Raw genomic sequence first — 288,358 nt, forward strand, 5'->3', positions numbered from 1 at the left:
GCTCTCCCATGTCCTCGGGTTTCCCGGTGGTATGGGTGGCCACAATGGGAAATCCCATTGGCATGTGGCGGGAACAGAGAATCCTGCTGCCGGTGAGGGCGCACCGCAGGGGAACACACGGCTAGCGGACCGGAGAATCCCACCCTTTATTGGTGAATAACAGTGTGGATCTCACCTAAAGAGCCAGCCACAAAAACCCTGCCAAACCTGCCCAAAATGACACTGATTTGTTTGGTTGAACTCGGCCCGAAATCACCATTTGTATTCCTTTCAATTTCCTGAATGCTCATTAAAACAGTTGCTCGCCAGAATCTCGACATGCCTTCCAATTTTGCATGTATGTGCAATATGCATAGCTTACGTGTGATCCCGCTGCACTGTTCCTGTTACGCTGAATGCCACCCTGCTGAGGCAGACTGTTTTGTGCCTTCCAACTCTATGCCGTGCCGTGGGACTCATGGACCCTCTGCTCTGATTGATCGAAGTTCAAGGGGTGGGGTGTGAGGTGAGGGGGTTGCTGACAAAAAGGGCAGCACGGTAGCATAGTGGTTAGCGCAATTGCTTCACAGCTCCAGGGTCCCAGGTTCAATTCCCGGCTGGGTCACTGTCTGTGCGGAGTCTGCACGTTCTCCCCGTGTGTGCGTGGGTTTCCTCCGGGTGCTCCGGTTTCCTCCCACAGTCCAAAGATGTGCAGGTTAGGTGGATTGGCCATGCTAAATTGCCCTTAGTGTCCAAAATTGCCCTTAGTGTTGGTTGAGTGGGGTTACTGGGTTATGGGGATAGGGTGGTGTGGGCTTGGGTAGGGTGCTCTTTCCAAGAGCCGGTGCAGACTCGATGGGCCGAATGGCCTCCTTCTGCACTGTAAATTCTGTAAAAAAAGATACACCTACTTTCGTACTTCAAGAATCTCTGTAAATACAAGGGGGGCAATGTGGAAGGATGGCTGTGCAAGGGGGGGGGGGGGGGGGTGAGGGTGTATGATGGCAGTCAGAGTTGAGAATTGCAAGGAGATGGATGAGGATGATGAACAATGGTAGGCAGAGGGACGGAAAGCTGGACGCCGACAAGGTTGCATGAAATGCTCACAAACAAGGACGGTCAAGAGGATATCACATAATTTACGGGAAGGGGATGCATCCAGACTCCAGATGTGGTGGGTAGAGATCCACATGGGACTTGGGTACTTTGCAGTGATGGGCTCAGGGCGAGGGCAGGAAAAAACACCACAACAGCAACTGGATCCAGAATATCCTCCGGGATGCTTGCGGGGGAATAAACGATGGCTGGTGACATCAGTGCATTGCCTTCAGACTCATGCTGAGGAGAGGCACAATACTGCTCACAGCTCCACATGCTCCCTCATAGAGCAGCCCAAAGGACTTCTGATGCCTGGACCGCTCAGTGGCTCTCTGTAATACCCACCGGAGAAGATTACCACTTGATCACAGTTTGCTGTACCTTTCACAATCTGAATATGCAAAGAGATGAGCTCTCCCCCGAAAGACCAGTGGAGTCTAAGCAACATGGGATGATAGTGATGTGAACGTGTCCATAAGAGAGTACTTGTCCTCCACAAATGCATGTGTGAGATCCGTGAGTTGTTGTCTGAGAACATGATGCCACGGTAAGTGTTTGATAGTGGAGGGAGCTGAGAGAGTACGTAACCTGGCGGAGCGGATGAGATCATTTATCCACATCCTGCACTGCATGATACTTCTGCTGTGCTGACCTCCTGGGCAACAGCCTCTCAGGCTGGAGGGGTGAGGTCAGTGTGCTTCTTGGAGCCTTCCATTGGGTACAGGACATGCCTCCATGCCCAAGTTCCTGGATCAAGGCCATGAGGGCATTCTGGTTGAGTAAGGGTATCGATTTTTTCTTGAGGCTGCTAGCCTTTTGTCTCTGGGTTCTGATCATCCTGCATGACCTTGTGAAGACTAGTGGGCTAGAGAGAGTGATATAGGTGTGCTGGACTGGTGTTTGCACATGCTCCCCAGGCCTTCTAACTTGCTAACGGACAGCGAGCAGACAAGTCAGCTCCCGACCCGCCAGGTGATTGAGAGCGATGCTCACTTGTGCATAATTAAAGAGGCTGCAAGGGGAGAATTGGGCACAAGTTTACAACGTTCCTGCCAGCAGTAATGGTCCACTGGAACCATCCACCACACTTCGAAAAAAAAAGGGGAATTTTGCATAATGTTTCATAATTTTGGTCAATAGTTTTTCATCTGAACCACTTCCTTGGGGATTAGACCACCTGAGACCTGGGGCGAGATTCTCCGAACCCCGCCGGGTCGGAGAATCGCCGGGGGCTGGCGTGAATCCCGCCCCCACCGGTTGCCGAATTCTCCGGCACCGGATATTCGGCGGGGGCGCGGCGCGCCCCCCCCCCCCCCCCCCGCGAGTCCCGCTGCTAGAATGCCTGTCCCGCCAGCGTAGATTGAACCACCTACCTTACCGGCGGGACAAAGCGGCACGGGCGGGCTCCGGGGTCCTGGCGCGGGGCGATCTGGCCCCGGGGGGTGCCCAAACGGTGGCCTGGCCCGCGATCGGGGCCCACCGATCCGCGGACAGGCCTGTGCCGTGGGGGCACTCTTTTCCTTCCACTTTGCCACAGTCTCCACCATGGCGGAGGCAGAAGAGACTCCCTCCACAGCGCATGCGCGGGGATGCCGTGAGCGGCCGCTGACGCTCCCGCGCATGCGCCACCCAGAGATGTCATTTCCGCGCCAGCTGGCGGGGCACCAAAGGCCTTTTCCGCCAGCTGGCGGGGCGGAAATTAGTCCAGCGTGGACCTAGCCCCTTAAGGTTGGGGCTCGGCCCCCCAAGATGCGGAGGATTCCGCACCTTTGGGGCGGCGCAATGCCTGACTGATTTGCGCCGTTTTGGGCGCCGGTCGGCAGACATCGCGCCGATACCGGAGAATTTCGCCCCTGGTCATATGGTTTGATCCAGAGTACTGCTCACCAAAGTGGGACTTTGTGTGGGGCTACTATCAAGGCACAATGTTAAATTCAAACTTCACAGCATTCAGGGAAACCCTGGCCCCCAAGGCAACAGTCTAAAACTCCAACCATTGCCACACGCCCATCCCACCAACTGTCTGGATAATCCACCCTCTATCATTGCCTTTATCGTCACTGTCACATTTTGGTTAGCTGGAGCTAGAATGATGCCAACAGCAAGTACTGACTGTGATTGTTCATTGAGGCCCTGCCTCTCATCTTGCCCCACACTTGAAGACTGGTGTTCCTCAAGCTACAAGTTGTCAAAAATCTCTCTCTCTGATGGAGAGTGCTGCCTATGGAGCTTTGGGACGATGACGAGATGCTTGCATGCTTATTCACTTTCACAGTGAAGGAAGAAGACTAAATCCGAATGGAACAAGGGAATTTAATATAGCTAAATAGGAAGAAATTTGTCAGGGTTTAACAGAAGTAAAATTCATGGCAATGGAGAAAATAATGAAACCTGAGGTATAAAAAGCTCCAATGCCTCCCACTCAAGGATATTAAATGAAATGGATCAAGGAATTGCAGATGCATTAGTAAAAATTGGATTGGAAAATTGAAAATGCCATTCCATTGTTTAAGAAGCGGAGAGGGGGGTGGATAAACCAGTTAAATACAAATCTACCAATCCCGGAAAAGTTAATGAAATTGATCATCAGAGATGGAGATGCTGATATTTGCAGGGAGGGAACAGAGATAGGGGAAAAGGTAGGCATTGTAACAGCTTCAAGTCGCACTTGGTAAAACTGGCCAGCAGCCAGTAAGATTGAGATGTTGGCTTGTTGCTAGTTGGGAAGACAGGTGGTGCTAGGCTTCAGTGAGGGAGCTTGGGAAATGAGGGAAGAAGTGATTGTGGAGGTTAGGGAGAATATTGCAGATGTCAGTGGAGGGAGATCAGGGTGGGGGAATTCTGGAAACCTGGGTAGAGGAGGTAGATCTGGGAGGCTGCGGCTGTGGTGGGAGGGGAACAATGGAGCCTGATTGTGGGGAGGCTAGCAGGTTTACCCGTGGGGCTGTGGGGGGGGGGGGGAGGGGGGGTGGGGGAAGTACTGCTCCTCCTCCTGCCTCACAGGCAGTGCAAGAAATGCCAGTAATTTGCTGGATGCATCCTTTCTCACCTCCCTTAAGCTGCCAGGTAGGTTGTCCTTGTCCTGAGAATCCTGGCCCGCAGATATTGAATGTAAAATTCAGGTAAAAATGAAATTAACAGATTGAGGTGTTTAGTGAATACCTTGAGAGCAGATTCATTTCCTGTGCCCCAAATATCTCCAATCCAGCCAGAGGTGGTAAATTAGAGGTGGTTTGGTGCCCGGTTCCAGATTTTGTAAATGCTACACCCTCCCCACTGTTTGTGCATATCATATGGGTTAAAATTCCCTGTTGAAATGTATGAGACGCTGGGGATGAATTTGGCAAGGTCACACCTGACTGGTATATTTGGACCTTTGCAGAGGTTGCTAGCACAGAGGAAAGAAGAGCACTTTTTTTCATAGAATAGAATTTACATAGAATTTACAGTGCAGAAGGAAGCCATTCGGCCCACCGAGTCTGCACCGGCTCTTGGAAAGAGCAACCCACCCAAGGTCCACACCTCCACCCTACCCCAGCAACCCCACCCAACACTATGGGCAATTTTTGGACACTAAGGGCAATTTAGCATGGCCAATCTACCTAACCTGCACATCTTTGGACTGTGGGAGGAAACCGGAGCACCCGGAGGAAACCCACGCACACACGGGAGGATGTGCAGACTCCACACAGACAGTGACCCAAGCCGGAATCGAACCTGGGACCCTGGAGCTGTGAAGCAATTGTGCTATCCACAATGCTACCGTGCTGCCCCTTGTCTCCATGAAACTCCAGAGGGCCTCAGTTAAAATTCTGCACCTGAGATAATCAGGACAAATCAGTGTGCACAGGATTGGGAGTAAACTTGTGACATGAATCCATAATTGGCTGGGAAGAAGGAGACAAAAAGTAAGGACAAAAGGAATGTACTCTGATTGATGGGATGTGACAGGTAGTGCTCTGCGGGGACCTCAGCTTTTCACCATATATATCAATAGCGTGCATGAAGGAATTGAAAGTTGTATCCAAGTTTACAGATGGCACTCAGTTAGGAAGGCACAATAAATTGTCTGGCTAACAGCAAGAAGTTGTAAAGAAAGATAAGCAGAGTAAATGAGTGGGCAGAATTATGGCAGATGTAGTTCAATGTGGGGAAATGTGAGATCATCCACTCTATCTCCAATAAGGACAAATGGGGCTATGGTTGATGATCAGTGATGAGAATTTGTGGAAGAGGAAAGGAATGTTGGTGTTCATGTACATAAATTGGTAAAAGCTAGAGCACAGGTACAAAACGTATTCAAAAAGGCAACTGGGTACAAAAGTATGGTGCATCAGTGGTAACATTACTGAACTATAAATTGAGACGTCTGGGTTAACGATACAGTGAGTGTGAGTTCAAATCCTCCCACATCAGTTTAAAAAATGAATGAACAAATCTGGGGCAGATAGGTGGTATCAGTTAAAGTGCTCATAAGATGCTGCATGGGAGCTGGATCATTGAGGATGGCAGAGATGTAGCTTATCTCAACTGGTCAATTGAAGAGGAACCCCAGCATGTAGTATTTACAATGTTAGACACCTGGGACAGGTGAGAATATGAATGACGTGTGCACAGGAGAGTTCTTGTATGTTGCTCACAAAGGCCCTGAGAAAGACCTTTGCCTGCTTGTGCATGCTTAATTCTGGGGGACATGGTGCGTCATGGACATGCGCAAAGGCTTCAAGATCAGCGCAAATAAACTACTTCAGACATTATTAATGTGCAAGTGAACTACATTTACAAAAGTGTGATATGTGTGTTATAGACAGGAGGGGGGTTAATTTAAACAGCTCCGATTTCTCCTCTGGCTGTCCCTCAGTAAACTGAAAGGTGTTTTTGATTTTTTTTTTAAAATTTCCCCGTTTATATGTGGTGGCATCTTTTTCCAACCTCTCAGTTTCGGTGTGATCAGGTTTGTCCAACTAACAGCTCGGGGAGGGAAATGTTTTGGCGAGCCAGGGGAGGTCTCCCCAAACAATAGATTATCGCCTCTTCAGGGATAACGAGGTTTTAGCTGTTCTGAATGCGAGGAGGTTCCTTGTGTTCAAGTCATAGGCAGCAATATCTTCATTCATTGTAAAGTCTTTGTCCTGTTTTAAGATTTTTATAAATTAGCCATGCTGATCTAATTGCAAACATTAAGAGTGTTGTCTTAGTGCTGGGACATCTGTAACAATCACAGTGCACCCGTGCAACCACTTGTGAGTTTAGAACTTCTTAATTTTTCTTTCCCTAACACTTCTTCTAAGTTCTCCCTTGACATCTGCAGTAGGAGTTAAGGCAGTCTGATGACCAGTTTGCCATGTTGCCTTGGATGACCTTGGCAGCTGTCCTCTGGAGATTTGAGGCCTGGAGGGCCCTGGCTTACTTTGGCTGTTCTGCTGTGGGGCAGCTGCTTCCTCTGTGGTCACAGAGCACAGAGCTGAAGGGGTCACAGGCAAAGGAAATTCAGAAGGGCCAGACACCATCAGAGAGTCCTGAGTGGATGTCCCGGGGTGCCCAAATGCCATTCCTCCTCCCCTTGTGTGCCCAAGGACCCCTGCCTGACTCCTTGCACATGGAGGGATGTCGGGCTACCATCTTTCCCTCTCACATAGCGACAGCAGAAGTTCACCCACAGCTACAGTGACTCAGTCCAGGTCTGTGTGCATCTTCATCAGAATCTGCTGGAATAGGTTCTCCATAGAGTCTACCCCACTCCCCGTTGAGATCACCATGTGCACACAGATTGGCACCAATTCATCAGCCAGCAAGTGGACAAACTTTTCCACCTCACGGTCCACTCTGTTGAGGGCCTTTGCCATCTGTGCCTAATTTTCCTCAGCATGGCGGCACAGTGGCACAATGGTTAATACTGCTGTCTCACAGCGCCAGAGACCCAGTTTCAATTCCAGCCTTGGGTCACTGTCTGTAAGGAGTTTGTACGTTCTCCCTGTGTCTGCGTGGGTCTCCTGTGGGTGCTCCTGTTTCTTCCCACAGTCCAAAGATGTACAGATTAGGTTGACTGGCCATGCTAATTGGGTTATGGGGATAGGTTGGGGGTGTGGGCCTGGATAGGGTGCTGTTTCAGAGGGTCAATGCAGACCTCGAAGGGCTGAATAGCCTCCCTCTGCACTGTAGGAATTCTATGATTCTCTTGCTGCTTCTCCAGCATCTCTTGGAAGGCCGATTCCAGAGGCCCGTTACTGGGTGTGAACCTCGCAGGTGCCTCTTCCACAGTACTCCTCCAAGTGCCAATGAGTTTGGCTGACCCTGCCTTTTCCTGCTTCAGACAGGTGTCCATGCAGTTGTGGTATTATTATAACTATCAGCATTGCGGTTGCCGAACTTGCTTCATTATTATTGGGCGTCGATTGTGGACAAGGTGCGGCGGTAGTGGGAAGGAGAAGGGGTAGAGTGGTTTAGGATGGAGGAGGAATCTTGTAAGGATTCTAGTTTGAGGGCTATGGTGACAGCAGCGTTGCCAATGGCTCTGAGTAGGTATTCAAGGAGCCCAGTGGTGCAGTTCACGGTGAAGATATGGAATCAGCTGAGGAGGCATTTTAGGGTGGAAGGGATGTCGGTGCTAACGCCGCTGTGCGAGAATCATGAGTTTGAGCCGGGGGGGATGGATCGTGTATACAGGAGGTGGAGGGAACTGGGGCTGGTCAAGGTAAGGGGTCTGTATTTGGAGGAAGGGTTCGCCAGTCTGGAGGAGCAAAGCGAGAGGGTAGAGCTGCTGAGCGGGAGTGAGTTCAGGTAACTGCAGGTTCGGGACTTTGTGCGAAAGATCTGGAGTGGGTTCTCTAGGTTGCCGGGATACACCCTGCTTGAGCGACTGCTGCTCCCGGATGTGGAAGGGGAGGGAAGAATTGGGGATATATGCAAGTGGCTGGGGAGCAGAGAGGCGAGCGGGTGGTGAAGATCAAGGAGAAATGGGAAGCGGATTTGGGAGGGGAGATCAATTGGGGAGAATGGAGTGAAGCACTGCGAAGGGTAAACGGGACCTCCTCATGTGTAAGGATGAGCCTGATACAGTTTAAGGTGGTGCACAGGGTGCATATGACTTGGGCAAGAATGAATGGGTTCTTTCAGGGGGTAGCAGATGAGTGTGAATGGTGTGGGCGGGGCCAGTAAATCACACGCACATGTTTTGGGGTTGCAAAAAATTGGGAAGATTCTGGGCGGGAGTGTTCGCAGTCTTAGCCAGGATAGTGGAGGACGAGGTGGATCCGGACCCTTTTGTAGTGAAATTTGGGGTCTCAGAGAAGTCGGAACTCATGGAGAGGAGGAAGGCTGATGTCGTGGCCTTCGCCTCTCTGATTGCACGGCGGCAAATTTTGCTGGAGTGGCAGTCGGCATCGCCACCGGGGGTAGCGGCTTGGTTGGATGACTTGTACAACTTCCTCGGATTAGAGAACATAAAGTATGAGTTAAGGGGTTCTTCAGGGGGGTTTGAGGAAAGGTGGGGGATGTTTGTGACCGTGTTTGAGTGGCTCTTCGTCGCAAGGGAGGAGGGGTGAAAAAGAGTAAAAATCTATACAGACTGTATAGTTGATTGTAGGGAAGCATGTTTCCCAGGGTGTTTGTTCGCTGTAACCTGTTTTAATACAGGTTTGTAATAAAATACATTTAAAAAAGAAACTATCAGCATTGCAGGGGGTTAATGTAATGTTGAGAGTAGCCACTAGAGGGAGCTACAGTTACAACTATATAAGGCAGTGATGCTAGACCTTAGGGGAGGAGTGTATGTAGGTGTTAGCTAGTGAAGGTCAAAAGAGCAGATAGTGCAAGAAAGGTTAGATTATAGTTTAAACCAGCAGTGAGATTAGCAATAAATGAGTGTCGTTAGATGTTATTGATCAATTGTGTATTCTTAAAGACTACGTGTTGAACCCCAGTTTAGTAGCATAAACAAAATCATAGCTTTGCTTAGGTTAAAGCTATTTTGTTGTCTTTGTGAACACTATGCCAACCATCCTGAAATAAGCGACACAAAGAACACCACAGCAATGACTACCAAAACTGGAGCTAATACCCTTCGAGGTGTGGTGGAGGATGAATGTATCTGCTGTGACACCTCTCCAGGCGCACTTTCTTCCTCAGTGATGTCCTCGCTCCTCTCCGTGCTTGTGTGTGTGCTGGACAGGTTCCATCCCTCTTCCTGCTGGCACCTGTAAATGTGAGAGGAGACAGTGAGTGTTTGCATGAGCTGCCTCCAACATGGAGGCACCCTTGATCATTAGAGTTCTGTGACATACTGGATCCTTACTGGATGGAGGCCGCCAGCCCGACTCCACTTCTGCAAGCTGGGCTGCCTACCCTGCAGCCAGTGAGGTGTTTACATTGTGGGCTGCCTCCACTGCTCCCCCCCCCCCCCCCCCCCCCAATGCCGTCTTCTCCCTCACTCAATGATTATGGTTTAACCTATCCTGTGCAAAGAGTGAAGAAGGGGTTGAAAGCAAATGGGTTTCTTGTGCCTTCCTCATGCTTCAAAACTTACAAATAACCCACTGGACTTGATCAACTTGATCAACCTAGTTACTGCACTGCAGGCTGACCAGCAGGGTTCTGTACCAGCACCCTCCAGAGTGCTGAACCAATGCAGATACAGGGATATGGATCAGAAAGGCATGTCGTTAGTGGTGCATGTTAGTGCCCTCAGTGCCTGAGCCTTTTCCAACCCACCATGACCTCTCCATCTGCTGAATAGATGGACTGCAGTGGGGCTATGAGGCATCATCTTGTCACTGAGGCCCATGCCCCCTGTACCATTCAGTGAGGTGAGTGTGAGCAGTTGAGGGTTCACTTACCCTGGAGGCACGGATGAGGTCATTCATCCTTTTCGGCATTGCAGAGCAGATCTCTACTGGAGATCCTTGAAACTGACTGCCCTGGAGACTTGCTCCCATGCAGGGTTCGTCTCCCTGCTCCACCTCCGATCCACTGGAAAGAAGACGTCCCTCCCAGCCTACACTTGATTGAAAGAGGTACCCAGGGAGGCATTTCTGAAATAAGGCACCAACTCCTGTGTCCTCGTTTGGCCATATCTTCAAGCAGCATGGTGGTTAAGTTGCTGTCTGGCTGCTTTTGAAATATGGCACCTGGATATGACAACAGAGAATGTGCCCCCACCATGGGACTTACTCCTGGAGAGAAAGATTCCACCCAATGAAGCTGTTGGATTGTTGTAGAACCTAACTGGTTTAATAATGGGAAGAGAAGCTGTCATCTATATCAGCCTGGCCTAGATGTGACTATAGTCCCACACTAATATGGTTAGCTCTTAATGACTGTTTGCAATGGTTTAAATCAAACCACTATAATGAATATTAAGAATCACACGAGACAGAGCACTCTATGGCTGACACATGGAACTTGAAGATGCCAAAGGTTCTGAGTGTGACACCAAGGGATCTTAGAGATCCTTGAAGCCAAAAGGCATCAGGGTGAGAGTTCTTCAGTATTTAATGCCCAATTGGCATCTGCAATATTCCTGTTTAATACAAATGAGGCCCAAGAGTGATTTTAGATGAGACTTTAGGTTGCCAGGTACTGGCACTCAAAGCAATCCCTTCACTCTGTTTTGGGCACAAGCACAATTTCACAGTCAAAGTTTTTTATCATGATTTATAACTGAAAAGCATTAGTGCTTCCTTTAGTTCAGAGCAAATGTTGATTTGTTGCATGGCGACCACTTATTGTAAACATATGCAGGTCGAAGGATTAGACTTTGCAGCTAAGAATTTGGTCGCGAGGCTGACAGCTTTCTACTCAGAGTATGGCTTTACATTGCCATAGCGTAGAAGCAATCATAGTGTAGCTATCAATGTTGTTTTGTGTTTTCCTATTTGTATTGCCTCATGACATCCTGAAATATTCCTGACTGAGAACTGTATACTTTAAGCTGTTTATAACCTGAAAATAATTTTCTTTCGCTCTTTACATTAAGCCATATCAAATGTGCTCTATTTCCTGGAACTGATTACTTCTGTACGATGCGTGTGTCAATATCAGAAGCCTATTGGTTTTTACTGCAGATTTTGTCATTTCTCCAGTTTGTATCCAGCATTGTATCCCCTGATCATAAAGATTTCAGTGATATATTAAAATTGTCTCTTTTTTGCAATCTTTCAGCTTTTATTGCAAAAAAAGTTTTCAGTTTATAACATTAAATATATCTGAATATTCTGATTTTTGGTAAATCATAGAATGGAGCAAATGACAGGTTTTTTGACCTAATATGCCTCTTAAGCATTCATATTGAAATATACCTCCGCAAATTAATATTCCAATCTCAGTCACTAATTTCTGGTGATATGAAACTGCTACCATGAGGAGAATTAAATCACAGGAGCTACAAGCTCATAGTACCAAGACAATTGAATCAAATTGAATTTCTTCCGAAGCGGCCATTTTGAAAAATTAATCACATAGGACAGGAAGAGAAATGTTGTCAATCCCTTAACCAAAGAATTCAGTTGCAGTGTAATTTTCTCTGGCCACATTCCAATTCCCTGGAGGTCCAGGCTTCCTCAGCATATTGTGCGCAACCTTATGTACCGAGGACTTTTCGACAACACTGACAAAGGTAATGCTTCATCTGTCATTGTAAAGTTCACATGATGAATATTCTATTTTGCCAAAAGGCTTATTTTGAAGCATCTAGTTTTGAGCATCCTGATGACTGATGCTCGTGTCAAGCCAGCATGTCTGACTCTTGCACCAAAGCATTCATGGGGGGGCTTGGGAAGGGTGTGGGAGAAACTTGGAGTGGGCAATGAACCTGGGAAGGTCTCAATCTGGATGACCCACCAATCTCAATGCAATGCCTTTATATAAATAAATCTCGGCAGAACTCTACTCAAACGCCAGACTGAATAGGTACCTGGCTGCTGGGCTGAGAGTGTGCATGTGGCAGCAGAGGCATCAGTAGTGAGGCATCATGGGAGTGTGGATTGGAAGGTTTAAGGTAGAGCTCAAGAAGTGGGAGGAAGGCTTGTTGACAGGCATTTGGGAAATTCTCTATCCACGATTGGGGCAAGGGGGAGGTTGTGGTGGAGAATCTGTCAAAGATCAGGACGTCTGTCCAAGTTTCCATCGGAAGCATAGAGGAGCACTAATATGTCTCTTATCCTACACAAAATGCAAAAATAAGACAATAAAACTTACTTTCTGGATGATGCCCGGCCCAGGATTCACCTGCCACCTGGTTTACCTGATGGGGACTTCCGGTTGCGGCTATGCGGAGCTAAGGCGCACGTTCGGCAGCTCCCGCCAGAAACTGACTTTTGGGTTCTTTTTTGGGCCCCCAGCGGCATTTGTTCGACGGTTCCCAGTGTGGGAAGGTGACAGTACGATTTCCCCGGCACTGTATGAATTAGACCAGGAGTGGAGCGGTGAAAAAAGTAGTTTTGGAGCAGCAAAAAGTGCAAGGGAGGAAAACCAAGATGGCGGCGGGTGGAGACCAGGCAACGTGGGTGCAATGGTCACAGGAACAGCAGAAGTTTCTCCAGTGCTGCTTCACGGAATTGAAGGCAGAGCTGTTGGAGCCGATGAAGGCTTCGATAGACAAGCTGCTCGCAACCCAGAAGGCCCAAGGGGAGGTGCAGCAAAAGGCCTCGGAGAACGAGGACGAGATCTTGGGCCTGGCGGTGAAGGTAGAGGCGCACGAGGCAATGCATAAGAAATGGCAGGAGAAGTTCGAGGACATAGAGAATCGGTCGAGGAGGAAGAATCTGCGGATTCTGGGCCTCCCGGAGGGAGTGGAGGGGTCGGATGTTGGAGCATACGTGGTCACGATGCTGAACACGTTGATGGGCGCGGGGGCCTTCCCGAGGCCCCTGGAGCTGGAGGGGGCCCACGGAGTCCTGGCGAGGAGGCCCAAGCCCAACAAGTATTGGTGCGGTTCCACCGCTTCGTGGACAGGGAGTGTGTCCTAAGGTGGGCAAAGAAGGAGCAGAGCAGCAGGTGGGAGAATGCAGAGGTCCGGATACACCAGGACTGGAGCACGGAGGTGGCTAAGAAGAGGGCCGGGTACAATCGGGCTAAGGCGACTATGCATCGGAAGGGGTGAAATTTGGAATGCTGCAGCCGGCGCGACTGTGGGTCACTTTCAAGGACTGCCATCACTACTTCGAGACGCCGGAGGAGGCGTGGACCTTTATCCAGGCCGAAAAGTTGGACTCGGATTGAGGGTCGGTTGCGAGGGGATGTCGGGAGGGGATTGATGTGATTGTTCTGTTTTGGGGGGATGTTCTGTTCTGTTTGGTACTGGTTTTTTTTTGGGTGCTGGGTGGGGTAGGGTGAAATGGGTCGTGGTGGGAGTTTGGTGAGAGTGTGGGCATTGGTAGTTGGAAGAGGGGGCCCCATTGGGGGGGAGAGGAGAGGGGAGGCCCGCGGTGGGGGAGCTGGGATCAGGCTGCGAAAGGGAGCTGCGCCAGAGGGGGCGGGGCCGGCTGGGTGGAAAGCGTAGGCTTTTTCCCGCGCTGGGGAAGGGCGAGGGCGGGGTCGGGGTTTTGCTGGAGAGGAGCGCCCGCTATTGGACAGGAGTGGTGGGGGGGGAGATTCTCACACTGGGGGGGTCGATGGAGTGGCGGGAGCGGCTGGGGTCAGCAGGAGTCAGCTGACTTACGGGAGTGCTATGGGGGGACCAACGCAGCTAGGGGGGGACCTAGCTGGAAGGGGGGGGGACTGGATTGCTTCTGCATTGGCCAAAGGGGAGCTGGGGCCTGAAGAGAGAGTCGGGGCGGGCGTCTGCCGCTGGGGGAACGGAGAGTGCGGGAGGCGCGGGCACGTGGCTGGCCTAGAAAGGGAGATGGCTAATCGGCGGGGGGGCGGGGCAGCCCAAGGCCTGAACGGGCCGGTCAAGAGGGCCCGTGTGTTCGCGCTCCTGAAGGGACTGAAAGCAGATGTGGTCATGCTCCAGGAGACGCATTTGAGGGTGGCAGACCACGTTAGGCTGAGAAAGGGGTGGGTAGGGCAGGTTTTCCATTCTGGGTTGGACGCAAAGAATCGAGGGGTGGCGATTTTGGTGGGGAAGCGGGCGCTGAGCATCGTGGCAGACAATGAAGGTAGGTACGTGATAGTGAGTGGTAAGCTGCAGGGGGTGTGGGTGGTCTTGGTGAATGTGTATGCCCCGAATTAGGACGATGCCAGATTTATGCGGCGCATGTTGGGCTGGATTCCAGACCTGGAGGCAGGGCGCTTGATAATGGGGGGGGGGGGGGGCACTTTAACACGGTACTGGATCCAGCATTGGACCACTCTAGGTCCAGGACAGGTAAGAGGCCGGCAGCGGCCAAGATGTTGAGGGGGTTTATGGACCAGATGGGAGGAGTGGACCCATGGAGGTCTGTTAGGCCGGGGGTCAGGGAATTCTCTTTCTTTTCCCACGTCCATAAAGCCTACTCCCGGATTGACTTCTTCGTTTTGAGCAGGGCGTTGATTGAGAGGGTGGAGGACACGGAGTATTCGGCCATAGCCATCTCAGACCATGCCCTGCACTGGGTGGAGCTCGAGCTAGGGGAGACCAGCGCCCGCTGTTGCGCCTGGAGGTGGGTTTGCTGGCGGATGAGGAGGGGAGCGGGCGGATCTGGGGGTGCATTGAACGATGCCTAGAGGTTAACGATAATGGGGAGGTGCAGGTGGGGGTGGTCTGGGAGGCGCTGAAGGTGGTGATTAGGGGAGAGCTAATCTCCACTCGGGCCCACAAGGAGGGGAAGGAGAGGAGAGAGAGGGAGCGGTTGGTTGGGGAGATTTTAAGGGTAGATAGGAGGTATGCGGAGGTCCCCGAGGAGGGACTACTCAAGGAGCGTCGAAGCCTCCAGGCCGAATTCGACCTGTTGACTACCAAGAAGGCGGAGGTGCAGTGGAGGAAGGTGTCATAATATACACCAGTATATTATGGTGCAGACACACACACACACTGATGGACATAGTGGGACCAATCAGCATACACAACACCGCAGCCAATCACCAGTGAGAGCACACGCACTATAAAGACAGGGGACAGGAGAGTTCCCGCTCATTCTAGTAGCAGCCAGCTCGGAGCACAGAGCTCACAGCCTGCAACACAGACATTCACCATGTGCTGAGTGCATCACCTGGTTAGGACTAGGCAAGGATCAACAGTTAAAGCTGGTATTGCATTTACCCACAGTTCAAGTATGTGCTAGCCGGATGCTGGCAAACCAGCTTCGGAAGCGGGAGGCAGCGAGGGAGATTGGGGGAGCTAGGGATAAAGGAGGGAACACGGTGCGGAGTGCGGTGGAAATAAATGGGGTATTTAAAGATTTCTATAAGGGGCTGTATAGGTCTGAGCCCCCGACGGAGGAGGGGGGAATGCGTAGTTTTCTGGAACATCTGAGGTTCCCGAGGGTAAAGGAGGGGCAGGTGGCTGGGCTTGGGGCGCCGCTAGGGCTGGAGGAGCTGACTAAGGGGCTGGGGAGTATGCAGGCGGGGAAGGCACCGGGGCCAGATGGGTTCTCGGTGGAATTTTACCGGAAGTACATGGACCTGCTGGGCCCACTACTAGTGAGGACTTTCAATGAGGCGAGGGAAGGGGGGTCCTACCCCCGACGATGTCCAGGGCGCGGATCTTGCTGATCTTGAAGCGGGACAAGGACCCTTTACAGTGTGGGTCTTATAGGCCAATCTCGCTCCTCAACGTGGATGCAAAGCTGTTAGCGAAGGTGTTGGCTACCAGAATTGAGGACTGTGTCCCGGGGGTGATCCAAGAGGACCAGACGGGTTTCGTGAAGGGAAGGCAGCAGAATACCAATGTGCGGAGGCTCCTTAATGTAATCATGATGCCTGGAGTGGAGGGGGAAGCGGAGATAGTGGCGGCTATGGATGCGGAGAAGGCCTTCGATAGGGTGGAGTGGGGTACCTGTGGGAAGTGTTGAGGAGGTACAGGTTCGGGGAGGGGTTCGTTAGTTGGGTTACTGTACGAAGCCCTGGTGGCGAGCGTGGCCACGAATCGGAGGAGGTCGGAATACTTTCGGCTGTACCGGGGGACGAGGCAGGGGTGCCCCCTATCCCCCCTGCTATTTGCGTTGGCAAATGAGCCTTTGGCGATGGCTTTGAGGGAGTCCAGGAACTGGAGGGGACTGGTGCGGTGGGGGGAGGAACACCGGGTATCGTTGTATGCCGATGACCTGTCACTGTATGTGGCGGACCCGGTGGGGGGGGATGCCGGAGGCGATGCGGATCCTCAGGGAGTTTGGAGACTTTTCCAGGTATAAGCTCAACATGGGGAAGATGAGCCATTCGTGATACACCCAGGGGACCAGGGAAGGGGGATAGACGAGCTTCCACTGAAGAGGGCGGAAAGGAATTTTCGGTACCTAGGGATCCAGGTGGCCAGGAGCTGGGGGGGCCCTACACAAGCTCAACTTGACGAGGCTGGTGGAGCAGATGGAGGAGGAGTTTAAAAGGTGGGTTGTGCTGCCACTCTCTCTGGCGGGTAGGGTACAGTCGGTGAAGGTGACGGTGCTCCAGAGGTTCCTTTTTATATTCCAGTGCCTCCCCATCCTGATCCCCAAGGCCTTTTTTAAGTGGGTCAGCATGAGGTTCATGGGGTTTGTATGGGCGAAAAAGACCCCGAAGGTGGGAAGGGTGTTTCTGGAACGGAGCAGGGACAGAGGAGGGCTAGCATTGCCTAATCTGTGTGGGTACTACTGGGCTGCCAATGTGGCGATGATACACAAGTGGGTAATGGAGGGGAAAGGGGCAGCATGGAAGAGGCTGGAGATGGCATCCTGTGTGGGCACGAGCCTGAGAGCGCTGGCGACGGCACCGCTGCCACTCCCGCTGACAAGGTACACCACGAGTCCAGTGGTGGCGGCAACCCTCAAAATTTTGGGGCAGTGGAGACGCCGCAGGGGGGAGGCAGAGGCTTCGGTGTGGTCCCCGATCCGAGAGAACCATCGGTTTGTCCCGGGGAGAATGGATGGGGGGTTCCTGAGCTGGCACAGGGCAGGTATTATAAGGATGGGGGACCTTTTTATGGATGGGATGTTTGCGAGCCTTGGGGCGTTGGAGGAAAAATTCAGGCTCCTCCCTGGAAATGCCTTCAGGTACATGCAGGTAAGGGCGTTTGTAAGATGTCAGGTGAGGGAATTCCCGCTGCTGCCAGCATGTAGGATCCAGGATAGGGTGCTCTCGGGTGTGTGGGTTGGGGAAGGCAAGGTCTCGGAGATCTACCAGGAGATGCAGGAGGAGGAGGAGGCCTCGGTGGAGGAGTTGAAAGGTAAGTGGGAGGAGGAGCTGGGAGAGGAGATAGATGAGGTATGTGGGCGGACGCCCTGGGTAGGGTAAATTCTTCCTCCTCTTGCGCCAGGCGTAGCCTGATACAATTTAAGGTTCTGCACAGGGAGCACATGACTGGGGTAAGGCTGAGTCGTTTTTTTGGAGTAGAGGACAGGTGTGTGAGGTGTTTGGGGAGCCCAGCAAATCACAGCCACATGTTCTGGGCGTGCCCAGCGCTGGATGGGTTCTGGAGGGGCGTTGCGAGGACGATGTCTAAGGTGGTGAACACCCAGGTTAAGCCAATTTGGGGGCTCGCACTATTTGGGGTATCGGACGAGCCGGGAGTGCAGGAGGTGAAAGAGGCCGGTATTCTGGCCTTTGCGTCCCTGGTAGCCCGGTGGAGGATTCTGCTACAGTGAAAGGATGCGAGGCCCCCAAGTGTGGAAGCCTGGATCAGTGACATGGCAGGATTCATTAAACTGGAGAGGGTAAAATTTGCCTGAAGAGGATCTGTGCAAGGGTTCTTCAGGTGGTGGCAACCGTTCCTAGACTTTCTAGCAGAGTGTTAGGAGGTGATCAGCAGCAGCAACCCAGAGGGGGGGGGTACTTTGTGTTTACTACTGTGTTTATTATCGTTTAATGTGGGGCTTGTATATTGGGGGAATATGTAACATAGCTATAAGATGTTTATTTATGTGTTCTTTGTTTTTTCTTATTTCTGTAAAGGGGGGGGTTTGTTAAAAATATGTAAAAATTTGAATAAAAATATATATATTTTTTAAAAGGTTTACCTGATGGGGAATTTGAGTGTCCCCCTTCTCACCCGCCACCCCATTTCAAGCCCCACGCTTAGGTTTCAGGTTGAAATTACAGATTGGGTCCTAATGAACCAACCCCAATCTATATATTTAAAGCTGGATCATGTTTCTTTTAAGAAGAGCAGAGATCGTCCAGTTAGACCATAAGACATAGGAGCGGAAGTAAGGCCATTCGGCCCATCGAGTCCACTCCACCATTCAATCATGGCTGATTTCAACTCCATTTACCCGCTCTCTCCATAGCCCTTAATTCCTCGAGAAATCAAGAATTTATCAACTTCTGTCTTAAAGACACTCAACGTCCCGGCCTCCACCGCCCTCTGTGGCAATGAATTCCACAGACCCACCACTCTCTGGCTGAAGAAATTTCTCCTCATCTCTGTTCTAAAGTGACTCCCTTTTATTCTAAGGCTGTGCCCCCGGGTCCTAGTCTACCCTGCTAATGGAAACAACTTCCCTACGTCCACCCTATCTAAGCCATTCATTATCTTGTAAGTTTCTATTCGATCTCCCCTCAACCTCCTAAACTCCAATGAATATAATCCCAGGATCCTCAGACGTTCATCGTATGTTAGGCCTACCATTCCTGGGATCATCCGTGTGAATCTCCGCTGGACCCGCTCCAGTGCCAGTATGTCCTTCCTGAGGTGTGGGGCCCAAAATTGCTCACAGTATTCTAAATGGGGCCTAACTAATGCTTTATAAAGCTTCAGAAGTACATCCCTGCTTTTATATTCCAAGCCTCTTGAGATAAATGAAAACATTGCATTTGCTTTGTTAATTACGGACTCAACCTGCAGGTTTACCTTTAGAGAATCCTGGACTAGGACTCCCAAGTCCCTTTGCACTTCAGCATTATGAATTTTGTCACCGTTTAGAAAATAGTCCATGCCTCTATTCTTTTTTCCAAAGTGCAAGACCTCGCACTTGCCCACGTTGAATTTCATCAGCCATTTCTTGGACTACTCTCCTAAATTGTCTAAATCTTTCTGCAGCCTCCCCACCTCCTCCATACTACCTGCCCCTCCACCTATCTTTGTATCATCGGCAAACTTAGCCAGAATGCCCCCAGTCCCGTCATCTAGATCGTTAATATATAAAGAGAACAGCTGTGGCCCCAACTCTGAACCCTGCGGGACACCACTCGTCACCGGTTGCCATTCCGAAAAAGAACCTTTTATCCCAACTCTCTGCCTTCTGCCTCACAGCCAATCGTCAATCCATGTTAGTACCTTGCCTCGAATACCATGGGCCCTTATTTTACTCAGCAGTCTCCCGTGAGGCACCTTATCAAAGGCCTTTTGGAAGTCAAGATAGATAACATCCATTGGCTCTCCTTGGTCTAACCTATTTGTTATCTCTTCAAAGAACTCTAACAGGTTTGTCAGGCACGACCTCCCCTTACTAAATCCATGCTGACTTGTCCTAATCCGACCCTGCACTTCCAAGAATTTAGAAATCTCATCCTTAACAATGGATTCTAGAATGTTGCTAACAACCGAGGTTAGGCTAATTGGCCTATAATTTTCCATCTTTTTCCTTGTTCCCTTCTTGAACAGGGGGGATACAACAGCGATTTTCCAATCCTCTGGGACTTTCCCTGACTCCAGTGACTTTTGAAAGATTATAACTAACGCCTCCACTATTTCTTCAGCTATCTCCTTTAGAACTCTAGGATGTAGCCCATCTGGGCCTGGAGATTTATCAATTTTTAGACCTCTTAGTTTCTCTAGAACTTTCTCCTTTGTGATGGCTACCATATTCAACTCTGCCCCCTGACTCTCCTGAATTGTTGGGATATTACTCATGTCTTCTACTGTGAAGACTGACGCAAAGTACTTATTTAGTTCCTCAGCTATTTCCTTGTCTCCCATCACTAGATTACCAGCGTCATTTTGGAGCGGCCCAATGTCTACTTTTGCCTCCCGTTTGTTTTTAATGTATTTATAGAAAATTTTACTATCATTCCTAATGTTACTGGCTAGCCTACCTTCATATTTGATCCTCTCTTTCCTTATTTCTCTCTTTGTTATCCTCTGTTTGTTTTTATAGCCTTCCCAATCTTCTGACTTCCCACTACTCTTTGCCACATTATAGGCTTTCTCTTTTGCTTTGATGCATTCCCTAACTTCCTTTGTCAGCAATGGCTGCCTAATCCCCCCTCTGATAACCTTTCTTTTCTTTGAGATGAACCTCTGTACTGTGTCTTCAATTACTCCCAGAAACTCCTGCCATTGCTGTTCTACTGTCTTTCCCACTAGGCTCTGCTCCCAGTCGATTTTCGTCAGTTCCTCCCTCATGCTCCTGTAGTTACCTTTATTTAACTATAACACCTTTTCATCTGATTCTACCTTCTTTCTTTCAAATTGGAGATTGAATTCTACAATATTATGATCACTGCCTCCTAAGTGTTCCCTTACTTTAAGATCTTTAATCAAGTCTGGCTCATTACATAACACTAAGTCCAGAATGGCCTGTTCCCTCGTGGGCTCCATCACAAGCCCTCCAAAAAGCCCTCCTGTAAACATTCAATGAATTCCCTTTCCTTGGGTCCACTGGCAGCATTATTTACCCAGTCCACCTGCATATTGAAGTCCCCCATGATCACTGTGACCTTGCCTTTCTGACATGCACTTTCTATTTTGTGGTGCATTTTGTGCCCCCAGTCCTGACCACTGTTAGGAGGCCTGTACATAACTCCCATTATGGTTTTTTTGCCTTTGTGGTTCCTCAACTCTACCCACACAGACTCCACATCATCTGACCCTATGTCGTTTAGTTGTTCACATCGGCAGGATTTTTCAGTCCTGCCGATGGCGCACCCCCACCACAGGTTTCCCGCAGAGTGAGGTGGATTCAATGGGAAATCCTATTGACAGCGGAGGGACCAGGAGATACCACCACCACCCTACAGTGGGCCACTGAGAAACATGCCGTGGGGAAGATATATTTAATATTTAGACATGAAGGAAAAGGCAGCAGGATTGAGGTAAGGCAAGCAACTTTAAAGCACTCCCTCTCCCCCTCATTTTCTGCCATCTGATGGAAGGTAAAATTGGGGCTTTGCTTTCAATATAAGCAACAACGAAGCAGATGTTTGTGTTTCATATCAGGCTTTTAAGTTTCCTTGGTGCAGGATCCAATTAGTTGCACAAATAAACTCCTTAACCATGATGAGGCATCTGTTGAAAAGTAGATTCATGCCATGAATATTTAAATGTGTTGTCATGCCATGCGTATAATCATTTGTTCCTTTTTATTACCACAGCTTCTCGCAGATATTCTCTTCCTTGGTGATCTCTTAAGCAGATGGTTCTCAATGATGCTTTCCTCGAGGTTGGCATAGTGTGTGTCCTTTACTCCTCTCTTCAGGACTTTCAGTCTTTCCTTGATATTTCTGGGAAATTTATTCACGTGTTTGCACAGAATTTGAAGTTGATTGTACCAAATTTAACAATAACTTCCCTTGGGCAACTGGAAATGGCCATGTTAAACAATGGCCCCAAGCATTGATAACCTCAAATTAATATGCTATTTTGTTTTTGTATTCCATCACTCCTTTCTCCAAAGAATATTGTATCATTGATCCTTTGGGGTAATGAGCTCGGTTTTCCTTGTCTTCAGTTTTTACAACATTCCAACAAAAAGATCTGGCAAACCATTTGGATACCAGAAAAATAAAAGAATTTATTAAAACAGTTAGACAACACAGCCACTCGTCACAAAATTCAAGATTTTTTCTGGTATATTCTCAGCAAGTTTGCCAATGTTCCTGAAGCAAGTGTGCCATATTGCAGAAATCCCAGCAGATACATTATTTGCATGCTATTTTCCACTCCTTTTAATATTCTAATTTTTTTCAGCAAGTGAGTAAATAACAATTTTGCTGTGTTTTCTGAAAACCACTAAGCGTTCAATTATAAAACATGTTTACACTGAATATCCTAATTAGGTTTAATGTGCAATAAAAGCAAAACACTGTGGATGCTGGAAATCTAAAATAAAAACAGAAAGCGCCAGGAATACTCAGCAGACCTGGCAGCATCTGTAAATAGTGAACCAGTTGATTTTTCGAATAGAATAGGACTCTTTCCAACATTTTCTGTCTAGGTTTAATGTGTGCCTATCTGCTCCTTTCCTTGGATTGCACCTTGACGCGGTGGAGAGGCTTAAACGTTGCGTTGATCCCAAGTGCAATGCCGTCGGGAGTCTTAAGCTCCTGGCAGGGTCACCCATGATGGTAAAGTTGGAACCAGACAAAGTGCAACCCCAAACAAGTCCTCAGCTGCAGATCAGGCGGAAGATACTCGGATGGTATCAATGGCTACAATGGCAGATGAAGGTTGCAGCGGTAGGACGATTCACTGTCTTTGAGGTTCCCTAGCTACTGAAACTGGACCTACCCTCTGTCAAGCACCATGTGTCTCCTGATGAGCAACGGCTCAGACACATTAAAAGATGTCCTGCACCAGGTGTCCACCGAGAGGAAACCAGCACATCCACCAAACAGCCAAGCCCAGTGGCATTGGTGAGAGACAATGGGGACAGGACCGTGTCATGGGCTAGTTTAGCACAGTGGGCTTGTAATGCTTGTAATGCAGAACAAGGCCAGCAGCGTGGGTTCAATTCCCATACCGGCCTCCGCGAACAGGCGCCGAATGTGGCGACTAGGGGTTTTTCACAGTAACTTCATTGAAGCCTACTAGTGACAATAAGTGATTATTATAGAGGCAGCACGGTAGCATAGTGGTTGGCACAACTGCTTCACAGCTCCAGGGTGCCAGGTTCGATTCCTGGCTTGGGTCACTGTCTGTGCGGAGTCTGCACGTTCTCCCCGTGGGTGCGTGGGTTTCCTCCGGGTGCTCTGGTTTCCTCGCACAGTCCAAAGATGTGCCGGTTAGGTGGATTGGCCGTGATAAATTGCCTTAGTGTCCAAAATTGCCCTTAGTGTTGGGTGGGGTTACTGGGTTATGGGGATGGGGTGGACTTGGGTAGGGTGCTCTTTCCAAGAGCCGGTGCAGACGCGATGGGCCAAATGGCCTCCTTCTGCACTACAAATTCTATGATTCTATGATTCTATGTGAGAGTAACTTTAAGAAATGGGTGTTTAAGAAATGTACCTTGAAGAAATGGGTGTTTATTACTGCAGTGATGTCAGAGAGTGGGTGGAGCTGGGCTGTCAGTCAGCTTTTTACTTTAGTTTTAGGCTGTTTGCTGCAAGGTGTGTTTTAGTTTTGTTTTCAGAGCTGGACAGCTGCAGTCACAGCCAGAAGATGTATGAGTCTCTCTCTCTGTAATCTAAAGAATGTAAATCAATCCTTTGTCGATTTAAAACTAATAACTGCTCTCAGTAATGACTCTAACCTGATGTGCTTCTGTTTTAAAGGTTATTTAAAAAGTCTTCTGGATGTTAAAAGGAAAGCTTAAAGGATTACTTAGTGTTGTATTCTTTGGGAGTTGTATTTGATTGATGGTTGCTAAAATGTTCACTGTGTGTTTTAAAAAGGTTAACTTGAGTTCCTAGAATAAACATAGTTTTGCTTTCAAAAATACTTTTCCATTTCTGCTGTTCCACACCTGTAGAGTGGGCCGTGTGCTCCCCATACCACAATCTATTAAAAGTTGTGGGTCAGGTGAACTCCATGATACACTTTGGGGTTCTCTAAACCCTTGCCCATAACAAATTGGGGGCTCGTCTGGGATAAAAGTCGATCTATTGGATTGGCTTAGTGAACCTAAAGACAGTGAGGGGTGAGAATATTGTGGTTGTTTTTCAGGTATGGCATTCTAGTTTAAGTGGGGAGTGTGTTGCGGACAATGGCTCTTTCAGAGGCTCAGAAGTTTTTGGGGGTGGAGATTGTCACACGCATTACCTTACGGATAGAGACCAGAAACAGGCTTTTAGATTTGTCAAAAACACTGCAGTTAACATTACCTGACAAAATGCGAAAAAATGAGGTAATTATGGCGGTGGCTAAGCATTTAAAGTTGCCTGAGATACAGTCTGACTCATTAGAAATGGCAAAGATCCAGGTGCAGATTAAGCAACTTAAACATGAAAAAGAATTAAAGCAGCTTGAATATGCAATGAAAGAAAAAGAAAGACCCCAAGAGGCCAACAGCGAACCCAAGCAGACTACCAATGAACCGGAACAGCAGACCGAGAGATCTGCGGTGCGGCAACCGAAGAGGAAAGAGTCGAATTGGACCCCTCCGGAAGGCCGCTGCCTTAGACTCGACATGTATGCTCAAGCCGTCAGGAGTCGCGTCAATGCCAGATTCATCAGTCGCATTCACAAGACAGCCCCGAACGTCACCCAAGCACAACGCAATGCGATCCGCGCTCTCAAGACCAACCGCAGCATCGTCATCAAACCAGCAGACAAAGGGGGGGCACTGTCATACTGAACAGAACGGACTACTGCAAAGAAGTATACCGACAACTGAACAACCAAGAACACTACAGACAGTTACCCGCAGATCCGACCAAGGAACACATCCGCCAACTTAACAGACTGATCAAGACCTTGGATCCAGATCTTCAGAGCACCCTACGTGCTATCATCCTACGGACTCCCCACATTGGAGATCTCTACTGCCTCCCGAAAATACATAAGGTCAACACACCAGGCCGCCCTATCGTTTCAGGCAATGGGACCCTGTGTGAGAACCTCTCTGGCTACATCGAGGGCATCTTGAAACCCATCGTACAAGGTACACCCAGCTTCTGTCGCGACACAACGGACTTCCTACAGAAACTCAGTACCCATGGACAAGTTGAATCAGGAACATTCCTCGTCACAATGGACATCTCGGCACTCTACACCAGCATCCCCCATGACGACGGCATTGCTGCAACAGCCTCAGTACTCAACACCGACAACTGCCAATCTCCAGACGCAATTCTGCAACTCATCCGCTTCATTCTGGATCACAACATCTTCACCTTCGACAACAAGTTCTTTATCCAGACGCACGGAACAGCCATGGGGACCAAATTCGCACCCCAATACGCCAACATCTTCATGCACAAGTTTGAACAGGACCTACTCACCGCACAGGACCTTCAACCGACGTTATACACCAGATACATCAATGACATTTTTTTCCTTTGGACCCACGGTGAAGAATCACTGAAACGACTACACAATGACATTAATAAGTTCCATCCAACCATCAGACTCACCATGGACTACTCTCCAAAATCAGTTGCATTCTTGGACACACTCGTCTCCATCAAGGACGGTCACCTCAGCACTTCGCTTTACCGCAAACCCACGGATAACCTCATGATGCTCCACTTCTCCAGCTTCCACCCTAAACACATTAAAGAAGCCATCCCCTATGGACAAGCGCTCCGTATACACAGGATCTGCTCAGATGAGGAGGAGCGTAACAGACATCTACAGACGTTGAAAGATGCCCTCGTACAAACGGGATATGGCACTCGACTCATCGATCGACAGTTCCAACGCGCCACAGCGAAAAACCGGACCGACCTCCTCAGAAGACAAACATGGGACACAACCGACAGAATACCCTTCGTCGTCCAGTACTTCCCCGGAGCGGAGAAACTACGTCATCTTCTTCACAGCCTTCAACACGTCATTGATGACGATGAACATCTTGCCAAGGTCATCCCCACACCCCCACTACTTGCCTTCAAACAACCGCGCAACCTCAAACGAACCATTGTTTGCAGCAAACTACCCAGTCTTCAGAACAGTGACCACGACACCACACAACCCTGTCATGGCAATCTCTGCAAGACGTGCCAGATCATCGACATGGATACCACTATTACACGTGAGAACACCACCCACCAGGTACGCGGTACATACTCGTGCGACTTGGCCAACGTTGTCTACCTCATAACGCTGCAGGAAAGGATGTCCCAAAGCGTGGTACATTGGCGAGACCATGCAGACGCTGCGACAACGAACGAACGGACATCGCGCAACAATCACCAGGCAGGAATGTTCCCTTACAGTCAGGGAACACTTCAGCAGTCAAGGGCATTCAGCCTCTGATCTCCGGGTAAGCGTTCTCCAAGGCGGCCTTCAGGACCCGCGACAACGCAGAATCGGCGAGCAGAAACTTATAGCCAAGTTCCGCACACATGAGTGCGGCCTCAACCGGGACCTGGGATTCATGTCGCATTACATTCATCCCCCACCATCTGGCCTGCGAAATCCTACCAACTGTCCTGGCTTGATACAATTCACACCTCTTTAACCTGGGGTTACCCCATCTCTGGATCTGTAAGGATGTAATCACCTGCTAATGGTCGCATTCCTAGCATTGTTTGGCATCTTTGAATTTGTCTATATATGTGTTTCTGGAACAGACCTCTTCATTCACCTGAGGAAGGAGCAGCGCTCCGAAAGCTAGTGACATCGAAACAAACCTGTTGGACTTTAACCTGGTGTTGTAAGACTTTGTACTGTGCTCACCCCAATCCAACGCCGGCATCTCCACATCAGAAAAAGAAAGAGAAAGGGAGATACAGATCAGGGAAAAAGAAAAGGAGAGAGAAGAAAGAAACAAGGAAAGATATAGAGAGGAAAGGGAAAAAGAGAGAGAGTTTCAACTTCAGAAAATGGCTATGAAACATAACAGTCAGTTAAAATTGGCAGACATAAAGGGAAACGTACAGTTGGAGGAGAGCGATGAGGATAGTGAGAAAGAGTGTCATAGTCGAAAGCTTGGTGGGGATCTATTTAAATATGTCCAAGCATTGCCAAGGTTTGACGAGAAGGAGGTAGAAGCCTTTTTCATTTCATTTGAGAAGGTGGCTAAACAAATGAAATGGTCACAGGACATGTGGGTATCACTGATTCAAACAAAGCTGATAGGTTGGGCTAGTGAAGTGTTTGCATCACTGCTGGAGGAGGTATCTGGGACAGATGAGGAGGAGAAAAAAATCCATCTTCGGTGCCTGAAACCTACAGACAATGGTTTAGAAATTAAAGGAAAGAATTTGGTCAAACATACATGGAGATTGAAAGGATCAAACAGAGTAATTTTGATAGGTGGATAAGGGCTTTGAAAATAGACCAAACATATGAAGCTGTCAGAGAAATTATGCTTTTGGAGGAGTTTAAAAATTAAATTCCTGGTGCACTGAGAACTCATGTGGAAGGGCAGAGGGTTAAAACTGCAAGATTAGCAGCAGAAATGGTAGATGATTATGAATTAGTTCATAAATTGAATCTTGGTTTCCAACATCAGTTTCAGCCTGTGAGGGATAAAAATTGGGGACATGATAAATACTCAAGTGGTAAAGGTAAAGATGATCTAATGGGAGATAATAAGGAGAGTGTACCTCAGATTAAAAAATAAATCCAAGACGTTGGAAGTGAAATTAAAAGTTTCAAATGTTTTCACTGCAATAAACTAGGCCATGTAAAGTCACAGTGTTGGTGGTTGAATAAAAGCACTGGGAAGGCTGATGTGGTAAAACAGGATAAGACAGTGGGGTTTGTTAAAGTGGTAAAGGAAAGCCCAAGTGAAGCGAAGGGGGTGCAAAAGACTGTACAGCCTGATCAAGAGGTGATTGATCAGAAGGTGCCAGATCTCTTGAAATAATTTACTTGTGCGGGTAAAGTTTACTCATGTGTATCAGGAGGAGCAGGTAAAGAAGTCACAATTTTAAGAGATACGGAGCTAGGCAATCTTTAATGGTATGAGATGAGGTGTTATGTAGTCTGGGAAAAATATTGCCAGAATAGGTGGCAATATGTGGAATTCAGGGTGAGAGGATTAGTGTTCCATTATATCAGGTAAGGTTGGAAAGTCCAGTGAATAGTGGTGAAGTGGTAGTAAGAGTAATAGAGAAACTATCTTGTCCAGGAATACAGTTTATCTTGGGTAATGATATAGCTGGATCGCAGGTGGGAGTGATGCCTACTGTGGTTGATAAGTCAGTGGAAAATCAGACAACTGAAGTGTTGAGGGACGAATATCCTGGGATTTTTCCGGATTGTGTAGTAACAAGGTTTCAAAATCACAGGTGAAGACAAGAGGAGAAATCAAAGAGTGAAGATGACGTTGAAGTGCAATTATCAGAAACAATTTTTGATCAGATGGTTGAAAAAGAACAAGAACAGGTGGAGGATGAGGCGGATATTTGAAGTTCAGGAAAATTGGCAGAGTTACAACAGAAAGATGTAGAAATAAAACGGATGTATCAGAAAGCACACACAGAAGAGGAATCTGAGTGCATACCAGAGTGTTATTACCGTAAAAGTGATGTCTTGATGAGAAAATGGAGACCTGTACATATGCAGGCGGATGAAAAGTGGGCAGAAGTTCATCAAGTAGTATTGCCGGTAGAGCATGAAATGGAGTTGTTGCGAGTTCCACATGAGGTACCAGTGGGAGGTCATTTGGGAATAAGGAAAATACAAGCTAAAATCCAGAAACATTTTTATTGGCCTGGACTACATGAAGATGAAGTTGAATTTTGTCAATCATGTTACACATGTCAAGTGATAGGGAAACCTCAAGCAGTGATAAAACCAACGCCCTTAATACCCATTCCAGCATTTGAGGAACCTTTTACAAGGGTCCTAATTGATTACGTAGGGCCACTTCCTGAAACAAAAAGTGGGAATCAATATGTTTTGACAATAATGGATGTGTCTACTAGGTCCCAGAAGCCATTCCAGTACGTAATATTACAGCTAAAAAGATTGTGGAGGAGTTACTTCAATTCTTTATTAGATATTGACTACCCACAGAAATACAAACGGATCAAGGATCAAATTTTACCTCAAGGTTATTTAAAGAGGTTATGGATAGCTCAGGAATAAAACAATTTAAATCAACTGCGTATCATCCAGAATCGCAGGGAGTGTTAGAAAGGTGGCATCAGACATTAAAGACAATGTTGAGGGTTTATTGTCACGATTATCTGGAGGATTGGGATAAAGGAATTCCATTCGTACTGTTTGCAATTAGGGATGCACCTAATGAGTCAACTAAATTCAGTCCTTTTGAACTAATTCTTGGTCATGAGGTAAGAGGACTACTTAAATTGATGAAGGAAAAATTGGTGAGTGAGAAATCGGAAATTACACTATTGGATTACGTGTCAAATTTTAGGGAACAATTAAATAGAGTAGGTGAATTGGCTGGGCAACATTTAAAAGTTGCACAAAATGTGATGAAACGGGTAGCGGACAAGAAATCCAAAGTTCGTAGTTTTGCCATTGGAGATAAAGTTTTAGTGTTGTTACCAGTGGTAGGTGAACCATTTAAAGCAAGGTTTTGTGACCTTATCAGATTGAAAGGAAATTAAGTGAGGTGAATTATGTGGTACAAACACCAGATAGAAGGAAGACTCACCGAGTGTGTCATGTGAATATGCTTAAAAGGTACTTTGAAAGGGAAGGAGAGAAAAAGGAGGATGCTTTAATGATTCTAACTCAAAGTGATGAACCAAATCCAGATGACTGTGAATTTGACATACCTCAAATTAGATTGGAAAACGAGGATGTTCTTAAAAATTGGGCTAAATTGTTGAGTCACCTTTCAGAGGAAAAACAGACAGACCTGAAAGAGTTATTGATATCACATGGGCAAATTTGTAGGGATAAATTGGGAAGTACTAAAATGGCTTTACATGATGTAGATGTGGGAAAGGCTGTTCCTATCCAGCAACATCCATACAGACTTAACCCTTTAAAATTGGCACAGGTCAACAAAGAGATTGAGAGTATGCTTAAAAACAGCATAATTGAAGTGGGTTGCAGCCAATGGAGCTCACCCATAGTGATGGTACCAAAACTGGATGATACCCAACGGTTGTGTGTGGACTATAGAACGGTTAATGCAGTTACAAGAATGGACTCTTACCTTATCCCACGTTTGGAGGACTGCTTTGAGAAAGTGGGACAATCGGCTTCTATTACCAAACTGGATGCACTTAAAGGTTACTGGCAGGTACCTATATCCGAAAGGGCGAAGGAGATTTCAGCTTTTGTGACTCCAGATGGTGTATACCAATTCAAAGTTATGCCATTTGGCATGAAAAACGCCCCAGCCACATTTCAACGGTTAACTAACAAAGTTGTTTCAGGATTACCCAATTGTGCGGTGTACATCGACGATCTGGTAATTTTCAGCCAGACATGGAAAGAACATTTAAAACATCTGATGGAGTTATTCGATCGACTTCAGGAGGCGGGTTTGATGATAAACCTAGCCAAAAATGAATTTGCAAAAGCCCAAGTCACTTTCTTTGAGGAGTTCCCGATATCCTCAACACGAAGGGACATAATGCGATTTCTTGGCATGAGTGGATTTGATCGAACATTTGTGAAAAATGTTTGTAGCTTGGTTGCTCCACTGACGGACTTGCTGAATAAATGTCAAAACTTTCAGTGGACAGTGGACTTTCATTAGGCATTTGACTGCCTGAAAGCTGTAATAACCAATGCGCATGTGTTGGAGAATTACAAGGGACTCTGTGATCAGATTGAACTAAAGTATCTGACTTTAAAGAGAAATGCCGAGGTGTAGAGAAATGGACGGATGGTGCAACGACCTTCTTGTTCAAAGAGACTGTCAATCAAGAAGGATTCCAGTTGGAAGAAGAAGAACCAACAAAAAAATGGAATATATTATTATATCTGTTTGCGTGTGTTGTTTTTTTAAACAAAAAAGTACATTTACTGTGTGCATTTCGTAAAAGATAGTGAAAAGGTGAAAAATGAAACCATCTTGAAGTTGATGGTTTATTTATTTTTCTTGGGGAGAGGTGTCATGTGAGAGTACCTTTAAGAAATGGGTGTTTAAGAAATGTACCTTCAAGAAATGGGTGTTTATTACTGCAGTGATGTCAGGTAGTGGGTGGAGCTGGGCTGTCTGTCAGCTTTTTACTATTGTCATAGGCTGTTCGCTGCAGTGTGTGTTTTAGTTTCATTTTCAGAGCTGGATAGCTGCAGTCACAGTCGTGTATGAGTCTCTCTGTAATCTAAAGAATGTAAATCGATCGTTTGGTGATTTAAAACTAATAATTGCTCTCAGTTGTGACTTTAACCTGATGTGCTTCTGTTTTAAAGGTTTTTGTTAAGTCTTTTGGATGTTAAAAGGAAAGCTTAAAGGATTACTTAGTGTTGTATTCTTTGGGGGTTGTATTTGAATTGATGGTTGCGAAGATGTTCACTGTATGTTTTAAAAAGGTTAACTTGAGTTCATAGAATAAACATTGTTTTGCTTTAAAAAATACTTTTCCATTTCTGCTGTACCACACCTGTAGAGTGGGCCGTGTGCTCCCCATACGACAAGCTATTAAAAGTTGTGGGTCAGGTGAACTCCATGATACACTTTGGGGTTCTCTAAACCCTGGCTCATAACAACCGTGATATCTTAGGTCCTTAGCTTCGGGCAAACAACTAGGTGGTGGAGTTTGATTCCGTCGTCTTGCTCTTGGAATAGGAACAGGAGAGCGTTTGGTTGCTTTCTCCATGACTGAGTCCTCTTCAGGATCCACTCTGCTCACCCCGCATGGGGAAAGGGCTAGAAAAGGTGCCCTAAACACAGTCTGTTCCATCACCATCCTGGCATCTATCTCTGATCAGAATATCAAAGTTATATTCCATTTTGGAACCTGATATATACAAACTCGAATGGATAATGAGCAAAACAATTAACCTGAATGGAGATGTGCACTTTTTGCCTGAGAGCTGAGACACTTCGACATTGACGTCGCTGCCCTGCAAGATACCTGAAGAGCAGGCAAATGGCAGCTGAGGAGCTAACGGTGGTTATACCTTCTCCGGAGAGGAAAACCCAAGGTTCAGCCCAGCTCACGTGAAATTGGATTTGCCATCAAGAACAAACTCAAGAACAAGTGTACTTGAAGGAGCCAAGACACCAACATCAAAGCCATGATTATCCAAAACCAACTTCGCTGGGCTGGCCATCTACTTAGGATGTCAGATTCCTGACTGTCAGAGCAAATCTTCTCAGCCCAGCTTAGGAATGATTCCCGAACAAGAGGAGGACAAAGAAAGTGCTTCAAAGACACCCTGAAGGCTTACCTCAAGAAATGGAACATAGACATCAATGTCTTGGAAACACTTGATCAGAAGAGACCTACTTGGAGGAACCTTCTAATTCAAGGGACAATTCTTCAATGACACTCAACAGAAAGAGGAAGCCCGGAAAAGGAGACTGAGAAAGGAATACCAACGATCTAGAGTCCAAGGACTGACACCACCTCCCAAAACACCTGCCAAGTGTGCGGTCGAAGATGCGGCTCTCGAATCGGCCTCATCAGCCACGCAAGGACCCACAGAATTCATGACCAGTAACAGGGAGGTTCTTAGAAAGGACAATTATTCTTGTTGGCGAGTGATCGCTGAAGAAGAAGAGTGCCAACCTCCAGCTTAGCAATCAGACCATACATAATGCAGTCAGACCATACATAATGCACGAGTCAAATTAAGTTAAAGGCTCAGCTCAGCATAATGGCAAACCATAGAATCATAAAACAGTACGAAAGGTGACGATTCAGCATATTGAACCTGCATCAGTGCTTTTGCAGGACAATCTTGTTTGTCCCAATCTCCTGCTCTTACCTCATGTACCCCTACCGCTTTGTTTCCTTCAAGTATTTATACAATTCCCTTTTGAATGCCAGCAGTGAATCAGTTTTCACCATCCATTCAGGCAGTTCCTTCCGAATCTAACCACTTAGTGAGGAAATTTTTTTTCCTCACGTCACCTTTCTTTTTTTTGACTGCACCGTAAATCTGTGTCCTGTGGTTATTGATGTCTAATTCTTCCTAATGATCTTGCCTGGTCTATAGTGGTTCGGAAGGCTCAGGACAGAGCATCTGCCAAGTCCAGCTCCTTACACTTTTGTACACAATGCTGATATTGGAGCATTGTAGCTGTGGCATCATGCGTTGCAACTGTGTAGACGCAGAGTGGAGAGACTTTTTCAAATAGTTATGAGTGGCTGTTGATCAGTTTCAACAGTTGAGGGATGACCATAGATGAAGTCATGAAATTTCTGACAGGTGAAGACTCGAGCGATAAGTTCCTTTCAATCTGTGCATAATGGGTCCCGGTGTCAGTGAGAGCTCTTGGTGGAAACTCTGTCATTCTGGATACAGACTGCACCAAGTCCAAACTGGGAGGCATCTGCTGATATAAGTACTGGTGCTCGAACATCAAAGTATTGGAGCACTGGTGGGGCTGCAAGTGCCTAGTTGAGTCTGCTGAAGACCGCTGTGTGGTCCTCTTGCCAGTACCATTCGATGCCCTGGTGGAAGCGTTAACAAAGAGATCCAGTGACTTCACTGCAACATGGAATGAACTTAGAAGAATAATTTGTCATACCGAGAAAATGCTGCATGCTTGTCCATAGGAATGGCCATTCGTCATCTGGACATCGTTTTGTCTGGATCGGGCTTTACATCATCGGCTGTGAGTAGATGACCCACGTAAAGAACCCAATATACACTGAATCTCACAGGGTTCGGCCTCAGCTGCATGCTTCTGATTCTCGACAAAGACGCGCATCGTGTTCTTGCATAGTACGACCCCAAACCAGGTATTATGACTCCTAGCGCTGTCATCCGAGGAGGCTTATTGACTACTTTCTGCTTCATGGCTACTGGTACTCTTCTTGGAGTATAGACCGTTGGTGTTTCAAAATCATCTCATCTCATGTGGTATACAGCTGTTAGCTTATCAATGATGTCACAGTTGAAGAAATCCTTGTATGCTATCATCTCTGGGCCTGTTGTTGTAGAACATGTACTTCTGGGCAAGTTGATTGAGCCCCAATGTACTGCTGTCCCGAAGACCTAATAGTGGCCTTACATTATATGAAACTTGAAATTGACCTGTGTGCAGTGGAAAGTAGCGACACCTTTGGTGTAGATAGTTTGTCTGCCATAAGCCACAAAGTCCGCCTGGGTGCTGGTGTCTGGTGCTGCCTACGGGTCTAGTTCCCATAATAGTCAGCTGGACAATACGTTACACTTTGCTCCAGTGTCAGTCTTTGCCTTCAGTCTTGCATTGCTGCAAACATATTGAGGGTGGTGAAGATCTCACCCTTTTCTGTGACAGTGTCGGCACTCTCACAATAGAGTGTTGCTGGAGGATCAATCGCTTTGCTGCTTTGGCTGAGCTCCAGTTCGTTCACCTTACTGATGATCCTACCCCTGGAGGACAGACCAGCTGCCTTGTTGCTGATGGCAGAGGAAGGCTGCTGCGGTTTCAATCTGCAGCATTTTGCAAATTGATTCAATTTCTCACATTTGTTACATCTTTTAAATGTGCAGACTGTTCTGTTCGGAGGATGCTGGCCACTGCAGTTGGAGGTGGATGCCTCCTGTACCGCGAATACTTCTGTTTCTTGCCTCAAATCTCTGGTTGCTTGTTAAACATGCAGTTACGAATGGCTGTTTGTAACATTAGATCTTTCTCTTGCAGCAGCTGCTTGTGGATTAAATCACTGTGAATTCCGCAAACTATTTGATCCCTCATTAGTTCATCAATGGGAGTTTCAGATGCGCATTTCTTTACAAAGGTTTTCAGGCTGGCCATGTAAAATTGCATTGATTCGTCTGATCTTTGGTTTGTTGAATTGAACACATGTCTGTTAAGGATTGTATTTTTTACTGAGGTGTCACGGTGGCACTGTGGTTAGCACTACTACCTCACAGCTTCACGGACCCGGGTTTAATTCTGAGCTTGGATGACTGTATGGGTGGATTTGCACTTTCTCTCCGTGTCTGCGTGGGTTTCCTTCAGGTGCTTTGGATCCCTCCCACCGTCCAAAGATGTGCAGGGTAGGTGGGGTTACAGGGATAGGGCAGAGGAGTGGGCCTAGGTAGGATGATCTTTCACAAGGTCTGTGCAGACTCAATTGGCTAATGGACTCCTTTTGCATTACAACTATTCCATGATTCTAAGACGGATATTCTCAGACTTTGAAGTAATTATTTCAGGATCCTCTTTGTCCTCCTCCATCTGAAAAACAAACAAATCAAATTTCTCAATGGCCTTTGAACCCGTGAAGCGTAATAACCTATAAGCCTGTACCTTTCTTTACATGCCAAGCAATGTAAAATCACAGTTAATATGCTATTCCTTCTGAACATTTCCTAGATATCAATAATGATTGAATCAAAGATGAGTGGGTTGATTCAGCGAAACCCTTGTGCCATACTGCCTACTCCTGACACCATGTAAATGGCTGGCATGGTAGCACAGTGGTTAGCACTGCAACCTCACAGTGTCAGAGACCTGGGTTCGATTCCCACCTCGGGTGAATGTCTGTGTGGAGTTTGTGCGTTCTCCCTGTGTCTGCATGGGTTTCCTACAGGTGCTCCGGTTTCCTCCCGCAGTTCAAAGCTATGCAGGCTAGGTGGATTGACCATGTAAAATTGCCCCGAGATAGGGTTACGGGGATAGCATGGAGGATTGGGCCTGGGTGGAGTGCTCTTTCAGGAGGTCAGTGCAAACTCAATGGGCCAAATGGCCTCCTTCTGCACTGCAGGAATTCAATGAAATGGTGGGTTTCTGAAACACAGACAACAAGGACTTATAATGTAGAGTAGTTTTTTACTCACTTGTCAGCTACTTATGCTTGTACTGTGTCCGCGCTCCCTGGGATAATTCCCGTGCTCCCAACATGCGTCCTCTTTTGTGGCCGTGTCATCACATTATCATATGACCACTCAGTCTACAATTGACATCACATTTTCCTCTAACCAGGCTTAAATAAACTCAGGGGAATTGTGAAAGGAGGCAAATCTAAGAGATATATGTACATTATGTTTGAAATTTTAAAAACAGATGCTAAAATTGGAAGTTATTGTGTCAGTAGGTAATTACAAGGTGATGAATTAATCCATATTTAATATAAATTTAAAACTCATATTTAATATAAATTTAAAACTCAGGGATACGCAGTGTTTAGAAAAGAAAGAGTATATAAAAATGGTATAACTCACTTTATCAGGAACATGTGGGATGCAAAAAATAGGGACGGAGATGGGAGTGAGGAAGGAAAGGCTTAGAGCCTGAAATCTCTGTGTATGTGTCAGTTATATGTTGCTAAATAGAAATTGCCAGATGTACTCAGCAGGTCAGGTATGTAAGGAAAGGAATAATGAGATTGTCCTGAGGTGTACAACAGTTATTGATTTTCTTTTCTTTTGTAGTAATAGTAACCTTTAGCTTCTACCTGTTAAGTAAGGAAGTATAAGTCAATTTAGATGCAGTAACCATTGAATTATTGAATAAAGAATTTACTTCAAGCAATGGTCAGCTCAGTGAAGGTAATTAAAATATGTCTTTCATATCTTTCTGAGGCCTTTAATCAGTGAATAACAAGTTAGTTCTACAGAAGGAAATAAAAGCAAAAATGTTTTAAGAAATGAGAGATAGGTATGGAAAGGTGCCGATTTAAGATTAGAGAAGTTCCAATTGGTAAAAAAGAACACAACTGAAATTACCAGTGAGTTGTATCAGAAAAACATTTATTGGGGGAACTTTTATGGACACAAAGTACAAATTTACTTAAGACTAAATGAAAAAAATCAAATCCATTCAGAAAATAAAAGTAGGATATTCAAACAAATGAAAACTAGTTTTTATACTCACAATCAAAAGCATAAAATGTACTTTTCAACTGTATTTGCCTCAACTTGGAGGAAATCGTATTTGGTCTGGACTCTCTGATGCTCGTGTAAAATGCTCTCACTTGTTTACCTAAGTTTCTAATCTAAAGCAAATCTGTTGCCTTTAGAATAGCTTGTCTTACTCTTCCCTTTGAGCATTTCTTCTGGAGCAAAAGAAAAACAAAACAAAAAATATATCTTTTTCTGAAATGCATCTGTAGTATTATCGCTTGCTTGCCTTTCTGGAAAAGCCTTTTTCAAGGCCTCTGTGCTTGCATGTATGTATGCCCATGGTTGACAAGAGAGGTTGAATGTCTTGTTAAGAGGAAAAAGGTGACTTATGTAAGGCTGAGGAAACAAGGTTCAGACAGGGCATTGGAGGGATACAAGATAGCCAGGAGGGAACTGAAGAAAGGGATTAGGAGAGCTAAGAGAGGGCATGAACAATCTTTGGCGGGTAGGATCAAGGAAAACCCCAAGGCCTTTTACACATATGTGAGAAATATGAGAATGACTAGAGCGAGGGTAGGTCCGATCAAGGACAGTAGCGGGAGATTGTGTATTGAGTCTGAAGAGATAGGAGAGGTCTTGAATGAGTACTTTTCTTCTGTATTTACAAATGAGAGGGGCGATATTGTTGGAGAGGACAGTGTGAAACAGATTGGTAAACTCGAGGAAATACTTGTTAGGAAGGAAGATGTGTTGGGCATTTTGAAAAACTTGAGGATAGACAAGTCCCCCGGGCCTGACGGGATATATCCAAGGATTCTATGGGAAGCAAGAGATGAAATTGCAGAGCCGTTGGCAATTATCTTTTCATCCTCACTGTCAACAGGGGTGGTACCAGGGGATTGGAGAGTGGCGAATGTCGTGCCCCTGTTCAAAAAAGGAACTAGGGATAACCCTGGGAATTACAGGCCAGTTAGTCTTACTTCGGTGGTAGGCAAAGTAATGGAAAGGGTACTGAAGGATAGGATTTCTGAGCATCTGGAAAGACACTGCTTGATTAGGGATAGTCAGCACGGATTTGTGAGGGGTAGGTCTTGCCTAACAAATCTTATTGAATTCTTTGAGGAGGTGACCAAGCATGTGGATGAAGGTAAAGCAGTGGATGTAGTGTACATGGATTTTAGTAAGGCATTTGATAAAGTTCCCCATGGTAGGCTTATGCAGAAAGTAAGGAGGCATGGGATAGTGGGAAATTTGGCCAGTTGGATAACAAACTGGCTAACCGATAGAAGTCAGAGAGTGGTGGTGGATGGCAAATATTCAGCCTGGATCCCAGTTACCAGTGGCGTACCACAGGGATCAGTTCTGGGTCCTCTGCTGTTTGTGATTTTCATTAATGACTTGGATGAGGGAGTTGAAGGGTGGGTCAGTAAATTTGCAGACGATACAAAGATTGGTGGAGTTGTGGATAGTAAGGAGGGCTGTTGTCGGCTGCAAAGAGACATAGATAGGATGCAGAGCTGGGCTGAGAAGTGGCAGATGGAGTTTAACCCTGAAAAGTGTGAGGTTGTCCATTTTGGAAGGACAAATATGAATGCGGAATACAGGGTTAACGGTAGAGTTCTTGGCAATGTGGAGGAGCAGAGAGATCTTGGGGTCTATGTTCATACATCTTTGAAAGTTGCCACTCAAGTGGATAGAGCTGTGAAGAAGGCCTATGGTGTGCTCGCGTTCATTAACAGAGGGATTGAATTTAAGAGCCGTGAGGTGATGATGCAGCTGTACAAAACTTTGGTAAGGCCACATTTGGAGTACTGTGTACAGTTCTGGTCGCCTCATTTTAGGAAGGATGTGGAAGCTCTGGAAAAGGTGCAAAGAAGATTTACCAGGATGTTGCCTGGAATGGAGAGTAGGTCTTACGAGGAAAGGTTGAGGGTGCTAGGCCTTTTCTCATTAGAGCGGAGAAGGATGAGGGGCGACTTGATAGAGGTTTATAAGATGATCAGGGGAATAGATAGAGTAGACAGTCAGAGACTTTTTCCCCGGGTGGAACACACCATTACAAGGGGACATAAATTTAAGGTGAAAGGTGGAAGATATAGGAGGGATATCAGAGGTAGGTTCTTTACCCAGAGAGTAGTGGGGGCATGGAATGCACTGCCTGTGGAAGTAGTTGAGTCGGAAACATTAGGGACCTTCAAGCAGCTATTGGATAGGTACATGGATTACGGTAAAATGATATAGTGTAGATTTATTTGTTCTTAAGGGCAGCACGGTAGCATTGTGCATAGCACAATTGCTTCACAGCTCCATGGTCCCAGGTTCGATTCCGGATTGGGTCATTGTCTGTGCGGAGTCTGCACGTCCTCCCCGTGTCTGCGTGGGTTTCCTCCGGGTGCTCCGGTTTCCTCCCACAGTCCAAAGATGTGCGGGTTAGGTGAATTGGCCAATGATAAATTGCCCTTAATGTCCAAATTGCCCTTGGTGTTGTGTGGAGGTGTTGAGTTTGGGTAGGGTGCTCTTTCCAAGAGCCGGTGCAGACTCAAAGGGCCGAATGGCCTCCTTCTGCACTGTAAATTCAATGATAATCTATGATTAATCTAGGACAAAGGTTCGGCACAACATCGTGGGCCGAAGGGCCTGTTCTGTGCTGTATTTTCTATGTTCTATGTTCTATGAAACTAATATTATCGCTCTATGATTTTTGCAAAGGATTTTGAGTTATGTTTTTAGATGAGTTACATTTTTAACTCTTTCATTGACTGGGTCAAATGGGTTAAAACTCAACAATATGGAATGGGGCATAGTTCCAACATTTATCATCTTCCTATAGCTGTCAACCACAACAGGGTACATGCACTCATTCCCACTTTTTAGCTTTACTATGGAATTAAATGAACTTCGGTTGGATCATTCTGAGTTATGCCATAACTTTTCACCAACTCTTCAATATCTCTTATCAACCTTCGGATGCCAAAACTATCTTCTTGCTATGGCTTTCATACAGACTCTCCCTGTGTGCACTTGATGAAGTTCCTCCAATAATTTCTCTCTAAATTTTGGTGGAATAAAGACTCACAAATCCCAAAGGAGATAGCCTTAATTCTACACGCAATTGATTTCTACATGGGAAATGTCCTGCAATTTTTCATCATCACATTGTTAAGCGAAACATTCATTACATAATTGAGTTTCATTTCATTTTACTGAGCACCACATCCTTTTGAGTTTCTTCACTAGTTTATCTGGTAGTCACTGGCATGTCATTTATGCATGTAAAGAAATAATTCACAAGGACCCATCAATCTTCATAGGAAATCACTAAAGAATATCCACATTGGTATGATCTACATATGGGCCCAGATCTTCCGGTCTTCAGATCGTTGGATCCAGACGTGTGACCCAAGATGGGCGTTGGGACCCAATAGAAGTCCTGGCACACTGACTTTCATGGGAATTGCCCAGGAAGGTTGAACTACTGACAGGTAATTCCTTGCTCCCTGGGACCCTCCATTAAAGTCAAATTGTTCCAATCTACTTACCTGAAAAATTACCAGGAACCGTTAGATAGAAAAGCCCTAATCTTATTCCTGTGTAAATAATGAACCGATCTGCCAATTACTCACTCTTAACCCTTGACTTACTCTTCAACGCATAACTACCCCATGACCCCCCCCACCGACCCCCCCCCCCCCCCCCACCGACTACTCCCACTGACCCCCCTGACAATCCCCAATTCCCCCAACCCAACTTTACCATCTTTCCCAACCACACTAAACATGACCACTGCATTATGCCCTGACACCCTGACCCTCTCCCAACCTCCTGACCATCACGATAACCTGACCTGACTATCCCTCTGACCAGGCTAATACCTGACTCCCAACTGCCCCACTCCACTGACCAGACCTGAGCTCTCCCCACCACCCCGAACCTCCAAAAGTTCCCAACCTACCTACCCACCCAACCTACCTCCGTCCTCCTGGACACCGTCAATGTCAGCCAAGGCCTGTCATTCATCCCCCTCATCCAGCATGTCACCCTGTTGCTCTGCAATGTTGTGCAGGATGCAGCAGGCCACCACAATGCGTACAACCCTCTGGTAACTGTATTGGAGAGTGTCCCATGACTCCAACGCAGGAACTCTGAGCTGAGGCTGCTCAAACTGCAGACACTGACTGCAGAAGTCCATGTTTGGAATGTATTCTGCAACTTGCCACATGTTGCAGCCATGGTGCATCACCTGCCCAGCCATATCTGTGTAACCTTAATTTTTGATTATTAGTTAGTTATTAATTCAGTACCTTAAAATAACAGCACGTCACAGTTTCCTAGCTCGGAGGCAAAAGGAGAACACTCACTAGCTACTACAGGTAAAACAAAAAGAATTTAAGAAGCGACACGTCCTTCCTTCTCTGCACCAAATTCCCAAGTGTGCAAAATTCTCAATTTCGTATTCAGTTCATAAAGCATTCTGTTCCAACACCACTCTGAGCGCCCCCTCCGAACTCTCTATGTAAAAGCACTCATAATTTACCAATCCTGATGTATAATTTACCTAGTGCCCTCAGCCCAACGATCTTCAGCTGCTTCATCAATGACCTCCCTTCCATCATAAGGTCAGAAATGAGAATATTTTCTGATGACTGCGCAATGTTCAGCACCATTTGCCACTCCACAGATAATGATACAGTCCATGTCAAATGCAGAAAAACCTGCACAATATCTAGGTTTGGGCTAACAAGTAGCAAGTTAAATTCGCATCACACAAGTGCCAGGCAATGACTATCTCCAACAAGAGAGGATCTAACTATCTCCCCTTGACATTCAATGACATTGCCATTGCTGAATCCCCCAAAATCAACATCCTGGGGGTTACCATTGACCAGAAACTGAACTGGACTAGTCATTTAAATACTGTGACTGTAGTGATCTGCACATCTGTATATATACAAGGGGTTAATGTCTAGATGTAACAATCAAGTAATCACTAGAAGGCAACACTGGAGACAGGTATAAGTAGACAGACGGAAGCCGAGATCCGCCTCTTCACAGGAACAGTAGCTAGTGACCACAAGCATACAAAGACAGCTCAGCACAGGTGTAGATAATCACAAGTGTTTCCTTTTTAAAAAAATGTAGAGTGCCCAATTCATTTTTTCCAATTAAGGGGCAATTTAGCGTGGCCAAACCAATGATCCTGTACATCTTTGGGTTGTGGAGGCGAAACCCACGCAGACATGGGGAGAATGTGCAAACTCCACACGGACAGTGACCCGGGGCCGGGATCGAACCTGGGACCTCGGCGCCGTGAGGCAGCAATGCTAACCACTGTGCCACCGTGCTGCCCAATATGTATTTCTGAATCAATTATGTTCATGTAACATCTAGTTTAAGCATTGGAGACAGAACAAACTTACAGTTAAGTAATCAAAGTTACTCAATAAAGTATTTACTCTAATTGGAAGACTACAAGTGTTAATCACTATCGAGTTAAAGATCATCCTGGAAGAAGCAAGTGAGTAACACATGTTGCACAAGGCAATACAACATTACTATCAGAAATAGTAATATAATATGGTACCAGGATGTGACTTCAAGAAACCTTACTAGATAGGTTAGATTAGAACCAGAAAGAGAAAAACAAAAGATAATTCATACCAGATATTCGACTTCGGAAGGCTTCGCACTAACAGTAATCTTAAATCTAATTGGAAACATTTTAAACAGCAATTCCATAGGCGGGATTCTCCAATAATGGGGCTAAGTGTTGACACCATCATAAACACCGGGGCGTTTAACGATGGCATCATCTGGCCGCTAGGAGCAGCGATCCTGCACTCCATAGGGGGTCAGAACGGCACTGGAGCGTATCACGCAGCCCCAGCTGCCGATTCGGGCACCAGCACGGGCGACGTGGGTCCGCGCATGTGCGCCACGGCCGGCACAGGTCCGCGCATGTGTGCCACGGCTGGCGCGGGTCTGCGCATGTGCATGGGTTGCCATCTCTGCGCTGGCCCCTGGCAACATGGCGGATCCTGACAGGTGCCCGGCGAGGAGGAACACAGGCCTCCCCAGAATTAGTCCGCCTGCCGATCAGTAGCCCCCGATCGTGGGCCTGGCCACCGTGGAGGCCCCACCCGGAGTTGGATACCCCCTCACCCCCACCAGGATGGTCCCCCAGCCAAAACGCCGAGGACCCATTGGGTAGGACCACCCGTGAACAACGCCAGCGGGTCTCGGCCGAACTCGGCGGGCATTCGGCATATCTAGCGCGGAGAATTGCCGGGGGGGGCGCATTGAGCAACCTCGACCAGTGCCGCGGTGACCGTGGGGGGGCCATTGGCGCCGATTCTCCAGTCACCAGGAATTGGCGGCCCATCATCGGAGCGGCGTCGCGCGATTCACGCCCCCTGCCAATTCTCCGACTAGGCGCAGGATCGGAGAATCCCGCCCCTTATCTTTCTGGAAGTACACAATTTGTCCACCGGTCCTGAAGCTGGAAAAATAGCTTTGCTTTTATCCTTTGCAGGACAGCTGGCTGTCGAAATATACAACTCTTTCACTAACTCTGAAAGGGAGGACAATATCAAACTTGAAGTAATAATTAAAACATTTGAAACCCATTGCAAAACGCAGAAAAATGAAATCTGTGAGAGATTCAGGTTCACCAGATGTTTGCAAAAACATGAAGAATCATTCACAAGCCTGAAACTTTGCTGCTTCAAGAGACTCAATGCTCAGAGACCAAATAGTAAAGGGAATATGTGATGAGGGACTCAGACAATCATTATTAAAACGGAAAGATTTAACGCTGGAAATCGCGGTTCAAAAGTGTTTAACTCTCGAAAAAAACTCACAAACGGCACAAAGGTCCACCACGAGGTCGAGTCTGTTAAAATGCTGTCTCAGCATTCAAAAGACCTTCTTCATGCCAGCAGATCCAATTCCAACCAGTACGCATCTGCGCACATCAACAAAAGACGCAAACCAGCAAAATTCCGATTTGCGCATGCGGTGCAGTTGAGAAAAGATGTACTAGTTAATGATCGATCTGCGCATGCGCAAGAAGTCGCACATGCGCATTTGAAAAAAGATCGCACATCTTTCAAAGATCAATTTTCGCATACGCCAGAAGCTGCGCAAGCGCAGTTGAAAAGGAACGCACACCATCCGAAGATCAATTTGCGCATGCGCAATCGATTATTACGCATGACATCATGAGCATCATGATGTCAGAAGACTCAGACCACGCCCACTTAAAGGGAAACTGCCCGAACATCACAAATAGGACTCTTAAAGGTACAAAACCACAAATTTGTACCTCAAAAGGCCTGAATTTCAACCAGCAGTTGAAATTAACTTTTGCAGCACCCTGGAACAAGCAGTTTGCAGCATCCAAAGTGAAGAGCATATTAACAAATCCAAGACTAAAGAAGATGATTTGTTCATTAAAAGTGAAGGAATAAAAACAAATCCGAAACCAATGAAGATGATTTGTTTGTGAAGAATAATCCTCAGACATGGCTGAGTTATTCGGATATGATGATCATAGCATCAGCAACACGGTTGAAAAGGTCGACACAACTCTACTCATGGTAGATGAATCCAATACCATGATGCAATGGCAGATCATTGATACATTGGATGACAGCAACCTGCCAAATAGCCAAGAAGAAATCAATGCCACACAGAAAGTACTGTTCGACTCCGTTGAGAGAGTGCTGATCGACTCCACAGAGAGACCACTGCACAACTCCACACAGAGAGCGATGAAAGACTCCACAGAGAGAACACTGCACAACTCCACACAGAGAGCGATGAAAGACTCCACAGAGAGAACACTGCACAACTCCACACAGAGAGCGATGAAAGACTCCACAGAGAGACCGTTGACAGACTCCAGAATGGAAGCAATTAAAGACTCCAGAGCAACAACCACGTATGAAGAAGACTATGAAGGTCTACCCACCTTATTTGAACAACAAAAAGCTGACTATGAAGGTCTATCTACCTTATTTAATGAACAACAAGAAGACACTGAATGTAAAAAAAAAAATTTAGAGTGCCCAATTCAATTTTTCGAATCAAGGGGCAATTTAGCATGGCCAATCCACCTAACTAGCACATGTTTGGGTTGTGGGGGCGAAACCCACGGGGAATGTGCAAACTCAACACGGACAGTGACCCAGAGCCGGGATCGAACCTCGGCGACGTGAGGCAACAGGGCTAACCCACTGCGCCACCGTGCTGCCCTATCTGTACCAATAATGACACCGTGATCACAATCAGCATACACGATGTGCAAGTTCACAGCGAGACTGACAGATCTCAGCTCGCCTGTACAGAAGCACTCAACAATCAAAGTAAAACTACTCTTGAGTCAGTGAGACCGCATCAATTAAAACCTCATCCACTCTTGACAACCCACAAGAAACTGAAATCTTGACGACGTTGACTCCAGAAGAGGAGCACCAAGAGATCAACGGGGAAGCAAATCAACCAGAAATGACTCCAGAAGAGGAGCACCAAGAAAGCAAAAAGGAATCAAATCAACCAGAAATGACTGATGTCACCAAGATCAATGCAACATCAGTTCATTCACACAAACCTCAATTCAAAAAGCTCAATGAAACATCAGATACCACACAAGAAACTGATACCAACAACTTTGAGAATTACTCAAACTATCCAAAAGGAACAGTCATTGAGCACAGCAAAAACAACAACAAGAAGCACAACAAAACCAACAACACGAAGCATTGCAAAAACATCAAGAAGCACAACAAAAATAACAACAAGAAGCACAACAAAAACAAGAACAAGAAGCACAACAAGATCAACAACAAAAACAACAACAATGAAACAACAACCTGTACAACATGGTACAACTCTGCACATGAAGGACAATGCAAAAGCACAGTCCAAACCAATGGCCAGAGTACAAACATAACATGGCATGATAACGAATCTCACAAATTCACATTTGCTCCACAACAAACAAGCAAACCAGTTTTCAAGGCAGATGACATACAGAATCGATACCGCAAGCACAGAAAAAAGTCCAGGTCAGACAACAAAGATGACAGACAGAATCAATACCGCAAGCACAGGAAAAAGTCCAGGTCAGACAACAAAAGTGATTCGGCCAGTCAAACAGCTCATGAGGACTTATTGGTTACTTAAACACAAGAACACTGACGACATTCACAAAGACATTGAAATATCAACATCACCACTTCAACAACAGAAGAAGAAAGAAACTCAACCGGATAAATTTATAAAGATAGAACTCATAAATATTAATTGGCTTTGTATAATTATAAATATTGTCACAGCTTGTACAGATATACATATCATCATTTATCTACCTGTTTTGTACAATTTTCTTCAGAACAGTACAGAAAATATGTAAAAGAAAAAAAGAGGGGGTGGAGTGATCTGCATATCTGTATATATCTATAAGGGGTTAATGTATAGGTGTAACAATCAAGTAATCACTTGAGGGCAGCACTAGAGACAGGTATAAATAGATAGACGGAAGCCAAGATCCGCCTCTTCACACGAACAGTAGCTAGTGACCACAAGCATACAAAGACAGTTCAGCACAGGTGTAGATAACCATAAGTATTTCTTAATCAATCATGTTCATGAAACATCTGGTTTAAGCATTGGAGAGAGAACAAGCTCACAGTTAAGGAATCAAAGTTACTCAATAAAGTAATTGCTCTAATTGGAAGACTACGAGTGTTAATCATTATCGAGTTAAATATCAACCCGAAGAAGCAAGTGAGTAACACATGTTGCACAAAACAATACAACATTACTATCAGAAATAGTGATATAATAGTGGCTACCAGAGCAAGTCAAAGATTGGAATCCTGTGGCAAATAACTCAACGCCTGACTCCCCAAAGCCAGTCCACCATCCACAAGGCACAAGTCAGGAGTGTAATGGAATACTCTCCACTTGCCTGGATGAGTGCAACCCCAACAACACTCAAGAAGCTTGACACCATCTAGGACAAGGCAGCCCTTTTGATTGCTATCCCTTCCATAAGCATTCTCTCCTTCCACCACTGAAGAACAGTGGTAGCCGTGTGTACCATCTACAAGATACACTGAAGTAACTCACCAAGGTTGCTTGGGCAGCATCTGACCACTATCGTCTAGGAGACGAGCAGCAGGTACCTGGGAACCCCACCACCTGGAGAGCAGCATGGTAGCACAGTGGATAGCAGTGTTCACAGCACGAGGGTCCCAGGTTCGATTCCTGGCTTGGGTACTGTCTGTGGGGAGTCTACACATTCTCCCCGTGTCTGCGTGGGTTTCCTCTGGGTGCTCCGGTTTCCTCCCACAAGTCTCAACAGACGGCTGTTAGGTAATTTGGACATTCTGAATTCTTCCTCTGTGTACCCAAGCAGGTGCCGGAATGTGGCGACTTGGGGCTTTTCACAATAACATCATTGCAGTTTTAATGTAAGCCTACTTGTGACAATAAAGATTATTAAAAACAAATTGTTAAAATTTTAAAAAGGCACTCACCACCCTGACTTGACCATATATCACCGCTTCTTCACTGTCACTGGGGCATCATCCTGGAACTCCCGCCGTAACAGCACTGTGGGTGCGCCTAAACTTCAGCGACTGCAACAGTTCAAGAAGGCAGCTCATCACCACCTTGTCAAGGGAATCTATGTCATGTGTGAGTACCTTTAAGAAATTTGTATTTAAGAAATGTACCTTTAAGAAATGGGTGTTTATCAGTGATGTCAGAGTGTGGGAGGAGCTGGGCTGTCTGTCAGATTTTTACTTTCATTTTAGGCTGTTTGCTGCAGGGTGTGTTTCAGTTTCATTTTCAGTGTTGGAGCTGAAGCCAGACAGAGCAGGTGTACTGTTGATCTCCCTGCCATGAAAAGACTATCTCTTGATCATTTGGTGAATTCAGAATTATAAATGTTCTCAGTAGTGAATGTAAACCTAATGTGTTTCTGGTTAAAAGGTGTTTCTTTTATCTTCTGGATGTTGTTTGAGAAGTTATTAAGGATTATTTAGTGTTGTATTCTTTGGGGGTTGTATTTGAATTGATGGTTGCTAAGATGTTCACTGTATGTTTTAAAAAGTTTAACTTGAGTTCATAGAATAAACATTGTTTTGCTTTAAAAAATTACTTTTCCATTTCTGCTGTACCACACCTGTAGAGTGGGCGTGTGCTCCCCATACCACAATCTATTAAAAGTTGTGGTCAGGTAAACTCCCTGACACACATTGGGGTTCTCTAAACTCTGGCCAAAAATAAATTGGGGGCTCGAGCGGGATAAAAGTCTATCTATTGGACTGGCTTAGTGAACTTAAAGACAGTGAGTGGTGAGCATATTGTGGTTGCTTTTCAGGTGTGGTATTCTAGTTTAAGTGGGGAGTGTGTTGTGGACAATGGCTCTTTCAGAGGCTCAGAAGTTTTTGTGGTGGAGATGGTCACATGCAGAACCTTAGGGACAGAGACTAAAAGCAGACTGTTAGATTTGGCAAAAACATTGCATTTAACATTACCTGACAAAATGCGAAAATATGAGGTAATTATGGTGGTGGCTAAGCATTTAAAGTTGCCTGAGATACAGTCTGACTCATTAGAAATGGCAAAGATCCAGTTGCAGATTAAGCAACTTGAACATGAAAAAGAATTAAAGCTGCTTGAATATGCAATGAGAGAAAAAGAAAGAGAAAGGGAGCTACAGACAGGGGAAAAAGACAAGGAGAGAGAAGAAAAAAACAAAGAAAGCCCAACAGAACAAAAAGAAAAAGATAGAGAGGAAAGGGAAAAAGAGAGAGAGTTTGAACTTCAGAAAATGGCGATGAAATATAACAGTCAGTTAAAATTGGCAGATGTAAAGGGAAACATAGAGTTGGAGGATAGTGATGAGGATAGTGAGAAAGAGCGTCAAAGTCGAAGGCTTGGTGTGGATCTGTTTAAATATGTCCAAGCATTGCCAGGGTTTGATGAGAAAGAGGTAGAAGCCTTTTTCATTTCATTTGAGAAGGTAGCTAAACAAATGAAATGGCCACAGGACATGTGGGTGTTACTGATTCAACCAATGCTGGTAGGTAGAGCTAGTGAAGTGTTTGCATACGTATGAGAAGGTGAAAAAATCCATCTTAGGTGCTTATGAACTGGTGCCTGAAGCCTACAGACAAAGGTTTAGAAATTTAAGGAAAGAATTAGGTCAAACACACATGGGGTTTGAAAGGCTCAAACAAAGTAATTTTGATAGGTGGATTAGGGCTTTGAAAATAGACCAAACCTATGAAGCTCTCAGAGAAATTATACTTTGGAGGAGTTTAAAAATTCAATCCCTGATGTAGTGAGAATTCATGTGGAAGAACAGAGGGTTAAAACTAGCAGCAGAAATGGCAGATGATTATTCATAAATTGAAGGTTGGTTTCCGACATCAGTTTCAGCCTGTGAGGGATAGAAACTGGGGACATGAGAAATATTCAAGTGGTAAAAGTAAAGGTGACCTGATGGGAGATAATAAGGAGAGTGTACCTCAGATTAAAAAAGAAATCCAGGAGGGTGGAAGAGACATGAAAAGTTTCAAATGTTTTCACTGTAATAAACTAGGCCATGTAAAGTCACAGTGTTATCCATGAATACAGTTTATCTTGGGTAATGATATAGCTGGATCGCAGATGGGAGTGATGCCTACTGTGGTTGATAAGCCAGTGGAAAATCAGACAACTGAAGTGTTGAAGGACGAATATCCTGGGATTTTTCCAGATTGTGTAGTAACAAGGTCGCAAAGTCACAGGTTAAGACAAGAGGAGAAATCAAAGAGTGAAGATGAAGTTGAAGTGCAATTATCAGAAATGATTTTTGATCAGATGGTTGAAAAAGAACGCGAATAGGTGGAGGGTGAGGCGGATACTTTTAGTTCAGGAGAATTGGCGGAATTACAACAGAAAGATGTAGAAATTAAACGGATGTATCAGAAAGCATACACGGAAGAGGAATCTGAGTGTATACCAGAGTGTTATTACCATAAAAGTGATGTCTTGATGAGAAAATGGAAACATTTACATATGCAGGTGGATGAAAAGTGGGCAGAAGTTCATCAAGTAGTATTGCTGGTAGGGTATAGAATGGAGGTGTTGCGAATTGCACATGAGGTACCAGTGGGAGGTCATTTGGGAATAAGGAAAACTCAAGCTAAAATACAAAAACATATTTATTGGCCTAGACTACATAAAGATGTAGTTAAATTTTGTCAATCATGTCACACATGTCAAGTTATAGGGAAACCTCAAGCAGTGATAAAACCAGCACCCCTAATACCCATTCCAGCATTTAAGGAACCTTTTACAAGGGTGATAATTGATTGCGTAGGACCGCTTCCTGAAACAAAAAGTGGGAATCAATATGTTTTGACAATAATGGATGTGTCTGGTAGGTTTCCAGAAGCCATTCCAGTACGTAATATTACAGCTAAAAAGATTGTGGAGGAGTTACTTAAATTCTTTACTAGATATGGATGACCCACAGAAATACAATCGGATCAAGGATTGAATTTTACCTCAAGGTTATTCAAGAAGTTATGGATACCTTAGGAATAAAACAATTTAAATCAACTGCGGACCATCCAGAATCGCAGGGAATGTTAGAAAGGTGGCATCAGACATTAAAGACATTGTTGAGGGCTTATTGTCATGATTATCCAGAGCATTGGGATAAAGGAATTCCATTCGTACTGTTTGCAATTAGTGATGCACCTAATGAGTCAACCAAATTCAGTCCTTTGAACAAATATTTGGTCATGAGGTAAGAGGACCACTTAAATTGATTACGGAAAATTGGTGAGTGAGAAATCAGAAATTACATTATTGGATTACGTGTCAAATTTTAGGGAGCGATTAAATAGAGCAGGTGAATTGGCTAGACAACATTTAAAAGTTGCACAAAATGTGATGAAACGGATAGCGGACAAGCCATCCAAAGTTTGTAGTTTTGTCAGTGGAGATAAAGTTTTAGTATTGTTACCAGTGGTAGGTGAGCCTTTAAAAGCTAGGTTTTGTGGACCTTATCAGATTGAAAGGAAATTAAGTGAGGTGAATTATGTGGTAAAAACACCAGTTAGAAGGAAGACTCACCGAGCGTATCATGTGAATATGCTTAAAAGGTACTTTGAAAGGGAAGGAGAGAAAAAGGAGGAGGTTTTAATGATTCTAACTCAAAGTGACGAACCAAATCCAGATGACTGTGAATTTGACATATCTCAAATTAAATTGGAAAACGAGGATGTTCTTAAAAATTGGGATAAATTGTTGAGTTACCTTCCAGAGGAAAAACGGACTGACCTGAAAGAGTTATTGATATCACATGGGCAAGTTTGTGGAGATAAATTGGGAAGTACTGAAATGGCTATACATGATGTAGATGTGGGAAATGCTGTTCCAATCAAACATCCATATCGACTTAACCCTTTAAAATTGACACAGATTAACAAAGAGATTGAGGGTATGCTTAAAAATGGCATAATTAAAGCGGGTTGCAGCCAATGGATCTCACCCATAGTGATGGTACCTAAACCAGACGGTACCCAACGGTTGTGTGTGGACTATAAGACCATAAGACCATAAGACATAGGAGCGGAAGTAAGGCCATTCGGCCCATCGAGTCCACTCCACCATTCAATCATGGCTGATTTCAACTCCATTTACCCGCTCTCTCTCCATAGCCCTTAATTCCTCGAGAAATCAAGAACTTATCAACTTCTGTCTCAAAGACACTCAACGTCCCGGCCTCCACCGCCCTCTGTGGCAATGAATTCCACAAACCCACCACTCTCTGACTGAAGAAATTTCTCCTCATCTCTGTTCTAAAGTGATTCCCTTGTATTCTAAGGCTGTGCCCCCGGGTCCTTGTCTCCCCTGCTAATGGAAACAACTTCCCTACATCCACCCTATCTAAGCCATTCATTATCTTGTAAGTTTCTATTAGATCTCCGCTCAACCTCCTAAACTCCAATGAATATAATCCCAGGATCCTCAGACGTTCATCGTATGTTAGGCCTACCATTCCTGGGATCATCTGTGAATCTCCGCTGGACCCGCTCCAGTGCCAGTATGTCCTTCCTGAGGTGTGGGGCCCAAAATTGCTCACAGTATTCTAAATGGGGCCTAACTAATGCTTTATAAAGCTTCAGAAGTACATCCCTGCTTTTATATTCCAAGCCTCTTGAGATGAATGACAACATTGCATTTGCTTTCTTAATTACGGACTCAACCTGCAAGTTTACCTTTAGAGAATCCTGGACTAGGACTCCCAAGTCCCTTTGCACTTCAGCATTATGAATTTTGTCACCGTTTAGAAAATAGTCCATGCCTCTATTCTTTTTTCCAAAGTGCAAGACCTCGCACTTGCCCACGTTGAATTTCATCAGCCATTTCTTGGACCACTCTCCTAAACTGTCTAAATCTTTCTGCAGCCTCCCCACCTCCTCCATACTACCTGCCCCTCCACCTATCTTTGTATCATCGGCAAACTTAGCCAGAATGCCTCCAGTCCCGTCATCTAGATCGTTAATATATAAAGAGAACAGCTGTGGCCCCAACACTGAACCCTGCGGGACACCACTCGTCACCGGTTGCCATTCCGAAAAATAACCTTTTATCCCAACTCTCTGCCTTCTGCCTGACAGCCAATCGTCAATCCATGTTGGTACCTTGCCTCGAATACCATGGGCCCTTATTTTACTCAGCAGTCTCCCGTGAGGCACCTTATCAAAGGCCTTTTGGAAGTCAAGATAGATAACATTCATTGGCTCTCCTTGGTCTAACCTATTTGTTATCTCTTCAAAGAACTCTAACAGGTTTGTCAGGCACGACCTCCCCTTACTAAATCCATGCTGACTTGTCCTAATCCGACCCTGCACTTCCAAGAATTTAGAAATCTCATCCTTAACAATGGATTCTAGAATCTTGCCAACAACCGAGGTTAGGCTAATTGACCTATAATTTTCCATCTTTTTCCTTGTTCACTTCTTGAACAGGGGGGTTACAACAGCGATTTTCCAATCCTCTGGGACTTTCCCTGACTCCAGTGACTTTTGAAAGATCATAACTAACGCCTCCACTATTTCTTCAGCTATCTCCTTTAGAACTCTAGGATGCAGCCCATCTGGGCCCGGGGATTTATCAATTTTTAGACCTCTTAGTTTCTCTAGCACTTTCTCCTTTGTGATGGCTACCATATTCAACTCTGCCCCCTGACTCTCCGGAATTGCTGGGATATTACTCATGTCTTCTACTGTGAAGACTGACGCAAAGTACTTATTCAGTTCCTCAGCTATTTCCTTGTCTCCCATCACAAAATTACCAGCGTCATTTTGGAGCGGCCCAATGTCAACTTTTGCCTCCCGTTTGTTTTTAATGTATTTAAAGAAACTTTTACTATCATTCCTAATGTTACTGGCTAGCCTACCTTCAAATTTGATCCTCTCTTTCCTTATTTCTCTCTTTGTTATCCTCTGTTTGTTTTTGTAGTCTTCCCAATCTTCTGACTTCCCACTACTCTTTGCCACATTATAGGCTTTCTCTTTTGCTTTGATGCATTCCCTAACTTCCTTTGGCAGCCATGGCTGCCTAATCCCCCCTCTGATAACCTTTCTTTTCTTTGGGATGAACCTCTGTACTGTGTCCTCAATTACTCCCAGAAACTCCTGCCATTGCTGTTCTACTGTCTTTCCCACTTGGCTCTGCTCCCAGTTGATTTTCATCAGTTCCTCCCTCATGCCCCTGTATTTATTTAACTGTAACACCTTTACATCTGATTCTACCTTCTTTCTTTCAAATTGGAGATTGAATTCAATCATATTATGATCACTGCCTCCTAAGTGCTCCCTTACTTTAAGATCTTTAATCAAGTCTGGCTCATTACATAACACTAAGTCCAGAATGGCCTGTTCCCACGTGGGCTCCATCACAAGCTGTTCCAAAAAGCCCCCCTGTAAGCATTCAATGAATTCCCTTTCCTTGGGTCCACTGGCAGCATTATTTACCCAGTCCACCTGCATATTGAAGTCCCCCATGATCACTGACCTTGCCTTTCTGACATGCACTTTCTATTTTGTGGTGCATTTTGTGCCCCCGGTCCTGACCACTGTTAGTAGGCCTGTACATAACTCCCATTATGGTTTTTTTGCCTTTGTGGTTCCTCAACTCTACCCACACAGACTCCACATCATCTGACCCTATGTCGTTTAGTGCTATTGATTTAATTTCATTCCTAATTAACAAGGCAACCCCGCCCCCTCTGCCCACCTCTCTGTCTTTTCGATAGGTTGTGAATCCCTGGATGTTTAAAGGCCAGTCCTGAACCCCCTGCAACCATGTCTCTGTGATGCCTACCACATCATACCTGCCAGTCACAATCTGGGCCACAAGCTCATCTACCTTGTTCCGTACACTGCGCGCATTTAAATATAGCACCTTTAATTCTCTATTGACCGTCCCTTTTTGTTTTCTTAGTGTGGTGGACCTTGGTTTACTGAGCCTTTCCATATACTGTGTCATATTTTGTGGGATGGGGACAATCGTAACCACTCTTGAGTTTTGTCTGTTCGTGTTTTTTTGTATTCCTAAGCAGCTACGCTCCCCGCTGATTACTTCACCTCTTGGTTCCCTGACTTTCCCTTCCCCCCCAATCTTTAGTTTAAAGTCCTATTGACCACCCTGTTTACTCTTTTCGCCAGAACACTGGTCCTAGCTCGGTTCAGGTGGAGACCATTCCAACGGTATAGTCCCCCCTGCCCCAAAACTGATGCCAGTGTCCCATGAAAAGGAACCCCTCGTTCCCACACTACTCTTTCAGCCACGTGTTAACTTCCCTTATTCTTACCTCCCTATGCCAATTTGCGCGTGGCTCAGGCAGTAATCCAGAGATTATGACCCTTGAGGACCTGTTTTGTAATTTGAATCCTAGCTCTTTATAATCTCTAAACAGGTCCTCTTTCCTAGACTTGCCTATGTTGTTGGTACCGACATGGACCACAACAACTGGATTCTCCCCCTCCCTCTCCAGTATCCTTTCAAGCCGGTCAGAGATGTCCCGCACCCTAGCACCGGGCAGGCAACATACCATGCGGGACTCTTTATCCTGCTCACAAAGGATACTATCTATCCCCCTGATAATAGAATCCCCGACAACTACAACTTGCCTATTTACTCCCTCCCCTTGAATGGCCTGCTGAACCATGGTGCCTTGGTCAGCTGACTCATCCTTCCTGCAACCCTGTTCGCCATCCACACAGGGAGCAAGTGCCTCAGACCTGTTGGACAGAGTCAAGGGCTGAGGCTCCTGAGTTCTTGACTGCTGGTTCCCTTTACCTGCCTGACTTGCAGTCACACCCTGCTGTCCCTGGCCACTGGCAGGATTTAAACTATTTACTCTGACAGGTGTGACTGCCTCCTGAAACACAGTGTCCAGGTAAGTCTCCCTCTCCCGGATGTGCCTCAGTGTTTGAAGCTCCGACTCCAGTTCATCAACTCTGAGCCGGAGCTCTTCGAGCAGCCAACACTTACTGCAGATGTGGTCGCTGCAGCTCGCAATGGGATCTGCCAGCTCCCACATCAAGCAGCTCAAGCCCATCACCTGACCAGCCATCACTAATTAATTAATCAGTTGTTATAACCTGCCTACTGACGATTGGCTGGGGACTAATGACTATCCCACAATCCTATGGGAGTATGAACTTCCCCAATGAGGGGGGCGGAGAAACTCCTACTATAAATAAACTGGCCAGTCCAGGAACCAGGAGGAAGGAGAAGGTAGCAAGGGAAGTTACTGCTACTGCTATGTATATATTGTTATAGTAAATAAACTTTATTATTTTGTATCCTTAAAACTCGTGCTGGATTCTTCGGGGCCCTTACAAAACTGGCGACGAAGGTAAAAGTGAATAGCTGTCTACACTGCTGAAGCCACCTCCCTGGATTTTTGTTGGATACAGGTTGGAAGTTGTTTTCTATTATACCATGCCTCTGTACGGACGTTTGGATGTTTTTGATGCTGCGCTGGAAAGCTGGAACCAGTACACACAACAGATGCGTTACTATTTCCGGGCAAACAATATCACTGAAAACAAGCGCCAGGTGGTCATATTGCTCACCGCCTGCGGGCCGCATACGTTTGGGGTGATTAGGAGCCTTACGTACCCAACTGCGCCGGGCACCAAAACGTTTGACGAACTTGTGAATATAGTGGGGCAACACTTTAACCCAACCCCGTCCACGATAGTCCAGCGTTACCGGTTTAATACCGCTGAGAGGACCCCTGGAGAATCCCTTGCCGATTTTTTATCCAGGCTACGCGGGATTGCGGAATACTGTGACTATGGTGAGACCTTGTCAGAAATGTTACGCGACCGTTTGGTTTGCGGTATTAACAATGCGGCCACCCAGAGAAAGTTGTTAGCGGAGCCAACATTGACTTTTCAACAGGCAATACAAATAGTCTTGTCCCGAGAGAGCGCAGAGCGAGGAGTACAGGAGCTACAGGGAATGGAAGTGCATGCCTTGGGGCGAAACCCTTTCCGCCCAAAAACGTCCCCCCGCACTCCTGCGGTACCTTGGGCGAGGCAACGACCAGACCGACGCCAGTGGCCATCGGACATTCCTCCCCAAAGGGAGCCTTCTCCAGAGCCAATGGATGAGGAGCCATGTCCGTGTCAGACTTGTAGGCGCCGACCCCGTCGCGGACGGCGGTCCTGGGGACGCCAGAGGCGCCGTCATTCCGACCGAAACTGGGACCAGCCCAGGGGCCGTAACTGGGACCAGCCCAGAGGCCGTACCTTCCATGTGGATGAACCTGCGGCGACCACTCCTGAGGACGTGGAGACGGAGGACGACTGCCTGCAGCTGCATTGTGTGGCAGCTCCCCGTGTGGCCCCCATTAAGGTGACAGTACGGGTCAATGGCCACCCGCTGGAGATGGAGTTGGATACTGGCGCAGCAGTCTCCGTGATCGCCCAGAGGACATTCGACCGCATCAAGCAGGGTATACAGACCCTTACACTAACTGACTCACAGGCCAGGTTGGCCACCTACACGGGGGAACCACTGGACATTGCAGGAACTACAATGACCCCTGTTGTCTATGGACGCCAGGAGGGGCGTTTCCCACTTATCGTAGTGCGTGGCCATGGGTCCAGCCTGTTGGGTCGGGACTGGTTGCGCCATTTGCGGTTGCAATGGCAGCACATCCTCCAAACAGTTTCTGGAGGGTTGACAGAGGTGCTAGGACGATACCCAGAGGTATTCCAGCCTGGTCTGGGGAAAATAAAAGGGGCCGTAGCCCGTATCCAAGTTGAACCAGGAGCCACACCGCGCTATTTCCGGGCGCGCCCAGTGCCTTACGCTTTGCTCGAGAAGGTAGAAGGGGAGCTCACTCGTTTGGAGAGTTTGGGTATTATCAGGCCCGTCCGTTTTGCTGACTGGGCAGCACCAATTGTGCCAGTAATGAAGCCAGATGCCACAGTTCGCTTGTGTGGCGACTATAAACTTACAGTGAATACAGTTTCCCGACTCGACCGATACCCAATGCCTCGCATAGAGGATCTCTACGCGAAACTTGCAGGCGGACTCTCATTCACAAAATTAGATATGAGTCACGCCTGCCTGCAGTTGGAGCTGGACCCTGCCTCCCGACCATATGTAACAATTAACACACACCGGGGCCTGTATGAATATACACGGTTGCCCTTTGGAGTATCCTCTGCCTGCGCAATTTTTCAACGTGTTATGGAGGGCATTTTGAGAGGTTTACCACGTGTGGCTGTCTACCTAGATGACGTGTTGATTACAGGGACGTCGGAGCAAGAGCATTTGGAAAATCTGGAGGCTGTCCTTAAACGCCTTTCGGAGGCTGGAGTCCGTTTACGTCACACAGTGCGTATTTCAGGCAAAAGAAGTAGTCTACCTAGGTTATCGGGTGGACCGCGAGGCTCTGCACCCCGTCGCAGAGAAGGTGCGTGCAATTCAACATGCCCCCACCCCGACTGACACTTCGCATCTTCGTTCTTTTCTCGGTCTCGTAAACTATTACGGGAAGTTCCTCCCCAATCTGGCAACTACGCTGGCCCCCTTACACCTGCTGCTAAAGAAAAATCACAGCTGGGTTTGGGGTCAGCCGCAAGAAACCGCTTTCCGGCGGGTAAAGCAACAATTGTCGTCGTCTGGGTTACTAACCCACTATGATCCGGGAAAGCCTTTGCTCGTCACATGTGATGCATCCCCGTATGGTATTGGGGCTGTCCTGTCCCACAAGATGGAGAACGGGGCCGAGCGACCGATAGCTTTCGCCTCCCGCACATTGACTGCAGCGGAGAAGAAGTACGCGCAGATCGAGAAGGAGGGCCTGGCAGTGGTTTTCGCGGTGAAACGCTTCCACCAGTATGTGTACGGCCGCCATTTCACTATCGTGACTGATCATAAGCCCCTGCTGGGACTCTTCAGAGAGGATAAGCCGAGACCGCCCATTGCTTCTGCACGGATCCAGCGCTGGGCTTTGTTGCTTGCTGCATATGAGTATTCTCTGGAGCACAAACCAGGTCCGCAGATAGCAAATGCCGACGCACTGAGCCGATTGCCTTTATCAACCGGCCCCATGTCGACCCCCACGACCGGTGAGGTGGTCGCAACCCTAAATTTTATGGACACCTTGCCTGTCACGGCATCACAGATCCGTGAGTGGACCCAGACGGAGCCAGTCCTGTCAAAGGTTCGGCACATAGTCCTGTATGGTGGGCAGCATAGACAGCTCCCAGACGAGTTACTGGCATTTTCCTCCAAGCTGTCAGAGTTCAGCGTGGAAGACGGCATCCTCTTGTGGGGGACGCGTGTGGTTGTCCCGGAAAAAGGCCAGGAGTTGATATTATCAGACTTGCACAATGGGCATCCGGGCGTGACCAAGATGAAAATGTTGGCCCGGAGTTATGTCTGGTGGCCAGGCCTCGACACCGACATTGAGAAGGTGGCCCAAAACTGCTCCATTTGCCAGGAGCATCAGAAGCTTCCGCCGGCCGCGCCCCTACATCACTGGGAATGGCCAGGGCGGCCTTGGGCACGCTTACATGCAGATTTCGCAGGCCCTTTTCAGGGATCCATGTTCCTTCTACTAATTGACGCCCAGTCCAAATGGCTGGAGGTGCATAAGATGCAGGGGACAACGTCCTGCGCAACAATTGAAAAAATGCGTTTATCATTTAGCACGCATGGCCTCCCCGAGGTGCTGGTCACGGATAATGGCACTCCATTCACGAGTGAGGAGTTTGCTAGGTTTACAAAGATGAACGGCATCCGCCATATCCGCACTGCCCCTTACCACCCGGCTTCAAATGGGTTGGCAGAGCGTGCAGTGCAAACATTCAAAAGAGGCCTAAAGAAGCAGTCTTCCGGATCAATGGACACGAGACTGGCTCGGTTTTTGTTTACGTATAGGACCACCCCCCATGCGGTGACTGGGGTAGCTCCCGCAGAACTCCTAATGGGCCAGAGACTTCGCACCCGCCTTAGTATGGTCTTCCCGGACATTGGCGCAAAAGTACGCCGCACACAAGAACGGCAGGGACCGGGATTGTCTCAGCATCGTCCGATTCGGCAGTTTGCGCCCGGTGACCCAGTATTCGTGCGGAATTTTGCTGGTGGTGCCCAATGGGTTCCTGGGGTAATCTTTCGCCAAACGGGCCCTATATCGTACCAAGTGCAAGCCCAGGGTCGTCTCCAGCGAAAACATGTAGACCACGTCCGGTCCAGAAGATCATCCCCGCAAAAGATTCCCCGCCCCCGGAGCTCAGTTCAACAGCGGCAAAGACCAGAAACAAGGGAAGATAGTCCTCCAAATCTTCCACTGGTGCCTCACTCAAAGCCTGCGCAGGTCGTTACGGGACCAAATGGAGATAGAGACGCTGACATGACGGAGGCAGCAGACTCTGACTCCGAGATGGAGACACAGGATGAATCAGAGGGGGAATCCTCGGGTCCACAGGCCGTGGATGTACAACCGCGCCATTCATCACGGAAGCGCCGGTCTCCGTCTCGTTATACGCCGCCTGATCCAGCGCCGCGTGCAAATGGCGTCCGGCCTGCGGCCAAACGAGTTTGACGCCTTCCTTCGCCAGGGCCTACGGTGGATTCCTTGGACTTTGGGGGGGAGGGATGTTATAACCTGCCTACTGACGATTGGCTGGGGACTAATGACTATCCCACAATCCTATGGGAGTATGAACTTCCCCAATGAGGGGGGCGGAGAAACTCCTACTATAAATAAGCTGGCCAGTCCAGGAACCAGGAGGAAGGAGAAGGTAGCAAGGGAAGTTACTGCTATGTATATATTGTTATAGTAAATAAACTTTATTATTTTGTATCCTTAAAACTCGTGCTGTATTCTTCGGGGCCCTTACAAAATCAGTTTAATTTAAGTTTATGGTGGGGGCAGCTTCAGCCAATCAGACACTAATCTACACTGCACTTTTAACTGAAAAACAGCACAATTAGATTAACCACTTACCTTTCCTGGTTACCTCACTGCACCAAACTACCAAATTCTCACTGTCTGTATCTCTCTCACTCAGGCTGTGTCTCCTTGACCTGCGCAATGCTAATAATATAATATAATAATGCTAATAATAATATAATATGGCACTTACCTCACACCAATAGGTCTTATTATAAGTTAGAGGAGGAGGGTGGGTGAGAGACACTACACGTGTAGTGTCTCGGGTTTCCTCTCCACCAGAATTTATTGGTTGGGGGGGGGGGGCGGGGGGGCTTCCCAGAAGTCGAACTTCCGGTTCCCGCCTTATATTAAAAAAATAAAAAACCGAAAAGAAGAACAGAAACGGGACTAGGTAAGTGTTTTTAAAGGAGAAACTTACCTCCCAGAAATCATTTGCGCACCGCTCCCGCCGAAATCCCACTATAGAAAGGTTAATGCAGTTACAAGAACGAACTCTGATCCTATCCCACATTTGGAGGATTGCATGGAGAAAGTGGGACAATCAGCTTTTATTTCTAAACTGGATGTACTTAAAGGTTACCAGCAGTTACCTTTATCCGAAAGGGCAAAGGAGATTTCAGCTTTTGTGACTCCAGATGGTATATACCAATTTAAAGTTATGCTATTTGGCATGAAAAACGCCCCAGCCACATTTCAACGGTTAACTAACAAATTAGTTTCAGGATGATCCAATTGTGTGGTATGCATCGACGATCTGGTAATTTTCAGCCAGACATGGACAGAACATTTCAAACATCTGATGCAGCGATTCGATTGACTTCAGGAGGCGGGTTTGGTGATGAACCTAGCTAAAAGTGAATTTGGAAAAGCCCAAGTCACTTTCCTTGGCCATACAATCGGACAGGGTCGAATGGTCACACGGGATGTGAAACCTACAGTTATTGAGGAGTTTCCAATGCCCTCAAGACAAAGGGATATAATGTGATTTCTTGGCATGAGTGGTTTTGATCGAACATTTGTGAAAAAGTTATGTAGCGCGATTGCTCCACTGATGGACTTGCTGAAGACACGTCGAAAATTTCAGTGGACAGCGGACTTTCAACAGTCATTTGACTGCCTGATAGCTGTGATAACCAATGCTCCTGTGTTGGAGAATTGCAAGGGAATCTGTGATCAGATTGAACTAAAGTATCTGACTTTAAAGAGAAATGCCGAGGCGTAGAGGAATGGATGGATCGTGCAGAGACCTTCTTGTTCAAAGAGACTGTCAATCGAGAAGGATTTCAGTTGGAGGAAGACGAACAACAATAAAAAGGACTATTATTATACCTGTTTGCGTGTGGTGTTTTTAGAAATGAAAAAGTATATTTACTGTGTGCATTTCTTGAAGGATAGTGATAAGGTGAAAAATGAAACCATCTTGAAGTTGATGGTTTATTTATTTTTTCTTGGGGGGAGGTGTCATGTGTGAGTACCTTTCAGAAATGGGTGTTTAAGAAATGTACCTTTAAGAAATGGGTGTTTATCAGTGATGTCAAAGTGTGGGTGGAGCTGGGCTGTCTGTCAGCTTTTTACTTTCGTTTTAGACTGTTTGCTGCAGGGTGTGTTTTAGTTTTGTTTTCCGTGTTGGAGCTGAAGCCAGACAGAGCAGGTGTACTGTTGATCTCTCTGCCATGAAAATACTATCTCTTGATGATTTGGTGAATTCAGAATTATAAATGTTCTCAGTAGTGAATGTAAACCTAATGTGCTTCTGTTGAAAGGTGTTTCTTTTGTCTTCTGGACGTTGCTTGGGAAGTTATTAAGGATTACTTAGTGTTGTATTCTTTGGGGGTTGTATTTGAATTAATGGTTGCTAACATGTTCACTGTTGTTTTAAAAAGGTTAACTTGAGTTCCTAGAATAAACATTGTTTTGCTTCAAAAAATACTTTTCCATTTCTGCTGTACCACACCTGTAGAGTGGGCCGTGTGCTCCCCATACCACAATCTATTAAAAGTTGTTGGTCAGGTTAACACCAAGATACACTTTGGGGTTCTCTAAACCCTGGCCAATAACAACTAGGTACGGGCAATAAACGCTGGCCTAGCCAGCGTCACCGACATCCCATAAATAAATTAGAAAAGGTTCCAGAGATATGTGCAATTGGGGCAGGATTCTCCGTTGTCTGATGCCAAAATCGAGAAATGCGATTGGGGGCAAAATAGGTTCCAACACTAAAATTGCGGCGGATGCCGATTTGACGCCAAATCACAATTCTGTCAATTTAATTGGGGCATCAATGCAGTCCGGGACGCACGTATAGTAAACATGTCATTAGAGGGCCCAACCCGGTATTCTCCAGGGCCTCCACGATGCTCCACCTCTGGTGGCATGGCGTGGTTCACTTGTGCTTTTAAGAATTGTGAAACTGGTGTCGTGGCTGCTGAGGGAGAGAGAGGTGTTCCAGAAAGTATCCAACATCGCCATAGTTTGGTGACAGTCGTGTCGCTGGCTGGGGGGCTTCTGCCAAAGCCGGGGGGAAGAGTAGCAGGGGGTGGCCAGGAGGTGGGCTGTGGGGTTAGGATGGACGGGCACGGAACACCTTTGCTGCAGCCGGCAATGCAGCCATGCAGCTGCTCACGCCACTACCTGCCCACTGTGACCTTTGTGCCACAGGTCGTAGATGTACCCCCCCAGGGCACCACCCTGGATGCCCTCTGGCCCTAGACGATCCATCAGCTGTATGGGCGCGCTGCAGTGCAATCAGTGCCATCGTGTTGGCTGGGATGATATGTGTGGGGATTGTAATGTGTATAAGCGGTTGCATCTTGTCAGCCTCCGCGTGTCAATCACGGACCTGGGGAATCCCACACCGTTTTTCAGTGGAATCGATTGTGTTCACATGGTGCCGGTGCTAGCTCGTCCACAGTTCCTGAATCGATCCAGGTTCAGTGCCAGTTTTGCTGTTGTGTAAGTCCACGAATTCTGTGTCGGCATCAACACTTAGGGCTGGATTCTCCCGCCATGCCCGCCGCAAGAATGCCACGGGCGGGCTACGTACCCTGGAGAACTCGATCAACCTTGGGCAGGATTCTCTGCTCACCAGATGGACACGGCCATAAAATCCCACCCTTAGTCTCAGAAACGGTGAATCCTGCTCGTGATATATGAAGGTATGCAGTACAGTTTAGTTATTTCTTTTGTTGACATGCGAAAGAATTTTAGAAGTTAGCATATAGACAGAATTTCCAGTGCTGCTTAAAGAAGAATTTCATTTTATCAGCTACACTCCTCTGGGACTTTCCATAGTGATCTGCTGACTAAAGCTGACAGGTGAGCACTACCAAGTGGATTGCTCCCAGCAGATTGATAACTTTGTCACTCACTATGGAATTATGTTCCTCATCACTGCCACTTGCACTGGATTCATGAATCTGGAACCTCACCTTTCTGATGCACTGCAAAGCGTGATGCATGTTTTGTACAATGGGACGTCATAATTGATGTGCATATTTCAAATGTGACCTTTATTTCCGCATTGTTAGTCTTCCTGACACTGGAACGTAAAAAATACACTTGTCATTCACAGTGTCCTGAATAGACATTGAAAACTCTCGTTTGCCTTTCAGTCATGCCTGTGAATAACAATTTCAATACAATCTAAAATGTAATGTTATACAAAGATGGGGGCATCATTGCAGAATTTCATTTGAATGAGTTTCAGTGAAAAATGTAGATATTATAGTTGTAAGATAAATATTGTGGTGTAGGACCAGTGTGCCACTGTTTGTATGAAATTCTTTCGTCTGCCATGTTTATTGACAGAGGAATTTTGAGGAGAATCTATATTTAAACATCTGTGCACTGTTCTTTACTAATCTTAATCAGCATACTTATTTAGGTAAGGACAGGTAAATGTTAAATGGTTGTAATCCAATTATTGTGCAAACAGTCATTATTTTCCAATAAAAGATTTTAAGGTTCAAGGCCTTTAAGAGTTGTCGCAATGATGGCTTTCTAATTCTAATATCTTGTCTTATCTAGATACATGTAAAGCTTGTTATTTTAACTGGCATGTGTAATTGATAACAGTTGTTCCATAATGTATATGATTAATGGTTTGGGGAAATATTTCTGCTGATTTATTTAAAAAGCTGAGGCCATTTGCATGAGTAACTACTCTAAATATAACTAAGATACAGATAAAATGTTAATGCTCATTGTATTAATTAGTGGAGCAGTACAACACAGCAAAAACTTGGGGCCCGATCTTCCGGCCTCATTACACGCGCTCAAGCGTAACAAGGTCTGGTGAATAGCGGGAGAAGCCAAAAACGGGAACCACGCCAGGCGGCAAACAGTTTGCGATGCAACCAGCCGGCTCCCGTAGGCAAATTCCGAATCTGCCGTAGAGTGGTGAGAAACCAATTATAACCACTTAAGCACCATTTCCATACAATTAATGAGAGCCACCTGTTATCTAACAGCCTCCTGTCATTTGGCAGCCTCCCCAGCAAGTGCTCATTTTGGCGCCGATTAGTACTCCTTTTTAAAAACGTGAACCTGATGGAAGGACTTCTGTGGGGAGCTGAGGGGAGGACTAACCATCTTTGCTCACAGGTAAAGAGACCGGACGCGCTGGTCTTGCCACCCCATTGTATGGGGGGGTGGGGGACCTCCCGCAGGGGTGGGGCGCCAAAGAAAGGTGGGGGCAGGCACTGGGGGAGCAACTGGGGAGGCAATCGCTGACGAATCCACCATGCCAACCCTTGGATCCCAACCCCACTCCCGGGGCAATCCCTGTCCATAGCTCTCTGCCTCACCGATCACCCATATCCCTCACCGACTGATGAGGCCTCTGGCTGCATGGCTGAAGGCATTCGCTAGTAAAGAATTGGCAATCGTAGTTAAGTGAGCACTTGACACAGGCAAGTGTGTTCCCGTGGGTAGGCGGGCCATGCAGCATGTGGGAGTCATTGTCCATTATTCCAATCAAACATTGATGCCTGGGCATTGTGTGGGAGTTAATACCACACACGCAGCAGCCAACATCCAAACACCCAGTGGATGGGACACAGTTCCCGGGACACGACAATGGCCGAAGGGTGGATGGGTGCCACGGGGGGGGCAAAGGGTCCGGGGATCAGCCCGCATTGCAGAAGAAAGTGACAGAGGCATCATAACGGTTATGCAAAACGTTTTTTAATGTGCTGTACAATACTCCATTTCCAAGAGTGACCGCCCCCCTAATCCCCCCGGCCCCCAACCCCACCCCCTCCCCACCCCATACGTAACCCCTCCCCCCTACCCCGGTGCCCTAAGTGATGCTCAATGGGCCTGGCCCTCCTACGTCTTGGTGTTCCACGAGGGTGCACATCTGAGGTGGAAGGTGCCAACTGCTTACCTTGTCCGGTGGCCTGCGATGCCCCTGGCAGGCGTCCTCTGGGAGCTCTGGGGCTGGAGGGCCCCGGCTCACTTGTCGGTGGCACATGCACAGCCGTGCCGCCCTGTCCCGTGTGCTGACCCCGAGACGCGGCCTCATCAGAGGGGTGAAACCCGGGAGTGCTGGTGGCCATCGTCACCACCCCATGGCACGAGTGCAGTTGGCACTCAGCACCCCCTCCTCCCGTTCGGTGCCCATAGAGCTCTGGGGTTTACCTTGGCATGGAGGGGCAGCTGGTTCCGGCCCTGGCTGTCCCTGCATCATCTGGCTCAGCCAGCCATGGTGGTTCCCCATGGTCCGTGCCATTGTGTCGACACCCTTGGCGATGCTCCTCAGTGACTGGAACAGATCCCCCAGTGACCCGGCCAAACTCTGCAGTGCCTCGCCCATTCCCATCTGAGAGCGGGACATGTCCCCCAGAATCCCTTCAAGGTCGGCCTGATACTGGGTGACATCCCCCAGTGAGGCAGACATTCTGCCAAGATCCTCAGCCATGCTGTCACCGACTGTGCGTTGCTTTGGAAACCTTCACACTTGGTGCCGATGTTGTGCACCAGGCTCTCCACTCTGTTCGCCATCCAAGCAGTGTTGGCCTCGGTGTCACTCATTGCTGGTCCTATCTCCAGCTCCTGTAGCCTCTGGGACTCAGCTATGGATCTGCTGGAGTGATGCTGACATCTCCCTCTGAACGTCCCGGACGAACCTATTGTTTCCATCAGCTCCGGGTAACTCTGCCAGAGGCGCAGCATCAGGCTGGGACCCAGCTGGGTCCAGTGATCCAGCAGACCTCTGACTGCTATCTTGCCTGGGGGGTGCCTGCCTCAACCAGATGTGCATCAGCAACTGTATCGTGCTCAACAGATTGTGCCCCAGAATCCTGACGGCTAACATTTTCCACCGAGGTGTCTGTACCTGTGCTGATGGAGGGTGTGGATGACAGCTGTGCCGCAACTATTACAGTTGCACTCTCGGAGCTCTCCTCTGAGGTGGGTTCTCCCTGGGGTCAGGAGAGGGTGCCGCCTAGGATGGGCTGGTGCCATCTGCTGCTGGACCTTCGAGAGAATGGACATGTGGTCAGTTGGTTCTGGAACCTACCTCTCCATTCACCTGAGGATGGAGCAGCGCTCCGAAAGCTAGTGATTTGAAACAAACCTGTTGGACTTTAACCTGGTGTTGTAAGACTTCTTACTCTGCTCACCCCAGTCCAACGCCGGAATCTCCATATCATTGTTAGATGATGGTACACTATTGTAATCTTACTGAGGTGCTGTTCGATGCAGCTGCAGGATTAAATCTGTTTTTGGATGGCTACTGAAGGTCACAGGGCAATTTATAGATTGAAATGTGGAACAATGAGAATAACAACATATAGAAATTTCTGCAATCTATAGGGCACAATCCAAATGTGAAAAGACCACAGGTTGATGTAAGAAAAACCTTTACATTGGCAATATTGTGCATCGTATCTGTCCAGTGTATACAACCTGATCACCTATTACATTTCCTTTTGAAATCATAGTTTAATTCTTTCCTGATTAAATTTATTAGATTTTTAACAGACCACCAATGATATCAGCCTGAAAACAATTTGACGTAAAAGCTGGAATCATCTGTTTCTTCACAAAGTGCATAACCTGACCCATTTTTAATTCATAAATAATTAAAGATTAATATCTCAAAGTCAATGCAACATAAGTGTTTGATACATTTTAAGCCATTTTCATAGAATTTACAGCGCAGAAGGAGACCATTCGGCCCATCGAGTCTGCACCGGCTCTTGGAAAGAGCACCCCACCCAAGGTCCATACCTCCACCCTATACCCATAACCCAGTAACCCCACCCAACACCAAGGGAAATTTTGGACACTATGGGCAATTTAGCATGGCCAATCCACCTAACCCGCACATCTTTGGACTGTGGGAGGAAACCGGAGCACCCGGAGGAAACCCACGCACACACGGGAAGAATGTGCAGACTCCGCACAGACAGTGACCCAAGCCGGGAATCGAACCTGGGACCCTGTAGCTGTGAAGCAATTGTGCTATCCACAATGCTGCCCTTTTAATTGATAAGTCTTTGCAAATGATGGTGTAAAGTTTGCAATCTATCACAACTGTCTTCTACAATCAGGAGTGTGAAAATAATTCCATTCAACATGGCACCACAATGTAATAGCGGCCTGAAAATCTTCAAATTAACACGTCTCCCGTCCGTAGTTTCGGCAAAAAGGTTGCCATGAGTACAAAACAGGAAGTCCTTTTTGTGCTAATGCCGTATTTTGATTAAAGCACTAACAGGACAAATGCAATCTTGTTAAGTGACCACAGCAATGTTTTTAAAAGCTGCATTCGCAAAAAAGAAAATCACCCAATTCTTCCAATCAGCGTTGAAATCGCTTTGATGCTGATCAGGCAGGAAACTGCCCACTTACCCGGAAAACATTTTCCTGGCCAAACCTCAGGTCCACGCTGCAGAAGAACTCCCTCAGTGCAGGAAATCACAGAGGGAACAGTGAAGAGAATCAGGGCACTAGCTGTAACCTTATGATAAACATTTGAAGGTCTCAAAGCTTTTCAGTGTATTAGTGAATGAATGTTTTGAGTGAATGGGTGAGTGTGTAAGTGGAGAAGTGGTCAGGGTGGGTGAGGTCAGTGATTAACTGGGTAGGGTGGATGAGGTAAATGTGTAGGGTGGCAGGTGGGTGAGATAGTAGGGTGGCAGATGTGTAGGATGGGCAGATTAGTAGATGGATAAAGTGGCAGGTGTTTAGGGTTGCAAGTGGGAAGGGTGGTATGGTTCCAGGTTGGTAGTGTACCAGGGTGACACATGGGTAGTGTGCCAGGTGGATCGGATGGAAGTTAGAAAGGCTGGCAGGTGGGTCGGGTGGGAGTGTAGCAGGTGGAAATCATGTTTAGCTGGGATGTGGGTGAGGTGATAGGTTGGCAGGTGGGTAGGGTGATAGAGTGGCAAGTAGGTAGACTGACAGGTGGGAAGGTGGTAGGGTGACAGGTAGTGGCTGGTGGGTGAACTAGTAGGGTGACAGGTGTCAGGGTGTCAGGTGGGCGAGGTTTAGGGTGGATGGTGGTTGCGCTGGTATGGTGACAGTTGGCAGGGTGTCAGGTGGGTGAGGTTTAGCGTGGATGCTGGGTGACTGTTAGGGCGACAGGTAGAAGGATGTCATTTGGGAAAGGTGAAAGGTGGGTCAGGTGGTTGAGATGGATAGGTGGATTAATGGATAGATGGGTCGGGGTAGTCAAGTCGGATAAGAGGCTAGACAAGTCGGGTCAGGCTGGAATGTTGTCAGAGGTCAGGGGTAGTCGGGGGTTCAAGAGGGAGTCGGGTGGGTCAGTGTGAATGAAGGGGGATGTCAGTTGTATAGTTGCTCAGGTGGTAGACTGTTTCTGTCTAACATTCTTGGATAACTATTCAGGTGAATAAATGAGGGGCAAGATTCTCCGACCCCCCAGCGGGTCGGAGAATCGCCGGGGGCTGGCGTGAATCCCGCCCCCCGCCGGTTGCCGAATTCTCCGACACCGGAAATTCGACGGGGGCGGGAATCGCGCCGCGCCGGTTGGCGGTCCCCCACCCGCGATTCTCCGGCCCGGATGGATGGGCCAAAGTCCCGCTGCTAGGATGCCTGTCCCACCGGCGTGGATTAAACCACCTCTCTTATCGGCGGGACAAGGCGACGCGGGCGGGCTCCGGGGTCCTGGGGGAGGCGCGGGGCGATCTGGCCCCGGGGGGGTGCCCCCACGGTGGCCTGGCCCGCGATCGGGGCCCACTGATCCGCAGGCGGGCCTGTGCCGTGGGGGCACTCTTTTCCATCTGCCTTCGCCACGGTCTCCACCACGGCGGAGGCTGAAGAGACTCCCTCTACTGCGCATGCGCGGGGTGCCGTGAGCGGCCGCTAACACTCCCGCGCATGCGCCGCCCGGCAATGTCATTTCCGCGCCAGCTGGTGGGGCACTTCCGCCAGCTGGCGGGGCGGAAATCAGTCCGGCGCGGGCCTAGCCCCTCAACGTTAGGGCTCGGCCCCCCAAGATGCAGAGGCTTCCGCACCTTTGGGGTGGCGCGATGCCCGACTGATTTGCGCCATTTTTGGCGCCGGTCGGCGGACATCGCGCCGATACCGGAGAATTTCGCCCCAGGGCCGTTGCAAGTCTCCTAATCAAACTTGTCGGAGACTCTTTAGAGGGCCCCTGGGAATTGACCATTGGAAATTCAAACTTCCTGGGCAATTCCAACAGGGTCAGTGTGTCAGGACGTCTGTGTACCCTGACATGCATCCTTCGTGTTACATCTGGTTTCTGACATTCCGGAGTCCAGACGATCTTAGGCTATTAACTTTTATTGGGTTTTTTTGCATTGAACATTTGGAATAAGGAGGATTTAATCTGGGGCATCAATTTGGAACCAATCATCCAAACGTGACTGGCAGGGATTAGTACGAGAGCGTCCAAACTTTGACTAAGATCGTATCCACGTTTCGATGGGAAAATATTTAACTCTTGACCGCTTAAAATATTAATTCATCTTGGAGGGGCAATAGATAACATTTTACACCCAGAAGCCAACCCTGTATACTTTATAACATAGCTTAAATGAAATGTGAAACTTGGCACAGTCTGAGCCAACAATGGTCCTTGTTGCAAAATTGTAAATCTTTTATATTATCAGTATGAATAACAGACAGAATCTCCCTCCAATGTGTGCTTGTCTTAGCTATTAAACAACTGGAATTTGAGTTTTCAGCATCAATCAAACCTTTTTATCTTCAGAACTCATTAGATTCTGGGCTAATAAAGTTCCAATGACTCGTTTAATTTAGATGGGCAGGTTAATCGGGTGGTGAAAAAGGCATATGGGACTCTTGCCTTTATCAATCGACGCATACATTACAAAAGCAGGGAGGACATGTTGGAGTTGTATAGAACTTCGGTGAGGCCACAGCTGGAGAACTGTGTGCAATTCTGGTCGCCACATTATAGGAAGGATATAATTGCACTGGAGAGGGTCCAGAGGCGTTTCACCAGGATGTTGTCTTGGATGGAACATTCAAGTTATGAAGAGAGGTTGCATAGGCTTGGGTTGCTTTCGTTGGAGCAGAGAAGACTGAGGGGTGATCTGGTCAAGGTGTACAAGATTATGAGGGGCATGGACAGGGTGGATAGGGCGCAGCTGTTCCCCTTAGTTGAAGGTTCAGTTACCAGGGGCCACAAGTCAAGGTGAGGGGCAGGAGGTTTGGGGGGATTTGAGGAAAAACTGTTTTACCAGAGGGTGGTGACGGTCTGGAATGCACTGCCTGGGAGGTTGGTAGAGGCGGGTTGCTTCACATCCTGTAAAAAGTACCTGGATGAGCACTTGGCATGTCATAACATTCAAGCCTATGGGCCAAGTGCTGGCAAATGGGATTAGGTAGGCAGGTCAGGTGTTTTCCATGCATCGGTGCAGACTCAATGGGCCGAAGGGCCTCTTCTGCACTGTATTATTCTGTGATTTTATCTTTGCACCAAGTAGCAAGAGAGCAGATTTCATCTCATCAGCTTGAGTCTCTCAGGTAAAAAGTCATATTCTAATCTGAACTTTACTTTTAGCTGGCACAGACACTGTGACATCTTGCTAACACCATCCCAAATGTATGTGTATTACTCCACTTAATGAATTATGCATTGGCAGTTGGAATGGAGTGGTTCAGCAGGGCATAACTCATAGCTATTTCCATGATGACCTGTTAAATAAGATTTTAATTGATTGTTTTCAAATTAAAGTCGAGATGGTCTACTTGCCAATCCTGTGCCCAAACCATTTTAATTTGAACCGTCTAGTAGGTGGCCAAGGCCCCCCATCCGAATCAGGCGAGGCCCTTATTACTCTTATTACTTGTGAGTAACTCAATTACTTACAATGTACCTAGAACTCAGATACACTTCTTAAAGCCAGCCTGCACCTCTTAAAGGAACAAAATAAGAATATAAAAACAAATTACTGCAGATGCTGGAATCTGAGACAAAACCAGAAAATGCTGGACAATCTCAGCAGGTCTGACAGCATCCGTGGAGAGAGAAGGGAGGTAATGTTTAAGTGTGGATGGCTCTTTGTCAAACTCTTTGACAAAAGCTCTTTGACTCTGACAAAATAAGAATACTGTGAATAAAAACTGACCATGCTGGAAATACTCAGCAGGTCAGGCAGCACATGTGGAGAGATATAGAGAGTTAAATATTTCAGGACTAGGAGGCGACTTTGTGAGAACGAAGGTAGCTGACAAATGGAGCAGCAGGGTAGAGGGAGAGTTCCCAGCTCTTCAATGCAGTGGGGGAGAAAGATGGAGGTGGAGAGAAGGAGAGAACTCACCTTTCCGCAGGGGACCAGGACGCCCTCCAAACAAGCACTTCAAAGGGAATGGGAGCACATGGCCATGTACCTCAATACAGGGGTCTGTTCCTGAGGACCTGGTTATAGTGTTTGAAAAAAATTATGTGGCCATCATTGCTGGGCCAGCATTTACTGCTCATCCCTAGTTGCCCTTAAACTGAGCGAGGCCACTAAACAGTCAACTACATTGCTGTGGATCTGGAGTCACATGTAGGCCACAACAGGTGAGGATGGCAGATTTATTTCCCTAAAGAACATGACCCAGGTGGGTTTTTACAACAATGGCGATCGTTATACTTTTTAATTCCATATTTTTTTAATGAAAGTCAAATTTTACCATCAGATTGGAACTTGGGTATTACACTGGGTCTCTGGATTATTATTCTTGGTCACTGCAGCCCCAGCGTCAATGAATGCATTCTCAAATACCACATGCCAATGTACCACAATCGCATTACTCACCCGCCAGCAATCTTTAGTGATTAGGACTCATGCCTAACGTGTCAGGCTCTTGTCCATACAATAATCACTGTTACAAACCTCACACCTACAACTCACAGCATCCACATACTGTTAGTTATTCGCTATTACAGGTACAACACTTTAGCACACATTGTGACACACTCGTGAAACTCTTTCCTCTCTCTTGCAAGAGCGAACAGCAAAAAAATTGGTGGGGGCATTAGCAAAGCTACATGCCTGCACCATGTCTGGGAAGATGCTTCTCAGGGTTATTGGTGCAGACATTATTGCGTTTGTAGTTACCACTATCTGCGATGGTATCTTCCTGCCTTATGCATCTTCCGAAATCCAACTTCAACCTCATTCCTCCAACTAGTGTGATGTACAAACTGCAGAAGGTATATCTGTCTTGCTCTTGCTTTCCCTCCTTCCCTCACCCCAAACCTCCCTTTGTGTGTTGACATTTGACCTTGACAGAAACTTGCTTCAGAGGTGATTAAAATCATCTCCCTGAATGAATCTACAATCAGACTGCTACTGTGGTTTTTATCACCAAATTACATGTTGGTCTGCCCCTCCACCTTCTTGCATTTTATCCTCCCTCTCACCTCTCATTCAAAACCCTTGTTTGCTATTATCTGCTCATATACTGTAATAACCTTCTCACCAAACTATCTTCACTGCTTTCCTCCCTTACCCTCTGCACAGAACAATTTCTCGTCCTTCGTGATTTCACCTTAATTCATGTCGCACTCTCTCCTTTGAGTTTACTGCTGTCCTATCCTCCCTTAATCTCTTCTTCCATTAAACACCTTGACATGATTCACAGACACCTCCTTTGAGATTGTGATTTCCATGATCTTGTTCCACCCGACATGTTAATCACAGTTGGCCATCCATAATCACTTCCTTGCATCGTACTCCTGCCACATTGCTCCAGCCTCTCCCAATGTTGCTTCCTCCAGTGACCACCCCTGTAAAACAATCTTCCCTGATTCTCTTAAACTGCACTTCCAACTTCAACTATTTAGCCTTTAGTCCTCTGTTCATCTAGTCACAAAGATAAACTCTCCTCAAGTTGACTGCGTTGTTTGACACAGTTGACCATGCTATGCCCCTCCCTGTTAACCAGCTGGGTGGGACTGTATTCTCTTGTTCGCAATCTTTTCTACTTACTCATAACCGGAAAATGATCTATAATGGTTACTGTTCCACACCAGTCTTTGCAGTGTCCCCCAAGAACCTATTCTGGACCCATTCCTATTTCACATCAACATGGAACATGTCCCTCAGGAATATTTGAAAACAGTGTTAGTTTCCGCAAGTACACTGCTGACAACCATCTCTACCTCATCACCATTCCTCTTGCCCTGGCCTCCATAATCACTAATTATTCAGATTGCTTGCTTTTTTTTTAACAAACAATTTTATTGAGGTATTTTTTGGCATTGTAAACAGTTACAGATTACAGAAATGTGCTAACATCAACGAAAAACCAACACTTCCGCCTATTTATCCTTCCTACTCTACTCTAATCTCCCACCCCCTCTCTCTGCCCCCCCCCCCCTCACCGCTGACGTTCACTCTCCCGCGAAGAAGTCGATGAATGGCTACCACCTTCGGGCGAACCCCAATACAGATCCCCTCAAGGCGTACTTGATTTTTTTTCCAGACCCAGAAAACTCGACATGTCCGAAAGCCATAGTTCGGTCTTTTGGGGTTTTGAGTCCCTTCATGCCAGCAGTATGCGCCGCAGGGCTATCAGGGAAGCAAAGGCCAGAACATCGGTCTCTTTCTCCCCCTGGACTCCCAGGTCTCCGAAACCCCGAAAATTGCCACCTCTGGACTCATCACCACCCTTGTTTTCAGTACCCGGGACATGACACCCGCAAATCCCTCCCAGTACCCCCTAAGCTTAGGGCATGCCCAAAACATGTGAACGTGGTTCGCTGGTCCTCCCGTGCATCTAGTGCACTTGTCCTCCACCCCAAAGAATTTGCTCATCCGAGCCACCGTCATGTGGGCCCAGTGAACCACCTTAAACTGAGGTGGCACATGTTGCGGTTGAGTTTAACCCACTCACGGCTTCCGCCCATACCCCATCCTCCATCTCCCCGCCGAGTTTCTCCTCCCATTTGCGTTTCAGTTCCTCCGTCTGGGACTCTTCCCCCTTCATGAGCACCTTGTAAATATCCGAGACTCTCCCCTCTCCTCTAGAGACTATTCTGTCCTGGATCCCTATTGGCGGGAGGCGTGGGAAGGATGGGACCTGTCTGCGTATAAAGTCCCGCACTTGTAAGTACCTGAAGTCATTTCCCCTTACCAGCCCATATTTCTCCTCCAAAGCCCTCATGCTCGCAAAGCTCCCCTCCAGGAACATATCGCCCACCCTCCCCACCCCTGCCCGCCGCCATGCTTGAAACCCACCATCCATGTTCCCGGGGCAAATCGATGGTTATCACATATTGGAGCCCAGACCGACGCACCCACCTCCCCTACTTGTTTCCTCCACTGGCCCCATATCCACAGGGCCGCCCCCACTGGTGGAGTACCTGACCAGCGAAAGCGGTAGGGGAGCTGTGACCAGGGCTGCCAGGCTGGTGCCCCTGCACGAAGCCGCCTCCACCTGCTCCCAAATAGACCCCGTACCCACCATCCATTTCCTTATCATGGCTATGTTAGCCACCCAGTAATAATTGATCAGATTCGGCAACGCCAGTCCCCCCTCGCTGCGGTTCCTTTCAAGCATCGCCTTCCTCATCCACGGGGATTTTCCCGCCCAGACAAAGCTCATAATAATGTTGCTGGTCCTTTTAAAGAAGGACTGCGGGATAAAGATCGGGAGGCACTGAAAAATAACAGGATTCTTGGGAGGATTGTCATCTTTACCATCTGCACCCTCCCCGCAAGTGATAGCGTGAGTGCATCCCATCTCCGAAACTCCCTCTTCATTTGTTCCACCACTCTAGTCAAATTTAACTTATGCAACCTGCCCCAGTCTCGTGCCACCTGTATTCCCAAGTATCGGAAACTTTCCTCCACCAGCCTAAATGGCAGCTCCTTCAGTCTATTCTCCTGGCCCCTTGCCTGCACCACAAACATGTCACTCTTGGCCATATTTAATTTGTACCCTGAGAACCGATCAAACTTTCTCAATGTTTCCAGTATATTGTCCATCCGGGCCAGTGGGTCCGACACGTACAGGAGCAGATCGTTTGCATAGAGAGAGACCTTGTTCTCCACCACCCCCGTAGTCATTCCCTTCCACCCCTTTGCAGCTCTCAGGGCAATCGCCAACGGGGAGAGTGGGCATCCCTGTCTGGTCCCGCAATGTAGTCTGAAATAGTCTGACGTTGTCCTGTTCATCCTTACGCTATCTTTTGGGGCCTGGTACAGTAGTCTGACCCAATTAACCAGTCCCTCCCTGAACCCGAACCGTCCGAGTATCTCCCACAAATAGTCCCACTCCACCCAGTCAAAGGCCTTCTCGGCGTCCATTGCCACCACTGCCTCCACCTCCTTGCCCGTTGGGGGCATCATAATCACCTTAAGCAATCATCTCAAGTTGGCTGTCAGCTGACTGCCTTTAACAAACCCTGTTTGGACATCCCCAATCACCTCCAGTACAGTCCTCAATTCTAATCGCCAGGGGCAGCACGGTGGCTCAGTGGGTTAGCCCTGCAGCCTCACGGCGCCGAGATCCCAGGTTCGATCCCGGCTCTGGGTCACTGTCCGTGTGGAGTTTGCACATTCTCCCCGTGTTTGCATGGGTTTCGCCCCCACAACCCAAAGATGTGCAGGGTAGGTGGATTGGCCACGCTAAATTGCCCCTTAATTGGAAAAAACGAATTGGGTACTCTAAATTTATTTAAAAAAAAATAAAATTCTAATCGCCAGGAACTTGACCAGGAACTTGGCGTCCACATTAATCAGGGAGATTGGCCTGTATGACCCGCAGGATTCTGGGTCCTTGTCCCGCATTAATATCAGCGAGATGGTGGCCTGCGACATCGTCGGAGGTAGGGTTCCTCTGTCCCTCGCCTCATTAAAAACCCTGGTCAGTACCGGCCCCACTATCTCCGAGAACTTTTTGTAAAACTCTCCTGGGTATCCATCCAGTCCCAGGGCTTTACCTGACTGCATGGCCTTTAGGCCCCCCAGTACCTCCTCCGCTCTAATCGGGGCTCCCAGCCCATCCAGTAGTCCCCTGCCCACTTTTGGGAAGGTAAGTCCGTCCGGGAACCATTTCATCTCTTCCTGCTCCTCTGGGGGTTCTGAAGTGTAGAGCTTACTATAAAAGTCCCGAAACACCCTATTCAGTCCTGGCGGGTCCTCCACTCTGTTCCCCTTCCCGTCTACCACCCTACTTATTTCCCTGGCGAACTCCCTCCTCCTGAGTTGCTGCGCGAGCAATCTGCTCGCCTTCTCCCCATAGCCCACACACCACTCCCCTTGCCTTCCTAAGTTGTTCCACGGCTCTACTCGTGGATAGCACTCTCAATTCCTCCTGCAGTCTCCATCTCTCCCTGAGTAGGTTCTCACCCGGGGACCCTGCATGCTCCTCATTTATCCGGTGGATCTCCTTAACCAGTCTATCCATTTCTGCTCTGTCCGCCCTATCCCTGTGAGCCCGAATTGAGATCAGCTCCCCCCCTCACTACCGCCTTCAGCGCCTCCCTCAGAGTCACTGCTGAAACCTCCCCCGTATCGTTAACCTGCAGGTAATTTTGATTACACTTCCTCAATGTCTCATAATATCCCCCTCCTCCGACAGCAATTCTACGTCTAACCTCCATTGCGGGCGTTGGTAATTCTCCCCGCAGACCTGCAGGTCCACCCAGTACGGGGCATGGTCCGAGATAGTGATCGCCGAGTATTCCGTATTTTGTACCTCCCCTACACAGTCCCTGCTTATGATAAAAAAATCGATCCTGGAGTATACTCTGTGAACATGTGAGTAGAATGAATATCCCCTTCCGTCGGCTGTCTGGCTCTCCATGGGTCTACTGCCCCCATTTGCTCCATGAACCCTTTCAGCTCCCTTGCCATTTCTGGGAGCCTACCCGTTCTGGGACATGACCGGTCTAGACCTGGGTCGAGGACCGTATTGAAGACCCCCCCATAATTAACTTGCGTGAGTCTAGGTCCGGGATCTTCCCCAGCACTCTGTTAATAAAGTCAACATTGTCCCAGTTCGCCGCATATATGTTCACCAGCACCACTTTCCTCCCCTCCAGCTTGCCCCTTACCATAAGGAATCTGCCCCCGCCGTCTGCGATTACGCCCTCTGCCTCAAATTGAACCCGCTTATTGACTATAATTGCTACCCCGCTGGACTTAGAATCCAAGCCCGAGTGGAAGACCTGGCTGATCCAGCTCTTCCTTAGCCTAGTCTGGTCGACACTTTCAAATGTGTCTCCTGCAACATAATTACGTCCGCCTTCAGAACCCGCAAGTGCGCGAACACACGTGCCCTTTTGACTGGCCCATTTAGTCCTCTGACATTCCAGGTGATCAGCCTGGTTGGAGGGCACACGACCCCCCCCCCCCCCCCCCCCCCCCCCCGCGCCGGTCAATCATAACCCTTCTTGGGCCCGCCCCCAGCCCATATGCCCGCCTCTCTTGGTTCGCCTCTTGGCAGTTTCCACCCCCGACCTCCTCTCCATTACCTACTTCAGACCCCTCCCACATCAGTAGAATAACTTCCCCCCCCCCTTCCTCCCCTAGCAACCTCTCCTTATATCCCCACCCCTGCCATCTACTGGCTGTATGCACCCCCCCCCACCTGACTCCCTTGCCTAGCCAATCTGCTAGCCCGATGACTCATCCCTCCGGCGCCCACTTGTCTCGCTCCCATTGTTTCCCCGACCTCATCACCCCACTCACCAACACACCATCCCCCGATCTGACCTACTGGAGCAGTCTCACTAAAATGGGAAAGATCAAACGAGATGGGGACATCAAACAGCCAAGTGAGGCTGCTCCAGGTGTTATACAGTTCCAGCTGTGTAAACAGATGAGTGTTAGCAAATGTCCCTTTCTGAGCATTAATAAAGTAACAACGCAGTAACACAGCACCTGTATAACTCCCACCCAAAGCAAAAACCCAAACCCCAAAACTTTAATCCCCATTGCTTACCGGCCACCTTTATGTTACAGAGAAGGCTCCAACAAACAAAAAGAACACGACAAAAGGTAAAAGAAAGTGAGAGGGGGATCAAATCCCCCCTCCCCACACACCCTGTCGGCAAAAGCTGCCACAAATACAACACAGAGCACCTTTAAAGCAGTAAACAGTCGACCGTCAGTCCAGGCACAGTAGGCATCCCCCCCAAACAATAATTCTCGGACTCTAGCTTGAGACCGTGGGTCCTTTTTGCGGGACCAGCCCCTGATCCCTCGCGAAGTCCATCGCTTCTTCGGGATTGACGAAGTAGTGGTGTTGGCCCTGATGCGTGACCCAAAGATGGTCCGGGAAGAGCAGACCAAACTTCACGTGCTTTTTAAATAAAACCTCCTTAATTTGTTTAAAGGCTGCTCGACGCCTGGCCACCTTAGGTCCTGATAAATGCAAAGAACACTGTTAGTCCACGTGCTGCTCTTGGTGCTCTTTGCCCACTGCAGCACCCGCTCCTTATCTGTGAACCTGTGGAACCTGATCACCATCGGATGGGAGAGGAACCCCCGGATGCATCTGTGTGCACCCTCCAGCTCCAGCGGTCGCGGAAAGGCGTCAGCCCCCATCAGCTGCAGCAACTGGTCAGCCACAAACGCTGTGGCATCTGTTCCCTCAGCCCCCTCCGGGAGGCCGACGATCCTCAGATTTTGTCTGCAGGCTCTATTTTCCAACTCCTCTACTCTGTCCAGCAGTCTCCTCTGTCTCTTCTTCAACCCATCGACTTCTAGCGCAGCAATCGTCTGCGTGTCCGCCTGCTCCTCCACCGCCTCCCCCAGCTCCTTAACTTTTTTGTCCTGGGCATCCAGTCTCTGATTCAATTGATCCACTGCCTTCTGAAGTGGATCCAAGTTATCCCACTTCAACGTTTCAAAACTGATTTTAACCACCTGCAGCATATTTTCCAGCGCAACTGGATCGCCGGGTCCGAGGTCCGGAGGTCCGCCATCTTTGCTCCCGGGTCAGCTTCCCCTGCACTTTGCCTTTGTCCTTTCCTTTCCCGTTTGCGCTGCTTTCTGCTCTCCTGCGGTTCTATGCAGCCCTGCCTGTTACCCAGCACCTCCGTGGCCATCTATCCCAGTGCTCAACAGTCCCCAAAAAACGGGAAACCAGGTCCACAAATCCTGCCGGAGTGAGAGCCACCGAATGCGCGTCTTACTCGCTCATCGCCGCCACCGGAAGTCCAGATTGCTTGCTTGACATCCAGTCCTGGAGGAGTGGAATTTCCTCTAGCTAAATATTGGAAATACTGAATCCATGTTCTTTGGTCCCTACTGTCCATTCCCTCGTTACTGATTCCATCCCTCTCCCTGGAAAATGTCTGATGCTGAGCCAGACTCTTCACAAACTTGGTGTCATATTTGACCCTGAGATGAACATATGACCACATCTGTGCCAACACGAAGATTGCCTATTTCCACCTCTGTAACCGAGACTGATTCTATCCATGCCTTGCCTCATGTTTTGTTGAAACCCCATCCATGCCTTTGTTAACTCTAGTCTGGAATATTTCAATGCCCCCCTTCCCCATCTCCCACATTCTAACCTCTGAAAACTTGAGCTCATGCTAAACTCTGCTGCCCATGTCCTAACTCACACCAAGGCACATTCACCCATCACCCCTGCGTTCACTTACCTTTAACTTCAGCAATTTTACCACCATGATTCACAATCACATATAATCGACGTGCAGCTAGGGCAGCAGGGTGGCGCAGTGGTTAGCACTGCTGCCTCACGGCGCCGAGGTCCCAGGTCCGATCCCGGCTCTGGGTCTTTGTCCGTGTGGAGTTAACACATACTCCCTGCGTTTGCGTGGGTTCCCCCCACACCCCCCTCCACAACCCAAAGATGTGTCGGGTAGGTGGATTCGCCACGCTAAATTGCCCCTTAATTGGATAAAAGGAATTGGTTATTCTAAATTTATGAAAGAAAAATAATAAAATGAGCGACGTGTAGCTGGCTACCTGCACTTCACTCGTGACTTTGAAGTTTGTTCCTCTGCCTTGCGTCACACAGCGCTTGAGACAAATTAGACTCCATGACGGTTTCACTTTCAAGGAGCAAGGCTATGTATACCGGACCAACGGTAAGGCAGGAGTGGGTTATAATGTACTGGAAGGTAAGGGCTCAAATGGGGGCTAGGAAACAAGACAGAGGTAAAGGAAGGAGCTGGTGAGCAAGGTATTGACTGGGGTAAGGGGAATATTGTGAAGGTTGCATTCAGGAACCTGACTGATGGTGAAGGGAGCAGGGACCACGTGAGCCAGAGTTGGGAGAGAATTTCTCACAGATGCAAGTTGGGGCCAGAATTGCAGAGTGAAGAAGCATTTCAGTTTTCATTGTTGAGCTTACAAAGGCAGCCCCTGGAGGAGGAGGAGGATATGTTAGCCCAAAGACAATCGTGCCCAGCATAGTGTATGCAGGATGTGGTCATCACCTCACACAAGGTGTCCGAGCGTTTTGGCATAGTAGTCAATCACAGGTGGTACAGTTACAGCGAGGGGAGGCATATGCAGACTGTAGATGGGGAACATTTAGTGTAGGGGCAAATATGAGGGGGGAGTCCCTATATGTGATGGCACAGTAGGCTTAAGATGGGGATTGGCAAGGTCTACATGAAGCAGACGCACATCCACCTCAAGTAGCTCAGGGGGGTAACACAAGGATATCAAGCATAATTACAATGGGATCAAGGAATGCCAGGGGGAGGACAAAGAGTAATAGGAGAGAGGGAAACTTAAATGTAGTGCTCCTCCAGGATGATGGGAGGGATTTCCATGGCCACATAGGAAGGATCAAAACTGGTTTGGAAATAAAACCTGAGGACACCATCAAGCAATGGTGCAGCAGAAAGTGGAATCTAAGAAAACATGCTGATGAGAGGGTTGTTTTGTCTTCTGGGAGGAGTGGATCACAGCACTGGGAGGCAGATTAAAGGTGCAGCTATCCAGGATCTCTATTATTATATGAGAAGGAATGCACAGCTGAGACATAGGAGTATCTCAGTAATGACAGAGGCAATTTACAGCCTTCAATGTATTAGGGTATTCCTGTGAGATTAATTCTGGTGCCTTCCAGTCATCAATCACCCTGAAATCACCCATTGTACATATCGTGATAATTCCCCAGTGTTCAAAACAGACTCCAAAACAAGTGGGCACATGGATAAAGAGGAGGAGTCTCTTGGAAACCCCACCTCACAACCTTACAGCTGTCGCTTCTGCAGCATGTCCAGGGTCTGGTGGCTCACACCTGCCATATTCTCCATGAGTTGATGCCATGGCGACTGAGGGGACACCCTTTGCCAATGGCTCTTACAGTCATCGCTTCTCTTAACTTCAATACGAGTGGCACTTTCCAGGGCTCCACTGGGGACCTCTGTGGTGGTGTTGACCTTGGGTAGGGTGCTCTTTCCAAGAGCCGGTGCAGACTCTTTCGGGGCCGAATGGCCTCCTTCTGCACTGTAAATTCTATGAAAAGTACTTGCAAAAGGTGATGGACGGCCCCTTAGCCAAGGGCATAATTCCATGCACTTTTCTAGAGATCAAGCTAGCCAGGCAGCTGGGCTTTGCTGCTATTTCCAGATTGCCACAGATACAGGTAGATATTGACTGCACTCATATAAGTTTGTGCAAGATGCCCAGGAAGTTGGTATGACTCCTGCAGGGTTTGCTCCTTGGTAACAAAGGGTATCTGCAAAGGATGTGGTTGATGGCACCCATCCCGCCACCACAAACAACAGCTGAGGGAAGGTATAATAATGCTCAGTCCGCCACACAAATATTGGTAGAGCAAATCATTGGCATCTGAAGATGAGATTTTGATACCTTGACAGGTCATCATGGTTTGCTGCACCTTGCACAATCCGGTACTACAAAGAGGGGTGGACTTGCCAGATGCTGAGATGAAAGATTTGAACATAGCCCCTGATGAGGAGGACCAAGAGGGAGGAGAGTGATGAGATTGAGGGAGTCAAGGCTATAGAGTCATAGAGGTTTACAGCATGGAAACAGTCCCTTTGGCCCAACTTGTCCATGCCGCCCAGTTTTCAACTACTAAGCTAGTCCCAACTACCCACATTTGGCCCATATCCCTCCCTACCCATCTTTTTGTTTAAAGTAAATTTATTCAACAAATTTTTAACATTTTCAAAATACAACACCCAAACAATCCCAAGCAATCCTCAAATAAACAAACAAACAAGACATCGCCCCCACCTCCCCCCTCTTCAACGGTCAACGGTAATCAACTCCTGAAAATGCTTGATAAACAAACCCCTTCTTCATCCCCCTCAGCTCAAACTTTACCTTCTAGAAGAAGCAAGGGCAAATGAGGCAGGCATGCATGAGAATCACTCAGACAGCTGATTCCAGGAGAATAATGAAGAGCAGCAGTGCTTATTCTGTCATATCAGGACCCTTCGTGATGGGCCTACATTACCATTAGTGTGGCTAGTCTTCTCAACGAAACTCTACATTGAAGATTGAGATGTGCGGAGTCTGCACATCCTCCCCGTGTGTGCGTGGGTTTCCTCCGGGTGCTCCGGTTTCCTCCCACAGTCCAAAGATGTGCAGGTTAGGTGGATTGCCCATGCTAAATTGCCCTTAGTGTCCAAAAATTGCCATTTGTGTCGGGAAGGGTTACTGGGTTCTGGGAATAGAGTGGAGGTGTGGGCTTGGATTGGGTGGTCTTTCCAAGAGCCGGTGCAGACTCGATGGGTTGAACAGCCTCCTTCTGCCCTGTAAATTCTATGATTTATGATCTATAAGTCATGCACTGACCTGGAATGATATTGCTGTCCCTTTACTGTCGCTGGCTCAAAATCGTTCAACTCCCTAACACAGGGGTTGTGTACCAGCAACCTATAGACTGCAGCTGTTCAGGAAAGCACCTCAGTACCACCTTCTCAAGGACAATTAGGGATGGACAACATTGCACAAGTCCCATGAAATATTTAAAAAAATGATTCCAGCTTGGAATCACCGTAAGGTTGTTCTCCTCAGAGATTGATGATTTTCTTCTTCACATTTGAGGACTGTTAGGTTATATAACTAGCCACCAAAGATCTTCATCCAAAACTTCTTGTGAGTGCTGACTGCTACAGAAAATTGAGCAAGCATTTCTAAGCTTTAGGGTATTAAATTGAGTGAATTTTTGTTTTCACAATTGTTCTGTAATTTCCTTCTGAAATTCACAACAGTTTGCGGTACCCTGGTGCATTCTCCATGGCAATCCATCCACCAATCAGAGTTCACTTGTCAGTGGATCAGCACCCTCTTCTCAAGTAGTATAAATTGTTGTTCCCTTTGAAACTTGCTATTCTTGATTAGGGCAGCACAGTAGCATAGTGGTTAGCACAATTGTTTCACAGCTCCAGGGTCCCAGGTTCGATTCCTGGCTTGGGTCACTGCCTGTGCGGAGTCTGCAAGTTCTCCCCGTGTGTGCATGGGTTTCCTCCGGGTGCTCCAGTTTCCTCCCACTGTCCAAAAATGTGCAGGTTAGGTGGATTGGCCATGCTAAATTGCCCTCAGTGTCCAAAATTGCCCTTAGTGTTGGGTGGGGTTACTGGGTTATGGGGGTAGGGTGGAGGTGTGGGCTTGGGCAGGGTGCTCTTTCCAAGAGCCGGTGCAGACTTGATGGGCTGAATGGCCTCCTTCTGCACTGTAAATTCTATGATTCTATGATCAGTCCTGATGAGTGCAAGGCAAAAGCTTTGACAGCATGTCTCTTTCTTCGGCAATACACTAATACTTTTGTTTGTATACTTTATAGTGGGTAGCATGGTGGCACAGTGGTTAGCACTGCTGCCTCACAGCGCCAGAGACCCTCGTTCAATTCCAACCTTGACTGGCGTTTACACATTCTCTCTGTGTCTGCGTGGGTTTCCTCCGGGTGCTCCGGTTTCCTCCCACAGTCCAAAGATATGCAGGTTAGGTGGATTGACTATGCCAAATTGCGCCTTCAGGTGGGTTGCAGGAATAGGACTGGGGATTGGGCCTAGGTAGGGTGATCTTACGATTTGATGGGCCGAATGGCCTCCTTCGGCATTGTAGGAATTCTATACTTTGTCTAATGATTGTAATTGTTAAAGTTCCTCCCTCTCTTTTACCTCCTGATTCACAGTTATTTCTGGGATGTAATTTGTATCTGTTGCAATGAAGACAGATGCAAAATATCTGCTCAATTCATCCACAATTCCCTTATTTTCCATGATTAATTTCCTATTTGCACTCTCTAGAGCAGTAACATTCATTTTACTTACTCCTTTCCGTTTTAAATATCTCTAGAAACGTTTGCTATAATTTGTATTTCTAATTAGCTTTATCTACTGCTCGAATGGCTCCCTCCTTATTAATCTTTTAGTCATTCCTTGCCGTTCTTTATATTCTGTCCAATGTTCTGACCATCTACTCATCTTTTCCACGTTGTATGCTTTTTCTTTTGATTTGATACTATGTTTAACTTCATTAGTCAGCCACAGATGGGGAGTCCTTCCTGTTATGATCCCAGTTGATGTTATAACTGGACTGGAAGATCCCAGAAGGAACACTGGTTCAAAAGTAACTTTTAATTTTAAAATAAAATATGGAAAAATAGAATCACGGACCAAAAACAGAAAATACTGGACAATCTCAGCATCTGACAGAACGGAAGACTCTTTGTCTGAGCTAAGGAGAACTGGAAATAGGATCAAATTTATATTGTTGTGGAGGGAGCATGGAGCAGTGGGGCTTGGTAGAGGGCCAGTGATAGGTGGAGATTGACAAAGATATCGCAGACAAAAAGAGAATGGGAATGTAAATCAAGGCTAAGAAGGGTGCTGATAGTGACACATTAATAGATCAGAATGTGTTAATGGAAGTACAAATGTAAGCAGTGTGTCAAAGGAACTTGGAACAGGGAACAGGCTGAATGGCCTCCTTCTGCACTGTAAATTCTATGATTCTATGATCAGTCACAGGACTGTTAATTAGTATTAGAAATTGGCTTCAGTTGAGTGGGGAGTAGGGAGGGGCAACAATGATGAGGGAAAAAACAGATTGATGGAAGGAATGAAAATAAATTGATAGAAATAAAAATGGGATGAAGGTGGATGAGGGAGTTCACAGTCTGGAGTTGTTAAGTCCGGAAGGCAGTAATGTGCCTAATCAGAAGATGAGGTTCTGCTCCTCCAGTTTGCGCTGGGCTTCACTGGGCCATTGCAGCATGCCAAGGGCGGACATGTTGAAATGTTGGTGAGTAGAAATGGCAAGCGGCAGGAAGGTTGGGGTCCTGCTTGCGGACGGACAGAAGGTGTTCTGAAAAATGGTCACCCAGTCTGCATTTGGTCTCTCCAAAGTAGCGTAGATAACATTGGGAGCAGCAAATACAATAGCCCCGATTGAAGGAGGTACACATGAAGTGCTGCCTCACCTGAAAATTTTAGAATCTTGGATGGTGAGGAGGGAGCAAATAATGGGGCAGGTGTTGCACTTTCTGCGAATGCGTGGGAAGGTATCTGCAAAGAGGGTGAGGTATTGGGGGTGATGGAGGAGCGGACCAAGGTATTCCGGAGGGAATGGTCCCTGCAGAATCCTGACAGGGGGAGTGAGGGGAAGATCTGTTTGGTTGTGGTGAGTCACAGGACTGTTAATTAGTATTAGTTTCATTGAACATGAAACAATTGGATTACAATACAAATCACCTTTACAACACCCCCCACCCCCACCCCACCCTCCATCCCACCCTCCCCCTCCATTAATATATCATGATGTGGAGATGCCGGTGTTGGACTGGGGTGAGCACAGTACGAAGTCTTACAACACCAGGTTAAAGTCCAACAGGTTTGTTTCGATGTCACTAGCTTTCGGAGCGCTGCTCCTTCCTCAGGTGAATGAAGAGGTCTGTTCCAGAAACACATATATAGACAAATTCAAAGATGCCAAACAATGCTTGGAATGCGAGCATTAGCAGGTGATTAAATCTTTACAGATCCAGAGATGGGGTAACCCCAGGTTAAAGAGGTGTGAATTACATCAAGCCAGGACAGTTGGTAGGATTTCGCAGGCCAGATGGTGGGGGATGAATGTAATGTGACATGAATCCCAGGTCCCGGTTGAGGCCGCACTCATGTGTGCGGAACTTGGCTATAAGTTTCTGCTCGGCGATTCTGCGTTGTTGCGCGTCCTGAAGGCCGCCTTGGAGAACGCTTACCCGGAGATCAGAGGCTGAATGCCCTTGACTGCTGAAGTGTTCTCCGACTGGAAGGGAACATTCCTGCCTGGTGATTGTTGCGCGATGTCCGTTCATTCGTTGTCGCAGTGTCTGCATGGTCTCGCCAATGTACCACGCTTCGGGACATCCTTTCCAGCAGCGTATGAGGTAGACAACGTTGGCCGAGTCGCACGAGTACGTACCGCGTACCTGGTGGGTGGTGTTCTCATGTGTAATAGTGGTATCCATGTCAATGATCTGGCACGTCTTGCAGAGATTGCCATGGCAGGGTTGTGTGGTGTCGTGGTCACTGTTCTGAAGACTGGGTAGTTTGCTGCAAACAATGGTTCGTTTGAGGTTGCGCGGTTGTTTGAAGGCAAGTAGTGGGGGTGTGGGGATGACCTTGGCAAGGTGTTCATCGTCATCAATGACGTGTTGAAGGCTGTGAAGAAGATGACGTAGTTTCTCCGCTCCGGGGAAGAACTGGACGACGAAGGGTATTCTGTCGGTTGTGTCCCATGTTTGTCTTCTGAGGAGGTCGGTGCGGTTTTTCGCTGTGGCGCGTTGGAACTGTCGATCGATGAGTCGAGTGCCATATCCCGTTCGTACGAGGGCATCTTTCAACGTCTGTAGATGTCTGTTACGCTCCTCCTCTTCTGAGCAGATCCTGTGTATACGGAGCGCTTGCCCATATATATCAATTACACACAGGTTTAGGATTAACGTGGATTACAAAGTACGTTTTAATCTACAATGATCACATTAACAGAAAGTTCCTTTTTAGCACCCAAGATGACTGTGGGCAAACACACTCTCCACTCTGAACCCCAAGTCAATGTCTATGGCTGTCTCAGAAGCCCCGAGATAATTGTCAAATAAGAGTTTCCACACTCCATTCCCAAAAGCACATTTTAAAATCTTCTGTCATAATTATGGTTTCCCTTATTCGTTTGCATTCTGAAATACAGACCTGGTTTTCCAAATGACACTTTTAAATGAAGCTTCCGCTCCACTTTTAGAGTCAATCCAGTCCAGGATTTATTTTATCTTTTCTGCTTTTCCACCAACTCCAAGATCCAACCCCGATTTCCATATCATTTCAATAAATATTCCATAGGCTGTAGTAAAAGCTCACAAACCTGAAAATCACTTCAAGTATTGTTTTGGCAACTCAACCTTCTTCTCAGCTCAGTCTGTCTTTACTGAACAGTGCTCTGTTCTAATACATTTGACCTAAGACATCTGAGAAATTTCTCTTAATTTCTCCAGTTTCCTTAACTAGATGTTCTTAAGATCGCTTCACTTGTTTTCTTAATTATTACTCCATTGTATGGCATTTCTTCTTGCAAAACTGAGAGAGCTGTTCACCCTCTAGCCTTTTAAACCAACTGCTTCCAGCAGAGTTGTGAGAGCTGCCTTTTGTCACAATTCCTACCCCCAATCTTCAATAAAGTTAGTTAAAGTAAAAATTAAAAGTGACCTTATAAGGCCACACTTGCTAAGCAACTACTGCAGATTTATTTATTCTTCACACTGTAGTCCTCGCTCAGCACAATGAAAACAAAGTTGCAACTTAACCAAACTTCACACATTCTGACAACTATGTCCAGCACAAATCTAATCTATAAGTTGTATCTTCCAGGCACAGAAACACTAAATTAAACCCACTTAAAACTATACCTTATTTCTAATGTTTACCAATACTGAAGGGAAAGGTACAGAACAAGGGGTCATAAAGTAACAACAACTAACAGTTTATTGCAACAGCCATGTAGAAAACAACTTCACCATGCAGAGAGATAAGTACAAAAAAAACGTTTGTTAAACAAGGCAACTCTGTATAATTCTTAGGACTGGTAGTTAAACCACAGAGTACAAATACCAGTAAAAACTCATGCTGAGGGGCAGCATGTGGCACAGTAGATAGCATTGGGACTGCGGCGCTGAGGACCCAGGTTCTGGCCCTGGTTCACTGTCCGTGTGGAGTTTGCACGTTCTCCCCATGTCTGCATGGGTTTCACCCTCACAACCCAAAGATGTGCAGGGTCGGTGGAGTGGGCACACTAAATTGCCCCTTAATTGGAAAAAAAATAAAAATAATTGGGTACTCTAAATTTTTAAAAAACCCTTGCTGAGTGTCACATAGTGGTGGGAAATAAATGAGAATACAAAACCATAAGTATAAATATATCGATTTAAGTGGAAATATGTCATATGTCTGGAAAAAGGTGATGGACACTTGTATTTTTAGGCCAACAAAATTGCATATAAGAAATGAGTAATCTGTCAACACGCAGACTCTCACCAGAGCACCTCCTGAGAGTATTCTCCCTACAATTTCTTGAATAAAAATCGTTTTGAATGGCAAACCCAGAAGTCTGTCTCATTAAGAAGGAGAACCGGTTTTCTCCCGATCACTTGGTGTGTCCAGAGGATCTGCATCTCGGACATTGTCACAATGTAGTAGTGTAAATATACCACTCTTAGTTAGTGTCCATCCACACTGTGATGACCCTGGTAAATTTGAAGGAACCTTTGTGAGTTATTACAAGCATCTTGTAGACGGAACACATGGCTGTCACTGTTCACCGGTGTTGGAGGGATTGAATATTTAAGGAAGGGGTAGCAATCAAGCGAGCTACTTTATCCTGATGGTGTTTAGTTTCTTGAGTGCTGTTGGGGCTGCACTCATCCAGGCAAGTGGGGAGTATTCCATTACATTCCTGACTTGTGCCTTGTAGACGGTGGACAGGCTTTAGGGACATCAGGAAATAGGTTACTCACCACAGGAGTCCTAGCCTTAGGCACTGCAGCCTACGATGCTGAGGACCCAGGTTCAAATCCCGGCCCTGTGTCACTGGCCGTGTGGAGTTTGCATATTCTCCCCGTATCTGCGTGGGTTTCACCCCCACAACCCAAAGATGTGTAGGTTAGGTGGATTGGCCACACTAAATTGCCCCTTAATTGGAAAAAAAATAATTGGGTACTCTAAATTTATAATAAAAAAAGGAGTTCTGGCCTTTGACGTGCTTTGGTAGCCACTGTATTTATATGGCTAGTCCAGTTCAGTCTCTGGTCAATAGTAACTGACAGGATGTCGATAGTGGGGGATTCAGTGATGGCAATTCCATTGAATGTCAAGAGGCAATGTTTAGATCCTCTCTTGTTGAATATGGTCATTGCCTGGCAGTTGTGTGGTGCAAATGGAAAAAACAATGTTGTATTTTTGTGCTCGCTCTGTTATAAATGTTTGTGTTAGTGTCCATTGTTATACTTGCCTCTCTGGCATATGGCTGAACTTGCAATCTCAGTTAGCCCCCTTCTGTGCATTGTAAAGAACATGGTCTCATTGAGGATAATTGAAATGTTGTCAGTGAATTCAAAGCCCATCAAGGACTCTGCCAGCCAACACCCTGAGATGGACCCGCATGTGGACAATACCAACACCACCCTTGAGCACCTCACCTGCTTAACCTGAGTGGCTGTTCCCACCACTCCTCACCACTCTCAAGATGTCAGACTCTAACCAAATTATGTTTCCTGTTCTTTGCATTTTTCACTCCTACCATGGGTTTTCTCTGTTTTATTTTTGGATAGCAGCTGTACATCTTTCTGTCATTTACACCCACTGTTGGCACATCTTTTCTTTCTTTTTTTCTTTCTTTTCTTGCATCATCGGCAGTCCCTTTGGCTCCATATGACTAACTCTTGCCATCTCTCCTCTCTTACACCCTATCAGATTTTACCTTTCCCATTTAACCTGTCCAGCAGGGAAGACAGTGGAAAAGCAATGGCAGGAGTTTTTGGGGGTTATTCGGGAGGCACAACAGAAATTCATCCCAAGGAGAAGGAAACATGTTAAGGGGAGGTCAAGGCAACCATGGCTTACAAGGGAAGTCAGGGACAGCATAAAAGTAAAAAGGATTGTGAAGCCTTTAAAAGCAAGCAAAGGACAACAAAAAAAGCAATAAGGAGGGAGAAGATTAAATAATTTAGGTGGGGATTAGGTGGGGATTAGGTGGGGTTACTGGGTTACGGGGATCAGGTGGAGGTGTGGGCTTAAGTAGGGCGCTCTTTCCAAGAGCCGGTGCAGACTTGATGGGCCGAACGGCCTCATTCTTCACTGTAAATGCTATGATCTATGAAATATGAGTGTAAGTTAGCTGGAAGATTGGAGTCAGTACATCAAACGGCATCTTGTAGATGGCACACATAGCTGTCACTGTTCACCGGTGTTGGAGGGATTGAATATTTAAGGAAGGGGTGAACAAGATCACAGGAGAGGACAAGCAGATGATACTTCTGAAAGTTTGCAGGCCCTAAACGTATAATTTAATTCGAAACCTCATGGCCCTGTAGTCATTTGACTCAAAAACCTTTGAGCAGATAGTGAAATTGTGAGAGAGCAGTCTTTCAGATATCTTTGTGCTAGAAATCAGCCAAGCTTTCCACGTAGACCAGTGAACCTTTGAAGAGCCTTGGTACCACCAACATACCAGTTGCATACAAAGGGCAGGAGGCTAATCTTCCCTTCGTTTCCATGGAAGGGCATAGACCCAGTCTGATGGGAAGAGGTTGGTTATAGAAGATTATGTTCAATTTGATGGAAATTTTCAAAATATCCAATGGCATCGTCCAAGATGTAGTAAGGAGGTATGAAGACATATTTCCCAAGGAACAAGGCTGGATTAAAGGCATCAAAGCCAAAATCTATGTCAATCCAGATTTGACGCTCACATTCTTCAGAGCTAACCCAGTGCAGTGGACACTGTATCAGGAGGATGAAGCAGGGCTAAAGAGATTGGAAGAGCTGGGCATAATCAAACCGGTATAGTTTTCAGAGTGGGTGGAGTCAATCGTTCCCACTCTCAAACTAGATCATTTGATAAGAATTTGTGGGGGCTCCAAACTGACCATGAATCAGGCTGCTCAGGTTGATAGGCACTCGATTACCCAGATCAAGGACCTCTTCGCTAAGCTGGCGAATGGCCTTACCTGTTCAAAATTAGATCTTAGTCATGCTTAACTGCAATTGGAATTGCACGAAGACTCTCAGAAGCTTGCCACAATAAATGCCCATAAAGGCCTTTTTCAATATACAAGACTATCGCTTAGCATCGCATCAGCCGGCGCTGGTTTCCAGCGTGCGATGGAAAATCTCCACCAAGGAATTCCCAAGGTGATGATCTACCTTGACGATGTGTTAATGACTGGCACTAATCCTGAAGAACAGTTGCCGAGCCAGGAGGAAGTATTAAAGAGGCTTTGGGATGTGAGCGTCCGCGTCAAACGCAGAAAATGTACTTTCCAGGCCTATGAAGTGATGTACCAAAGATTTTGCGCTGGGTTGCACCCCCTGGTGGAGAAGGTCAAGGATATACAAAGTCCCTGCACCCAAACATGTAAATTAACTCAATCCATCCTCGGTATGGTAAATTATTGTGGAAGACTCATTTTGAATTTAGCCACAACATTGGCACCATTACACCAGCTACTAAAGAAGCATCAGCGGTGGTAATAGAGGGAGCCACAAGAGGTCGGCTTTCGTGTTGGGAAGCAAGCCTTGCAGTTCTTCAATATCATGGTGCATTTTGACCGGGGAAACTGATCGTGCAATCATGCGATGTATTGTTCCCCCTATGGATTGTGGCAACTTTATCCCGCCAAATGGGAGATGGTTCTGAGCACCCTATCGCCTTTGCCTTGAAGACACTTTCAGAAGCAGAATGGAACTACACCCAGATCAAGAAGGGCTTAGCAGTTATACAGGTTGTGAAGAAATTCCACCAGTCTGTGTATGGACAGCGGTTTGACATAGTGACCAACCATAAGCTATTACTGCGTCTTTTAAGGGAAGACAAGTCCATACTACCCATAGATTCGGCGAGGGTGCAACATTGGGCCTTGCAGTTGGCGGCCTACAATTATGCTTTCCAGCAACGGCCTGGCACGCAAATTGGCAATACAGATGCATTAACTTGTCTGGCCTACCAAAGAGCATTTCACTGCCACCAGTATCCCAGGAGATCATACTTCCCTTAAACTTCCTAGACACTCTGCCAGTGTCCACCGGACATATTGTATTTGGACCTAGAGAGACCCCATACTATCAAAGGTGAAAAGAATGACACAAACGGGATAGCACGAAAAATCTGAGCAACTAAGACCCCACCTCACCAGTCAGGGTGAGTTGACTTGCGAGCATGGCATGATTCTGTGGGAATCATAACTATTCCTTTTACCTCCAAACAGGATGCCTCACTTACAGGAGCTACATAGCTCCCACTCAGGACAGACAAAGATGAAGGTTCTGGCACCCATTACGGGTGGGATCACTTTCTGGCAAATCTGCATATTAGAGTGAGACAGCTAGTCACGCTCTAATACATGTTCCCGGGATCTAACCAAGGCATTGAATCTAACTCCCTCGCCTTGTAGAGCTCGGGAGAGCACCGTTCAGTGCTGGGCTCCACAAATGGGGATCAGATGGAATGGCACTTGTGAGGGTCTCCCAGTGGATTGGAGCCCCAAGGTGCATGCACTATGAGCAGAGTTGTACCCTGGCATTGGTGGAGCCAACTGGGAACCCTGGCACTGCCAGCCTGGCACCCTGGCAGTGCCACCTAGGTGCATGTCTGGCCTGCCAAGGTGCCCATGTGGCACTTTATTTTAAATAAATAATAGAGGGCAGATGAGAGATATGGTGTTAGTGTGGTGTACATAGACACCCAATAGGCATGCCACAGAACATACTTTTGAACATAGTTTTAGCTTAGGGAATAAAAGGGACAGTCGCACCATGGATTTGAATTTGGGTTAAGTGACATGAAACAGCCACTGGTGGTGAAATCTTGTTTTACGAAATGGAGGAAGGCTTATTGTGAAGTTCTCTGCGGATCGTGCATTAGGATCCCCGCTCTCCCTGATATCTATTATTGACCTCGACTTTAATGTAAAGGGCACAATTTCAAAAGTTTTGGATGATATGTAACTTGGAAATATTGTGAACCATGAGTGGGACAGTGTGAAACTTCAAAAGCACATGGACAGGTTGGTGGAATGGGCTGGCACCCGGCAGGTGAGGTTCAATGTAGAGAAGAAAGGACATACTTGTATTGAAACAGTACAGCACAGATTCACTAGATTAGACCCTGGGATGGAGAAGGTTGTCCTATGATGGGAAGCTGAGTTTATTGGGCCGATATTCTTTGGAGCTTAGATGAATGAGAGGTGATCCCACTGAAGATTCATGATTATGAAGGGGATTGACATGTTAGATTCTGAGAGGGTGTTTCTCCTGATTGGGGAATGTAGAACATGATGACAGGGTAAGAGGTTGATCATTTAGGAATGAGTTGAGGAGAAATTTATTTACTCAAAGGGTTGTGGATCTTTGAAATTCTCTAGCCTGGAGTGGAGGCGCCATAATTGAACATATTTAAGACTGAAATAGATTGATTTTTGGTCTCTCAGGGAATCAAGGGAAATGGGGACAAGAGAATGGAGTTGAGTCCAGGGTGGACGAAGATCATATTGTATAGTGGAGCAGCTCGATGAGATGCATGGTCTCTTCCTGCTCTCATTTCTTATGTTCCACTTGTAAGTCTGACCAGAAAGGGGTAATGTGCTACCCAGGTGGAGACGCCTCCCATTTCTCTATATGTTGTAATCCTGATCCAAATGTTAACTGGGTGCAAAGATGAGCAATATTAATGCTAAATATTGTAGTGCCCCCACCCTTCCACTTCCTCTAACCTAAGGGGTTGAGTGATTATCAGGTAAGCTCTTCCTTTCTTTTTCTTGTTTTATCCAGAGGGGATGGCAGGGAAGGCAGTGCAATGTTCCTCCTGCAGAATGTTTGAGGTGAGGGACGCCGCCAGTGTCCCTGCTGATTTCATCTGTGGGAAGTGCACCCATCTCCAGCGCCTCAGAAACCGCGTTAGGGAATTGGAGCTGGAGCTGGATGAACTTCGGATCATTCGGGAGGCAGAGGTGGTCATAGATAGTAGCTTCAGGGATGTAGTAACTCTGAAGAATAAAGATAGGTGGGTGACGGTGGGAGGGGCTGGGAGGAAGCAGCCAGTACAGGGATCCCCTGTGGTCGTTCCCCTTCGTAACAAGTATACCGCTTTGGATCCTGTTGGGGGGACGACTTACCAGGGGTAAGCCATGGGGTACAGGTCTCTGGCACAGAATCTGTCCCTGTTGCTCAGAAGGGAAGGGGGGAGAGGAGTAGAGCATTAGTCATTGGAGACTCCATAGTTACGGGGATAGATAGGAGATTCTGTGTGAACGAGAGAGTTGGTGCGTTGCCTCCCAGGTGCCAGGGTCCGCGATGTCTCGGATCGTGTTTTCGGGATCCTTAAGGGGTAGGGGGAGCAGCCCCAAGTCGTGGTCCACATAGGTACCAACGACATAGGTAGGAAAAGGGATAGGGATGTAAGGCAGGAATTCAGGGAGCTAGGGTGGAAACTTAGATCTAGGACAAACAGAGTTATTATCTCTGGGTTGTTACCCGTGCCACGTGCTAGTGAAACGAGGAATAGGGAGAGAGAGGAGTTGAACACGTGGCTACAGGAATGGTGCAGGAGGGATCGTTTCAGATTCCTGGATAATTGGGGCTCATTCTGGGGTAGGTGGGACCTCTACAAACGGGATGGTCTGCACGTGGACCAGAGGGGTGCCAATATCACAGGGTGGGTTATTTGCTAATGCTCTTCGGGAGGTTTTAAACTAGATCAGCAGGGGATTGGGAACCTGAATTGTAGCTCCAGTATACAGGAGGTTGAGAGTAGTGAGGTCATGAGTAAGGTTTAAAAGTTGCAGGAGTGTACCAGCAGGCAGGAAGGTGGTTTAAAGTGTGTCTACTTCAATGCCAGGAGCATCTGGAATAAGGTGGGTGAACTTGCGGCATGGGTTGGTACCTGGGACTTCGATGTTGTGGCCATCTCGGAGACAAGAATAGAGCAGGGACAGGAATGGTTGTTGCAGGTGCCAGGGTTTAGATATTTCAGTAAGCTCAGGGAAGGTGGTAAAAGAGGGGGAGGGGTGGCATTGTTAGTCAAGGACAGTATTACAGTGCCAGAAAGAACGTTTGATGAGGATTCATCTACTGAGGTAGTATGGGCTGAGGTTAGAAACAGGAAAGGTGAGGTCACCCTGTTAGGGGTTTACTATAGGCCTCCGAAAAGTTCCAGAGATATAGAGGAAAGGATTGCAAAGATGATTCTGGATAGGAGCAAAAGTAACAGGGTAGTTGTTTTGGGGGACTTTAACTTTCCAAATATTGACTGGAAACGCTATAGTTCAAGAGTTTAGATGGGTCCATTTTTGTCCAATGTGTGCAGGAGGGTTTCCTGACACAGTATGTAGATAGGCCAACGAGAGGCGAGGCCATATTGGATTTGGTACTGGGTAATGAACCAGGACAAGTGTTAGATTTGGAGGTAGGTGAGCACTTTGGTGATAGTGACCACAATTCGATTAAGTTTACTTTAGTGATGGAAAGGGCTATGTATATACCGCAGGGCAAGAGTTATATATGGGGGAAAGGCAATTATGATGCGATGAGGCAAGACTTAGGATGCATCGGATGGAGAGGAAAACTGCAGGGGATGGGCACAATGGAAATGTGGAGCTTGTTCAAGGAACAGCTACTGTGTGTCCTTGATAAGTATGTACCTGTCAGGCAGGGAGGAAGTGGTCGAGCGAGGGAACCATGGTTTACTAAAGCAGTCGAAACACTTGTCAAGAGGAAGAAGGAGGCTTATGTAAAGATGAGATGTGAAGATTCAGTTAGGACGCTTGAGAGTTACAAGTTAGCTAGGAAGGACTTAAATAGAGAGCTAAGAACAGCCAGGAGGGGACATGAGAAGGCTTTGGCAGGTAGGATCAAGGATAACCCTAAAGCTTTCTATAGATATGTCAGGAATAAAAGAATGACTAGGGTAAGAGTACGGGCAGTATGGACAGTAGTGGGAAGTTGTGCTTGGAGTCCGAGGAGATAGGAGAGGTACTAAATGAATATTTTTTGTCAGTATTCACACAGGAAAAGGACAACGTTGTCGAGGAGAATACTGAGATACAGGCTACTAGACTAGAAGGGCTTGAGGTTCATAAGGAGGAGGTGTTAGCAATTCTGGAAAGTGTGAGAATAGATAAGTCCCCTGGACCGGATGGGATTTATCCTCGGATTCTCTGGGAAGCTAGGGAGGAGATTGCTGAGCCTTTGGCTTTGATCTTTAAGTCATCTTTGTCTACAGGAATAGTGCCAGAAGACTGGAGGATAGCAGGTGTTGTCCCCTTGTTCAAGAAGGGGAGTAGAGACAACCCTGGTAACTATAGACCAGTGAGCCTTACCTCCGTTGTGGGCAAAGTCTTGGAAAGGTTTATAAGAGATAGGATGTATAATCATCTGGAAAGGAATAATTTGATTAGAGATAGTCAACACGGTTTTGTGAAGGGTAGGTCGTGCCTCACAAACCTTATTGAGTTCTTTGAGAAGGTGACCAAACAGGTGGATGAGGGTAAAGCAGTTGGTGTGGTGTATATGGATTTCAATAAAGTGTTTGATAAGGTTCCCCATGGTAGGCTATTGCAGAAAATACAGAGGCATGGGATTCAGGATGATTTAGCAGTTTGGATCAGAAATTGGCTAGCTGGAAGAAGACAAAGGGTGGTGGTTGATGGGAAATGTTCAGACTGGAGTCCAGTTACTAGTGGTGTACCACAAGGATCTGTTTTGGGGCCACTGCTGTTTGTCATTTTTATAAATGACCTGGAGGAGGGCGTAGAAGGATGGGTGAATAAATTTGCAGATGACACTAAAGTCGGCGGAGTTGTGGACAGTGCAGAAGAATGTTAGAGATTACAGAGGGACATAGATAAGCTGCAGAGCTGGGCTGAGTGGTGGCAAATGGAGTTCAATGCAGAAAAGTGTGTGGTGATTCATTTTGGAAGGAATAACAGGAAGATAGAGTATTGGGCTAATGGTAAGATTCTTGGCAGTGTGGATGAGCAGAGAGATCTCGGTGTCCATGTACATAGATCCCTGAAAGTTGCCACCCAGGTTGAGAGGGTTGTTAAGAAGGCGAACGATGCGTTAGCTTTTATTGGTCGAGCGATTGAGTTTCGGAGCCATGAGGTCATGTTGCAGCTGTACAAAACTCTGGTGCGGCCGCATTTGGAGTATTGCATGAAATTCTGGTCGCCGCATTATAGGAAGGATGTGGAAGCATTGGAAAGGGTGCAGAGGAGATTTACCAGAATGTTGCCTGGTATGGAGGGAAGATCTTATGAGGAAAGGCTGAGGGACTTGAGGCTGTTTTCGTTAGAGAGAAGAAGGTTAAGAGGTGACTTAATTGAGGCATACAAGATGATCAGAGGATTGGGTAGGGTGGACAGACAGTGAGAGCCTTTTTCCTCAGATTGTGATGTCTAGCACGAGGGGAAATAGCTTTAAATTGAGGGGAGATAGATATAGGACAGATGTCAGAGGTAGGTTCTTTACTCCGAGAGTAGTAAGGGTGTGGAATGCCCTGCCTGCAACAGTAGTGGACTCGCCAACACGAAGGGCATTCAAATGGTCACTGGATAGACATATGGACAATAAGGGAATAGTCTAGATGGGCTTTAGAGTGGTTTCACAGGTCGGCGCAACATCGAGGGCCGAAGGGCCTGTACTGCGCTGGAATGTTCTATGTCCTGTGTTCTAAACCATAATACCGCAAGTGCTGGAAATCTGAACGAAAAATCAAAGCAATCAGAAGTCAGTCAGTATTCTGATGAAAGATCAATTTAAAATGTTAACTCTAATTCTCAATCCACAGACGCTCCCTGACATGCTCACTCTTTCCAGCATTTTCTGTTCTTATCTGAGGAATATTGAGCTATCGTCTATTACCAGTCGAAACAAGACAGAAACCTGAATCAATCACAGTATAAACTTTGTAAGAAAGAGATCTTCCAATCTATTTAATAAGCCTGATAAATCTGTACGTATATCAGGAACTAATTAATTTTGTATTCCTGATCTACTTTACTATCTTATAGCCGACTGTTTGCATAGAAAATATGGGGTGGTATTTAATGGAAATGATAGAGATCTTACCTGCTGGTTGGAAAGTAATAATGTCTCTGTTAGGGAAGGCTCGCTGAATTAAATGCCACTCAGGCACTTAACCGAATAGCGGCAAGTCTTCACTGGGGTCAAGGACCCTGTCAAAAGAAGTCTTCCCCACTGAGAGCTGCCGGCAAACCAGAGCCCAGCAGCTCTGTTGAACATCAGCACCAGCAATAGGACACCCACCTGAAGCCTAGTATTGTCATTGGATCCCATGCCACAGATAGCAGGGATCAGGAAGGGGGGGCCTACTAAGAGCCACACACAACCCTTGATGTAAACTGTGACCCTGTGGCCCGCACCGCACCGAGGTTCACGACGGCGCGTAACGGCCCCTATCCCGACCGATTCAGGGCCCGATAATGGGCTAGGAGAAGCGCCGCGTCATTTACGCGCGCCAGGCCTTGGCGCCGCGTAAAGGCGGCGCTGCATACATGACGTGGCCGGCGCCACATAACTGGCGTCACCCGTGCATGCGTGGTTGCCGTCCTCTCCGAGTCCGCCCCGCAAGAAGATGTCTGACGGATCTTGCGGGGCTGCGGAAGAAAGGAGGTCCTCCTTCAGAGAGGACGGCCCGACGATCAGTGGGCACCGATCACGGGCCAGACCCCATTTGAGGCCCCCCCCCAGTGCAAGATCCCCCCTCCCCCCCCCCTCCCCCCCCCCCGCAGGCCACCCACCCAGCGTTCCCGCGCTGTTCCCGCCGGCAGCGACCCTTCCTGATCCCTTGATGAGCCTTTGCATTAATTGCCATCTTAAGGGCCTTAATTGGTGGAGGGTCAATTGTTCACCTGCCACCCAATTCAATGTTTCCCCTCCTGCCATTAAACCTGTTGCAGGGAGGACGTTAAATTCTGTCCATATTGTGAGAGTTAATGAGGGGCATTTTATGCGCCCTGCCTTCCCCCACACCGCGGCGTGTTACTTGTCGAGGGGAGGCAGCCTATCATTGGCCGGTCGCGGGATCTTCTGGTCCCACGTTTGTCATTGGGATTTCCCATTGAATCCACGACCATCGTCGGGAAATGTGGGAGTTCACCATCGGCAGGACCTGCTGGAGAGAACAGTTGGAAAATCCCGCCCAATATACCTGTCCTTAATTACATTAACAGCCACTTTCCAAAATCTATCAATATAGTTATAAAAGAAAAGTAATTTTTGTCAGTGAAACGCTTGCATGATGTTCAGCAAGTTAAAGTTTAACAAGATTGCTGCTAAGCAAAACCCATGCTGAGTAAATCAAAGAACACAGGATTTTCTAGTTTAAAAAATAATATTAAAATTTGCTCAGTATGTGCTCTGCAGTTGGCTCTAAATATAAATTGCTTTCTTTTGATGTTCCAAAATTTTAAAAAAATGTAGCTGAGGGTTTGTTTGAATATGGAAAACAAATCATTAATTCAAAAAGTTGTATTTATACGAATCAATGAATGCAGTACTTTTGAACATGTTGACAGGAGGAGTTAATCTGCTTCAAAGTCTCAACAGAAGTACAGCATGAAGATTAATTTTAATACCACAATAAATTAATTTGATTTACTGGGACTTCTTGGCTCCATAATGATTGAAACTTTGGGCCTGCAACAGGATGCTTTCATTTATATGCCGTATAAATTCTAGTGCAGATTTATAACTAGTGATCTGCACTGTACCCATGTAGTACCTGTAATTGTGAAAATTAATCAGTAAAAAGCATGATTTGTCTCCATTAATTCTGGTGTTCGATTATTGTACAGTCTTACCTAGAATTTATAGATTATGCTGTCCCTTGTTGCCTTAAATTGAGGAATTTGAATCTGAATGCCTACTAGAAAATATGTGTCATATGTAACTGTCAGCAAATGAAAGAATTTACCAATAAGATTTTCATGGTTTTTAATGCATGAGTTTGTAGTTTCTACAATTAAGGAATAGTGTAAGAGATGTGGGGGTATAAATCTGGTAATTTCAAGAAAGGCTGAACAGATAAATAATTGTTGTGAGAGTTGTTGGGCATGATTTTCCACTCCCGCGCCGGTTTGGAGAATCGCCTGGGTCACCAAATTTTCCCGCCACGCCCTCCCGCGATTCACGGAAGCGGCCAGAAATCGGCACAATCGCATTTTGCGCGGCACGGTCCAGTGAATCGCCCGAGACAGCCAAAATGGCGATTCACCGGTACCCCCGCGATTCTCAGTGCCGGATGGGCCGAGCGGCCTGCCCAAAACGGCAGGTTCCCCCCGGCACCGTCCACACCTGGTCGCTGCTGCGGGAACAGTGCGGGAACACTGGGTGGGTGGCCTGCGGGGTGGGGGGGGGGGTGGATCCTGCACCGGGGGGGCCTCAAATGGGGTCTGGCCCGCGATCGGTGCCCACCGATCGTCGGGCCGCCCTCTCTGAAGGAGGACCTCCTTTCTTCCGCAGCCCCGCAAGATCCGTCAGACATCTTCTTGCAGGGCGGACTCGGAGAGGACGGCAACCACGCATGCACGGGTGACACCAGTTATGTGGCGCCGGCCGCGTCATGTATGCAGCGCCGCCTTTACGCGGCGCCAAGGCCTGGCGCGCGTAAATAGCGCGGCGCCGCTCCTAGCCCATTATCGGGCCCTGAATCGGTCGGGATAGGGGCCGTTTCACGCCATCGTGAACCTCAACGGCGTTCACGACGGTGCGAACACTCTGCCTCCATTTCGGAGAATCCCGCCCTTTGTGTTTCCTTATTGGAAATAGTGAGTTCAAGCCAAGATTAACCAAAGTGCACTGTGAGGCCTGTTTATGACAGTGTTGCTTTAAAAAAGTTGTGCCCAGGGTGGACAAAGAACGAAAAGAGAGAGAATCCCGAGTCCTCAATCCTCAAAATGGAATTTGAAGGTCTGAAATAGTGAAGTTCTGGATTCTTCTTCCCTGGCAGCAGGTCCTGGTGTCCCCAGGCATCTGTATAGCCATAACTCTGTTCAAGTATAATAAAAGATATTGGCATCACATGCAGTGATGTTATTAGACAGCCTCTTATCTGTTCCTCCTCTCAGTCTGTTGCAGAAGAATGCAGGTCGATTTGCCCTTTTTAAGGTTGAACAGAAGTTTCCAGCTCTCTGTTTACGCCCATTTCATAGATTTTACACCAATGGGTTTGTAAATGAGCAGATTCACAAGTCAGCATGTAGTGCCCTCTGCAGGTGTACATTTTCTAAAAAGAGAAAGCATCAGTGAATTAATTTCCTTTCAATAAGATTCTCGGCCAAAGGGCTTGAAATTCAGCAGAATTTCCCCTGTTTGCCAGAAATTCAGCAGAAGAGCCATAGAAAACCTTATCTGTTGGTGCTGTTCTTCTGGCATTCCAGCAAGTTTTCTACAATGGTGACAACCAGCGAGCGGAAGAATATTTGCAAAGATTCACCCCACATCTTTCAGTAAATTAAAACTTTCGAAAAGCATTATCAATTGTAAAAGTGACAATTCAGTCAAATTTTAGATAATTTCTTCTCAATTAGAATTGGTAAAGACTAATCCAATTGATTTTAATTTGGCATTACCAACAATTTATCATTTGTCAACCAGTGATAAATAGGGGACTGGATTCTCCGAGTCTGGGGCGATGTCCTCACGCCAGCGTGGTAACAGTGACGTTTTACGCCAGAAAAAATGGTGTAAAACGGCCACCTATTCCCTGTTTTCCAGGGGGCTAGCATGCCGGCAACATAGAGCACCCGGCTCTAGCTGCCGATATGGCCCGGAGAATTGCCGGGTCCGTGGCTGTGCATGCGCACGGTGGCAGCCTACAGCAGCCGCGCCGTGCGGCATGGCGGAGCCCGCTTGTGGACCCGGTGCGAAATATTGCCCCCCCTTTGGCCGGCTTGCGTGCCCCGGATCACCCCCCCACAGTGGCCCCAGCCCCTAATAAAGTCCCCTCCTGCCCGAGGATTAGCCCTCCCCCGACTGTGGCAGCCCTGGACCTCGTCCACAGCCGCCACGCCGAGTTCCCGACGGATGAGACCACACGCGACCGACACCGTTGGGAACTCGGCCGGTCGGGGGCGGAGCATCGGGGGGCAGGCCTCAGGCAATGTCCTGAGGCCGTCGATAAGTGGCCCGGCGTACTTTGGAGAGGGCGGAGCATCGCGAAAGCGGCGCCGCCCCCAATTTGGTCGGGAACTGTGATTCTGCAGCCGATCGTGCCGGCGACCGGAGAATCCAGCCTGTGGTGTTTCTATCACATCTTTTATCATGTTTATTTAATGACTTTCTGAAGTAAAATAATTTTTCAAATGTTGCCATCCTCTTTCAAGGTTTTCTTCCATGTAATTGTTTGGGCATTTCCAGATTGAGAATAAGAACTAAAATCAAACTGCTGCTTTCTCTTTTACTGTGATTTTCCACAGTGATCAAATGAAATGTTACAGTGCATCACGACCTTGGGAAAATCTGAACTCTGCAGAAAGTGTTTTTGCAATGCACATCTGCCTTTGCTCCACTGGAAATTCTATCACCTGAACGTTATACCTGGCACTCCATCATTGTCAAGAGCAAATTGTTATGGGGTTCAGCTGACTTGCCATGATTCATTATTATGTAGATAAATTGCTCCCTTTGTTTGTTGTGGATCAGTAAATTGTTGGAGGGTTCACTTTTCCATTCTGAGTGAGACATATCTCTGGAAGCAGATATATGAACTTGGAACATGCATTTTCTTACAGCAAATTCTCAATTTGACATCGAGGCATAGGCTATAGCGCTGTTTGAAATCTCACTAACTTGTACTTGTAATTTGTAGTTGTAGCGACGGCAAAAATGTTTTTAATGCAATTTTATGTTGGACCAAAGCAGATTCTAGGAGAACAAGCACGATCAAAGAAAATGCATAAGAAAACCCTGTCATAATATACATCTATGTATATAATGGAGTGGAGACAGGCAGTGATTGACACACAGGATGCCAATAAGCACACAGAACAGAGCAGCCAATCACCAGACAGGTCACAAGCATGATAAAGCCAGAGGGCACCGGTTTTCCTGCTCTCTCGGGACACAGCCTCTGAGACAGTTAGAGTTCGTGAGCTGGCCAGTGCAAACACCATGTGGTAGCTAGTAAGTCTGGTTAGGCTAGTAGCAGGTCTCCAGTCAAGTCAGCATAGTGTCAACCCACAGTTGAACATGTATAATAGTTTAGATGTTAAATAAAATCGTGTTGCATCTTATCAAGTGTTGGAGGTCTGTCTCTCGCTACACTGCATCAAGTGCAGTCCACATCGACCCAGCCTACCCAACACATCATGGTACCAGTGAGTGATGCTGAAAATTGACGGACCTACCTTGAGTGAATCAGCGTTGACCAGCAAACAGCCATCCGGTGACATGGAAAACATCCGCCCTCCTCCGCAGCTCCGCATCGCCGGCAACCTCGGTGCAAATTGGAAGATCTTCAAACAAAAGTTCCAACTCTATCTCGAAGCCACCGACCTCGAGGCCGCATCGGACGCCAGGAAGATCGCACTATTCCTCTCCACAGCCGGGGACCACGCCATCCACATCTACAACTCCCTTACATTCGCTGAAGGCGAAGACAAGACAAAATTTAAAACAGTTCTGCTGAAGCTCAACAGCCACCATGACATTGAGGTGAATGAGAGCTTTGAACGGTACGTTTTCCAGCAGAGGCTTCAGGGTAAGGATGAACCTTTTCAATTTTTTCTGACCTATCTCCGCATCCTCGCGCAGTCATGTAACTATGACTCGACCACTGATTCCATGATCCGGGATCAGATCGTTTTCGGGGTCCACTCCGATTCCCTTCGCCAGCAGCTCCTGAAAGTCAAGCAGCTCACCCTCACCATCGCCATCACCATCGAAACGTGCGTTCTCCACGAACATGCTAACAATCGGTACTCCCAATTCAGGGCGGCAGAAACGGCAAAGCTAACCTCCCATGAGGCGGAATGGGTGCAGGCCATCGCACAAATATTGAAGAGAGTGGCCATTTTGCGTGCTTTTCCCGCATGCGTGCCACGACTGAGGGGACGGCGAGACCAACGACCAGACTGCGCAGGTGCGTACGTTGTTCGACCGCACTGTGCATGCGCGATGACGCACAGAACACGCTGACGTTGGCGTCATGATGTGTCTGAATTGAGGCGCCGCCCATTTAAAGCGGCAATGTCCGGCAAAATCACGCCGGTGTCTACAGTGTGGCAAGCTTGGCCACTACGCAGCCCTTTGCAGACCTGCTCCACTGCCCAGCATCCAGTGATCCCAGCCACGGCGCAGAAGCGTCCGTTCAATACAGCAGGCCATGCCAGACTCCGACCCCGACAGCCCAACAGATCCTGATGCTGAGTGCCTCAAATCTCCATACCGGGTGGGCATCATTACGAAGCATGCGCTGCCTTTCTCCAAGACAGTGAAGCACCTCCCGATCCTCAGCGTGGATCTCGACGACGGGTGGTGTGCTGTCCTCACAGTCAATAAGGCTCCCATCCAGTTCAAACTGGACACTGGCGCATCAGTGAACCTCATCTCGAAATCCGATCTCGACACCATCCGCGTCAGACCAAGCATTCTTCCACCGGCCTGCCAGCTCCTTGACTACAATGGCAATGCCATAGCTGCCAGTGGCTCATGCCAACTCAGAGTTTCCAATAAGTCATTTAAAGCGACACTGCGATTTGAGATCGTGGGACCTGACAGAGCATCACTGCACGGTGCTCGGGCCTGCAAACTCCTGAACCTGGTTCAGCGAGTCCACACCATGTCATCCTCACAGGCGACGGCCTCACCTGATGAGAACTTCCAGGCTGAAATTGATGACATCGTCACGCGGTACCACAACGTTTTCGATGGAATGGGCACACTCCCATACCGATACAAAACCCTGCTCAAACCAAACGCCACCCCTGTGATCCACGCACCATGTCGGGTGCTAGCACCCCTCAAGGACCGCCTCAAGCAGCAGTTACAGGACTTCCAGGACCAGGGCATCATATCAAAGGTCACAGAACCCACGGACTGGGTCAGCTCCATGGTCTGCGTCAAGAAGCCGTCAGGGGAGCTTCGAATCTGCATCGACCCCAAGGATCTAAACCGCAACATCATGAGGGAACACTACCCGATACAAAAACGAGAAGAGTTGACCAGCGAGATGGCTCATGCCAAACTCTTTACGAAGCTGGACGCCTCCAAGGGGTTCTGTCAAATACAGCTGGATGCATCCAGTCGCCAGCTGTGCACATTCAATACCCCGTTCGGTCGCTACTGCTACAACCGGATGCCTTTTGGCATAATCTCTGCCTCAGAGGTATTTCACCGCATCATGGAACAGATGATGGACGGTATCGAGGGGCTCCACGTGTATGTTGATGATGTCATAATCTGGTCCACAACTCCTCAAGAACATATCGATCGCCTCAAGCAGGTATTCCACAGAATCCATGAGCATGGCCTCCGACTCAACAGAGCCAAGTGCTCGTTCGGTCAATCAGAAATCAAATTCCTTGGTGACCACATCTCGTAGCAAGGCGTGCGGCCAGATGCTGACAAAGTCTCGACGATCAACGCCATGAAGACCCCAGAGGACAAGAAGGCGGTCCTCCGCTTTCTAGGGATGGTCAACTTACTCAGAAAGTTCATTCCCAACATGGCGTCCCACACCACAGCCCTCCGCCATCTCGTCAAAAAGTCGACAGAATTCCAGTGGCTGCCCGCTCATGAGAACGAATGGCGTGAGCTGAGGGCAAAACTCACCACAGCCCCGGGTCTGGCATTCTTCGACCCTACCAAGGAGACCAAAATATCCACAGACGGGACGGTATTGGGGCGGTGCTCCTCCAACAGGATGACTCCTCCTCATGGGCCCCAGTTGCATATGCCTCCAGAGCCATGACGCCCACTGAGCAACGGTACGCTCAGATTGAGAAGGAATGCCTGGGCCTCCTAACCGTAATCGACAAATTTCACAACTATGTGTATGGCCTCCCAAAATTCACGGTTGAGCCGGACCACAGGCCATTAATCCACATAATCCAGAAGGATTTAAATGACATGACGGCTCGGTTACAACAAATCCTTCTCAAATTACGCCGCTACGACTTTGAACTTGTCTACACGCCAGGCAAAGAAATCATTGTTGCAGATGCCCTTTCCAGGTCTATCACCACACCGTGTGAACAAACTGACTTTGTCTGCCAAATCGATGCGCAGGTGCAATTGTGTGCCTCCAACCTTCTGGCCTCTGATGAGAGAGTCATCCAAATTCGTGAGGAAATGGCCAAGGATCCTCTGCTACAGCGTGTGATGCAGCACCTCACGAATGGCTGGCAGAAGGGACAGTGTCCCAAGTTTTACAACGTCAAGGACAAGCTGACGGTGGTGGACAGCATCCTCATGAAGCTCAATAGGATTGTGATTCCGCAGAGCATGCAAGCTATGGTGCTCGGCCAACTCCATGAGGGTCACCTGGGGGTCGAGAACTGTCGACGCAGAGCTTGAGAGGCAGTCTATTGGCCGGGCATCAGCCAGGACGTTGCCAACACGGTCCTCAACTGCCCCACATGTCAGAGATTTCAGCCAGCTCAACCCAAAGAAACTCTGCAGCAACATGAGATAGTGACCTCCCCATGGTACAAAGTCGGTGTCGACCTTTTCCACGCCAAGGGGCGTGACTATGTCCTCCTGGTCGACTACTTCTCCAATTACCCAGAAGTGGTGAAACTGTCCGACCTCACGTCGAAGGCGGTGATTAAAGCATGCAAAGAAACGCTTGCCAGGCATGGGATACCGCTCACGGTGATGAGTGACAACGGTCCCTGTTTTTACAGTCAGGAATGATCTTATTTTGCCCGCCTATACAACTTCCGTCATGTAACCTCCAGCCCCCACTACCCGCAGTCAAACGGGAAGGCCGAAAAAGGGGTCCATATTGTCACAAAATTACTATGCAAGGCTGCAGACTCAGGCTCCGACTTCAACCTGGCGCTGCTGGCATAGAGAGCAATACCGCTGTCCACTGGGTTGTCTCCCGTGCAGATGCTCATGAATCGCACTCTGCGAACCATGGTTCCAGCCATCCATGTTCCAGACCTTGACCACCTCACGGTCATACAAAAGATGCAGCAGTCTCAGGCCCAACAGAAATCAGCATACGACGCTCATGCCACGGATCTCCCCGAGCTGGTCCCAACTGATCGTATTCATGTGCAGTTGCCTGACGGCGGCTGGTCCGCCACAGCTGTGGTGGTCAAGCAAGTGGCCCCGAGATCGTTCTTCGTCTGCATGGCTGATGGCTCCTTCTTACGACGCAACAGACGGGCGCTGCACAGAGTTCCACGCCCGCCAACTAACCACGATGTCCCACCTCACACAATGCTTCCTCCGGACGTGCCCTACCACAAGGCCACCGATCTACCAGCAATCCTGCCGACCTCTGCGACCACCGCATTGGCAGCGGTCCCGCCTATCAAAGTGCAGGCGGCCCCTGATCCACCCTTGAGGCGGTCAACCAGAATTCGTAGCCCGCCACAAAGACTAAACATATAGACTGAACTGTTGCACAATTTTGTTACCTTATCGTTCTGACCTTTGTAAATATCATTCTTACCGTTTCATCTGCCCTATATCTGCACTAGCGACACCTTCCTGTGTACCTAAGTTCATTTTAGCACATTCTGTATATAGTCACGCACATATACACCTCCACAAGCACATGCACCTTAATATTTATTATCTAGACACAAACAATAAAAGAAAAGGGGAGATGTCATAATATACATCTATGTATATAATGGAGTGCAGACAGGCAGTGATTGACACACAGGATGACCAGTAAGCACACAGAACAGAGCAGCCTATCACTATACAGGACACGACCACTATAAAGTCAGAGGGCACCAGTTTTCCCGTTCTCTCGGGACCCAGCCTCGGAGACAGTCAGAGTTTGTGAGCTTGCCAGTGCAAACACCATGTGGTAGCTAGTAAGTCTGGTTAGGCTAGTATCAGGTCTCCAGTCAAGTCAGCATAGTGTCAACCACACAGTTGAACATGTAGAATAGTTTAGATGTTAAATAAAATCGTGTAGCATCTTATCAAGTTTTGGAGGTCTATCTCTCGCTACACTGCATCAAGTGCAGTCCACATCGACCCAGCCTACCCAACACATCAAACCCTTGAACTATGAGATGAAAAGCTGAATTAGGAAATTCAGAAAATTAGAAAAATTAGGAAAGTCAGAGAATGTACAGTAAGTTTTGATTGATGTGGCAGCTCTAATTTGTTCAGTTATTCAACACATAAAGATGCTAAAACTATTACAATATATAGATGTTACATTTTCTTGTTAGTTTAATGCCTTTTCTTTCCATAACCTCTCATAGACCCTTCCAAACAATTTATATTTATGTAGCGCTGAATATTCTGGGGGCTTGTGCTGATTGTGGAAGGAAATTTGGTTCCAAACTTACCGACTTATAAAAAGCCTGCTCCACAGCAATAACACTCTGGGAATTGTTAAACTTGCTGAGAGTTGAACTTCTACCCCCTCATTGGATGGCAAGTCCCACCCTTGAGAGCTTCCGGCTAATACGATTGGTCATTATAGCAGTCCCATCAGCACCTGAACTCAGTCTGAGTGCTGTTAGGACTGCAAAAAGGCCCACGTAGATCGCCAATGGCATTTGGACCCAGGTAATCAGGGATGTTTCAGAGAACCGAGGTGTGGTAGCATGGCCCCTTTAAAGTGCGATCTTTCGCAACCACATGATCCGCTTGCAGATTATTGCGTAGGAGTGCGTGAACTCCAATCAATGGGGAAAAATCATGACGTCCTGGGAGCAGGGGCCCGGGAAGTGTGGACTTGGGAGTCAAGGAGTAAAGACGTGTATTGTAAGGTAAAGTCGTCATAATCCCAGATGTCCATAGGCTGCTTTCCCCTTTGAGGGGGAGAACTGACTGATGGTGGTTTAACCTGAGGATCACCACACCTCAGGTGAGGGGCAAGGTTTAGAAGGCAGGCCTTCAAGAATAACCTCAGCAGGTACGGGAAAGAGCTGTATGATATTCCTCTGTGCCTGTATATAGTTAAACCTCATTGTTCGTTCCAGTAAACCTCTTTGTTATATAAGAAGCCTCCTCAGTAATACCTCACATTATTACGTTACAAAGATCCAAAGTTTTGAAATTTGTGGGGGAAGGGGCTGCATCAGAAAGTCCCAAGAAACGGAAAAGTCAAGTTCGGCAAAAAAAAAGTAAGCGAGAAACCACAGCGTGTTGATGCCGGCGTCAAAACCGGAGCGAGCGACTCCGGTGTCAATGGGCCTCCAGGCCCAGGCATTCACCCCTTCCTACGGGGCCAGTACAGCGCCGGAGTGGTGTCCGCTGCTCCGGCGCTCGAAAGTATGCTGGCACGGGTCCGCGCATGCGCGTGGGTTGCCGTCTCCGCGCGGCCCCTGCGAAATATGGCGGAGCCCTACAGGGGCCCGGCACGGAGGAACTTAGGTCCCCCCCCTGGAATTAGCTCACCCACCACTGATCAGCAGGCCCCGATCGCGGGCCTGGCCACCGTAGTCGGATCCCCCCGCCCCCCAACAAGGATGGCCCCCGCAGCCAGAACTCCGAGGTTCCACTGGGTAGGACTACACGTAACCCACGCTGGCGGGACTCGGCCGAACTCAGTGGGCAATCAGCCCATCGAGGCGCGGAGAATCGCCGGGGTGGGCTTTCAACTGCTCCCGACCGGCACAGCGGCGACCCCGCGGGCGCAGTTGGCGCCGATTCTCCGGTCGCCGGAGAATCGGCAGCCCGGCGCCGGAGTGGCATGGCGCAATTCTCGCATCCCCCCCCCCCAGCGATTCTCTGACCCAGGGCGGAATTGGAGAATCCCGGCCCATGTCAATGATAGCGAAACTTGGTCCGTTCGACCAGGGTTCGAAGTTTGAAGCCATTTTATCGAAAGGCTTCGGTACTTCTTTGCCGCTAATGAGATCATGGGAGAGATGAGCAAAAGATCATTTTGCTTGTGGTATGTGGAGCACAGATTTATAACCTTGTTGTAAATTTAACAACTTGGGGCCCCAGACACAAAATCGTTTGACCAATTGGTGACGCTTGTGAAAGAGCACTGGAACCCCAGACCCTCCATTATACTGCAGTAGTACAAATCTAATTCAAACATCAGTGACCCGGGGAGACAATTTCGACTTTAGTAGCCAGACTTCATCAAATGGCTGAACACCAAGCAACATGCTGCGTGACCATCTGGTTTGTGGTATCAAGAATATGAATATCAATGTACAATTAAAATTGTTAGTCAAAACAAAAATATCCCTGGATGAATAAGTATCTATTTTGATGTAATTGATTAATTAGTGCTAGACATGTCAGTCAACGGGATGCAGTGCACTAACTGTGAGATGTGGGAGGTCTGTGACGCTTCCAGCATTCCGGATGACTACATCTGCAGAAAGTGTATCCAATGGCAGCTCCTCACAGACACGTGGTTCAGTTGGAGCAGCAGCTGGATGCACTTAAGTGCATGCAGATGGCGGAAAGTGTCATAGATAGGAGTTATAGAGACATGGTCACACCCAAGTTGCAGGCAGACAGATGGGTGACCACTAGAAAGGGCAGGCAGTCAGTGCAGGCATCCCCTGGGGCTGTCACCCTCTCTAAAAAGTATACTGTTTGGATACTGTTGGGGGGGATGGCCTATCGGGGGAAAACAACTGCAGCGGCCAGAGCAGTGACACCACGGCTGGCTCTATTGTTTAGCAGGGAGGGTCAAAGCACAGAAGAGTATTAGTTAGAGGGGACTCCATAATCAGGGGTACAGATAGATGCTTCTGTGGTCATGAAAAAGACTCCAGGATGGTGTGTTGCCGTCCTGGTGCCAGGGTTCAGGATGTCACTGACCGGCTGCAGAGCATCCTGAAGGGGGAGGGTGATAAGGCAGAGATCATGGTACATGTTGGAACCAATGGCATAGGTAGAAAGAGGGATGAGCTCTTGCATCAAGAATTCAGGGAGTTAGGCAATAGATAAAGAGTAAATCTCAGGATTGCACCCAGTGCCATGTGTTAATAAGTACAGGAAAAGGGAAGAGCACAGATGAAGGTGTGGTTTAAGAGTTGGTGCAGGAGTGAGGGTTTTAGATGCCTGGACCATTGGGACCGTTTTTCAAGAAGGTGGGCCTGTACAAGCGGGACGGTCTACATCTAAACCAGAGCAGGACTAACATCATTGCTGGCGGGTTTGCTAGTACTCTTGGGAAGAGTTTCAACTAGTTTGGCAGGGGAAGGGAACACAGATTCACAGCAGAATAGGGATACAGTTTAACACAGTATAACATAGAAAAGCAATCAGGTCAGAGGGAATACAATGGTAGTGAGCTTCAAGGAAGTAAGACAAGGTTATTTGGCCTCTCCTTTAATGCCAGGAGTATTACAGGTAAAACGGATGTGTTAAGGTCAAAGATTGACACGTGTAATTATGAGAAAATAGCTAACACAGAGACACGGTTGAGTGAGGGGCAGGATTGGCAGCTCAACATCCCGGGATATAGAATCTTCACGCAAGAAAGAGGAGAGGTAAAAGAGGAGGAGACATTGCATTATTAGTTAAGGAGACAGTTACTGCAGTGAGGAGTAGATGATATCTTGGAGGGGGCATAAAATGAAGCTTTATGGGTAGAGCATAGGAATTAAAAAAGGGACATTGCTACATTGCTAAGTGTTTGTTATAGACCCCCAGGTAGTCAGTGGGAAATTGAGGAGCAAATATGTGTGCAATTCACGGAGGGTGTAAAAATAATGAGGGTGATTATATTAGGTGATTTGAACTTTCCCAAAATTAATTGGGATAGCCATCATGTTAAGGGCTTAGATGGAGTAGCGTTCTTAAAATGTATACAGGATAACCTTTTAGCTCAATATATAGAGGGATGGTGCAGTACTGGACCTAATTCTGGGGAATGAAGCCGGACAGGTGGGGAAACAGGTTCAAAGTAATGGGTGGGAGGTTTAGGAGGGATTTGAGGAAAAACGTTTTTCCCCAGAGAATCACAGAATACTACAGTGCAAAACAGGCCACAGCCTCTGCCTGGGAGGGTGGTAGAGGCATCTCCCATCCTTTAAAAAGTACCTGGATGAGTACTTGGCACACTATAACATTCAAGACTATGGGCCAAGTGCTGGGAAGTGGGATTAGGTGGGCAGGTCAGGGTCTTTCATGCGTCGGTGCAGACATGCCCCTCATAATCTTATACACTTCAACCAGGTCACCTCCTCAGTCTTCTCTGCTCCAGAGAAAACAACTCAAGTCTATCTAACCTCCCTTTATAACTTATATGTTCCACCCCAGTCAACATTCTGGTGAATCTTCTCTGCATCCCTTCCAGTGCAAATACATCCTTTATATAATGTGGCGACCAGAATTGCGCACACTACTCCAGCTGTGGCCTCTTTTGCACTGTAGTATTCTGTGATTCTGATTCTGTGAAGCGATAGAAATAGCTCAAGCCAACCCCTGTGAGTAGCCAGAGTCTTCTGGGGAAACCACTGACCCTGGAGAAGAACCCTTTACTCAGCCAGCCTGCCCATCTGCTGGGTCACCTTCAGCAATAGATACCCCCTTCAAACCATATACCAAGTCCGAATGATTTTACAAAACATCAGCATCGACCTATAATCGTACAGGTTGGGCTCTCAATAACTCTCATCCAGTCAAAGACAAAGCCAAGATGGAATTTCAACAACGCATGCTCATAACAGTTCACTGACACTGACCAGCTAGAGAAGTCTGTCATCTACATTCTGGTCAAATACATCCCAATCAACGAGGCATACGCACGCTTCACCAAGACTATCTTAAAAGCTGCCGAAGCAAGCATTCCACATGGGTTTTGTCCATTGTAACTTCCTTGACTCGACTGGGAATGTCAAGAACTCCTCAAAGAATTTGAAGAATCTGGCGATTCATATAATGCTGACCATCTGATCAAAACAGGAGACAATGCACACTGCACTCACTGGGAAGAGCTCACTAGAAATTTGGACTGCACTCACTGCAGCCGGAAATGTTGGAGACTGATCCAGCAACTAGCTGCCTGGCACCGACCTGCAACTTCCAACCAGAGCTGCATCCCACTAAGTGCAGTGGCCAGCCACCTTGCCAATGGTGTCAGAGCTCCCACCGGAGTAAGCTATAGATGCAATGTTACTGTGGAATGGAGACCCTTCAAAGGAGAAAAGAACTCAGGACCAGGCCACACAGCAAAGCCATAAACACAGATGAGGTCCAATCAGCAAATTAAAACCTGGCAAAGCTGCGGGTTATTACCAAATCTACACTGAGTTCTTCAAGCACCTTGGCCCCATGGCAACAAAATAGTTTGCCGTATTTCTGACCATAATCATTAAGTTAAAGATTTATTTTTATTGTCACGTGTACCGAGGTACCGTGAAAAGTATTGTTCTGCGTACAGTCCAGGCAGATCATTCCGTGCATAAGAAACATAGGACATGCGATAAATACGCAATGTAAATACAGGGACATAGGCATCGGATGAAGCATACGGAGGAAAGTGCTACAGCAGAGAAGATGCAGAGAGAGAGATCAGTTCAGTCCTTAAAAGGGCCATTCAGCTCTCTGGTAACAGCGGGGAAGAAGCTGTTTTTGAATCTGTTAGTACATGTTCTCAGACTTCTGTATCTTCTGCCCAATGGAAGAGGTTGGAAGAGAGAATAACCTGGGTGGGAGGGGTCTTTAATTATGCTGTCCGCTTTCCAAAGAAAGTGGGAGGTGTAGACAGGGTCAAGGTTTGCGTGATGGACTAGGCTGTGTTCACGACTGTTTGTAGTTTCTTGGGCCGAGCAGTTGTAATACCAGGCTGCGTTGTAGCCAGATAAGATGTTTTCTATGGTGCATCTGTAAAGATTGGTAATAGTCAATGTCGACATGCTGAATTTCCTTAGTTTCCAGAGGAAGTATAGGCGCTGTTGTGCTTTCTTGATCATCGCGTCGACACGGGTGGACCAGGACAGATTGTTGGTGATGTTCATATGTCTGAAAATTTGAAGCTGTGAACCATCTCCACCTCGGCATCATTGATGCAGTCAGCGATGTGTACGATACTTCACTTCCTGAAGACATTGACCAGCTCTTTTGTTTCGCTGGCATTGAGGGAGAGATTGTTGTCATTTCACCACTCCACTAGGTTCTCTATCTGTATTCTTTGAGATCAGACTCAGTACAGTAGTGTCATCAGCAAACTTGCAGATGGAGATAGAGCTACATTTTGCCACGTAGTCATGTGTGTATAAGGAGTATCGTAGGGAGCTAAGTACGCAATCTTGTGGAGCCACGGTATTGAGGACTATCGTGGAGGAGGTGTCGTTTTGTATCCTTACTGATTAAAGTCTGTTGATCAGGAAGTCGAGGATCCAGTTGCAGAGGGAGGAGCCAAGTCCTAGGAGTTTGGATATGCGCCAGTCTGGGATTGTGGTGTTGAAGGTGGAGCAGTAGCCAATGAATAGGTTTCTGAAGTAGGAGTCCTTGTTGTCCAGATACTCTAGGGATGAGTGTACGGCCAGGGAAATAGCTTCTGCTGTGGACTGATTGTGGCAGTAAGTGAATTAGAGTGGATCAAGCAGACTGGAACTATGGAGTTGATGTGTCTCAAGACTTACCACTCAAAGCACTTCATAATGACCGATGCCAGGGCCACCGGATGGTAGTCATTGAGGCACAATGCCTGGTTCTTCTTTGGCACTGGTATGACAGTGGTCTTCTTGAAGCAGATAGGAACCTCAGAGTTGGGAAAGACTGAAGATGTCTGCGAATGCACCTGCCAGTTGGTTCATGCAGGATTTGAGTTCACGATCAGGGACTCTGTCAGGACCCATTGCTATCCATGGGTTCACTTTAAAGAAGGCTGATCTGACTCCTGAGGCTAAGCAACTGCCAAGATTTTGGTGAAAAACTAAGATCATTACAATCCCAACCCTGGCAAGGGCTCTAACAAAGCATCCAATTACAGACCAATTTCTCTTCTATCCCTGTGTTATAAGCAGCTAGAGAGGATCATCTTGTATTGTATCCAACCAACCATGGAGGATACACTATCCATGGGCCAAGCTGGATTCCGTCAGGAGCACAGCACAGAAGACCAGGTACTTTCCCTCACCACCTCCATCGAAAATGGCTTTCAAAAGTGTAGGAATGTTTCCAAGGCCTGAGTAGTGACCTAACTTTTAAGTGGGGTTCCTCCCTCTTTGTTACAGCTCAGCTGAACACACAGATCTGCTGACACACATCAACCCGGTTAAGAGAGCTTTATTATTCCAAGCTTGGTCCATGTACAAAGAACAAAGAACAAAGAAAAGTACAGCACAGGAACAGGCCCTTCGGCCCTCCAAACCTGCGCTGACCATGCTGCCCGTCAAAACTAAAATCTTCTACACTTCCGGAATCCATATCCCTCTATTCCCATCCGATTCATGTATTTATTAAGATGCCCTTTAAACGTCCCTATCGTCCGTGCTTCCACCACCTCCTCCGGCAGTGAGTTCCAGGCACCCACTACCCTCTGTGTAAAAAACTTGCCTCGTTCATCTCCTCTAAACCTTGCCCCTCACACCTTAAACCTATGCCCCCTTATAATTGACCCCTCTACCCTGGAAAAAGTATTTGACTATCCACTCTGTCTGTGCCCCTTAAAATTTTTGTAGACCTCTATCAGGTCGCCCCTCAACCTCCTTCATTCCAGTGAGACCAAATCAAGTTTATTCAACCTCTCCTCATAGCTAATGCTCTCCATACCAGGCAACATCGTGGTGAGACATGGGAGAGAGATCTGGATAAATGCTAAAATCACTCTGCCTGACACTGTTACAAACACACCAATTATAGAGTTTTCCAAAAATCAATAGCCCACCCCAATTGAATTTGATCCAATCCTTGAAGTTGTCACTTTTATATTGACCAGTAAAATTTACTTTAAGCAACATGATGACTTGTGATCAGCTTATGATTTAACCCCATCCTGCCACCTGTTGTTTGCTAGGATACTGTGTCCATTCTAAAGTTGTTTTGTCCATTCCCATCCTACGTGTCACAGTCAGTTCCTGCCACCTCATTGTTCATCTCGGGGCAGGATGCCAAAGATGGGTCCTCTTTACTTCATGGATTGTCTAAGACAGGATATTGGGGGCACTGTTAAGAACTGTTTACTGAGCTGACCTTGATATTACTGACCACACTACTTCTGTATATCCCTGTTTGAAAAACATGGGCAAGTTAGCTAGGTTAAATCCCATCATGCATTGTGGCCACTGCTTGTAGCAAGAGTTTGAATGCTTATTACTGCTATGTCCTAAAAATACATGTATAATGGTTAATAATGATTACTGGGTATACTTTCTATGATTAATCTCAATCCTTAATGAACTAACTTAGGTAGAACTATTCTAGTGTTATTCTAGCTATCCAGTTTTAAGGGGTCTCATCTCAGGACACCCCCCTTCAAAAAGCACCTGAAAACTGGAGTCATCTACCTCAATCTCACTGCTGCCAACGGCATTGTGTGGCACAAAGACTTACTGGTCAAGCTTTCGGATTTTGCATCTTGCAATTCTTCCACAACTGCAATTAGTTGGTCTTTAGTGGACTGAAGCTGATGATCACTTTTATTTTTAACAATGATCTCTTGCTGACTGTGTATCTGTCCCGTAATTACCAGGGACCATTTTACACGTTCTGCACCATGTAATCGTGTGCATTTTCCCCATGCTCTCTTGATATTATTGAAGGACCACTGTCCTCTGGGGATATCATACTTTGATTCAATTTTTTTTGCGGTTTCACATAGGTTAAATTGTCTACGAGTGCAAGATCTACAATCCCCCAACATATCTTCAACAGAAACATCTGGTATTCCAGTACCCCCCTTGGATGTAGTGGGGAGTAATTTTCTGCCTGCTAAAGGCTCTGAATCTACACTTTGATTTGGATCAGCCATTCATTTTCTTGATCGCTGACTGCTGTGACTATATATATATATTTTTTTCAGTCCCGTTTTATTTTAGTTACTGCAGTGACTAATCTTCCAGTCACGTCTATGATAGTCTGAACGACTGGCACTTGATTTATTTAACACAGTCTATAAAAAATGTTCTTTTCAAGGGTCGAAGTACTGATTGATGCGGCTTTAAGACTTTTAATGGGTGAAAAAGATATTTCTTACCCTAGTCTAGCCGTGGGTTCCGGCTGTCTTCTGGGCCTCCTCCGATTATCTCCGAAGCTTCCCGAAGGTTCCGGACCTCCTCCGATTATCTTCGAAGCTTTCCGTCGTCACCTGGGCTTCCGAAGGTCGTTCAGTACTCCCCCCCAGCTGCTGACTACGCCAATTATAGGAATCTTTAATTTATGGGATCTTAACTTGCCGAACTATGCCAAGTTTGGGGGAAGCTTAGTTGATGAATCAAAGTCCTGGCGCAATACGACAAGTTGTAAGATTTGTAATATTTCTGGACTATGCCAAGTTGTTCGATTCCTTGTATTATTCAACTGTGTAAAGTTGAAGGAATTTATATCACCTCTGCTATTCGGTTATCAGTAGCACTTTGCGAATACTGGAACTCAGCAGAAATTTCAGTTAAAACTTCTCAGGTGCCAAAAAGAATTGTTATATTTGTAGTCACTTGATTACAATTTGAAAGTCATTTAAAAGGCAATTTGTAGACAATTCGAAGCTTTCAGAGAATTACAGACATTATCTTTTTTTGCTTAGGCAGACAGCTCGAAAGTAACTTTTAAAAGGTCAAAGTCTGGCAATGAAACATGAAGAGAGAGAGAAAGCTAATCTTCAGCTAAACTCAAACTCAAAGTCAAAAGTGGATGAACATCACTGACACAGACTGGTAGACTGACAGGCTGACAGAACCCCCAAAAGACATCTCTAAAATGGAGACTAGAATCAAAGACAGAAATTAAGGACAGACAACACCAAACGACAACACACCAAAGACAACACAGCACAACAACCCCAAAGACAATACTAAAATGGCGGGCGGAAACTTTTCAGTTATACACTTTCATATCTGTCTTAAGTCATCTAATCACACCCCAATATAATCCTAATTGGTTTGGGTTAGACTCAAACACATTTGATTTGATGGCAAGCCGTCCATCTTCAATGTGCAACATCAGCTTTTTAATTGTTTCATGTCTACATGTTATGGAATGTGATATTCTGCTAATCTTTAACAGCAATAGACTGGTTGTAAGCTGGCTTGGCTAATGTAACAATTGAGACTTCATATCAAGAAAGATTGAGTAAAATATATATGATTCAATGCTCTTACAAACTGCATTGGACTCTTGCCACCTCGTTGCCATGGAGCTCAGTCCTTGTCCTTGACAATTAGCACAAGCAGTGTCAAATTGTCTTGCAACTGTGCTGTTATAATCTTATAATGGAATTTTATGCTGTTTCATGTATCATATTGAAGTCCTGAATTTATGTGTGCTGAAATTCTCATTTTTAAAATGAGTACTTAAACAGCTATCTTTTACCTATACTAGTTGTATTCGAAGTATTGGCTTCTACAGGGTCCCACCACTCTGATTGTTGACACCATTGCTTCTTTTCTTCAAAATGGACTATTTTGGGTCCATATGGACCCAAAGCCAGCACATGGAAGAGGCAGCGATTACTGGCCCCCACCTTATTCAACCTGTACATAAATGACCCTCCAGCCACAAGTTCATCTACGCAAATGACATCTGCTGTGCTTACCAAGCAAAACATTTCAAGGACATTTAACAGTGCTCTTAATGACGATCTTACTAAACTCTCTGACTACTGTCAAAACTGGTGCCTCAAACCAAGTATTGCCTAGCAGCACGGAGGTACAGTGCTTAGCACTGCTGCCTACAGCACTAAGGACAAGGCTCGATCCCGGCCCCGGGTCACGCTCTGTGTGGAGTTTGCACATTCTTCCCGTGTCTCTGTGGGTTTCACCCCTACTACCAAAAGATGTGCAGTTTAAGTGGATTGGCCATGTTAAATTGCTCCTTAATTGGAAAAAAAATAGGGTAATCTAAATTTATATTTTAAAAAATGTGTTGCCAAAACCGTATCATGTGTCTACCAACGTGATAATGCAAGAAGTCACCAAGAACTTGACCTCTACCTAAACAGCAGCCGCATGAAACTCCACCCTACACCTACTTATCTTGGTGTAATTTTGGACCGGACACTGATCTTCAAGCCACACCTCCAGAAGGTCTCAGCTAAACTGAAGGCTCACAAAAGTCCATTCAGCAAACTAGCAGGAAGCTCTTGGGGAGCCAACACCTGAACTTTAAGAACCTCCTCTTTGGCCCTCTGCTACTCAGTAGCTGAGTACTGTGCTTCTGTCTGGAAGAACTCTGCGCACTGCAAACTGGTAGATGTCCAGCTGAATGAGACCATGAGGAATATCTCAGGAGGAATCCAATCAACAAACATAAATTGGCTTCCTGTGCTCTATAACATTGCACTACTATAAATCCATCGTGTAGTTAGCACAGCAAAATTGCTTGAAAGAGTGCACAAAAATCCAGATCTGCCACTGGTAGATGACATTCCCCACCCACCCAGCAAACACCTCATCTCAAGGTGGCTAATCGGGACCAACCTGCTCGAACTAGGCAGTTCTCTCCAACACCAACAACACAGTCCAGAATCAGCACTTGGTTGATGATCCCACGTTGGAAATCCCAGGCTTCGACCTTCCGTGGTGAATGGTTCAAACTGAACAGGTTTTGCATTGGTGTCGGACCCGGCCACACCAACCTCTTCCATTGGGGACACCATGCCTCACCCCTGTGCAACTGTGGTGAAGTGCAAACCATGGTGCATATAATTGATAAGTGGCCTGACCTCTGTTTTAGTAGTGGCCTCACTGCCCTACACCAGACTGATGAGGATGCTGTCAGCTGGCTGAAGAATTTCAAGCTTGACATCCAACTGTTCATCTGTGCATATGATTGCAGTAGTAGCATGACATCAGCCATCTTAATTTCTCTGCTCCTGTCACCCACTCCAACCTGTCTCCTTCTGAACTTGCTGCACTCCATTCCTTCAGGTATAACTCTGACTTTGCCAGCAAACCTGCCGACAAGGGTGGTGTTATTGTTGTCTGGTGTACTGAACTCTATCTTCCAGAGACTGAGCGTCAACGCTCAGACATTTCTTCCCACCTTTCCCTGGACTATGAGGCCACCACCAAACATCAAGCTATGTTTCCAAGACAGACACTGACCTCATTGTCTCTGGTGATCTTCCACCCACAGCTTCCAACCTCATAGTCCCCCAAGACCACACAGGCCACTTCCAACTCCTTCCCAAAAATCCAAAAACAGAACTTTCCTGATAGACCCATTGTGTGAGCCTGTTCCTGCTCCATGGAACTCATTTCTATCCTGACTCCAATCTCTCTTCCTTTGTCCAGTCTTTTCCCACCTACATTTGTGATTCATCTGATGGCCTACATCACATCAACAACTTCCATTTTCCTGGCCCTACCCACCACCTCTTCACTCTGGATGTTCAATCCCTCTACACCTCCATATCCAGCAGGATGATCTGAGGACTCTCCGCTTTTGTCTTGAGCAGGGTCCCAAACAACCCCGTCCACCACTACTCTCCGCCACGGAGCTGAACTTGTTGTCACTGGACAGTTTCTCCTTTAACTTGTCTCACTTCCTGCAAATAAAAGATGTGGCTATGGATACCCACATGGGCCAGAGTAATGTCCATCTTTTTTGGGATTATTTGGAACACTCCTTGTTCCAGTCCTACTCAGGCTCCTTCCAACAACTCTTTTTCCATTACATTGCCACTTCATGCTCTCATCTGAACCTGGAAAAGATTTTTTATTTTGCTTCCAGTTTCCACTCCTCTCTCACCTTCACATTGCAGGTCTCTGACATTTCTCTTTCTCAACCTCTCTGCCTCAATTTCTGGTGTTAGCCTGTTGACCATTATTCATTACAAGACTGCTGACTCCCAGAGCTACTTTGACTACCGCTCCTCACAACCCATTCCCTGTAATGACTCCATGCCATTCTCCCGGTTTCCCCAGCTCTGTCTTATCTGTTCTGATGATGCTACCTTCGAAAATGGTGCTTATGACATGTCTTCATATCAACTGAGGGATCCCCATCCTCCACTGTGGTTGACAGGATGCTCAACCATGTCCAATCTGTCGCCCGCAGCTCTGCTCTCATCCCTTTCCCTCAGTCCGAGAACCACGATAGGGTCCAAAGGATAGGAAACCAAAAGGCAGTGGCACAGTCATAGCATGGTCACCCTATTATAGAAAGGATATTATTAAACTAGAAAGAGTGCAGAAAAGATTTCCTCGGATGTTACCGGGACTTGATGGTTCGAGTTATAAGGAGAGGCTGGATAGACTGGGACTTTTTTCCCTGGAGCGTAGGAGGCTTAGGGGTGATCTTATAGAAGTCTATAAAATAATGAGGGGCATAGATAAGGTAGATAGTCAACATCTTTTCCCAAAGGTAGGGGAGTCTAAAACTAGAGGGCATAGGTTTAAGGGGCGAAATTCTCCCCCAACGGCGGGATGCCCGCCGACTGGCGCCAAAGCCGGCGCCAATCAGACGGGCATCGCGCCGGCAAAAAGGTGCGGAAGTCTCCGCATCTTTGGTGGCCTAGCCCCAACATTGAGGGGCTAGGCCGACGCCGGAGGGATTTCCGCCCCGCCAGCTGGCGGAAATGGCGTTTGTTGCCCCGCCAGCTGGCGCGGAAATGCGGCGCATGCGCGGGAGCGTCAGCGGCCGCTGTCAGTTTCCCAGCGCATGCGCGGGAGCGTCAGCGGCCGCTGTCAGTTTCCCGCGCATGCGCAGTGGGGAGAGTCTCTTCCGCCTCCGCCATGGTGGAGGCCGTAGCGGAGGCGGAAGGGAAAGAGTGCCCCCACGGCACAGGCCCGCCCGCGGATCGGTGGGCCCCGATCGCGGGCCAGGCCACCGTGGGGGCACGCCCCGGGGCCAGATCGCCCCGCGCCCCCCCCCAGGACCCCGGAGCCCGCCCACGCCGCCTGGTCCCGCCGGTAAATACCAGGTTTGATTTACGTCGGCGGGACAGGCAATTTCTGGCCGGGACTTCGGCCCATCCGGGCCGGAGAATCCAGCGGGGGGTCCCGCCAACCGGCGCGGCCGGATTCCCGCCCCCGCCCAATCTCCGGGAGCGGAGACTTCGGCGGGGGCGGGGGCGGGATTCACGGCGGCCAACGGCCATTCTCCGACCCGGCGGGGGGTCGGAGAATGACGCCCAAGGTGAGAAGGGAGAGATTCAGAAGGGCCCAGAGGGGCAATTTCTTCACTCAGAGGGTAGTGAGTGTCTGGAATGGGCTGCCAGAGGTAGTAGTAGAGGCGGGTACAATTGTGTCTTTTAAAAAGCATTTAGATAGTTACATGGGTAAGATGGGTATAGAGGGTTATGGGCCAAGTGCGGGCAACTGAGACTCGCTTAATGGTAAAAACTGGGCGGCATGGACTGGTTGGGCCGAAGGGCCTGTTTCCATGCTGTAAACTTCTATGATTCTATGGTGTGGCACAGTCCCAGAGGAATGTGGTCCACCCCTTGTGCTCCATGGCTGCGAGTGTCGAGATTCTGGTCGGGGCGGGTGCAGGCCTCCAGGGCCGGCAGCGCCAGGTGGCAGGAAGCCTCAGGGGTTAGCTCTGCTCTCACCCCTGTCCCACGGAGTAGTGCGGGGGCGAGCGGGCACCCCAAGGGAGGAGGTGATGGGACCCATGCCGGTTACTTCTGCAGGAGAGGTGCCGGAACACCATAGCGCCTCGGACTCCCACCCTCACCCCCGTCCCTCGCGCATCTATGGGCAGCGGGCAGAATAGGGCAGCACCACGAAACCTGGGACACCTGAGCAGCAGCCGGGCCCATCCAGGCCAGGTCGCCCCAGAAAATGGCAGCCAAAGGGGACCCAGATCACAGAGTGGGAACCGCAGCAGGCCGCCTCCACTCCTGGTGTACCACCTGGGGATCCACCTAGGTGTAGCGTTAGGGCCGATAAGGCCAGAAAATTAGACACCTGTTAAGTTGGCAAGGGAGCAGCACATAGAATAGCATTAGGAGCGAGGGCACAAAGCTGTATATACATTTTTTCACATTAAACACATGTTCACAGCGTTACAACCTGGCTTGGTGCTCTGTCAGAAGGTGTGAGGGATGGGCTAGTCTGGGCTGACCACAGAGAGTGCGCTGGGGTGGAGGACCGGGGCGGGGAGGGGATGGGTGGGCCTGGCCCAGGGACCCCAGTTCAGTCAGTGCTCACCACTCCGGGGTCCTACCCCCATCCCTCTCTTCCCCCAAGGGTTTGGTGGGATCGTGTGAAGGAATGGCCAGCTTGCATGCAGGGATCACCCAGGAGGATGGAGGAATGTGCTCCTGTTGGAGAATCCCGCCCAAGAGTTCCTGAATAAGTTTGTCACAGGTCTTATTTTTAACTACAGGCTGTGATGATCACACAATTAATCAATATATATATCTATTTCTTTATTTTGAACGCAAAGATAAGCATAGAAGCAAGCAAGTTACCAAATAAGATGGAAGCTAAAACATAACCATCTTTTATTCTATTGGAGACATGAAAAGAGTTGAAAATGTCACCTTCTTCCGAACTCTGTCGATCACATGGGCCGGTTCAGCTCAGTTGGCTGGATGGCTGGTTGGTGATGCACAGCAATTCCAAAATATGGGTTCAATTCCCATACCGGCTGAGATTATTCATGAAGGCCCCACCTTCTCAGCCTTCCCCCTCGCCTGAGCTGTGGTGATCCTCAGCTTAAATCACCACTAGTCAGCTCCTCCCCCCATCAAAGGGGAAAGCAACCTCTGGTCATCTGGGACTACGGTGGCTTTACGTTTACCATTTATCAGCATGGATTTAGTAAGGGGAGGTCGTGCCTGACAAACCTGTTAGAGTTCTTTGAAGAGATAACAAATAGGTTAGACCAAGGAGAGCCAATGGATGTTATCTATCTTGACTTCCAAAAGGCCTTTGATAAGGTGCCTCACGGGAGACTGCTGAGTAAAATAAGGGCCCATGGTATTCGAGGCAAGGTACTAACATGGATTGACGATTGGCTGTCAGGCAGAAGGCAGAGAGTTGGGATAAAAGGTTCTTTTTCGGAATGGCAACCGGTGACGAGTGGTGTCCCGCAGGGTTCAGTGTTGGGGCCACAGCTGTTCTCTTTATATATTAACGATCTAGATGACGGGACTGGGGGCATTCTGGCTAAGTTTGCCGATGATACAATGGTAGGTGGAGGGGCAGGTAGTATGGAGGAGGTGGGGAGGCTGCAGAAAGCTTTCGACAGTTTAGGAGAGTGGTCCAAGAAATGGCTGATGAAATTCAACGTGGGCAAGTGCGAGGTCTTGCACTTTGGAAAAAAGAATAGAGGCATGGACTATTTTCTAAACGGTGACAAAATTCATAATGCTGAAGCGCAAAGGGACTTGGGAGCCCTAGTCCAGGATTCTCTAAAGGTAAACTTGCAGGTTGAGTCCGTAATTAAGAAAGCAAATGCAATGTTGTCATTCATCTCAAGAGGCTTGGAATATAAAAGCAGGGATGTACTTCTGAAACTTTATAAAGCATTAGTTAGGCCCCATTTAGAATACTGTGAGCAATTTTGGGCCCCACACCTCAGGAAGGACATACTGGCACTAGAGCGGGTCCAGCGGAGATTCACACGGATGATCCCAGGAATGGTAGGCCTAACATACGATGAACGTCTGAGGATCCTGGGATTATATTCATTGGAGTTTAGGAGGTTGAGGGGAGATCTAATAGAAACTTACAAGATAATGAATGGCTTAGATAGGGTGGATGTAGGGAAGTTGTTTTCATTAGCAGGGGAGACTAGGACCCGGGCGCACAGCCTTAGAATAAAAGGGAGTCACTTTAGAACAGAGATGAGGAGAAATTTCTTCAGCCAGAGAGTGGTGGGTCTGTGGAATTCATTGCCACAGAGGGCGGTGGAGGGCGGGACGTTGACTGTCTTTAAGACAGAAGTTGATAAATTCTTGATTTCTCGAGGAATTAAGGGCTATGGAGAGAGAGCGGGTAAATGGAGTTGAAATCAGCCATGATTGAATGGCGGAGTGGACTCGATGGGCCGAATGGCCTTACTTCCGCTCCTATGTCTTATGGTCTTATGGTCTTATAATGGAAGTGACTGATCATCTGGAAAAGCTCTTTTGGACAATCAGTATTGCCAGAGCAAATGCAACATAACGTACATTTACGGGGCTGGTTTAGCACAGGGCTAAACCGCTGGCCTTTAAAGCAGACCAAGGCAGGCCAGCAGCACGGTTCAATTCTCGTACCAGCCTCCCCGAACAGGTGCCGGAATGTGGCGACTAGGGGCTTTTCACAGTAATTTCATTTGAAGCCTACTTCTGACAATAAGCGATTTTCATGTCATTTATAAAAACTGAAATAGAAGCAGAAATTGCTGGAAATACTCAGCAGGTCAGCAGTATCTATGGAAAAAAGAAATGTAAATGGGCTGAATTCAAAATTGGGCTTCAGGAGCCTGATGACAGGATGAAAAGCAGATCCAAGCCCACATTTGCCAGAAGCAGGACCAAGGGTTCGGCAACTTTACCACCCACCTCATTGGTCATCTGCGGACTGGTCATCCAGTCAGAAATGTGAAGCCTCGGCAGCACCACTGGGAGACGTGCTCTCAAAGGGAAATATTTAAGAAAATCAACGTATTGGTCTATAAAAAGCATGAAAAATAAAATCAAAGCAAGTTCTTAGGTGAGGAGCTGGATTCTCCATTTCTGACTAAGAGCTGACGTCGGGACTGAAACATGGGACTTCTACGATAATGTTTTTTTCGCCGGATAACCTTTTTTTCCTGAAGTGACTTCACACTGAGAAATGAATTGGTGTTCTGTCCCTGTTGCCAAAGCGAAACAAATCTTCCAGCTTCATATAAACCCTCAAGAAATTAGTTTGTTCAGTCCAAATGCAAGTTCACACCCATAATCAACAAAAGAACCTATTGCCTTGATCTGCCTGCTCTGTCCTTCAGATTCTTGTAGACTGGCTCTATTTGTGAGATTCAGTGAATGTTGTTTTGGGAAACCTGCAACCCAACCCTAGAATGGCTTCCTATGGACTCTTCCCATCTCAATGACAATGTGAATCACACGGTCTTGTATCGAGGTAGAAACGTGGGTTAGTGATCCTTTAGACCGCTAACTCCATTCTAGCTTGGAACTGAAGATACAGTTTAAAGTATGGCTATTTACAAATTCTGACATTCCTAACACCTCTCGGGGGCTTAGAGATTAAGGGCCGGATTTTTGCTACCAAGGCACGTAGCTCAAGTCGGGAAATTTACCAATTGCAAAACCCACTTTGGCCCCAGAAAATCACAATTTTTGCTTGGGGTTTGGGGGTGGGGGTCGGGGGGTGGTTTGGGATACTTATGCCAATTCATGCCACCCATCCAACTCCAAGGCCCTCAGACCTTCCATGCAAGTTGGAGGCCATTCCATGCCTGCTAATCCAGTTTAGGGGCTGGTTTAGCACAGTGGGCTAAATAGCTGGCTTGTAAAGCAGACCCAGGCAGGCCAGCAGCGCGGGTTCAATTCCCGTAACGGCCTCCCCGAACAGGCGCCGGAATGTGGCGACTAGGGGCTTTTCACAGTAAATTAATTTGAAGCCTACTTGTGACAATAAGCGATTTCATTTCATTTCAGTATACACTATATACATGATCAATGATGCATGTAGTAATAATGGCATCTGAGGAACTGCTCAGAAAAATTGACTCATCCATATTTCTGAAAAGAAACTGCTGTTCCGACAGTCCTATAAAAATGTCAATCAGGGGCAGCACGGTGGCGCAGTGGGTTAGCCCTGCAGCCTCACGGCGCCGAGGTCCCAGGTTCGATCCCGGCTCTGGGTCACTGTCCGTGTGGAGTTTGCACATTCTCCCCGTGTCTGCGTGGGTTTCACCCCCACAATCCAAAGATGTGCAGGCTAGGTGGATTGGCCACACTAAATTGCCCCTTAATTGGAAAAAATGAATTGGGTAGTCGAATTTTATAAAAAAATAAAAAAATATCAATCATACAGACCATTGAAATATCAATAACATATGTTTTAAACATTTAACATCTCTTAATCTTCTGCATATAAATACTGAGACTTTGGGTTCGATTCCGGCCTTGTGTGACTGTGTGGAGGTTGCACATTCTTCCCGTGTCTGCATGGGTTTCTTCCAGATATTCTGGTTTCCTCCCAAAGGCCAGAGATATGCAGGGAAGGTAAATTGTCCCTTAGTGTCCAAAGATGAACAGGTTAGGTGGGCTACGGGGATAAGGTGGGGGAGTGGGTCCAGGTCGGCTGGTCTTTCAGAGGTTCAGTGCAGATGCAATGGGCCAAATGGCCTCCTTCTGCACCGTATGAGAGTCTATGGACAAAAGAGATCACAGAAAGAACATTTAATTATAGCCTCTAATTATATCAAACAAGCAATGTCAACAGCTTTCACCAGCTGTCAAAAGAGAACTCCTGCTGAGAAAACAATTCTGTTTATCTGGGCTCCCAGCCAAACATTCATAATGAGGACAGGTGGAAGAACACTTCCAATAGAACTGAACGGAAGTGTTCTTACCCCTGTCCTCATTGTGTATGCTTGGTTGGGAGCCCAGATTCAGAGAATTGTTTTCTCAGCTGGAATTGTCTTTTGACAACTGGACGTGCTTGGCTGAGAGCCCAGGCTCTCAAGTCGATTTTCTCAGCAGTTTCTGTCTTTGCAGTTGGAGAGAACTGTTGACTTTTCTTGATTGACAACTTTAGGAGGCTATAATAATTTGTTCCTTCTGTGTATTTTATCAATGTCTCAATGTTTATTTACACAACATTAAGTGGTGTGAAGCCTATGTTGTTGCTATTTCAATGACCTGTCTGGTTGACACTTTTATAGGGTTGCGGGGCCAACACTTTCTTTTTTCAAAAGAAGATTTGCGAATAGGTATTTATTTCTCAGCAGTTTCACAGATGCCACTGGGACTATATTATTATTTGGTTCTGTAAATAGCATATACTGGTGAATGAGCATGGAAGGGCCAAGAAATGGCATGAAGTGTATGAGTTGCCATGGAAAGGTTGAGTGGGAGGCATATGTTGGCATGGAGGAGGCATGTGGGCATGGAAGGTGCATAGGGGCACCAGGTAAGACCTTTTGAACTTACCTTTTACAAGGTTCCAAACTCCAGGCTATGGTTCATTACTATTTTGAGGGACCATGAACATGAATCATCTGGAACCTGATCAAGCTCCTCAAAAATTGTAAGGGCGAGGAGATGTCTACCCTGCAATGGGGCCAACCAGATTAGGAGTATAAAATGCAGATTCGCTATCCACACCATTATTCCGTAGCAGTGAGAATTGGAAGCACTGGGATTGGGAATGGCCATACAGACGATCCACTGTCAACGCAGCTGCTTAGGTCACTGTTTGTGGGTGTGAAAACCTTGCACGTTTTTCCCAGAAAGCCAACCTGGATCTCCCTTTTAACCTTTCACAACCAAGTTTAGTCCCAAAAGACGTGCCATTAAGTAAATTGGACAGTCTGAATTCTCTCCCAGTGTACCCGAACAGGCGGCTAGGGGATTTTCACAGTAACTTCATTGTAGTGTTAATGTAAGTCTACTTGTGATAATAAGAAAGATTATTATTGCTGTTGTGCAGAATTCAGAGCAGGTCATATGACCCCTTTATTCCTCCACTTTGCCCTCTTACCTACCAATCTCATGGAACCTCACATTTGTAAAACCATTATCTAGTTTTGGACTTCATTAGATCTATAAGCTGGGTGCAGATAGGCACAACAGACTGGATAATTTGATGAAAGTTACTTCCCATTTGATTTCCACCCTCATACCTCACTGGAGTTATCAGACGGGTTTCAGGTAGGCACTGGGACTTGGAGAGAAGCTCATTGATATGGTTAAATATGGGAAGATTCAGATACAATGTGGCATTATGATTGCTGTTGTAAATACAGTACTTGCCTCAACCAAAAGCCTCAAGCATTAGCTAGATTCAAGTGGAGCTTCTTTAAAAAAAATAGGAAACATAAGCTGATCAAAGATGATTTTATAAATATTTTTTCTGACAACAAAAGGCTGAAAGTTTTGTCTCACATCTCTTTCCTCACTGCTTCAGGAGAATGGTGACATCTTTAAACAATAGTCCCATTGATACGGTATTTGTTTGGCTTTTTTATTTCTCTCTCCTTGCCATGGTTAAACATAGAACAAAAATAGTTACTTTGGAATAAAATAGATCAAGATTACAGTCACGATCTATGACCTTACAAAATATTTGAAATAAAAACCAAAGCTAATTATCATCTTCACTTCTAAGTTACTTCTAATCAGCTTTACATTTTTTAAGGCCTGCCTGAATCTCATCCATGGCACTCAGTTCTCTGATTTTAAACTTATCTGTACGATATTCAAAACTTAAGATCTAAACTCAGATGATTCTAATGATGGTACTGTTGCTGAGAGAGGAACATTGTACGTAAATCAAATTTAAAGGGGAGATCTTTACGTGGTAGTATAAAATGTATGTTCGTAAATTGGCAGCCATTTTATATCTCAGTTTTTTATTTCTATTTACTTATCAATTCTTAATTGACGACTGCTTGCATTCAAAATGGAGCTGCATTGAATGCATGTAAAACAGTAACTAAATGACAGAAGGATGGAAGACAGAAAACAAAGCAGCACAACTTTCCCATTTCAGGAATTTATCCTCCAGGTTCACCAAAGGAGACCTGTCCTCCATCGGGATGCAGGGCAGCCTCCAATCAGGAATGGTGTTGGAAGAGCCTGGATGGAGATGGCCAAATTAATAAAGTGACTTGCACATGAGCTGTCTTTTTGACTGCCAGCCAGACCAATGCCGATGCAACGTTTGAAGAAACATTCATGAAGAGATTACAAAATCCAAAGATACAATGGCAGAACTTTGCAGAATCTCATCTACCTAGTTCTGGTGATGAATTCATTTAATTTCTACATTACTAGCTCTTTCCAAGCAATGCAAAAGTGATCGCTGCCAAATCTCCCCACAACTGCATCAGGCAGGCATTCATGTGCTTCCATTGCTTCCAATTTCTTTATGGGGGTGGTATGAACCACTGCAGTTGAAAACGTTATGAAAATTAAAGAAAGCAATGGAAGTGGATTTCCTTTGTTCCAATAGTTCACCTTCTGAATGGTCTTCCTGGCCTCACATTCTATTGAATCATAATTCTGTCAGGTGCTCAAAGTATTCGCCAAGTATTGCTTGAGTGGCACAATATGGTTACAAACAGTTCTCTCTATTTTACACCCCAATTAAATAGCACGGAATGTGAATTCACACTGCATGTAAAAGAATTAATGACCACTGATAGTCTCCTGGCACACTAGCCTCTTGGCCAGCTGAAACACCTCGCTTGATGTCTCGCTCTGCTCGTTCCACTTCTCTCCCCACCAACCTTGTGCTCGATGCCCTTATTAATGCCACATAAACATACAGAACAGGATAATCATAGAATCTCTACAGTGCAGAAGGAGGTTATTCGGCCCTTCAAGGCTGCACTGACCCTTCGAAATAACACTCCACCCATGTCGACTCACCCCTCCACCCCTCCCTTTCCCCGTAATCCCACAACCGAACCTGCACATCCCTGGACACTACGGGGCAATTTAGTGTGGTCAATCCACCTAGTCTGTAGATCTTTGGACTGTGGGAGGAAACTGGTGCCCCCGGAGGAAACTCACGCAGACACGGGGAGAACGTACAAATTCCACAAAGACAGTGACCCAAGGCCAGAATTGAACCCGGATCCCTGGCACTGTGAAGAAGCTGTGTGAACCACTGTACCACCGTGCCGCCCTTAATTTTCAATCCATTGGCTTCTGGCTACTTCCGTTTGCTGTCCTGCACAGATGGTCTGCACCCAACATCCCTGACTCAGATTTCTTGAAACATCATGGTTAATTTGTCCAAAATATTGAAAGTTATGAAAATGAATGAACGTCACATTATCTGATCCCTATCTGCAGGAATTTGCAGCTCCAACTCAGTGTCAGTACCACTGTGCACTGCAGACATAATTGACCTAATTCAGAAACCCATTCCTTGCCGATGCAGGGAATGAATGTTACCTCATTGATGTTGAGATCTTTTGATAGTTCTTTGTACCAAACAGCAGTGGGTGAACACAATGGCCTGGATTTGTACTTACCTGATCCACTGGGAGATGGGTTGACATTAGAATGTTAGGAAGCCCAGGAATCTGTATTGTCCCACATGCTGTAGAGTTACCTACAGAAGCATGTGCTAGCAGTCACAAATCAGTATCTGTTATGTATCTGGGAATACATTCTTGCTTGTTCTCTATCACGTGTGTCGTGTTGGGTGTTCCTCTATACAAACGAACCAACACGGTTGTAGATGGTACAACTCTGTTTTATTATTCTTGATAACATCTACTGTATACTTCTGGCTGTGGTTCGTACTTTACCAGTTAACCTGTGGATCCAGCCCTTGCACTATCTTAGAGAGGCACTCAGCACATAGTGTATGTCTGAGTGGCACACTGTGAGCTCTGTGCTCTGAGCTATCTCCTGCTGGAATGAGCGGGAACTGTGGTGTTCCCCGTTTTATAGTGCGTGTGCTCTCACTGGTGATTGGCTGTGATGTCGCGTGTGTGTTGATTGGTCCATTGATCTGTCCATCAGTGTGTGTGTGTTTGCACCATGATATGTTCATATGAATATCATGACATCCCCCCTTTTCACAAGAATATGTGCCTATATGGTAATAAATATTGGTGTGTACTGAGTGCAGCTGAATGTGTGTGTGCAATATCTACAACATGTACATGGGGCTAAACTATATACATTGGAAGGTGTCAGGTGCAACATAGCAACGAGGTTGTACCACAAACAATACAAATGCAATCATCAAACATCAAAAGAGAACTCCTGGAACGACAAAGAGAGAAACACATTAACATTGTTGCACAACAATTCAGTGAGTCCAATGTGCAAACAGGCTCATAAGTCCAGCCTAGTAGGTGGGCGACGAATTTGGGTTGACCGCCTCAAGGGTGGGTCAGGATCCACCGGCTGAGGAATGGGCCTGGCCACGGGTGATAGAGGAATAGGCATCATGGCAGGAAGCTCCACGAAGTCGACATCAGGGACAACAGGAGGGCGTGGCACCGGTGCATGATCACGTAGCGAGCGTGGAAGCAGCCGAAGGGCCCGCCGATTATGCCGGCAAATGGAGCCATCAGGCATGCGAACCAGGAACGAGCGGGGAGCCACATAGTGGAGAACTTCGGCAGTTGCCGACCAGCCACCCTCTGGTAGGTGTATGCGGACCTTGTCTCCAGGCGCCAAGGCAGGAAGATCAGTTGCACGACTGTCATGTGCCACCTTCTGCTGAGCACGCTGCTTTTGCATCCTTTGCAGTACTGGAGCATGGTCGGGTTTAGGAACATGAATGGACGGCACAGTGGTCCTGAGGGCGCGACCCATCAACATCTGAGCTGGTGAGAGGCCTGTGGACAGTGGGGCCGAGCGATAGGCCAGCAGGGCTAAACAGAAATCAGATCCGGAATCAGCAGCCTTGCAGAGGAGCCGCTTCACGATATGGATACCCTTTTCCGCCTTGCCATTTGACTGGGGATGCAGAGGGCTGGACGTCACATGTGTGAAGCCATACGAAGCAGCAAAGAAGACCATTCTTGGCTCGCAAAACAGGGCCCATTGTCTGACATGACGGTAAGCGGAATGCAATGGCGAGCAAAGATTTCCTTGCATGCTCTGATTACAGCTGACGATGTCAAATCGTGCAGGCGTATGACCTCCGGATAATTTGAAAAATAATCAATTATGATGACGTAGTCCCTGCCAAGCACATGAAAAAGGTCCACACCCACCTTCGCCCAGGGGGACGTTACCAACTCATGGGGCTGAAGCATCTCAGGGGGTTGCACCGGCTGAAACCTTTGGCAGGTGGGGCAGTTGAGCACCATGTTGGCGATGTCGTCGCTGATGCCAGGCCAGTACACAGCTTCTCGGGCCCTCCGCCTGCACTTCTCAACCCCGAGATGGCCTTCGTGTAATTGTTCGAGGACCAGCCTATGCATGCTGTGTGGAATCACAATCCGGTCCATCTTTAGGAGGACACCGTCAATGACGGCCAAGTCGTCCCGGACATTGTAGAATTGTGGGCACTGTCCTTTGAGGCACCCTTCCGTCATGTGGCGCATCACACGTTGTAGAAGGGGGTCAGCCGCAGTCTCCCGGCGAATACGGGCCAGACTTGAATCATTAGCTGGCAGATTGGCTGATGTGAAGGCCACATGCGCTTTGACCTGACATACGAACCCTCCCGATTCGGGCGGTGTGCTCACAGCTCTGGACAGGGCATCCGCGATGATGAGGTCCTTTCCCATGGTGTAGACCAGTTGCAAGTCGTACCTCCGGAGCTTGAGCAGAATGCGCTGGAGGCGAGAGGTCCTCTCATTAAGGTCCTTTTGTATGATGCCGACCAGGGGGCGATGGTCGGTCTCCACGGTAAACTGAGGAAGACCATACACATAGTCGTGGAATTTATCTATGCCGGTTAACAAACGCAGGCACTCCTTCTCAATCTGCGCATAGCGCTGTTCTGTGGGGGTCGTGGCCCGCGAGGCATAGGCGACCAGGGCCCATGATGCAGAGTCGTCCCTTTGCAGGAGTACCGCCCCAATGCTGGACTGGCTGGCATCAGTCGAGATCGTTGTATCTCGAGTAGTGTCGAAGAACGCCAATACCGGGGCTGTGGTGAGCTTGATCTTGAGCTCCTTCCATTCCTTCTGGTGTGCGGGCAGCCACTGGAACTCCGTAGTCTTCTTCACTAGGTGGCGAAGAGCCGTTGTGTGGGAAGCAATGTTGGGAATGAACTTCCCCAGGAAGTTGACCATCCCGAGAAAGCGTAGCACTGCCTTCTTGTCTGCCGGCTGCGACATGGCTGTAATAGCTGTCACTTTGTCTGCATCCAGACGCACCCCTGACCGGGATATGTGGGCCCCAGAAACTTTAGCTCAGTTTGGCCAAAAGAACACTTGGCTCGGTGAGGCGCAGGCCGTGTTCTCGTATCCGAGCAAAGACGCGCTGGAGACGACTGATGTGCTCCTGTGGTGTGGTGGACCAGATGATGACGTCGTCAACATAGACACGCACCCCTTCGATGCCCTCCATCATCTGTTCCATGATTCGATGAAACACCTCGGATGCCGAGATGATGCCAAACGGCATCCTATTGTAGCAGTACCTGACAAAGGGATTGTTGAAGGTGCACAGCTTCCTGCTGAACTGATCCAGTTGAATCTGCCAAAAACCCTTTGAGGCATCAAGCTTGGTAAAAATTCGAGCCCGAGCCATTTCGCTCTCTTCCCGCTTGGGTACGGGGTAGTGTTCCCTCATGATGTTATTGTTCAGGTCTTTCGGGTCGATGCAGATCCGGAGTTCACCAGAGGGCTTTTTAACGCACACCATGGAGCTGACCAATGGCGTGGGCTCCGTGACCCGGGAAAGCACTCCTTGGTCCTGGAGACCCTGCAGCTGCTGCTTGAGGCGGTCCTTCAGTGGTGCTGGGACTCTACGAGGTGCGTGAATGACCGGGGTGGTGTCCGGTTTGAGCTGTATTCTGTAAGTGTAGGGCAGTGTGCCCATGCCCTCGAAAGCCTCCTGGTTGTGGGTGAGGAGCGAGTGGAGCTGTGCCCTAAAATCTGCATCCGGGAAATCGGACGTGCCTTCTGGAGACAGAGTGTGTACCCACTGAACGAGGTGGAGAACCTTGCACGCCTGTGCGCCTAGCAGGGAGTCCTTCGAGGATCCAACTATCTCAAAAGACAGTGTGTCTGTGTGTGAATTGTGTGTAACCTCGAGCTGGCAGGATCCCATGGCCGGGATAACATTTCCGTTATAATCGACCAACTGACAGCGGGATGGCCGAATCGGTGGTTTGACCGTCAAGGCGTAGAAGGCTGACCATGCAATGAGATTGGCGGAGGCACCAGTGTCTAAGCGGAATGTGATTGGTGATCGGTTGACCGTTAGGGTGGCACACCATTCATCGCCCGGATTAACGCTGTGCACTGGCATCGGCTGGTGGGTCCTACTTGGGGACATCCGATTTCTGTCAATTACCGCAACGCGGAAGGCTTCCTGGTCATCGGTATCACCGGTCTGTACGTCGTCAGGGTATGACTCGGTGTATGGAGGCTGAATGGCCCGCACGTCCCTGCGAGGCTGGCGGGATTGGGGAGCATTGGCAGGTTGAGTTACTCGACAGCAGGCAGCGTAGTGGCCCTTCTTGCCACAGCGGAGGCATTGTCGAATTTCCGCTGGACATTGCCGCTTTAAATGTGCGGATCCACAGTTGCCGCACGTCGTGACGTCATGACGTTCGTTGCGCCACCGCGCATGCGCAGTTCGGTCCTGCGTAGAGCGTGCCTGCGTGTCACGTCCCTCTGCGTCGACGTCTCTTTTGGCGCGTACAAGCGCGGGAGGCCGCAGAAAGAGCGCGAAATGGTCGCCCTCATCCGGGCCGCGGGCTGGGAGGAACTCAATGGAGTGAACCCGCTCCGCCTCGTAGGACCCCTGCCGTGCCGATTCGGCCGCCTGGAATTGGGAGTACCGGCTGGTCACGTTTTCGTGGAGGACGCAGGTTTCGATGGCGGTGGCTAGGGTGAAGCTCTTTATTTTGAGGAGCTTCTGGCGTAGGGTGCCCGAGGTGACCCCAAAAACTATCTGGTCCCGAATCATGGAATCGGAGGTGGCCTCATAGCCGCAGGACTGCGTGAGGATACGGAGGTGTGTCGAGAAGGATTGAAAAGGCTCATCCTTACCCTGCAGGCGCTGCTGGAAGAGGTACCTCTCGAAGCTCTCATTCACTTCGACGTTGAAGTGTTGCTCAAGTTTGAGAAGGACCGTCTTGTACTTCGTCTTGTCCTCGCCGTCCGCGAATGCCAGGGAGATGTAGATGTGGATGGCGTGTTGCCCTGCCGTGGAGGGGAGGAGGGTGGTCTTCCTGGTGTCCAATGCTTTCTCCCTGTCTGTGGCTTCTAAGAAGAACTGGAAGCTCAGACCCCACTCACTTCAATGCAAACAAGTCTTCCCCAACTCTTAGTCTCCTTACTTACAGTTGCTGTTGAAAAATTTGTTAAACCTACTCATCGGCGGCAGTGTCTCTCCAAACATCTCTGCAAATCTTCCATTGCTCCCGATGCCATCTCAATGTTAGGAAACCAGTCTTCTTTCTTTACCAATTGAGTAGGTTTAACAAATTTTTCAACAGCAACTGTAAGTAAGGAGACTAAGAGTTGGGGAAGACTTGTTTGCATTGAAGTGAGTGGGGTCTGAGCTGAGTGCATGTGGTGAAGCTACATGAGGTGAAGGAAATGGAAGTTTCAAAGTCTGCAGAGTCTGTAAAAGCCATTATTCAGGACCAAAAGTCAAACTTCAGTCAGGCAAAACGTGAAAGAAGGGATCATTTGTGCCATAATTTCCATTAAAAATTGGAAGGGAGGAAGTGTACACCCTCAGGAGGTGGGATCCAAAAATGGCAGGAAAAGCGAACACCATGGATGCCTTTGATGAGATGTGGAATTCATACGAGGAAAGATTCCAATTGTTTTTAATAGATAATCAGACACTGGAGGAAGCAAACGTTGCAACTTTTCTCAGATCAGTTGGGTGTAAAACAGTTTATGCAGTTACAGAATCTAGTTCACCCACCAAAATCGGGAGAAAAGTCCTGGATTGAATTAATGAAAATCTTAGAGGGACATTTCTTTCCTAAACCATTATTGATTGCAGAAATGTTTAGGCTCCAAGGCCATAGTCGGGAAGAAGATAAAATCATTTTACAGTTCGTTGCGTCTTTTAGATGATTAGCTAAATATTGTGGGCAGGTGTAGCACCATCGATCACACACGAGGCGAGACGTAGAGAACGTCAATCGAGGCTTTATTGAGCAGACTTGTTCCCCACAGCTCAGTCACAGAATGCAGCTGCTGGGAGCAAACCGGGTTCTTATACCCCGCCTATCTGGCTGGAGCCCAGTAGGCGGCTGATCCAATCAGGACTCAGCATCTGTCCTCCAATAGCTCCTCGGCATTCATGGTGTACCGTATTACCCCTAATACATACCACCACAGCGGGATTCTCTCAGCCCACACCAGGCCGGAGAGTCGCCGGGCCAGGCGCGAATCACGCAACGCCGCCCCAACGCCGGTCCGCCGTTTTTTCAGAGAGAGGAGTGTCAGCGCCATTGGCACCGGCGTCGTCGGCGCCAGTCGGGGGCACTCTACGTGGTCCCCCTGCCGATTATCCGCCCGGGATGGGCCGAGCGGCCGTACAAAAAATCTGAGTCCCGCCGACGCCCTCCACGTGTGGTCTTACTCGGCGGGACCTCGGCGTGCATGCATCCGTGGGGGGGATGACCCTGGGGGAGGGGGGGGGCCTCCGCTGTGGCCTGGCCCACGATCGGGGCCTACCGATCAGCGGGCCGGCCTGTCGGGCTGGGGGCCACTTTTGTTCCGTGCCGGCCCAGGTAGCCCTACGCCATGTTACGTCGGAGCCGGCGCGGAGAAGGGAGCCACTGCGCATGTGCGCATTGGCGCTGGTCGCAGTGCGCATGCGCAGCCCCATGGCGCCCATTTGACACTGACATCGGCAGCTAGACCGGCGTGGGTCACTCCAGTGCCATGCTGGCCCCCTGTAGGGCTGCTCCTGAGGGCTGTTGACGCCGTCGTGAAACAAGACGGCATTTACGTCGGCGTCAACACTGAGCCTCAGGATCAGAGAATCCCGCCCTGTGACTTTGGTACAACATTTGATGATATCCTTTATGCCAGGCTGGTTTGTGGACTCCACAGTGAAGCTAATCAGAGGAAGCTGTTTACTGTAAGGGAGTTAACTCCAAATGCTGCTGTGGAAGTTGCCACATCTATGGAGCTTTCAACAAGAGAAGCTTCACAGATAAGGGCTGGTGCGAAGATCCACAAAATGGATACCACAAGGAACAAGGCTGCAACATGTCATCATTGTACACAAGTTGGACACTCAGCAGGGGAATGCTGGAGTAAAATGGGCACATGCAAGAACTGTGGCAAGAGGGATCACATTGCCAAGAAATGTTGGGCTCAGAAAACTTCTGCACTAAGAAGGTGCAAGAAGAAAAACACAGTTAAACAATCTTGTTAGGTCCACAAATTAGTGCCGTTCCAGACATCTGGGGTGTCTCGGGCTGCGGTTCAACGGCTCTCGTCACTGTCCATTTCTTCTGCCTCATTGCTACCCACTTGGTGTCAGAGTCGGGGGACACCAGAAGGGTTCGCCTCATCGGCAGGTGATCCTGCAAGACACAAGACATGACTCATGATTGGATTGGGCTAGTGGGGTTGGTTGGTTGGGAGGGCTATGGGGGTGGTGAGGCGGGTGTGCCACCGGTGCCATGGGGAACTGCAACTCAATGGCATCTCACTTGCTCACCTGATGCCAACCTCAGCCTCGGCGGCTGCCCTCTGTCCGGACCCACTGACCAGGTCCGGTACCTGCTGCTCCGCTGCGTGATGTGGCGCAGATCCCCCTTTGCGGTCCCCCTCCGGTTTTTGCCCCCTCACTGCGGTTATGCGTCACCTTCTCCTGCGGCGGTGGGGGGAGGTGGTGCAGGCAGAAAGTGCACAGTGTGGCCTTCCCACTATCCTTCCATCATCTCCTTCCCCGCTCCCCACTCTCTTCCGCCCCATGGGTTGCGCAGGCCTTTGGTTCCTCATCTATCTTGTTTTTTTCCCTTGTCTTCCCTCTTTTTCTTCCTCTCTTACCCGTATTCTTAACTTACTCCTCATTGTTGGCCTCGAACAGGTTTTGGAACAGGCCGACGAGCTGCCCCCAAGTATCCAGGAAGCTTTCCTCTGACCCTCGGGTGGCGTACTTAATCTTCTCCAGGTGGAGAAATTCCGAGAGGTCAGCGAGCCAGTCTGCAGCTGTGGGTGGTGCTGCCGATCGGCAGTCGAGCAGGATTCTCCGGCGTGCGATTAGGGAAGCGAAAGCAAGGGCGTTGGCCTCCTTCCCCATGTGTAACTCTGGCTGCTTCGATACTCTGAAGATTGCCACAATTGGGCATGGCTTCACCCTCATCCCCACAACCTTGGACATTGCCTCGGAGAAGGCTCTCCAGACCCACCAACCTTGGGATATGCCCAGAAAATGTGGATGTGGTTGGCTGGGCCCCTCTGGCACCGCTCACATTTGTCCTCCACCTCTGGGAAGAACCTGCTCATTCGGGTTCTGGTCAGGTGCGCTCTGTGCACCACTTTGAGCTGCATTAGGCTGAGCCTTGCGCAGGAAGAGGTGGAGTTAGCCCTGCTCAGTGCATCGCTCCAGAGTCCCCACCCCACCCCTGTCCCCAGCTCATCCTCCCAATTTTGTCTGGTCTTGTCCAGTGGAGTTCAGCTGCGTCCAGTAGCTGTCCGTATATTTTCCCACATAGTCCCCCCTCCTTGCTGCTTGTGCCTATCAGGTCCTCTAATAGTGTGGTTTCTGGGGCCCCAGGGTACCCTACTGCCTCCTTGCATAGGAAGTGTTTCATTTGGAGGTATCTCTTTTCCTGTCCTTTTGTTAATTTCCACTTCCTCGTCAGTTCGTCCAGTGTCGCTAGTCTGTGCCCTATGTAAAAGTTGCTGACAGTCAATGTGCCCCCGTCCCATCTCCATCTTTTGAAGGTGGTGTCTAGTATGACTATTGGGAATCTGTGATTACTGCAAGTGGGGGCAATGGGGGACATTTTAGTTAGCCCAAAGTGTTGTCTCAATTGGGCCCATCTTCTCAGTGTGGCCGCTACCTCTGGGCTCGTTGTGTATCTTGTTGAGGGGGATGGGAGTGCTGCTGTAACCAGGGCCCAGAGGGTCGTTCCTTTACAGGAGGTCTCCTCCATCTGTACCCACTCTGTGCTGGGTTCTTGCACCCATCCCTCGCTCTTTCTGCCGTTGCTGCCCAGAGATAGTATTGTAGGTTCGGTAAAGCCAAGCCCCCTTTGATTTTCCTTCTTTGTGATGTTGGTTTGGGAATTCTCGGGTTACTTCTCCCCCCCCCACGACACCACCTTTTTTCACTTCCTGGATCATCGCTCCTTGCACCTCCAAGCGCTTCTCCACCCGATCCAAGATCCCACGAAAAAGGTGCTACTGCCCCCTCAATTGCGCTCGACCAGTCCCCCTGCATCTCCTTTCGTTGTCGCATGGAAATGCAATGCTGGGATATTTTATATCCTCTTGAATAGACAGACAGGTTTAACATCTAACATGACAGCACCTCTGACAATAAAGAAGTCCCACAGCATGGTATCAGTCAGGATTATGTGCTCAAAACCCTGCAGTGGAAGTAGAACACTCAGCAGTCTGGTTTTAGAGGTCGGAGCATTACATGTGAGGCAAGCTGAAAGGGATTATCATTGGGAACTTCTGATAGACAAATCAAAAATCAAAAATCTGAAGCAACAGTGTTCCTAGCAGGCGACCACAAGCATGGTATGATCTTTACAATGTACTATCTCTGAACAGATTAAACAGTGTAGCATTCATGTCAAACTTCTTGGTTGATGGTGTTATTGATTATTTTGTTCCACATAGAGCTTGTCAGCTTCCCAATTAAATACCAATATTTTATTCTAACTGGTCTGAATTGATTTAAAGAAGCATTCTTTGCACAAAGGTGTCTTCTTTTCAGCAGGGAATTGTGCAACATATGTTGATTTAACAGACGATTTTGTGTGTCCGCCCACTCCACGTTCACAGAAAAAAAATAAAGTTGCTATCTAGTATTCTCATTTTCTGTTCCAAACAAATTCTCATTTTAAATTGTTCTCCACCTATACTGTCAAGTCAATACATAATTAGAAAGAAACTGTTCCTCTGCAATGAAGGTTGACTATAAACAATAAAGTGATGAAAGATTGTAATTTTTTTTTTGCCCAGTTAATGTTAAAGTCTCGCAGTCAAAGAAAGAGGGGATTAAACATCAGTACAAATGGCAGCAAGATTTCAACAGTCACCTACTGAAAAATAAATGTAATCGAGCTCCCTCAGTAGCTCAGTGCTATTGATCTCTGGTGTACTGATCTAAACCAGGCAATGGCAAAACGCTCATAATTAAGCTCAGCATTCCTGCAATAAGAGGAAAAATCAGTTGGCTTCCTGTTCCAACTTGCTATCTGGTGACTCCTGCTGGAATGTATATAAATGTAGACACTAAGAGAGCACAGGGCAACATTTAGCTGTGATGTAATCAAGTCCTTGGTTTATTTTGATTTTCACATGTTTGTTCTTGGAATATCAGTGACACTGGCCAAGTCGCATTGATTACCTACTCCTAGTTACTCTGAAAAGTAAGCAATGGACCTTGTATAAGATCATAAGAAATAGGAGCAGAAGTAGGCCTTTCCGCACATCAACACTGCTCTGACATCCAATACGATCATGGCAATCAGCTTGTCACACTGTCTCCCATAGCCCTTAATTCGCTTGTTGATCAAACAATACATTAAATGATCTTCCCTCCACCGTTCTCTGTGGCACAGATTCCCAGACACTAACGATACTCTGGGAAAATAAATTCTTCCTTGTCTCTGTCTTAACTGCATGAGTCCTTATTTTTAAATTGGACCCCCTAGTTCTAGATTCCCTCAATGTGGTTGACTCATGCCCACCGAAATGGCCCAGCAAGCCACTCAAGTTGTATCAAATTGCGACGAAATAAAAAAGGATTCGACAACTTAGCTTCGATCTAGGTACCAGAAACAACAGCAAATCCAGCCGTGTCAACTCTACAAAGTACTTCCGACTAATATCAGGGGCTTTTGCCAACATTGGGAGAGCACACAGGCTCACCAAGTAACAGCCTGATAGAATCACATTCATTGAATCATGCATTACAGACAATGTCCCAGACACCATCCTTACTGTCCCTGCATTTGTTCTGTCCTACTGACAACACTGAGCTACCAGGGGTGGTGGCACATGGGTATGCTGTCAGGAGGGAGTTGCCCTGGGAGGTTTCAACTTTGATTTTACCCTTGTGGTTCAGCTTTTTAAATGAATCCCTCACTGTTCATACTCCCTTAGAAGAAATGCTTTTCTAGACCCACTTATGTCCTTGGGACACACAGGGACCACAAAAATTGGACCCTTCCCCTCCTGCTCCTTGTGCCTCCCAGCCCTCAGGGCGACATGGTAGCGCAGTGGTTAACACTGTTGCTTCACAGCACCAGGGTCCCAGGTTCAATTCCCGTCACTGTCTGTGCTGCGTCTGCACGTTCTCCCCATGTCTACAAGGATAGCTTGGAGGTTTGGGGTGCTCTTTCCAAGGGTTGGTGCAGACTTAATGGGCCAAATGGCCTCCTTCTGCACTGTTAATTCTATGTCTAACATCTCCTTTGCCCGTCGCACTGAATTCCTGCTTGCACCAAATTCTCAAGTTAGCACTTGTACCTCCTCGCACTCAGGGCTCGGCATACTCTGCACTCCCACACCTTTCCTTCAACCACTGCAGTTCTTGCATTGCCAACATTCACACAATAATGTTAGATATTGGATTTAGACCTTGGAATGATGAAAATATAAAGATATAACAAAGAAAAAGGGCACGACAGAACAGGAAAAATCAGGGGCGAAATTCTCCTACCCGCCCCGCCACACTTCTGCCCCAACCGGCCGGCGGGAGTCTCCGTAACACCGGCCGGTCAATGGGGTTTCCCATTGTGGGGCAGCCCCACGCCGTCGGGAAACCCCCGGGCACCGGCAAAACGGAGACTCCCGCCGGCGGAGAATGACGCCCCTGACTCCCGTTTTGGGTAGGATGCTGGGAGGAAGGGTAATTGGCTGCACTGTATTTTTCAGATATGATATGCCTGGGAAACATTCTACATTGTTGGAGGTCAGCAACATTGCTGCACAAGAATAGCTTGTTTGGAAAAGTTGGTAATATTTGGTGCAGGTCTGCAGAACCTGTAGTGATCTCTGTATGTAATAATACACGATCAGACTATGTTAAGCTAGGCAACTGGACACTAGATGGCCACACTATCAGGACCTATATAAAGGCTTTCCCGCTCTTTCCTAGTGGAGAATGTGTCTGGAGTGCAGAGAGTACAGAGCTAGAGAGAAGAAATTAATAGTTATCAGTATTTAGCATTATTTTATTTAATAGTTTAATCTGCAGTTATTTGTTTGTTTACTAGTTTAGTATTAAGTAAAAAGAACTCACAAGATTATTTTATATTACTCATTAAATTACTTTATCATCACTGAAAGACTACGTCTATATTTCAACAACTCGGCTGGACAAAAAGATTAATATATGTATTACAATATCGCAATATAGCATGGTATCAGGTCAAAAGAAGATTTAAGAAAGACTAGTAAGTAAATTCAAACAAAGAAGATAAAGTTCCAATACCGACTATTCGACTGGTGAAGTCATCGCAGAAGCGGAATCCTCGACTACGGATCAATTTTCGATGGATCAAGTGCAGGCTCCCTTAATTAGAGATTGTTTAAGCAATAATTCCAGCTTTATCTGGAAGCTAGTGATCTGAATACTGCTTCAGAGGCCAGACGAATCGCTTTGCTTCTGTCCCTAGCAGGACAGTAGGCTATTGAAATCTACAACTCATTTATTTTTGCTGCAGGGGAAGATTCTGCAAACTAACAAACTGCAGAATGCAAACTAACAAAATTTTAGAGCTATTCCAATTTCATAAGCGAGTGCAAAAAGTTGGAGAATCTGTTAACAACTTCATAACTTATTTAAAACTCCTCGCTCAGACCTGTAATTATGCTGATCAAATCATTTATGGTATAACAGATGAATCTTTACGAGAAGCCTTATTATGTCAAAATGATCTCACATTTTAAATTGTTATTGAAAAATGTATCTCCAGCGAACAACGTAAAAGTCAATACTTAGAGTTTTATCCGAAGAAAAAGGCGCAAAAGTCCACCACGAGGCTGAGATAATAAAAATGGTGTCGCAGGCAGCACAGAAGCACGTTCGAGATGGCAGCTATCTTGCACACGCATTTTCCAACTCGGGACATACTTCACGCAAACCAGCCTCCCATCCATATACTCAATTCCCGCTGCCTCGGAAAGGCAACCAGCATAATTAAGGACCCCACGCATCCCGGACATACTCTCTTCCGCCTTCTTCCGTCAGGAAAAAGATACCAAAGTTTGAGGTTACTCACGTACCAACCGACTCAAGAACAGCTTCTTCCCTACTGCCATCAGACTTTTGAATGGACCTACCTCGTATTAAGTTGATCTTTTCTCTAAACCTTGCTATAACTGTAACATTATATTCTGGAGTCTCTCCTTCATTCTCTATGTACGGTATGCATTGTTTGTACAGCATGCAAGAAACAATACTTTTCACTGTATACTAATACATGTGACAATAATAAATCAAATCAAATCAAATCAAAACATGTGTACTTCGCACAGAAATGCGAGACGCCAAAAAAGTGGTCTGAGCATGCGCAAACGTCAATGATGCATCACGGCGACAGCATAATGACGTGTCACAGATGTGGCAATGCCCATTTAAAGGGAAACTGCCCAGCTTTTGGAAAACGCTGTTTGAGATGTTCCAAGATGAATCATTATGCTTCTCAATGCCAGTCTTCAGCAAAGTATCTCCCTCCTACACACAAGAAGAATTACAACATGAGAGAAGTTGAAACAGATGAAAAAGTCAATTCACTGCAAAATTTTTCCCAAGGTGATGAAATTTTCTCCTTGTCGGGGTGACTGAAGCATCAACAAAGACAGATCTTCAAGCAAAAAACACAGATCATAGAATTTACAGTGCAGAAGGAGGCCATTTGGCCCATCGAGTCTGCACCGGCTCTTGGAAAGAGCACCCTACCCAAGGTCAACACCTCCACCCTATCCCCATAACCCAGTAACCCCACCCAACACTAAGGGCAATTTTGGACACTAAGGACAATTTAGCGTGGCCAATCCACCTAACCTGCACATCTTTGGACTGTGGGAGGAAACCGGAGCACCCGGAGGAAACCCACGCACACACGGGGAGGATGTACAGACTCCGCACAGACAGCGACCCCAGCCGGGAATCGAACCTGGGACCCTGGAGCTGTGAAGCAATTGTGCTATCCACAATGCTACCGTGCTGCCCCTCTTCAAGCAACAAGGAAAGCTTTTCACGCAACTAAGAAAACTCTTCAGCAACAAAGAATCAACAAGTCAACATTGTTAGTAATGAGTGGATGACAGCAGTATGTAACAAGAATTGTCCCATAACATTTAAATTAGAAACAGGCACTTCAGCAAATCTTCTCAACTCCAAAGACTTATCTACTATCACAGGTGACTATGACATAGTACCTGCGGAATGCTCATTGAAAGATGACAATGGAATCAAATCATTTTGCGTGGCTTGTGTTATCTAAATGCCAGCAACAGGGACATTCACAAAAAGTTAAGGTTTGAAATAGTGAATCTTCCTGAATACGCTGTAAATCTTTACATGCCTGAGCACCCAATAGCGAAGATCGGTGATCATCCATTATTTCAAATCTTAACTTTTTGTGAATGTACTTGTTGCTGGTGTTTAGGTAACACGAGCCATACAAAATGATTTGATTTCCATTGTAATCTTTCAATGAACATTCCAAAGGTACTATGTCGTAGTCATCTACAATAAAAGATGACATCGAACAATTATTAAAAGAAAACCGTGATGTTTTTCTTGGCATGGGCACACTGATGACAGAGAACATTGAAGGTGTTCATGTTTATGTTGATGACATAATCATCTGGTCTATGATAGCAGAAGAACACATGATTCGACTCAGAAAAGTCTTCGAAAGCATAAATAAGTATGGGTTTAAAACTCAACCAATCAAAGTGCATGTTTGCCACCTCATCTCTAAAATTTCTTGGTGACAACATAGCAGCTCATGGTATCACACCTGACGATGACAAAATTGAAGCCATTAAAGCAATGCAGCAACCGAAAGATAAGAAGGCTGTTTTGCGCTTTCTAGGATTTGTGAACTTTCTAGGGAAATTTATATCAAATATTTCTACCAGAACTACTGCATTACGTCAGCTCATCAAGAAAAACACTGATTTTGAATGGACTCAGCATCACAATGAAGAATGGTTAGATATATATATTACAATATCAAAGCTGTAAAATTATCATGACTTATAGCTCACCCACTTCCTAATAACCTGTTGAATGAACTGATTGGCTGTGTGTTATTATTGATGATGGTGGGGACATTGGCGGAGACTTAGAAGCGCAGCCTACTTTTGATAATTCAGCCATGTTCCTTGCACTCACGTGTTAGGCTCCATCATGATCCCCAGGATGGGGATGTTCATTGAACCTCCTATCCTACTTTCGACTGGATGTGATAGGTCCCAGAGCTTTGGTTTTATTCATTGCTTGAGAGTTGTTAGACTGCCTAGCTCTGTATATAGCCTTTGGTTTTTGATGCTTAGCAGAAGATAGCCCTGTGTTGTAACTTCACTAGGTTGGTGTCACATGATATTCCTAATGATGCTGTTGCCATGTCCTTTTACACTGGCCATTAAGCTAAGATTGTTCTTTTTTTTAAACTTAACGATGATGGAGGTTGTTGTGTTCTCTATTTTGCTTTACCTGGGTGACTTGGATGCGTAGTGTTGAATAAAGAACACAAACCTTTGTTAACGAACAAAACTATAAATGTATTTACACTACTAAGATTTGTTCACATTCCTAAAGTAGAAGGTTACTATATTAAACCCTACTTTGTGATATTAAGTCACTTTGGATGATCAGATGTATCGTTGAGCTTTGTGATATCAGTTCCTTTTGGATGGTCTGATGTATCTTTGATCTCTTGGTGCTTCTCATCTGGAGTCAACTCCTCCAAGATGTCATTTTCCTGTAGGCTGTTCACAATTGATGTGCTCTCAATTGATCTGATCACCGTTGCACTTTCATTGTTATATTATTTTGGCTGTTTTAACCACAGAACTGTAAAGTACACAACATTTCCTTGCCTCACCCTCTTCTACCTGCCTTCTAACTCCCAGAATCCCCAAAGTCACATGATATACATATGATTGTTCAGTGGTTCTCTATAGTGGTAAGAAGCATCATCATTAACTTGTTAACTCTTTACATCCCAGTCAATATACCTGTCATTACATCCCCCTTTTTGTTTAAAGATGTTTGGAGATTTCTACAAACATATGTATATTAAGATCATTGTATGTTCTTTAGAACATAGAACATAAAACATAGAACGATACAGCGCAGTACAGGCCCTTCGGCCCATGATGTTGCACCGAAACAAAAGCCATCTAACCTACACTATGCCATTATCATCCATATGTTTATCCAATAAACTTTTAAATGCCCTCAATGTTGGCGAGTTCACTACTGTAGCAGGTAGGGCATTCCACGGCCTCACTACTCTTTGCATAAAGAACCTACCTCTGACCTCTGTCCTATATCTATTACCCCTCAGTTTAAAGCTATGCCCCCTCGTGCCAGCCATTTCCATCCGCGGGAGAAGGCTCTCACTGTCCACCCTATCCAACCCCCTGATCATTTTGTATGCCTCTATTAAGTCTCCTCTTAACCTTCTTCTCTCCAACGAAAACAACCTCAAGTCCATCAGCCTTTCCTCATAAGATTTTCCCTCCATACCAGGCAACATCCTGGTAAATCTCCTTTGCACCCGCTCCAAAGCCTCCACGTCGTTCCTATAATGCGGTGACCAGGACTGTACGCAGTACTCCAAATGCGGCCGTACCAGAGTTCTGTACAGCTGCAACATGACCTCCTAACTCCGGAACTCAATCCCTCTACCAATAAAGGCCAACACTCCATAGGCCTTCTTCACAACCCTATCAACCTGGGTGGCAACTTTCAGGGATCTATGTACATGGACACCTAGATCCCTCTGCTCATCCACACTTCCAAGAACTTTACCATTAGCCAAATATTCCTCATTCCTATTATTCCTTCCAAAGTGAATCACCTCACACTTCTCTACATTAAACTCCATTTGCCACCTCTCAGCCCAGCTCTGCAGCTTATCTATATCCCTCTGTAACCTGCTACATCCTTCCACACTATCGACAACACCACCAACTTTAGTATCGTCTGCAAATTTACTCACCCACCCTTCTGCGCCTTCCTCTAGGTCATTGATAAAAATGACAAACAGCAACGGCCCCAGAACAGATCCTTGTGGTACTCCACTTGTAACTGAACTCCATTCTGAACATTTCCCATCAACCACCACCCTCTGTCTTCTTTCAGCTAGCCAATTTCTGATCCACATCTCTAAATCACCCTCAATCCCCAGCCTCCGTATTTTCTGCAATAGCCTACCGTGTGGAACCTTATCAAACGCTTTGCTGAAATCCATATACACCACATCAACTGCTCTACCCTCGTCTATCTGTTCAGTCACCTTCTCAAAGAACTCGATAAGGTTTGTGAGGCATGACCTACCCTTCACAAAGCCATGCTGACTTTCCCTGATCATATTATTCCTATCTAGATGATTATAAATCTTGTCTCTTATAATCCCCTCCAAGACTTTACCCACTACAGACGTGAGGCTCACCGGTCTATAGTTGCCGGGGTTGTCTCTGCTCCCCTTTTTGAACAAAGGGACCACATTTGCTATCCTCCAGTCCTCTGGCACTATTCCTGTAGCCAATGATGACATAAAAATCAAAGCCAAAGGTCCAGCAATCTCTTCCCTGGCCTCCCAGTGAATCCTAGGATAAATCCCATCAGGACCCGGGGACTTATCTATTTTCAGCCTGTCCAGAATTGCCAACACCTCTTCCCTACGTACCTCAATGCCATCTATTCTATTAGCCTGGGTCTCAGCATTCTCCTCCACAACATTATCTTTTTCCTGAGTGAATACTGACGAAAAATATTCATTTAGTATCTTGCCTATCTCTTCAGACTCCACACACAACTTCCCATCCCTGTCCTTGACTGGCCCTACTCTTTCCCTAGTCATTCGCTTATTCCTGACATACCTATAGAAAGCTTTTGGGTTTTCCTTGATCCTACCTGCCAAATACTTCTCATGTCCCCTCCTTGCTCGTCTTAGCTCTCTCTTTAGATCCTTCCACGCTACCTTGTAACTATCCATCGCCCCAACTGAAACTTCACACCTCATCTTCACATAGGCCTCCTTCTTCCTCTTAACAAGAGATTCCACTTCTTTGGTAAACCACGGTTCCCTCGCTCGACGCCTTCCACCCTGCCTGACCGGTACATACTTATCAAGAACACGCAGTAGCTGATCCTTGAACAAGCTCCACTTATCCAGTGTGCCCAACACTTGCAGCCTACTTCGCCACCTTATCCCCCCCAAGTCACGTCTAATGGCATCATAATTGCCCTTCCCCCAGCTATAACTCTTGCCCTGCGGTGTATACTTATCCCTTTCCATAATTAACGTAAACGTCACCGAATTGTGGTCACTGTCCCCAAAGTGCTCTCGTACCTCCAAATCCAACACCTGGCCTGGTTCATTACCCAAAACCAAATCCAACGTGGCCTCGCCTCTTGTTGGCCTGACAACATATTGTGTCAGGAAACCCTCCTGCACACACTGTACAAAAAACGACCCATCTAATGTACTCGAACTATATATTTTCCAGTCAATATTTGGAAAGTTAAAGTCTCCCATAATAACTACCCTGTTACTTTCGCTCTTATCCAGGATCATCCTCGCCATCCTTTCCTCTACATCCCTAGAACTATTTGGAGGCCTATAGAAGACTCCCAACAGTGTGACCTCTCCTTTCATGTTTCTAACCTCAGCCCATACTACCTCGGAAGATGAGTCCCCATCTAGCATCCTCTCCGCCACCGTAATACTGCTCTTGACTAGCAGCGCCACACCTCCCCCTCTTTTGCCTCCTTCTCTGAGCTTACTAAAACACCTAAACCCCGGAACCTGCAACATCCATTCCTGTCCCTGCTCTATCCATGTCTCCGAAATGGCCACAACATCGAAGTCCCAGGTACCTTACGGGTAATTGATAATTGATATTGTACAGTAGTTAACAATTCTTTAACTTTTTACAGTTCACAAATTGAGTCTGTACTCAGTCTTCACTGTGGTAGTGTGGTACATAACCAACAAGTCATCAGTTCCATTGATCAGGTTGTCGACTGGTTGACCCGCTTTTGTTGCCTGGCCTGTTCTTTTTTCTGTGCTTGTGGTGTCGATTTTGTGTCTCCTTTACCCTAAAGAGCTGTTTGCTATTTGTTTTTCTTAGCAAGGACCAACGCTTCTAGACTGTTGGAGTGATTTTTTTTTCTGTCTAAACAATGTTCTTTTCTTCCTGGCATTTGTGCCATCATGCATGAACTTGGTATGATCTACACTCGCATCTGTCTGTGCTATCTCGAATGGTAGCTATTTTTCACACACTGTCCTGCAGTCCTTGCTCGGTTGCCATCTGACCTGCTGTCTTGGTGCTTCTCATCTGGAGTCAATGTCTCCAAGATGTAATTTGCCTGTAGGTTGTTCACAATTGATGTTCTCTCAATTTATCTGATCACTGTTGCACTTTCATTGTTATATTTTTGTTGGCTGTTCACGATTGATGTGTTCTCAATTAATCTGTTCACTGTTGCACTCTGATTGTTAGCCTTTGTACAGTCCAGCTAAGATCTGTCAGTCTCGCTTTTGTCCTGCACAGCGTGTATGTTACTTGTGATGACTTTGTTGTTGTTCTTTTTCTGGCACTGGAGGCCAGTTATCCTGGTCACACTCCCCAAGCTGATAGCTGTCGCCACCTTCTGCCTTATGGCTGGCTCCTCTGGACCCTTGGGGGAACAGGCCAGCCATCCTGGCCTCCACGGCGTCTAGCAGTCTTCCCAGGTCAGCATCCCTGAATCCTGGGGCTGTTAGCGGAAGGGGAGGGAGGGGGTTGCAAACGGGACTCAAGTGAATCAGCTAGCGAGCCTTCATTTGTGAAGAGAAGCCCATGAGGCCTCATTAAACATCAATTCCCACTCGCTACCACACTTAGAATTTTTTTGCGGAGAATTGCACCTTTAGTCTCCCAAGCAGAAAATCCTGCCTATTGTCTTCACTCTTCCATTGGCAATGTAACAGATTGCTGCACATATGGGTTTTGGGGAAGAGGCAAGTATGTCAAACACAAAAAATTTGAAGAGGACAAGGGCAAGTCCAGGGTGAAAAATGAACAGCCACATTCTGCCAAGTACAGCACTATGTGGAGGTAAATTTGGTCTTGGTCAGTTAAACAGGCAATGGGACATTGGCAGTCTGTGTTACAACCTGCACCATTCACTTCTGGAAAAGCAAATCAGACAGTGTTTCAGATTGTGTTGACTCTGTCTTCTGTTACTGCCCAAGATTAATATCACCCCTTGTAGCTTTTAACAATGGCTTTGTTCACATAATACATATTTAAAACATTCAGCAATATAGAATTGAAATCATATGCTAATCAACACAGCTCTAATCATCCACCCTTTCTTTACCATTCCACAAACAGTACCCTGCTGGCACACTAATCAAGGGCAGAGGGGACAAAGGAAGGAAAAACTCTTGATGGGTTGCAAAGAGGGAGAAATCTGGTGGTCGCATGGAGAAAGGAAAAAAAATCTACCTTAAAGGAGTTGAAAAATAAAAAGAGAGCAAGAGGGAGAAAGAAAATGTGAGGTAAAAGGGAAATGAGATAAAACAACTGTTTACTGATAATTTTTCAGGCACTGTTCGGAGACTAGTCGGTCCATGTTTTCAAGTATTTCCAAATGACCATGACCACTACAGGACATTGTTCACTGACATTTGCTGACAAAGCTTTAGGAGGAACCCTGAGTGAAGAACATTCCATACATTACCTTTATGATTCTGAAATTATTCTGACATTCACCTCAAGAAGCTCTTTAACTCAGGTGGTGTCTTAATTGTGACTTCCCAACACAGTGTAGGCCAGGACTCTCACCTTCCATTTGTGGAGGGTGCTGAGATACTCCAACAATTATGCATCTTGATGTTGCATATACCCTATGATCTATTCATATCTCAATGCACTTCATTACAACTAAACTACAGTAAATAGAGATTTTCTAGTTAATCACCTATTTTGTTTATTCAAGCTCTAGGTTGTGGTGTGATAAAGGGATAGGACTTTCTCACTGTGGCTAATATGTCCTTCTGACCTGGTGGAGGATATGTCTATGCAAAGGATGCCCTTTTTGAAACAATACAATCCTTCATGTGCTATGTTGATGCTTTTATATTACCTGGAACTAGCTTCTATTAATTCATGAAGATATAAAGGCATACACTTGAACAATTGTTGCCGATGAGAGAATTCTTCAATTGTGTTGCATGAAGAAAACTCAGACTGAAAGAGCAGACACTTATTGTGTGGTTAGCTTTAAAGCACAAAGTTATAAGCACAAAGAATTAAAACAAGAAGCACAAAGCAAAACCAGTGACAATGCAAGAAGATCAATTCAGTCACTTCTCAGAATTTCAATGTGATTGATTAAAAGGCTTACTAACCAATAGGGATCACATTGGCCACAGCTGCTAGACAAGAACTCACTCAGAACAATACATCTTGGTTTAAATTAGAGACTCAAATGTACTTTTAGTTAGAAAATGTAACATGCAATTGCGTGCTGCACTCATAAATTGTGTGCTGCAAATATTAATGGTGTTTCTTTGGCACAAAATCTATTACTGCTACATACAGATTAGATCCTTAGTGACATCTGGTTGAAAAACATATTCAAAGGGAGGATTTAAATTCTATACACATTGGAAATACGTTACCTGTCCATTGTTAACTGCTTGTTCTGCACTGGTATAAACCATGAAGACACGCGAGAAAAATATTTCTTTTAAAGATATCGAAGCTTCAAATGCCCAGGAGAGCCGACTGAAAATTCCAAGAAAATGGCAGAAAACCAATTGTGCTTAGTTGTCACTAATGCCAGCTGTCCCCTTACAAGACCAATGTGTGCAGAGTGGATTTGGGGGTAAGTATTTCCATTGATGTCGGGTACATTTTAACGTTATGGAATATAGTAAAATGTGGGATGATGAACCAGCAGCTTGTTTTATATTTCTCCTGCATTTATTGTCATTGAAATTAGTGAAGACGTGCCAATTTGCTGTTGAATCATAGGCCCAGATTTCACTACTAGGGGGTGCATGGAAGGTGTGGGCTGATACGAGTTAGGCGGGTGACCCTGGAATGAGCACGGAGGCTGTTGGGTGCAACGGATGGCTGGGTGGAAGGCCTGTTTGTGCTCTGGTAGTGTGTTGAAGTAAAAAAAGAATAACGCAGAAAACAGTCCTTATCCTTCAACCCCCCCACACACTCAATATATCCAATCCATGCCAAAGTATGCCAATCCATACCTCCACCCCCTCATAGTTCCAAATGATGTCTCTCTACCCACTCCTCATAGTCCCTCAAGCCCCAATGCCAACCCATGCTCTCTTTTCCCATTAAGAATCGAATGCCAAAACATGTCTCCCACCCTTTGCTGTTACCCCTTTTGTGCCAGCTCACCTACTTTGCTTGGAAAGTTATTTGACAGCTTTGATAATTTTGACACTTACTTGGCAGTTTTGACATTTCCTTGACAGCTGGACAATCTTTTAACAGTTCTTTGACAGCTGGAGAGTTCCAATGAGTTTTTCTGTAAAATGTGCAGAATCATGTTGATTTTTAACAATTCCAAAGGATGCTTTACCTCTCCAAAGAGGTACCATGGTTATACAATTACCACTAAGTCCAGACCTCCTCTTATCTGTTCTTATCTACACACTCTGGGTTTCACGCTCCTGGTCTAACGAAGTCCCACTTCAGTGGAAGCAGCTGATGATTTAAATGGCATCCATGCGCGAACCCTCGCCTGACTCCACTAGAGACGGAGAATGATAAGAAATGCTGGGTTCGGGAGTGGGACTTCAGCTATTTCTGGTATTTTTGCCATGACCTCTCTTTCGCAGCGAAATTCTGGCCATAGAAACTGGCGGCACAGATCAAGGTCATTCATCCCATCATACCTGTATTGGATCTTTCAAAGTACAGTTGTAATTAACCCCCACACCCCCTCTATTAAAGCTGTAATTTCTTCACCTTCACGGAGCAGTCTAACTCCCTTTTACAATTAGTTATGAAATCAGCTTTCACCAATTTTCAGAGAGAGTGTTGCAGATCCCCAACTCTAGTGAAAAAAAGAAATTCTCCCCTAGCCGGTCATCATTTATTTTAAATCTATGATCAGTGGATATTGGACCACTTGCCAGATGGAATACTTTTTCTCTATCAAAACTTCTCATCATCTTGAAAAGCTCCATTAGGTCACCTCTTAACTTTTTCTGTTCCAAGGAGAACAGTCCTAACTTGTCCAACCTTTCCTCATAACTGAAGTCTCTCATCTCTGGTAACAATCCAATTTTCTTCCCGCAACCCGTGATGCACTAAGGCAGACTTTCATCTGTTTCCACAGCTAGTAATTCCCAGAATAGGGCACTAGTCTGTCACCAAAGGCTGATAGCTTGAGGGGCAGCACGCCACATCAGGTGTGGCTGATCAGGAGTTTGCCTCACTCTTACAGGCAGCTAAAAGGCATGTTGGAAGGATTTGCAGGTTGACAACACTCTACCTGGTGGACCGTGTTGTGAATGCACCTTCCTTGGCCATCAAGTCCTAGGGTGGATGCAAACCTGGAGCTTCTGGGTCAGAGGTAGGGATGCTACCACATGCCACAAGACCTCCTCAACATACTGGTAAACCTCCTCCATTCCTCAAACCTGACACACGATGCCCAGACTTTTCCACAGTACTTCAACTGGGATGTGAGGAGTGATTTCTACATGATAGCATGTTCACTTTGCTACTCTATTCTACGCTTCTAGTTATAAAACAAAGTAATGCATGTAATTTTTTCACCACTTCATTCACTGAAATTATCACTAGCCCTGATGTTTTCTTGGATAATTTCTGATCTGTTTCCATAATTACTATAAACAGAATTATTTTTTAGTCACTATTGGCTGAAGGATATTCTATCCCAGCACATTCCACTTGCCAACCACTTGCCCAACTTCATTTCCCAGAACAAATGTAAAACTGTTTCCTTTCTTATTGCACTGAAGATAAATTGATTGAGGAAGTAGTCCTGTGCACGTGGCAGGAACTCTTCTCCTTTCCTGTTGTATTTCCCCAATCTATATTGATACAAGTGGTCTCCTAATATGACCACTCTATTTTTGTTATGCACTTTTGAAATTTGCCAAAAAATTTGCTTATCTACCTTTCCTCAATGTTTGGAGTTCTATAAAAGAAATGTCCAGCAATGTAACCATCTCCTCCTCTCCTATTGCTTAACTCAAACCAAATTCACTCCCAGAAAGTCTCTTTAGACTGTTCAAGTACTGCCACCCACCCGCCTGTTTTCCTTCCAAAGACTACTTCACCCAGTCTTTGTTGAACGTAAAACTTAAAAATTGAATTTTTACCTGTATCTGTTCCATTATAACTTGTGGTTTTTATTGAGCTAATTTTTACAGTTCCTAAGCCACCTTCTCAGAATGTAATGCCTTTAGCACAGTAGCTACAGATTTCTTCCAATATGTGTGCACCCATGTCAGAATCTGAGTTCTAAACATCAAGTATTGATTGGGATAGTGATACAATTCACCTTTTCTAATTTCCTGTTAAATTATTTGGATTGTTGTCTTTGAGGACTGTTGTTGCACATAAGCAGAATAAATACTACATGTGAGCAATCCATCTCTGCTCTGCTGCCACTAGCCCTAGCTCTAATTTGATGGGGCATGCTGTGGCATCAGTCACTTCTGGTGTGACCTGTGCAGTGTGCAGTCTTGAGAAGGATGCCCATGCCAGCATCCCCAACCTGCACGAGGAGGCTGTGAAGGAGTGCTGCACCGACATCACACAACCCAGCTAGTGACATCATACCAATTTTAAACAATGCAGGTTTAGGCAATATAGTCAAACATCATTCTGCAGACAGAGGGTGGGATTTTAGGACCTTCTGGCAGCGTGCTTTCTGGTGACAGAGGGGGCTCACCATTGGCCAAAGTGGGATCGTCCAGTCGCACTGATGTCCAGAGTATTTTGAATGCCTTGCCCGTGCAGGGAATCCACCAGGAGGATGGGGGATCGCCTTCAATGGAACAGAAGATACTGACAGGAAGGCAGTAAAATCATGCGCAAAGTGTTGAACTGCAAAGTAGGCCTCTCACTGTTCCTTAAGGAGCCAGTCATTGAAATTACAGTTGAAGTAAACGTTTTGAACTTCTGTTGTTGAAACGCGTCTGGAATTCAGTGTCCTTGGAGTGCTGTGCGGAGTTCCTGGTCTTGCCAGAGAGTGTTTCTGCATCCTCTCAGGGATGATAGAGGAGTAGATAATTTGTCCATACAAAGGCTGCAGTGGGAATCAGCGCAGTTGTGGCAGTGAATATGATTGTAGAGCACAAATTAAAAATAGATCTGAGACCACGGAGAGGGAACATCTGAATATGCCCTCTGCTAACTGAAATCTAAAGTCCTCCATGCTCTTTGACAAGAGGAGAGCTAGTGGAGTAGGGGTATTGTCACTGGACTAGTAAACCAGAAACCCAGGGTAATCCTCTGGGGACCTGGGTTCGAATCCTGCCAACGCAGATGGTGAAATTTGAATTCAATAAAAATCTGGAATTAACATTTTAATAATGATCATGAAATTGTTGCCGATTGACGTAAAAACCCATCTGATTCACTCATGTCCATTAGGGAAAGAAATCTGCCATCCTTAACTGGGCTGGCCTACATATGACTCCAGACCCACAAGAATGTAGTTGGCTCTTAACTGCCCCCTCAAGGGCAATTAGGGATGGGCAATAAATGAACAAATTTTTTTAAAATGACAGTAGGCTGCCGGGCAGGCCAGTCAGTGTACCCAGCCGGGCCCTAGATTTTGACTGCCTCAGTGTCCATCTGCATGTGCCTCATTCAATACATCTCCCCAATTCCCTACACTCCAGGTTGTCCTGAATGAACAGTCGCACTGCTGAGACTTCAGTCACCCTTTGATGGATGTGGATGAGTCTGGTTCAAAGTGCCTCTTGTTCCTTTCATAGTTTTCTCTTTTTCCTACCTCTGATTTTCCTGACTGACACAGCAGAGATAACATTTACACCATATCACCATTCCTTTCTCCTCTTTCTCTTTAATCTGTTTATCCCACGCTTCTTTATGTTTGTCTGGGGACAATGATGGATCCCAGGCTTCCTTTGTCATTCTACTTATGATTTTCCTATTTTTATTTGCCAAATAGCCAGTGAGTGACCCTTCAGGTTCCCAATGTAAATTTCTATCTGTCATGGCTCACAGTCTGTTGTTGGTCTGCATTCTATTATTGCCTTCTTACTAGGAAATAGGCCCTTTGCCGTTCCACGTTTTTTTTCCGTCTCACTCCAGCGGACACTAAGAGATGTTCAATATAGTTTTTTTTAACATAAATTTAGAGTACTCAATTCTTTGTTTTCCAATTAAGGGGCAATTTAGCATGGTCAATCCACCTACCCTGCACATCTTTGGGTTGTAGGGGCAAGGCCCACGCGGACATGGGGAGTCAATATCGTTTTAATGTACTGCTTTTCTCACTCCATCGGACAGTGGGAAAAGGGGACACAGACACATGGGAATGCCATCCTAGGTCTTACACGCATATATCACTTTGTTAATTATGGAAAAACACAAATGGGTGGAATTCTCCAGTTCTTCCCATTGGCAGAATCTTCCGGTTCTGCCAAAGTTGGTTCCAGCCATCGGGGAATAGCGAGGAATATCAATCCTCATTGACGTCACCAGAACCAGCAAGCCACCTTTGCCACAGGAAAACCCACCACAGGGGGATGAAAAATTCCATCGAATATCTCTGCAGATAGTTCCTGATCTCAACAATTGTGCTTCTTCTCTCTCAACAGCCAATACTCCCTGTCTGTTTTGTTTAAACTCCTTAATACCCTGTTTATCCAAGCTGTGAACTCAATTAAGCTTTTGCAATTTGTGATTGTTAGTGAGTTCCCATAGCATTTTACACATCATGCATATATATTGGCACGCGGCACAGTGGTTAGCACTGGGACTACGGCGCTGAGGACCCGGGTTCGAATCCCGGCCCCAGGCCACTGTCCGTGTGGAGTTTGCACATTCTCCCCGTGTCTGCATGGGTTTCACCCCCACAACCCAAAGATGTGCAGGTGAGGTGGATTGGCCATGCTAAATTCCCCTTAATTGGAAAAGAAAAATGTATGTTGGTTAAATTTCCTATTGTACCTGAAAGGGGCTCTGGTAGCTGCACTGATCTGCTTTAATGCTGTTAATATTCAAACTACATTTGTCTGTTTCCAAAGCTGTAACTGCATATCTCAATTTCAGATTTAATATCCATGTCAAGCAAAAGAGGCAAAAGCCATGAAATTGAGTTTGAACCAATAAACAGATATACGTTAAAGCAATATTTCACTTTGATTTCAAATTAAAACTTTGCCAAAGCTTCAAAAGTACACAATGAACTCAAAGCTGAGATGTGCATTTAACTAAAAGAAAGTGTTTTGAAAAGCTGCAAAAAGAATGACACAAAATGATGTTGATGGACAATGTCAGAGTTTGCTTCCTTTTAAGAAGGCGAGAAATTAGGAGAGGGGTTTTACTAAATATATGCTTTATCAGATAAACCCTGACATTCATTCTCCAAGCAATAGTTTATAAGAAATCAGTAATCTATGAGAGTTAAATTGTTTAATTGTCTGTAAGAAACTGCTTTTCTATTTATTGATATAGATCTTTAAGGCATTTGCAACATTCATGAAGGTTTGAAAATTAGTGAAGGAGGTTTAACCAAATGAACATTGTTATAAAGTCTCTGATGTTGTAGTTTGAACAAAAAATTAGATATTTCATTGGACAACTGCATCTTAAGGTAGATTTTGATAGGACAACACAATGTTGTCAATGAAACATCCTACAATCCTTGGAAAGAAAGTTATAAAAATCACTGAAAAAAGTAATTCAATTCTAAAGTCAGCCACAAGGGCACGATCAACAGGAAGTTAAACACTTACTGACCTCTTGTGACATATTTGTGACTAACTTATATATTATAATAGGTGTATTATATTGTTCAAAACTGGTAAAGACTGTATAATTTGAGCTTTGAGTGTTATCTCATTATTTCTCAAAATTCTCATGTCTGAATAGAAGAGAAGCGTGTCACGTGTAGAAGGTAAAACTTTATGAGCCCCTACTGAGCACAGAGGAAGATGTTAGTGCAATCTCTCAGCCCATGTTGCAATCTATTAAATGGGATGAGACAACCCAAATTTGCATGCTACCCACTTCCAATAAAACTGGCACAGGCAGGACAAGGATTGTGACAACCTTGCTCAAAAAATGGAGCAAATTAATCTTTAGCTTCACATGTCTAATGATACACCTCAGGTTCTAAACTTTTCTAAAGGCACCATCCTCAAAGATGGGTTTGGAGCTGAGGCTATAGCTGGTTTGGGTTGTTGGCCTCCCCAGTTTCTTGCTGGTATCTCGAACAGAGAAAAAAAATCTTTAATAGTGATTGATTAAACAAACTCCTTCATATAAATACATCACTCAGTGGGTGCAGTTGACAACTGCAGAGTGGAGACATCCTCACTGGCTTCCTGAGGAAGTCCTATCTCGCCCCCTTCACAGACACAGCCCTACTCCTCCTCAACTATCTTGGTGGCCAGTTACTTGAAAGGTGTGTGGATTCAGATGTCGGACTTCCACCTCTGATCTGTGTGTGTTCATGTATGCTGTGGGCATTCTTTTCCTGCAGAAAGGCAGAAGGATTGATTGTTATGCCAATGGTTGCATGGGCAGTTCAGGAGTATGCATGCCTATGATGGTTTCTAAGCCCTCCTCAGTAGGTGATTTGAAGCTAATTATCTTGCAACTGACATAAGATTGAGAGCATTAAGTGTCTGGCATGTGATCATTGCGGATGCCCCATTTTCTGGTAAGTGTTGCAATCTAAATTCCTTTGTGTCATCTCTGTCCACTTGCACACTTAGATGAGTTGATACCTTTATGAGTGTCAGTTTGTAATGAGTAGCCAGTGAACTAAAGCAGATTATTCATCCTCTTCCTGCACTGTTAGGTGGCTCTATGCTGGACCTGATGAGTGCTAGCCTCTGCTGCGACCTCCGTCTTGGCCATGTAGTCAGACAAGAGGACCTTCTGCTTCCATTCTAGGGAAATAGGTCCTCTCAGCCTTACTGGATGGCCTGGAGGAGAATCTTCAGGTCCTTCGTGAACCTTGGGGACGTATGATGTTTTCTTCTGTGGGATATTGCAGATATCCATCCAGAAGTTCCTGGCATGCAGTCAGTGAATGATTGTCCGAGTGAATGCCTTTTAAATATGGCGGCCGAACCTTCAAGCCCATAAGTAACAACAGGAACAACAACTTCTTGCCCACCCCCAGTGTGGGTTTCGGCAAGATCTTCACCGATGCATAAGTAATGAGCTGAGCAGTGTATGATAGCATTTGGTCAGTCGTCCCGCACTCCTCCCCCCCTGCCACCACCCCAACGTCCCAGCAGGAATCACTCCCACTTTTGTGCACACCACTGAGCTTAGACTGTGGAACAGAAGGTTCCTCCCCAAAACATGGTTACCAAAGATATTAGAATGTATACATTTATGTAACCAAATACTAGTGTTGCATTGGTAAATTGTTATTCATGCCTGAAACCCTTTTACATATAGTACAAATTGCAAAATTCCTTAAATTGAGCGTGGTAAGTTCAATTTATAGAGATTTCCCTGTCAATTTGACAACTGAAATAAACTATGCGGTACAATTAAACACGGTTAATGAAACAGCTATGTCCTGGAAGGAAAGTTATTTTGTTCTTTTTAATAAAAGTTACAACAATAATTTGAAGTTCGGATTCAAACATTCATTTCCAATTTTTTGATAATTATGATCTGAAAAAGCTTTCACTTGATATGGATTGAAAATAATGTAAGTTATCTGTAACCTTTCCATTATGTTCATTGTGATAAAGTATGTTATTTTGTTCACTAAAAGCTTCTAAGTCGTGCTGTAAATGAATGGATACAGAAGAATTTAAACTCTATTATAACAAATAAAGGATAATGCAGTTAACTTATTCTTGACCTTTGAGAAACAAAGATTTATTTATGAAAAATCTATAAAACACGATTCTATTTGACTTCAAGATCATGCATGTGCAAGTATTTCAAAGTAGCAAAGGGACTCATTATATTTGACCTTATGAAAGAGCTATCACCTTTGTAGCTCTCATTTTAAGAGCATCTTTTTTTCAAGACTGGTGAAAATATATTTAGTCTCAGCAGGAGTGCATTGTTTGTCGGTCCTTTCCCTTTTAGTGTGTGGTAAACTGCTGGATGTAATCAAACAGCACTAGACTTGTCTATCAGTCACAGCATACATGTTCTTTCAGACTGTCTGGAGCCAGATTCAATCAGTTGAGATCCTTGCACTTAACACCGTAATGGGCTTTAGAGAGAGAACCTCTTTGGAATTAAAATAACTGAAGACAGACAGAAATGCATTTGGTAACAGAATCTCTTACCCTAAAAAGGTTTGTCAAATTAAAATGAACTTCACATGTTCCACACTTAGATGAGCAATCTTCCATTGCACCAATGTGAAAATAAACACATTTGTATTTAGTAATGTACATCAAAAATCACAGTGGCATAGTCTGTTAGTGTACAGAATATTAATTGTCAAATACAAATTTGTATGTTTAGTATTTCGAAGTCAGAAACAATATATGCAACATGCACAATGTGCTTGTTTTAAAATGATACAAAAAGGTCTGCCTGTTCTGTAGTGTTCTTTGTGTTGCTTATTTAGGATGGTTGGCGTAGTGTTCACAAAGACCACAGTATAGCTTTTACTTCAACAAAGCTATGATTTTATTTGCATTACTAACCTGGGTTTCGACACTTAGTCCTTTAGAACACAGAATTGATCAATAACATCGAACTACACTCATCTACTGCTAATCCCACTACTGGTATAAACTACAATCTAACCTTCTCACACTAACTTCATACTTGTGACAATAAAAGGTTATTATTATTGACTGCACTGATGACCTTCACCAGCTGACTCCTGCATACACTCCTCCCCTAAGGTCCAGCATCACTGCTTTATATCGTTGTATTTACATCTCTCTCTAGTGGCTATTCTTGATACTACATTAACCCTGGTAATGCTGATAATTATGATAATACCACATGTTCTATTCAAGTGTGGAGTTTTGTTGTTAATGTTTGAATCTCAAAAAAACATATGGGGCTGGATTCTCTCCCTCCATTTTGCCAGCATCACACTCACACCCGCGGATTTCCCGATGGCATGTGGGTGCCCACATTGGCCAGCGTCCGGGATGAAGAAACACGCTGCCAGTGGGTGCGGCGAGACGGAGAATCCCACCCATGTATTTTCTATCGAATGGGTCAATTATGTTACACTTTCTATGTTATTCTATTTTCACACAAAGAACACTTCGACTCGAGTTTAAAAAAGGGTGACTAATTAAAAAAGGTGACTTTAATTTTGGCAAGTGGCAAAGACCATGTTGTGATGACAATCTCTTTGCTTTAGCTTCACCTGAGCTGGATAACTGGGACAAGTGTGAAAATTATTTTGTAAATCATAAAGTTTAACATTCCAGGGAGTTTGTATTTGGAAATTTATCAACATTTCAAAACAGTTTGATACCAGTGAGGAGGCTCTACACCTACACACAGAGGTGGACTTATACTTTTCGGGGCCCTGTGCTCTTCCTCTTTGGGGAGGCCATACATCATGCCCTGCCCCCTGGTGAAGTGGTACATCCCAATAATGTTGAGCCCCCCCCCCCCCCCCCCCACCAATGATGTCAACCGCCCCGCCAATTGCATCAATGCCTTCTTGACCCCACCCCCCTCAGCTCACACAATGCAAGGGCCGAGGGCCGGACTGTGGCTCTGGTAGAGCTGCCTCACTCCTGGCTGGCTGCTGCTCCCCGATTCCCTGAGACGTGACAACGGCACGTGCCTGGCTTGCTTAGCATCTCCCAACTGCTGCTCTGCTCACCTCTCAATTGTGAGGTCGGGCTTCGAGCCTCAACCCTCGACAACTGTGTGTGTTCCTGATTGTCTTCCTGGCTGCTGCTGTTGGCTATCTGGCCTGGCCTCGGCTCTCTCTCACCCTCTCTGCCATGTCTGATGGCTGTCCAGCCCTCTCATGCTCAGCTATGCCTTTGGTTGGGTTGCCCTACTCCCCTGGCCACTGCTCCCTGATTCCCCGAGACGCAACACCGGTGCATGCCTGGCTGGCTCGCATGTCCCAACTGCTGCTCAGCTCACCTCTCACTCAGGTAGCTAGGCCTCGAGCCTCGACTCCTGTGTGCTCCTGGATGGCTTGGCTGCTGGATCTCTGGCCTGGTGACCTCTGTTCTTTTTGGCTAGTTAATGTAGTCACCTGAGTTGGCCACTTCCCGATTAAAAATGGAGAACAGCAAAAGCTGAAGGGAAATTCAGCCAACACAGGCAAAAACTAGCAGGTGCAAGTTTACTGTGTATTAGACACTGCAGAAACCCAGGCAGCATCGATACAAGCAGCCATCTGCATAGTAATGTAGCAGCCAGCTACATAGTAATGAGCGATCCCCGGGAACAATCAAAACATTTTGAGGTAAACAAGGCCAAGCCAGACTCCTTTGCGCCAGCAGGAGCCAACACAAAAGAGGTTAACGGACACTTAAAGACCGCCCAACGATCAGGGAACAGCTCCAGTATTGGAGAAATTGAACCAAGCGATTGGAACAAAGTCCAATCACTTGAAACCAGGTACGGGGTCCGCCCCGAAAGGCGGGAAGCCCCTTGGGACTATAAAGTAGAGCCCCCAAGTTCAAATCGTCCTTCTTGACAGGGTCACTCAGCAACGCGAAGCAACCCTTGACAGTGACCTGTCCGGCGGCCTCCAAAGAAGTAAGTCTCAAGTCAACGCTCGCTACGAGATAGGCGCTCCCAGCTACCAGTCCATACCAGCTTTTGAATCCCACAGACTCAGAACCCGAACAAAAGGCTATTTGTTCCCGTGACCTGGTGGGCCAGTCCGAAGCTAAGTATAGGCCTGTTAGTGATAGAAATAGCCTAGAAAGTAGAGTTTATGCATGAGTAGTGATTTACTGTGTATAATAAATGTGCTTTGATTTGAATCTTACTAATTGGTGTGTTGAGTTATTGATCATTACTTGAACTTGAACCTTGTGGCAGTATCATAAAGATACCTGGCGACTCTAGAGCAAAAGTTATAAAACAGAGCCAATTGAACCAACCAAAAGTTAGCAACATTACCCACCCACCCCTATCAGCCTTGACCTGCAAGTCAGGAATCACTCCACTCAACTCAACAGCTGTTGACCAGCACATCCTCCTCGCCTCACTGAAGGCTTCGCAGGCATGCACCATGATGTTAATTCGCAATCTCACTTTTGCCTAGGATTCCTGCCAGACTGAATGCCAGAAATCTGTCTGCTGCTCTGCACATTTACTCAATGGAAATTCAGAAACTTCACACCAATTCAGGAGATCTGTGGCTGAACTGCTTGACGTCTCCTCCACCTCTCAACCTCAAGCAAACTGTTTTCCCACTCTAAAGGGGAATTCACCAATCAGAGCCTGATGTTGTTCTGTATTGTCTGCTGATAGGCTTAAGAAATTTGAATGGGCCTATCAGCAAATTTAGAGATATCAAGGTTCTCATTGGTGTTTTCATGGTGTTTCCACCAGAATTGTCACCTCTCTGCATGGGGCTCCCCATTAGTCGTGGCCCTGCACTTCAGTGCTGTGTGTTTCATTGCAAATCCGCCTCTGCCTACACACTGAAAAGCATGTGTCGAATTCTACTTTGTCCAAGTGGACAAACTGATAGTATAACTCAGGGATGCATTGGAAAGGCTGAATCACCCTTTCCCTTCAGTCTCACACTTTTAAATAGGAAGTGGCGCATGTAGTGGGTGTCGTATTGAATCAATAATGCAGAATTACTATGGTTCTTATGCTATACTATTTTATGTTGCAGCTGATCTCAGAATTCCAATTCAGTCTCATGTAGAGCCGACAACCGAGGCATGGGTGTTCTGATGAAGAACCGTACCTGAAATGTCCACCTGTTTTCCTGTTTGTACAACTCCAAAACTTTTAAGCAATTCATAGAACTAGCGCAAAATCACCAAGACCCGAAGCAGTCGCTCATCCTTCAACGTTACCATTTTAAAACAGCTGCAAGAACCCTGGGGGAACCCATTGCAAAATTCCTTACAAGGTTGCGGAAATTGGCAGATTACTGCAAATTTGTCCGTCCCTGACTGAGATTGTCCACAATAGACTGGTGTATGGAATTACTAATGTCAAAAGAAATTACTGGTGGCGCCCAACCTAGACCTGAAAAAGGCCATTGAGATAGCCTTGTCCTTGGGGAATGCTGAAAAAGGGGCTCAGAGGGCAGCATGGTGGCGCAGTGGGTTAGCCCTGCTGCCTCATGGCTCCGAGGTCCCAGGTTCGATCCCGGCTCTGGGTCACTGTTCGTGTAGAGTTTGCACTTTCTCCCCGTGTTTGCGTGGGTTTCGCCCCCACAACCCAAAGATGTGCAGGCTAGGCTAAATTGCCCCTTAATTGGAAAAAATTAATTGGGTTCTCTAAATTTATAAAACAAAAGAAAAAGGAGCTCAGGAACTTCAAGAGATACCAGACATTAGCAGTCTCAGGATGGGGGGAGGGACCTCGCTTTGAGATGCCGCTAGTTCAGGTAGAGGCGCCCACATGTATCGCCCATTATTGACCTAATATTCCATAGGAACGTTCTAGCAGAACGAAACAACAGGACGACCCCAGGTATACCTGGGAAACCTCTCCGTGGAATGCAAGAGTCAGCCTATGGACTCGTGCAATAGTCCATCGGCTGGTAAGTTTGCCAAAATCAGCAATATGCCTACCACCCAAGCAAGAAGCCAAAGTCAACTCAGGCTCATACTTTAAAGGTATTCCAGCCTCCAAATGCAGGGATGATGCAGTTGAACTTCACCGTTACGACCAAAGTTGCTCCAATAGGGATAAAGCAAGTCAGGAATGGTCATTCCCTAGAGATGGAGGTGGACACACATTCAATCAAATCTGAACAGTTATGCTGCCCTTAAACCTAAGACTGCCGGAGTCAGATTAGCCATATATACAGAGGAATGTCTGAAAACTATGGGGACCACCATGACCCTGGTAACCTGTAGACAGCAGTCATCCGGCTCCCTCTCACAGTAGTGCAAGGATCGGGACCAAGTCAGAGACTGGTTCCAAAAAATCCAACTGGACTGGCTGAAAATTTTTTAACTGGGGATTGGAGGATTATATGAGATTATTACTAAATATCTAGAAGTCTACCAAGAGAGCCTCGGTAAAATAAAAGGAGCAAGGGCCAGGACCTATATTGACCTCAATGCCATGCTAAAATATTTCAGAGCATGACCAGTCCCACACTCATTACGCAAGAAGATAGAGACTGAGCTTGGTGGGTTGGAAAACCTTGGGATAATACGACCAGCGCAGTTTGTGGAGTAGGCCGCATCCATTGTTTCCATCCTCAAACCTGACAGTCAGTCCGCCTTTGCGGTGATTATAAACTCATAGTCAGCAGGGCCCCAAAACTGAACCGGTCCGACCCCATGCCACGCATAGAGGATTTGTATGTCAAATTAACAGGAAGCCAGACCTTTGTGAAACTAGACATGAATCACACCTACCTCCAGCATAATAACATAAGAACATAAGAATTTGGAGCAGGAGTAGGTCATCTCTCCCCTCGAGCCTGCTCTGCCATTCAATAAGATCATGGCTGATCTTTTTGAGGACTCAACTCCACTTACCTGCCCGCTTACTATAACCCTTAATTCCTTTACTGTTCAAAAACGTATCTATCTTTGTCTTAAAAACTTTCAACGTGGTAGCCTCAACTGTTTCACTGGGCAGGGAATTCCACAGATTCACAACTCTTTAGGTGAAGAAGTTCCTCCTCAACTCAGTTCTAAATCTGCTCCCCCTTATTTTGAGACTGTGCCCCCTAGTTCAAGTTTCACCCTCCAGTGGAAACAACCTCCCTGCTTCTATCTTAACTATTCCCTTCTTATTTTATATGTTTCTGTAAGATCCCCCCCCCATTCTTCTAAATTCCAATATAGTTCCTGTCTAACCAGTCCCTCCCCATAAGCCAATCCTCTCAACTCCAGAATCAACCTAGTGAATTGCCTCTGCACACCCTCCAGTGCCAGTACATCCTTTCACAAGTAAGGAGACCAAAACTGTACATAGTACGCCAGGTGTGGCCTCACCAGAACCCTACACAGCTGCAATATAACATCCCTGCTTTTAAGCTCTATCCCTCTAGCAATGAAGGACAACATGCCATTTGTTGTCTTAAATACCTGTTGCACCTGCAAACCAACTTTTTGCGATTCATGCACAAGGATACCCAGGTCCTTCTGCACAGCAGCATGCTGCAATTTTCTATCATTTAAATAATGAGCGGGTTCTCCCAGCCCGGGGCCGGGCCAGAGAATCCCCGCAACCGGGCCACGCTGCCCCGACTCCACAACGCGATTCTCTGCAGAGCGGAGAATCGGTGCCATTGGCGCTGGTGCGTTTGGCGAGAGCCGCTGTATGCGGCCGGGCCTCCAATTCTCCGGCACGGATGGACCGAGTGGCCGCTCAAAAAAGGCAGAGTCCCGCCGGTGCCGTCCACACCTGGTCGCAGCCGGCGGAAACTCTGCGCGCAGTATCGGGGGGCGGCCTGTGGGGGGGGAGGCGGGGGGGAGAGGTGGACTCCGACCCCGGGGGGGGGGGGGGCATATGATGGGGCCTGGCCATGATCGGGGCCCACCGATCGGCGGGCCGGCCTCTCGCTCCCTGATCCTATTTTCTTCTGCGCCAGCCCCTGAACTCTCACGCCATGTTGCGTCGGGGCCGGCGCATTGAGGGAGGCCACCGTGCATGCGTGGGTTGGCGCCGGCGCCACTGCACATGCGCAGATCCCGCAACGCACAGTTTGTGCTGGAACGGGAGACTGGAGCGGCGTGAAACGCTCTAGCACCGTGCTGGCCCCCTATAGGGGCCAGAATTGGTAATCACAGCGAAGGCGTTTCCGATGGCGTGGACACTTTGCCGCCTGATGGGTGAATCCCGCCCAATATTCCTTTTTGCTGTTATTCCTATCAAAATGGATGACCTCACATTTACCAACATGGTACTCCATCTGCCAGACCGTTGCCCACTCACTTAAACTATCTATATCCGTCTGCAAACTTTCAGTGTCCTCTGCACACTTTGCTCTACTACTCATCTTAGTGTCACCTGCGAATTTTGACACATCAACAAATGTAAATATGTCATGATTAGCACACATAAGGGCTTGTACGAGTATACACATCTGCCTTTTGGAGTCTCCTCAGCATGTGCCATATTTCATCGTGTCATGGAGAATATCCTCCAAGGACTACTACCCAAGGTGGCAGTATACCCGACAGCATATTAATCACAGGGCCTACAGAAAGGGGTATCAAACGAACTTGGAGGAGATTTTCAAGTGGTTTCAAATGCAGGCCTGCACCTCAAATGAGTAAAATGCATATTACAAGTGAGCAATGTTGGCAAGTTTGGGGTATCTACTTTATTCAGATATTAATCTGACAGTTATTAATGGTGATATTGCTTTCAGAGTCGCCAGGTGTCAGATGATACCACCACAAGGTTTAACCGGATATCGATCAAAGACCCAACAATCAGTTAGTTAGTTCAAGTTCAATGATAGTTTATTTACACACAAGAATTACTTCGACATGCAACATAAAACACTACAAGCTAAATTACAGCTAACACTACAACAACCTGTACTTAACTTTCAGGCACCCGGCTTTATGCAGAGGAACAAGGCCATTGTTCGGATCTGGAGTGGCTGGGTCTGGAGAAGTGGCTTCCTTTCTGCTGGGCTCATCCGTCTGGTAGCGATCGTTGTTCTTCAACTTCCTTCTGGTCGTGGTGCTGCAATTGGTTTTGGGCACAAGCCGGGGCCAAGAGAGTGCCGGTGCGCTGGTGCCAAAAGAGACTGAACACATGGCAGTGTCTCTTTTTATCCTTCTAGGTTTTCGCGCTCTTTTGGGCGGTCCTTAGCTTTGGACCCAATCATTCGGCAGGCTTCGATTACTGCCTTCGATTTTAGCCAATAAAGGGGCGGGTGCCTTGATGGCTGGGCGTGTCCTGAGTGGTCATTGACCTTGGCGCCAATGAGTCTGCATCTGTATCTGATACCTGAGTACAAGTCTTTTGTTCTGGGGAAATGGGCCATTAGAATGCAAATCGGCTGGGGGTTTCGATAGTGTCTGGTTATCTAGTGGCAAATATATACTTAAGCTCTGAGTTCATCTGGATCCTGCATTGGCCATATTTCCCGTGATTCTTTGCAAGTGGCCATACTTCCCTGTATTAGTGGACATGTTTCCCTTTGTAAGTGGCCATCCCAGCTGTCTACATCCCGTCCTTTTGATCCCAAACGCGATTAGTCCTTCATCCGTCTTTGGTGTGCCGGTTACCCTTGGTCAAGGACAGTTCTACACTACTCTGTCCTATGTTTTTGGAGCATTTACCTACGTTTTTAATACATCACACATTCATAAATTCTAAGGGGCCACTATAAACATTTAATCATACATTTAACTTATTTACACAAGGGAACCTCTAACTGTCATTAGCTAAGCGACACTCATGCTGCTGGCAAATATCAAACGGAACTTAGAATACAATACAAAATTTTTAAACAACAGCAGCATCACATTTCTACTTAAGTCATTACACTCATAGAAAAATACAACCTTTATCTCGTCAGTAAAAAGGTTTAAAAGGTTTGTGGGGTTTGGTGGATTCCAAGGAAAGGGGCTCGGAGTGGATATGTCGGGGAGCGGGAGGCTCTCCTTCGCCATTTGCGGTGTCTAAGTGTCTGAACGACACTGCAGGGTATTGCTATTACCAAGAGGGCTTCTACTGTGTAGGAGAGGGAATACCACTTTACAATATTTTTGCACCATGTGTGGGTATCATTGTTTATTTTCATGTGAGGTGTGGTGTCCGGGCTAGAGGTATCGTGTTGTGTGGTTATGTTCGGGGCCGGTGTGGTGTAGGGGGTGAATACTTACAACGCGCGCAACTGTAGGGATCCAACGATGATCATAATGGAGGTCATCAGTTCTGTCTTCATCTTCGTGTCTTTTTGTTCTTCGTATATTCCTGGGGGTGCAAGCATAATATCTGTTATTACCCTTGGTTAATATCTTGTTTTGTTTATATTTCTCTTCTGAACTTCAATTACCCATTAGAATCGTCACCATGTGTGACTCCCTCATTTATTTTTTGAAATAACCATTTTGGAGAGAAGACATCCGAAAAAAAATAATTCTGTTAATGTACAAGGATTCTCGCAGCTTGTGGTCGATGCATATAGCAGCAAATTTTGTTACAACCAAGTGTGAAATAGCAGTTGGGGTAGCGACCAAAGAGTCGCTGAAAGTAAAGAGTTGAGTGCAGAGACTGTGACAAAAAGCATTCTTTAAACCACACGCAAAAAGAACAGATAAGGGGAAAGAAAGACCTGCAAAGGACAGTAAGGAGTGTTAAGAACTTTTCCAAATTACTCGCAATTACGGGAACATGGGGTGCGTGTGAGCCGTGGCAGGGCAAGAATGGGTGGACTTCCTCGGGTAGGGCGGTGATCAGTGCCGTTGCTCCACTACCCGAGCTTTGCTGACCGAATACATAAGGGGTCCTCATGCAGGGCGGGGATTAGTGCCATTACTCCACTGCTTGGGTGACCTTACACGACCAGAAAGAATTTGTAACGTATGGACTCCGACAATGTGCAGAAGAGTAATCATGACTGCATCAAGAAATTTAGTGAATGGGCGACATTAATTAAAACATGCGAGACCGGAAGAATAAAATGTATCAAGAAATTCCATGTCGAAGTGACATTAACTAAATCCATGTAAGATCAGAAAGAAAGAAAGAAAGAAAGCGGGCAGGCTCCATCAGGAAATAGGACACTGTAAATCTCAGTCGGTTCCTTTTTCTCATCATCTGGACACCTCAGGGTTCAGTATCAAAAAGTGTTGCGAAAGGGTTACCGTAACGGGAGTCAGACTCTGAGTCATCACCATCTCCCGGTTGCCAAACTCGTGTCTGGTGTTTTCGTGCCGTGGCCGTGTGGGCCGTTGTGGGATCCGAATCGTTGTTCCTTATCAATCGATACGAGTTATCGCGTTGCCAATGGGGAATTCTTTGGTCATGAGGGGCGGTAGCTGCAAAGGGCAAATTTCTCTTGTCGGGTGGTGGCGGTGGCTCTGGCTGTGGCAATGAAAGGGGGTATAGGGGGTCAAATATGTCTTGGTCATTGATTTCCAATAAGTCTGGAGTGCTGTCGCTAGCGTCTGAATCAAGTTCAAGGTGGAAAGTCGTTCCTGTGGGCGGAGACACTGTCGGGATCTGTGGACGTGCTGTCCTGGCTGGGGGAGGGTCGGGCCAGGTTGTCAGTGGGCAGGGTGTACTCGTCTGCCATTGCCAGGGAGACGTGGTGTGAGTGGCTGCATTGGGTTCCATAAACATTAAGCTGGTTGAAATGGAACCAACCTGATTTTCCATTGGGGTACGTTATTTTGTATACAGAGGGGCTTACTTTATCCAAAATAGAGTAGCGTCCTGCAAATTTAGGGGAGAGGAACGAACTTGGGTTGTATAGAAAAACCATCACTTGCTGACCGACTGGGTGGACTGTTTTATGAAAGCAGGCGTTACTTTTCCTAGCACCTAGTCGGACAGCTGCATTGAGCTGGGCTGCTTTAATATTTTCCGTGACCTGTTGGACTACTTTTTCGTGGGTGAGGGCGGTGACTGTGGGGCTGGCCAAATCAAGTCCTAATAAATATTCAGTTCCTTTCATGGGTTGTCTGGTCATGAGGGTGTGGGGGGTGAATCCTGTGGAACTTGAGACTGTGTTCCTAATAAACATAAGGGAGAACCGTGTCCCATGTGGTGTTGTGCTTTTGCACCATTTTCCTAATAGTAGCTTTCAGGGTCCGATTCATACGTTCCACAATGCCACTGGATTGTGGGTGATAAGCAATATGGAACTTCTGTTGCATGCCAAAAATTGTCAGGACATTCTGCATAACTCTGCCTGTAAAATAAGAACCTTGGTCCGATTCAATACTGCGGGGGAGTCCCCATCGTGTCAATATCTGCTGCATCAAAATCTTGGCTGTTGCCTTAGCCATGTTTGTCCTGGAGGGAAATGCTTCCACCCATTTTGTGAAGGTGTCGATCACTATCAACACATATTTCAAACCATTTCTCCAGGGGCTGAGGGGACCAATATAATCAAGCTGTAAATTCGTCCATGGGCCAGTAACAGGTCGGGTGTGTCTTAACTGTCCTTGCCTGGAGTATCTTTCTGGATTATTCTGTGCGCAGATTAAACAATTGTCAACATAATGCGTGACATCTGCTTTTAAATCGGGCCACCAGCACAAAGGTCTTAAGTGGGCAATGGTGGTTTCTATCCCCTGATGTCCGTGTCCATTGTGAAATTGGCAAAATTATCTGGTTCCTGTCCTGGGTGGGGACCACATAAATTCCATTCTTTAAAATTATTCCACCCTGTACCATCAGTATGTCCTTGAATTTGTCGCAGGGGGCTGGGAAGGCACCGTCTAAAATTTGTCTAAGAGTGTCGCCTGCCTTTTGGGCCTGGGCTAAATCTTCGATATTTGTCTGTGAGACCTGGACTGCGTGTATCGGCTCACTCTCGGGGGTTGCCAAAATTGACCATGTCGTGATCCTTCCTTTGCTAGGGCGTCTGCCTTTACGTTACCGGGTGGTGTCGAACGATGATGGCTTCTGACTTTTATTGTGCCATATGTGCGGTCTTTAGCTGTTTCAAGAATGTGCTTCAATAATGGGGCTGAGGGTAGAGGTTTACCGTCAGTGGATATAAATCCTCTAGATTCCCACAGGGGCAGGAATTCCATCAAACTGTTAGACATATAAACTGTCCGAATATATATCTGCGGGGGTCGGGAAAGAATCTGGGTGCTGCACTATATATGCAATTGCGGCTAATTCGGCTGCCTGCGATCCTAAGTGACCTGGCAATTTTAGCGATATCTCCTCTAATGCGCGTCCTTGAGCATCTTCCACATAGATACCGCATCCTGTTATTCTTTTTCCATTATCAATGGTGGAGGAACCATCTACATAAATGTTTTAAGAGTTATCCGTGGTCGGGGAATTCTGAGCTTTGCTACCTACGTGTGGGTGTAGCGATTTTGGAATAAAGGGTCCTGTGTGGTGTTTGGCTGCAATGATCTGGCACTCATGTGGGGTTCCTTCATACTGTAAATTATCCGCTAAAAATGTGTGGGTCTTTGTCCGTTTAACTGTGATGTCCCTTCCTTGTAGGAGCAGGGTCCAGCGAGCTGCTCTGATCTGGATAACTGAACCGTCCTTTAACCTACCATCTAACAGTAGCTGCGTTGGGGTGTGCTCAGTTAAAATCGTTACGGCCGGTGATATATGCAAAGTATTGAACTGCCCAAAAACTGTGAGCAAGTGCCGTTCGCAGACTGAAAATCCTTGCTCCACTGGATCCAAAACTCGTGAGGCATAGGCTACGGGTCCGAAACGATCATGTCTTTCTTGGAGTAGTACGGCCGATAGGTTCGGTCGGTGGTCGCTACTTCTATGGCGTATGGAGAGTGTGGGTCTGGGACCTGCAAAGCGGGGGCTGTACCTAGGGCACGTTTTAATGCATCAATGGCATCCGTGTGCTGTGGAAGCCATTCCCATGAGGTGTTCTTTTTAAGGAGCTCGGAATGTGGGGTTGCCTTTGTGGCAAAACCATCTATAAGGTTCCTACAATACCAAACTAATCCTAAAAATGACCGGAGTGCAGTGACATTGTGAGGCAAAGGCAATTTAACTATCGATTCAATCCGTTTCTGTTCTATCTCTCTTTTTCCGTGTGTGATAATGGTGCCTAAATAAAGAACCTTTTCTTTCAGGATCTGGGCTTTTTTTGGGTTAACTTTACATCTGATTGAGTGTAGGAGACCTAGTAATTCGGAAAGAAGCTTAACCTGCTCTTCCCTTGTGTCAGTTTGTAGGAGCAAGTCGTCCACATACTGAATGAGGAATTCAAGTCAGGAAAATTTGGATAGTCCATTTGCCAATTGTCGGTGAAAAGTGGAGGGGGAGTAGTGGAAACCTTGCGGAAGGCATGTCCATGTATATTGCTGTCCTTGGAACGTGAAGGCGAATTTGTATTGGCAATTCTTATCTAAAGGAATGGACCAAATGCCATTGCTAATGTCCAGTACTTTGACTGTAGTCCCTGCTTTAGCATTGTTTCGGAACTCGTGGCAATGGTGGGGGCTGCTAATGGAGTTACTTTATTGAGTTCTCTGTAATCTATGGTTAGTCTCCATGAACCGTCTGGTTTTCTTACAGGCCAAATTGGGGCATTGTTTGTGGAGACTACGGGCCGAATTACGCCTTGATCTAGCAAGCTTTATATTACTTTTGCAATCTCGCCCTCGGCTTGCTGTGGGAAACCATATTGCTTCTGGGGCTTGGGATCGGGACCTGTAATGGTGACTGTTCCTGGAATTTTTTGCAATCATGCTTGTGCTGGGTGAAGGATGTTTTATGACTTCTTAGGACCTCTGTAATCGTCTTATCTGTGGTAATCGCTTGTGGGTCAAACCAATAATTCCCACTGAACATATTCTGTGTTCGTAGTCTCCTACTGTGAGCGTGGCGGAGCTCTTGCTGTTCTGGCCATTTTCCAAACACACTTATTCATGAAAGGAAAGGTTGTGTGAGCTCATGAAATCGATTCCTAAAATGTGCTCTGCTGTTTGGGGCAAATCCACTAAAACAACGGGGTGCTTGGTATTTATGTTTCCGAGTTGAATATCTACGGGGACCATAATGTATCCCCGCTGTACATGTCCTGTAAATCCACTAAGAGTGGTGGTGTCTGTGGCGGGCCATTTGTCACGCTGAAACATTGCGGAGGAGTTTAAAGTGGTGCGGGACCCTCCTGTGTCCCAAAGGAACTCTACTGGATGTCCCCGGACTGTGCCTGTGACGACTGGTCTGCCTGATTTGTCCCAAAGTGTGTCGCAGACCCAAGTTGGGGAGTCTGAAAACTGTCAATCTGTGCTATAGGTCGAATTATCTGGACGGGCGCTAACACTGTGTAGGCCTGGCAGTGTTCCTTGGTGGGGCATTCGCTTGCTGGTTCCGTTGCTGGTTCGGGGGGGGGGTGTTGCATTCACGGGCGTAATGTCCCTGCTGTCCACAATTATAGCATCATCGTGGTGCCTGTGCTCTGGGGTGCTGTCCTTCATTTCTACCCTCATTGACCCATGCGGGGTGCTGATGTGTCCTTACTGGGTTCATATTGGCTTCTGGCTGCTCCTGATCTGCCTTTCTATGTGGGGTTGTTCCCAAGCTCTGGAGAGTCTCTTTATAACCCACACTTCATTATGTGTGGTGTCTGCGGGGCCATAATTCACACAGGCTTATTGACCTGCTTCTGTGGCGTGGGAGACTAAAGTGCGGGCTCATTTGGTTGTGTTGTCGACATTTAAGTGCGCGCGGACTAAATCCCCAAAGACTGCTTTAAAGTGTATCCAAAGGCATCCTGCGTTGGCAGTCGGATGCTCTCCCTTCTTTTGTCTACAACGGTTTAGACCTTCTACGGGGTCTCCTCTGTTGCAACCAATTGCGTCTAAAATAGCTGTTTTCATCTCCTGGAGGCTTCCTCCTCCTACATTCTGTGGATCGGGTAATGCTGAACTAACGGATGGGTCAAGGCTCATTACCATAAGCTTCACTTCCTCCGGTTCGTCCAGACTGTACATAACTGTCTGTTGTCTTACTCGCTCAAAGAAATGGTGTGGGTCTGCTGTGGGTTGAAGTGGTTCAATTTTGGCGCAAGCATCTCTCAATTGTGTGATGGTTAGTGGGGTGGTGTACCTGAAATCGGGTCCATCGTCAATCGGTGACTTGCGTTGCGTGGTGACTGGATTCATGGGGTTGTGTGCTGCCTGTGCAGTCGGTGGTGCAGATGCTTTCCTTTTCGGGGCCTGGGGGGCTCTATTCTGATTCTCAGTGTCTTTTACATATCTATGGGCAGTTTCATTGAGTTCCTGCCAATTGGGGCCATTTTCCTGATCTAAATTTGGTCCAAAGGTGTCTCTGAATCTGTTGTGCACTAAGAGCAGTGACTGTAACCTGGCTATTTGTTGCCTACATTTGGGTGATCGACGGAACTCTGCCTTTGTTCCGTTGTGGAACTACGGAGTGCTCGTAAAGCTGCCTTCAAATCTGTGCATTGTTTCTTTAACTGTTCTACCTGTTATTCCGTCTCTTCTCTTACCAAAACTACGCGCTGTGTATCTTGGTAGGCCTTATTGTATTGTGTCTCAAAGCTGCTCAGATGAACTATACAAGATTGGTATGCCCGTTTGACATCAGCCATCTCCTTGTCTTTTGCTGCTAGCTGCTCTCGGAGTTGCTTGCACATTAACTTTCTCGCATTCACTAAAATTTCCCTCACTCTTCTCTTTCTCTACAAGCTATCTGCGGAGCGTCCTCACAACCTCCTTTGTGCCTCGCAATTGTGCCAGACAGGACACGATTGCCATCGGCTTACAAACTTTTCCTACATTCTTTTTATGTATCTCGGTCCAGTTATCCCCAGGTTTGTCCTGTACTACCTGGACCTGAATCTTCATTCAAACAAAACTCGGACAGAGTGGCCATCCTTTCCCCTTCAAGTACTTTCTCAATTCCTCTTCCCATATGGGGGACTGCTCTGCTCTACTGGTCGCTGCGACCTCGAGTTCCTGCGGATTCATTAGGCGTTCCATTGCCTTTGCTGCCACTGCTACTAGTATCTCTTTTCCTCTACTGCAATTTGGGACAGGGGGGAATAGAGCAGTGATCTGAACAGCGGGTATGGCCTCAGCTATTTCCCGGTTCACAATACTCCCGATAGTTTTACGCAACAAAATCTAACGAGTTTACCCTATATCCCTGTTAGTACGCATGCAAGTTAATACTGTGATGAACGGTTACTGCCTTATCATCATGTAAAGTGATGTCCCCTTTAAGACCGGGCTTGGAACCCTGGGGACTCCGCCTCTGGCTCCGCCCATCTGTGACCCATATATAAAGGGCTGCATCAAGGGGTTTGTAGCAGTCAGCATTTGTCTCAGCTCTAACATAGTTCTTAGTCTAATAAAGCCTTCTTTACAGTTTAACCTCTAAGCTTCGTTATTGAGGGTACCTCAATTTATTAGACTAAACTAGATTCAGGATGGACGCAGGCCTCAAACCAGAGAAGCTCAATCTGGAAGCACGAACACCGGAGGCGAAAGAAAATTTTAAATACTGGCTGCGGTGCTTCGAGGCCTACCTGGACTCCACAGACACTCCCATCCTGGGGCCACGCAAGCTGCGTCTACTCCACGCCCGGGTGAGTCACAGAATCTCCGCCACGCTCGAAAAGGCGACGACTTATGATGAGGCGGTCGAGTTACTCCGCAAGCGGTTTGTCAAACCCATCAATGAGGTTAACGCCCGGCATCTGCTCTCTACCTGCCGGCAGCGCTCGGGGGAATCGCTAGACGAGTTTGTTGAGAAACTCACCGCGCTTGCCAGGGACTGTGACCATCAGGATGTGACAGGGGAAGTCCATATGAACCTGCACATCAGAGACGCTTTCGTGTCCGGCATCCGCTCGACCTACATCCGGCAGCGGCTGCTCGAAAATGGGGCAAATGACCTCCAGGACACGCTAACGCTCGCCTTCTCTCTGGAGGTGGCCCGACATAACTTGGGTACGTACCCCGCGGACTCTGTGAGCCCCCCCCCGGACTTGCTCCGACTCAGCCGTATTACAGGCCTGCGCCACTCGGCGACCCGCGCACCATGGGGGCACATCGTGCTACGTCTGCAGACAGGGCCAGCACCTACGCCCACGCTGCCCAGCCCGCTTCGCGATCTGCAGCGACTGCGGGAAGAAAGGGCATTTTGCGAGGGTCTGCCTGGCCAGACCCAGGGGCCAGAAAAACAAAGAACAGCTGGCCTGAAAATCAGGCTCTCAGGCCCGCAGGCCTCACAATGCTGCTGCGCACCGACCCAACACGCCCCCTTCTGACGCGTCATCAGCCTCGTGTGAATCATGGGAGTGGCCATCTTTTCAGCGGCCATCTTCTCGACCCGACACGTGCAACCGGCGGCGGCGGCCATTTTACGAGTCCGACTCGGCTGAGGACTCTGACTACCCATGAGTGGGTGCGATCACCCTTGACCAGACTCGGCCAAAACACCTGCAGAACTCCATGATGCAGGTTCAGGTCAACGGGCGCGACACTGCATGCCTCTTCGACTCCGGGAGCACAGAGAGCTTTATCCACCCTGAAACAGTAAGGCGCTGCTCCCTACACACCCATCCCGCATCCCAAACCATAGCCCTCGCATCTGGGTCCCACTCGTTGCAAATCAAGGGGTACTGTATTGCGGATCTCTTGATCCAGGGCGCCAAATACACCCGTTTCAAATTTTATATCCTCCCTCACCTCTGTGGCCCCCTGCTGCTCGGACTGGATTTCCAGTGCAGCCACCGAAGCCTGACGCTGAAGTTCGCCGGCCCCTGCCCCCCCCTCACGGTATGCTGCCTTGCGACACTGAAAGTCGCACCCCCCTCGCTATTCGCGAACCTCACTCCTGACTGTAAGCCCGTCGCCACCAGGAGCCGGCGCTGCAGTGCCCAAGATATGGCTTTTATCAAGTCAGAGGTCCAGCGTTTACTGGGAGAGGGGGTCATCGAGGCTAGCAACTGCCCTTGGAGAGCGCAAGTGGTGGTAGTCCGGTCCGGGGAGAAGAAACGGATGGTCATGGATTATAGCCAGACCATAAACCGATTCACGCAGCTTGATGCGTACCCCCTTCCTTGCATCGCGGAAATGGTAAATCGAATCGCCCAATACCGAGTCTTTTCCACGGTCGACCTCAAATCCGCCTACCATCAGCTCCCCATCCGACCAAAAGACCGCCCCTATACTGCCTTTGAAGCAGCCGGCCGGCTCTTCCACTTCCTCAGGGTCCCCTTCGGTGTCACAAATGGGGTCTCCGTCTTTCAAAGGGCGATGGACCAAATGGTGGACCGGTACGGTTTGCGGGCTACATACCCGTACTTGGACAATGTCACCATCTGCGGCCATGACCAGCAGGACCATGACGCTAACCTCAAAACGTTCCTCCAGACCGCCTGAGCCCTTAACCTGACCTATAATGAGGGCAAATGCGTTTTCCACACCACCCGGCTGGCCATCCTCGGCTATGTCGTGGAAGACGGGGTCCTAGGTCCCGACCCCGATCGCATGCGCCCCCTTAAGGAACTCCCTCTCCCCCGCAGCCTCAAGGCCCTCAAACGGTGCTTGGGGCTTTTCTCCTATTACGCCCAGTGGGTCCCCAAGTATGCGGACAAAGCCCGCCCACTCCTAAAGACCACCATTTTTCCCCTCTCAGCTGAGGCTCAATTGGCCTTCAACCGCATCAAGGCCGACATTATCAAGGCGGCGATGCACGCGGTGGACAAAATCATCCCTTTCCAGGTAGAGAGCGATGCATCAGACATCGCCCTGGCTGCTACCCTCAATCAGGAAAGCAGACCAGTAGTGTTCTTCTCCCGAACCCTCACCGCCTCCGAGGTTCGACACTCTGCAGTCGAAAAGGAGGCACAAGCCATTGTGGAGGCACTACCTCGCCGGTAGGAGGTTTGCCCTCGTCACCGACCAACGGTCAGTCGCCTATATGTTCGATAACACGCAACGGGGCAAGATAAAAAACGATAAAATTTTGAGGTGGAGGATCGAACTCTCCACCTACTCGTACGATATCAAGTATCGTCCAGGGGAGCTCAACGAGCCCCCAGATGCCCTGTCCCGCGGCACATGTGCCAACGCGCAGGAGGACCGCCTGCATCCACAATGACCTCTGCCACCCGGGGGTTACCCGGCTCGTCCATTTCATCAAGTCCCGCAAACTACCTTACTCAACCAAGGAGGTCAAGGCCATGGTCAGGGCCTGCCAAGTCTGTGCAGAGTGCAAACCGCACTTCTGTCGGCCAGACAAGGTTCGGCTCGTGAAGGCCTCGGGCCCCTTTGAGCGACTGAGCATGGACTTCAAGGGGCCCCTCTCGTCCACCAATCGTTATGCCTATTTCCTCACCGTGATCGATGAGTTCTCCCGTTTCCCATTCGCCATTCCCTGCCCCGACATGACCTCAGCAACTGTGATTAAGGCACTGCACGGCATCTTCACCCGAGTGCAAAGAGGCAAAAGAGGGAGGCTTCATCGTCGCTGGAGCAATGGGAATGAAATGGACTTAAGTGGTGGGATGTTATAATCCCCACACAGACCACAGGCATGTTCGGTTGATCTCCCCGTAGGGTTCGTGGAGTATGAATTTCCATATCGAGGCGGTCTCAGGCTGGCACAATAGCGTTTTACCCCGCAGCTGCAGCTTCTTTTCTGTTCAATAAATAAACCTTTGTTTTGCCTCGCCTGGCCTTGGCTGAAGTGAGTACCCTTACTCAATGTGGAAAAAGGAAATTGAAAAGGGGGGCCGCCTCTTCTTTGGAAGAGAAAATGATTATAACGGAGAAGGATGTGGACAGGGTAGAATATCTATGGATGGGAATAGGAATGTTAGACATAAAGGAAAAAAAGCAAACTTCGCCCATCTATTATTGATGCCCAATCAGCAAGAGAGATTTAACCAGGAACTTTGAGTCAAAAGAGGAATGGATACAGGGACAAATTCAAATGTTATGGGTGATTTCAATTTGCAACAGATAGATTGGGAAACATAAATCTAGGAAAGGTGCAGCAAACAAATAACGTAACCAATGGGAATCCAATTAATCAAGGAACTCACTTACCAAATGTGAATCTCTTATGGAGAGCTTGAATGTGGGGTACATTCTCATGGTGGTCAAAGGAAGAGTTACAAGGACACTTTGAAGGCTTTGCTTCGGAGTTTTGATCTTGACCCAAATCCTGGGAGAGGTTCACTCAGAATCATTGGACATGGTGCAACCAAACAAAACAAAATGGTGCAGCTTCGTTTGAAAACAAACCATATCAGATGCAAAGAGAAAATGCAAGGAGAGGACATTCTAAACTGGGAACTCATCCAAAATTCAATTGTCTGTGGTATCCTGTCTTATTTGCAGTAGAACCTTCCAGACACACTATCAGCTTAGCAGTCATCGACATATCCACCGGAACAATAAACACTCTGGATGATGAACATGGCCAGCTTCGCCTCAAAGGACGAAGAACTGCTTAGCTACTACTGAGTTAGAAGTTTGTGGATTCAAATTGCACTCCAGAGATTCACGCACAGAAATCCAGGCTAGTACTGTGGGAGTGCCACACTGTCGGGAATTGCTGCACTGTCAAAACTGTCGTCTTTCAGATATGCTAAACAGTGGCCTAGTATTCTCTCTGAATTGGCTTAAAAGATTCTATGGCACCAATTCAAAGAAGAGCAGGGGAGTAATCCCTGGCGTCCTGGTCAATACATGAAAGCAGATATGGTCATTATCACACTGCTGTTTGTGGACCTTACCATGCACAAATTGGTTACCATGTTTCTTACATTACAACCATGACTACACTTCAAAAGTACTTTGTTAGTTATAAAGTGCTTTGGGACATCTTAAGATCATGAAAGTTGCTATATAAATGTATTTTCTTTTCTCTCACACTGCTGCCAACATTATCCCCATCCATTAATTAGCTGACAAATTTCACCTCTCCCAATAGGGTCAATCTTGCTTACTGACAAAGTGCTACCTTCATATATTTAGCATACTTTCACATGAACCAAACACATGAGCCAAACAATTCACCAATTCCGTAAAAGGTACCTGTGGTGACATCCTCATCCTGTGTACAATGCTCACCGACATGACAGATGAGGCAGAAGGCTTGGGGGAAGCTAAATGAAACAAATCCTAGGTTAATTGTTAAGGAAGGAAGGGTGTAAGAAATATGTGGGTTGATTTTAAATCTGGGACCTTGGCCTTATGAGTGGCAGAGTCAGATGGCAGTAGCAGTGGGCGGACGCGGACGATTTAATCAGCCAGGTTTCATGTGAATCCGGCAGTAAGGGCTGCTGCCTGAACCCAACAGAGCTTCGAGGAGATTGGCAGATGGCATGAGGCCCAGGGGAATGATTGTTGGCACTCGTTAAGGGTGATTGTTGTCAGGAGAGGGGGAAAGGAGCCCGGGGGCGGGGAAGCCTAAGTTTCCTTATGGATCCCAAAAGGGCCTTCTTGCTCTTCCTTTCCCACAAGGAAATTAAAAACACGTTTTTAAAAATGATCTTGTTGGGCCTTTTCCGGCCCTGTCTCCTGTTGAAATAAATGTTGCCATTATCAGGACCCAATGAGCATATTCATACAAGATCCCTGCTGGTTGCGGGTGTGAAAACCTCATGTCAGCAACTTGCACTTGCAGTCAGTAGAATCTTGATGAATTTCTCACTCCATTTAATTGTCAGAAAGCCACACATGCCATTTCTGTATCAGCATTCAACTATGCTGAGTGATAAGGGGCTGGTATAGCACAGGTCTAAATCGCAGGCTTTTAAAGCAGACCAAGGCAGGACAGCAGCACGGTTCAATTCCCATACCAACCTCCCTGAACAGGTGCCGGAATGTGGCAACTAGGGGCTTTTCACAGTAACTTCATTTGTGACAATAAGCGTTTTTCATTTTCATTTCAATTTGACACCAAAAACACACACTTTCAGAGATCGGGCATTCCTGTCTTAGAACATAAGTATCAATAATAAATGAAAAAACATTCGTCTTACTGTCCCACAGGATCAAGCTCGACATTCACTAGGTCTGCATATTGGAGTGGAGGGACAGATCAGCGGAGCTCCTGCTACGAGCCTCAAAGATTTCCCTCAGTGGTGACTGAAGTATTTCAATCAGAATGAGTGATCTCTGGCACTGGAGAAATAGAATATAAACAATCTGAGGCTCATTCTTGGATATTCATTTGATATAAACTATTCCCCATCGCAACATAGTAACTCACCAATAACTTTGATCCTAACCAATATGACAGCTGATATGCAGCGGTTTCTCCCCCTTCCCCTGACACCCCATCCATCCTCTCACTTGCTATCTGAAATCCAAGGCCAAGCAAGTTGTCTCAAGGTTTCAACATTCATTGCTTAGAGTATAATCATAGCCATATCAAAAAACACAAATGCATTAATGTATTTCTCCCACAAGCATAATGCAATCATAATGTGCAATGTTTTCACAAAATATATATGCAAATATATATCCTTGAGAGTCCAATAAATGAAAGAGATAAAAAGGTAAAAGAGGTTCACAAATTGGCCAGGAGAGCTAAAAGACAGAAGAGTTTAGGATCCTAGGGAATTTTGCAAGAACCTTGAAAGAATTTATTTAAGTATAATCATAGCCAGCAGGTAAAACACGGAATATTCAATAATCCTAAAGGCATCATGATATCAAGGACAGAAAGCACAGCAAATATACTGAATAAGTTCTTCTTTTTTTTTATTTATGGTGTGAAATTTTTCAGTAGCAAAGTTTAATTTCTATGGTGGAGGATGAATGTGGTGGAAATACTGAAATAAACTTGATTAGTTTGCGCTCAGGAAATTGAAAAAAGACAAGACACGGCGCTCAGATGGATTTCATGAAAGAGCACTTAATAAACTTTAATAGTAATCTTTATTGTCACAAATAGGCTTACATTATCACACAATGAAGTTACTGTGAAAAGCCCCTAGTCGCCGCATGCCGGCTCCTGTTCGGGTACACAGAGGGAGAATTCAGAATGGCCAAATTACCTATCAGCATGTCTTTCGGGACTTGTGGGAGGAAACCGGAGCACCCAGAGGAAACCCATGCAGACACGGAGAGAATGTGCAGACTCCGCACAGACAGTGACCCAAGACGGGAATCGAACCTGGGACTTTGGAGCTGTGAAGCAACAGTGCTAACCACTGTGCTACCGTGTAGGCCTTCATTTCTTAGAGAAATGAAAAACAAAATTAGTGTAATGTACTGACTTTTATCTTTACAGAATCTGGAGGAGTGCCCTCGATTGGAAAGTCGCTAAAATCCTACCATTAAAATGGACCGAAGAATGACCTCAACACAGCAGGTCAATGTACCTAAGACCTGGTGTAGCTTTAGTTTGAAAGACAGGGTACCCTTGGATGGGAATGATATTGGAGCACCAGCTACCCGTTAGGTTTCAGTAATCTCAAAGGGAATAAATGTCTCCTTACCACAGTCCTAAATGATCAACCCCTTATCCTGAGACTGTGCCCGACATCCTAAATAGAATAGAACAGAGCTTTATTGCCAATGCAAAAGTGAAAATTTGTCTTTGGCTTCACCTCCAGAAAAACATTTAATCATACAGTCATTAATTAAAAACGGTGAATATTTCTCCAGCAGGGGAACAATCTTTAATCCTGTGAACCCTTCAGAATCTTGTATGTTTCAATGAGGTCTCCTGTCATTCTTCTAAACTCCAGAGAGTATAGGCCCAATTTACTCAGCCTCGCATTTTGGGACAATGCTTTCACCCAGGCATCAATGTAATGAAACTTTGCTACATCACTTCCAAGGCAAATATATCTTTCTTTAGATATGGGGACTAAAAATACTTACAGTGCTCCAGGTGTGACCTCACCAAACCATTGTATCTTACAGCAAGATGTATTCATTCTTGTATCCTAATTTCTTGACAATGAAGGCAAACCATGCCATTTGTCTTCCGACTTTCATACCATTTGTTCATGTTAACCACCTGGGCAGGGTCTATCGGCCTCGCCATGCCCGACTCAGGAGGTGACGTGATCAGTAAATCTCTCTCTCTCTCCAGAAACAGAGAGAGCCCTCTCACAAGATTTATTGGCCTCTTGCGCCTTGCGAGATCTCACGAGGTCTCGTGAGGCGTCGCAATCAGGATCCCGCCCATTGAGGCCAAGACCCAGATTTGCATGTTCAAGTGAGTATTTAGTCTTACTTAAATATGTCTACGCTGGATCTACCCAGCTCCCGGGACCTAATGGCCTTGCCTCGGTGAACCCAAACAAGCGCCGTTTAGCATTGGTTTCCACAAATGTGAACCAGGCGTACTGGTACTTGGGGGTCTCCTAGGTGATTAAAGGCCTCTGGGTGGCTGGGTTCTGGGCAGGGTGCTACTCTGGCACCCCAAATGCCATCTGGGCACCTGGACACTGGCATCCTGGCAGTGCCACTCGTTTATTCATCGCCCTTCATGGTTGAGTAACTTTGAAGTGGTCATCTGAGAAACTAACCACAATGCTTGTAAACATCAAAGTTTGATTGACAGCTTGTGGACCACTTCAAACAGAATTAAGTGCTTTCCAATCACCTCTCTTGGTTGAGTGACTTTGAAGTAATCAGGTACAATTCAGCTCCAATGGGATAGTCTCTCAACGGAGACTATTTCTCAAGGGTTTTGAAACTAAATCACACAAGCAATAGATCCACAGGGTAGGAGGCAGGATAGAAGAATAAGTATAGACAACTAAATATAAGCACTGAATGGTGCAAGTAGCTATGTTGTGGCTGAAACTGCAGCTGGGGAAGGGAGCTTAGGCCAATGTGGTGTAACGTGTTGGCCTATAGTGCACTTAGTCTATGCACTTTGTGTAACCTTATCTATAGGAAGAAAAATGGAGAAAGATTTACAATGCGTTTCCAAACAATTCTCTTCAGGAGAGATAAGGGAGAAATTTCCACATCATAGTTTCTGTCAAAATGATGGGACCTTCAGTGAGCAGGGGACCCGTTGTTCTCAGCAGTGGGCTTTGCTCTGGCTCTTTGACTCAGCCACAACATTAGTATCTGGCTTTTGGGTTTCTTCAACAATGAGATAAGCCAGGTGGAATGATAACATGCAAAATCTGCCAAAGGAAATCCCTCCAATTAATGCAACATCATCAGGGGTCAGAAACGCTCAACTGTGCGTGCATAGCTGAGGATGTAGCCATCACAGAAATAGAGAGGAGGCCTGCTCCCTGGGTCTCTCACTCTTACCTGCAGGTCTTGCTGTGGGATCTGAGAGGCTGAAGTGAAGTGATATGATGTTTGCCAAGCAAGGGAGGAAGCGGCTTATCTCTTAAACCAAACAGGAGAAGATCAAAGTGACCGAGGAAGCCAGCAAACAGGAATGAATCCTTCCAACCTTGATACAGTGCCTCAGGATGATCCAGAAACTCAGCAGGATGTGAAAAGTAAGGGGAAAATACTTTGAGGTGCCGAGCCCCAACATCCCATGATGTTGCCGACTTCCCCAGGGTGCTCCTGCACAACACTATACAGAACACACCATCTAGCACCACTCATTCCTGGCACCTCACATAGCCACCTGAACTGTCAATACGCACAGATGTCCTATTACTCTCACACATCCGTGCCTCACAGTCACCCTCCATAAATGTTGCCTGTCCTTCTTGTCCAAATAAGCCATTTCTAATGTTCATAGCTCACTGTTTTCTCTCCTTGCAGGAGAAGAATGCACAGCTTCAGGGAGAGACAGATATCCAGGTTGGGTTGAGGGATTGTGGCTTGGCTATCATCATGATGGCCAATGGAAATGCATGGTTATCTGATCCATGATGGTGCAGGTCCAGTAAGTTGTAGATGCCGCTAATGACCTGTCGTGAAAGCCTGATCCTCCTGAAGCACTGGTGTTGAGAGATATGATTATCTGAATTGGGCAATTTCAGTTGCTTTGAACTGGATCTCTGTGTCCATCCCCTGCTCCCTGCGAAGCAGCACGTGGTTCAGGAGAAGAAACTGGTGTTAGTGCTGTTGCTAGTGTTGTTCCTGTTATTACTAATTATGCTGGTTGTGATGTTGCTGCTCTTCGTGTTCCACATGGTGGGGGCTGGGGTAACAGCTGTATAAACTGCTCCAAAGCTGTGGTGAATGCTGGAGCAATAAAAGTGCAACTGAAGGTGAATAAAGTCCAAACTGTTGGCAATCACCTGTCAAGCAGTGAAAGCACTCTCTAAGGAGGAGTGTAGTGTGTAACAGTCTTTCACCTGGCCATGGCTGCAGCTCTTCTCTTTAGTTCCACTGATCAATGGCTTCCCAGCCTGTTAGTTTTACTGAAGAAGCAGTCCCCTGCGTTTCCCTCATTTCCCCCTGGCGACTTGTTGACAGCTGAGGAAATAGATGCACCATTGTTAAAAGCAGAATGTTTATTTAAAACAGCAATTAATTACCTATTTCAGAATAATTATTACATACCTGACACCTCCAGATGCCTACCTGTTTGTCTGAAAACCCATCCCAGTGAAACATAGTAATGTCCAGATGTCGTTAAGATCCTGTCCAGAGAAGACATACACACAGACCCACGTCCGAGTAACTGTGAAAATTCTCCACAAGATCTTTAATCATGTGGCACTGAAACTTGCTTAACAAGGGTGTCCCCAAAGTGAGGGACTAAGACATTGGACACAAATTAAAGGAAATGAAACAGAGTCCCGTGTCGGATGCGCTTAGCCAGGTTTTTCCCGGTGCTTGCAGCGCCGGAAACAACCCTGCTATCAAACGGGACTCTGCTTAATTTCTGGGCCTCGGTAAGGGATGCCCCACCGAGGCCGCACTTAGTCCCATTTCCTGCACTAATGAGCTCAGCTCGCCTCTGCAGGAAGAGACCGGGGCGGCATTGTTAAATAGCACCCCGATCTCTAGATCCCCACCATGACCTCCGGATGCTCCCAATACCCCAACTCACCAATGAGGTTGGTTGTTGAGCCCCTGCCTCATAAGGACAGGCACCCTGGGCCTGATCTCTAGCACAGGCCAAATGCCACCTGGGCATCGCCAGCCTGAACCTGTGGAATGCCCCTGCCAATATCATCTGGGCACCCTGGAAGTGCCAGGGTGGCACCCAGGTGACACTGCTAGGATGCCTGGGTGGAATTGGGGGTGCCAGTGTACCACCCTGCCCAGAGCCCAACCATCCAGAGGCCCCCAATCGCCTGGAACACCCCTCCCCCCAAGTGCCTGTATACCTGGTCCATGCCTGTGGAAACCAGTGCTAAACGGCACTTGCTCTGCGTCTCCGAGGCCGTCCGATCCTAGGCGCTTGATAAATCTGGCATAGGCATATTCAAGTGAGACTATCTACTCATTGAATATACAAATCTGGATCCTGAGCTCAATGGGCAGGATCCAGATCGCAATGCCTCGCAAGATCTCGTTAGATCACGCGAGGTGTGACAAGGTCGGTAAATCTAACAAGGGGCGAGATCACCCCATTGAGTGTGGAGCAGCAATGAGCTGAATGGCCTACATCTGCTGCTACGTCATCTGATCTTATGGTGAGAAAGATTCTAATAGATAAAGAATGATGGGTGATGGTACTACGCCCCAGTGCTCACCAATCTCATCCACAGATGCTTGCTGAAGCCCTTACCCTCATTATTATGAGAGACCTGATTCAGCATGTCTGCATCACTTTCTGTCCTAATGCTCTCTGTGTGGTTATTCACAGCCCTGGCCTTGTATTGTTGCTGGCAATTGTTTTAAAATACATTTTTACTGGATGTGGGCTGGCTAGGCCAGCATTATTGCCCATCCCTGATTGTCTTTGAGAAGGTGGCGATAAACTGCCTTTTTGAACTGTTGCAGTCTATGTGGTGTAGGTACACCCACAATACAATTAGGGAGGGAGTTCCAGAATTTTGACCCAGCGATAGTGAAGATTATAAAAATATAAGAACATTAAAACATAAGAACTAGGAGCAGAAGTAGGCCACCTGGACTCTCGAGCCTGCTCCACCATTCAATAAGATCATGGTTGATCTTTTTGTGGACGCAGTTCCACTTACCCGTCTGCTCACCAGAACCCTTAATTCCTTTACTGTTCAAAGATCTTTGCCTCAAAAACATTCAACGAGGTAGCTTCACTGGGTAGGGAATTCCACAGATTTACAACCCTTTGGGTGAAGAAGTTCCTCCTCAACTCAGTCCTAAATCTACTCCTCCTTATTTTGAGGTTATGTCCTCTAGTTTTAGTTTCCACCCACCAGTGGAAACAACCTCTCTGCTTCTATCTTATCCAGTCCCTTCATGATTTTATGTTTCTGTAAGATTCTCCCCTCATTCTTCTAAATTTCAAAGAGTATAGTCCCAGTCTACTTAGTCTCTCCTCATAAGCCAATCCTCTCAGTTCCGGAATCAACCTAGTGAATCTCCTCTGCACTCCCTCCAGTGCCAGCATATCCTTTCTCAAGTATGGAGACCAAAACTGTACACAGTACTCCAGATGTGGCCTCACCACTACCCTATACAGCTGCAATATAATCTTTCTGTTTTTAAACTCCATCCCTCCAGCAATGAAAGACAAAATTCCTTTTGCCTTCCTAATTACCTGCTGCACCTGGAAACCAGGGTCCCTCTGCACGGCAACATGCTGCAATTTTTTACCATTTCAATAATAGTCCATTTTGCTGTTATTCCTACCAAAATGGATGACCTCACATTTACCAACATTGTTCACCATCTGCCAGACCCTTGCCCACTCACTGAAATTATCGATATCCCTCTGCAGAATTTCAGTGTCCTCTGCAAACTTCTTTACTGTATCACTCATCTTAGTGTCATCTGCGAACTTTGACACATTACACTTAGTCCCCAACTCCAAATCATCTATATAAATTGTAAACAATTTCCGGCCCAAACCTGATCCCTGAGGCACACCACTCGCCACTGATCGCCAACCAGAAAAACACCCATCTATCCCCACTCTAAGCTTTTTGTTAGTTAACCAATCCGCTGTCTATGCTAATACATTACTCGTAACACAGTGCACCTTTATCTTATGCAACAGTCTTGTGTGCAGCACCTTATTGAAGGAATGCTGATATTTTTCCAAGTCAGGGTGGTGAGTGACTTTGAGGGGATCATCCAGGTGGTGGTATTCCCATGTATCTGCTGCCCTTGATCTTCTCAATGGTAGTGGTCATGGGTTTGGAAGGTACTGCCTAAGGAGCCTTGGTGAATTCCTGCAGTGCATCTTGTCGGTGGTACACACGGCTGCTCCTGTGCGTCAGTGGTGGAGGGAGTGAATGTTTCTGGAAAGGGTGCCAACATACAGGTTGCTTTGTCCTGGATGGCGTTGAGCTTCTTGAGTGTTAATTGGAGCTGCAGTCATCCAGGCAAGTGGGGAGTATTCCATCACATTCCTGACTTGTGCCTTGAAAGTAGTGGGCAGGCTTTGGGGAGTGGGGGTGAGTTACTCACCGCAGGATTCCTAGCCTCTGGCCTGCTCTTGTAGCCAAGGTATTTATGTGGCTAGCCCAGTTCAGTTTCTGGTCAATGGTAATCCCCAGGCTGTTGATAATAGGAGGTTCAGTAATGGTAATGCCGTTGAACGTCAAGGGGCGATGGTTTGATTATTTCTTATTGGAGATGGTCGTTGTCTGGCGCTTGTGTGGTATGAATATTACTTGGCACTTGTCAGCCCAAGCCTGGGTATTGTTAAGATCTTGCAGCATTCTTAGTGAACTAAAATTTGAAAGGCTGTGTTCAAAGCAGTACTTTTTCCAAATTGCAACGAAACCCTTCAAAGAACAAAGAACAAAGAAATGTACAGCACAGGAACAGGCCCTTCGGCCCTCCAAGCCCGTGCCGACCATGCTGCCCGACTAAACTACAATCTTCTACACTTCCTGGGTCCGTATCCTTCTATTCCCATCCTATTCATATATTTGTCAAGATGCCCCTTAAATGTCCCTATCGTCCCTGCTTCCACTACCTCTTCCGGTAGCGAGTTCCAGGCACCCACTACCCTCTGCGTAAAAAACTTGCCTCGTACATCTACTCTAAACCTTGCCCCTCTCACCTTAAACCTATGCCCCCTAGTAATTGACCCCTCTACCCTGGGGAAAAGCCTCTGACTATCCACTCTGTCTATGCCCCTCATAATTTTGTAGACCTCTATCAGGTCTCCCCTCAACCTCCTTCGTTCCAGTGAGAACAAACCGAGTTTATTCAACCGCTCCTCATAGCTAATGCCCTCCATACCAGGCAACATTCTGGTAAATCTCTTCTGCACCCTCTCTAAAGCCTCCACATCCTTCTGGTAGTGTGGCGACCAGAATTGAACACTATACTCCAAGTGTGGCCTAACTAAGGTTCTATACAGCTGCAACATGACTTGCCAATTCTTATACTCAATGCCCCGGCCAATGAAGGCAAGCATGCCGTATGCCTTCTTGACTACCTTCTCCACCTGTGTTGCCCCTTTCAATGACCTGTGGACCTGTACTCCTAGATCTCTTTGACTTTCAATACTCTTGAGGGTTCTACCATTCACTGTATATTCCCTACCTGCATTAGCCCTTCCAAAATGCATTACCTCACATTTGTCCGGATTAAACTCCATCTGCCATCTCTCCGCCCAAGTCTCCAGACAATCTAAATCCTGCTGTATCCTCCGACAGTCCTCATCGCTATCCGCAATTCCACCAACCTTTGTGTCGTCTGCAAACTTACTAATCAGACCAGTTACATTTTCCTCCAAATCATTTATATATACTACAAAGAGCAAAGGTCCCAGCACTGATCCCTGTGGAACACCACTGGTCACAGCCCTCCAATTAGAAAAGCATCCCTCCATTGCTACTCTCTGCCTTCTATGGCCTAGCCAGTTCTGTATCCACCTTGCCAGTTCACCCCTGATCCCGTGTGACTTCACCTTTTGTACTAGTCTACCATGAGGGACCTTGTCAAAGGCCTTACTGAAGTCCATATAGACAACATCTACTGCCCTACCTGCATCAATCATCTTAGTGACCTCCTCGAAAAACTCGATCAAGTTAGTGAGACACGACCTCCCCTTCACAAAACCGTGCTGCCTCTCACTAATACGTCCATTTGCTTCCAAATGGGAGTAGATCCTGTCTCGAAGAATTCTCTCCAGTAATTTCCCTACCACTGAAGTAAGGCTCACCGGCCTGTAGTTCCCGGGATTATCCTTGCTACCCTTCTTAAACAGAGGAACAACATTGGCTATTCTCCTGTCCTCCGGGACATCCCCTGAAGACAGCGAGGATCCAAAGATTTCTGTCAAGGCCTCAGCAATTTCCTCTCCAGCCTCCTTCAGTATTCTGGGGTAGATCCCATCAGGCCCTGGGGACTTATCTACCTTAATATTTTTTAAGACACCCAACACCTCGTCTTTTTGGATCACAATGTGACCCAGGCTCTCTACACCCCCTTCTCCAGACTCAACATCTACCAATTCCTTCTCTTTGGTGAATACTGATGCAAAGTATTCATTTAGCACCTCGCCCATTTCCTTAGGCTCCACACATAGATTCCCTTGCCTATCCTTCAGTGGGCCAACCCTTTCCCTGGCTACCCTCTTGCTTTTTATGTACGTGTAAAAAGCCTTGGGATTTTCCTTAACCCTATTTGCCAATGACTTTTCGTGACCCCTTCTAGCCCTCCTGACTCCTTGCTTAAGTTCCTTCCTACTTTCCTTATATTCCACGCAGGCTTCGTCTGTTCCCAGCCTTTTAGCCCTGACAAATGCCTCCTTTTTCTTTTTGACGAGGCCTACAATATCACTCGTCATCCAAGGTTCCCGAAAATTGCCGTATTTATCTTTCTTCCTCACAGGAACATGCCGGTCCTGTATTCCTTTCAACTGCCACTTGAAAGCCTCCCACATGTCAGATGTTGATTTGCCCTCAAACATCCCCCCCCAATCTATGTTCTTCAGTTCCCACCTAATATTGTTATAATTAGCCTTCCCCCAATTTAGCACATTCATCCTCAGACCACTCTTATCCTTGTCCACCAGTACTTTAAAACTTACTGAATTGTGGTCACTGTTACCGAAATGCTCCCCTACTGAAACATCTACCACCTGGCCGGGCTCATTCCCCAATACCAGGTCCAGTACCGCCCCTTCCCTAGTTGGACTGTCTACATATTGTTTTAAGAAGCCCTCCTGGATGCTCCTTACAAACCACGCCCCGTCCAAGCCCCTGGCACTAAGTGAGTCCCAGTCAATATTGGGGAAGTTGAAGTCTCCCATCACCACAACCCTGTTGATTTTACTCTTTTCCAAAATCTGTCTACCTATCTGCTCCTCTATCTCCCGCTGGCTGTTGGGAGGCCTGTAGTATACCCCCAACATTGTGACTGCACCCTTCTTATTCCTGATCTCTACCCATATAGCCTCACTGCCCTCTGAGGTGTCCTCTCACAGTACAGCTGTGATATTCTCCCGAACAAGTAGCGCAACTCCGCCTCCCCTTTAACATCCCCCTCTATCCCGCCTGAAACATCTAAATCCTGGAACGTTTAGCTGCCAATCCTGCCCTTCCCTCAACCAGGTCTCTGTAATGGCAACAACATCATTGTTCCAAGTACTAATCCAAGCTCTAAGTTCATCTGCCTTACCCGTAATGCTCCTTGCATTAAAACACATGCACTTCAGGCCACCAGACCCGCTGTATTCAGCAACTTCTCCCTGTCTGCTCTGCCTCAGAGCCACACTGTCCCTATTCCCTAGTTCTCCCTCAATGCTCTCACCTTCTGACCTATTGCTCCCGTGCCCACCCCCCTGCCATACTCGTTTAAACCCTCCCGTGTGACACTAGGAAACCTCGCGGCCAGGATATTTATGCCTCTCCGGTTTAGATGCAACCCGTCCTTCTTATACAGGTCACACCTGCCCCGGAAGAGCTCCCAGTGGTCCCGATAATGGAAACCCTCCCCCCTACACCAGCTGTTTAGCCACGTGTTTAGCTGCTCTATCTTCCTATTTCTAGCCTCACTGGCACGTGGCACAGGGAGTAATCCCGAGATTACAACCCTCGAGGTCCTGTCTTTTAACTTTCTGCCTAGCTCCCTGAACTCCTGCTGCAGGACCTCATGCCCCTTCCTGCCTATGTCGTTAGTACCAATATGTACAACGACCTCTGCCTGTTTGCCCTCCCCCTTCAGGATGCCCTCTACCCGTTCGGAGACATCCTGGACCCTGGCACCAGGGAGGCAACATACCATCCTGGAGTCTCTTTCACGTCCACAGAAGCGCCTATCTGTGCCCCTGACTATAGAGTCCCCTATTACTATTACTCTTCTGCGCTTTGACCCTCCCTTCTGAACATCAGAGCCAGCCGTGGTGCCACTGCTCTGGCTGCTGCTGTTTTCCCCTGATAGGCTACCCCCCCCCCCGACAGTATCCAAAGGGGTATATCTGTTCGAGAGGGGGACAACCACAGGGGATTCCTGCACTGACTGCCTGCCCTTTCTGGTGGTCAACGTACATTCCATGGGTGAATGTTGAAAGAAAGGTGAATGGTCTCTTCCTGAGTGTACAGTAGAGAACCATTGATATTGGGGCCATGACTCTCATTGACAAATAATAGGCAAATATATAAAGGTGGGCACACAGGTCAAGACACTTTATTAATTGGGGTGGGGGAGGGGAGCTGATACCGCTGATTGGGGGGGGCAGTGGTTTTATGGTGTGGGTATGGTGGGGGGGCGGGGGGGGGTGGGGGTGGGGGTGACCCAGATGGGGGTGACCTGAACACTTAGGGCACAATCTAACAGCCGGGTCTCCCCGGGCACGAATCTGAGCCGGTTAGATTATGGGAGAGGCCGAAATTGGTAACCATGCCGGGTGCTGATTGGTTTCCAATCTAACCGGCAGACTCCCGTTGGTGAGGTCCGGAACCCGCTGCGACTTGGTGAGAAACCAATTAAGGCCAATCTGCATCCCATTAAGGAGAAGGACCTCGTATCTAATGGCCTCCCGTGATTTAACTGGCTCCCCAGCAAGTGGTCACATGGACACCCTTTATCATACCTATTTAGAAATGTAAAGATAGCACAATGGCTGCTGTGGGGATCAGAGGAGATGAGTAGCCATCTTTGAAACTGAGCAATCAGCCCAGGGGCATTGGGACTGTTGCCCCAGTGCTCGGGGTTGTTTGCGGAGCCCCGATAGAGGATGGACACGGCCAGGGGTATCGGCCGCCATTGGTGGGGGGGAGGGGAGGGGCGCTCCCGGCTGGGGGTCAGGGGCTCAGGGCCGGTGTTTCCTAATGGCCAGCCCCTGGATCATGTATACCTATAACTAGGGAAACTTCAGCTGCTGCCCGTCCATCCCACCGAACATCCCCCAGGACAGAACCCCATCCATGGTAATATGGTGTAGGTCACTTTAACTCCCACTGACCATGGCGACCTCTAGCCATGCACCTGAAGGCTAGCGCTAAAAGAGAATTGGCAATGTTAGTAATGTGAGCACTTCACAGCTCCCGAGTGTGCTCAGTGCTCCTTTCTTTTGGCTGCAAAACTGCTTGAAGACCCAGTGTTTTGTTTGCTGCAGCCTTTTCTGCATCTGAAGCCTGGAATGAGACAAAAAAGCTGTGAACAAACCTATTACCAGTCTGATGAAGGGGAAGAGGTATTTTCTCCCTCCTCTGCTATGCTTGTGTAACTGTGGCTTTTAGGTAGTGACTGTTTCAGCTTTGGGAACCTGCAGAGGGGGAGAGAGAGGAGGGTGAGAGAGAGGAGGAAGCCTGCCAGATACTGCAATGTCTGAGGCTGTGTTTCTGCTTGCAGCTACCCATCTGCTTTGTTGACCTGGAGTGAGGTGGGGGAGGATTTTGACTGGCCCACTACTGGGCTGAAGATAAAAGGGGCTTCCTCTTGCAATTTGTTTATATCTTTGTTGGAATATCTTGTCTATTGAAATTTGACTGCTTATTGACTTATGTCTGAGACTGTGTGTCACTTGTTAATGCCCCTGTGTTCCTGTGGCTTGGTCCGAGAACTGGGTGGTGTTGGGAGACCAGATGCCAGCACTGCAGAAGAGCAGGGGAGATGGCCTGGTTCAACTGAGCAACTGGAAGGTTGTGTCGGTATTCCTTTGTGGACTACTGGTGACTGTTTGTGTTAGTGGCTATTTACTGTTCCAATTTTGGGAGCTGTGCAGGTTGCTGGTGTTTTTTGTTCGCATTTTGAACTCTTTTTGGTTTCTGGTTAACTGGTGGAGAATTGTATTCTTGATATTGTGTTATTGTTGTTTATTGTTTCTTGCCTAGTCGCTGTGTATGTGGCAGTTGCAGCCCCTCCTGCTTCTGTAGCCTGGGGTTTGGCAAGCTACCCACGCTGGTGAAGGGGAAGTGTGTTTTCTCTCTCTTGTTTGCCTTGCTTTGTGCCACTATTGGACACCTTTCACTGATGTGGGGTTGCTGCTGGGGTCCAGGGTGGGGGAGCCTCGGGTTCATTTCTGGACTCAAGCGGGGACTTGTGTGGCATATAGCTTTTCACAGGAATGTCATTGCAGTGTTATATTATGGGCCATGGTTTAGAGAACACCAAAGTATATCATGGAGTTCACCTGACCCACAACTTATAATAGATTTTGGTTATGAGGAGCACAAGGGCCCACTTTCCAGGTGTTATGCAACAGAGAATTTAAGTATTTTTAAACAAAACAATGTTAACATTTCATAAACACACAGTAAACATCTTATCAACTACCAACACAGATACCCCCCCAAAAGGTACAGTACTCGATAGGTAACCCTAAGTAACTTTCCTAACAACATCCATTAACCAAACACCCTTTTTTCCTACAAAAACAGTAGGTTTAGATTCCTTCCAGAAACAGGTATTACTTTGAAATAATCAAGTAATCTGGAGACATTCTTTAGCATGCAGCGGCCCCAAAATACACCTTCCTGGTTTGAATGCAGCTCACTAACTGAAAACCAAAAGTAAAACTCAGAGCCACAAACAGCTTCCAGCTCAAAACGAAAGTAAAAAGCAGAGCCAGAGCCCAGCTCCACCCACACAGTGACATCACTGCAGCCATTTGAGAAGACAAACATTTCTTAAAGTGACATTCCCATGACAGTTAATGTAAGCCTACTTGCGACAATGATAAAAAGAAAGATTATATCCCGACCAACAGCCCACAAATGCATCTGTGAAGTCATGGATGTCATGTTTGCCAGGTCAACTGACTATATAAACTTTTATCTGGACCAGGCCCATTAAGATCCCGGGCAGCAGATTCTCTGCCATCGCTGGGGTGCCAAAGGTCCAGGGGGTAAAAATGGCATGCCTGTCGCCTTGCATACACCGGGCAATCTGGGAATGCCCTTCATTAACAGGAAACGGTTCCACTTCCTGAACGTTCAACTTTTGTGTGACCACCAGCTCAAGATTATGCACATGTATGCACGCTTCCCAGGGAATGTGCATGATAGCTACATCCTGTTGGAGTTAGAGACGCCCGGTGTCTTGGAGGGACACCTCAGGATGACCGGTTGGTTCTTAGTGGATAAGGTATATTAACAGGCAAACGTGTTTCTTCTGAATAAATTAATTGTAATTAACTGGATTAACCTAAGTCACCTTTCATGAGATATGCAGACTGAACAGAAGATCTGTCCCACCAACAATGGACTTCACTGGCATTTGTCCTGGCTAATGGTACCAATACGGAAACCAGAGACCGATGCGGAGACCCAAAATAATGAGGCACAAGTGGCCGCCCAGGTTATCATTGAGCGGTGCATCGGACTGCCGACTGATGTCTTGCCTGCTCTGATGGTGCACTGCAGTCCCCCCGCCCCCCACCCCGAATGGGTAGGTGAGTGAAGAATGTTGGGGGGGGGGGGGAGGGAGATGGGGATGGAGTGGAAGGAGGGGGCATGGACGGGTGAGAGGGAATGGTGGATGGGAAGGGGAGAGGGGGTGAGATTACGGACGAAGCCACGTCCTATGAGAAGTGGACGAGGACGAGTGCATCCCTGGCCCTCCAGGCATGCCAGACCCTCACCGCCACCACCTGTCCTCCATCCTGTGGAGGTTGTGGTGGTCTGCTGTGGCCTCCACAAGCTGGCACAGCAGCGGGGCAATGTGCTGGAGTTGGAGGAGGAGGATGAAGATGAGGCAGACCAGGAGGGGCTGGAGGTCGAGCCGGAGGAGGACCCGCTGGAGCAACCGGAGGATGGAGGACAGGTGGTGGTGGCGAAGGTCTGGCATGCCTGGCGGGCCAGGGATGCCCTCATCCTCATCCGCTTCTCATAGGACGTGGCTTCGTCCGTCATCTCACCCCTCTCCCCTTCCCATCCACCATTCCCTCTCACCCGTCCGTGCCCCCTCCTTCCACTCGATCTGCTTCTTCCCCCCCCCCCCCCCCCACAACCCCCCAACTCACCTATCTGCCCTGTTTCACTCTCCAAGGACCTGTGTTACATCACTCGAAGGTGATGGGCCTGTGTTGGCACTGTCAGCGAGACCGTATACAAGGCAGGGGGTGATGATAACTGCTGTGAACTGAGCTCTGGTGCTCCTCAATCTATGGCATAGTCTGACTCCTGCCTGTCCGCTGACAGTGCACTCACACCAATCACTTGCACATGTTGTGCCTCGGTGGGGTCCAGGTCCAGGACCACCGTGCACAGGGGGCTGGGGCCAGGGGACGGCAACTGGAGGATGGGGGTGCAGGCTGGCCCAGAGTGTAGAATAACATGACAGAGGCTTCACTTCCTGTGACCTTTGATGCTGCTGGTGGACATCCTCTGGAGGGCCTGGTGCTGGCCCGTGCCCCCTGTCCCACCCGCTGACCCCATGACGTGCCGTTGTCAGAAGGGGGGCACTCAAGACAGCTGGTGAACACCCCCGTTTCCCTGAAGTGAACTTCCGGGTCAGCCTTCAGGGCTCCCTCCTCCTGGTCGGTGCTCTTAGGGCCCTGGGAGTCACGTCGAGGTGGAAGGACAGCTGGATTGAACTTCAGAGGCCCTTGCGTCTACTGGCTCTACCAGCCCTGGTAGCTCCCCATTGTCTGCACCATGGTGTTCACGCCCTCAGCGATGCCCCTCTGTGACCGGCCCATGCTCTGCAGTGCCTCGCCATTGTCCAACTGCACCTGGGACGCGGTCCTCAGTGACTGCGACATGCTCTGGAGAGCCTCTATAATGCTCATCTGAGACTGGAGCATGCTCCGCAGTGCCTCAGAAAAGTCCATCTGATCTCCGGAACATGATCCTCAACGACTGGGACATACTCCGCAGCACTTCAGCAAGGTCCACCTGCATCAGAAACATGTCCCCCAGTGGCATGCAGTCGCGGCCCTCAGCCATGGCCATCACTGACTGGGCAATGTCTTGGACACTATAGCTGGAAAAATTGACCATTATGCTCTGGTTCATATTATTCAGCTAATTTTGTATCCACGTTGCTACTGTCCCTTTTATATTTTGAGCTATAACTTTTCCCACAACTCTGTTGTGTGGGACTGTCTTGAATGCCTTTTGAAAGTCCAAGTATACCACATCAATAGCATTACCCTGATTGTCCCTTTCTGTTACGCTCTCAAAAAACTCCAGCAAATTATTTAAACATGATTTCCCCTATAGAAATCCATGCTGGCTCTTCCTAATCAACCCACACTTTTCCATGTGACTATCAATTCTATCCTGAATAATTGTTTCTATGTAGAAGCTTTCCCACTATTGATGTCAAACTGACTGGCCTGTAATTTCTGGGGCTAGCCTTGCATATCCATATATAAAACAGCAATACTGAAATAAAATGGTTGCACACGTAATGTGTGTAAGTATTTTAATAGAGGCATATTAATATTGCAAGCACTATGTTATAAGCTGGTTTCTTCGTACAGATAGCATTGATTTTGTGGAGATTGTCATTCAGTATGAGAAACTAACTGTTCTCATTGGAAGTATTGATAGAGTTAAGCCAAAGTCCTGTCTTCATCGAAAGTGACATTTACTGGTTGCTGAGGAGAACACCCTTTATAGGGTGGCTTAATATCCTTCAACTGAAAGAACAATCAGTGAACAAAGCACTGCTCATTGATGGTGTAATCGATGTAAAACTCCCAATCTGATGGATAAAGTTTGTGTACTCTTTAGTATTAGAGTACTGTCCAGACGTCTGAACATTTATCATTCATTATCATGTGGTACAAAGAAGTTAGTATGATAGAATCATTGAATTTTCAGCACAATAGCGCAAGTTGTACCAACACTAATGCCTCATAGATGTTATTTCCTCAAATTCAAATTTCCTGCTCTTTTACAATGTTTTTCCATATTCATTCTCCTTGAATCTTTATCTGAGCCACTTTGCAATGTTTTTATTAATACCTATTGTGAGAAAGTACTCCAAATTCTCATAGTTTATTTATTTATTTATTTATTTAAATTTAGAGTACCCAATTATTGTTTTTCCCAATTAAGGGGCAACTTAGTGTGGCCAATCCACCTAACGTCCACATCTTTAGGTTGTAGGGGTGAGACCCATGCAGACACGGGGAGAATATGCAAACTCCACATGGACAGTGACCCGGGGCCGGGATCGAACCCAGGTCCTCAGCGTCGTAGGCAGCAGTGACAACAACTGCCCCACTGTGCCGCTCTTTATTCTTTTATTTTTAAGCTTCATTTTTATTTCCAGAGGCTGCCCTAGTGGGACTAATTAGTTCAGTTGGCTTGCCTGCCATTTAAAATACCACTAACAGCACAAGTTCAATTCCCATCCCAAGCTGAGGTAGACTTGAAAGCTACATCCTCGCCCTGCTCCTGTGAGTGAAAGGCAATGGCAATAAACCACCACTGACAAAATATGTTGCCGAGAAAACTGCTCAGAATGAAGCAGACAATGGGCCAAGATAGGACCTGCCTTGAGGCAGAGCACGTAATGAGTAAAAAGCTATTTTAGTTCTTGAAAAAGAACTGGTACACATTCTGGTGAATGAATGTCATAAACTACTGTTGTCTTGAACACAATAATCAATCTAACTTGTTGCATTTTTTGAACTTTACTTGATTCTGCAAATATATTGAATTAATTGTTTTCCTCATCCCTGATTAGTGCGTAATATTTTCTGTCTATCCAAAGTGAGTGTGAGAGTGGAGTACAATGCTATAATCTACAGACAGTATCACAATTAGGACAATTGTTAGTCCCAGCTTGTATTCATTGTGCAAGAGCAGAAAGTTAAAGGTTTGATTTCAACCATGTCATGTCCTTGGAAACATTGTTGTTTGGCTGTGAATGTGCAAAGAAAAATCCCAGGACAGTTTGGTAATCTCATCTGATGTACTAAACAGGCTCATTTTAGATGCCATGTGAGAAAATTAAGGAATAAAAAGAGAATATAAGTAATTGGAGACTTGTGCGCTTGGAAACATTTAATTCTGCAGTGCTAACTACAGTCAGTCTGTTCAAATATTTAATAAGTCATGACTTGAAAGGATTCCAAACGAGGGGCTGGATTCTCTGTCCTGGAGATTAAGTGCTCCCACCAGTGGAGACACGTTGCTGGTCTCTGCTGGCGGGAAGAGTGGTGCTCAGGTGCGATTCCCTGTTTGTGATACTGTTTGTGGATTATAGCATTGTACTACACTCTCGCAGATGCTTTGCCATGCAAATTTATGCATGGAGGAAAGCTCACGGTGTGGTGATGTGCATCAATGTAAATGCATGTAGGCGAGCTAGACACTAGAGGGAGCACCAGAAACATCACACACACACACACACACTCAACCAATAGATCAGTTAGATAGGACATGATCAATGGACATTCACAATACACACAGAGGTGACACCACCACAGGAGGGCATTACACCAACCCATATATAAAGGACACCACACACATGATCTGTCTCTTTCCAGTGGAGACAGTCACTGAGTAGAGACACAGGGTTGATTCAATATCACTCCCACCACGTGGATTGCAGCAACTGGTTAGTCAGTCTGGGTAGCTATAGTAGGATTAGCAGTAGTGCCAAACCCGAGTAATAGAAGTGTAAATAGTTTAATAAATATGTTGAAGTTATCTCCACGTCTGAACCTTTCTTTGTCAAGTGCACCACAAGGGAAGACGCTTATGTCACACCTAGAACATAACAAATCATGGCACCAGGACTGAACTGTTTCAATCCATTTAGCCATACCTCAGCGTACAGTGACAAACAGCAACGATACCCAGGCAAGATGTTCGAGATCCGGGTTCCGCAGCAGCTCCAGTACCACGGCGATCTCCGCGAAAACTGGTGGGTATTCCGGCAGATGTTTGAAATCTTCCTGGTAGCAGCCGACCTACAAGACGTGGCCAATGCTGAAAAGACAGAGCTTCTGCTCACCATCGCCGGTGCCAGAGCAGAAGAAATCTTTTAAAAATTCAAGTTCTCCAAAGGGCAAAACAGGAGCGACTTCCAGCAGTCCTGGACAAATTCGGCAAATACTGTGAGGAAAACACACTCTAACCAGCAAGAAAAGGTAAGAGAAGCACCAGTACTCACCACGAGGCCGAGATCCCAGAGCAGAGAACAATTTTGATCGGCGGCCATCTTTCTAAAGGGACTGCACTTGCGCAGTTGCGAGACGCCGCGCATGCGCAATCACGAAAATGGCTCCCGGTGCAGGAACAGCGATTTGCGCATGTGCAAACGCTGCCTACGTATGATGTCACATGCATCATGAAGTCAGAGGCCCCGGACCACGCCCATTTAAAGGGGAAACGTCCCAAATCAAAGGAAAAATATTTTAAAGCCATAAAACAACCTTCCTTCACCTGCAATGACAGCACAATGGCTCAAATTGAACCAGGAAATGAAATTAACCTCCGAAGAACCCTGCAACAAACAGTTACCTATGCCCAAACGATGATTCCGACATTGAATATTTCGATACGACCTTTACATTTTCTCTGGTCCTCGCTAGCCCAATGCCAGCTTCGATGCAAACAGTGATGATATGGTCCTAGAAGACAACGACTCAGACAAACCTTTCACCTTGGGAGGCTACCCCAGTACCAAATCCGAACCGCAACTAGACGTGTTGCACATTGGCGACCCCCGTACTGAATCTGACGCAGACGCAGATTCGTTCTTCGAATTTGAGGATCTTCAGCCCAGCATATACGACATCCCGACTCGTGAGTGCAGGATTATGCTGCAGCCTGAAACCAAGAGACAGAGAGCGGTACAAGCCCACAGAGCGCGGCCTGCTGCCACACAGGGCATGGTCCATGCAACGTTCAGGGTTCCCGATTCTACGATAGAAGAAACGCAAGACTCCACATTGCAGCCCTTGCATGAACAAGAAGTGACTCCAGTGTCACAAGCCTCCACAGCGAGCTCGTGGACAGACTCCACAATTGCAGAAACGCAAGACTCCAGAGCGTAGTCCTTGCACGAACAAGTGACTCCAGTATCACAAGCCTCCACAGCGAGCTCGACGACAGACTCCACGATAGAAGCAACGCAAGACTCCGACGCGCAGTCCTTGCAGGAACAAGACCATGAAGGTCTAGCAACCTCCTCTGACCAACTAGCTGCAGACGATGCAAGTCTGCCACGCTCAAGTAAACAGCAAGAAGACTATGACAGTCTACCACGCTCCAGTGCACAGCAAGACGACCATGACGGTCTTTCATGCTACAGTGAAGAACAAAGCGACAATGACAGTCCAAGCTCAAATGAAGGACAACAGCAAGACAATGACAGTCCACCCACATTGTTTGCGCGACCAGATGAAAACTCTAACAATTTACCCAACCCAAGTGAACAACAAGCAGCTACTGAGGCTCTACCCACGGTATGTGAGACGAGTGACGACAGCATCCCACTTCCCATGCAAGATGTGCAATGTGACAGACCTCAGCTACTGTGTACAGATGCACTCGACGATCATTTGAGACCACTGGTGACTCCGGTGACACCACGATACTTCCACCCTCATTCGCTCGAACCTCTCCACAAGTCAATGCATTCCTGCATGTTCCAACTCCAGGCGTGCAGCTTCAAGAAATCTCTGCTGACTCCAGTGAACCTGCTAAGACTCCGGACGGGGAGCATCAACAAACCAACACTGACTCAGTTAAAACAGACCAGACTCCAGATGGGGAGCAACCAAACGCCGACTCTAATTCGCGTAAGCCGGACTTTACTCCAGACAGGGAGTGCCACAACCTCAGTGATGGCACGCTCAGGTGACAGCAGATGCCACAACGACAGGAGATGGATCATTTAACAATTACACTGGGTCAGTAATAACAAGCAACGGCTATAGTCCAAGAGGAATACACCAATATTCACCAAAGCTATATCCACAAATTTTTTCTACACCAGCAGTGCAGCCAATGACAGCTCATGCTGGACATACCCAGTATTCAGGCATGCAGCAGCCAGCAGTCTATGCAGCATATTCTCAAACAGGCCAGCACTACGGATTGCCCACTAATGGAATCAAGACCGAAGGAGGACAATCGCAAGCGCAATCTGCACTACAGACTGGATGCCTGAGTTACAACCCAGGATTTGCTGCACCCCAGCCTGGCCAGACGGCATATTTCTATCAGATGCAAGGTTCTAGATTCACACCATCACCAGGTATTTATGCGAGCAGCAATTCTGTTTCCAATTCGACAAGTTTCAACGGTTCTCAGCAGGATCACCCTTCCAGCACAGCACGTGGCCAGAACCAGTATGTACAGTCTTATCCAACTTCAACATACGGCACATCCATGACCTCGAATCATACTGTTGATGTTACCTCTTCAATGTCAACACCTTATCAGCCACAAGATGCCATCCGACAGCACCATCACAAACATCGAAAAAAGAAAGGGACTCCAAATCAGCGAAGTGATTTGACCACTTCTTGGATCCTGTGGCACAGGGACGTTGATGGCGTTCATAACCAAGAGAGGCATTTGACCATGATGACTGATGGTTTTTGGACTCACACAAATTATTTGGACTTATTGTTTAATCACTGTTCCCATGATTTGTATATACCTTAACCTATCTACCTGTTTTTTGTTCAATTTTCTCAAAGTGTGCAGAAAATATAGAACATAGAACAATACAGCGCAGTACAGGCCCTTCGGCCCACGATGTTGCACCGAAACAAAAGCCATCTAACCTACACTATGCCATTATCATCCATATGTTTATCCAATAAACTTTTAAATGCCACAATGTTGGCGAGTTCACTACTATAGCAGGTAGGGCATTCCACGGCCTCACCACTCTTTGCGTAAAGAACCTACCTCTGACCTCTGTCCTAATACAACATAGAATAATAATTGCTTATTGTCACAAGTAGGCTTCAATGAAGTTACCGTGAAAAGCCCCTAGTTGCCACATTCCGGCACCTGTTCGGGAAGGCCGGTACGGGAATTGAACCCGTGCTGCTGCCTTGTTCTCCATTACAAGTCAGCTATTTACCCCAGTGTGCTAAACCAGCCCCGTCAACAATATGTAACATATAAAAAAGGGGGGATGTGGTGATGTGCATCAATGTAAATGCATGTAGGTTAGCTAGACACTAGAGGGAGCACCAGAAACATCACACACACACTCAACCAATAGATCAGTTAGATAGGACACGTCCAATGGACATTCACGATACACACAGAGGTGACACCACCACAGGAGGGCATTACACCAACCCGTATATAAAGGACACCACACACATGAGCTGCCTCTTTCCAGTGGAGACAGTCAGTGAGTAGAGACACAGGGTTGATTCAATATCACTCCCACCACGTGAATTGCAGCAACTGGTTAGTCAGTCTGGGTAGCTATAGTAGGATTAGTATAGTGTCGAACCCGAGTAATAGAAGTGTAAATAGTTTAATAAACGTGTTGAAGTTATCTCCACGTCTGAACCGTCCTTTGTCAAGTGCACCACAAGGAAGCCGCTTATGTTACACCTACAACATAACAAATCACACGGGGTTCTGTTGGCATCCTCTCCCCAACCATCACGGGAATAACAGGTCACCCCCCTCCCCCCACAGAATGCATGAAGGTGATCCAATCCCCCCACCGACCCCTCATCAGACACCCCATCGGACCCCCCATCAAAGACCCTCATTAGACTTCCCAGAGGCTGTTTAGCACAGGGCTAAATCGCTGGCTTTGAAAGCAACCAAGGCAGGCCAGCAGCACGGTTCAATTCTCGTAAAAGCCTCCCCGAACAGGCGCTGGAATGTGGCGACTAGGGGCTTTTCACAGTAACTTCATTTGAAGCCTACTTGTGACAATAAGCGATTTTCATTTTCATTAGATCGCCCAACAGATCTCCCCATTAAATCCCCAACACACACCTGCAACAGAGATCCCTATCAGACTCCCCCCATCAGTCTGCCAAACAAAGGCCCCGCCTCAGACCCCCAACAGAGACCTTTCTCGAAGGATACGTACACGTCAACGGTCTTGAAATACCTTGGCAGGCTTGGAAATGCAAATTTTCCATTTAATTCCACACAGCAATACGTTGTGCAAACCAGTGATTGACAATTTTATTCTTCCAGAGACAGCTGCTTCCTGGATTGTTGATCTATCTTTCCCTTCATGTTTGAATGCATCTCCAGTATCCTGATTTGATGCTAACCACAATGCTTATAAAGACTCTTGCTATAATTGGCAGATCTTCACCACATCAAAAGCAGCTGACTTGCTCTTTTTCATAGCAGAAAATGCTTAGCTGCTTTTGATGTGGTGAGGAGCTATCAATCCTAACGAGATGGAGTGTCTGAGGGGTAGCACGGTAGCACAAGTGGATAGCAATGTGGCTTCACAGCACCAGGGACCTAGGTTTGATTCCCCACTGGGTCAATGTCTGTGCGGAGTCTGCACGTTTTCCCCGTGTCCTCTGTGTGCTCCGGTTTCCTCCCACAGTCCAAAGACATGCAGGTTGGGTGGATTGCCCTTATTGACCAAAAATCTTTTAGATGGGGTTATTGGGTTACGGGGATAGGGTGGAAGTGAGGGCTTAAGTGGGTCGGTGCAGACTCGATAGGCCGAATGGCCTCCTTCTGCACTGCATGTTCTATGTTCTATGTCTCTACGGGGGATCAGATGGTGGCATCTCTAATGGAGGTCTGACAGGGGATCTGATTGGGGAATCTGGTGTGGTTCTGATGGGATGTCTCTGATGTGGGGGTCTGGATTTACAATGTGGGGGAAGGGAAGCCTTGCAATGGACTTTGGGGGGCACCTCCATTATGCTCTGGCCCTCTTGAACCACCACAGGGTCCGTCGCATCAGGGCGACACTTAAAAATACCTTCACCAATTCACGACCATCACTGATGGGGGACCAGAGCATCGGAACAGGATTTGTGCCCGGCACAGTCCCGTTTTGCGACCAATGTTCGATTCGCCACTGGATTGGGAAACCTGCTACCGGTGAAAGGCAATGGAGTCCAATGATCAAGAATGAAACATCATCGACGGGATTCTCCAGCCTCCCAACCACATGTTTCTCCACAGCAGGAGGCTGCACGACCATTCACTGGTGAAGGGATTCTCTGCTCCCGCCATTGTCAACGGGAATTCCCATTGAAGTCACCACCGAGAAACCCATGGGCGGGGGTGCGTTGACGGTGGGGCCAAACAATCCCGCCGCGAGCAAACGGCTGAAGAATTCCAACCAGTATGGCAATAAAAGGGTGAGGCTGGGGCTGGTTTAGCACAGGGCTAAATAGCTGGCTTTTGAAGCAGACCAATGCAGGCCAGCATTGCAGATTCAATTCCCATACCAGCCTCCCTGAACAGGCGTGGGAATGTGGCGACTAGGGGCTTTTCACATTAACTTCATTTGAAGCCTACTTGTGACAATAAGTGATTTTCAATTCATTTCATTTTCATTCAAAAGGAGGCAAAACCTGGATAAACCTAGAGTATAAAGATAACAATATTTTTTTAAAAATGCAAAATGTTTGTTGTAATGAAGTAATATTGGAATCAAAATGTCAAATTCCACAAACTCCACAGAATTGCAGTGGATAAATCAATGACTCACTTGAGTGGTGAAACACAAAATGCTATACAATTACAAAAAGAACTGCTCTCAAAAATAAGCAAAAACGTGCAAGAGATAAAAGCCTGTCTGAGTGAATGATCACCAAACTTCATTGTTCACAATCAGACAAGACACATTTTGCCCTTTACCACCCTCATCACTATCCCAGAGCTTCTATGCGGATGATCTGCGCCTGATTCAATAGGTTATTAAATTAACAAGCTGCAAATGTCTAGTGCACTCTCACATGTCTGTCTTGAATTATATTGGTAGCCATGATGTGGAGATGCCGGCGTTGGACTGGGGTGAGCACAGTACGAAGTCTTACAACACCAGGTTAAAGTCCAACAGGTTTGTTTCGATGTCACTAGCTTTCGGAGCGCTGCTCCTTCCTCATGTGAATGAAGAGGTCTGGACCAGAAACACATATATAGACAAATTCAAAGATGCCAAACAATGCTTGGAATGCGAGCATTAGCAGGTGATTAAATCTTTACAGATCCAGAGATGGGGTAACCCCAGGTTAAAGAGGTGTGAACTGTACCAAGCCAGGACAGTTGGTAGGATTTTGCAGGCCAGGTGGTGGGGGATGAATGTAATGCGACATGAATCCCAGGTCCCGGTTGAGGCCGCACTCATGTGTGCGGAACTTGGCTATAAGTTTCTGCTCGGCGATTCTGCGTTGTCGCGGGTCCTGAAGGCCGCCTTGGAGAACGCTTACCCGGAGATCAGAGGCTGAATGCCCTTGACTGCTGAAGTGTTCCCCGACTGGAAGGGAACATTCTTGCCTGGTGATTGTTGCGCGATGTCCGTTCATTCGTTGTCGCAGCGTCTGCATGGTCTCGCCAATGTACCATGCTTCGGGACATCCTTTCCTGCAGCGTATGAGGTAGACAACGTTGGCCGAGTCGCACGAGTATGTACCGCGTACCTGGTGGGTGGTGTTCTCACGTGTAATAGTGGTATCCATGTCGATGAGCTGGCACGTCTTGCAGAGATTGCCATGACAGGGTTGTGTGGTGTCGAGGTCACTGTTCTGAAGACTGGATAGTTTGCTGCAAACAATGGTTCGTTTGAGGTTGCGCGGTTGTTTGAAGGCAAGTAGTGGGGGTGTGGGGATGACCTTGGCAAGATGTTCATCGTCATCAATGACGTGTTGAAGGCTGTGAAGAAGATGACGTAGTTTCTCCGCTCCGGGGAAGTACTGGACGACGAAGGGTATTCTGTCGGATGTGTCCCATGTTTGCCTTCTGAGGAGGTCGGTCCGGTTTTTCGCTGTGGCGCGTGGAACTGTCGATCGATAAGTCGAGTGCCATATCCCGTTCGTACGAGGGCATCTTTCAACGTCTGTAGATGTCTGTTACGCTCCTCCTCGTCTGAGCAGATCCTGTGTATATGGAGCGCTTGTCCATAGGGGATGGCTTCTTTAATGTGTTTAGGGTGGAAGCTGGAGAAGTGGAGCATCATGAGGTTATCCGTGGGTTTGCGGTAAAGTGAAGTGCTGAGGTGACCGTCCTTGATGGAGACGAGTGTGTCCAAGAATGCAACTGATTTTGGAGAGTAGTCCATGGTGAGTCTGATGGTTGGATGGAACTTATTAATGTCATCGTGTAGTCGTTTCAGTGATTCTTCGCCGTGGGTCCAGAGGAAAAAAATGTCATCAATGTATCTGGTGTATAACATCGGTTGAAGGTCCTGTGTGGTGAGTAGGTCCTGTTCAAACTTGTGCATGAAGATGTTGGCGTATTGGGGTGAGAATTTGGTCCCCATGGCTGTTCCGTGCGTCTGGATGAAGAACTTGTTGTCGAAGGTGAAGACGTTGTGATCCAGAATGAAGCGAATGAGTTGCAGAATTGCGTCTGGAGATTGGCAGTTGTCGGTGTTGAGTACTGAGGCTGTTGCAGCAATGCCGTCGTCATGGGGGATGCTGGTGTAGAGTGCCGAGACGTCCATTGTGACGAGGAATGTACCTGGTTCAACTGGTCCATGGGTGCTGAGTTTCTGTAGGAAGTCCGTCGTGTCGCGACAGAAGCTGGGTGTACCTTGTACGATGGGTTTCAAGATGCCCTCGATGTAGCCAGATGTAGCTTGGTACAATTCACACCTCTTTAACCTGGGGTTACCCCATCTCTGGATCTGTAAAGATTTAATCACCTGCTAATGCTCGCATTCCAAGCATTGTTTGGCATCTTTGAATTTGTCTATATATGTGTTTCTGGAACAGACCTCTTCATTCACCTGAGGAAGGAGCAGCGCTCCGAAAGCTAGTGACATCGAAACAAACCTGTTGGACTTTAACCTGGTGTTGTAAGACTTCGTATTGAATTATATTGGTAAAGTAGCTGATAAGCTGGTTGCACTGATGCAAAAACAGCAACCTACATGAATGCTGTTTAAACTACTAACTTTCAGGGTTACTTCATACCATCAGAAAACCTTTTCACAATGGTTGTAGGCCATCATTTCATTTTTTTGAACCTGACCTGACATTGCTCTCACATGAAAGACCCTTCAAATGTCAAATCTGTTAAATCTTTGCACTCAGTTGCATTTTCTAGATCTGGACGGATAGAAATTTACTATTTTGGTATATATCTAGTGTTATGGGCCAGAGTTTAGAGAACCCCAAAGTGTATCATGGAGTTCACCTGACCCACAATTCTTAATAGATTGTGTTATGGGGAGCACACGGCCCACTCTACAGGTGTGGTACAGCAGAAATGGAAAAAGTTTTTTTTTTAAAGCAAAACAATGTTTATTCTATGAACCTTTTTAAAACATAGTGAACATCGTAGCAACCATTAATTCAAATACAACCCCCAAAGAATACAACATTAAGTAATCCTTCCAGCTTTCCTTTTAACATCCATAAGACTTAAATACAAAACCTTTATCAGAAGCACATCAGGTTAAAGTCACTACTGAAAACATTTATAATTCTGAATTCACCAAATGACCAAGAGATAGTCTTTTGATGGCAGAGAGAACAGCAGTACACCTGCTTGGTCTGGCTTCAGCTCCAACACTGAAAATGAAACTAAAACACACCCTGCAGCAAACAGCCTAAAACGAAAGTAAAAAGCTGACAGGCAGCCCAATTCCACCCACATTCTGACATCACTGCAGTAATAAACACCCATTTCTTAAAGATACTCTCACTACAGATATGTATATACACAACCATTTATAAACATCCATTTCTTAAATGTACTCTCACATGACACCAGTCATGTTTTCGTACATGGGCCTGGGTTCTCCCAAAATGGGGCTATGTCCCGACGCCGGCGTAAAAACGCAGGCGTTGCACTCCCCAGTTTCCTTCAAAAAATGAAAGGCTATTCACTTACCTTCAGGGGACTAGCAGGGACCCAGGGATCTTCATGCAGATTTGGCTGCGGATATGGGCCCCCACACTTCTGGTTCCGAGTCCGCGCATGCTCATGGCGGTGCCCTCCAGCAGCCGCGCCGAGCGCCATGACGGACTCGGACCACGAGCCAACACCAGCAATCTAGGCCTCTCCGATCGGCTGCGCACCACTGCATCAGACCGGCCTGGTCGCTGCCCAGGCCGTCCTTAAGGCCCCTCCCGGTGCTCGAACCCCCGCCCTCCACCAGGGCGGCTGCAGGCACGAGAACCCCAACCGGCCATAAAACATTAGTTCCACGCCGTCGGGAACTCGGCCGGTCGGGAGCGGAGTATCGCTGGGCGGGCCTCTGTCAATGGCCTCCCAGCCGTGTGGCGTATTTCGCGGACAAACGATTCTCCGGGGCTCGGATTCTCCGCCCCCCCCGCGCCAAACGTGATTACAGCGCGCGACTGCGGAGAATCCAGCCCACGGTCTTCTTAATTTAATCACTCTTACAGAGATTGTATAGCAATGAGTACTGTCAGGCAAAGATAGCATTTACTATTACACATTGAGGCCTAAGGTTTCCTGTACACCTGTTGTAACAGCTTATGGGAGTGAGAACCTCTTCAGTCAGACTTCAACAAAAATAATGAGGTATTTGCTGCAGAAGTGTCTCAGCACCTGAAGGGTACTGCTGGAATGAAGTGCGCACTTAAAATTGGTGATGAATGGTTAGCCTATTGTTATCTGTTCCTTGAAAGGGTTATGAGAGTTACATCAAGTAACTATGTGTTTACCGGCAACGTCATTTTTTTATTTCATGGTGCACATCAGTATTACCACTTTACTGAGTCACACCTTTTACAGCAGAACTCCAGTCGTCATCTGTGAGAGTGACAAGTGAGCTGCCTCTAAGTAGAACCTGTAGGTATTCTAAATGGTCATCCTTTATCTGCTGGTTCTGGTGGTGGCACAGTGGTTCGCACTGCTGCCTCATAGCGCCAGGGACCTGAGTTCAATTCTGGCCTTGGGCCATTGTCTGTGTGGAGTTTGCATTTTCTCCTCGTGTCTGCGTGGCTTTCCTCTGGGTGCTCTGCTTTCCTCCCACAAAAGATGTGCCGGTCAGATGGATTGGCCATGCTAAATTGCCAATTTGGACTTAGTGTCCAAAAAGGTTAGGTGGGGTTACTGGATTATGGGGATAGGGTGGGAGCGTGGTCCTAGGTAGGGTGCTCTTTCAGAGGATTAGTGCAGAATCGATGGACCGAATGGCCTCCTTTTGCACCGTAGAGATTCTCTGATTTTTACGGGATGTGGGCTTCACTGGCTAGGCCATCACATGTTGCCCATCCCTAATTGCCCTTGAGAAGGTGGTAGTGAGCTGCCTTCTTGAGCCGCTGCAGTCCATGCAGTGCAGGTACACTCACTGTGCTAATAGGAAGGGAGTTCAAGGATTTTGACACAATGCCAGTGAAGGAACAGTGATATGTTTCCAAGTCAGGATGGTGAGTGACTTAGATGGGAAGTTCTAAGGGGTAGTGTTCCCATGTAACGGCTGCCCTTGTCCTTCTGGGTGCCAGTGCCAGTGGTTGCATGGTGCCTGGATGAGTTCCTGAATTGCATCTTGTAGATGTTACACGCTGCTGCTACTGTGCGTCGATGGTGGAGCGAATGAATGTTTGTGAGAGGGGTACCAATCAAGCGGGCTGCTTTACCTTGGATGGTGTCAAGCTTCTTGAGTGTTGTTGGAGCTGCACTCATCCAGGCAAGTGGAGAGTATTCCATCACACTCCTGACATGTGGTGGACAGGCTTTGGGGGGTCAGGAGGTAAGTTACTTGCTGCAGGTTTCCTAGCCTCTGACCTGCTTTTATAGCCACGGTATTTTTCTGGCTAGTCCAGTTTAGTTTCTTGTCAGTGGTAACCCCAGAATGTTGATAGTGGGGGATTCAGTGATGGTAATGCCATTGAATTCAGGGGCGATGGTTTGATTCCCTATTGTAGGAGAGTCACTGCCTGGCACTTGTGTGGCAAGAATGTCACTTGCCACTTGTCAGCCCAAACCAGGATATTGTCCAGGTCCTTCTGCATTTGGACATGGACTGCTTCATTATATGAGTCGCGAAAGGTGCTGAACATTCTGCAGTCATCTGCAAAAATCCCCACTTCTGACTTTAGGATTGAGGAAGGTCATTGATGAAACAGTTGAAGATGGACAGTTTATGTCATATTTGATGCATTATTATCTGACGGTGGGTGGCACCAAGAAATAAATTGCCCACTGTGTGATTGCACATGTGCCCTGTTCCTGCCACCAGCCCTTTAACTATTAATCATAATCACGTGGAAACCAGCAAAACGTTTGAGAGCAGAGGTGCTGCCCACTTCCAGTTCCATCATCAGGAACAGCGTGCCGCAGGTAAAATACAACTCCTAGTGTTCCACATTTTAAATGGTTTAATAGCAAGGGAGGTCATAGGTGAAGCAGCTGAAGGTGGTTGGGCTGTGGTCACTCCCCTGAGGAATTCCAGCAGTGATGTCCCGGGACTGAGATGACTGGCCTTGACAACCTCAACCTCTTGTGATGAGTATGACTCCAACCAGCAGAGAGTTTTCCCTCTGATTCCCAATGACTCCAGTTTTTCTATGACCCCTTGATGCCTTACTCAAACAAATGCTGCCCTGATGTCAAGGCAGTCACTCTCACTTCACCTCTGGAGTTCAGCACTTTTTTCCATGTTTGAACCAAGGCTGTAATGAGGTCAGGAGCTGAGTGACCCTGGCAGAACTCAATCGGAGCGTCCATGAGCAGGTTATTGCTAAGTGAGTGCTGCTTGATGTGCGTCCTCCTCCATCCCCCCACGGTACCAGGTATGCCATGGTCTGGCAGATATGTTGCACTGTCCCGCTGCTCAGGCGGAGTCTTATATGGCATGCCCAGTCTGGCAGGTCCTTGAATGACAGGCACTGCCGGTACGCACAACGCCTCATGTGGCGCCTCATTTGGATCTCCTCCTCCTCCTCGGCCTGTTGGGTGGCCCGTTTTCCATCCTCAGCAGTTGCCTCATGTTCCTCTGGGGCATGCAGCACTGTGGCAGCTCCCTCCTCCTCTGCGAGCAGCTCCAGCTCGTACAGCCGCAATGCATACCCCAGGGCTGTGGCGACTCAGAGGAAGGCCACCATTGCTGATTGTATTCCAATATCCATTGTCTGCAGGGGATGAAAGGCGACAGGTTAGCATGGTGGGTACCCCTGTGCCCAACCCGTCCAATGGGCTACACGGTGGCCCTGGTTGGCACTGCGGATCCTGCCCCTGCACGACCGCCTCCTCCCCATCCCTGCATCCCAGGCCCCATCTGTGCCTGGCACCATGGGGGCTTTTGGCCCTGGCACCCATCACTGGTGCTAGGGGTACCGTCAGCTGGCACTGCCCTTGCCAGCAGTATGCTCTGCGCCCCAGATCCGGTGCCCTCTGTAGCGGCTACTGTGGGCATTGCCGTTGGGCATGATGTCCCGCCAATGGGTGGCAGCCGGTTGCGGGGGGGGATATGATGGAGTATGGGGTGAGGGGGTGATGGGGTGGAGAATGGGGGTTGCGGAACGTTGGGTAGGGACTCCCATAAGGTGGGGGGGTCACCCCGGCCCCATGATCTGTCCACCCATCATCCCCCCCTCCCTGGCAGGGACCCCGCAACCCCACAGCCAGCCCGGCCAGTATCAGGACCAGCAGTCCATAGTCGCGCCTCGCTGTGCCCTCCTTCCTCTCTCTCCCTCATCAGCCATGCGCCTGTTTCTCGATTTTTAAAAGCACAAGTAAACGTCTCCGTCGGGAATACCCCAGTGGAGACGGAGAATCGTGGAGGCCCCAAAGAATACCAGGTCAGGCCTGCTAATGATATGCAACAGCGTTTACTGTCCGTGTGGAGTGGAACGCATTGACGCCACTGTCGAGGCACCGGTGAATTGTGATTGGGTGTGAAACCGTCGCCCGCCACTACTTCGGTGTCAAACCGATTCTCCGCCCAATCGTGTTTCCCGATTCCAGAGTCAGCCGGCAATAGTGAATAGAAGCAGTGGATGGCAATAAATGCTGGCCTAACCAGCGATGCCAACATCCCATAAATGAATAAAGAAATCTATGAATCTCTAGTGTAAAGGTAACTTGTTATCTACAGTTTCTGTAGTGTTGAATATTTCGCAATCTCTTCTTGCCTTTGCACTACGCAAAATTTACCGAATCACGTCTTCTGGTGGTGACCATGGTGTAAGAGGTTGCTTATTTGGTGCTCCCACACAAGGTCACGCTTTTGGTCCTGAACAGCTGCATATGCAAATGAATGGCTAAAAAGAGCCAACGGGACAGTGAGCGTCAGCATGCCTTTGTCAGTGGGAGGTGATACACTTTGCAAGGAGTAATGTGGCATGAAAGTATTCAATGAATGGCATGACACTGGGAAGTTCTGAGGAACAAAAGGACCTTGGTGTGTTTGTCCATGGATCTCTGAAGGCAGAAGGGCAGGTTAATAGGGTGGTGAAAAAGGCATATGGGACACTTGCCTTTATCAATCCAGGCATAAATTACAAAAGCATGGAGGTCATGTTGGAGTTGTAAACAACTTTGGTGAGGCCACAGCTGGAGTACTGTGTGCAATTCTGGTCGCCACATTATAGGAAGGGTGTGATTGCACTGAAGAGGGTGCAGAGGAGATTCACCAGGAGGTTGTCTTGGATGGAACATTTAAGTTATGAAGAGAGTTGGATAGGCTTGGGTTTTGTTCGCTGGAGCAAAGAGGACTGAGGGGTGACCTGATCGAGGTGTACAAGATTATGAGGGGCATGGACCTGGTGGATAGGGCGCAGCTGTTCCCCTTAATTGAAGGGTCAGTTACGAGGGGACACAAGTTCAAGGTGAGGGGCAGGAGGCTCAGGAGGGATTTGAGGAAAAATGTTTTTACCCAGAGGGTGGTGACAGTCTGGAATGCACTGCCTGGGAGAGTGGTCGGAGTAGGTTGCCTCACATCCTTTAAAATGTACCTGGATGAGTACTTGGCACATCATAACATTCAAGGCTGTGGGCCAAGTGCTGGCAAGTGGGATTAAGTAGGCAGGTCAGGTGTTTTTCATGCGTCGGTGCAGACACAAAGGGGCAAAGGGCCTCTTCTACACTGTATTATTCTATGATTCTCTGATTCTCTGAGGGGTGCAAAATCCTCTCCACCAGGGTATGTCTGCTTCTTACCGGACCAGAAGAACTTAACAAAAAAGACAGCAACAAACAGACTGAAAGATTTTATCAAGCGTGGCTGGAGGTGTGATGGCGACGGGCTCCTAGATGGCACTTCCGGTGTAGTGGATGACCGATCAACTGGTCGACTTTCCAACAATAAATGTTCAGAAACAGAGGTTTGGAACCTCAGAAAACCTTGCTGAGGTAACTGAGCTGATTCGAACGGCTGTAGAAAGGCTGGAATCACAGGGCGCGTCGCTTCAAAAGGTGGAGGAGTTAGTGACATCACGAGGGCCGGCTGGCCTCCTTGGAGACGGAGATCATCTTAGTAGCAGAAAGTCAGAAGAAGCTACATGAGAAGGTAGATGAGCTTAAGAATCATGAGAGATGCCAAAATCTCCATATAGTAAGGCTGCTGGAAGGGAACACAGGCTCGCAGGCCACAGATTACGTTTCACGTATACTGGACAAGTTGATGGGAGAGAGGGCCCTCGAGGTAGACTGAGAACTCAGAGTGCTAAGGAAGGAGCCAAAGGCGGGCGTGCTGCCAAGAGTGATGGAGGTGCATCTACACAGTTTCTTGAAAAAGGAGAAAATTCTGCGTTGGGTGAAACAGACGAAGAATTCACCTGGGAAGGGAATGTGATCCCAATCTACCTGGATTGGGGTGTGGAGCTGGCTAAGCGATGTGTCAACATTAACAGGGTCACGGCCGTACACAAGGAAAGCGTGAAACTTGGGGAATTGTACCCGGCTCGCCTGTGGATCACGTCATAATAATAATCTTTTTATTGTCACAAGTAGGCTTACATTAACACTGCAATGAAGTCACTGTACCAGAACCAGGAGTTCTACCTGGATACTCCGGAGGGAGCAAGCACGTTTTTGCTTGATCATGACATCGAGAACTTGTAAATATGTTGGACTGTGTTGCCAATTTGGTTGTTGCTTCTTTACTTTTCTCCCCTCTTCCTTTATTATTCTCTTCCCTAGTTCTCTAACATTGAGGGCTGTTTGTTCTGGTTTTGGGTTCTTACGGGGGGGAGATGTGGAGGGGGACGCAGGTTTATGAAACATCAGGTGCGTGGGTTTCGAGATGGGACCGGGATGGGTGAGGGCCTCGGGTGGGGGCCACCATACTAGCGGGAAGCTGGTAAATGGAAGCGATGTGTGGGACAAAATAGCGATGGACAGGGGGCATGGTTTTACTTATTTTCTTCCTTTGTCTTAGATTGGGAGGGAGGAGATGGGGGAGTGGGAGGAAGCAAGAGAGCTGACGTGGAGGGTGATGTTGCAGCGCAGATGCATGAGAATCGATGGCAGTGAATACCTTGTGGGCCCCATTGGGCGTGAAATGATAACTTGGGAAAGTTGGCTAAGATAGGAGTATGGCTGGGGAAGGGGTGGTGGGTGGTGCCCCCCAACCCGGTTGGCCACATGGAACGTTCGGTATTAAGAGATTGCGCGCATTTGCGCATTTGAGTAGTCTAAAGACAAACGTAGTGGTCTAATATCTCTGCAAGAAACCCATTTGAAAGTGGCGGACCAGACGAGGCTAAGGAAAGATGAGATGAGCCAAGTCTTCCACTAAGGGCTAGACATGAAAATGAGAGGGGTGGTCGTGTTGATTAGTAAGAGGGTGGCCTTCGCTGTGGGGAGGATTATGGCTGACCAGGTGTTAGATTTGTGTTGGTGAGTGGGAGGCTGGAAGGTACCCTGATGGTGTTTGGCAACATCTATGCCCCAAGCTGGGATGATGTGGAGTTCATGAGATGGGTTCTGGCGAAGATCCTGGACATGCACACGTATAGACTGATCCTAGGAGGGCACTTCAATATGGCGTTGGACCCTAAATTAGACCAGTCATGTTCTAGTCCCGGGAAGCTTTCGGCGATGGCTAAGGAGCTGTCGGTGTTTATGCTGCAAATGGATGGGGTGGAACCATGACGGTTCATGAGGGGAAGGGTGAGGGAATTCTCTTTTTTCCTGCATATATTCCCAGATCAACATTTTGTTCTGGACAAGGCATTGTTGACGAGAGTGGTTGGGTCGAAATACTCGTTGATTGTGGTGTCAGACCACACGCCGCATTGGGTGGATTTAAGTGTGGAGAGAATGTCCCCCCAGAGTCTCCACTGGAGGATGGATATCGGGCTTCTGGCTGATAAAAGGAATTGAGAGAGGATAGAGGAGGCCATTTGGAATTATGTTCTAGTGCATTCTTCATTCCAAATGGCATGACCTTAAATTGGTATAGACCATTTGGTGTCACAAATGCCAAAATTTCCTTTGCCCGGTCTGATAAAGGTACTTGCCAATATTCATTCAGTAAGTCCAGTTTTGTAATAAAACATGGTTGTCCCACCTTTTTACCACCGTTTTCCAAGCGAGGAACAGGGTACGAATCTGATTTTGTATCAGACCCATCTGGTTTTAGCACCATGACAATCATTGAACTCAGTTTCACTGCAACTCACTTCGATCATGTCACCTTTAACCATGTTGTCGATATCCTTTTGCACTTCTCTGAGCTTTAGTGGATTGAGCCTGCATGAATATTGTTTAATGGGAACAGCATTTCTGATATATATAACATGTATAATTTATTTCGTACTTCCCAAGTTATTCCCACACACCACACGATATGACTGCAATAATCCTTTCAGGGTTTGGTTTTCCTCCAGAAGACAACGCAATATATTATCCCAATTTTTGAATGATTCCTCATTGTCCAATTTAATTTGAGGAATGTCAAATTCAAAATTGTCTGGATTTATCTCTTCTCCCTGAGTCACAACCACTAACACTTCCTCCTTCTTTCCTTCTCTACTTGCTTGAAATAAAGACATCTGCTTCAGCCACCAGCTGGTCTTGACTAACCATCTGACCAAACATGGGCCGGGATTCTCCAAACTCCCGGCCAAGTGTTGACACTGGCGTAAACACTGGAGTGTTTCACGCCGGCGTCAACGGGCCCCTTGGCCCAGCGATTCAGTGGGCCACAGGGGACCAGACTGCGGCGGAGTGCTGTGCGCTGCTCCGGCACCGATATGCGGCCCTGCACTGCTGGCGGGGGTCCGCGCATGTGCGTGGTGGCCATTTCTCCGCCGGCGCAAGCGTGTGGTGCCCGTCTGCACGCCGGCGCATATGCGTGGTGGCCGTTTCCGCACCAGCGCCGCGCAACATGGCGTAGCGACACAGCGGGCCCGCGCGGGAGGTAGGCCCCCTCCAGATCATGTGCGCCGCCGATCGGTAGCCCCCGAACGCGATCCTGGCCATCGAGCAGGCCCCCCCCCGGAGTCTGATCCCCCTGCTCCCCCCACCAGGACGGCCACCACGGCCGCAGGTCCGAGCTCCTGCCGAGTGGTACCAGGTTGGAACCACGGCGGCGGAACTCGGCGGGAACTCAGCCGGTCGACTGCGGAGAATCGCCATGGGGGGCGTTTTCAATGGTCCCCGACCGATGTCACGTCGACCGTGCGCGCGTGACTGCCGCTGATTCTCTGGTCCCCGGAGAATCACGTCTCGGCGTCGGAGCAGTTTGGCGAGAATTTCCAGCATCACCGGTGATTCTCCGACCCGAGACGGGCTCGGAGAATCCCGGCCATGGTGTCTGACAATTGAATCTCAACCTCCCTTTCAGCACTCCTCAAGTCCCCTTCCTCCTGTCTCAGCCTATCGCTTAGTGATCGGGTTACCACAATATCAGGAAACACTCCCGGATGCACTTCTTGCAGCATCTCTGTTGTTTGACTTTTCACCGGCTTTTCAACTACAGTAGGTTGCACTCCCACCTGTGACCCAGCTATATTATTACCCAGGATAAACTGTATCCTTGGCACTGATAGGTTCTCTGATATTCCTACTACCGCTTAACCACTTTTCAACGGATTCTGTCACCTCACCTTACATAGTAGTACACTACAGCTCTCACCACCAATCCCACATATTACCATCTTTTCCGACAATGTGCCTTACAAACCACATGTCTCCTTATATCTCACCGTTAAAGACTAAATTACTCTTGTCTCCCATAAGATCTTAATATCCTTACGTACTCTACCTTCTACACATGAGTAAACTTTCCCTCACAAGTAACATTCTTAAAAAGGTCAGGGGCTGGATTCTGCGCACCCCAACCCTGAAATTGCGGCTGTCGGCGGGGCGGAGAATCCATTTCCATGCACTGAATTGGAGCATGCACCGATTCCCCGATTCTCCGGGCCCCAAAAAGCGGCGTACTCAGCGCCACGTATCACCTACCTGCGTCCATTGCTGGAGGCCCGCTCCGCCATTCTCCGGCCCCGACCGGCTGAATTCCTGATGGCATGGATCTAACATGGTCCTGCCAGTCAGGACACTAGCGTGGTGGCCGCAGACTGAGTCTGCAGCCACCATGGCCGCTGGCGGGCCGATCGGAGGGCATGGGGGGCCTTATACGGGCCCGAAGGATTTGTGGGCAGGCAGTCAGGGTTGTGTGCACGGCCGATCAGGGGCACTATTCGGGAGGTCCAGCTCCGTGGTCTGAGTCTGCCATGGAGCACGGCACGGCCGCTGGAGGCCACCGCCGTGCACATACGCGGCCTCTGGCCCGGAAGTGCGGGGGCCCATATCTGCGGCAAAAGCTGCGAGCTTCCCAACGGGTCACTGCTAGCCCCCTGCAGGGCTATGAATAAGTGGCCCTTTTATGCCAATTTTTCTGTCGTGAAAGGCCACGGTTTTTAGAACGGCGTAGGGACATTGTCCCAAAAAGGGAGAATCTAGCCCCTGATATCTGCTTATCACCAGCGTCTGAACAGTTTGTATGCTCTGTGGCATTTTGTCCATTGGGACAGTGTTTCTTCTTCCCACTTTAATAAACCTTACTGGATTAAGCCTGTCTTCCCAGCCCTTTTCGTAAGTCACCAACACTGTGACTTTTCACAGTAACTTCATTGAAGCCTATTTGTGACAATAAGCAATTTTCATTTCATTTCATTTCATGGGTTTCCTTTTTATTCTGAGGCACACTCTCCTTAACATTACCAACTACACATCCTCTGCATGGTGTATCATGTGTGAATTCTCATGTCCCTAGTTTCTATCCTTTGCAGATTGAAATTGATTTTGGACGCTAAACTTTACTTTATGAACAAACTCAAAATTGTCAGCCATTTCTGCTGCCTGTCTAGCTGTTTTAACTGTTTGTTCTACAACATGAGTCCTCACTACTGCGGGAAGTGAATCTTTAAATTCCTCTAAAATGATTATCTTTCGAGGCGACTCATACATTTGGTTTATTTTCAGTCCCTTGTCCACCTATCAAAATTAGATTGTTTAATTCTTTTGAATTCTATATAGGTCTGACCTGGTTCGTTTCTTGAATTTTTAAACTTCTGTCTGTAGACTTTCACACTTGTTTGTAGGCAGTTAATATTACTTTCTTCACCACATTCTAATCCCTTGATACCTCCTCTAATAGTGAGGTGAGCATTACTAGCTCTACCTACCATTTGTTTATAACCAACACCACCCACATGGTCTTTGGCCAATTCAGTTGTTTAGCTACTTTCTCAAAGGATATAAAGTATGCTTCAACATCATTCTCATTGAATCTTGGCAAGGTTTGCATACATTTAAACATGTCCCGACTAAACCTTTCACGATGGGGTATTTTTTCTTCCCTGTAAACTTCCTCAGCTCCTGCTTTTGCCTCCAACACTTTAAATTGTTGCTCACCTTGCAGTGCCAGCTTCTGAAGTTCAAATTCTCTTTCTTTTTCCTTTGCTTCATTTGCTATCTCCATTTCTCTCAATTTAAAAAAAAAGTATTTTTATTCTCCTCCTTTTTCACATTTTCAACCAAATTTACACCCACCAACAATCAACAGTAACAAATACAATGTCAATCCCCTGGCCAACAATCCCTTCTTCCCACCAACCTCCAAACAATATTCAACATTTTAAATACAAACATCAAAGAAAAAGAATCAGGAATCCATCATCCACCCATACATAGTCACCAACAACATACACAGTCCAACACGCCCCTTCCTATCCCACCCCCCCAACACCGCCCTAATGTTCGATGTCATCCAATAGTTGAAAGTGAATAGTAAACAAAGCCCATGAATTGTAGAACCCTCAACTTAAACTTCACTTTCTCGAATGTTAAGTACGTCAGCAGATCCCCGCGCCACGCCAGGGCACAGGGTGGAGAAGCTGACCTCCACCCCAACAGGACCTGCCTTCGGGCAATCAAGGAGGCGAGGGCTACGACGTCTGCCACCGCACCCGCTTCCAACCCCGGCCGATCCAATACCGCGAATATAGCTTCCAGGGGACCCGATTCAAGTCTGATATGCACCACCTTCGAGATTACCCTGAAGACTTCCCTCCAATACCCCTCCACTTTTGGACTGGACTAAAACATATGAACGTGATTTACCCCCCCCACACACACACACATACTCTACCCCTTCAAAGAGTCGGCTCATCCTGTCTTTGTGAGGTGCACCCTATACACCACCTTCAGCTGTATCTGATGGCGCTGGAGCGAGGCGACTTCTTGCAAGCTGTGCCCAGCATACCCCCTAATTCCATCTTTTACTCTCGTTCTATGCTTCTAAAACTTCATTCCAACTCTTTTAAACTCTCTAACAATGTTCTTATTCAATTGTCTCGTATTAAGTTGATCTTTTCTCTACACCTTGCTATAACTGTAACATTATATTCTTCAGTCTCTCCTTCCTTCCCTATGGACGGTATGCATTGTTTGTACAGCATGCAAGAAACAATACTTTTCACTGTATACTAATACATATGACAATAATAAATCAAATCAAATCAAATCTGCCCCAATGTCGCGCACATAGTTGAAGCATTCACCGTCCGGAGCACCTCACACCACAGCCCCTCCTCCATGCCCTCCGCCAACTCTTCCTCCCACTTTGTCTTAACCCCTCCAGCGCTGCCTTCTCTTCTCCCAGAACCGCCCCATAAATTGCCGACACCACCCCCTCGCCCTCTCCCTCTCCCTGTCGTCAGCACTTCCTCCAACAGTGTGGGGGCCGGTGCCACCGGGAAGCTCTGTATCTCCTTCCTAGAAAAATCTCGGACCTACATATACCTAAACATCTCTGCCTGCCCCAACTCATATTTCACCCCCAGCTCCTCAAGTCCCGCAAACTTCCCACTTCCCTGGCTCAAATCTATGATTCCCCCGAATCGGCATTTCCCTTGACCCTGGCCCCAGCTTAAAGTGCTGGCGCAACTGCCTCCAGATTTCCAACGTCGTTACTACCACCAGACTCTCCGAATATTTCCCTGGGGCCATCGGGAGCGGCACTGTTGCCAAAGCCCTCAGCCCCAACCCCCTGCACAGACTCTCCTCCATTCTAACCCACTGGGAGTCCCCCCCCCCTCTAACCCAACTCCTCACCTTCTCCGCATTCGCTGCCCAATAGTAATACAGTAAATTCGGAAGACCCAATCCCCATGACTGCCTTCCTCTCTGCAACAGCACCTTTCTAATCCTGGCCACCTTCCCTCACCATATAAACGAGGTAACCATCTTTTCAACTTCCTTAAAAATTGCCTTTGGCAGGAAGATCGGCAAGCACTGAAAAATAAACAAAAATCGTGGCAACACATTCATTTTAATTGCCTGTGCCCGACCTGCCAGCGACATAGGAAGACCATTCAACCTTACCAGATCCACTTTCACTCTCCCCACCAAACTAGTAATATTACACATTTCTCTCAGGTTTTGCTGCATTTCCAATTCTTTCATTTTTAATTGGATTCAAGTTAATTCTAATGTGTTAGACTGTGTCAGTGGTAAGTTAAAATATTGAGCAATGGCTTGTATCATCTCTGCTTTCTTTCCCCCTTTTGGCAGGGCCTGCTGCAGTTTCTCTGCCAAAAGCTTTGCTTTCGATTCCCCTTGTAAATCCTCTCGAGATGTTTCCTCCACCCTCAGGACATTTTTGCAACTGCAAGGGCCATCTCCAGCCACTCCCTATTCAATATTTCAAACCAGGAAAGAATGCAATCGATCCACACATACTTGCTGTCTTTAAGTTTGATAACCCTAAGCCAAACAAGTAATTATATGTAAGAATCCCAGCCACGAGCCCCCAATTTGTTCGGGACACCTGGTTAGCTCTCAGCAGTGGCTAAGAGATTGGAGCAGATGCCGTAACTTTTTAAATTTTTAATGGGGTGCGGAACGATCAATTCATTCCAGGAGTGAAAATATAAGAAATAGGGTTTAGTTATTTTATGAACAAACTTTATTAAAACAAAAGAGAAGAAAATAATATTTAAACTTTTACTTCAGTTCTAACACTAACAGATTACATGCAGTTTCAGTGCGCAGAAAGACTGCAGGGCACAAGCAGTCCTGGCATCGGAATCACATTCAGCAGCCCGATACACCGCTCAATGACAGCACAGGTGGCAACGTGGGCCTTATTATAATTAGGCTAATTTGAATATGCACCGGACATTCAAGACCGTAGCCTCCTGGCCCCCTGTACTCACTGGACCTACCGGTAAGGCTTCACACCCCTGATACCAGGGCAGTGCCAACCTGGCACCCTTGCAATTCCAACCTGGCATTCTTGCAACTCCAACATGATGAGGATGGATGATTGTGGGGCCGGGTTGCCCTCATGCCTGGGTTGTGTAGGGGGGAGATTATGTGGGCGTATGGTGATGCGGGAGAGGTTGCCCCTCTGGGGCCAAACATTGGGGTGTAGACATATCTGCAGAGGGGTCATGATGTCCATGGGTGGGGGTTGTGGAGGACCCTCAACCTGGCTTTGAGATCTGAAACCCTTCAAAAATGGCACCCGTTCATCTGAGGAGCCAGTCTTGCCCATGTCTTTAGTTCCACATTTCATAGAAAACAATTCAAAATGTGGGATTGTCAGTGAGAATCTCCCCAAGCTCAGAAAAAAAGATTAATTGTGGGTGAATAGCGATCTGGATCTCGCCCAAATGCATGGCAGGAATTACCCCGTCAAACCTGCCCAAAATGATATTTAGGGCGCGGTCCACCAGTCACGCTGTGCCGGAAAAGCAGCTCCCCCTGGCAGTGGGGCCGTTGAAAGCCAGGAGACCCTGCTCCCAGGCTCTACCCGGCTCGCTATGCCTCGCGAGCTCCAGCACAATCTTGCGAGATGTTGCAATGTGAATCCTGCCCACAATATGCACTTTTTGACAAATCTGCATATTAGAGCGAGGCAGTCACGGGAGTCTCCCAAGGGATCGGAGGCCCTCAGCTGCATGTGCTTTAGGCAAGGTGGTGCCCCAGTACTGCTCGTGTCACCTGGGTACCCAGGCTGTGTCAGCCTGTCACCCTGGCAGTGCCATCATTTTGACAGCCTGGCACTGCCCAGGTGGCACTGCCAGCTGGCATGTGGGGTGCCAGGTTGTCAAGATGGCATTTTTATGCGCCCATGGTCGGGCTGGGAGGAGGGCAGGGAGAGGTCGGGGATTATTTTAGGAGCCTCGGAGATCGGGACTCCATTTAAAAATGGCATCTCGATCTCTCGCTACAATGGGAGCTCCGCGCATTCTTCATCCAGGCCCCTTATTCAATGCGAGTCATGTTGAATAGCTATGTGTTTCTCAGCATTACGAGTGCCAGGAAACATATGGCTCAACGTGCTCGTTCAGGGACTTTGTTCCCTTCTGGGAGAATCGTGCCCTTAGTCATTTTCTGGGAGGATTGTGCCTCCTTTCCGCATCCACCATGACTAAAACAATAAAAAACAAACATCAATGTATACAGTTGTGGTGATCTTTGTGAGGGGTTTCCAGGATGGTAGATATAGTGATCAGAAATGTACACAAAGCTCTTTTTAAAGAACTAAACTGACATTATTTTAATACAACTAAATGTTGGTTTGACACTTATTCCAAATAGCAAGCATACATATGAGAATTAAACTACACTCACTAACACTATCTATATCTATTAACTATAACAATTACATTTTAACTAACTCTGCAATACACTATGAATCTATCTCGACAAGCTCCAACCTAATCTCCCAGAAGCCCAAGAGCCTGTGCAATATATAGCACTGTCCCTAGCTCCCTCTAGCGGCTAGGCTTAACATAACATTAACTCTACATTTGTGTAATGTCACAACAGTGACATTACAGTCTGGATTTATCCTAAAATGCCCTTATAGCCGATGGATTCATTTCAAATATAGTAATTGCTGTCATGTAGGCCAATATGGCAACAAATCTGTGCACAACAAAATCCCCCCAAAAACAAAAAGGATGACTAAAAAGTTAATTCAGTTGGTCTTGGTTGGTGAAAAAAATGTTAACTAGCTCATTGCATTACTGTCTGCTCATCTGTTAATGCTTCTGACTCCGTTTGAAAGTCAGCAAATCTAAAGAGCTGGTCGTTAACTTCAGGAAGCAAAATATCGTACACACCCCTATTTGCATCAATGGTGCCGAGGTGGAGATGGTTGACAGCTTCAAATTCCTAGGTGTGCACAGCACCAACAATTGTCCTGGTTCATCCACTTCGATGCTACGACCAAGAAAGCACAACAACGTCTATACTTCCTCACAAAACTAAGGAAATTCGGCATGTCCACATTAACTCCTTTCGATTTTTAGAGATGCACCATAGAAAGCATCCTATCTGGCTGCATCACAGCCTGGTCTGGCAACTCCCTGGCCCAAGACCACAAGAAACTACAGAGAGTCATGAACACAGCCCAGTCCATCACTCGAACCCGCCTCCCATCCATAAACACTGTCTACACCTCCCGCTGCCTTGGGAAAGCGGGCAGCATAATCAAAGACCCCTCCCACCCGGGTTATTCTCTCTTCCAACTTCTTCCATTCGGCAGGAGATTCTGAGAACACGCACTAACAGGTTCAAAAAGAGCTTCTTCCCCGCTGTTACCAGGCTCCTGAATGACCCTCTTAGGGACTGAACTGATCTCTTCACAAATCTTCTCTACTGAATAGCACTACACTCTGTATGCTCACCTGATGCCTATGCCTATGTATTTACATTGTGTATCTATAGTATGTCCTATGTTTTTTCATGCATGGATCAATCTGTTTGGACAATACGCAGAACAATAGTTTTCACTGTACCTCGGTACACAAGATAATAAATTAAATTCAAATTAAATTAAATCCACCTGCACAGGTAGATAGGGCCTCCATCTAATTATTGGCCCAAGAGACAGCGCGTCCAATATCGGAGTACCCTATGTACAGCACTGAACTGTCATCCAATAATATGCATTAAATTCTGTGCTGAGATCTTGCCAAGCATCTTCTAACTCAGAGATAAGAGTGTTACCACCTGAGTCAGACTGTATCTAATTAGCCTTAGGATACAAAAGCAATAAGACCTCTGCCATAAAGGGCATTTCATGTTGTACATAGTTTCTCACTGGCAGCAGATTAATGTATTGTGGGTTACATGCTAAAACGCTCCTACATCCCTACAAAAGAGTGGGAGTAAATGTCCATGGGTTGTCCCGGTTGCCTGCTGTAACAGAAAGAGTCACGGAATATCAGGAAACACAACATAAACAGTAATCAACAAGATGATGATTGAAACATAAAACATCAGGCTTTGTGTTTATTTTCCTTTGGGACCAAATATAATTAAAGGAAGCTACAAGAAATGAACACATTCTGGAATAGTAAACCTCTTCATTATTACATTGTGCCATGAAAGGTCAGCAGTTGACAGTAAGAACATTACATTTTCAGATACTTATGGCTCAGTTCCAGAAAATATAAACTTTTCATTAGTTGCTAATAAGATTAATGGCATGATATATTAGAAGCATATTAAGTAACTAAATAATTTTGTGTTAAAAGCCAGCAGGTGAAGAGATAGTTAATTACCAAAAACATTTTGGAAACAAATGTTGATGTCCACTTAATAGTCCATCAATATCAAATAACGCTGTCATAGAGAGTAACTTCTCTCTTTTCTAAATTTCAATCTTCCTCAGCAGAACGTATACCTGGGGGCATATCATTGGGCACAGCAGTTAATAAGTTATATTGATTTTAGAGCAATTAATTAATATGTCAACCAGAAATAATGAATTTCCTTTTATTGAAAATGAAGCTGGTGGCATATTGGTCAAAAAAAAAGACAAGTTGAATAAGAATAATGTCAAGACAGAGTGAATGTGCATGGATTATAAAGTTGCTTATTTAGAATATTTAATGACATAAGTTTAATTACCTAAGTTTCACTGATCTCACTTATTTGTTTTCCATGCAATAAATTTAAAGTAAAGCTTAGTTAAGAGATTGCATCAAGGTCTTTTAAATGGCTAATCTAGCTGATGATGAAACATTTTTCACAAATTGAATTTCCAGTAGTTGCAATATTGAGATTCATATCAGTAGATATGGTGAAAACGATGGAAATCAAAACAGATTAAATTTGGTTCCTCGTGATTCATTACCCCAATCACAATATTTGGTATCTCACCATCTATTATAGCTTTGCAGGAAAAAAAGTGAAAGGACGTTTTTATTTTGTTTTGCCAAGGATTGAGTTACTATTGATGTTAAATAATTTACAAATACCCATCAATAAACTAATCATGCAATGGTTTGATAAAACAGTAACCGCTAGGTATCTCTGGATCATTTAACATACTTATCTAATGATGGAAGTTGCATTAGTACACTGCATTAGTATTTATTTCCATTACTTGAGCAAAAAATGTATTTTTTAAGATGTAAAAAGAACAAAAAATAGTACAGCACAGAAACAGGCCTTTTGATCCTCCAAGCCTGCACCGGTCACGTGTCCTATCTAGACTAATCCGCCTGTATCCTTCTATACCCCGTCTGTTCATGTATCTATCTAGATAAGTCTTAAAGGTCGCTAACGTATCTGCCTCAACCACCTCACTTGGCACTGCATTCCAGTCCACCACCACCCTCTGTGTAAAACAACTTCCCCCGCACATCTCCACTGAAGCTATCCCCCCCCACCTTGAACTTGTACCCCCTTGTAATTGTCATTTCCGCCCTGGGAAAAAGCCTCCAACTTTCCCCCCTATCTATACCCCTCATAATTTTATAAACTTCTATCAGGTCGCCCCTCAGCCTCTGTCTTTCTAGGGAGAACAATCCCAGTTTATTCAATTTCTCTCTGTAGGGTTTAAATTTCCGGTTGGCAGACTGGGTCAACTGTGCAGGATCCTGAAAATTTGATAGTCGGCAACCTCTTCTAGACTCCAGTGGTTCCTTGTACTGCCCCACTCTGCAATCTTTCTATTGGATTTTACAGTTTTCTTTCGCACATCCAATGCAATTGCTTTTGGCACATCAGATTTCAAGCGCATTCTAATTAAATGTTCTCCACAGCTTGATAAAACAAACTCTTCATCCTTGCTATCTACTCCCTTCTGTGATGTGCCACTTTTAAGCTGCAATGATTGAATTTCCTTCAGAAGACACCCGCAAATGGAAGAATTTGAAGGTTTGACTCAATTTTGGAAACAAAACAATAGACAGGAATTGAGCAAAATTGCACCAATTTGCAATAATTTATCAAAAGACACCACCTTATGAAAGAGGTACTAATATGCTTGAATGATCTGTGTTCATTTTATATGTGCGCCAAACAACTGCAGCTTTGTTCAAGACAAACACATTATCAAGTGAACAGTTAATTGAAATAGCCTTGATATGAAATAATCTAGATACTCCAAAGATGCACCACTCAGTGCTAAAGGTTCATTTCAATTGCATGAGTACAAGTGACGTGTACCTGATGCACAGAAGGCCCAGTGCTTGAAAAAATCAGTTTGTCTTTTGATGCCCATTTGTTCTATTGAGTGTTAACCACGGTATTTTCAGTGCCAGGGACCACCAGGGCCGAGTCATTCCTCGGAGCTATGCATGCTCCACAAGCTTTATTTCACCAGAAGTATGATGGAAACCAAGTCCCAAATCTTGCTGGAAAAATGATGGTACATTCAGAATGCACATTGTTAAGACTATGCACATTGGCCAGCAGGTTCAGGTGAAGAAGAGAATCCCTGTGAGTTATAAATTGCCGTAATTTACTGTTAGATGCTAGATCTTATAAATGCCAGTTTTCCCCAACCTTCCTGTTATTTTCTTTTACTTTATATGAAGCCTAATCAGAGCTTTTGATAACGGAAGGATGGCCTCCACTTCTTTTAGATTCCAACCCTCTTGAGACAAAGCCAACCTTCCTCTGATCTTTTAAAACAATTTTTGTACCTGCTCACTACCATTTGGTGATTTTTGTGCTTGTACCTGATTGCAGTCTCTGGTTTCACACCATTTATTAAGAAAGGTATCATCCACCTTTCTTCGGTCCAAAGTGGATGTCGGCACACTTTTATGCAGAGTGAAATTCATTTTGCCGCAGTTTACTCACTCACTTAATGAATGTCCCTTTTCTAACTTTCTGACCCCAGCCACACTATTAACTGTAATGTCTAACTTGGTGTCATCAAAAATCTTGGAAGACTCTAGTCCTACATCAAAGCCATTTATTTATTTATTTATTTAATTTAGAGTACCCAATTAATTTTTTCCAATTAATGGACAATTTAACGTGGCCAATCCACCTACACTGCACATTTTTGGGTTGTGGGGGCAAAGCCTACGCAAACACAGGGAGAATGTGCAAACTCCACACAGACAGTGACCCAGAGCCGGGATCAAATTTGGGACCTCGGCGCCAAGAGGCTGCAGTGCTAACCACTTGCGCCACTGTGCTGCCCAGAAGACATTTATAAATATCGTGAAAAACGATAGTCCCATTCTGTTTCCAGAATTCTGAGTTCACCTGTAAAGACATTGGGTGTGGAATTTTCCAAATAAATGTAAGGGTATGTGTCCCCTGTCTCCCCTTGCCACTCCACCCATCCCTAAACCCCCAGAATGTCACCTTGAACCCACATGCTGCCATCTGACAGCTGCCCAGCACCCGACCTCCCACCAGCATGCTCAAATCCAGCCTCGGCACTCCTCACCAGGACCCCTCTCTGCTTAAACGCAGTGCCCACACATACCAGGTGTCATTGACCTCTGACCTGCCAGGTGTCTGTCTCGCATTATCTCCTTTTGTGTCCACAACCATAGAGAGAGAGAGAAGATGGGTGGTGGAATGCCTGAACTAACAATATTGGCTTTGACTCCATTTGAGGAAGGGCCATGGAGCCGCTGAGGGAGGACCAGGAAGAGACCTGCACAGAGAGTGAGGTTGGCCTGTGACAGAAAAAGTGAGGAGCCACTTCATCCTCATCAGATGACCAGTCTCAAGTGAGTTTTTTGTTGTCCAAATCCTTGACCAGGGCATGTATTAAAACCTTGGGCGGGATTCTCCGACCCCACCCCCGGCGATTCTCCAGCCTGCGATGGGCCGAAGTCCCACTGCTGCCATGCCAGACCTGCCGCATGAATCAAACCACCCACCTTACTGGCGGGACTGGCGGCGCGGGCGGGCTCCGGGGTCATCGGGGTGGGCGCGGTGCGATCTGGCCCCGGGGGGGTGCCTCCACGGTCCCTGGCCCGCGATCGGGGCCCACCGATCCGCGGGCGGGCCTGTGCCGTGGGGGCACTCTTTTCCTTCCGCCTCGGCCACATCGTCGGCGATGGCCGATGCGGAAGTGACAACCCCCCCTGCGCATGCGCGGGGATGACGTCAGCAGCCGCTAACGCTCCCGCGCATGCGCAGACTTCCGCCGGCCGGCGCGGTCCCTTCGGCCCCGGCTGGCGTGGCGCCAAAGGCCTTTCCCACCGGCCAGCGGCGTGTCAACCACTCCAGCGTGGGCCTAGCCCCTCAAGGTGAGGGCTTGGCCCTTAAAGGTGCAGAGAAATCCGTACCTTTGGGGCAGCCCGATGGTTGAGTGGTTCCCTCCACTCCATCCCGCCGGGACCCCCCGCCCCGCCGGATAGGGGAGAATCCCGGCCCTTGTCCCTTGCTTTGCAGGAACATCAGCAGATGCATCTTGGCCATCAATCAGCAATGCCGCCCCAGCAACCTTGACAGCACCTCGGAGGAGATTGCCGAAGAGGTCACAGCTGAGGCACCACAGCTATCACATGAACTATTCACCATCAAAGAGACAATCACTTTGGTTGGCAAAATTAGTAGACAGGCTTCTGGGTCAGTATCGGGTGAGCACCACACTGCTTCTGATGCATATCAAGTGGTGACATGAGTGTCCCAGGGATCAGACAGTCTTGGGTCTGCTTGATCCCAGGGCTCAGTTGTGCCTCAGCCAGGTGCCATGTCTTTGGAAATGTTCGTCCCTCAGCTGCTGGAGATGCAAAGACATAACCGGGAATACTGTGTGGGGTTGTCAGCAACATTCCTGTAACTGCAAAGCTGAATAGAGAAGTCCCAAAGCCTTCAGTCACAGAAAGATATTGCCAACGTTGTGCGGTACGCAGGCCAACATTGCAAGAGCAACGTCCGCAGTGGAAAGTCTGGGGAAAGACGGAAGAGCCATGACTGGAGAACTCCAAAGCATGGCTCAATCCCGGAGAGGTCCGACACTATGGTGCAGACAACAGCTTGCCTCCAGGACTGACAGCACCAGATGATGCTGAGGCATCTTGAGCCCACTTCAGCTGCCCACCCCATCCAACGAGCACCCGAAGAGAGGAGGAAGTTCTGGCCTTCTACCCAGAAGAGCTTGGGAGTGACCAGCCCTTCTGAATCCCCCCTTCCTCATACTCACGTATCTCAGGGGCAGCGGACAGAATAGGTGACATGGCAACATCAGTGCCACCCAAAATTAGGGGGGTCCTTGAGGTCCCAACCCGCCGGGGGATGCTCGCCAAGGCATCTCTGGTAACAGGGCATGGAAGTAGACAGGCCACAATCACTTCTGATGTGTATCCTGGGAATACAGTTGAAGGGCTCACACGAGCAAAGAGTAGTAGAGGCACAAAGTGGACACAGGTGAAGTTAGGCACAGATCATAATGAAGGGGGTCATAATGAAATGTCACAATTGCGCTTGTCACCTTATTAAAACATCCTGTTGTTCTGGACCTTATGGCCTCAATCTCTTTGACCCTACTCCCACCAGGTTAGGTCTTCACCCCATCTGGACACAACTTTTCTCACAGGCCCTCAATGTACAGGAAATGGTTAGGCCCATGAATTTATGAACCCTAGATCCTTGCCCCTAACCCCCCTCTAGTGCTTCCTGGCAATGAGGAGAGCCTTGGTCCTCCTACCCATGCAAACCGATGCCCCCGCTTGGCTTCCATTCCCTTGGTCCTCTTTGGCCTCTCCCTCCACTCCCACAATTAAAATAATTGATTAATTGATCAATTAAATATTGATAAGGGGTTTTGTCCTTCATTGCTAGAGGGATGGAGTTTAAGACTAGGGAGGTTATGCTGCAATTGTATAAGGTGTTAGTGAGGCCACACCTGGAGTATTGTGTTCAGTTTTGGTCTCTTTACTTGAGAAAAGACGTACTGGCACTGGGGGGAGTGCAGAGGAGATTCACGAGGTTAATCCCAGAGCTGAAGGGGTTGGGTTATGAGGAGAGGTTGAGTAGACTGGGACTGTACTCATTTGAATTTAGGAGGATGAGGGGGGATCTTATAGAAACATATAAAATTATGAAGGGAATAGATAGGATATGTGCGGGCAGGTTGTTTCCACTGGCGGGTGAAAGCAGAACTAGGGGGCATAGCCTCAAAATAAGGGGAGGTAGATTTAGGACTGAGTTTAGGAGTAACTTCTTCACCCAAAGGGTTGTGAATCTATGGAATTCCTTGCCCAGTGAAGCAGTAGAGGCTCCTTCATTAAATGTTTTAAAGATAAAGATAGATACCTTTCTAAAGAATAAAGGGATTAAGGGTTATGGTGTTCGGGCCGGAAAGTGGAACTGAGTCCACAAAAGATCAGCCATGATCTCATTGAATGGCGGAGCAGGCTCGAGGGGCCAGATGGCCTACTCCTGCTCCTAGTTCTTATGTTCTTTTCATCCTCTCCTTCTTCTGGTCACCTTCTAATTTAAGAGCATTGGCTTCCAATCCATACTTGGTCACTGTCTTTAGGAGAATTCTGATTGTATCCTGCCAGGGAACCTTTCCTTTCTGAAAGGTTGGAAATTATTTATATCATTCGCTCACCTTGGCTGAAAATGAAAAACACCAGAAGCACATGATAAGAGAGACAGGATTAAAGACATTTGAAAAAGGAAGTGAAGCCATAAACAGAGACAAAGGCAAGGATCTTAAGATAGGTTAGTGCAAAAGGGAAAATTTAACTGCTTTATACAAAGAATAGCTTCAAAAGCTGCCTCATGCACTCACTCCCTCAACAGGAGGCTATGGTCTTGAAATGCTTGTGCTCCAGAAGTCCCAAGGTAGTCCCAAAACTGGGTTTGTGTCTCACTATACTGAGACTGGCATCTTGTAGCTCAACAGTGAAGGAGCTTTGAATGTTGGCCACTGCATTGACCGCAGCAGCCTTCAGTTAGTTTGTCAAATGGAGATAAGATGCAACCAGGAGGGATGACTGAGAATGAGAGGACAATCAGTTCATTCAGGGTTGGAGGTGGGGGCAGGGGCGCATGGGGCCTGCCTCTGTAAGCCAGCATTTTGGATTTGCTTTAAATTAATGGCCAGGGAAGGGTGCTTATGGCTGGAATCAGAAGGTGGGGCTTAAAATCTGGGCAGCAGCAGTCTCCAGTTTTAATATGGAATCGGGGTGCAACCATGCCAAGGGTTTGCATTTTCTGTGGGACCAAGGATGATGGTGCTGGTCTTCTCAATGTTTAACTGGAGGAAATTTCACCTCATCCAAGACTGCATGTTGGACAAGTATTCTGACAACACAGGGTTATGGAGAACTTGAGGGGAGCCCTTGAGAGGAAAAACTGGTGTCTTCAACATAAATATGGAAGTTGACCCTATTTTGATCAATGATGTTGCTAATGTAGATGGATGCGGAAGATGAAGTGATAAAAGGATGCATCCTGGGAAAACTCCAGTGATAATGACACACGGATGGAAAAAGTAGTTATTGCTGGAAATGGTCTGATTACAGTTGAATTGATAAGAGTGAAACCATCTTCAAGTGATTCCACAGAGCTGGATAATGAAGGAAAGGCATCAAAGTAGCAAAAGGTGTCATAGACAAGATGAGGTCAGAGAAAACTTGACGGAAATAAAACACGAAAGAAATACATATGATTCTTGGGCCTAGATCCTTGGACGCTGAAGGCCAAACCTCCAATTGTGGGTATTTAGACAATCAATGGGTTTTTCATGTAAAAATTACAGGTCAGGAACATAACCCACTCTTCTCCCATGCATTCGTATTGGAAAGTGATTATTGTTTAACACATAGTCACTTAACACATCTTTATTTCTAGGAACATTAGGAATGATAAATGATGGAAAGCTAACTGAAGACCAGAACAGTTCACAGCACTCCCAAGTGTGGTCGAACTAATGTACTGTCGAAACTTAACAGAATTCATTTGCTTTTTAATTTTATACCCAGAGCTTTGTTTTTTTAATGGTTTCACTAACCTGTGTCACTACTTTTAGTGACTTATGTTTCTGTACCTGCTCTGATTATTGCAGTTCCACTGCTGTATTAACTATACCCTGCAATTTGGTGTCATCCTTAAAATTTAAAATTGTCCGATTTCTTATACCAAATTATTTATGTCAATGGTGAACAACAGAGGTCTGAACACATATCTTTGTGGAATGCGTTTCACATAATTTCCAAGTTGAGCCTTTAGCCCTTACTCCTCATTTAATTTTAATTTGTAGATTCCATTCCACTACTTACCAACTCTACATGCTCTGGTCTTAGTCTTGAGTCCACTATGCACTGCCTTATTGAAGGCCTTTTGGAAATCCAAATGTCTGCATCTACAGCGTTGCTCTTATTTGCCCTTTCTGATACTTCCTCAAAGATTTCAATAAGGTTTGTCAAACAATTTACATTTGGATGTCGATTAACAGCAAGTGTGTGAAAGGCGCAAGAAAATTAATCTCCCACTGTTTTGAGATGAATTGGACGAATTAATGCATTACAAGATTTGGCAGTGCAACAGCACAATACAGATTTAAGGTGCAGATTAACAGTTATTGATCCCTGCTTCGACCCTGGAAGTACTAAACTATTAAAAGCTCTTTTCTGCATTTTTGAAAGATCAATAATATTCATCTGCTTCAATTAAAACAATTAGTTTAATTTTTCTAGTTTTAAAATTGAAATTTACTGAGTTAAGTGGAATATAATTACTCTCTATTTCCATGCAGTTCTCTCCAACTCATACAACAGTGCATTATCATGCTATATCTGGAGATGTAATTTAGATCCATTTAAAACAAAGACAAAACACCTAGGAGATGGTTGGCACATGTACACTTTCCTCTCATCTCTGTGACCTGCTATAAATTTGGACAAGATTGAAGGAATCGGAATCATCCCTTTTATATTGGATGTAATAATCTTTCCTCATTTCTTTTCTGGTTCCTAGTGGCTATGCAACACAAAACTGTTCTTAATTCAATGCCAATTAGCAATAATTGGCAGTCTCAGGCAGACTTAGTTTAAAGGTTACTGGTTTGCATGGTGGAAAAAATAAAAGGGTGTTCTGTGATTCTATTGTAATGTAAAGGGAACTCTGCAGCACTGGGGAACTTGCTCATGGTAGAAAATATCAAAGTCTAGCAAAAGCAAATTTGCAGCATATTTTGCATTTTTTGAGCTTAAAGAACCAATTTCAACCATAATGGTTCCTCTCTAATATATATGCCGGTTAAGTGGATTGGCCATGCTAAATTGCCATTAATTGCTAAAAGAAAAATAATTGGCTACTCTAATCCCTTGTCATTGGTATCATCTGGCAAATCTCATCTGTACCTTCTTCAACAATTTAGCATGACATTTTGTATTCTAAATAGAGAGCCACGTACCCCATAAGCTTTCTGAACTACCTTATCAACTTGTCCTATCACCTTCTTAAAGGTATTTTCAGGTCCATCTGTCCCATCAAAATAGTACTATTAAGGTCATCCTCCCTCTCCATATTGTGCAGTCTACACGGTCATCCCTATCGTATTGCATTTCCCATATGTCCCATTTCAGTAGGCTATTTATATCCTCTTGAAATCTGCTCATTACTTGTTATGTTACTAGGAACTTAAAAACATAATACACATGAGCAAGAGTAGACCATGTGGCCCACTGAGCCTGCTTCATCATACAATAAGATCATGGATGGACTTCTATGTCAACTGTACTTTCCAACCAAATTCTTAAATCTCTTGCTTGCGTTAGTACCCAAGAGTCTATTGATATCTGTCTCAGAAAATATTCATTGACTGAGAATTCACAATCTCTGAAGTAAGGGATTCCAAAGGTTCACAATCCTTTGAGAGATGAAATTTCTTCTTTCCTCAGTCCCAAATGGCGTCACCTTGTCCCAAGATCATAAATCCTTGTTCCCTATAACCACTTCTAAGAAATGTATATATTTCAATGTAATCACCTTTCATTCTTCGGAATTCCAGAGAAGATAGTTTTATTCTACTTAATTGCTCTTATATGATAGCTCTTCTATCTCAGGATTTCATCAATTGGACATTCATTACACTCTTTCTAAGGCCAGCATACCATTCGTTAGGAAAGGAGACCAAAACTGAACACATTGGCCCATAACTTTCTGGTTTCCCAGCATCGAATTTTCGGGGTACCCCAATCATGCAGTGGGAAATCCCTCCTGGAAGATCCCATGTAAGGGACAGGACCATCACCCCAGTGTAAAATTCAGACTGACTGTTTGAAGGATTTACGTATACAGAAGGGAAGACCAGCCAAATGACCCCCATCTTGGAAGGAATCCCAACTTGTGCCTCTCCAGCCTAGCACAAGCCCCCCTACTACCCCACCTGTGGTGTTGGGTGTTCTGACACACAGATGAGCCAACACGGTTGTATATGGTACAACGCTATTTTATTCAAACTTACTATGTACAGTTTTGTCTTTTCACTCTGCACGTGGGGGTTCCCTGCTTGTGATGTTGTAACAGCTCTTCTCTGTTTCTTTGTCCCCAGACCTACTGAACACCAGGTGTCGTGCTCGTGCTTTTTATGTGGTTGGTGTTCTTGTCTGTGATTGGTTGTGGTGTTGTGTGCTCTGATTTGCCTGTTGGTGTGTCCATCATGATGTGTGTGTTTGAATATCATGACATCCCCCCTTTTTACAAAGATATGTGCCTACGTGGTAATAAATATGATCGTGTCGTGAGTGCATCTAAGAGTGTGTGTGTGTCGTGTGCAGCATGTGCATATGACGGAACTATGTACATGGGGCGATGTCGGGTGCGTCACATGAACCAAGTTGTACCATAACATAACATAAATGCGAACGAGAGAAGAAGAAAAAAAAACTTGAACAGTTGTCCAGTCAGACGACATCTGGAACGATAAACAACAACAGGTTATCATGTAAAATTGTGCAACTTGTTAAACATATGAACGGTATTATAAGTCCAGTCTAATGGGCTTGCGACGAGTTCGGGTTGACCGCCTCAAGGGTGGATCAAGAACCACCGGCTGCTGTGCAGGCATGGCCATGGGTGGCGATGGAAAGGGCGTGATGTGCGGCAGCTCCACAAAGTCATCCTCGGAAGCCTGTTGAGGATCTGGCGTGTGCGTACTGTGTGGCTGTGAACGTGGAAGTCGGCGAAGGGCGCGCCGATTGCGGCGACGCACTGAACCATCCGGCATGCGAACCAGGAACGAGCGGGGAGCCACTTGTCGGAGGACTTCGGCCGGTGCTGACCAGCCACCATACGGTTGATGGACGCGTACTTTGTCTCCGGAGGACAGGGGGGGCAGGTCCGTCGCTCGTGTGTCGTACCGACTTTTCTGGCGATCACGCTGCATTTGCATGTTCCGAAGAACCGTCTCATGGTCTGTTGTTGGTGCCAGGATGGAAGGTACCGTCGTCCTGAGGGAGCGACCCATTAGTAGCTGCGCTGGCGAGAGACCCGTGGATAGCGGGGCCGATCGATAGGCCAGCAAGGCAAGGTTAAAGTCCGATCCGGCAGCAGCCGCCTTGCACAGGAGCCGCTTGGCGATGTGGACACCCTTTTCAGCCTTCCCGTTCGATTGTGGATGTAGAGGGCTGGATGTCACATGAGTGAAACCATATGCTGCGGCAAAGGACGACCATTCACGGCTGGCGAAGCAGGGTCCATTGTCTGACATGACAGTCCTTGGAATGCCATAGCGAGCAAATGTTTCCTTGCAGGCCCCAATGACTGCGGACGACGTCAGATCATGGAGAGGCATGACTTCCGGGTAGTTTGAGAAGTAGTCTATAATAACGATGTAATCTCTGCCGAGCGCGTGAAATAGGTCAACACCCACCTTCGCCCAGGGGGACGTCACCATCTCGTGTGGTAGAAGTGTTTCCGGAGGTTGCGCCGGCTGAAACCTCTGACAGGTTGTGCAGTTGAGCACCATGTTGGCTATGTCTTCATTAATACCCGGCCAATATACCGCCTCCCGGGCCCTTCGTCTGCATTTTTCGACGCCCAAGTGGCCTTCGTGTAGTTGATGAAGAATCATCTGGCGCACACTGTGCGGAATAACGATCCTGTCTGATTTCATAAGGACCCCGTCTATGTTGGTAAGATTATCTCGCACATTATAAAACTGGGGGCACTGCCCTTTGAGCCACCCTTCCGTCATGTGGCGCATCACTCGCTGCAGAAGGGGGTCAGTCGCCGTCTCTGCGCGTATGTGGGCCAGACTAGGATCATCAGCTGGCAGATTTGCTGCTGTCAGAGTTACGTGTGCCTCAATTTGACGCACGAACCCCTCCGCATCTGGTGGTGTGCTCACTGCTCGGGAAAGAGTGTCCGCCACGATGAGATCCTTCCCCGGAGTGTAGATCAGTTCGAAATCGTACCTCCTGAGTTTAAGTAAGATGCGCTGGAGGCGAGGAGTCATGTCGTTCAGGTCTTTGTTAATGATGTTGACCAGGGGGCGGTGGTCAGTTTCGACCGTAAATCGTGGCAGGCCATACACATAGTCGTGGAACTTGTCCAGTCCAGTTAACAAGCCCAGGCATTCTTTTTCGATTTGCGCGTAGCGCTGTTCGGTAGGGGTCATGGCTCGTGAGGCATATGCAACCGGGGCCCATGACGACGTGCTGTCTTTTTGCAGGAGTACCGCTCCAATACCAGATTGGCTGGCGTCTGTTGAGATCTTTGTAGGGCGAGTCGTGTCAAAGAAGGCCAGCACTGGTGCCGTGACCAGTTTGTGCTTGAGCTCCTCCCATTCCCGCTGATGCGATTGGTGCCAGTTGAATTCTGTCGATTGTTTTACGAGATGGCGCATATTTGTTGTATGAGAAGCCAGGTTGGGAATGAACTTCCCAAGGAAGTTGACCATGCCCAGGAATCTTAGGACAGCCTTCTTGTCAGCCGGTCGTGGCATGGCTGTGATGGCGCTAACCTTGTCTGCATCGGGACGGACCCCTGACCTTGAGATGTGGTCCCCGAGGAATTTCAGCTCCGTCTGGCCGAAGGCACACTTCGCACGGTTGAGACGCGGGCCATTTTGTCGTATGCGGGTGAAGACACGTCGTAGACGATGCATGTGTTCCTGCGGAGTGGTGGACCAAATGATGATATCGTCCACATATACACGTACCCCTTCGATGCCTTCCATCATCTGCTCCATAATGCGGTGGAAAACTTCAGATGCTGAAATGATGCCGAATGGCATCCGGTTGTAGCAGAATCTGCCAAAAGGGGTGTTGAATGTGCATAGTCTTCGGCTGGCCGGGTCCAGTTGGATCTGCCAAAATCCTTTGGACGCATCCAATTTGGTGAATATTTTGGCTCGCGCCATCTCGCTGGTGAGGTCCTCTCGTTTCGGGATGGGATAGTGTTCCCGCATGATGTTGTTATTCAGATCTTTAGGATCTATACATATACGGAGCTCGCCAGAGGGCTTCTTTACACAGACCATGGAGCTGACCCATGGCGTGGGCTCCGTGACCCTGGATAGGACCCCTTGGTCCTGAAGAACCTGCAGTTGTACCTTGAGGCGGTCTTTGAGTGGCGCAGGAACCCTGCGAGGTGCGTGAACGACAGGGATGGCGTCCGGTCTGAGTCGAATCTTGTACGTGTATGGCAATGTCCCCATGCCTTCAAAAACCTCCTGGTTGTGAGCAAGGAGGGAATGGAGATTTACGTCGAACTCAGCATCCGGGAAGTCGGATATCTCATCTGGAGAGAGAGACATAATGCGCTGTACCAGGTGAAGGACCTTACACGCCTGTGCGCCCAGTAACGAGTCCTTTGATGAGCCGACAACTTCGAAGGGGAGTGTGGCCGTGTGCATCTTGTGAGTTACCTGTAGCTGGCAAGATCCTATGGACGGGATGACGTTCCCGTTATAGTCAACCATCTTGAGCCGGGATGGCGTGATGGGTGGTTTGACCTTCATGGCCTGGACTGCAGAATATGCAATCAGGTTGGCGGATGCGCCGGTGTCCAGACGGAAGGCGACGCGCGATCGGTTGACCGTCAGGGTGGCACACCACTCATCGGCTGGATTGATGGCATTGACCTTGTTGACATCGATGACGGAAACGCGGAAGGCATCCTGGTCATCTGCATCACTTAACTGGAAGTCTTGATGCGTGGGCTGGACGGTCCTGACTTGTCTGCGAGATTGTCGAGGATGCGCCGGATCCATGGGTTGAGCCGAACGACAGTGGGCTGCGTAGTGGCCCATCTTGCCACATCTGAGGCACTGTCGGTTTTTTGCAGGACATTGCCCTTTTAAATGTAGAGCTCCACAATTGCCGCACGTCATGACGTCACGGCGTTCGTTGCGCCACTGCGCATGCGCAGTGCGATCTTGCGGTGGGCGCGCCTGCGCAGTGCGTCCCTCGTTGTGGCCGTTATTTTTGGCGCGCACCTGCGCGGGAGACCGCGAAAAGCGCGGGAAGCGGCCGCTGTCGTCCGGGCCGTGGGTCGGGAAGTAATCGACGGCCTGGATGCGTTCGACGTCGTGGGCGGCCTGGCTTGCCGATTCGACGGCTGGGGACCCCCTCCGTGCCAACTCGGACGCCTGAAATCGGGCAAAACGGCAGGTAGCATTTTCGTGGAGGACACAGGCTTCCACAGCAGACGCTAAGGTGAGGCTTTTTATTTTAAGAAGCTGCTGGCGTAGGCCACTAGAGGCAACGCCAAAAACAATCTGGTCCCTGATCATGGACTCTGTGGTGGTGCCGTAACCGCAGGACTGCGCTAGAATCCGGAGGTGCGTCAAGAAGGGTTGAAAAAGCTCCTCCTTACCTTGCAGGCTTTGCTTAAAGAGGTATCTTTCAAAACTTTCATTTACTTCAACTTGAAAGTGCTGGTCCAGTTTGAGGATGACCGTGTCATATTTGGATTGGTTTTCGCCTTCTTCGAACACCAGTGAGTTGAAGACGTCGGTGGCGTGCTGACCTGCGTAGAAGAGGAGCATTGCAATCTTCGTTTCATCCGAGGCACTCTGTTTTTCGGTGGCACGGATGTACAGGTCAAATCGCTGCCTGAAGAGCTTCCAATTGGTACCTAGGTTCCCCGCGACTTGCAACGGCTGCGGTTTGTCGGTGCGGTCCATGTCCAGAATGGCAGGTTAGTAGGCAGGTATCGATCCACTCCTGTACCATGTGGTGTTGGGTGTTCTGACACACAGATGAGCCAACACGGTTGTATATGGTACAACGCTATTTTATTCAAACTTACTATGTACAGTTTTGTCTTTTCACTCTGCACGTGGGGGTTCCCTGCTTGTGATGTTGTAACAGCTCTTCTCTGTTTCTTTGTCCCCAGACCTACTGAACACCAGGTGTCGTGCTCGTGCTTTTTATGTGGTTGGTGTTCTTGTCTGTGATTGGTTGTGGTGTTGTGTGCTCTGATTTGCCTGTTGGTGTGTCCATCATGATGTGTGTGTTTGAATATCATGACACCACCCATGAAGGATCCCCCCCTCGGCACCCTGGTGGCAATTGTAGGGAGGGTACTCACCAGCGTGACGCCCCTCAAAGTGCAAGGTGCTAGGTTGGCACTGCCAAGAGGCGGGGCCTAAAATTTGGGAATCAGGCGGAGGAATGAGGGGGGTTGAAGTTGGTGACTTGGAAGGCTGAAGTGGGGGAATGAGGGGTGGGGGTTCTTGCCAGTGACCCTGGGAAGGGGCGGCTGTAGAATAATTCTGACATTGATCCTTATCTCTGAGGAGCAAGGCCTGTCATAGAGATTCGACCCCACTCCTCTCAGATCCAGCAAAAACCCCGATCCTCTGTAAAAAATTTACTCTGTGCCATGGAATGGATGAAAACCCCGATTTTTGCATAAAACGTTTCTAAGTGCCATTGCATGGCACATCAGGTTCGTTCCTGGCACCAGCGGGAATCACTTTGGTTTTCCCTCTGGCAGGAGCACTTAGTCTTCGTTCCGTAGAATCGTGCCCACTCTGTTCTCATTACGGTCCTCGCTATATCACGGCCATTTTCCTGTTCCCCGTCACCATTGCTTCCCCAGTATTTCTACATCCCTTCTATGTAGCTGAGCAACCCAAGAACTTGGTTTTGGCTATAATGCCCAAAGGAATCATCACCCTCACCATTACTGTTCGAAAGAATTTATAAGAATTGGCAAGTCATGTTGCAGCTGTATAGAACCTTAGTTAGGCCACACTTGGAGTATAGTGTTCAATTCTGGTCGCCACACTACCAGAAGGATGTGGAGGCTTTAGAGAGGGTGCAGAAGAGATTTACCAGAATGTTGCCTGGTATGGAGGGCATAAGCTATGAGGAGCGATTGAATAAACTCTGTTTGTTCTCACTGGAACGAAGGAGGTTGAGGGGCGACCTGATAGAGGTATACAAAATTATGAGGGGCATAGACAGAGTGGATAGTCAGAGGCTTTTCCCCAGGGTAGAGGGGTCAATTACTAGGGGGCATAGGTTTAAGGTGAGAGGGGCAAAGTTTAGAGTAGATGTACGAGGCAAGTTTTTTACGCAGAGGGTAGTGGGTGCCTGGAACTCACTACCGGAGGAGGTAGTGGAGGCAGGGACGATAGGGACATTTAAGGGGCATCTTGACAAATATATGAATAGGATGGGAATAGAAGGATACGGACCCAGGAAGTGTAGAAGATTGTAGTTTAGTCGGGCAGTATGGTCGGCACGGGCTTGGAGGGCCGAAGGGCCTGTTCCTGTGCTGTACATTTCTTTGTTCTTTGTTCTTTGTTCTTTGAAAAAAAGGTGCACTCAGGGGACTCCTGCACTGCCTGCCTGGTCCCCCTTAACCACCTGGTGGTCACAAATTCCGTCTCTGCCTGCAACTTCAGAAGCTGCAGGATGCCCACCTGCAGGAACAGGCTATGCACAGAGCTCTAAGTCTTGTAGCTGTACTGCAATGACTCCAGTTGCTGCTTAAACTCTAAGACCCAGAGCTTGAGCTCTTCCAGCTGATGGAACTTGCTGCACATATGTTTGTACAGGACGTGAAAAGTTTCTGGAGTTTCCACATTAAGCAGGATGATGTTCCCTGTTCCTTAACAGAAATAAACTAAAGATTTATTTTTTTTAAATACTCACCAGTTACAGATGCTGAGCTTTCCTTGTTGACATCACTTTTTGTTTATCTCTCCCTGATGCTCGTAGTCATCTCTGTTCTAATTCTCCACTCGGAACACCTCCAGCTCAATGCTTACTATCTCCAGGCTCTCTGATCTTGTTACAAAAAGAAAATAATAATTTTGCTGTTTACTTACCTTGTTTATCCACACTCCGAGCTCCACCAACGTACTTGCTGCGATGTTAAAGTTGATTTCACTCTTTCTAAATTCAGAGAATCCTCCTTGCTGGTGTTGGACAGCTTCACCCTCAGTTCTCCACACGACTGGAAATTCTGCCCCCCCTCCCCTCTCCCCAATGCTCCTTTTTAAACTGGCTGGACTCCACCCTCAATGCTCCATGCTGACTGCTGGCAGGGCTCTGGGCATTGATCTGACTGAGGCACTGTGTATATAGAATGTAATATAATATAGTATAATATAATATAGTATAATATAATATACTATAGTATAATATAATATAATATAGTATAGTATAATATAATAATCTTGATTGTCACAAGTAGGCTTACATTAACACTGCAATGAAATTACTGTGAAAATCCCCTAGTCGCCATATTCTGGCGCCTGTTCGGGTACACAGAGGGAGAATTCAGAATGTCCAAATTACCTAACAGCATGTCTTTCGGGACTTGTGGGAGGAAACCGGAACACCTAGAGGAAACCCACGCAGACAAGGGGAATATGTGCAGGCTCTACACAGACAGTGACCCAAGCTGGGAATCGAACTTGGGACCCTGGAACTGTGAAGCAACAGTGCTACCCAATGTGCTACTGGGCTGCCCCTGCATTGTTGCTTACCAGGACATTGAGGAAGTGGAATTTCTTTTGATCGCAGTACAGTTCCAGGTTGACAGCACGAGAGCACAGTTAGTGGTTAGCACAGTTGCTTCACCACTCCAGGGTCCCAGGTTCGATTCCCGGCTTCGGTCACTGTCTGTGCGAAGTCTGCATGTTCTCCCCGTGTTTGTGTGGATTTCCTCCGGGTGCTCTGGTTTCCTCCCACAGTCCAAACGATATGCAGGCTAGGTGGGGTTACGGGGATAGGGTGCAGGTGTGGGGATAGGGTGGAGGTGTGGGGATAGGGTGGAGATGTGGGCTTAGGTGGGTGCTCTTTCCAAGGGCCAGTGCAGACTCAATGGGCCAAATGGCCTCCTTCTGCACTGCAAATTCTATGATTCTATGACATGTAACACTCCAATGCAAATAGTATGCAGTCAATGGCACCCTACAGCATGGAAAATTTGCTTCATCCTCACTCTGCTGCCTGACTCTGACAAGAAAGATTCTCAGCAAAACCTCAGTGATCTCCCTCATCCAACATTGGACAGCAAACTGCAGTCACCTGTTTCAGTTTGGAAGGAGTCAGAAATATAATAGTTCATGGTTTTGGTCACCTGCTCAGTCACTGGAGATGCCACCTGTGCCCTGTCCTGTATGAGGCTCCAGTTGTGACTGAAGCAGGTTTCATATTTCGCTGAAGACATCTTGGGCGAAATTCTCCGGAAACGGCGCGATGTCCGCCGACTGGCGCCCAAAATGGCGCAAATCAGTCGGGCATCGCGCCGCCCCAAAGGTGCGGAATGCTCCGCATCTTTGGGGGCCGAGCCCCAACCTTAAGGGGTTAGGTCGGCACCGGACGAATTTCCGCCCCGCCAGCTGGCAGAAAAGGCCTTTGGTGCCCCGCCAGCTGGTGCGGAAATGACATCTCCGGGCGGAGCATGCGCGGGAGCGCCAGTGGCCGCTGATGGCATTCCCGTGCATGCGCATTGGAGGGAGTCTCTTCTGCCTCTGCCATGGTGGAGACCGTGGCGAAGGCGGAAGGGAAAGAGTGCCCCCACGGCACAGGCCCGCCCGGGGATCGGTGGGCCCCGATCGTGGGCCAGGCCACTGTGGGGGCACCCCCCAGGGCCAGATCACCCCGCGCCCCCCCCAGGACCCTGGAGCCTGCCCGTGCCGCCTTGTCCCGCCGGTAAGGTAGGTGGTTTAATCTACTCCGGCGGGACAGGCATTTTAGCAGCGGGACTTCGGCCCATCCGGGCCGGAGAATCGCGCAGGGGGGCCCGCCAACCGGCGCGGCGCAATTCCCGCCCCCGCCGAATATCCGGTGCCGGAGAGTTCGGCAACCGGCGGGGGCGGGATTCACGCCAGCCCCCGCCGATTCTCCGACCCGGCGGGGGGTCGGAGAATCTCGCCCCTTTAGTGAAGCAGACTCTTGTGTCATACTGTTCCTCACTGAGGATCAGAAAACCTCTCCCTGAACACCTTTTGGCAAATTCGGCTTCCTGCTCAGAGCCCTTCTCCTCTTCTTTCTCCTCCCTCTTCCAGTGACATGTATAATTTTGTGTCACCTCTGGTCATTCTCCTTTTCAAGGTGAAGGTCCAGGGGACTGCAGATTATTGCACCCATGTCTGGGGGCTAATGTTTTGTGCGGAGTCCTTGAAGCCATAAAAAAAAGACTTGCAGTTCATGCCACACTGCCTCCCTGCAGACCTCAGCAACTCTGAAAACCATCAACCTATTGAAAAGCCAATTGAAATCAATCAGCAGTGGAAGATGAAAGTAGTTGTTGTTTCTTTTCCTGTTGCTGAATTTGTTTTCCGTTGTATAAAGTTAAGTGAGGGCATTCATTGGAATGTTGAGCTTGAAAATAGCAGCACTGCTGTCAGATCTGTGTTACACGCTCATGAAATGCAAGCTGATGCCCTCACCAAAATGGCAGCCAAAGTGACTGGCACGAGAAAAACTAAATGCTGCAGAGTTGAATTTAGTAACTCAAGCAACTGAAATTGAAAACATTCTGATCTATGTAGCGAGCACAAGATCAGATGGCCAGGAGTGGATTGAAAGGCAGCAGCTAAGGAGATCCATGCTCTTTTGATTGTCAGAAATTTCCATTGTTGTCCTCAGTGTAAACAAATATATTTGATTTTAATATTTATCTTTTTGGTCTAAATGGTGTGAAGAGAGATTTACAAACGATCTACCAGACCATTTATTTTACTGCGGCCGCGATTGCTGTTTCCCTTGTTATTCCTCGATTGTCAGTAGTTGCAGCTTTGTTTAGAGTGATTAATGGTGGAGCTGGACCATGCAGTAACCCAATAGCTGGACTAAAATGCTGCCACTTCATCCCCCGTGCTTGTGATTTTATTTTTGTGGATGGCAATCTTTGCTAAAGGTCATTAATGTTCATCTGAGTCGAAATAATATCTTCAAAATGTTATACACATGCATTCTCTCTGACTCTGGTGTCAAAAGCTATTTGAAAGAGGTTAGTAAGATGTGTATTTCAGACATATATAGTTAGCCTCATGAAACCCTTGTATGTTTAACCAATCAATAGATGTTTCCAATGCAGGAGACCACATATTTATATGTAGTTTCAGTTTTTAACAGTAAATGACAGTAAGACAAGTGTCTTAAATTTTGTGAAACGTATTAAAGAACAGTAATTTCAGGTCAGGAGCAAAACTAAAGAAAACTAATTTTTTAAAAAATCGTTTTAAATGATGTGGGCATTGCTGGCTAGGCCAGCATTTATTGCCCATCCCTAGCTGCCCTTAAGAAGGTATGTACAATGGATAATTACCAATAATTCTTGGTAGTTTTAAGTTGTTTTTTTTCCAAACTATTCATGAACATTAAAGAGAATTGTGTACATTATCTTTGTCCTGTGCTTTCAATATATAATACAATCATGATTGAGTTAAAAATAACTAAAATGCTTGAATTTAAGATATATTCTCCTACAGGAATTAATTAAATGAATGTTAATTGAAAATCCATGTGGATTGATCTATGTAGATCTATAGTATTGGCAACTTGCCTTTGAGCTTTCAATTTTTGTTACAATTGAACACATTTGGGGAAAAATCAACTTGTGGGCATTCCATTCTGTACCTATAAAATGGGTATCAGGCTTTCAAATGTTGCACTTTAATATGTTTCACCGGATGTGGACCAGAGGTTCCTGGACACCATTATGAAATGAGTGATTTTAGTTATTCAGAGTACTTACTTAAAACATGAGTTAGGGTCTGAGTCCAATGTCAGTTGTAAACCTCAAAATGTGAAAGTTAGGTACCAGGAGAGGAGGTTTGCACTGTGCATGTATGTTCTGGGGTCTTGAGTGAATTAAATGGCAGCCCTAAAAAGTCCCCCAAAATCTCAGTTTTTATTGTTAAGTGATTGGGAGAGGCAAAAGTCCTTGTCCTCGGGTGGTATGCTGCGTAGTGGTTAGCACTGCTGCCTCACAGCGCTGAGGACTTGGGTTCAATCCCGGCCCCGTGTCACTGTTCGTGTGGAGTTTGCATATTTTCCCCGTGTCTGCCTGGGTCTCAACCAAGATGTGCAGGGTATGTGGTTTGGCCACGCTAAATTGCCACTTAATTGGAAAAAAAATTTTTAAATCCTCATCCTGGACCCACAAAACTTTGACCCAGATTTCTCCTTTGGATCTCTTCCACTGCTTCAGGCCCAGGACATTCCAGCCCTCACCACCCAACTCCCCAAACTGATTGGTCCTCGCCATTCCCAAGCCCCCTTGCAAGCTACAATTCTCCTGCTACCGTCCTTTGTGCCGTAGAGTTCCGTAAGGAAAATCATTGACCTCAGACACAATTGCACGAAGTTGCACCAGCGTTAAATCAACGTGAACCAGATGCGCGAGACTCTTGGACGCCACTGACTTTATCTTGAATGTAGGACTTCATTAAAAAAAGATTTATGTTACTTGGTATTCACAACATGTAAATGTATTACAAATATGAACAATAACAGGACGACATTCTGCCCAACATTCCGTAAACACGCTGCTGACTTTCTCTCAGCAGCTCAACTCGCTGTAAGCTTCCTCTTGCTGTATTTACCTTTTGTCTTTTTATACATACTGACAAAAGTCAAGACTTTTTTTTCCTATTACCTCAGTCTTGTTTCATTTTCATCCTTTCTAATCTCCCATTTTACCTCCCCTCTACACTTCCTATATTCCTGATTACATTGCCACTCCACCTCCACATTTGGCCCACTATGCTCTGGGCCACCATGATGCTCCATCCCTCTCAGGCGGATGTCACGCAGGCGCAATTTACTACAGGTATTTACAAATGTGGACTGGGTGCCAAGGCTGCTGAGGGGGAGAGAGAAAATAAGAAAGGTTTGAAAATCTGTTAAAAATTGTAGTGCTTGCTGGGGGGGTGGCTGATAGAACCCGGGGAGTGACTTGGTGACAGCTCCATGGATTTGGGATGTCCCACTCGGGATCAGGGTGGCCTGGTTCAGACCGCCATTGCTGCAGTATCTGTAATAAATACATCCATTTGGTACAATACAGGTCCCTGGCTGCTCACTCTGCTGACTGTGTCCTGTAAATGCTCACAGAGCCTCTGGTCATTTTGCAGCTCACCCAAGCCACCCCTCTGGAAACGCTGAGACACCAGCTGACCAATCAGTGAGATGGGCATGTCCAAGCTCAATCAGTGGCCCACCAGGTGCTGCCACTCCTCAGTGCACTCATCAGGAGCGTTATCCCACTTTCGGGGAAACAGGAAATAGCAGAGCCCACCCAAACAAAGGACACATGCGCTGTGGCCTTTGGCACCCTAATTGGCACACTACCCCTCTCAGGACAGAGGTCTCACTCGTGACGCTATCAGCTGGCCTACTCCGCAGGACCACAGGCTGCCTCAAAGTCCTGCCTGCCCACCATGTCCCTGCTCGCATCCATTCTTTTGAGACAGGTTGTCACAGCCTATGTGTCACACCCAAGGCACACATCACACTGCAGCTAAGCTCCCAGCAGACGCACTTCCCTGCCTCACCCCCATCTGTACGACCTGCCCACACACAAGCCTCAAAGCTTTCAGGTGATTGGTGGCACACAGTGACCCTCTCCACCGCACAACCAGGTGCCACCCCGCTGGCGGGATAATACATGGCTTTCCCAATGAGGACACCCGCAGTAGACCTCACTGGGGAAACAGGACTGAGTCCACAGATTCTATTTTTGACATGGGTTGCAGCAGCCACTGGTACCTCTGTTGACAGAGACGGATGATGAGGATAGAGGCTACCCAGTGCCACTCAACAATGGGAACAGGGGTGCAGCGTGGGAGGCAAGTATCGGGGGGAATGGCTGAGGGGTGGGTTTGGGGGAAATATAGAGGGTGGAGCTGAAGTACAACTCAGGGTCACTGCATAGTCATTTGGATTTGGATGGGCAAGGGAATACTCATCTTGCTAACATGTCTTCTCTTTCCCCACCCCCCCCGCAGAGAATAACTTTGGGAGCGCAGACAAAAATGCTCGCTATCCACCTGAGCGCAGATGCCGTTGCAGACGCACGGAGGCTGGACACACAGGGTCTGCTCAGGGAGGGCCCTGCACAAGAGGAACTTGCTCCAGAAGAGCAGGGGCCAGCCAATGAGGCTCGAGTGCCAGGCGTCCAATAGGACGAGAAGGAGGTGCAAAGGAGGGGCCGCATCAGGCCCGTATATACCGTCAGCGCCTATCCTGTGAGGAGATGCTGGACCGCATGTGCCGCCGAAGACCAGCTAACCAGGGACACCGTGTGCCACATCTTCCAGATGATGATGCACCTGACACCGCAGAGGTTTGGAGAAGGATACACACTCCCAATGGCTATCAAGGTGTTGCCCTGAACTTTTATGCTTCTGGGTCTTCCCAGGGGCCAAAAGGGGACCTGTCTAGGATCTTCAGACATCTGCACACAGGTGCAGCCACGCTGTGACGGATGCCCTATGCGCCCCAGGCAGCAGATTTCAGTCTGGACCAGGCACACCTGGATGTCTGGCAGCAGGATTTGCCACCTTCGCTGACATGCCTCAGGTCCAGGCGGTGATTGATGGCACGTGTGTGTGGCCCCTATGAGCACCGGTTCCTAGAGTGTCCTTCATCAAGTGGAAGGGCTTTCACTCCCTGAATGTGCAGTTGGTATGTGACCACCATGGTATGTGCACATCATGCATGTCTGCACCTGATACCCAGGCAGCATGCACAAAGCATACATCTTGGCGCACTCGCCGGTTCCTGACACTTTCGAGGTGCTCCCTGGGTGAGGGGTTGGCGCTTGGTCGACAAGGGTTACTTTGGCTAATGTTACTTGTCCGGAGACCCAGACCAAGGTGGAGAACCGTTATAACAATGCCCTTGCAACAACCAGGAATGTCATTGAGCATTGCATCAGTGCCCTAAAGATGCACTTCCGATGTCTGGACTGCTCCGGTCGGCACTCAATATAGCCCCAGGACGGTCTATAACATCAGGCTGGTCTGCTGCATCCTGTAAAACATCACGTAATAGAGGGGGGAACAAGATGGAGGAAGAGGACGAACGCCAGGCCTCATCTGACCAGGAGGATGAGGAGGATGTCAAGGAAGAAAGTGGCATGGAGCCCGGGCTGGCATGGTAGACTGCCCAACGTGTGCTCTAGGCCCACAGAATGTGGGACAACCTCATTACCTTGATATTTGCCGTGGCCACTGTTAGACATTATAGTTGCTGTGATATGAAGAGTCTAAAGTTCTGTTCCTTTTTCACCAACACACATTTGTTTCATTTCAACAGACTTTACACAAAACTCTAACTACACATCACCTGACAGAGGCCACCTGAAGCCCCTTTACATATCAGTGTCAATTAATGGATACTTAACATAAATGAGACAACAAATTGCAATGTCTCTTAACCCATTACTTAACAGTCTCCCCTTCCTTGGAGAAAAAAAAAATAATTAGGTGAAAACAAAATTTCAAGAAACTCAAAAACACACACATGATTTCCCCCCCTTTTTTTCAGTTTTTTTTTGGTTTGGACGAGAAAAAAAAGTCACAGAAACAAGTGTCCTTCATTAACAATATCCAAAAGTTTCTGTGAACTCGCCCCTCTTTTCGTAAAACGGTCTGACAGTTGGTAGCTACTGTCGACCCATTTAATTTTTGTTATTTCCCCTCTGTCCAACATCTGCTTCAAACCTGCGATGTCTATCCGTAACCTCTTTTCATTGACACTTTTTGTAGAGTGCACATTTTCCCACAGGGATTTATTGTCAATGTGGCAGTCAATAGGTATATTACCCAAATCCCCTAATCCCAAAATTTCTGTCAATATCTGACTTATATAAAAGGCCATATCTACCGCCTCTACAAGGCTTAATGCCTCAGCAGCCAAAGTGCTTTTTACCAGTCTCCTTATTTTCTTTGTTTCCCACACAAGCGGGCAACATTTACCATTGTTCCCCAAAAGGAAAATTATAAAACCTCCTGCGCTTGAAACCCCATCACATAGATTTGCGTAGGACGCATCACTATAAACTATGAGTTTCAAGTGCCTAAGGTCACCTAAAACCGGGAACTTCAAAACACACTCCTGCATTTTTAGTTTGGCCAATGCTTTATTTGCTCTTATTATGTCTTCCGCTTTGGGATCATTCAATTTTGTACTCTAATCTAAGACACCAAAACTCACGGCCAGTCTAGTCTGTCGACTGTAGCCACCTGGGTTGGCCAACTCCCGATGTAAAATGGAGAACAGCAAAGGCTTCAGGGAAATTCAGCCAACACAGGCAGAAACCAGCAGGTGCTAGTTTACTGTGTATTAAACTCTGCAAAAGCCCAGACAGCATCGATACAAGCAGCCATCTGCATAATAACGTAGCAACCATCTACATACTGATGAGCGATCCCCGGGAACAATCGCAACATTTGGGACAAGCAAAGCTAAGCCAGACTCCCCGGCGCCAGAGCCAACACAAAAGAGGTTAACGGACACCTCAAGACCGCCCATCGATCAGGGAACCGCTCCAGTATTGGAGAAATTGAACCAAGCGATTGGAATCACTTGGAACCAGGTACAGGGTCCGCCCCAAAAGGCGGGAAGCCCCTGGGTACTATAAAGTTAATCACCCAAGTTCAAATCGTTCTTCTTGACCGGGTCACTCAGCAACACAAACCAACCTTGACCGTGACCGGTTCAACTGCCGCCGAGATCCAGTAAATCTTAAGTCACCGCTCGCTACGAGATAGGCGCTCCTAGCTACCAATCCATACCAACTTCGAATCCCGCAGACTGAGAACCCGAACGAAAGGCCATTTGTTCCCCTGACCTAGTGGGCCAGTCCGAAGCTAAGCATAGGCCTGTTAGTCGTGGAAGTGGTTTAGACGTAGAATTTGTGCATGAGTAGCGATTACTGTGGATAATAAATGTGCTTTGATTTGAATCTTACTAATCGGTGTATCGAGTTATTGATCATTACTTGAACTTGAAACTTGTGGCGGTATCATAAAGATACCTGGCAACTCGAGAGCAAAGGTTATAAAATAGAGCCAATTGAACCAACCAAAAGTTAGCAACACTACCTAACCAGTTCAGTTGCCCAATTAAACTTTGCAGTTGCTCTTTTTCTATCTTTGAAACCATTGCGTCTTTTTGTGAAACTCGGCCACGACTAATTGCTATTGGGCTGATGCATTCCAAATAAGATTGCTGACATAAAATTGCCCTTAACATAGTCTGTCCAATTTCCAGTCCAAGATATTTAAATGCACCGGAAGCCTGACTTCCAACCATGAATTCTTTCCTCAAACCAGAGATTACAATAGCTTCAAAATCACTAGTCCCACCCCACAAAAAATCAGCGACATGCATCATAAAGATGCCAGAAAGATTTCCTTTATAGTGCCAGTAAAACATTGCAGGATCTGCTTTCAACTGGCAACAGCCTAACTTTAACAAAACTGACCTTACCGAAAAATACCAGACTCTAGATGCATAATTTAATCCACATACACATTTGTTCAACTTCCAGAGTACCCCTTCTGTGTTAGCTGCTTCTTTAGGAGGACGGAGAAAAATGTCTCTCTGGAGCTGATGCCCCTGCAAAAAGGCAGCTTTTATATATATAGATTTGCATTCCCATGCCTTTGTGGCTAATAGAGCCAAGAAGATCTTTAAAATAACCTTTCCTGCTGTAGGTGAATCTACCCTTAAATCCGGATCTTCTAAGTTTTCTTCAAATCCCCTTGCCACAAGCCTGGCCTTTGCCTTATAAGTTCCATCCGGAAGAACCTTTTCCGTGCAAATCCATCTGTGGGATAGAGCTCTTTGTCCCCTATCCGGTACTTCCGTGTATACCCCAAATTCACTCCAACCATGCAATTCTTGCTGTTTAGCATCTTTGATAACTTTTTCATCTAATTCATTTGAAGCCACCAAAATCTCACGTGCATGTGGGCTTCTATTCATATTAGTATTCAGAGTCTTACTCATGTTCCGAGATCTTGATAAACTATGTTCCCTCTCCCGCCTGGTATCTCGTTCTGTACTGCTACTGCTTGATCTTTCCCTTCTGCTGTGGGATGTCCTTTCAATAGTTCTCGACCTTTTCCTGTGGACCTGTTCACTATCCGATGTACTATCTGAACTGGCACTGCGTTTCTGTGCCCTCCATTTTTGAACTTCGTTTTCCCAATCCATTCTCTTGACTCCTTCCCCTGAATGCTGTACATTCAACCAATGTTTATACTTTCCAGTGGCCTTCCCTGCTCTACTAATAACAGTTGCATCCTTCCATTGACTAGACCCTTCAGGTAAGTATGTCACTTTTGTACCAACTTTTGGCAGTTGTCCTTTTGGAAAAATGGCCTGTTCTAATTCATCAGAAATGTTGTGTTCCTCTCCAGAAACCCTGTCTATATCAGTTAACTAGTCCTCATAGTTCTGTAACACATGCGTACCAGATGACTCTGGTTCCTCGTCATGTCTGTCTGCTCTGTCTAAATGTGAAAATTTGTAATCTGTACCCATTATCCTTGATGAATGTACCCTAACAGTTTGATTACCATGTTGCAAAATAATTATTTTTCCATCTATGCCTATGATCTTCCCTGGGCCTTTCCATTCATTAGAATTGTCTCTCTTATAGTATACCATCCTCCTTTCTGAAAAACGGCATCTGATGGCCGTACGCTATGTCTTAAAGCTCTGCGAATTCTTTCAGAGACTTCTGCTTCCAAAAAAGCTTTTCTACTGCTATGTAATGCATTTAAATGTTCAGCAAAACCAGAGCTAATTGTAGTCCTGTCCCAAGCTGTTGGCTGGTCATCCAAAATGGTCGTAATTTTAGGATTTCTACCAAACACTAATTGATAAGGACTATAGCCCCCAACCATCTGCAATGAATTTGTTGCATGTACCGCCCATGCTAAAGCTGAATTTAGCCTGCAATTTGGTCGATCTGCCAAAATTTTACGAATCATGTCATCGATGACAGCATGATTTCTTTCACAGACACCATTACTAAATGGGCTTTCTGCAGCCATATTCATAACTCTGATATTCACGTTTTCACACATATCCCTAAACTCATCATTAGCAAATTCTCCCCCATTGTCCGTAAGGAATTTTGTCGGTGGACCCATTCCTGTCCCTATCCATTTTTCCACGATTTGATCCAGAATTACTCTCTTTTCTTTACTTCATACAATTGTTGATTGACTAAATCTGGTTGTTAAATCTACAAAATGAAAAATAAATATCTTATTTGCTTTATCCCAGATTTTAAGGTCGATGGCCACAATGTCGTTAAAATCCCTGTCCAAAGGTAGGGTTACTATCGGCCGTGCTGGTGTCCTTCTGTACTTCCTACAAACTTCACAGCGGTCACTAACCTGTTCTATCAGTTTAGTATAGTCGTCATCCCTTACCCCTGCAACCTTTAATAAATGTTTCAGCCTCCGAGGAGACAGATGTGCAAATTGCCTATGCAGTTTTAATACCACTAGCTTTTTATCAGCTAAAGTCCTATTTTCAACTGCCATTAACACATCCTTAACCACGCTACTTGAAATATTATTTGTCAGTAATGGAATACAATAGTGTCCCGACTGTGTAAATTGTAAGTCCACCGTCTTTCCAAAAACTGTTGCCTTATCCTGTTCCATATCCAGTTTCATGTGTGCTTTCTCCATCGACGGTCTGCTCAGAAGCAAAGGTATCTCACTTGATACAACATCCGTGCTAATGAAATGGTTCACTCCGGCAATATTGCAAGGGATCACCACTCTTTTCAGCGACTTCAGAATATTATCATCCCCAAACCGGAAACCTGTGGAACTTTCAAATTCCTTAACTTTGTTACAATTTTCAGCATTCAAGGAGTCCAGATAACATTTTAACCAGTCAATTCCACACATAGTAGATGTGCAGCCACTGCCCAATACAGCACAGTTGAAGGATTCTGCAACCAACACCCGCATTACCAGCGTAAAACTGCTTGTCAATAGGACAATGCATTCTTTCTGGTCACTATCTTTTTCCTCTTCTCACTCTTCTGTGCCATGTGTTGCTTCAAACACTCTATCATAACGAGTTGGACAGTTGAAAGCATAATGGTGTTGATAGTCACATCAAAAACATCGATTTATCATGCCCCGTGCATTTCTGGGGTTCATCTTCCTATTGTAGGTTCTAACTGAGTTTCTGTCTTCATAATTTCCTCGTCTCGGTCTCCTTCTGTAGTCTTGAGCCCTGTTCGTAGTCATATGATTTTGCCATCCTGTTAGTAGTGTATCTTCCATATTCTGCCTTATTGCAGGCTGACCTATTTGGGTCATCAGAGCCATCGGAATCGAATGTTTCCCCAGAAACTTTTGTAAAGCTTTTGTCATCTGTTCGAATAACAAATCCTTATCAGTAAACTGAACTCCTGTCAAAACCAGGAGCCTATCCATGTTGCTCACTCTAGCACAGTCAAGTAATTTAAAGGCCAACACAGACTGTGGAAATTCTAGGTTGTGTTTCTGCAGCCTTTTATATAGTCTGCCAAATTCCATTATATAGTCTTCCATGGAGATATCCTCCATTTTCCAGAACATATCAAAATCCGACCATGCTTCATACGCACTTAACAAGTCATCTTTCTTATAAATCTTATCCATATAATGTAATAAAGTCTCAGACCTTCTTTTGAGTCTAACTCTTCCAATACCAGCTCAGAAAGCACTTTGTTTCAGATTTTACTGCCATATGGTAGAGAAAGAGCCAATGCCATACCTTGTTTTCCCTTTCCCAAAGCTGTTACTTTAGTCCACATAACTACTGCACTTCTCCATCGGTCGTACGATTCCCTTTCAGAAAATAAGGGAGGATAGTCATATCCAGCCATCTTTATCCCTTTTTTCTTTTCTCACTCACTCCTTGGTTTGATCTGGAAAAGTTGTATCTTTCAACCCTTCACATTTACACAGCAACCATCCTCTGCTACCAATTGTTAGATGTTTTAGTTGCTTTTTGTGATATGAAGAGTCTAAAGTTCTGTTCCTTTTTCACAAACACACATTTATTTCATTCCAACAGACTTTGCACAAAACTCTAACTACACATCACCTGACAGAGGCCACCTGAAGTCCCTTTACATATCAGTGTCAATTAATGGATACTTAACATAAATGAGACAACTAATTGCAATGTCTCTTAACCCATTACTGCCGCTGGCAGCTCTGCCACCTTGTCCCACCTCTCCATACTCTCCTCACCCCCACCCCACCCCCTTCCAAGAGGAGCCATTTCGCCATAGCCATTCAGATGATCCCCTGTCCCTCCTCGCTTCACTCAATACCACCAGACCAGCTCCCACCCCCCACCCCCCGAAGGTCCTACCAGCATCACTATAGGCAGTATCAGCGGGTTTTGTCCATGGGACGGAGGATGATGATGACTCGCTGTGAGATGAGCTCTGGTGCTCCTCATCATTTGACAAAGTGTGCCTCCTGCCTTGAGGATCGTATTCCACTGATGCCCAGGTGATCCCCGCATGTGTGCTGGCCATTCCAGCTCACGGCCCCATATATCCTTTGGGGGGGTGGGGCTGGTTATGGAGATGGTGAGCGGTGATGGGTAACTCACTGGGTAAGCTGTCCTATAAGGCGGCCTCACATCTCTGGCCCTGCTCACCGTCACCACTGAGGGTGACCCCATATGGAACATTCAATTGCCCTGAGGGTCCTGCCCTGTGCTATCCTCTAACACCCATAGTCAATGGGTGATGTAGCGCAGTCCCAGATGGAGATGATCCACTCCCTGTACTCTATGACTTCGAGCATGCAGACCCTGGTCAAGACAAGAGCGGGCCTCCAGGACTGGCAGTGCCAGGTGGTGGGGGAGCCTTAGGGGATAGCTCCACTCACACCCTCTTCCCTTGGAGTAACCCGGGGGCCACGCGGCACCCCAAGGGAGGAGGAGGTGATGGGGCCCGTGCAGGTGACTCCCGCAGGGGAGGGTGCAGGAATAGCGCAGCACCTTGGACCCCGCCCCCCCCCCGTCCCGTCCCTGGTGCACATGGTGGGCAGCGGGCAGAACAAGGCAGCACCAGGCCACCTAGGACAGCCAAGCAGCAGCTGGGCCCATCAAGGCCTGGTCACCCCAGAAGACGGCTGCCTACGGGGACGGGGCTGGGGACGGGGGAAATGGGAGGACACTGTGGGTGGCCTGGGCTCCCCCCCCCCGACCGTCTCCACCACCGTCACCCCAGGGATCCGATGGCACCATGTGATGGAATGGCCAGCTCACATGCAGGGATCGCCCAGGTGAATGGTGAAAAGCGCTACCTGGTGGGCAGGGGTCAGATATTGTCAAAAGATATGGAGCACCAGAGCTCATCACAAAGCGGGCTGTCATCATCCTCCATCATCCTCCATCCCATGGAGCAGACCCAGTGTTAACGCAAGCCAACCAAGGGCCCCCACCTCGTAGTGTGACAGGTATGTAACAAGGAGGGGGTTCAGACGTTGGGGCGGGGGGGGGGGGGGGCGGGGGGGGGAATATGCCATGCCTGTGACCGTGGTCCTGGCCATTTCCCCCCTCCCCCAGTTGATGAACTGCACGTGATCAGAGTGTCCCGTGCGCGTTGGCCCTGGCATACACATTGTGCCATCTCCCATGCCTGCCTGGGCCCCAGATCCTGCCCATCCTCACCCTCCCCCACATCCTCCTCATCGGACCAGGATTGGTGTTCATCCTCCTCATCCAGCACATCGCCTCTCTGCTGTGCGATGTTGTGGAGGACGTACATCACAATGCAGGCAATTCTCTCAGCGTCATACTGGAGGGTCCCTCCAAAGCAGTCCAGACACTTGAAATGCATCTTTTGGATGCGAAGAACCGTTCCATCACATCCCCGGTTGCTGTACGGGCATCGTTGTAGCGGGTCTCTGTTCCGGTTTGTGGCCATCAGCCATGACTGCAGTGGATAATCCATGTCGCCCAGAAGCCATGCCCCCAGCAGGGGTGAGTTTCAAACATGTCAGGAATCGTCGAATGTGCCAGGATGAAGGCGTTGTGCACACTGCCAGAATATCAGGCGCAGACATGCATGATGCGCATCTGATGGTCACATATGAGTTGCACGTTCATCGAATGGAACCCCTTTCGGTTTGTGTAAAGCGGCCTGTCATCTGCAGAGGTGCTTGTAGGGTGACATGCATCCCGTCGATTACCCCCTGGACCTGGAGCATCCCGTTGATGGCAGTGAACCCCACTGCCCAGGCATCCTGGTGGGCTTGGTCCACATTGAAGTGGATGTATTGTGCTGACTGGGCGTATACGGCCTCCATGATGGTGCAGATGGACCTGTGCACCGAGCTCTGTGAGATCCCGGAGAGGTCCCCACTCGGCGACTGGAAGGACCCGTGACGTAAAGATTCAGGGTGACCGTCGCTTGACGGCCAGCAGCACTGGGTGTCCTCCCCATACCCCTGTGATGTCAAGAAACACGTTACTGAGGAACTGGAGAATCGTGTCCCTGATCCTTGGTTATATAAAATTGTTCAATGTTATTGCCCTATTGCAACCGTGACGAATAAATTCCTCATGGTCACATCTCATTGAGAATCCAGATATGGCTAATTACATTTTTGAAAGAAATGGCTAGAAGCCAACATAGATACATAGATACATAGAAGACAGGAGCAGGAGGAGGCCTTTTGGCCCTTCGAGCCTGCTCCGCCATTCATCACGATCATGGCTGATCATCCAACTCAATAGCCTAATCCTGCTTTCTCCCCATAGCCTTTGATCCCATTCTCCCCAAGTGCTATATCCAGCCGCCTCTTGAATTTATTCAACGTTTTAGCATCAACTACTTCCTGTGGTAATGAATTCCACAGGCTCACCACTCTTTGTGTGAAGAAATGTCTCCTTATCTCTGTCCGAAATGGTTTACCCTGAATCCTCAGGCTGTGACCCTGGTTCTGGACACACCCATCATTGGTAACATCTTCCCTGCATCTACCCTGTCTAGTCCTGTTAGAATTTTATAAGTCTCTATGAGATCCCCCCTCATTCTTCTGAACTCCAGCGAGAACAATCCCAACCTAGTCAATCTCTCCTCATATGACAGTCCCGCTATCCCTGGAATCAGTCTGGTAAACCTTCGTTGCACTCCCTCGAGAGCAAGAACATCCTTCCTCAGAGAAGGAGACCAAAACTGCACACAGTACTCCAAGTGTGGCCTCACCAAGGCCCTGTACAATTGCAGCAACACATCCCTGCTTCTATACTCGAAACCTCTTGCAATGAAAGCCAACATACCATTAGCCTTCTTTACTGCCTGCTGCACCTGCATGCTTACCTTCAGCGAATGGTGAACAAGGACACCCGGGACTCACCTCTCCCAATTTACAACCATTCAGGTAGTAATCTGCCTTCCTGTTTTTGCTTCCAAAATAAATAACCTCACACTTATCCAAGTTATACTGCATCTGGCATTGGTTTGCCCACTCGCCCAACCTGTCCAGATCTTGCTGTAGGATCCCTGCATCCTCATCACGATTCACCCTCCTACCTAATTTGGTACCATCTGCAAACTTTGAGATGTTACATTTTGTTCCCTCATCCAAATCATTAATCTATATTGTGAATAGCTGGGGTCCCAGCACCGATCCCTGTGGTACCCCACTGGTTACTGCCTGCCAATTTGAAAAGGACCTATTAATTCCTACTCTTTGTTTCTTCTCTGCCAAACAGTTTTCTATCCACCTTAATACATTTCCCCCAATCTTATGCATTTTAATTTTGCACAATAATCTCTTATGCGGGACTTTGTCAAACGCCTTCTGAAAATCCAAATATACCACATCGACTGGCTCCCCCTTGTCGACTGTACTGGTTACCTCTTCAAAGAATTCCAACAGATTTGTCATGCATGATTTTCCCTTCATAAATCCATGCTGACTCTGACTGATCCTGCCACTGCTTTCCAAATGTTCCGCTACAAAGTCCTTGATAACGGATTCAAGCATTTTCCCCTTCTCAGATTCTCAGGCCCTGGGGATTTATTTGCCTTCAATCCCACCAGTTTTCCCAGCACCATTTCTCTACTAATGTCGATCTCCCTCAGTTCTTCCCTCTCACTAAACCTTTCATTCGCCAACATTTCTGGGATCTGATTTGTATCCTCATTTGTGAAGACAGAACCAAAGTATGTATTCAATTGCTCAGCCATTTCTTTGTCCCTTATTTTGCATTCCACTGTTTCTGTCTGTAGTGGGCCTACATTTCTCTTTATCAATCTCTTTATCTTCACATATCTGTAGAAACTCTTAGTGACAGTCTTTATGTTCCCTGCAAGCTTCCTTTCATACTGTACTTTCCCCTTCTTAATCAATCCCTTTGTCCCTCTTTGCTGAATTCTAAACTGCTCCCAATCCTCAGACCTATTATTTTTCTTGGCCAATCTGTATGCTTCTTCCTTGTGTTGGATACTATTTCTAATTTTTTTTGTTAGCCATGGATTGGCCCTCTTACCCCCTTTGCCTTTGTGCCAGACAGGAAGGAACAGTTGCTGTAGTTCCTCCATACATTCCTTGAATGTTTGCTATTGTCTATCCACTGTCATCCCTTTAAGTAACTCTCCCCAATCTATCAAGGTCAACTCACACCTCATATCCTCATAGTTCCCTTTATTCAGATTCAGCACTCTAGTCTCCGAATCAACTACTTCACTCTTCATCTTAATAAAAATATGCGGCATGTTACGGTCAATCATCCCCAAGGGGTCTCGTACAGCCAGATTGGCAAGGATTCCCTTCTCATTACACAGTACCCAGTCTAAGATGGCCTGCTCTCTAGTTGGTTCCTCCACATATTGGTCAAGGAAACCATCCCATGTACACTCCAGGAATTCCTCCTCTACGGCACTGTGGCTAATTTGATTTGCCTAATCTATGTGAAGATTAAAATCACCCATGATCACTGATATTCCCTTATTACATGCATCTCTAATTTCTTGTTTAATGCCTTTTCCAACCTCACCAGTGCAGTTTGGGGGTCTATATGTGACACCCACTAATGTTTTTTGTCCCTTGGTATTTCTCAACTCTACCCATACAGATTCCACATTGTCAGAGCTAATATCCTTTCTCACTATTGTATTAATTTCCTCTTTAACTAGCAGTGCCACACCACCACCTTTTCTTTTATGCCTATCCTTCCTAAATACTGAGAACCCTGGGACATTCAGTTCCCATCCTGCAGCCATGTCTCCGTAATCCCAATTATCATAACCATTTATATCTATCTGCGCGATTAGTTCATCCACTTTATTGCAGATGCTCCATGCATTTAGGCACAGAGCCTTTAAGTTTGTCTTTTTCACAATGCTTGTCTTGCTCCCAATATTTTTCTCTACTGCCCTGTTTGAATTTTGGCCTTGGTTTCTCCACCTATCACTTTTCATATTCACTTTTCTACCTTTTGCTTTTGCCCTTGCTCCCTCTTTCTCTGACTCCTTGCATAGGTTCCCATCCCCCCTGGCATATTAGTTTAAGCCCTCCCCAACCGCTCTAGCAAACATCAGTTCCAGTCATGCCCAGGTGTAACCCGTCCAGTTTGTACAGGCTGAATCAAGCCCACTCTACAGCCATAAAGCACTTTATTGGTTGAGAGAGGGACTTTCAACCCCCTCCCCTTGCAATTTGACTAGATGGCAGCTCCACCAGTCCCAGCAGCACCAGAGCTCAATAGTGGGCACTGCAGGAAGGAGCACGAAGAACCTGGCTGTCCCATAAAGGAAGTCTTAGGGTTTTTGCGCAGGGAGGGGTCCTGGGGCCCTGGGAGGGGGTAGAGGTAGGGTTTTGGCAAATTCCTAAAGCACGTAGGACCCTCCAAATGATCTTCCACTCCTTTCCTTACTCAACATTTTTACGTAGGCCATAAAAAACAACTTGGGCTCCCACCTTCCTGCCCACACCAGGACCATGAAGGCATGGGCAGCATATTATCCAGGTTAGAGGCTTGCTAACAAACCTAATTGAGCTATAATTATTTATTTACATGCGGCAGGTGGCTTGTTGATTTTGGCATCCTCCCACCAACTAGATTCTGGGCGGTCATCATGGGGGTGGGTGGGAACGTGGTGGGCTAGCCACCCAACCTATTTTCTGTGCAACATGCCCCCTGCCCTGCCTCCCCACCCACTGAAAACACACTCGGTGGAGGCATGTTAAATCCAGCCCAGTGTGTATTTAACAGTTCTGTGTGTTTGTCGTAAAGTACGAAGAAAATCTAAGTGTAAGTTTTTTATTGTTGTGACTTCCTTAGTTATTGAATGCTGATAGATTGTAGTCAATGCCTTTACCAGTATTGTTTGAGTTTATGTTATACTTTTCTGCTATAATTATTTTGCGTGGCTAAAGTGATTTTGCTGTTTTGGTGTGAAGGACAATAATTACGATTCTCATTCTTTTCAAAAAATTATTGGTCACTAGCCCTGTTGTCCTTCTCAATTGTGGACCATAATCCTTTTGTGGAACCAAATATATTTTAATTGCCAAAAGATCCGACATATTGTAAAACAATAAATGGTCCCTCAGTTGCCCTTTATTGCCATTGTAAGATTAACATGGATTCACTTTCTTGCAAATCTTAAATACATTTAATTAGTACTTGTGTTCTTGCCTGTCCTAATATGATAACCTGCATTGGGTATTATGGCCAAGCAAAAGGGGTAGAAAGGAGAGATGGTTTCTAATGGAAGGTACAAAGATAAAAGACGATTGAACAAGCATGTTCCCTGTGTAAGCTAGTTGGAGCTTAACTGTTTATCTAATAAACTAGCAATGCAATAGTTCTTCTGAACTCACTGATGATCTTCACAAATTATAAACACTGAGAATTGCAGCATTCCCATTTCTTAACCCTATCCATCCTGATTCTGTCTTAATGCCAGATCCCATGCCATCTTTATGCTCTAGCGCCATAACGGAATTCTTCATGTCTGTTGCCATCTCTCTCCTATTATTACCAGGGGCTGTTTAGCACTGGGCTAAATCGCTGGCTTTGAAAGCAAACCAAGGCAGGCTAGCAGCATGGTTCAATTCCCGTAACAGCCTCCCCGAACAGGCGCCGGAATGTGGCGACTAGGGGCTTTTCACAGTAACTTCATTGAAGCCTCCTTGGGACAATAAGCGATTTTCATTTCATTTCATTTTCTACCTTCATCCCAAAAAAGGTTACAATCCTAATATTGATTATGATTATTTTCCAAGAAAAGTGAAACAAAGTTGCTTCAGAAGATATATTTCATTTAGAATTTTCCTGGGAGTGATATGATTAATTTTTGCACCGGTGATATGATCAATGGGGATATTGGGCATCAATTTACTGTTATCAGAGTGAATTTAATTGATTCACTGCAGCAATAATTTTGTACACAATGGATGCCAGGCAAAGTCTCTAATTCGCAGTTGTGAAGCAGAGAGCAAGATTGGTTACAGCAAGTCTCTTTTATTGTCACACAGCAGAGATCAACATATTTGAGTATTAAGGCAGCAATTTGCAGTTCCAAACAGATCATGTATCACCCAAACAGATACTAGAGGAGTAAAACATGTTGCTCCCTTTTCATTCCCTTTTCTTCTGCTCTCTGTCCTTGCATTGCTTGTATAATTAGATAAACAGTTAAGCTCCAAACACCGAACACAGGCAACATACTTGTTCTGTCATCTTCTATCTTCACACCTTTCATTAGAAACCATCTCTCCTTTCCATCCCTTTTCCTTGGCTATAGTACCAAATGCAGGTTATCACATTAAGACAGGCAAGAGGACAAATACTCATTGAATATATTTACTATTTTCAAGCAAATGAGCCCATCCTAATCTTACAATGGGAATAAAGGGCAAGTGAGGGTCTATATCTTGTTTTTTAACATTTTTTTGGCAGTTAAAATATATTTGGTTCCACAAAAGGGTTACGGTACACAACGTCAATATTTGACAATCTGCTTTCCAGCTGATTTAAATAGAGAAATAGTAAAATGTTCTCCCTCTTTTTCCACCAAGTCGAGCACAATTGTTTTTTTGTAAGGGTTCACTCCCCAATTCAGTGAAAGTTTAACTGTTTCAGTGCTGGTGCTCCTTGTATGTTTTTGATAAAGAAGGAGAATCGTTTTTAATGTACTTAACACCCATTCTAAATAAAAACAATAAAATTGCTCCCACTTTCACACACACACAAATTCAAGAGTTCACTCATGGACACACAAGGAGGTTACAAATTGTAAGGATAGATTAAGTCATTTTAAGAGCCAAAAAAAAGTTAGTTTTACACAGATCCAGAAGACTGTTACCTTGGATGTTTCCAGACTGGGCTTAATGCTGTGTCAGGACAATTTAAAGACATTATAGAATTATTTATATTTGTTCTCCTGGAGTCAACAGCTGCTGGGTTGGCTTTTAGATGCTTCCTGTGACATATAGCCGATCAACAACAGGCAGGGCTCAAGCTTGCAGGATGGAGAAAAAGAGTTACAATATTGTTAGGAACTGGTAACGTTTTGCTTTATAGTAGACAGAATTAGAAAGCCCAGGTAGTTATGTGGTGAATAAATCCACAAGGGTCCATGGTTTTAGACAAACAGAAGAATTTTACTATATAAGAGTCAACAAAGCAACATATATCCTATGCTCTAAAATACAGAATTAACATTAAGTAAATATGAATTAGCATGCAAATTATGGTTGAATATAAACTATAAATTGTACACCAAATAGCAGACACATCTGAGATAGATACCATGGGCGGGATTCTCCCCTACCTGGCGGGGCGGGGGGTCCTGGCGTGATGGAGTGGCGTGAACCATTCCGGCATCGGGCCACCCCAAAGGTGCGGATGTCTCCGCACCTTTAGGGGCCAAGCCCTCACCTTGAGTGGCTAGGCCCGCGCCGGAGCGTTTTCCGCTCCACCGGCTGGTGGGAAAGGCCTTTGGTGCCACGCCAGCCGGGGCTGAAAGGTCTTCGCCGGGCGACGCATGCGCACATGCGCAGGGGAGGGGGTCTCTTCCGCCTCTGCCATAGTGAAGACCATGGCGAAGGCGGAAGAAAAAGAGTGCCCCCACGGCACAGGCCCGCCCGCGGATCGGTGGGCCACGATCGCGGGCCAGGCCACCGTGGGGGCACCCCCCCGGGGCCAGATCGCCCCGTGCCGCCTTGTCCCGCCGTTCAAAAGGTGGTTTAATCCACGCTGGTGGGACAGGCATTCCAGCAGCGGGACTTCGGCCCATCGCGGGCCGTAGAATCGGCGGGGGTGGGCCCGCCGACCGGTGCGGCGTGATTCCCGCCTCCGCCGAATCTCTGGTGGCGGAGACTTCGGGACACGGCGGGGGCGGGATTCACACCAGCCCCCGGTGATTCTCTGACCCGGCGGGGGGGGGGTCGGAGAATCCCATCCCAGAAATTTTCCAACAGCTCACCCATTTACCAGTAATTGGTCTGTGTCACAAAATTCTTCAAATCTTTTCCTCAAGAGGAATCTCAGCTTCCTATGTAATCATAGAATCCTTACAGTGCAGAAGGATGCCATTTGGCCATTGAGTGTCCACTGACCCTCTGAAAGAGCACCCGACCTCAGCCCACACCCCACCCTATCCCTGAAACCACGTATCCTGACCTAACCTTTGGACACTAAGGGGAAAATTAGTATGGTCATGCTACCTAACGTGCGCATCTTTGGACTGTGGAGGGAAATCGGAGCCCCCGGAGGTGACCCACGCATGCAAGCTCCACACAGACAGTCACCCATGGTTGGAATTAAACCGTGGTCCCTGGCACAGCAAGGTAGCAGTGCTAACTGCTGTGCCACCACAGCGCCCACTTTTAAAGATTTGGCCGCTGATTTCCCTTCAACAGCAGCTCTAATTCATCTTGGAGGCTCCCTGACTTCATCTGCCTGCAAGTAGTGGTCAGACAACAGGACTCCAACTCCGAATGCCCCCATGACTGCTTGCCTCCCAGCTTCACAGAACAGACAACTATTTCAATTTCACTGAGCTGACAAGTGCTCCTCACGGGGTTTCTCCTGATTATCAGTGGCATTGTGCAAACAAGCAATTCAGCTCCACTGAGATGACAACTGCTGCGCATGGGTTCTCTCCTGTGCCTCGGTTACTTGCGACACCAAGCTGGTACTTGACCTTCAGCATCTTCTGCCCTGACTAATCTGTTTACGTGGGCCAGTTTTCACACCCAAAGCACCTGTCACCTGAGAAACCTTTCATGCTTTCACCCCAGGTTCCATAGCTGGGTTTTCAGGCCACACACCAGGCTGTTCCAATCTGTCCCAAAAAGATAGACTCTCTCGCAAGAAAGAGTGCCTACCTAGGGTGCTTATTCTTGTGTCACTTCTTTCTCTGTGCTCTGGTGGAGAAACACAGGTTCTTAAAACACAAAGAGGGTTAGTTAGCTCACCACATGAACTCTCCACACAAACTAGCCTGCTACCCAAACATGGTCAGAACAAGGTGACAGGTCTTTGCTTAAACATGTTTAAACTATAACTGGAGGAGTTCCTTGCTCAGCCATAGTCCATTCTACAAAGTGATTGCATCTAATGGTTTGTTCCATACCCAGCTGAACCCACAAGTACTGCCTGGATGTTTTGTGAATGGTTCAGGAGATGGTTCATTCACATTCCTCCAATGATGGACTATAGCCTCTGATGGACTATCTCCAGATGGCTTCGAAATTTTTAGGGTACAGCTGTGCAAATATTCGTCCACCTTAGAAGCTGCTGTTAATTTTCAAAAATGCTGTTGCTCAGTCTTTGTAATTATCCGGTGGTTTCAGCCAATAAATAAAGGCATTTTTGAAAAAACAGAGACTTTGTAATCACATAAACATAATACATTTGTACAGTAGGATTGCAATCCGTTAAACAACACACTTGCTTACCTGGGGCTCCTGGGCCAGAATCCTAGATTGGGCTGAGATTCACCCTACAAGCTTTCCTTCGATGTTATTACTAATTGTGTGTATAAAGTGACTGCTGCAAGCCCACATGAAAATCAGCAGGTGATATTTAGGGATTGTAAAGTTTGTGGTGTCTGTCTCTTTAAGACAGTAGAGTCGAAAAGGGTCACCTGACTTGATGACCAATGGGAACCAAGGGTGAGCGATCACCCCAGAGGGTGGAGTCCTTTCTTGGACAGAATACATCTGGAAGCCATGTAGTAAGCATGTTAGAAATTGGAGCTGTGTTCCTTGGCAGCCAAGAGCTGCAAACCTCCTCTACCAAGTTAATCTTTTTTAATAAATACCTTCTTGTTCCTCATAAAGTCTGGAGTCTCATGGCAACACCAGAAGTGTGCCACATTACATAACAGGGATTTATCCATTAAATGCCTGTAATAATCCACAGGAGGCAGGGGTTCCGTCACCACACCAGTATTTATTTGCAATAACTTTTATATATAAGAGCAGCTCCAAACAGTGCTGCTAGCATTCCAGTCAACTTAAGACTACCTCACAAAGCCTACACAGGTGCTTATATGGGCCCCCTCAATGAGCTATCATTGAGGGAGCTCATACTCCAATTGGCCAACCAATAATGCCAATTGGAGGTCATTACAATGCCTATCCAATTTCTCAACCAGATATTAGGTTGTACTTTTTAAACGTCCTCTTTATTTTATCGTAATTGCTGGATGAGCTGTGATTTCCACAAATTAAACCTGGAAGAGACACAAAAATGACTTGTGTCCCCATCAAAAATTTCAGTCCCTTGGTCACGATTTCATCCGTCACCCTGGCCATGCTCGAGAGAGAGGGGGCGGCAAACAGGTGGGTGCTTAAACTTGTTCTTGTGCTTTAGGTTAGGGTGACAGTTTCCTGGGGCAAGCCTGAACACTCCAAATTTAAAATGATGCAAAGGGAGGCAGAAGAGGCAACCCACTCAAACTACTTAACTGGCCAAACCGGTTTGTTGTCAACTCGTTAGGGTCCAGTTTCAACTTTTCTTTTTAAAGTTTGGGATCCACACAGGGTACCAATCATGTCAAGGTGGGGGAACACGGTATCACAATGGGGAGGAAGCTGGAATAGCAAGACAGCAGCAGGAGGCAGCAGCATAGGAGAATGATTCAGAGAAGGCTCTCATTCATAAGGAAACCAATTGTGTTCTGTAAGATAAATTATTTTGAATACCTCTGCACTCTTGACAATGTCATTTTCGAGGCTCTGTTTTGTGTGTGGGGGTGGGAGGGGTTATTGGATGGGTCATTTGTGGTAGTCACCACTGATGTATATATTAGGTGATTTGTGGTAAGGCCCTGTACTACAGGTACCGGGGTAGTTCCCTGCCTGCTAGCTCCGCCCAGTAGGCGGAGTATAAATATGTGGGCTCCCCACACAGCAGCCATTTTGTCAGCTGCTGTAGGAGGCCACATATTCTAGTGTAATAAAGCCTCAGTTGCATTCAACTCTCATCTTTGTGTAATTGATCGTGCATCAATTTATTCCACTAAAGTTTTCAGAAGGTGGACCTCCGCATCAAGCCGGATCGTCTGCAGCTGGATCCGCAATCAGGCAACGCCTGTTTCGAAGCTTACATCAGGTCTACACTAGACCCAATTCCGGAAGCTCAGAAGATTCAGATCCTCTACACGTGGCTGAGCTCCAACGTCTTTCCACTTATCCAGGACGCGCCGAACTACGACGAAACCACAGCGCTACTGAAAGAAAACTACGCTCAGCGGACTAACACGCTTTACACCAGACACATCCTCTCCACGCGCAATCAATTCCCTGGTGAGTCAGTAGAAGACTTCTGGCGTACTCTAATTCCCCTAGTCAGAGACTGTGACTGTCAGGCCGTCACGGCCACGGAACACTCAAACTTGCTTATGAGAGATGTTTTTGTTACGGTTATAGGGTCGGATTACATCCTCCTACGCCTTTTAAAAGGGACCACGCTCGACCTCGCGGCAACCAAAAAGCTTGTGCTCTCGCTGACGGTCGCCTCGCACAACATCCAGGCCTACACCCCCGGCCGCGCGGCCCACGCCTCCTTTGCATCATGGACTCCGCAGACAGCCACCCCATCGGGGACCCCACTCAGCCAACCCCACGCCTGTGCCGCACGGCAGCCAACCAACCCCGGGGGCCCCAAATGTTACTTCTGTGGGCAGCAAAAACACCCCCGACAACGCTGCCCAGCCCGGAGTGCCCTTTGCAAGGCCTGCGGCAAGAAGGGGCACTTTGCGGCGGTGTGCCAGGCCCGTTCAGTCGCCGCTATTGTTCTGACCCGCCTCCCGTACAGCCAGTGGGCGCTGCCATCTTCCCCTCCTCGGACCACGCACGGCCAATGGGCGCCACCATCTTCCCCTCCTCGGACCACGTGCGGCCCGTGGGCGCCGCCATCTTGTTTAACCCCCACCACGTGCGGCCTGTGGGCGCCGCCATCTTGTCCTCCCCAGGAACATCAAGCGCCGCCAACTTGTCTCTCCCACGGCACCTGCGGCCCGTGGAACTGCCATCATACCAGGACCCATGCCCCCCGGGCACCCCATCACCCCATCATCTGCCACCAGCGACGATCAGCCGCGTCTCGCCTCGGTCACGATTGACCAGTCTCGCCCACACAACCTAGCAACCTCCTCTACAAACATGAAAATCGATGGGCACGAGATCTCCTGCCTGCTGGACTCTGGGAGCACCGAGAGCTTCATTCATCCTGATGCGGAAGGCATTGCTCTCTTGCGGTACACCCCACTAATCAGAGAATCTCCCTGGCCTCCGGGTCCCACTCCGTGGCGATCCGGGGTACTGCATAGCCACTCTCACTGTCCAGGGCGTGGAGTTTACCGGCTTCCGCCTCTACGTCCTCCCCAACCTCTGCGCTGCCTTACTACTCGGCCTGGACTTCCAGTGTAACCTTCAGAGCCTAACATTGAAATTCGGCGGGCCCGTATCACCCCTTACTGTGTGCGGCCTCGCGACCCTAAAGTTCGACTCACCTTCCCTATTTGCAAACTTAACCCCAGATTGCAAACCCGTCGCCATCAGGAGCAGACGGTTCAGTGCCCAGGACAGGACCTTTATCAGGTCTGAAGTCCAGCGACTGCTTCGGGAAAGCATCATCGAGGCCAGCAACAGCCCCTGGAGAGCCCAAGTGGTAGTGGTGAAAACTGGGGAGAAACATAGAATGGTCGTGGACTACAGCCAGACCATCAATAGGTACACCCAGCTCGACGCGTACCCCCTCCCATGCATATCTGATGGTCAATCAGATTGCACAGTACCGGGTCTTCTCAACTGTGGACCTTAAATCCGCCTACCACCAGCTCCCCATCTGTAAGACGGACCGCCCATACACTGCCTTCGAGCCAGATGGCCGCCTTTACCACTTTCTCAGGGTTCCTTTCGGCGTCACCAAGGGGTCTCGGTTTTCCAACGGGAAATGGACCGAATGGTCGACCAGTACGGGCTGCGGGCCACTTTCCCGTACCTTGACAATGTCACCATCTGCGGCCACGATCAGCAGGACCATGACGCCAACCTTACCAAATTTCTCTGCACCGCCACTCTCCTCAACCTCACCTACAACAAGGAGAAGTGCGTGTTCAGCATGAACCGCTGAGCCATCCTTGGATATGTGGTCCAGAACGGAGTTCTGGGGCCCAATCCCGACTGCATGTGCCCCCTCATGGAACTCCCCCTCCCCCACTACCCAAGGCCCTCAAACGTTGCCTGGGGTTCTTTTCTTACTATGCCCAGTGGGTCCCAAATTATGCGGACAAGGCCCGCCCACTCATCCAATCCACTCTGTTTCCCCTAATGGCCGAGGCTCACCAGGCCTTCAACCGTATTAATGCCGACATCGCCAAGGCCGCGATGCACACCATCGACGAGACGCTCCCCTTCCAAGTCGAGAGCGATGCATCAGACGTCGCTCTGGCCGCCATCCTCAACCAGGCAGGTAGGCCCGTGGCATTCTTTTCATGAACCCTTCATGACTCCAAAATTCGGCACTCCTCCGTCGAAAAAGAGGCCAAGCCATCGTTGAAGCTGTGCGGCATTGGAGGCATTACCTGGCCGGCAGGAGATTCACTCTCCTCACTGACCAACGGTCGGTAGCTTTCATGTTTAACAATACACAGTGGGGAAAGATCAAAAACAATAAAATCTTGAGGTGGCAGATCGAGCTCTCCACCTACAACTACGAGATTTTGTATCGCCCCCTGATGCCTATCCCGAAGTACATGTGCCAGCGCACAGGTGGACCGACTCCGGACTCTGCACGACAACCTTTGTCACCCGGGAGTCACACGTTTGTACCACTTCATCAAGGCCCGCAATCTGCCCTACTCCAGCGAGGAAGTCAGGGCAATCACCAGGGACTGCCAGGTCTGTGTGGAGTGCAAACCGCACTTCTACCAGCCAAACCGTGCGCGCCTGGGGAAGGCCTCCCGCCCCTTTGAACGCCTCAGCATGGACTTCAAAGGGCCCCTGCCCTCCACCGACCGTAACACGTACTTCCTCAGTGTGGTCGATGAGTGCTCCAGATTCCCCTTCGCCATCCCATGCCCTGATATGACATCTGCCACCGTCATCAAAGCCCTCAACACCACCTTTGCTCTGTTCGGCTTCCCCACCTACGTCCACAGCGACAGGGGATCCTCAATCATGAGTGATGAGCTGTGTCAGTTCCTGCTCAACAAGGGTATCAGCTTGAGCAGGACGACCAGCTATAACCTCCGGGGAAACAGGTAGGTGGAGAGGGAGAATGGGACGGTCTGGAGGGCCGTCCAGCTGGCCCTATAGTCCAGAAATCTCCCGGCCTCCCGCTGGTAGGAGGTCCTCCTCAACGCACTGCACTTCATTCGGTCGTTCCTATGCACTGCGACTAATGACACATCCCATGAACGTCTCTTTGCCTTCCAAAGGAAGTCCACCTCCGGGGTGTCGCTTCCGACTTGGCTTGAAGCTCCAAGAGCCGTACTCCTCCATAAGCACATACGACTCCACAAGGCCGACCCGTTGGTTGAAAGGGTACAGCTACTCCACACCAACCCGCATTACGCCTACATAGTGTACCCCGACGACTGCCAAGATACTGTCTCCCTCAGGGACCTGGCACCAGCTGGTTCCACACATACACACCCCTCCGACCCAGCGCCACCCTCCCCTTCCCCGGCACACCCCACTGCAGCCCCCGCCCCAGGACAATCTGCCCCCCCCCCCTCCCCATGCCCGAGGATGACGAGGATTTCGGCATGCTCCCGGAGTCACCGAGGACCAGACCCACACCAGAATCGCCACCACCACTGCGGCGCTCCGAACGGCAGATCAAGGCTCCAGACCGACTGAACCTGTAACTTGATCGGGACTCCATTTTTTCTCTGTAGTTAAAACATGTACTTGTATACAGTTCTCCACCACCCTTGCCGGACTCAATTTTAACAGGGGGTGAATGTGGTAGTCACCACTGATGTATATATTAGGTGATTTGTGGTAAGGCCCCTGTACTACAGGTATGGGGGTAGTTCCCTGCCTGCTGGCTCCGCCCATTAGGCGGAGTATAAATATGTGTGCTCCCCTACAGCAGCCATTTCGCTAGCTGCTGTAGGAGGCCACACATCTTAGTGTAATAAAGCCTCAGTTGCATTCAACTCTCGTCTTTGTGTAATTGATCGTGCATCAATATTCTGCTTAGAGAAAGCTGGGACACATGAGTCAGGGTCGGGGAGAGGGTTAGGAAGACTTCCCATTCCAAGGAAACGGAAGTACATATGAGGAAATGGGCTCATGCTACTCCGAGTTGGTCGGATCAGCAATGAGGAGCAGCATTTACAGGAGCCCGAGTCAGAGACTAGCAAACAGTGGCACAGGATTGAGGAACAAGTGGTTGGTAGGCAACAGAAACTACATCCTCAGCATAGGCCCCAGTGCCGAAGGAGAAATTGGGCAGACATGGTGGAGTCTTGGCATTGTAAAACTCAGTGCTCGTCCAGGCAGATGGTTGCTAACCTGAGGTCCCCTCATTCAGGGTTATCAAAAAGTTAGCAGGAACTGTTGCCATGGTCGCTCTGCGTCTCTAAGAGTCTCAGTGGCCTTGCATTTTCCTACATAGGCTCTTTTCAAGGAAAAACATTGGTGGCATTTCACAGGTGGCAGGGCATCATTGCATCAGGGAGATAATGAATATTCTGTTAGAGAGGGCAGGGAATTACATTAAATTTAAGCTGAATCATGGCAGGAAAGCTCAAAGGGCAGTGGGATTTGCATCCCTCACGAGGTGCCCTCAAGTGTAGAGGATCATTTATTGCACCTATATGGCCACAGTCAGGGAGATTCCTCAGCAGGATAGGATTCCAAACTCTAAACTTTCAGCTGGTATGCAAACACAGAAAGTACTTTATGTTAATTTGAAGGTGATTGCAGGAAGGTATAGGGGAGATGTCAGAGGTAGGTTCTTTACACAGAGAGTGGTGGGTGTGTGGAATGCACTGCCAGCAGAGGTGGTGGAGTCAGAGTCATTCGGGACATTTAAGCGACTCTTAGACAGGCACTTGTACAGCAATAAATTGAAGGGGTGTAGGTTAGGTTGATCTTAGATTATGATAAATGGTTGGCACAACATCATGGGCTGAAGGGCCTGTACTGTGCTGCACTGTTCTATATGTTCCATGTTGTGCAGGTGTGCATGCTTTCCTAGAATCTGTCATTATGCCTTCATCCTCATGGACTTGAAATACCGCTGGTCTTCATGAAGCCATTGGAACTCGATAGGTGGCTGTTTGTGGATGAGGCTTACCCAGAGAGCAGATATATGATGACTCTGGTGCATCACCCTATCATGGAAGCTGAGGGACACGTTAACCAATGACAACTGAACACAATGGTCATCATTCAGCAGGCTCTCAGCCTCCTAATGATCAAGCTCAATTGGTTTGCCAATCAAATAGCATTTTCCGGTGTACTCTCTCATGAGTCTCACACATTGTGGTGTACTGCTGCACAATCCAGAACATGGCTCAGCAGATAGGAGTGGATCTTGAAGTGAGAGAGGCACTGTAATGGCACAGTTTTTCAGAGGAAGAGGAGGAGGAATTCAGGAGAGGTAGGTTGAAAGAGAACTGACTGAGCAGTCTCCATGCTTTGTGGGGATGTCGCCCTAGCCTGGTCAAGAGGTAGAATGTTCAGCTGGATGGTAGATGCGCTAGCGTCACCCTGATGCAGAAAACTGCAGGACTCAGTCCGCAAAACATTTGGAGAGGAGATTTTCTTTCATCTGAATAAGAGCAACTAGCAGTTCACAGCAAACAACAACCTCCAGTGGTACATACCCTGCAAGGCTCCAGAGTCTCCAACAAATACATTCTTCCCCAGCACGATCCATTGCTTTAGTCATCCTTACTCCCTTACTACCCATTCTCCTAAATGCAAACACACAGGTTAGTTTTAGTGCACCAAATTTCCCATGGCTTTGCCACTTCACAGTTCACTATAATTTACACCAGAAGCACCTAACTGAGTGATAAGATAACATTACCGATGTGATGAGCTGTGCTCACAGCCACTCCTATGAGATGCCCCAACTGTGGCGCAGGATGTGGTGGAGGCAGGATGCTCGCTAGTTCCCATCTGGGTCTGATATGCCTGTGATGGGCAGCCTCAGCATGGAGGTGCCAGATAGGCAGCTCCAAAGGCTGCTGAACTGGCATCAGTCCAGGGGAGGCCTCTGTCGTGTGGTGTGACTCCACAGATGCTCTGCGTGTTGAAGGGGCCATGCAGGCAGATAATGTTGGAACCGTGTGAAGGATGGACTCCCCTCATCCCTGCCCTGGCACAGTGGAGGGATGGCACAGTGGTTAGCACTGCTGTCTGACAGTGCAAGGGACCCAGGTTCAATTCCGACCTTGGGTGACTGTCTGTGTGGAGTTTGCAGTTTCTCCCTGTGTCTGCGTGGGTTTCCTCTGAGTGCTCTGGTTTCCTCCTACACACCAAAGATGTGCAGGTTAGGTGGCTTGTCCATGCCAAATTGCCCCTTAGTGTCCAAAGATGTGCAGGTTAGGTGGGGTTACGAGGATCGGGTGGGGAGTGGGCCTAGGTAGGATGCTCTTTCAGAGGGATAGTGCAGACTCGATGGGCTGTAGGATTCTATGGTTTTATTCTATGGTTCTATGGCACATGGGGCATGCCTTCTCGTTTCCCTCTGGTTTGGTCCTCCTTCCATCCTTTGGCTGAACCTGAGCAATGGCTGCCTTCTCAGGCCTGCTGCTGTTTGTGTCCCAACTCCCTCCCGAACACGCCTTTGGGCCAATTAACTATTTTCCATTTTAAAATTGCAACACATGTATCTTGCCACGGAGAAGCAGCATCAGGACCCAAAGTGAATGCGATGTCAGCGTCTATCACCAGAATGGAAATCCTGCTCCATGTCTCTTTGGCATGGTCGCACAGTGGTTAGCACTGTTGCTTCACAGCACTAGGGACCCGAGTTTGATTCCTGGCTTGGGTCACTGTCTTTGAGGAGTCTGCATGTTCTCCTGTGTCTGTGTGGGTTTCCTCCGGGTGCTCCGGTTTCCTCCCACAAGTTCCAAAAGACTTGCTTGTTCGGTGAATTGGACATTCTGAATTCTCCCCGTGTACCCGAACAGGTGCTGGAATGTGGTGACTAGGGCCTTTTCACAGTGACTTTATGGCTGTGTTTAAGCAAGCCTACTTGTGATAAAGATTATTATTATTATTCTCTCTCTTCGGGTCCCCAGCTCTGAGAAGATGTTGGCGGCCATGGGCCTCAATGCTATCTTGCTCTCAAGGTGTACATCATCTGTGTAGGTGGTACAGCCATCCTATTTCCGAGGCGCTTCAGAAAGATTGTTCTTTTTCGACTTGGATCTCTTTGACCATCGTTCTTTCCCATCAACATCAGACCTTTTAAATCATGATTTCTTCTCACGTGCCCAAGAAATTGCAAAAGATTTATCTTCCTGATCTTGGTCAACAGAGTTCTCTTGGTATCAGATTTTACTGGCACCTTTTCATTGGCGGTGTAATTTGTTACCTGATTTTGAATGCCCTCAGGCCAACTAGGCACAGGCAATACGTTTCCTCTTGTCAGTGTTGCCCACATCCTACTAATTTACATACATAATAATTCAATGCCACTATGCCATACATAAATTCACCATTGCTTTTCTTCAATTTGCTTGTTTTTGCTGAAATCATTTAATTTGTACCTCTGTGATAGCACAACGCTTGTCATCCATCCACTTAGTAAAACAAGCTGCAGCTTCCCTTAGGATAGAAAAGTAACATTGTAATAAAAACTTGTCAGGTAGTTGACCCCATCATAGACAGTGTATTTTATTAGTGTGTGTGGTTGAGGCTCTTCGCCACCTGGCTCACTTACCATATTTAGAATAAAATTCACACAGCCCTATATCTTTCACTAAATACAAAGTGATCAAGATGCAACGAGGATATAATTTTAATTTCCTAGAATACTCAATACAACCTGCAGAAAACCCATACAAAGGTACTTTTTAATAACATCCTGATTTGCAATTTACTTTTTGTCAGTTTATTATGTCAGCAATTGCTATATGGCACGGTGGCACAGTGGTTAGCACTGCTGCCTCACACGCCAGAGAACTGAGTTCGATTCCGGCCCTGGGTATGGAATTTGAACATTCTTCCTGCGTCTGCATGGGTTTCCTCTGGGTGTTCCTCCCACAGTCCAAAGGTGTGCAGGTTAGGTGGATTGACCACGATCAATACATGGCGTTACGAGGACGGGGCAGGAGAATGGGCCTGGGTAGGGTGCTCTTTCAGAGGGTCAGTGCAGACCCGATGGGCTAAATGGCTCCTTCGGCACTGTAGATGGTTTGTGGATTCTTCTATACTGAAAAACTAGAGATTTCCTACTCTTGCAATTTTTCAACTCATTTTAGTTTGCCCTACTAACTCCCTATGAAAAGTACTTCATGATGTTTAAATATAATGAATGCAGCGGTCAAATAATAATCAGATAAAAAGCTGCAACTCAAAGATTAACACTAATTTATGAGGTTCGTTTTCATTATTCACAAAAATATCCTTTGTTCACACCCCTTTGTAAGATGGCTGTCTACCTTTTTCCCAGTTTCCTAACAAACACTATGAACTTTAGTGCATTTAATAACCTAATATCCAAGGCAAAGATATTGCCAATGCTTCTGTTCATAAAAGACTAAACACTATGATATTGAGTTATTCTTCTTATAAAGAAAAGATTTATTCTCAAATTAGCCAGATTCCACCGAAAGACCTGTTAAGAGAATGGCATGACGGAGTCAGGCACAGTAGATAGATAGCAGTCCACCGAGGGGTACTTAAAGCCAACTTTACTGCTGTGTACCAGACTAGCTAGTCCATTTACCAACCCAGTCATTGGAGCAGCCCGAAAATTACATTATTTTTCAGTTTATGCCCTCTGTGTCAATGCCTTAAATAACTTAATCTGGGATGCAGTACCAATCCTGCAGTTATATCACAATATCTATCAGATTGTGAAGTTTAGAACCTATTATGGAATGGCCAGCAACATGCACACTGCCTGTCATGACGACAGGGCTGTTTACTTGAGAATTTGAAGCCTAATTTCATGTCATACTGAGATAATATTCCACTGTGTCAAGACCTCTTTTTTTCAAATAGAGCCAACACTGCCCAGTTAGTTTATTTTGCAGTCAGATTGGAATCTGACTCCAGGTTTATGCGGCCACTTGGCATGTCAATGTGCAGTGGAAGCCACAGTGTGTGAAAATCATTATTTAACAGCTCCTCAATTTTAATTAGTGTGACAACACAAACACGTTGAAAAGTCACACTCATCTGCCTTTTTGTTTGCTTTTTCAGTTGATGAGAAGTTTTTACACTGATTGAAAGGAGATATGCCTCAGTTTCGTTCTGGATCATGAGCGCATGGACACCATAGTGGAAGAAGAAAATTTGAACCTAACAGATATGCTAGCAATCATGACATCCAGTACTTTCAGTGAAACAGTACTAGTTTCAACTACTTAACCTTAAAATAACATCACAGAACTGTTATGTTGCAGAAGGAAGTCATTTGGCCCATAGTATTTGCACTGCCTCTCCAAATCAGCAACTCACCTAGTAACTATTCCCAGCCTTAACCCCATAGCCCTGCACATTCTTCCTTTCCAGGTAAGTCTAATTCACTTTTGAAAACTTCATTTGAATCTGCCTCCACCACACTTTCTGGCAGTGCATTCCAAACCCTAATCACTTGCTGTGTAAAAAAGATTTTCCTCATCACTTCTTTTACGAATTACTTTTCATCTATGCCTTCTTGTTCTCGATCATAGAATTTACAGTGCAGAAGGAGGCCATTCGGCCCATCGAGTCTGCACCAGCTCTTGGAAAGGGCACCCTACCCAAGGTCAACACCTCCACCCTATCTCCATAACCCAGTAACTCCACCCAAAACTAAGGGCAATTTTGGACACTAAGAGCAATTTATCATGGCAAATCCATCTAACCTGCACATCTTTGGACTGTGGGAGGAAACCGGAGCACCCGGAGGAAACCCACGCACACACGGGGAGGATGTGCAGACTCCGCACAGACAGTGACCCAAGCTGGAATTGAACCTGGGACCCTGGAGCTGTGAAGCAATTGTGCTAACCACCATGCTGCCCTCATTGCATGGGTGGGAACAGTTTCTCTCTGTCTACCCTGTCCAGAACCCCAAGACTTCTGATACCACTCTGAAATCGCCTCAAAACCTTCTTTTTTAAGGAAAATTTATGTAGTCCCCTTGAAGATGACTTTGAGTTAATAATTGAATTCTAACAATTAAAGACATTTTTATTTAACTATAAAATTAAGACAATGTTATAGTTAAATAACATTTAACTATATGTTTTTTTAAGTCCATTAAGATTTTCAAATGTTTCCAAAGAAATCGCAACAGCAATAATCAAACAAAAGCAAAAAGCTATGGGTTTTAATGTACAGCACAAAACAGTAATCATTACATAATTGGGAACGCATAAGACCAGTTGATTCAGAGACAAAATCCCCAATACTTTTCCTCCGCAGATACTTAAACATTTTTTTTAAAGTACCCAATTTATTTTTTCCCAATAAAGGGGCAATTCTAGCATGGCCAATTCACCTACCCTGCACATCTTTGGGTTGTGGGGATGAAACCAAAGCAGATATGGGGAGAATGTGCAAACTTCACACAGACAGTGATCCAGGGCCGGGATCGAACTCGGGTCCTCGGCACATGAGGCAGAGTGCTAACCACTGTGCCACTATGTCGCTCTTCCTTCCACAGATAAATAACCTGTCTGCACCCAAACAGGATACAGGCAACATTACAGATCTCCATCTCATCTGTAGCTACACACAAAAATGACAGAAGAGGTAAACAATATCCCAAGAACCCCAGTGTTAAGGGGAAATTAACTATCTCTTACAGCACAGTTCAAACTCTTCCCCAGATTCAGACTGGATGGAACAGGCAACCATCCTACACCGTCAAGTTGGTGAAATGACAATAACAAAGACAAGAATAAATCAGGCACAGACAATCTTTAATACTTAGCCTAAGGTCTGAGGAGAAGCAGACAAAAGGGCAAGTATGGGAGTCAAGAACAAGGATCCGCACTTCCACAAACCCCTCAAACATCCCCAGAACAAAGGACAAAGCAGATCACCCAATCACGCGCACCAATATTCTCCTCAAAAGGATAACATGATATTTTGGGGTCAAGAACCAAAAGGAATAAAAACTGGTCCCAATTGGAAGCCAGAAGGGAAACCTACTCCAGGATGAAAGGACCATCAGAGTGATCCCAAACTGGGGAGCACCCTGGGAGGGAGGGCCAACGTGCAACCCACTGGAGCCACAAAACTCGCCTCCACCCCCAAACCGGGTCTAGTCAAAGGAAGAAAGGATTAGGCCATCCAAAGGCAAACATAGATCCATAACAGAATGTCCTTGTCATCAAGGCTCTACATTCAACACCACCACAGCCAGCAATACAATGAGAGAAATAGAAGCAACGTCCCCAAAAACTCTCAAAGTCAGAGGAAAAGAGAAAAAGAACAAGAAGTGTCAGAACTAATCCCTCGGATCCACAAACCACCTCTTAAAATATTACTACTAGATGAGAAACTGCTAATCAACTGCCAAGTGGATCCCATTGAATTCCCCAGGGGAATAAGGATAATTACTGGACACAGCCTTTGGACACTTTCCCAACCTTCGCTACTCTGGATGAGAACCTACCAACATGGGCTCCCCCACTACACCCACAATGGAGAAGCCCCCTCCCAAGGAACAACAGGATGCTAACCACAATGTCAAGCCTGGCCTAGCCTAACACCGCCACAATGGAAAACGGATCAGAGAATTGGCTCCAAGAACTCCTTGACATTCCAATTCCAACACCCCTCCAAAGCTAATCCAATTTAGTCACAAAAAGACTCTCCCCCTTCAAACCATAGAATATACATACCAACACCTCACGCCCCAACAGGTTAAGAGTAGATAAAAAGAAAAAACCCTCTCGCGAGAGACCACCCATTAAACACACTAACTACCATAAAATAGAGGATATTCGAATTGTCTCTTTCACAGGAGCAGTGACAGCAAAAGAGCAGTCAAAGAGGGAGACCCACATTAGTAGAAATGGCAACTCCCCCTAAGGTGGAGTCCAACAAGCTCCAGTCCTCAACAGGATAATACACAGTCTGTCTGGCCTGAGGAAAAGCACAGCCCAAAATCTTTCTTATAAATCCTAACTATGGGAGGACCTTCCTTGAACATTGAGAGAAATCACCCACAGCCTCCACATACCCCCCCCCCCCCCCTGTTACAGCTCTGCTCATCCTCCCCCAAGGATATATTAGGATAAGGAAACTGCGCACAAATCCAGAACTCAATACTCAGCCCTGCATGATAAACCTTATTAAATCAGGATAAGCAACAGTGCAAGACATCACACCCAACACATGTACTTGCTTGCAAATGAATGAATAGGCAACATGAACCAAAACTACACTATTATCAGTCAGGATAGCAACTGAGAAACAAGGCAGTCATCAGGACAAAGACCACTCCACTGGCACATGAAGAAATCAGACATCCAGGATAAAGGAAGATCTGAGATGATGAGCACTCTTCAGGATCTTCCAGCAATTCCAATGAACGGAGCATGAATCCATTAGTTCCAACATGCCGACTCGACCAAGCCAAGGCGGTCAACTACCTAGACTCCAGTGGTTCAGGCACCCGAAGCCCCTCGCAACCAACAACAGGAGCAGGACCAGACAGAACTAGGGGTTGGAAGGCCAACTCAACCCCAGGCAACGGAGACTGGATTAAATTTGCTCCATCTCATCCAAGATGCCTGTCCTCCAGATTGAGCCTCCCAGGACATGGCAGGCAGCTCTCAATCTTGGCTGGGAACACCTCCACCATGTCACCTGAGGCACCGGACATGACTGGGCTCCTCACCGGCCTCCCTTTGTCCGAGTTCCTCAATATGGATGATAGGCTGTGCAGCAGGAACTCAAATGTGCAGAAGGATGCTGCCACCAAAGACAGTGCTCTCTCTGCAACCAGACCATTATCGTGCGCCACCATCACTTCCACAAAGACACATCGCAACTCCTGAAATTGGGCTCGAATCACAGAGCCAGATCACCTTCATCGCATGCAACCATCATCTGTAGGTGTGCACTGCATTGTCAGGGCAGGAAACCTCTCAAAGGCAGCTACACCACCAAAGGCTAGGCCCCACCCCAATTCCCCAGCCACAACGAATCATTGAGGATTAAAGCATTTTGTCACAACTCCAAAGTGCTGAAATATTAATCAACAACTCTTGGCACATAGTAAAAGGTATGTTAACCAAAAGAAGACATAAAAGTGATGTGCACAAGGATAAAAAGAAATAATCAAAGATGAGCATAGCTGGAGCTGGTGAAAGCGAAGCCGCTCCTGCGCTCTGATCATGTGGTCCCCAGAGAAACATGATGATGTTTCAATACCTCTTCATTTAATATCCTTATGTTTCATTTCCCTTGGCAGCTGGCCAGTCATCTTTCAATTCTTTCAACAAGAAACAGTTTCTGTGAGACCAATATTTTCAGAATTGTAGAATTTTATGCACACTTACTGAGTGTTCCAAACATAGTTTGGCAAACTCAGCAAAATCAAATATCGATGTATAATTGTAGCCAAAAGGTATTCTTGATAATTGACAGTAAAGAATTGAATTGATAGTGGCAATGTTACTGTCCAAGATTGCAACAATGTTGTTTTTTCTTGGTACTGAAATCGTTAACCAGGTCAAAATGTTATATAAATAAATGCGAGTTATCAATGCGAGTCAATCCAATACATCCTCTGATGCCTTCAGCACTCGCTACTGTAATGCCCCTAGATTCTTACCTATTGCTGCTTTGTGGATGTTTGATAAGTGTGACTATTGCTGGGTAAAAGGTCGATCATCAACTAAAATCTGGAAACATCTACTTGTATGAGTTGTACTAACTTTTATAGAACTTTAAACTAATTAGTCATCATGAACGCTGAGTGAAAATAATGGGCCATATCTGTATACCCACATTGGAGAAGTTGGACTGGTCTTCATTTTCATATCTCCAATACTCCATAATCTGAATGTTTATTTCAATTTGGTTTCCCCTTTAGTTTACAGACCAAAGATTGTCGGAAGCAACACTATTCATTTCCTGCACGTAAAAAAAACCAGGGGAAAAGTCTAGGAATATTTGGGGATTTCTTTCCAGGAATGCAACTGCTCTCTGGCGCCGATTTTCTACAGTCACAAATGGACGTATTAAAATACATACCAATTAACACTGTCCTTATTAGCTGTTTTGTGTTACACTCACGGAGTTCTTCCTAACCCAGGTCAGATTTGTCTAGCGATAAGCAATCTAAGGGTTTGCCAGTGGAAAATCCTCGAGCTATCAGTTTCCCCAGGCTCTGACTTTCTCAGACCTGCCAGTTCACAACGTGCGCCGCTTGATTTTTATTTTGATCTCATGAAGCGCATCTCAGCGAAATGTAGACATGAATAACGGAATTTTGCATTTTTGCACGATCGCAGTTCAGATCGGTGTGGGCGGGTATTTCATTGACTGTTTCATCCGCCCCGAGTCTCCCCCCCCCCCCCCCCCCATTCACCGCGGCGCGATCAGCAGAGAGGCGGCCTGCGCTGTTTCCACATGACATGAACGTGTTGCCGACTGGGTGTAATAACCAGCAGAGATGGGCCGGGGTCTGCTCCAGGAGCACTGCTCCTCGTCACACACACAGCTCGTTTAGTATGCGTGTCACATCGCACTGCCCATAGGAGGCAGCTGCTGGCGTGTGTGTGTGTGAGAGAGAGAGGGAGCTTCAGTGCACAGACTTGGGAGCTGCTTTTGGAGAGGAGCATTAAGCAGCCGCAGTCACACAGCGCCCTGCCTCTCAGCCCCACTCACCAGAAACTCCCGCCTCCGGGAGGAAGAGGAAAGCAGCGCTCGTGTCAGCCTTGACAGAGACCCGGTGAAGAGGTGCTGTCACATCTGGTGACTCCAGATGTGCTCGACAGTGACCCACTGACCGATACAACGAGCACCTCGGCAACACTGGTTTTCGAAGACAGATTTACCAGTCACGGGAAGAGTCAACAGTTTAACACAGGTATGTCTGTCCGGTGTTCTGGAGTTCAATGTTAATCGGATGGTTCAATGCACAGACCTGTCTTTCTCAGTTCGGCTTGAAACATGTTTTGTAGCCGACAGACATTAAATGGTACATTCATGCCGTGCCTTTTATTGGATGAGCCTTTAGCTGTTTTTTTCCCGTCCTGTTGCGAAAGCAACAGTGAGACTTTAGTGCCAGCTTGAGAGTCTGTGGGACTTTGATGGAATGCTTTGAATGTTCATGATAGAAATACTTGAGGGCAGCTGAAAATCTTTTCAGTATTCAAGCAGGTTGTCCATATTTATTACTGCAATTTGCACAAAAATAGCCAGCCCCGCGGTTGTTTTTAAAAAAATGTAATGTTCTGTTCTCGAAAATAAGCGCAACCGTGCGTTTTTTCTGTGTTAGAGTGTAGTGCACGTCCCCAATTGCAGGTTTGTAAATAGCACATGTTTCAGGACGAACTCTCTCCTGTGTGAAGACAGATGTGTGCCGGCTGTACTAAACACACACACACAAGGCGCTGAGTGCACCCACCCCATTCCTCCTAACATTGGTCAATAACTGTTTACCTGTGGCAAGGGCATCACAGAAATCGGGATGCCTCCTTCAGCTGGCAGAGCGGCTTCAACATGTA

At 47.0% G+C, this 288,358-nt stretch overlaps 1 protein-coding gene across 1 annotated transcript in view; it reads left to right on the forward strand.

The window, feature by feature from the left end:
• Nucleotides 1-287,308: 287,308 nt before the first annotated feature.
• The window catches only part of tenm4 (teneurin transmembrane protein 4), a 3,407,721-nt gene continuing 3,406,671 nt past the window's right edge, over nucleotides 287,309-288,358 (forward strand). Inside the window, exon 1 of the mRNA XM_072476554.1 lies at nucleotides 287,309-287,718. The gene's annotated coding sequence lies outside the window, so the exon portion shown is untranslated. The remainder of the gene's footprint in view (nucleotides 287,719-288,358) is intronic.

The sequence above is a fragment of the Scyliorhinus torazame genome, chromosome 15, assembly GCF_047496885.1.
Source record: "Scyliorhinus torazame isolate Kashiwa2021f chromosome 15, sScyTor2.1, whole genome shotgun sequence".
Lineage (NCBI taxonomy): Eukaryota > Metazoa > Chordata > Chondrichthyes > Carcharhiniformes > Scyliorhinidae > Scyliorhinus > Scyliorhinus torazame.